At 39.4% G+C, this 277,798-nt stretch overlaps 1 protein-coding gene and 1 pseudogene across 14 annotated transcripts; one reads left to right on the forward strand and one right to left on the reverse strand.

Annotated features, from left to right (window-relative positions):
- The first annotated feature begins 33,176 nt into the window (after positions 1-33,176).
- Positions 33,177-206,174, forward strand: Pdlim5 (PDZ and LIM domain 5). Of its 14 annotated transcripts, XM_060392618.1 has the most exons (17): positions 33,177-33,294; positions 36,747-36,881; positions 84,633-84,784; positions 124,772-124,814; positions 127,035-127,126; positions 135,407-135,424; positions 135,692-135,864; positions 136,177-136,213; positions 155,962-156,081; positions 157,539-157,682; positions 158,583-158,714; positions 162,928-163,118; positions 185,017-185,188; positions 195,851-196,031; positions 198,450-198,570; positions 200,981-201,096; positions 203,059-206,174. In XM_060392618.1, the coding sequence occupies exons 2-17, from the start codon at positions 36,789-36,791 to the stop codon at positions 203,146-203,148; spliced, it is 1,875 nt and encodes a 624-aa protein (XP_060248601.1). In that variant the 5' UTR covers positions 33,177-33,294; positions 36,747-36,788; the 3' UTR covers positions 203,149-206,174. The 14 variants fall into 14 exon arrangements, with proteins under 14 accessions (XP_060248601.1, XP_060248590.1, XP_060248593.1 ...); XM_060392607.1 differs by lacking the exons at positions 155,962-156,081; positions 157,539-157,682; positions 158,583-158,714 and adding an exon at positions 132,982-132,996 and having other exon boundaries at positions 126,708-127,126; XM_060392610.1 differs by lacking the exons at positions 155,962-156,081; positions 157,539-157,682; positions 158,583-158,714 and adding an exon at positions 132,982-132,996.
- A 23,266-nt stretch (positions 206,175-229,440) lies between these two features.
- LOC110562793 (heterogeneous nuclear ribonucleoprotein A1-like) lies at positions 229,441-230,367 on the reverse strand (annotated as a pseudogene).
- Between the last annotated feature and the right edge of the window lie 47,431 nt (positions 230,368-277,798).

The following is a 277,798-nucleotide window of genomic DNA, read 5'->3' on the forward strand; positions in this document are numbered from 1 at the left end:
CGTATAAGAACTGATTTGAAATTTAATTCCAAATGATCAACTGAAATGCTTAAGAGTTCAGCAAGCAGTGTTCATATCTCAATTTAGGCATGTAACAAATGCTCTAGAAGTAAAATTTGAATAAAGGTCCCCTGTGGTCTGTGAAAATGTATTAAAATGTGAGAATAATTTAGGTTTTGAGGCAGCATTGTTCTTTATATTATTTATTTATTAGAGAAAAGGGGAAAGGAGAGAAAGAGAGGAGAGAGAGAGAGCTTGTGCCACACTGCACATGTGGCTATCAGAGGACAGCTTGCAATGTGGCTCTCAGGGATCAAACTCAGGTCCTCAGCCTCAGCAGCAAACACCTTTACCTGCTGAGCCTTCTTGTTGGCCCAATAGTGTCTCACTTTAAGGGATAAAATGTGGTAATTTTCCACCTTGGACCAGGTTCTTCTCTGGAACTCTACTAGTCTCGATTTTGCTTTTAGCCTCAAGCGGTGCGGCTGTGCTCCGTTGCTCCCTTCTTCATCGAGCCTCCAATCTGCCCACGGACCTCGCAGATTTTATTTATTTGCAGGTCTGATTACAGCATGAACTCTGGGACATCTTACTGTTGGGAGCTGTTCGCTCTTGTAGTTAATTGATCAGATACACAATCTCATGTTGAAATAGCATCTGGAATGCCAACAGCCTGTGGTTCCTTATATGGTTATTTCAGGATAATTCATTTCTCCTGTTGATAAACAAGTTTTGACACGGAACATGTCCTTCCAGAGTTCGTGTTCTGAGCTCTTAATTAGATAAATGTCTAGCTATTTCCTTTACTTTATGGCCTCTTAAAAATTGCTATTTGGAACATGAAGATTAAATAAATCTCAATCAAAACATTAAAAATAGAACTCTTCAGAATACAAACTAGTATGGCTGTGCTTTCCTAATGCTGTTACTCCTCTAATACAATAATATTTACAAACTAGAGCCTCATTAGGTATAATTAGATTAAGCTTTTTGTTTTTTTAAATTAAATCAAGGGAGCTGGAAAGATGCGACCATGGGCAAGACGCTTGGTTTGCAAGCACAAATACCTGACTTTAAACCTCCAACTGTAACCCCAGCATTTGGGTTCCTCTTAATAAGAGACAGACAGAGCTTGAAGGCCCCTTGGCCAGCCAGCCTAGAAAACACTGTGAGCTTTTGGTTCTGTGGCAGGTCTCCCCCACCGTCTGAGGGCAATCAGATGGAGAGCCAGGAAGGAAGATGCCCTGCTCTGACCTCCATACATGTACAGAGGGTACACGCCTCTTATACACATGTGAGTGCATCACTTCACACTCCCCACACACCAAAAAAAGTTAAATCAAATTAAAGCGTATTCTTATACTTTAAAACATTTAGGTCCCTTTCTCCCAATAACAGACACTTAGCACAAACGTACAATGCTTGATATTGTAAAATAGAGAGTAATAATTGGAGTCAGTTAATAGAATGATTTTAACCATTGTGACTTCTGGAAAGATAAAGGAGGTAGCTAGCCTGCCTCTGTGTCACTAAAGAGACAACTTCCAGACAGCTGGTTGGACCCACAATGGATCTGTAAGATTTTTTTATATAGTACTCATCTTTCTGGAATTATGAACACATATAAATGCTTAACTGATGGTTGAATGCAGATATCTAGTCTTTAAAACAAGTACCAATTACTATTAAAACTTTCCTATTTAGTTGTTGATTCATTTGATTTGGGGAAAAGAGTATCTGAACAAAATATAATAACCCTTATGCAGCCATGCTGATTAATGTGTCCCATGTGTGAATTTAAATTATAAAATTGTCTTTTCTCACCCCTTACATGGGAGTTACAGGTAATTCTATGCTCACCACCATGGCTTCCATTTTTGGCATATTCTTATTTCCCATGTCACAAATTTCCAGGATGTGATCTTCCTTTATTGGCCTTTAAATTCTTTTTGCTTTCTTCTCTGGGAAAAAAAAATGAAGCCACTATGAAGCATATAATTTTAAAGGCAGTATGTTCTTTCTGGTACAGTTTGTTTGATTCCATTTGTGTGACAAAGACTTTTGGTTTTGATTTGTTTCATTTTCAAGTCTCAAGTAATAATTGAGTAACAATGTTACAATGTCATTTTAAAACATACTTCTGCGCGCGCGCGCGTGTGCGTGTGTGTGTGTGTGTGTGTGTGTGCGCTGAGAACACAGCTTAAATTTTTGCTGATTTGTTTGGTATGGAGTTCTATGAAAACAGGGAAAAGGATGTACTAGTTACGCCAGTTCATTATCCTAGAGCTACAGTGCTCCTTAAGTTGCAGTGTGCTAGATCTGGTATTGAGAGCCAAACCAGGAATTTGCTCTCTGTTTTCTGTTTAACAGAGAATGATAAGCTTGACTGCTGAGAGCATCTTAAAATACAGGAATGGAGGACCTGATCCAGCTGTGTTTAGAGCCCAGCAGGAGAAGGAGTTTGCAGAAAAGATTAGCAGAGTTGGAGTATAACTTGAGGTTTTCACACATTTCATATAAGATTCATGTTAAGGGCTGTGAGTGATAGACTGTTCACAAGATAAGATCCCCTAGGAGCACTAGAGAATGCTCAGAACACATCGCTTCCCACCAGTTATCTGCTCAGACAAGATTAGAGGCCTCTGGGGCCTTGGTACTCCTCTGCATTGAGCCACAAGTCAGACTGCAAACCACAGGGTTGAGAGGACACAGAACTCCCCTCTTTCTAAAAAAGTTAATGGTATACACAGATTTGTATAGGAAGGACAGATTTATTTCTAATCTGTTAGTGCTGGCTGTCAGAGATTCAAGAAGGGTTAATTCAAGTATTTGCAACTGCCATTGTGCATTGGCAACAGAGCATCTGAGGTATACCAGAACACTTCTTAAACTGTCAAATCAATTCCAGAGACAAAATACACAGGAGATGAAGTGCTGTTGCTACGACTCATTCTCAGCATGTCAAGTATGGAGCAGAGCGCACTATATAGCACCATGAATAAGCCGTAAGGCAATTTCTACAGTAAGTATCAATATCCCGACTTTACAGGTTAAAAAAAAATGGGTGTTGGTTGCATAGCGCATAATCAGGGGTCAAGCCTGACTCCTTACTCTCTGCCTACAGCTTTGCCTGGTCCTGGCTCATCAGAGGTGAATGTGTCCTGCGGAGAGAATGCAACCCTGTCTGACTTCTGAGGTGCCTTAGTTGTGTGAGTGGTTGGGACAACACTGGGCACCACAGGATGGAGTCACTGTGCTCTATGGTAGGGTTAGCCAAAGCGCCAGGAAAATCTGAGACCAGTTATTTTTTTAATTTATTTATTTTTATTAATTACAGTTTATTCACTTTGTATCCCCCCCATAAGGCCCTCCCTCCTCCCCTCCCGGTTCTATCCTCCCTCCCCCTTCTTCACGCATGCCCCTCCCCAAGTCCACTGATAAGGGAGGTCCTCCTTTCCTTCCTTCTGATCTTAGTCTATCAGATCACATCAGGAGTGGCTGCATTGTCTTCCTCTGTGGCCTGGTAAGGCTGCTCCCCCCTCAGGGGGAGGTGATCAAAGAACAGGCCAATCAGATTATGTCAGAGGCAGTCCCTCTTCCCATTACTATGTAACCCACTTGGACACTAAACTGCCACGGACTACATCTGTGCAGGGGTTCTAGGTTATCTCCATGCCTGGTACTTGGTTGGAGTATGAGTCTCTGGGAAGACCCCTGTGTTCAAATTTTCTGGTTTTATTGCTCTCCTTGTGGGGTTCCTGTCCTCTCCAGATCTTACTATTTCCCACTTCTTTCATAAGATTCCCTGCATGTTGCTCAACAGTTGGTCATAAGTCTCAGCGTCTGCTTTGATAGTCTGCAGGGCAGAGCCTTTCAGAAGCCCTCTGTGGCAGGTTCCTAGGTTGTTTCCTGTTTTCTTCTTCTTCTGATGTCCATCCTCTTTGGCTTTCAGGATGGGGATTGAACATTTTAGTCAGGGTCTTCTCTCTTGATTAGTTTCTTTAGATGAGACCAGTTATTTTAACTTGAGTGTTGTTTTTTTTTTTCCTGCTCACATTCAAAATAGAGATTTCTGAGAAGTGGGTAGCTTTAGTGCAAGTATGAATTCAGCTCCTCCCTGCCTATGACTTCGGCATTTTAATGGCTGTCATAGTAGACCAGATAGCACAAATGAACTGGGAATAGGAAGTATTTGGGGGCCAAACTTGGTGCTAACATCTATGGTTTTTGCTTGTTCTCACACAAACATCCAGTCACAACATTCTTCTGATTCCAAAGAGGCCGAGAAGACTCGCGTCTGTGACCGTGGGTTCAGTGTCTTCCCTCAAGCTCCTCTGTGCTATTTATTGCCAATAAGAGAGTGTTAAAGGTGGGGCCTTTGGAGGATGTTTTGAGGACGGAGTCCTCCCACGCGGGAATGGTGGCTTCCCGAAGGAAATCGGAAGGAACCGTTCATCCATTTTGCCCTTTCCGCCGTGTGAAGATGGGATGTGCAAGAAGGTGCAAGCCTTCATTGGCTGTGAGTCTGGTAGAGCTTTGATCTTGAACATTCCAGCCTTCAGGATGTAAGAAATACATTTCTGTAGCTTGTAAATGACATAGCACATACGCTCCTCAGAGAAGCTTCTTGCAGTAGGGAGGAATTAACACAAAGAGCCACAGTTGGACAGTGTACCGAAAGAGAGAGCTTCTGGAGCACTCAGTCCTCAAAAAGATGTCGTCATCACCCACCCCACCCCCACCCCTGCTCAGGAATCCCTGTGGAAGAAGAAGCGCAAAGATCATGAGAGCCACGGGCAGTTATGACTAAGGAAACAGTGTCCTCCAGACACAAGAGAACTGAGGGATATATGAACTCACAGAGCCTGCGGCAGCGCTCAGAACCTGTCCACAGGTTCTCACAGAGCCTGCGCTAGCACGCAAAGCCAGTCCACAGGTTCAAACCAGACAATATCCCAGCACTGAAAAGGAAATGCAGACACAGAGTCCCACCCCTCAAAACGAAGCTGTCTGCAATTGACACCGGGTAGGAAATGGAAAATCAGTTTTCTGCAAAGAAGCATCACTGGGTGCATCAACCACACTCCAGGAAAGGCCCTAAGGCCAAAGTACTTGGTCAACACAAAACAGACTCCATGTTTGTTTGCTTGTTTTACGGATCTCTTGTTTTGTTTGTGCATTTTTTTTTTTGTATCATTCCTTTTTGTTTGGTTGGTTGATTTAGTTTGATGTGAGTGGATTTGTTGTTGTTTGCTTTTGAGGAAAAGAACATGAAGTTGGGGGGGTTGGGGGAGGGGGTAAAATATCATCAAAATACAGTGTGTGAAAAATTAAAAAAAAATTTATAGCTCAGGATATTTCATCATAGAAGTAAGACTGTACTAAAATAGTGCATTATCTGTAAGAGAGATTGAGGTTGAGACCCTGGCTTGTTTTCTTAAGGGAAAGAGCTTCAGAGGCACAAAACAGATGTAATACTGATAAGGAAAAATTGTCATAGTTAAGCAAGCACTGTCTTTGACTCAGTTTTTAAGTGTTGTTTTAGTGCTTTTCTTTCCAGTCTACTTTTTTTAAAAAAATATTCTGTCTACAGAAAGATTTTTCTCTAACAGCTATTTCAAAATCCAAGGGCTGTGCATATGTGTTCAGGGTTGCGTGACTATGATAAAGACTTGCTTTGTGAGTGCGTGCATGCCTGAGTGTGTGTCCTGGTGTGTTCAGGCTACAGCATACACATGGAGGTCAGAGGGCAACCGTTAGGTGTCAGTTTTCATGCTCCACCTTGACAGTTTCTTGTAGCTGAGCCACAAGTTTCCTGGTATTACGCTTCTACTTTGGACTTCTCAGGCTGTAGATGGACCCTGCCCTCACACGTACTGTGGGGAGACAACCCTTAGTTCTCTTGTTTGCTTAGCAAGTGCCTTTCTCACACCGCTACCTTCCAGGCCCTTGTTTTGTGTTTTTTATTATTATAGTTATTTTTTTTCTGTTTCACATGACTTAAATATAGCAATTATAATTGTATCAAATTATTTCATCTCAGTGAAAGAATTAATAAAATGTGTGCTTCTGCTAGAATGGAGTAACAGGAGAGAGACATTTGTCTTTCTTGTCAAGCAACTAAGCACTGGGCAATAAATTTAAACTGATACTTTTCAGATAATGAACATCTGTCCCTCAGTGCTATTGTCCTAACTTGTGGTTTGGACCTGGAAAGGTCCCCAGAGGTCATATCTTAATGCTCACTCCTCAGCATGGGCTACTGGAAGATGATGGGACCTTGTACATGGTGGAAATTCGTGGGAGAAAATAGACTCCTGAGGTATGGGTGCACTTTAAACAGGATTCTGGAATAGCATTTACCCTGTCCTGTGCCCCTTGGCTTTCAGGGGTAAAGCCATGATGCTAAGTGAACCTGTGTTTCTAAGTTGATGGTTTCAGGTAGTTTGTTTTACAGTGGGAAGATAACTAACATGACTCTAACAGACAAAAACAACAGATTGAAAAGACAGAGCTCAGAGTCCTGGGGGGGGGGCGGTGTTAAACCATTTACCCTTACAAGATGTGAGCCAGTTAAAGAAGGAAAGACATGCCAAGAATGGCAGGGCTCTCCTGAAGGATTTGGCCGAGTTCTGATGTGCACGTGTATGAGACAAGATCACCATTCACAGCGTAGGAAAGACAGTCCTCTAGCAAACAAGAAACTAAGAGTTCACAGGGAGCTGGCAATCTGTGTCCCGGCCAATCGGAGTGGAAAAGCCTTTAGATACGAAGGCACTGGGTACAAGCCCGAGAAGGAGATAGCCTAATTATTGAGCAAGATAACTTAGATCTAGTCTAAAAGCCTTTTTGGATACATCTTACCAAAACTCAGTTAGCTTGAAAGCTTTAAACTAATTTCAAGTAGTTTAACTAATTTTTTAAAAAGCCTATACTGTATCAAAGAATATAACAAAATACAACACAAGCTTCCCAAGCAAAAATCACTGTGGTATTCAAAGACAGAGGAACACTACGCACATGTACTTGCGTGGTGTACACACACACACACACACACACACACACACATCAAGAATATATCCTATTCACAGACAGGACAAGGTCATGAAATAAGAAGAGAAGAACTCACTGATAATATGACTTTCTTGCTCAAAACTGTAGAAAGAGATGAATAATACAGAAATGTAGAAGACAAAAAAAGATTCAGAATTTGTTTAGATTAGTAGTACAGTGTACACAATGAAAAGGGCAAGGGATTAATTAGGTAGCTAATAGCACATTGGACTTCACAGTAAAATCAATAAGTTCACATAAATATAAGCCTACAGAATTTACCTGAAATAAAAAACAGGAAATATATATATATTTATTTACAATGAACAGTGTCTGATGTGAAATACAGCATTAGATGGTCTTTGTTGTTGTTTTTGCTTCGTTTTGTGTTAAAGAAAGAGGCCCATGTAACCCAGGCTGGCTGCAAACTCACTATGTGGGCTGGGATGGCCTTGAGTCTCTGACTTTCCGTCTTTGCCACTGAAGAGTGCTACATGTTACAGGAGTGCAAACACCCCTAGCCCCTGATATTAAGTGTTATGACACGCTTTTTAAATGGAATTGGAGAGAAGAGCACAGAAATCTATTTTTAGCACTACTTCCAAATTTAACAAGAAGCAGAAACCATTGGATCACAGAATGCCAATAAACCCCCAAGCAAAAGAAATTCAACAGGTCCACACCACAAATACACTGAATGGGAGTAGCTGGTGGTGCTGAACCGGAGCAGAGCTCAGTGAGAAAACCCTGCCCGTCTTCAGGAGGAATGGTTTTTGCTTTAGTTTGCAGGTGTGAGTGGCACATGCCTGTAATCCTGGGACTCATGAGGCTGAGCCAGAGGATCATCATGATTTTCAGGCCAGGCTGGGCTACATAATGAAAAGTACTCAATCTTGAAAGAAAGAGAGAGAGAGAGACAAAGAAAGAAAGAAGAAAGAAACAAAGAAACAAAGAAAGAAAGGGAAATATAGAAAGGTATTGCTCATAAAAAAGAATCTTAAAGGCAATCTGAGATAATTTTAAATTTTTTTTTGTTTTATTTGTTTGTTTGATCATCTGATACAAAGTAAGGTAGCCTAGGTGATCCTCCTGCCTCAGCCTCCTGAGTGCTGGGGTCACAGGACAATTCTCTTTAAAGTACCAAGAGGAAACAAAGCAAACCTTCTGCTGTAGGATTTCCACATAGTGAAACTCTAGTTCAAGAATGAACATGCCAACTAATGACATGTTCCTGGCAAACAAAAGCCAAGTAAGTTCCTTGTCAGCAGACCTGCCTTGAAAACAAAAATTAAAAGAAGTTTATCACGTAAAACTAAAATAATACCAGATTAAGACACCAAAAGAAAAGTCCCTGCCCCAGGACATGTTAAAAAGTGGCAAGTAGCAATGATATTGCTCTACCATTTTAAAACTTATTAATGCTATAGAAATCGTTCAGTGGGTAAAAACACATGCCCTGCAAGTGTGAGGACCTAAGTTCAAGTCCTAGGAGCCCCTATTAGAGCTGGTTAACAAGAGTGATCACAGCACTCCTACATACAGATGGGAGTCAAAGTAAGGAAAACCCTGGGAATATTAAGGGCTGGCTCTCTAGACTACACAGCAGAAAAACAACAAAAAGACCATGTCTCAGCCAAGGCAGAAAGCTAGGATCAGCACACAAGGCTGTCTCCTGGCCTCTACTTGGGTGCCAGTATGTCTGCCCCGCCCCCCCATCCCCTCTACTCACACACAGAGGAAATATATACATATACATTGAAAGCACACACATACCAAAACCAAAAAGAAAATTAATGATTTGAAGAATCACATCCTCAAAAATACTCAGTTGACATTGTGAGCTGCTGGTCACCCTTGAAATAAGATTCCAGTATGGAGACAGGGTAGCTCTCTGGGAAAACATGAAGCCAATAGATCTAGCAGAACAGCCTCATGTTCTAGGAATTCTAGGGCTTTGAGCACCAATAGAAGCCTTATCTTTTCACTATAGGAATCTGCTAAAATATTCCTGACAGCTTTGGCTACTCTCTTTACCTAAACAGAAAGAGTGATTCATCGCAGCTTGTCCGCTAACTGACTTCATGCTGAAGGCATCAGGTAATATGGCAAGCTGGAACACTTGTAATTGCTACCTAGCTCCAAAGAGCAAACAAACAGGCCTCGTGGATCTAATGAAAGCCTGGTCTTGGGCTTCACGGGATAAAGGACAGATGACAAATACTTTTGAGATGGATGCGTGTGAACGATTTTAGAGCCTGAGGCAGAGCATATCATGCTACAAAGCCCAGCTGAGGGAAGCATAGCTGGGAAAAGAAAGGAGGCTGTAAAGTGAGGAACAAGTCCCAGCTCCTGCCAGAAAGGAGCTGAAGCTGCACCTGTCTGTTTCAAGGCTCACTAAAGGCATGAGTGGCTCTAATACCCTGAAAGCATTTCATTCTGGCTGTTTATTTACCATCTGGTTACTTATTTGCCATTTAAAGATTTAATTTTTATTACATTGTTACTAGGTTTTTCAGTACAAGTAAGTCTTGAGCAAGATTAAAAACTTGAATGAACGGGGCAATGCATTAACAAGAAAACTTTGAGATTCTTCCCAGTGCTGATTCTTGTTCCTACCCTGGCTACAGGTACCTCAGTGATTGTCACACCACAGTGAAATCCCCCCAGCCTACAGGCCAAACCTCAGCCCTCAGCTGGTCTTTCCATCTTTGAGCACACATTTAGCTGCTCTCCCACCAGCTTACCGCGATCTTAACCTCCTTGCAACGGTGAAAACATTTCACGTACATAATGCTAGGTGTTTTTTTATTCTTTCTGAGATGGTAAGAGATGTTTGTGTACCTCATTCTACTATATTTCTCAGTGGTCTGTTTGCTTACATATCAGCTGTTTAGGAAGCCCTTGCCCAAATATCACCCTTATGGATCACACCATTGTCTTGATCTTCTAATCCTTCCTTAGTAATTTATTTATTTTTGGCATTTATTGTTGCTTGAATGGAGTTTGTTCATCCTTTTGTGCATATAATATACACGAACATGTTAGCACCTTGAGATCATAGAATCTGTTTATCACTTCAGTCATATCTGAGCAAGGAATAAAAGAAAGAATGACTTTCAGAATTGGTAACTAGGTAATTTAATAAAATGTTTTCTATTATTTATTTCCTATGTACTATACTCTGCATAGTAGGCACAAACAAAATTGGGGAAGTCTATTGTTTTTCTTTGGAAAGAAAGCACTAATCAAAAATAACTGAGCCAATGCCATGCTTGGTTATTAAATACTGCAAACAATCCAGCACACTAGAACGAGTGATTAATTATGTGTTGAAAACTGAGTCCCACAGTAGGTAAAGGGAAAAAAATTCTAATGAACACAACGTAAATGTTTATGTTCTTGGAAGACCATTTATTTTATTTATTCTGTTTAGATAGTTCTAAGTGTCTCCAAAAGAAAGCAGGGTTCATGTGTGCCGCCCACACGTGTTTGCTATGAGCAGTCTCCTGGCTTTCCCCAGGCTTCGACGATGCCATTCTATATTAAGCTGGACACGTCAGCTCAGCTGGTTCTGGAACACTGCCAATGCCATGGATGTCTTCAAAGGCCTTTTTCGAATTGCAGGGCAGAGCTGTGTTCTCAAGGAGCTTATTTGTGTTCTTCTAGATGTAGCTCATGACCTTTTCCCAACTCCAGCCATTTGCTCAAAGATGGCTTCAATCTATTTCCAGCCGCAGGAACTCGCTATATAGCTTAGAAAGGTGAAATCTAGTCACCTTTCCCAACATTCAGTTTAGGCAAATGAGACACTGGAATCAAAACTCCCCTGTTAACCTCTCTCCCAGTATTTGTAGCAATTTAATCTAGTCCTCTGCCCTTACATGGCAAGATGATACCTAGTAACTAAGCAAGAAAACTGGCTGAGGGTAAATGTTTCCTCTGTTTATGGTTTCCAAAGAAATATATAGTTTTCAAGGAATCTAAAATTTCAGTCTAAAACACCTATGAGAAAGTAATAATCAAAACTCTACACATTTGGATGTTCTTGTCACTAGTATATGGGGAAGTGTTTCTCTTCTTACCAGTAAAGTAACAGAACTTTAGAAAATGCCAATGACTTTAAGAATCACCTCTTGATTTACAGTGATGTAATTTTTAAACCTGCACATATGGAGGTATTAAACATCAAGAATTAACACACCAAATCTAACTTGCAACCTTTTGTCTTAAGCATATGACATTATAAACTCTATCCACAATAGTAACTGAAGGAAATAAAATCAGCATTGCTGAGAATCCCTGGCAATTGCTCCCAACAGGCCTGAAGGCCAATTAAAAACACCAAATGTTTCTGGAGGTCACTGTTATATTTGGAGATGTGACAACTGATTGATGCGAAACTCAAGAACAGGATTTGCCAATGTTAAGTGCTGCGGTGCTTATTCAGTCCAACTTGTGTGAGGCCAGTTTGAGAGTGTCTATTTGGTCCTTTACTGTCTTATGGGTGTCCTGTCTACATAGACCACAAGTAGTAAACTGTTTGGAAGATCATACTGTAACTATAACAAAACTAAGCTTTGTTCTCAGCTAGCACACAATCACCAGTCAATAAAACCTTTTTTTCCCCTCCATTTCCTATGTTGTCTTATTTTAGAAATGACGCTTTCAGTTTTTGCTTAGATCAATGATCCTCAAACTTCCTAATGCTGTGACCCTTTAATACAGTGCCTCATGTTGTGGTGACCCCCAACCACAAAAGCATTTTTGTTGCTAGTTCATAACTATAATTTTGCTACTGTTGTGAACTGTAATGTAAATAATTTTGGAGATAGAGGTTTGCCAATGGGTCGTGACCTGCAGGTTGAAAACCACTGGCTTAGATGTTATATCTTTGTTGTTTTTTTTTTTTAAATCTCTATCATTTTCTAGAAAGTGCTATAAAACAAAACACAGAAAAGTTTTATCTCTGGGCTTCTGTTACCACATACAGCTAGCCTCTGACTGTTTAATTTGCCATTTTCCAACTTAGCCATTGAGTTAAGGTGTTATGAGTTCTGTAGAAACTTATTTTTTAATTTTAACCTGGGCTAGAGAAATGTAGCATGAGATTCTCAGCAGCAATGAGCCACTGCTCTGTCCAAACATCTGGGACTCTGCAAATCTACTCGACTGCTAAACTCTAATGTTTGATATATTAGATGCATACGATTATGTTCATCTCCAACCGAAAATGTTTTCGACCTCTAATTAGTGCACTGGGATATAGCCTGATATTAGTTAAGAAGCATGAGCTTATAACTCTCATTAAAATGTCATTGATGGTCAGACATTGTGGCACACGCCTTAATCCCAGCACTTGAGGCAGCGGCCAACTTGGCCTACATAGGGAGTTCCAGGCCATCCAGAGCTACATAGTGAGTCTCTTCTCAAACAAAAATTATTTATAACTTTAAAGGGAATGAAAAGGAAAAAAAATGACTCAGTGGTAGAACAGCAGAACTGAAGTAAGGTCCTTGGCCATGCACTCGTGATGAGCGGTGATAAATCCATATTAAAACACCCCTAAGTTTGCACAGAAAGCTCCCATCTGCTATGTAGCACTTTACTCAACTTGCAATGAGATTCTTTTGTTTTTGTTTTGTTTTGTTTTGTTTTGTTTTTTAATCTCAAGGGCTCTTACAGTTTTCAGGGTTAAAGCAGTGAGTGCCAGTTGCCATTCTTAGACAGCCAACAACAACAACAACAACAACAAGGAATATCTGAAAAAAAAAAGAGAGAGAGAAATATTTAGTTTAATTTTTTTTCATGGTTGCTTTTCTCCAGGTTTTTGCAATGTAATCAGAATGGATTCTTTAGATGAGAGAATATAATTTTATTACATAGTAATTTAATAAGCCAATCACCACTGAGCTTTTAAAAACATCAAGGGAAGGAGAAATAGGGAGTTGTCTAACTGGTATAAAGTTTTACTTACTAACATAATGAGTTGTAAGTAACTAGAATGCCCTGCAATCTGTACAGCGGAGTGCCAGTGGTTAACTACACCTCTTGTTCTATACATTTAAATTGTTAAGAGAGTAAGTCTCATGTTAATTGTATGTTCAGCACTAGAACATTCCAGAGGGACACAGTGTTGGGACATGATGACTATTTCTGTGTCTTTGATCTTGATGACAGTCTCTCACGGGTGTATGCACATATCCAAAGTAATCAAATTACATACATGAAATGTGTGCAATTTATTTCAAAGCAGACTTTATTAAATGAGGCAAAATAAATCACCTTCCATGGTGACTCAATATGGAAGTGTAAATTTTAGGCAATGCAGTTTCGTCCATTGAATAGCATTATGTGGCCAACAGCTTTCTGAGACTTAGAATACAGAAATCAAGAACCGAAGTCCTGACCCTGTGCAGCCCATGTTCTTCTGAAGAAGATTGATCTTGAGTTCTGCTCAGAGGACAGCAACCTGTAGAAGTATTGTGATGACCAGCTACACTGGCTTTCTAGCTGCCTGGAAGAGAGAAGGGAGATTCCTACTAATGTGTAGGTGAAGTTTAATTTAAGAGGTATAATGATAAGATACACTTAATTACAACAGTATCCTTCTTGCTGAATATTAATATTTACTATTGAATTATCTTTTAGTTAAACAGCAGTTATTCTTAACCCAGCTGAATACCCAAATTACCACACAGAGACTGGATTTATTTAACTAACCTAGAGTGCAGTGCTGGGCAATAGTTACTCCATTCTAAACCTCCAAGCCTGCATAGTTTCCTACCATTCAGATTTCCCACAATATACTTTCTTTTAGTCATATCTTAGGTCTGGTTCATCTTTCCTTGTGGTTTGAAGTCCCCTCCTGCTGATCTCTGCTCTCCTACTCCTCCAACTTGCTTCTTTCTCCTCCCCTTCGGACTAGGATGTCCCACCGATTCTCTCCATTGCACAGCATTGGCTGGTTGTTTTATTGAAAATACAGAGAACAAATGGTGTCATGTTTACACACACTTGAGACAGGTGATGCTTAAAATAAACGTCACAATGCAATGTCCAGATTGAAACCAGAAGATTGGGGGTGGGGAATCAGCATTTGAAAGAAAAAGGGTAAATCGTATACATTCCACAAGAACATTATACTGACATATCCTCATCATACAGATTCTAGAAACAAAGGGATCTGAGTGGTCGGAAACTGCAAATCTTTGTCTCCAAAGAGAGTAGTAACTGAAGACAAAGAATATGACATGGGGGCTGGAGAGATGGCTCAGCAGTAAAGAGCACTGGATGCTCTTTCAGAAGACCCAAGTTTGATTGTTAACTCCAAGTTTGACAACTCTAAACTTTTCATAACTTCAGTCCCGGGTCCTCAATGGCGGCTTCTGACCTCCTTGGACACTAGGCATGCGAGAGGCTCATATGCATCCATGCAAGCAAACACATACACATAAAATGAAATTAAATTCAAAACTTAAGGTAGACCTCTCTGCAAAGAGGCACATTAGTGACTTCACAGTTCTAAACCATGGGCCTCTTTATAACATATCCATAGAAGACCCCAGAGTTTTAAATTAAACTGATTTCAAAATAAACAAAAGAAGCATAACTTTTGATACACACACACTGTTTTGAATTACAACACTAGGGGGCTGGGGATTTGGCTCAGTGGTAGAGCATATGCTTAGCATGTGTGTGGGGCTCTGTGTTTAATTGCCAGCACACACACACACACACACACACACACACACACACACACACTGTAGGTCATCTTTCCAAGAATGCAAAGTACAAGCTGACATAGCCGACAGAGGTATATTAGATACATTACTATAAAAAAAAATTACCTGATGCCTTCTAGGCTCCTTACTGCTGTCCTTAACACCACACTTCATATCATTACTTTACCCCTTTCAGCACCGTAAAGAAAAACAAATAACTGAGATATTTTTTATCTTTTGAGCCCATAGAAATTAGGACACTAGTGGTCTTGGCTGCATGTGCCTGTAACTGTAATCCCAGCATTGAATCTGGCAGGCAAATCTGGAGAGCTCACTGGCCAACCAATCTAGCTGAAATGACAAACTTTTGGTTCCGTGCCAGACCTTGTCACAGGGCGGTAAGATAGAGAACAATAGAGAAAAAGTATAATGTCCTCCTCTGGCCTCCACTTGCACACACATGGATGTGTGTAGCTGCATGGTCACATGCATCAAACACACACACACACACACACACACACACACACACACACACACACACAATCAGGAGGTGCACATGCCAATGTGGTATGGTTGAGATCTTGTACAAAGAGGCTGATATGGAATGATGCTGAACACTCTTTAGGGAAAATGGTGGTTCCTTCCCTCTACCTCTTCCCTAGTGTAAAAAAAAGCAAAAAGATTACTCCTCCTTGAAAAATAAACAGCATATTATTTCTCTTGTATTTAAAAATGTTCTAAATGTCTATGGACATTGGAGACAATAATTAATCCTCCTAAACTTTGGTGTCCTCATCTGTAAACATAAGTATAAATCATAGCTTCTTTATGCCATTATTGTGAGAATAGAAATGTGCCCCAGAGGCTCCCCCAAACAACGCCATCGCCATTGCTCTGGATTGCCGAACCCTAACTGAATGGCACGAGCCTGTTGCTCAAGACACAACACACTTTGGTTGCAGGACATGGAGATCAAAAACATAGAGAGAGGTGGGGCTGACCTGAATACTTCTTCCCTTCCGGCTAGCTTTCAAAGTGCAAACAGGCCACTGGGAGAGAGCAGTCATCAATGCATTTACCCAGCAGTGGACACTGCACGCTCTATACTGATATGCCCGCGGGGACAATAGCGACAATACAGTTATGGGGATGATCAGTGCTTTCTGATTAGACTTGAGGCCTGCTCCACCACAGGGCATTCATGTCTAGTTCTGTAACTCAAGCCCAAGTCATAAGCACTACAGGGCAAGCAACTACTGTTGTTTTGCTAAATGGACATGTAGTCAAACTGCCTTCTAAGTGTTTATGTGTATATCCATATGTCAGTGCCACTCTCAGCTCTGACTAGAGAAGCTTCTTTTTACAGTGGGCAGCAGTCAAGGCGGAGACTCACAACGGGTTAAATCTCTGAGATCTGATGGCTGTTGAGTACTCAACCCTAGATGGGATATCTGTATCTCCTCCTACAAAGCTCAGGGAACATCACTGATTATGGAGTAGAAGAATGAGAGCTAGAATATACAACATGGCTCTTGCTCTCAGGAACGCCCAGCAACTACAGTTAGCTTTACCAGACAGGCGCCAGATCAAGTGTGCCTGTGGAGAGGGTCTCATGAGGCTCTGTCCCAGATGAGGGGTTATTGGCAATTGATGGCTGCTGTTGGAGTGGGAGTCATTTTTCTAGGGGTATGTGACCACTGGGGGGTGGCCAATGTGCTTTCAGACAGGGTTGATTGGATTCAATGGGCTATTTTAAAAGAAAGAGGACATGAAGGTCTGTTCTCAGTGAAAAGGGTCATTACGATTTGCTATTTTTCTTAAGCCAAATATGCAAAAATCTTACGCAGCCACATTGAAACATTTGCTTGTTAAATATATATTTAACGAATATTTATCGTGTTGCTTATCACTTGCTACCTGTTGCGGGCATATTGATGATGAACAAGAAAATTCTTACCTCATGTTGCTTAAGGTCTTACAAGTAAGAGTAGCATTAGGTAACAACCACTCCAATTACAGGTTCTGGGTGGAGGGTAAAACTGTTATAAAACCGAAATACAGGTCTGGCAAGATGGCTCAGCCAGTAAAGGCACTTGCCTCCAAGCCTGCCAACCTGACTTGGATCTGCAGGACCCACATGGTGGAAGAAACAAACCAATTCATAAAAGTTGTCTTTGATCTGCACATGTGTGTGGTATGAACACACACACACACACACACTAATAAAGAAATGTGATTTAATTTTTTTTGCAAAAAATAAATCTAAATAAATTGTATACAAGTGTGCAATCTTCTCTGCAAATCCTGAGAAGGCTACACTCCCAAAATCATTTAAATCAAAATCTACAGTCAGGAAAATAAATTTATAGGGATGGTACTGATAGAATGTAGTGAAACAACAAAAGGCCTCTTTTATACTGAAGATACTTTAATTTAAAAATGATGGAAGAAAACTTTCCATTGTCTCCACAATCTGAAACTATTACTATAGATAGCATTAAATCTCTGTACTTAGAATTAACAAAAGAAAATTTTATTTAGTGAAATATATTAAATGAATTAATTTATACAGACTCAAGCATTGTGGGTTACAGCTGCTAGAATTTTGAAAACGAAGCTTACCCAACCAAGGTTCTATGACCTGTTGACGTAAAGATGAATTCAGCTTTATTTTCTTTGGAGAGTTTCTTTACATGTTTGTATTTTTAGGCGTCACTGTGGAGTGGAAAGAACACTGGCCCTGACGTCAGGAGCTCTGGGTTCTATTTCTGACTGTTGATCTTCTGGGAAGCCATGGGGGAGGCATCTTATTGAAGGGAGCATTACTTAACTGAGTCACGGAAGCTCAACAGAGGGCCACCAGCTCAGGGGCAGGCAGCGTGTGTCAGTGACAGAGGGTTCCTCAGATCTCTGTCTTGTCTCACGTCAGCATTACATAGCTCTGCCTTTGGCTTAAAGATCTTTGTGTGTGTTTGTGGGGGGGGATCTTATTATCTTAATATTGAAAAGAAACAAGTAAGAGGCCCAGCAGCTATTGATAACACATAACTAAATAATTATTATGAATAATAATTAAAATGAATAATCACTTGAGAGAAAAATGATGGGAATTGGAGGCTTAGAACCATTTCAAACCACGTGGAAATTCTCATCTCCTCAGTGATGCTGGGGGGACCTCCCACTACCAATACTACTTCTCTGAAACCCACTGGGGGGTCCTCTCACCAGCAATAACAACACTGCTATGAAACCCACTCTTGTCTCAGACTATAATTTTCTCCATCGTGTTCACGAAGAAGCTAGATGTCTTCCCTTACCCTTTTCATTCCTCTCTTCCTCCTTTTCTTTATCTACTCTCTTTTTCTAGTCAGGTTTTCTTTCTTGATTGATTGCTTTACTTCACAGGAGTCTGATCACTAATTAAGAGCCTTCGTAAACAACTGACGCAAAACTGCATCACAATAAAAGCCTCAGATTTTCTAACCAGTGTTATGACAATATGCCAGGATAGCAAGTTGCCATCAAATAACACCCAAAGGTCATTCATTGCTCATGTCCCGCAGAAGTACTTTCAAGGCTCTCACTGACAAGAAGTAGGAGCTTGTCACAGGTTGCTACTTAAAAATTTTAAAGAAAAAAAAGTATGGATATTAGTAATAGTGAGATGTGTAGGCCACTTTGAGCTAAATATGCTATGATATAGTAAGACATTTTTATGTCATTCTGCAGTAGGCACTTCAAAGAGATTGTCATCTCTAACGATCTTAATTACACAGATACAAACACAAATACAGGTAAACACTTATGAACAAATAAGTTTGATTTAGATTTCATAGAGTTAACACAGGATTTCTTTAGATTTAAAAACTAAGAAAGGAATTATGTATTAGCAACCAATAGAGCTGTGATGAACTTTTTCTTAACTTTTTTTTTTTAATTATTAGTTTGGACTTAACTTTTTAGAATTTGCATCAACAGCATTAAAGGAATTTGGGGCCTCCTATTCCAAAGTATGACACTGTGGCATTTTAGAATTAGGAGAAATGGGAATTTCTTTCTCCTTGCCCCACAGGAGCATGCCGTAAAAGAATTCTCTGACTTTCCTAAGAAACCCTGATGAGAAGCACCTTCTCTAACATGTAGCAAACGGCATACATCCGAAAATACAATCCTTGACAAGTTCCTCTCAGCTTATTTCTTCCAGTAATGTTTCTCTACAACCATCTTACATTTCTTCATAAAATCACACAGGCTTCACTATTTCTTCACCATTTCTGAAGACTGTATCACCTAAAACTTAGAGCACGTTTGTGTGCTTTGTTTCCCTGGCAATTTGTCTTTTGTTGTGGGCGATTCGCCCGCGACACTAGCAATCTTATCTTTCCTACACACTGGGTCAGGTCAAATACTAATGGTTTGGCAAGGGCTGGGTAGGGAAGGAAGCCACTCAGAACAGTGAAAGAAGTCACAAGTTCTCCGATGGTGCTGGCTGACTACATCTTCTTAGTGGTTCCTCTGTTGACTTAGTGTGTGAGAGAGCTAATCAAAGAGAAACTGCAATAACCCAAACCTCTTTGAAAGTGTTACAGTCTTCTCCAAGTGCAATAGTCCAGGAAGCTTAGGCCTACTGATTCAAAACATTTAAAGCTTCAAGACATTGGTAAATAAAGCTAATATAGTAATCTTAAATTGGTATCATGTGCATACATGAAGGAAAAGCATACATTTTATTAATTTTACCTAAGGAAACAAAAAGATAATAACATTTCTCTGTGATGTGCATTTTGAAAATCAGGCAAGGATGTCCCAGGTTTTCATCACTTCCTAGCAAGTTTGTTAACTAGCACAAATGCATCTTGGCATACCTTTTAATTATATAGTTGAACTAAATAAAAGTGAATTTCTGAACATACTTAGTTTTAATTGAAGAGCCCCCCCTTTCTTACTGACACACAGACACACACACACACACACACAAAGTATACTTGCTCTGAGAATTTAACCTTAAAAGAACTTGGCAAGCCCTCTATTTACCAAATCTTAAATACAACATGAATGAACTAAAACCTTTATTACTTTATATAACATAAGACATAACCTGTGAGTTCTTGCCAGGCATAATGTTTTATCTAGTTAAAATTATGCACCAAAAAAATCTCTTTTGTTTAACATCAGTGATAGTGATTAGTGAGTCCAGATAATGGATACATTGGAGAACATTATAGCATTCCTTCTATTTTGTGTTTTTTTTTAATAATTTTTACTTTTTATGTTAATTGCAGGTTATTTACTTTGTATCCCAGCTGTAGTCCCCTCACTCATTCCCTCCCAATCCTACCCTCCCTCCCTCATCTCCTCCCTGCCCCTCTCTAAATAGGGGAGGTCCTCCTCCCGTTCCATCTGACCCTAGTTTATCAGGTCTCATTAGGACTGGCTGCTATGTCCTTCTCTGTGGCCTAGCCAGGCTGCTCCTCCCTCAGAGGGTGGGGGAGACAAGAAGTAAAACAAAAACAAAAAGACACACCAGGAGATGTAAAAGCCATCTTCAAAGAAATTTCTATGATTGAGGCAATGTTGTTTGTTCTCTTCCTGGATTCTTTCTTGTATCTGTCTCCACAACAAGGAAAACTTTAGCTCCAGTTACATGGGCAGGGTATCAGGTGTCTCTCCACTCTGCCTCCTGCTCTCTGCTGCTCCTTTGCCAGAGGCACTATATTTGGAGCTGTGTGTAACTGTCAACACTTGGGTTCAAGCTGTAAAGAATCAGCCCATTCCTTTTCTAGGTGGGATTGAATCTCATGTACTTTTGCTAGTGATTTGAAATATGTATGATAGAGGATTTACATTTTTCTAGGAGATGTTTCTGCCCTACTGATAAAATAACCAGAAATTGTCTGAGAATGCTAACACTTTCCCCCCTTTAACACATTAACACATTTTATTTTGATCAAACCCATCACTTACTTCCCTCCTCCAAGTTCACCTGTGTCTCTCTCCTCCAATACCCACCTCCAGTACTTCATGTAGATAAATGAATATATGAATATTCATATAAATATATGAATAAATGAATATATGGAATATTTATATATATTGAGTTGGCTTCATGCATGCGGGGTTAGGACTGTCCATGGCAGCATTCACAACCAGGACTTATTCCTGAAAACCTACTCGCTCTCCTCCAAGAGCTGTTGAAGACCTACCTGAGGCTTCTCAACTAGGACTAGGTCTTTTTCCATACTGGAATACTGAGTAGGTAGAACTTGTGCAGGACTTTTGTGGTCAGCCAGAGATGTTGAAGTTTTATGAGTACAATTGCCTGTCATGTCCAGAAGACAGGCAGTTGTACTTGACTTTTGGCTCTTACAATCTATCTGGTCCTTCTTCCATGCTGTTCTTTGAGTCTCAGGGGAAGGGGGATGAGTATATAAACATTCCACTTGGGGGTGATAACTTCTCAGTCGCCTGTTCTCTCAGTCGCCTGTTCTCTGTACTTTGATTGCTTATGGTTCTCTGTGTTAACATCTGTCCACCACAAAAAGAAACTTCTTTGGGGAGTGGTGAAGGCTAGACTCCCCTATAGATGTAAGAATAAGTAATCAGGAAGCAGTTGGATACGATGTAAATATAGCAAAGTTGTAGTGAGTCCTACCCCAGTGTTTATGACCTCTCTAGGGACAGGTCCTTGGCCAGATTTACACCACCTGGCATGGGCTCCTGCCTGAAAAGGGGACCTGAAATCCAATCCTATAATGGTTGGTTATTCCAACCGAAAATGTTTGTGTCACTGTTGAACAAAGGGACATATCCTGTCAAGGGGCCAGTGTCCGTCGTCTCCTGTGTGCCAAGGGGATCTCTTGTTCAAAACTTTGGGCCAGAAACACTTAGGTTTACAGTGTGATTTTTCAGATAACACACTGATCTAATTGGCCCTTCTGTTGGACCAGCACCATTTGTTGGACGATACTGTCTTTTCTTTAGTGTATATTTCTGGCTTCTTTATAAAAAATCAGGTATCCATAGGTGTGTGAATTTATGTCTGGGGCTTCATTTTGATTGCGTTGATCAATCTGTGTGTTTTGTTCAAATATCATACTGTTTTTACTACTATAGTTCTGTAATACAATTTGAGATAGAGGATGATGATATCTCCAGAAATTCTTTTCCTATTTAGGAGTGTTTTTATCTATCCTGGGTTTTTTGTTGTTGTCGTTGTTTTCCCATATGAAGCTGAAATTATTCTTTCAAGGTTTGTGAAAATTATATTGGAATTTTAAGGGGGATTGAGTTTAATCTGTACACTGCTTTTGATAGAATGGCCATTTTCACTATATTAATCCTACCAATCTATGAGCATGGCAAATTTTCTATTTTCTGGTGTTATCTTCATTTTTTTTTCTTCAATATCTTAAGTATTTATTACTAAAGTACTTTACTTGCTTGGTTAGAATACCTCAAGGAATTTTATTTTATTGAGACAATTTCCTAATTTCTTTCTCAGTCTTTCCTTTATATTTTGGAGGGGTACTGATTTTTGTATTTTAAGTTTGCATTCTGCTATTTTTCTGAAAGTGTTATAGATGTTTTCTGGTAGAGTTTTCAGGTTATTTTATGTATAAAATCATATCATCTCAAAATATAGGTACTTTGACTGCTTTCTTTTCTACTTCTATCCTCTTAATCTTTTTCAGTTGATAGTTGCTCTAAGACTTCAAGTTGTATATTGAATAAGTATTGAGAGTGGATATTCTTTTCTTGTTCCTGATTTTAGCGGAAATGCCTTTGGTTTCTCTCTTTTTTAGGTTGATGTTGGCCACGGGCTTGCTGTTAATCACCTTTATTGTGTTGAGGTATGCCTGTTGTATCCCTAGTCTCTCCAGGATTTTTATCATGAAGGGGTATCAAATTTTGTCAAAGGCCTTTTCTGTATCTAATGAGACACTCCTGTGTTTTTTGTCTTTCAGCCTGTTTATATGGTATATTATATTTGTTGATTTCTATATGTTGACTATCCCTCCATCTCTAGAGTGAAGCCAACTTGATTATGATGGATGATCTTTTCATGTATTCTTAGATTCAGTTTGCAAGTATTTTATTAAGAATTTTTGTACTATGTTCATAAGGGATATTGATCTATAATGTAATTTTTTTGTTGGTTCTTTGTCTAGTTTTAATATCAGGATAATAGATTTTGTAAAAAGAATTTGGTAATGTCCCATCTGTTTCTATTTGGTAGAATAATTTTAGAAACATTTAAATTAATTTTTCTTTGAAGTTCTGGCAGAATTCTGTACTGAATTCTTCTGGTCCTGGGACTTTTTTTTTTTAATTGATTGGAAGATTATTTATTACTGCTTCTTTTTCACTAGCAGCTACGCGTCTGTTTAAATTATTTATTTTGTCTTTATTTAACTTTGGTAGGTTGCATATATTGAGAAATTTTCCTATTTCTTTTAGTTTTTCTCACAGGGTTTGTTTGTTTGTTTTGCTTTTTTGTTTGTTTGTTTATTTTTTTTTTGAGACAGGGTTTCTCTGTGTAGCCTTGGCTGTTCTGGATTTGCTTTGTAGGCCATTCTAGCCTCCAACTCATGGAAAGCCTCCTGCCTCTGCCTCCCAGAGTGCTAGGATTAAAGGCGTGTGCCACCAAACCTGGCTTAGAACACAGATTTTTAAAGTATGTTCTTATTATTTTTTGAATTTTCTCAATTTCTATTATGATGATGTTTCTCTAACTTTATTAATTTGGAACTTCTCTATACATTCTTTTTTTTTTTTTTGTTAATTTGCCTAAGGGTTTGAAACATCTTGTTGATGTTTCTCAAAAAACCAACTCTTGATTTCATTGATTCTTATTTTGTTTGTTTGTTTGTTTGTTTCTATCATTGATTTCAGCCTTGAGTCTGATTATTTTTTTCTGTTCCCCAACTTTTTTTTTGGGGGGGTGACATTTCTTATTTTTCTAGACCTACCAGGTGTGTCATTGAGTTAATGATATGAAATCTGTCCTCGTTTTTGGCTGTAGAGACTTACTTTTATGAACTTGTCTCTTGGAAGTGCCTGTGTTGCCCATTTTAGGTGTGTTGTGTTTTCATTTTCATTCAGTTCTAAAAAGGTTGAAATTTAATTCGGATTTCTGCCTTGACTCCATTTGACAAACAGTGAGTTATTTCAGTTTCCATGCATTTGAATACTAACTTTCTACTCTTGTTGGTGGTGGTAGCTAGCTTTAATCCATGGTGGTCAGACAGGACGCAGAGTGCCATTTTTTAAAATGTCAATTGAGATTTGTTTTGTGCCCTAATGTGTCACCAGTGTTGGACATTTCCATGACCTGCTGAGACAGTTTTAGTATTTTGGTGGAATATTCCATAGATGTCCCCTGGGTCCATTTGATTTATGATGTTATTTAGCTCTAGCACTTCTTTGTTGAGTTTTAGATAACTAGTCTATTGTCAAGAAGGGGCTAGTAAAGCCACCTTCTTCCATGGTGTGAGGGTGAACATGTGGGTTATCTGAAGTACTCTTTCTTTTATGAACTTAGGTACTCTTGTCTTTGGCATACAAATAATTGTAATATTACCCTGGTGGATTTTTTTTTTTTTTTTTTTTTTTTTACTGAATGAAGATGTAGCTTTCTTCCTTATTTCTACTGATTAGTTAATTAGTTTTGGCTTGAAGCCTATTTTGTCAGATATTAAAATAACTATACCTGCTTGGTTCTTGAGTCCATTTGCTTGGAATACCTTTTTTAAAAAATCCTTTTACCCTAAGGTGATATGTAACCTTGATGGTGAGGTATGTTTTTTGATGCAGCAAAAAGACAAATTTTGTTCTTTCTTTTCTCTTTTCTTTCTTTCTTTCTTTCTTTCTTTCTTTCTTTCTTTCTTTCCCTTCCTTCCTTCCTTCCTTCCTTCCTTCCTTCCTTCCTTCCTTCCTTTCTCTTTCTTTCCTTCTTCTGTTTGTTTATTTTTCAAAATAGGTCTCACTATATACCTCTAGCAATCCTGGAACTTACTATGTTGAGCAGGCTGGCCTTGAACTCACAGAGATCTGCCTGCCTCTGCCTCCCAATTGCTAGGATTAAAGGTGTGTTCCACTATACCTTGTAGATCTTCCCTTCCTTGGCAGTCATTGGCCACTGGCCCATGAGGGCAAAGGGAACAGAAGAAGCAAGCAGGGTTCAAATGGCGTGTGAATATGACAGAATGTCTTCCAGGAACAGCTTCAGTGAGACAGCTCAACTTTATTCTCGGGAGGTGACGAGAATATATAAGACAGGAGCAGGAGTGGGACATCACCTAATAGGTTCCCACAGTGTGCTTTATTTGCATTTGGCAGCACGGTCCTGTTATATGGATGGTGGCACGATACCTAATTATCCTGTGGGCAGCAGGGGGAGAACATTCGTAAGGAACTGTATCAAAGGTTATACTCCTGATATGGTTAGGAATCTGTGCCTAGAGACACTCTCCAGATAAGGTCAGGCAGAGAGAAGGAGGCCCTGCTCAGGGGAGGGAATCCTCCATTTTGCAAAGCTCAGAAAGCCATCCAGACATGGTGGACATTGACCTTAAAGAGCAGTATCCTCCAACAATAGCTGGCCAGATTTGCTTTCTAATTCAGTCTGTTAGTTCATGTGTTTTAATTGGGGTGACCATTAATATTTAGTTATTAATGAGCAGTGTTTATTGATTCTTGTTATTTTGTTGTTGTGGTGTGAATTTATCTTCCTTTTATTTACTACTCTGGATTTTTTTTAATCTCTTGTGTTTTATTTATTCCTCTTCAGACTGCACTTTTCCTGCTAGTCCTTTCCGTAGAGCCGGATTGGTAGACAGACATTCATTAAACTTGGCTTTGTCCTAGGATGTTTTTCTTTCTCATTTGTTTGTAATTGATTGCTTTTCCTGGCATAGTGCTCTGGTGGGCATCTGTTGTCTTTTACAGCTCATATAACAACTCTTCAGCCCCTTCTGGCTTTCAGAGTTTCTACTGAGTCTGTCTTTATATGTGACTAGGCTTTTTTTTTTTTTTTTTTTTTCTTGCAGCTTTTAGTATTCTTTCTTTGTTCTGTACATGTTTTGTTTTATTATCTATTCTGGGGAATTCTTTTCTTGTTCTGTCTATTCAGAGTTTTGTATGCTTTTTGTACTTTGATAGGTATCACTTTCTTTAGATTGGGGAAATTTCTTTAATGAAGTTATTTAAAATATTTTCTGTATCTTTGACTTGGGCTTTTTCTCCTTCCTATTTTTCATAGATTTGGATTTTCATAATATTCCAGATTTCTTGGATGTTTTGTGCCTGAATTATATTTAACATTTTCTTTGACTGAGCCCTCTTACCTTGTTTTCAAGACCTGAAATTCTGTTTTTCATGTTCTACAATCTGTTGGTGAGGCTTTATTTTGTTTGACATCTTAAGTTTTTCATTTCTAGTTTTATTTCAGTTTGGGTTTTCTTGGTGATTCTATTTGTTAAATTCTACTCTTGAGCCATGAAACGTTTCCATTATTTCTTTCAGCTGTTTGCTTTTGTTGTTTTCATGAAGGCATTTATTTATATCATCTTTAAGGTCTTTGAATATATTCATAATTGCTGTTTTATAGTTTTTGTCTTATGCTTCAGCTAAATTGCTTTTCTCAGGGCCAAGTGCAATAGGGTTGCTGGCTTCCGGCTGAGGCATTTTGTCTTGACTGTCAGTGTTTTGTAGCTCTGTAGACCAGGCTGGTATCAAACTCACAAAGATCTACCTACCTCTGCTTCCCAAGTGCTAGGATTAAAGACTATCAGCCAAGGGGTATTCTTTGTTTGCTGTTGTCCATTCTGGATCCTAACCAAGTGTGGTGGCTGTAGGGTCCCTTGTAGAGAGTACTTCTGGCGGTTGGTGGTTACCTAAAACAATCAAAGTAGAAAGAGAGGCTAAATGGGGCAGTGGGAAAAACTGGGACCCTTGTTCCACTATGGGCATTATAGTCCCCAGAAAATGAAGATGGGGTAGAAGAGGCTCCTGTGGGCAAGCTGGAGAGATTGGAGTGGAGTACAGGAAGGATAGTGAAGGTCACTCACTAATTCCCAGTCTATATGGCTATTGAAGGTTTCCGTTTGAGAGAGTTTCTACGAGTCTGTGGGTGAAGTGCTCCAGAAGGAAGGACTGAGAGGGATGGAAGGAGATATCTAGTGGGATCCTAGGTCTCCGTGAAGGGGTATATGGTCCAGGAAATGGAGGCAAAATAGGGGGAGAGGCTTCTGCAGGCAGGCTGCAGCAGGCTTCCAGAGCCATATTTTTGATTAATTATTAGATCACTTTCAGCACTCCATCTCTTAGGTTTGGCTGAGAATCGTATGCCTTAATGCTTTCCACTGTGCCTATTACATGAATGTCTTCCAATCCAAACAACAGGTCCCTTGCTTTTCCAGCACATATAAAAGGATTCTAAATGCCCTTAGCAGAGGTACTATTTTTTGGATGGAGAGGTTTGACTGTAAATAAAGCATGGTAAGATTATATTTCCCCAAGGACCTTTCTAATCCAAAATACTACTTAAAACCTCATTTGTCCATTAGCTTGTTAATTATGTTCTTATAACTCTACCCTTAATGCAGAAATGTGTAGACAGGTGTGACATTCTAAACCCACTGTACATAAATCTAAGAAAGGCTGTTTAATGAGTCAGCAGATTGATTTTTTTGCCACAATCAATTAGTAAGGTCTGCTTCAGCTCTTTTTTTTCTCTTTTCTTTTGTGTGTGAGAGACAGACAGACAGACAGACAGACAGACACACACACACACACACACACACACACAGACTTCTTCACCAAACATCTTCTGCCAAGCTTTTTCAATTACTACCCACGCATTACCTACAAAATCATTGATGATTTTGAACCTCTCCACCTCTGTGTGACTCCTCAATGAATTCACTGTGGAAAACAGTGGTCCTATGTGCAGACACAGAGCATCTCTGCACCATTTTCAGTATCCTTCTGATTCTCAATTCTTAGTTATAACTCATCAATACAGCCTTTTTTGTTTAATAGAAATTGTCAGCAAGATGCACCACACTTTCCAGAGTGCTCCTCTTCCTTCAGTGGCAATTATTAAAATCATTTACACAGCAGAGACTTGAAACACTGAAACTAATGTAATCCCTGCCTTCTTACTCAGTTGTGCATTTCCTTGGTTGCCTAAAAGGTCTGGTTATATATTCATTCCCATCTTTTTTTTCGTTCTGTTCTTTCAGTACCTGCACTAGGTCTGCCGTTCTTCCAAGACTCCTGAATGCCTTTGATTCCCCTTAGAATAACACAGTGTTTTCCATTTCTCCTCAACACCGAATATTAAAATGTGAGAATAGATATGCTGCCTCTCTGTTTCACTTTTTAAACATTAAATAGTCATACCCTGCCAGTGCTTTGGAGATTTAAAAGATATATTAACATAGAGCAATGTTGAAACTTTTAAGAAATATATGGTTTATAAAAGCTCTTCATGGCCATGTCATCTTGCAATTAAAGGTTTCTGTTATTTTTGAAGGACTGCAAGAGGTTCTGAGTCATATATTGGATAACAAAATGCTAAGGCAAACATTTGTACACTTAGGTATATACTATATTTAGATGAAATAGTCTACAGACTCTTCTGCCAAGCTGGTTAATCTTTTGATCCCCGCTCCCTTCTTTAGTTCCAGCTGGTTTTGGTGCAGTTTTGAATATGGTTTCATTCTTGGCCAGTGCCTCACTGCTTTGCATATGAGAGTTGACAAGTCCAAGGATGCTGTTTGGTTTCTCAATGGCTCAGATCTCTTCCTGCTGGTAGGAAGTCAAAGACTGTCCTTTAAATCATGACCAACCATTTTATAAATGTTAGTCATGAAGGAGATGGATGAGGGGAGTCAGCATGGCTCAGTGGCTGCTCACGACCAGGCAGGTCAGGGCACATGTCCTCCAGGATGAGGTTCAGGGAGCTCATTCTCCCTCATTGCAGAAAACTGAATAACATTTATTTTCTAAGTTGCTACAAATTGTACATGAACGATCCTCAGAATGTTAGATTCTATAGTATTTCTTCTTCTTCTTTTTTTTTTCTTCCTGGCTTTAAAGTTAGATTTAAGTTAATTTACCTACAGCAAAGCAAATGTATTGTGATGACAAGAATGTAGCTTATGGTGTAAGACTGTCCACCCTAATTATATCACAGTTATTTGCCATTAAATTAAAATATTTTTATTACTTTATTTTTATGTATATGGGTATTTTAAAATATATTTTTATTAACATTCTGAGAATCTCATACATGCATACAATGTATTTCGATTCTATTCACCCCGTCTTGCTTCTTGCTTGCCTTTACTTCTTTTTTTATGCCTTCCAAATTTTGCAGTCTCTTTAAAATTATTTTTAAAAAGTTTTTGTCTTATAATAGTCTTACATAATTTTCCCCTTCCATTTCCTCCCTCCAACCCCTTCCACGATGGATCCCACCTTGGTCTCATTCAAACTCATGGTCTCTTTTCCTTTAATTGTTTTGATTACATATATTTCCAAATATATAAATACAATATGCTCAGTCCATATAATGTTACTTTTATGTATATGATTTTAGAGCTGACCATTTGGTATTGGATAATCAACCGGGATGCTTTTCCCTGGGGAAAGTTAATTCTCCAGCTCTGAGGATTCCTCAGTGGCCTGTACTTCCTTGTCTAAGGTTGAGGCTCCTTATGTGCTTTTCCACTTTCATGTTAGCTTGTCTTTTGCTGCCATCCTTGTTCAGGTCATGTTTAGGCAGCCATGCTGGTGAGACTTCATGGGTGCAGATTCTCTGACATTTCCAGGTGATACAGTCTCACAGCAAACTTTCTGTTCTTGCTCTTACATTTTTCTGCTTCCCCATTCTTCTCCTTCTTCCTCTTCCTCCTCTGCCTTCTCCTCTCCTTGATCATTAAGTCTTAAGTGCAAGAATTACGTTGTAGATGTATCAGTTAGGAATGGGCTCCACAACTATGAGTTTTGGTCATTGTGGTTTTCTGTAACGGTCTTCATCTGTTGCAAAGGTAATTTTTCTTGATAGGGATGAGAAATACCATCATATTTATAAGGACAAATATTTAGAATGTAGTTTTGATTATGCCATTTTAGTTAAGTGGGGGTTGTAGGGTCTTCATCAAGATCCATGACTTTATTATTAACCTAGGTTTCCAGTACAAGGCTGATTTCCCTATTATTGGATGAGTCTTAAGTACAATTAGAGAGCTGTTGGTTACCACCAATGTTGTGTCACTGTTAGAAGGGTATCATGACACGCTGGTTGTTGTGTTGCATTATGTCATAACTGGTTAGGGTTGCTGGTTGCTTCCCTCCTTGGAATTTTGCATGGTGCTGTCTGGTAACATGAAAACTGTCCTTAAAGAGGAGGCTTTAAGATCGGATCTAGCTGAGGTCCTCTGGGGCCTGTGCCAGAAATGCATGGTGTCCTCAGCAGTAGGGAGTTACCTTCCCCTTCTGGGGCCAACCAAGAGGAGCAGCAATAGCCTAGAATGTTTTGGGTCTCCCTTGGGAGCCCTGACCTTCAAAAAAGGGATTCTCATGTCTTGTGTTTGGATTTTTGTTAGATGGTCTATGGCTCTTGGGGAGAATAATGTGTTTTGCCTGCATGTAAGTGTATGCATCACATGAGTACCTCATGCCCTCATGGCCAGAAAAGGGCATTGGATCCTTGTAACTGAAATTGCGGATGGTTGTGAGCCACCATGTAGGTTTCGGGATTCGGGCCCCAGTCTTCAGGGAGAACAACCAGAGCTCTTAACTGCTGAGCCATCTCTGTAGCCCCACAGCTACCATTAAACGTAATCACTTTCTACAAGTATCTGTTTCCTTCTCTGAAAAATACATGGTTGAAAGAATTAAATAAGATATTCGTACATAAAGTATCATAAACATGGTACATGCATAATGGCTGCTGAAGTTCTCCACTTGTCTTTTATGATACACCAATCTAATCACTTAATTAGGGAAGTTTTCTATAGCTATAATTAACACCCATTTGGTGCCAAGCCTGCTTTGGGGTGCTTTGTGTATATTATCTACTCTCTCTAGTTGGAATTTTGAATCGGAGGATTGAACTAAACACAGATGTGTATTGTTAGAAAAAAATTCTGACTTAAACAGAGTAATACAGACAGTATTACAGAGTATTACAAAGTTTCTCATCACTTTCTCTATAATGCAACATAATAACTATTTACTCTGTGATAGGTAGGGTATGTAGAAATGATTTAAAGTACCAGAACTGTATGCATAGGCTATTTGCAAACTACGGCATTTTACACAAGGAATGTGAGCATCCAAGGACTTTGGTATTGGAGGCAGCCTGGAACCAATAAAGCAATACACTTGTTATCAAGCAATATGGGATGGGGTGATAACCTCACAGTTATTTATAATTATGATTCCCTTCACGGTGAGGCAACAGATAAATGCTTCTCACCTAGTCACTGTATACAGTTAACTAGAATCCAAGAGCATTTCTTGGGAAAGTAGTTTTCTTTTTCTTTTTGTTTTGTGTGTGTGTGTGGTGCTGCTGCTAGTGGTGACGATGGCAGTAGTAATGGTGATAGAGGTTGCGGTGATGGTGGTGATGATGGTGGTAGAAATGGTGTTGGTGATGGAGGTTGTGGTGATGGTGACGGTGGCATTGAGGATAGAACTAGGACCTCACACATGCCTGATGGGCCTTCTGTGCCACTGAAGTATACCCAGATGGGAAAATAAGATTTAAGTTACATGTATGACACTTTATTTACTGTCAGCTCTTCCCTCGTCATCTCAAGAGACTTATTCTCTGGCGATACAGCTTGTGACCCCCTTAATGAAAAATCCTTTATCGCGGCTCAGTGTTACTGTATGAGCAACAGCAGAGGAGGAGGTGAAGAGGTGACTCCTACAAGGTCATACTAGCGACTGACTTGTCACAAGTGACTGTCCATCACATGCTATAGAATGTTAGCACTTTAATTTTTAAACATTGTTAGTAAGGACGACATTTACCTTACGCAGGCGATTGTAAGGCTTCCTATTTTGGCTTGTTCATGGTATTTCTTTACATGTAACTATTTTTTTTTTTTTTTTTTACCAATTTACTTTACTTTTGAATGAGATGTGAAACATAACTATAAAACATACTAGACAAGTCTCACATAGAAAACTCTTCCCTGAAAAGTAGTTTGTTGGTTTGTTTTTTAGAATGCAATAAAATCAACTGGCCAACGAAACTATGCAAGTAACAGCTATGTTAAAATTTCTTGTATATACATTAAAAGATGAAAATAAAAATTAATAGTGTTTTAAATAAGTAGATAATATAATATCAACAGGTAATCAGCAGACATATTTTTTAAATTTGCAAAGTTTTAAAAACCCGGTACATATATGTCACCTTGGCCACTAACTATCCAACAGTACAGTGTAATATAGTCCTACTGAAAGCTATATTTGATGAACATCCTATCCTACTTAAGTAAAAATTTATATTCAGTAGAATGATATTAAACATTTATATTTGAGTTAAGCTTCAACTCTAAAAATCTCAGTAGCCACATTTCAAATGATAATAGCCACACTTGGCCAGTGGGTACTATTTCTACAGCTTTGGACCTAATCTGGACTTTTTCTTGCGCCTCCAGAGCGTCATGGACTCTGTGAGGTTTATTTTTGTTTGATATGCCACTTGGCTAACACTTGGCGTTTTTTACATTTTAAAAGCCAAATCAAAGACTAAGAGAAAACTCCGCAAGTTTCTTTTGGAGTGTTCACTGAACATTATTAACGTTTGCTTGTGAATAAATTCTCTGGGCAAAATCAACCCTACAGAAGTAGGTAAATGTGCCGTTGATACGGACTTAGAAAAATAAGCCGAGGATAGAGTGGCGGAATCACTTTTGGCCGCTGCTTTGTATGGCTGTGTCCTAGCGTGACGACAGATTTAACTTCTACGTATTAGGGATGGCGATTTTCACCTTCCTGACAAGCAAATTTCAGAGTTTGCACCTCTCAGAGTATACAGAGGTCTTTCAGCGGTAGTCGCTGAACTTGCACCGACGGAGATTTAGCTAAAGCCCCTTTCTATTTTTAGCCAGACCAACTGCGGGGCAAGTCAAGTTTCTGCAGCGTGAAAAGCGCCCCAGAAAAAAAAAAAATCTAGGTCTTTGCCAGGTCCCACTCGAAATCCCCGGAGACTACACCCACCGAAACTCCTCTGAGGCGGCTGCAGCCGGCCCCGGCAAGTCCAGGCGGCCAGCCTGGAGACTCCGTGCATTCTAAGTCCTGAGCGGCGCGGCCCCGCCCAGCCCGGCTCGGGGGCGTGGTCAGGCCGGGCGGGGGCGTGGCCTGCCCCCGGGCGGGGCGGGGCGAGCGCGGAGGCGGAAGTTCCCCGCCGGCTGGAGGGGGACCGCGCAGTCCGGGCCAGTCACTTGTCAGTGCTGCTCTTCTGAGGCGGAGGCTGCGCCGCGCGGGTCCGGAGGTGAGTGACGCCGTGGTCCCCGCGGGGAGAGGAGGAGAAGGAGGTGGCCGGGTGCGGCGCGCGGAGAGGTTGCGGGCCGGGAGGACACGGGGCGCGCGGCTGCTCAGGTGCTCTCGGTGCGCGCGGAGGTGTGAGGAGTCCCCGGGCGGGGCGGCGCGCGGCGGGGCTGAGCGCCGGTACCGGGGAGGTCGGGGACCGGCGCTCCCGAGAGCCGGGCGCGCCAGGGGGCGCCTGCCGGACCCGAGGGGCAGCACCTCGGCCTGCGGGTGCACCGGACCCCCGGGGGACCCCGGCGTGCGGAGGGTGTGCGCCTGCACGGGAAAGCGGTGCTATTTTGTTTGCGGGCTCCCAGGCTACCGAGGAGCGTTTGTTTCCCCTGCCTTCAACATTTGCAATTGTGTAACCTGTTGGGGGTTGGGGGGGAAGGGAGGTCGGTGCGTCCAGAAATAAAGCCCACTTCACAAATCCGTCGCGATCGTGGGTTTTATGAAACGGGTGTACTTGCTGGGGCTTTTGTCACACAGTGCTACAGCTGCGTTTGACAGAGTGGAAAAAGGAAGGGCGTATTGACTGGGCAGAACTTGGAAAGAAAATTCGTGACTGGGCTGGGCAGGTCTAGGGTGTGATCGCCGGATCCTATCCCAGGTCCGCCTTCTTGACCCGAGGACGTCTGAACCCGCCTGCCACGGAAGCTGCTGGCTGGGGAACCTTATTTGGCCAACAGGGCAAGGCGTGAAGCTCAGCTGGGAAACGTCCCATCTGCTTTCATCCTGTGCCTTAGTGCTTTAGTCCTCCCACCATTATAGCTCAGAAGGGGAAGAAGAGTCTCTAGGTAGTCCTAATTGGAAGGCTTGTCACTTAGGGTTGGTTTCTCCTCCTTTACACACGCCAAGCAAGCTCACAGAAGTGAGGGAAATCACCTCCAGCCTCCCTCACTAGCGTTGGATGGAAGACACAATTTAGACGGTCCCTAAAAAGAAAATCCAGAACTCTGCAGAAATTCCAACATTTTTACATGTTTGAAAACAGAAGAAGCTGTTATTTCCTGCCTCCATGGTTGGTATTTTAGCGTTTGGGTACTAAGAACCACACGGAAGAGACTTGGAAAAGGCCAATAAAAATATTGCCATTGCTTAAGGATCAGAATATTTTAAGACAAAATGAATTCCAAGTGAAGCTAGCAGAAAGGGAATTTTAGAGAGGACACCAGTGTTACGCTGTGACTGACTTGGCCAGTGCTAGAAATTTTAATAACAAATGGGAGAAATCAGGAAGGGAGTCCCTAAGAAAAGGGTAGTTACATGGATGTGGCTTGATACACACATAAAATACATTCTCTCCTGGGGAAGAATGGAGTCGGAGGAAGTTCAGCATAACTTTCACATTCTTTCTTTGGCACAGTTAAAGACTGAAAAAGGACAGTGGCCTGTGTGGTATCGGTTGCTTTAAGAGTTATTTGTACCGTGTGTCAATATCAAGACTGCTTCTGCTGGTCTTGCCCAGATCTTTTTATAGCTGGAAGGCGATTTTGTGTGGCTTGTTTTCAACTCCGAACCATTTGTTTTTCACCTGCAATTTAACTGTTTGACTTCTGGTGTCCCGAAGGTGGACAAAAGTACCAAAGTAATGTTACTGCACTCCAGTTGACTTCTACGGCTCCATCCCGCAAGTAATTTTTCTTTCTTTTCTAGATTTCCTTTAAAGTGTTGCTTCATTTCCCCTTTTTGAGAAGAAGGAAGGAATCAGTTTGCCTTCCCCTCAGTGGTATATGTGCAACTGAACTTTACGTGTTGGGATGGAAGTTAGGGAGGATTTAAAAAGTAGTATATTAATGAGGCTGACTTAACAGTTGAAGTCAGATATATATGTATATATACATGCATATGTCTATTTCTTGCGCTGAAAATTAGACCCAAGGCCTCATAAATGCTATGCAAACTCTCTAACACGGAGATATATTTCCATCCCCAAAGCTTTGTTTTGACATTTGTCCTTAAAGTTATAAAATCATATACCTGCTATATAGTTTTATTCTTCTTTTTAAAGTGGGAACCACCTTCATTATTCCCAGTGCCTCCTATCAGGACAATCTGAAGTTAGTTTGAGCTTTTAAAAGACCTACTCTGGAGACATCATGAGCCTAAGAACAGCAAGACAAGGAAAAAAAAAGTCTCCAAGTTAGTTTCATTAAGGTTAACCTTATAGTTCAGTTATGGTTAGAACAGCCCCATTTAGTGGCTTGGGAAGTCTTACTCTTTGCTTTGCTGGATGATGTGTGAATATAAAGAAAAACAAAGATGCAGACTAAAATACCACGTGCTCTAGAATATAGACTATTATTGCCTATGGGAAAGAAGAAATAAGGCATTAGGTTCAGTTCCTAGTCCCATAAACAAACAGGCCAACAAACAAAAACCCAGTTTTATACACATGTCATCCTTCCTTAAAAAAATCTGAACTGCAGTGGACTTGGAAAGGGGCACAGTGGAGATGAGGGAGGGAGGGAGGGTCTGGGAGGGAATGAGGGATCGGGACACGGCTGGGATACAGAGTTAATAAAATGTAACTGATAAAAAAATAAAAAATAATAATAATAAAATAAAAAAAAAACAGAAAAAAAATCTGAACTGTTAAATAAGCAACCCTGTCTTTCCTGCCTTGGTATACTTTTCCACTTTTAAGCCCCACTTACACTTCTGTCCCACTGCACCTGATTCAACAGCACATGTAGATGTCCACTGAGGATGAAACAATGCTTTAAGTTCCCTTGCTCGTGGAAAATGCCATATTCCTATAGAAGAGGCTATGAGTTATAGTCTTTAATTAGAATAGTTGAGGCTTACCTCAGTTTTAAATAATTTATTACTTAGAAAACATGAACAGAGCCAACAGGTCTGCAGTCCCTTGTATGTGTTCACATAATTAAAGCATATGAGGTGGTAGGGTTCTTCTTGATGACAGGCACAAAGGGTGCACCACCCTTTTTGATATTTTGATTTTATTTGATTTTGCTATTTGGAAAGCTGGACAGATGTCTAAAAGTACATTCTGATAGGTGATTGGCATGCACATGAAATTGAGTGTTAATTAGCTCATTGATTTCTTTTCCTCCACTGAAATCAATAAAGAATTTGCTAGATACGACCTATATGTCCTTTCATCCCTCCCCAAAATAGTGAACAGCTTTGTTGGCTTTATAGAAAATGCATTGACATATGTAATGGGGTTCCTTTTGTTTGTTTCAAGACAGGGTTTCTCTGTGTAGCCCTGGCTGTCCTGGACTCACTTTGTAGGTCAAGCTGGCCTAGAATTCACAGAGATCCGCCTGCCTCTGCCTCCCTGAGTGCTGAGATTAAAGGCGTGTGCCGCCATGCCTATGCCTAGTTTGTAATTGGGTTTCTAATAAACATTTTTAACTATCTTTCTAATTTTTAACCAATTGTCTTCTGCAGCTTCTTTCATTTTCTGGAACTGCACGTTGAACCCTTGGAACCATGAGCTACAGTGTGTCCCTGGTTGGCCCAGCTCCTTGGGGTTTCCGGCTCCAAGGTGGCAAGGACTTCAACATGCCTCTGACCATCTCTAGCGTAAGCAGACTTTACAGACGTCATTGCCAATGCTCACTCCCTGTTTGGTCCTGGGAACTGCAGGACTGGGTTGTTAAATTCTCTTTGACCTATAGTAACTTATTACAATAGTGTGATTTTCCACCCCCCTCGTACCAGTTTTGGGCATCCATAAAGATGTTGAAGGAAGGTACTTAAAAAGGACAGTTTGTTTTAGTTAAGCTTATATTCAGTTTCTCCAGAACTAAGATAGAAAACACCTAACCAAGGAGCTAACTCTTAAGATTTCGAATTGTCCTGTTTGGGAAATTCTCTGGGCTTTAGTTTCTTCAAAATCGCTTTTATGTACTATCAAGTTTTAATGGCCCCTTTCAGTTCCAAACTGTTAACACTAGTGATCATTACTGGTTTTGGTATTAGTTCCTCAATTTACAATCTGGTGAAGTTAATAGTCATGGGTAAGATGAAAAATGCCACATAGATCTGTGGAGAGAATGAAGGGTGTGGCTCTCCAGCAAGATTGTCAGCCTGTGAATAACTGAGGTTTTACTTTTACCATATTTAGTTGAATGCAGTATTTGGGTGTGGTTGTAGGTTTGTAGGTGTGTAGGTGTGTAGGTATGTGTGTAGACACAGAGAGAAGAAGAGGAAAAGGAGAGAGGAGTCAGGGGAGAGACTGAGACTTACTATGTAGCCCTATAGTCCAGGATGGTCTGGAACTTGCTATGTTGACCAGACTGGCTTTGAACTCAAGAGATTTGCCTGCCTCTACCTCCTGAGTGCTGAGAGTAGAGGTGTGTAGCATCATGTCTAGGCTCAGAATGTCTTGATGATTCTGAGAAGGGGATAATTACAACTTTTACTTACCATGTCAGGCCTGGTTTCACTCCCCAAGAGGTAATTACTATTACTTATTTTTATAATTTTGTGTGTGTGTGTGTGTGTGTGTGTGTGTGTAAGTCTGTGGGTATGTACACTCATGAATAGGCCAGGCAGGGCGTCAGGTTCTGCCTTTATCACTCTGTGCCTTACTGCTTTGACACAGGCATTCATTAAATCAGAAGTTCACCATTTAGACTAGGCTGATTGGACAGTGTTCTCTCTTGAGATCCTCCTGTCTCTGCCCCCTGATACAGTCATGCCCAACTTTTTATATGGGTGCTGGCATTCAAACTCAGGTCCTCATGCTCAGGTCCTCATGTATTTTTACCCGCTGAGCCATCTTTCCAGCTTTCTACTTGCATAACCCTCTAGAGGAGATTTCTAGACATTCAGGTTAGTATGAATTTTCTTTTTTATTAAATTTCTTTTTAGGTGATATATAAGTCATGCATAGTAATGGTTTACCATGTAAAGTTTTGATATATGTATAGTAATGGTTTACCATGTAAAGTTTTGATATATGTATACATTGGGTAACATTTAAGATGAGGTTAAACATTTATCTTCTCAAACATTTCTAATTACTTTTTGTGGTACTAGGGCTAGGGCCAAGGGCCTTATAGATGTTAGGCAGAAGTTCTCCTAATGAGCTCTATATATTGTTGGCCTCATTTTACATTTTATTTTGGGCCCAGGCAGGCCTTGAACTTGTGCTTCTCTTGCTCAGCTTTATGAGTATCTGGGATTACAGGTCTGTAACACCAGGTCTGACATCATTTTAATGGTGGAAACTTTCAAAATTCTTTATTCCGATAAATACTAGTATATTAGATATAGTTTCCATATTCTGCTTTTTTCTCTGTAAGTTTTTTTTTTTTTGAGAGTCACCATTCTCTCCCTCCTTTTCCTTTTTTAATTCCTACTGCCCCTTCCTGGTTCCCTTCCTCCATCTCTGTCTTCCTTTCTTCTTTCTCCTTTTTCTCTTCCTCTCCTTTTTTCTTTTTTTTTTTTTTTTTTGACTTTTTGACTTTTTCTCTTTCTGGGTAGTGTTATGCTGTGTCGCTCAGATTGGTCTCAAGCTCATATAGCCTAGGCAGACCTCAAATAGGTGGTGATTCTTGAGCCTCCTGAATATTGGGATTATACATATGTACTACCATACCTGGCCCTCATAATTCTTTAGTTATATATGCATATATGTGCATATATGTGTGTAAATATTTTTGTATATATTTTTTCTTAGTACATATGTAAAATCCTACCTGATTTCGAATATTTAAGAATAAGTTAGTGACCCCTGCATATTGCAGGTATTACAAATCCCCTTTTACTGATGGAGTTCCATTGTTTCTTGGCAATGAATTTGCAAATAGCTTATCTTTAACTTATTGTATATTTTTCTAAATTCTAGTTAATCATATTTAATAATATATATTTTAAGACTTTGTGCTTAATTTTAAATGTGAAGTATCCATGGGAAAGTGTTGTGTTAGGATTTATTTTTGGTCAAGTAAGGTAGTACTTCTGCGCTGAAGATTGTGCTGAGGGTGAACTACTCTGGTCTTCTCTTAACATTATTTTATATTAAGTTTTGGTGCCCTACTAACTGACTTGTTCGGGTTAAAAGGTTCTTAACGTGTTCATTCATTCCTTGTGTGTACACACGTATGTGCGTGTACTTGTGCTCTAAGTGTGCACGAGCATGCCACAGTTTAGGGGTACAGGTCAGAGGAGAGCTTCCAGGGCTCTCTTCTCTCCTTCCTGGGACTGAGCTCAGGTGCCTTCTGCCTGCTAGCTCATCTCACCAACCTCAGTTTTAACTATTTCAAGCGTTGCTGCTGAAAAAAAGTCCAGAAATAAATTGGTACCTAAATGAAACAAACTTGATCACTGCCTTGTTGGTTGGTAATAAAGATGCGAAGCACATATTATCTGTTGTGTGGTGCCGGGACTGTTGAGTTTTATGTGCTTCGGTTCCCTGGCAGACAGTGTGAGGTGCTAGGTTCGTGCTGTGATGCTGATAAGAGGGAACACTGTGTACATACATGCATGCCCTTCTCTGGCACGGAGAAGTGCTTGCCTTGTGGAGGCAGAGTGCTAATTAAAGGATTTTGAACATGCTGATTAGAAGCGACCACGCTAACAAAGCTGCTGAGTTATTTCTGGTCTCTTACAAAAGTGTCTGCCATCTCCGGTGACCTTTTTGGGCCTGTGCACTGGGGCATGCAATTCATTTGGACTGGACAGGATTGGGAGGGGAGGGGAGGGGAGAAGGGAATGTTGGCTCAACTGCGCTGCTAGGCTCTTGGCCTTTTAGTATAGTTATTTTTAACCCCTTGTGTGGTTTAGTTTAAACATGTCCAATAACAGTGGCTTATGAAATTTATGCCTAATAACATTTATATTGTGACAAGATTATTACTATTACAAATGCCTTACTTATTTTAATTACCATTCTGATCATACTTAACCTGCTTTTTTATGAAGAATGGCTGGACTATTTTCAGTGATCATCAGGTTTTTTTAATTAATAGTATTAAGAAGCAGTCAAAACCCGATAACATGCCTTAAACATGTGTTATTTAGTGGTTCTTTTATGTAATCATGCACATGAAAATTTTAGCTAGGTTTGGTGCACTAAAATCTCTCAATTGTTGTCTTTTGTAATAAAATATAATGAAAATAAAAGTGTAAGGCCTGAAATATTAAATCCTTCAGTTTTAGGGAATATGGCAGTCATTATTATATTGGTATTATTTTTACTTAACAAATGTTAAAATTGAAAAAGAAAAAAATCAAAAACAAAACAAAAAGAAACCCAGAAGCTTGTACATCTTTATCTTTAGAGTTCAGAAGGATTCAGTTTTTCTTTGATGAGATGTGTTGAACTCCAAAGAGCCATTTCCGTTCCTTAGAATACTGGACCTGAGGTATTAAGCTGAATTTTAAGGTAAATAATCCACTGGTAAGATTTAAATGTTCTAATTCCCCAAGATTTTGTTGTACTAGCATATAAATATGCAGCACTGACCTGGCTCGTAAAGAATGCAAACTAAAAAATTAACATTTTGCCAAACTTGCTTATCACGATAACTGTGTAATGTTTTGAGGATGGGTTTCTAAGGTAGGCTTAGCAGCTGCTGTTAAGGTTTCTAAATGATGCTGAGGTTCTGACAACAGCATGATCTTGTCATTGTCTTCAGTTTCCTCTTTAAAATTGAGTGCTGCTGCTGGAGTTTGCAGGCAGCTTTTTATGACCCTGTGTTTATGGGAATAGCCCTGAAGCCATGGAATGTGGGGATGGGTTTCACTGTAGCAGTGCGGGTTTGCTGGCCTTTGCCAGTATATTTTATAAGAAGAAACAGGAGACCAGTTGCACAACTCAAGGCTATATTTTAGCAAGCTGTTTTTTTTCTTGGTGGATTTATAAAGACCTTTTGTGTATAAGCATCTTTTGACTTGAGAGCTGAAAGTTGTAGTACTTTGCTGTGTGTCTTTATCTGTTGGCTGACCCCAGAGCATCTTTTCTTTATTACCAGTATTTGGATTTCTCCAGTGAACTCATTTTAGAAGTTGTTTTAACAGATTAGATTTGGAGGTTAGAGTATTTATACTCTATTGACTTTGGTTCTCAAGAGTTAGAGGAGAGTAAATTGTTATCAGCTCAGGTACCGTTTCAGCTGGTTTTAAAAAGTATGAGAAATAGACCATTTTCTCAAGTATGGAATTCACTTTGGGGCTATATCACAGAATACAGAAGGACTTGGCAGGGAATTCATTTACTTGGAAGATATAGGCAGTCTTCCTAGAAAAAGATAAGGTTTTGAGAAATACAAAGTTAACATGGTGAAGAAAAAGGGCAGTTCTGTAGCACTGGAGAGTGTGTTACACTTATCCCATGACAGGATTTGTCGAAGTGATAAAGATTTTGGCCAGTGTTTTTCGTATTAGTGGGTGTAACTTTGTGATTGGCGGGATTTGCTTCTTCAGAAGGCATTTATTGCAGTGGCCCTGAAAGGATGGAATTTGAATGCCTCCAGTTTTTCTGTCACTTGCTGTCATTTTTCAGTGCGCGGGGAAGAGCGCTTTCCTTGCCATCGCTTGACTTCTGGTTAAGCCGCGTGAGCAGTTGAGTGCTTCTGCAGGCACAGCAGCTGCAGTGTCTCTCCTGGAGGACAGACTCATCACCCTCCAGTCCCTTCAAGCCGAATTGAGGCAATTATCTTACTTTGAATAAATGGGTCCATTGTTAGTTTAGAGCTGTTGAGTCACAGTGCCCAATGACAAAGTTAATGTAGTTCATGTAACTACATAATGTGTATTTCACATGTGTGTTCACTTTCTGCTTTTAAGATATTAATTGCCTTTTGTGGGGGGTCGTGTTTCGGAACTCTGACTTTTCTGATATGGTTTTCTATTTTGTGGTCACAGATGTCAGCTACTTTAAGATAATTCTGAAGATAGTTTTCTGTTGTAAAGAAATAAAAATCAATCTGTTTTCTTACAAATGAGTAATTTTAAAGAATGTTAAGCTTGACTGTGCTTAAGGAACACTGGCTTGGTAGGGAAGTTGGTTTTAAGAGGACTCTTCCTGGTAAGAAGGACTTGTGTCTCATGGAGGAAACGGCACGGCAGGGCTTGGCCTGTAGGAACAGCACTTTACATCTGCGTAGAGAAGGGGTTTAGTTGCAAGCTGTCCGCTTAGGAGTTCGTATCGCCCTGTAAATAGAGAGGGCTGACTGAAGCTTGCAGTCTTCTTTTGGCTAGCCTTGAGACCTCTGGTGGGGTTGGGCAGGGTGCATGTGAAGATGCAGTTGACTGGTTGCCTTTGTGCCTGACATCCTGTTTGTAGTTTTTCTTACCCAGATTCCCATTTCCTCAGGGTGACTCATAGCTTCTTCTCCTAATTATGATTTGGAGAGAATTCTTGATAAGATTTCATTAATCTAGATGCTAATACTGTTTTTGACAAAAAAGAGCTTGTTCCTTTGGCATCTTCAAGAGGATTATTGTACTGTAGCTATGGCAGGTGAGACTCTAGGCCCTTATTTCAGTTTCTGAGGTGAAAACAAAGATTGAGTATGTGATGTAAAACTTGACAGAGTGATGCACTATCGTGTGAAATATCAACATTTGTCTGCATGAATGTAAATGGCATAGGGGAAATGAAAAGGGAAAACATTACTTTGAGTAACTGAAGGGCAGGTACTTTTGATCCTCAGTTATTTCAGATGCAGAGCAACTGCCCAGCCACACTGAGGAGGCAGGGCTGAGTAATCTTATTGAAGAGAAAATTACAATAGGTAATAAATCTTTAGGTAATAAATCAAGTGACAGTACAGTACACGTTGAATTTAAGTGTTAGGTTCAGAAGACTTTTCTTAAACTGTTTAAGCAGAATTTCTTTTCTTCCCCCCTTAAAGATATATTTATTTTTGCTTTGTGTGTATGTCTGTTTTGCCAGCATGTATGTAAATGTACTGTGTGCTTACCTGGAACTCACAAGAATGCACTAGATTCCTCTGGAACAGGAGTTGGGGTCTGTTGTAAGCCATCATGTGGGTGCTGGGAACCCAACCGAGGTCCTCTGCCAGAGCAGCATGTGTTGTTCCTCATTTCAGAGCCATCCGCCTTGTCCCTAAGCTGATTTTCTTAAGTTTTGTGCTTCCTTTGCTCATCTTCCTTCACCTTTTTCTTGCTGAGTAAGCAGTCATCTACACTTTCAACAGATACTCTAGTTTTTTGTTTTTTTTTTTCCTGTTTGTTTGTTTTGTTTTCATAGCCCGTAGCTGTGTCCTCATCTATTTATCTGTCAAATCACTGGGACAGAGTTCACCCCATTTGCTGGCATTTAGACATTTAGTGCTCAGGGAGGAGGGCTGAACAGTGGCAGCACATGTGCCTGAGAGGCCTAAACATAGGAGCATAAAGTTAGGATTGAGCATTAACAGGAAAGAATGCAAAAGAAAAAAATTAAAACTGAAAGGGAAAAAATAATTTTGAAAGCCTTCAAACTTAGTCAAATTTGGTATTTAAGAAACTTTACCCCTTTCTGCTATGAAATTTTTTTTTCAGCCAAATGAATTTAAAGATGTGAATGCTTTTGCCCCATTACTCATTTCTGTCTGAAACATTCAGTATTAGCAATGTCTTGCATGCACTTTGAGAGGCAATTTGTATACATGTGAATAAGCATATGTCCTTTTTCTTAATGCAGGAACTAGTACCTTTAAGAAAGAAAACATTGGCAGTTTCTTTTTTCTCTTAACATCAGTTAACGTGTCTTTCTTAAAAACAAAACAACATATGCCGTGCCATAATTTGTGTGAGCAGTTTATATCAGTGGACTGTTAGGTTCTCAGTAAGTCTTTTATATTTACTGATACTGCTATAAGTTTTTTATACAAGTAGGTGTATACACACACACAGAGTATATTTGTTAGATGCATTCCTAGAAATAGAACAGCAAGTCAAAAGCTTGTGTACATTTGTGATTTTGCTTGGTGTTGCAAAATATCTCTGTCAAGTCCCGCCTACCTGTGATCTGAGGTTGCCTGTTTCCCATACCTGTGCTAGCACGACTCTGAATAGACTTTGATCTTTTTCAATCAGATGGGCCAACTTCCAGCTGTTTCCCCTTCTTCAGGGTTTAATTACAACTAATATATACTAAGATTTCTCTGTCTTAATGTGGCTCATTACTTTCTACCTGCAATAGAACATATAAAAGAAAACTGTTCTGTCTTTGGAAATGATATTGTTAATTACTTAGGGATACTTAAAATTTTCCTTCATCCATAGATTTTTTTTTTGTTAAGAGTTATTTCTTTCATTTTTTTCCTTAAGATTTGCTGTCTGTTACCATAACTCTCCTGATATATGTCAAAAGATAATTATGTGTGTATCTGCATCATGTGTATGGCTATATGTGTGCGTCTGTGTGTATTTGCATGTGTCTCTGTGTGTGTTATTTCTAAAGCCCTACCTGTCCTCTGAAACATGGTGCTTTTTAAAATGTCTGACTGGTAAGCCTTACTTGAGACTCCTCCCTTTCCTGTATTGAAATGTAATGATAGAAATACACTAACATTCATTGAGCCCTTGTTTTTATTTAGGTCCTATTGCAGGTGTTCATGTCTAACAGGATATTTAACCCTCATCACATTGTTAGTGGATGTATTTTAACTTTAAATTTCTTAATTTATAGATGAAACATGGACGTCAAGTTATATATGTCCTAGGTTACATGCTAATAATCAGGCCCAGGACTTGAAACCAGTTAAACTAAACTAAGTAGCAGTGAGTCTTTTAATCATTAAACTCTATCACCAGGGACAGCAGAGTATGTGTGCATACATTTCACAAAGAAGAGATACTGTAATGCTGAACGTGCTGGGGCACACTTCTAATCCTAGCACTTTGGAGATACAGGCAGGTGGATTCCTGTGAATTTTACATTATACAAGGAAAGTTTCAGGTCAGCTAACACTATGCATAGTGAGACCCCATCTCAAGGGAAAAAGGAAAAATAAGGTGTTATAGAATCAAAGATTTGTGCTTATGGGAATAACTGAAATTAGTAGTGAAAATTTGAGACTAGTTTCTAGACTAATTGCTCCAAATCCTAAATGAGATTTTAGAGTAGATTCTGCTATTGCTACAGATTGCATTAGGATGCTTGGGATTTCTGTTTGCATGTTTTAGCCAAGAAAACATCTTGATTTTGTTTTTAATATTAATCAGGGTTAAAATTTCTAGAATATGTCTTAGAAATTATACTGGTGCTTTTTACCTCACAAAACATATTTTTGTTTTGTAGTCAGGCATAGTTGACTTTATTTTTTTTTTCCCTAGTGGAGAAGATAGGTAGAATTTATTACAGAGTAAATTGGAGCACTCTCAAGGGCTGTGAGCAGACATCAGCCAAAGAGGTCATTGAGCCAATCTATATTCTAGCAAGGTTTTTATTTTATCTAAAATCTCTAGGACAGATAGCTTTCCCAAGGGGTATTTTCCCGACCTGCTGATTGACAGGTCCATTTGGATAGACTTTTATGGGGAGAGACTGGTATGTTCTTGTTCTTTTCCAAACAGCTTCTGTCCAGATGGTAACCCTGAGATCTGGGCTGTTCAGAATTACTTTGTATATATGTGATCACCCAGCAGTTCTAATTTTGCTCACTAGTGTTATGCACAGATGATACTCATGGCTACGTATTTCAGGGTTTCCTGTACTTTAATGCTCCAGGAATAGAAAGGGCAGTGTTGTGGGACTGAAGTAAGCAAGAGGAAAGCAGAGTTAGGTGAGGGACTTGCACCATGTGTCTGATGCTAGAAAAAGAGATAAAAAGGTTCATAATAGTGACGAGGATGGCATTAGGGTTGACAAGAGGAAATTCACAGATTTGAGATTGACCCTGAGATTTTTGAGTTAGAGCTGAGCTGGAGAGAGTAGATTACTAATTGTGATCTCAGCACATCTACAGGCTAGTGTGCTATTGCTTTTGATAGAAATCCCAGGGGAAGAATTCAGAAAATTTTTTGAGCCATGGAAGACTCTCTAACCTTCCAAGGTGACTATTTTGGAAGTAAAAATATTTTTTAAATATGTATTTGTTTTGAGAAGTTATTTATAGTTCTAACACAGTCATGATTTTTTTTTAACTGTTATTTGCAAACTAATTGCATGTTTTCTGTTGCCTTACCTTGTTTCACTAAGAAGCAGATTGTTCCCCAGAAGGCTTCTGTTTTCACTTCCTTGTGATGTTATGACCTTTTCTGTTCTTATTAATAAAGAAATGTCGCACACACCTTCAGGAGTTGTTTACAAGTTTTTCTGGTAGTGCAGTTAAAAGCCTGCCTCAAAGACACAGTGGATGGTAGTTTGTTTATCGTATGTCCTATCTGTTAAGTTGAAAAAAGGTTTTAAATATGTCTGTTGTTGTTGTTATTACTATTATTGTTTGTCTTGAGACAGGATCCCAAAGTGCTCATGTTGACCATAAACTTGCTATGTGAAGGTGGATGACCTTGAATTTTCCTGATCATCATGCCTCCTCCCAAATGCTGGTTATTACAGTTGTGTCTAGAACAGCTGTCTCTAGAACCTGTCTGTTTTTAAGAATGCCAAGAGTTGTTTGTGATGACCTCTTCGTTATTTCTGATAAGGGTTTATAAAATTTAGCAGCTTTATTTATTTATTTATTTATTTATTTTTCATTGATGGACTTTCAGAGAGGTCGTTCAGGGTTAACATCTAGGAAAAGATTGATTGATATTTGGTACTTCCATAAACTCCAGAAACATAACTGGACAAAAGTCATTCGTGTTGTGTAATGAGCTACTAGAAAGAAATCATTATGCCTACATTATAGAATTAGAAATATTTAAGGTTAGCTTTTTATAAATTCAAGAAAATATTAAATTTATGAGTTTTGAGATATATTTGCAAAATAATGCTTAGAAAACCCCAGTAATTATCTCTATTACATTAAATAGATAAATCAAAGCAATTTAATTTAAATTAATTTCCATACTCAGCAAAAATTTAAGATAGCCGATTATATAATGATAAATGGTAAAATGTTTGTGAGCATTTTATTATCAGCTAATTGTATTAGGGTTCTCCATAGAAATAATACACATACACAGTGAGGAACAAAGCACACATACAGTGTATCTATCTATCTATCTATCTATCTATCTATCTATCTATGTTTTTATAGGTCTCTGTGTGTGTGAGTGTGCGCATATGTATGTGTGCCTGTATATATGTATGTCTGAAGTGCCTTACTAGGCTGGTTTATATGATGGGAATTTGGGCAGTCCAATACTGGTTGCTTGCACTCAAATACTGGTAGTTAGAGCACCCGGTATCCTCAGTTCACAAAAGGGGACAATGCTGCAGTCTCATTTGGAGCCAAGCCTGGAAAGGGAAAATATTAATCCAAGTTGCTAAACAGCAAGATTTTATAATCATGGTGGAAGAAGCCTGGTGGGGGATTCTTTACCTCATGAAAGGATAAACAATATGCCTGACATTTGTTGTGTTGGTTTCCAGGAGTACACACAATCTTCACAGCCTTTTTTTGGTGTAGGTTTCTGTGTCCCTTACCTCTTGTTCCAGCCACAGCCAGCTAGCTGGATATGGCATGAGTTCCTGACCAAGATGCAGCCATTTATAGACAAAATTAGGAGTCTGGTATGTGATCACACTAGTTGCAGGCTCCATGAAGTTTATGAAGTACAAAGTTCAGCCAGTCTGAACTTCAGTCATGCAAATAAATGTAAATAATTGTTGCTCCTTCATTTATTTATTCATTTTACAAATATTTATCAAATTTGTAATATGCTAGATATTATTCTAGGAAACTAGATGTAATAGTCCAAATTAAATAAAAGTCTTGCCCTCTCACATCTGTATTTAGAGAGGCAGAGGAGAGACAATGAAAGTTGATGATAAAACATGGTAGAGTTAAACAGCAGGAGTATAGGGGAGTGGCAGCTGAATGGATATTACTAATTTGTAGAAAGTAATCAAGTAAAGCCTCACACATAAGGTGATAGGAAAGATGTGGAATCTGGGAAGAACATTGTAGGTGAAAAAAAAAAAGCATCCTGAGGGGACACAGGTGCAAGAGGTTGGAGTAAACAGTGAGGGGAGAATGACAAGTTGTGATTTTAGAGTTGAGAAGTAGCTATTTCCCAGAATTAGTTACACTAAAACCCTTCATTGTGGTTCGTTGATGGAATAGAAACATTTTCTTCCCATTTAGCTTGAAATAGGATTTTGTTAACAGAGTGAGTGTTTGGCATTTGGTAACAGGTGTTTTTGTTTGTTTGTTTCAGATGTTTATTGATTGCAGTGCTATCAATAATGCAGTTTTATTAAGGATGAATGCTAATTATTAATAGTGTTTGAGGTTTTAAAGGTAAATATAGACATTTACCCGTTCATCTGTAGGAAGAATGACTATGACTGAAACATGGGATGAGATGAATTTCACTGATAACTTATGGGATGGTGATCACACACTTATTTTCATTGCTAACATCTTAGGAGTAATAACTCAGAACATTAAGATGACATTTTTTTTTGTCTTTAATTTTATCTTGAAAAGGGAAGTTGAGAAATTCTGGTATCTATTAGGTATACTCCAAAGAAGTTTATTAGTGTGTATATTGCTTTAGATTGTTTAAGCATTTGAAATTGCTTTTATATCTTTTAATTTAAGAAGTGCTTTGGTTTTATTCATTTATATTTGGCATTAATGACCTTGGAGACAGCTAATATATCTGGTAAAAATAGGTCAAATGGCTTGGCTTCTCTTCTATTCACTAGAATGGTTATGTTTAAATTTTAAATGAAAAAATAATATTTTCTTTGGGAGGGCAGATTTTTAAAAGTTTTTAGTTATCTCAAGCCTTCATTCCCTTTAAGATCTAACTTTTGTTATTTCTAGATAATTATCTAACTTACCCTAATTAAACATCTTAGCATTCATTTTACCCTTAGTAACCTCCTCTTCCCTGCTTTGCCGGAAGGAGGTATAAAGGTGGGGATGAGGAAGATAAAAGAATGCCTGTGAAATGAAAGCTGAAATGAGGTTACTGTGGTGGAGGAGGCAGACAGACAAAACACAGGTTAGTTTTGAAAATGCTCCAATGAAACCCAATTCTTTGCTAATTAAAAATGATTAAAACAAGAAATTTTCTTATTAAAGGAGATTGCTATAAAAACAATGAAGGGATCCATTGTAAGTTTAATTCACATGCAGTGCTGTAGATGCAAATTGCTTCCCTAGACCTGGTGACAATCTTAAAACTTTATTCTCAGTGATTATGGTAAAAGGGGTATTATTTTTAAAAATCTGGAGGCTGATTTAGCAAGTAGTTTAGTTTTGAGAGTTTCCTCTTGGTATTCTTTTGTCATGAAAATATTAGGAGAACTATTTAATGTTTTACAAGAAAGAAAGTTCTGGATCTGTCATACAACAATGTGAATATATTTAACACTAGTGTCTGGGTGCTTAGTGTAAAGGAGGGAAAGCAAATAGAAAGAAAGCATTATGACCTGGACTGAACTTTGAAAAATTACACAACATATATATGAACTAACAAATTGATATAATTTTTTATATATGATGAATACAAAGTGAATTAACTTATAAGTCTGTTTCTTATTGGATTAGAAATACATATATTTAAAAAATTATGTGTATGGGTTTTCTGAGTGCATGTATGTCTACATACCATGTGTAAACATTGCTGGTGGGGGCTAGATGAGGTTGTCAGATCCTCTGGTACTGGAGTTTTAGATGGCTGTGATCCACCATGTTCATGCTTGGAAGGAAACTTGGGTCCTCAGGAGAGCAGCAGACATTCTTAAATGCTGAGCAGTCTCTCCAGCCCCCATCATACAGTCATTTTATGCATTTTATTATGGTTTGTGTCATAGTCAGTGTTCTATTACTGTGAAGAGACACCACGACCAAGGCAACTCTTATGAAATAAGGCATTTACTTAGCGTTTGCTTATGGTTTTGGAGGTTCAGTCCATTATCCTATGGCAGGGATTATGGAGACATGAAGATAGACATGGTACTTTAGAAGTAGCTGAAAGATCTACATTCAGATCCACAGGAAGAGAGAAAACCGGGCCTCGTTTTGGCTTTTGAAACCTAAAGCTCGCTCCCAGTGACATAATTCCTCCAACGAGGCCACACCTACTCCAGCAAGGCTACTTCTCCTATTCCTTCTCAAATAGTACCATTCCTGTGATGGATGAAAAGCCTTCAGATATAGGAGGCCATTGTTATACAAATTTACTGTTTACCTTTACTTTAATTCTGCTTTGTAAATGTTAATTGAAATATGAGTCTAATTATTTATTAGCCGCATTTCCTTTTAGAGTGCTGGGAACCAAAAGGCCTAATGCATATTAAACAAACATGTTCTACTACTAAGTGATAGCCTAGCCTCTTTCACCATCTTGGCTCATTTTGTTTCTAGAGAAGATATTGGTAGGAAAAGGGAGACGAGAAAGTTATAGAGCCAGTCAGTCCTAATGTGATTGAGGGCCACTAAAGTGACATCTGCATTACTGAATTCTTTAAAAAAAAAAAAAAAAAAAAAAAAAAAAAAATATATATATATATATATATATATATATGGGTTCAGTTTTTGTGAAGACTAAGAAAGTGAAATCCTGTGTTGCTCAGGACCAAAGAATTTCACTAAACTTCTTAGTATGTTTTCAGCCCCTGGCCTTATGTAAACCTCTCAATAAAATGGCTTCACATTAAAGAAAACTTACTTTGTTGTTTTTACTGACATAATCACCTTTAAAATAAATATGGGTTACAGAAGATACACATAAGGGTTGTCAAGTACTCTTTTCCAGGTTATGAGTAATTACACCTCAGTTTTCTGAGTTTTGTATGTTGATCTCTGCCTTACCCTTCAAAAAATAGCAAAGATATCCAGATTGTGTTTTGTCTATTCTCTTGAAAAAAGAGGCACAGGTCTTACTTTAGGTACTAAGTAAGTCAGAGGCTAGTTAGGAAAATGGAAATGAGATGCTTTAATTTCATATGTATATAAAACAGATTTTGGTATACTGAGAAGGGTAGGGTATATTGCTGAAATAACTAAAACCAGCAACAGAGGAAGCAAGGCCATTCTTAGGGCTGAGGGGTGATGAGATGTGATGTGACCAGATCTTGCAAGTGAGTGGGACTACCTCACAGGACTGAAAACTGCAGAGAAGGCAGGGGCACAGAGCTAGGACTTGGGAGCCATCAAGTCTCGACTTGGGTGAGACTTATCTAGAAGCCAGAGAGCTTGGAATCCTGGGGAATGTGGTTTTTTTTGTTATAGAAGGAAAGGCAAAACAAGGCACTAAATGTCTGAAGGCAGAGATCAGCAGAGGAATTAAAAACAAACCCAGGGCTGGAGAGATGGCTCAGAGGTTAAGTGTACTGGCTGCTCCTCCAGAGATCCTGAGTTCAATTCCCAGCAACCACATAGTGGCTCACAACCATCTGCCCTCTTCTGGTGTGTAGCTGGACATGTAGACAGAACATTGTATACATAATAAAAAAAATGTAAACCAAACAAACCCGTCAAAACAGCTGATTTCTTTTTCTGAAGCTGGTGTTATTAGTGCTTTTGTATTCTCAGAAACTCCTTTTTCTCTAAGGCTCAGGACTCTATATAAAAAGGAATTTTATAAATGGAACATTTTTATCAATGCTTTATATTTAATAGCAGTAAATTGTTTGTTCTATTATTTCTACCGATCTCTGTATTTTTGCTTATATGTATTGTATCTTCATTGTTCGTGCAATAAAGGTTAAGATTTTATTTGTAGTTGTCGACATCGTTTGTCTTTCAATTTTAAGCTACTTCTTTAAAATCTCAAAGTCATTTACACTGTGAAATGATATTTACATTTTCTATGTTTTAAAAAGATTTGTTTGCTTTAGCTTTTTTTTTTTTTTTTTGAGATAGGGATTTGCTCTGTAGCCCCGCCTGGCCTGAAGGTGGCTTTGATCTTGCCATCTTCACAGTATTGGCGCTACTGGCAGGTGGCGCCAAACCTGGCTAATTGCCAATATTTTTACTGATAAACTTGAATTATTTTGGAATTAGTTTTGGTATGAGATTAATGCATTATTTTAATAGCCAGTTTAAAACAGCTTATAACATTTTATTTAAAAAAACTTGATTTTTTTGCTATAAGTTTTTTTTTTTAAACCTCTCCTGGGTTTATGTATGTTTATTTATTAATGACCTATGGTTATAATCTAAACAGTATTTGAAGTGTCATTCTATCTAGTTCATCATATATTGATTTAAATCTTACTTTCATTTATTATTTGTCTTTGGAGTAGCTATCAGCATTCTACCTCCTTTCTGTAAAGGAGGTAAATGTCTAGGATGTCAGGTGATTTGGGTTAATTTTAAGACTTTCGTTCTGAGCTAACAAGTAGTGCAGAGTTCAATATTGATACGTATTGCTTTTAATGTGAAAGTCTACGAAGAACTGTCATGATTGTCATTGTATCAGTTTAGTCTTAGGAGAAAGTAAGATTTTAAGTAATAGATGGTGAATACTAATGAGTTATGGATTGACCTTTTAAAATTCAGTTACTGTGGTCATATTTTTCTGGTAGTTGTGGTCTATACAGCATTTTCTAAATGTAGTAGACAGGAAGAAAAGGCCAAAGCATTGAGAGAAGGGGAGGATGGTCATAAAATGATTAGCTGTGTCGTTACTCACTTGTTTGACTACACTGGGGCTCCATAGAGACAGTGTTTATTTGCTTCTGACATATGGTGTGTCATATGGCTGAATACCGTAGCAGTGTAGTAACAGAGTTATTGGCTTGTCCTTTTCAAATAGCTGGCTAGTGTGGGTGAGTGAGAGGGCAAGGGTTAAAATGTGTTATCAGGAAAACTATTCTCTCACTTTTAATTTCAGACTGAGAGATTTTTTTTTAACTAGTTCTTTTATGTTCACAATCATAAATTCTGGCATAATTTGGTACTAATTAACAATTCAATTAAAAAGCAAAAGTCTTTAATGAACTTTTCAACATATATAAAAGAAGAATGATGTGATGATGTGATGATGGAAGGTTCCTCATGTTCAACAGCACATAGCCAGTTTATTTTTTCTCATTGATTCTCTTTCATTTGAAGCAAATTCTAGCAACTATATGACTTTAGCTCCATGTTTGATGATATATCTCAAAAAGTAAGAATGTTTATTTAAAAATCCTAATGAGGGGCTGGAGAAATGGCTCAATGGCTAAAAACATTGGCTGCTCCTCCAGAGGACATGGTTCAGTTCTCAGCACCAACATGGTGGCTTGTGATGTCTTCTTCTGGCCTCTGAGGCAGCAGGCATGCAATGTGGTGCACAAACAGTCTTGGACACAAAAGACCCATATACGTAAAATAACAGTAGTGAAAACTTAAAAAAATCGTACTACTGTTTGCATGTTTCCGAAGTTAACATTTTTCTAGACCACGGTATTTTCATTTCTTTGATTGTCACTCATACATACATCTCTCTCTCTCTCTCTCCCTCTTTCTTTCTCTCTCTCTCTCTCTATATATATATATAAAACATTTGAATCAGGATTCGAATAAGGGTCATCGTTTGCTATTGTTATGTAAAATTTAAGTTCATTTTTTTTCCTTGTAAGTTTCTTTTTAATAGTTATTTTTTGGGATTTTATATTAAACTAGACCATATGTTGAACAACACATTCTTTGATGGATAACTTATAGAAACGCTAAGTGGCTTGATAGCAATATTTAACAAATTGGCTATTTGTTGCTATGCTCATAATTACTGACATGTTCTGGATTTGTCATTTGTCTACTGCTCTTCCTGTTTTTTAAAATAAAACTTCACACCCTGTAAAAAGTCACCTCGAATAGCACAGATTGGGAAACACTGCTGCAGCGTTAGGCTGCTTCTCCCATTCCTTTCACTCATCTGCTGTGCTGAAATCTAATCAGGTGCCTTAGGAGGGACAAGTTTGAAACCTTAGAAACATTTCCTGTGTGTGTCCAGAAACAAGGTACATTTTGTACAAAGCAGGGTTTTGCTAGCACACTGCTAGTGAGGTTTGTTACCAGAATGAGATCCTGGCTTAGCCAACTCAGCATTTTTTATCTTTAAGGTTCAAATTCCATTACATGTGACATGTCGCTTTACAGAGGGTGAAATAGAAACAGGAGCCTGCTTTGGTATTGCTATTAACATCTTAAGTTTGTTATTGATAAATGGAGTTAAGCAATGACTGGAGACATTGTTCTGTTGAATAGGATTTAGTTTTTAGGGAAAGGTAAATTTGAAGGTTATGAAATTAAAGAAACCTGAAAATTGTGAGGAAGGGAATAAAGTCCACTAAATAATTTGCTTGAAAATAATGAACTTTGTAGGGAAATAGAACTTCTTGATATGCCTTATGTAGATTTTTGTGTGCAACTATATCATATTTGAATGGGTTGTTACTCTTTGCATTTCGGAGTAAACTCTTTATGGTTCTCCTGTTCAGGGAATTATCCTTATTTTTAAACTGTGTAGCTGAAGATACAGAGGACAGGAAGGGAAGAGTAAAGAGAAGTTAATGTTTAGAGAACTGAGTCAGGAGGCAAATACTTGCCTGGCTACTTGTTACCTGGTAATAATAGTAGCAGTAAACTTTATAAAAATGAATGCAAATACAGAGTTCATTTGATTATAGCCATAGTCAGTCAGTCTTACTCATCCTGTTAGACTTCAAGTTTATTTCTCTTGGGCTTTACTATTTACTAATGTTAGCATTCTTGGATTTTTGACTACAGTATATCTTCCTTTGGATATAGGTTATTGTGTTGCCATCCTCTGTCTTAGAAGGTAGTTCAGAAAGGCCTTTATTTCACACATCATGTGGTCTATATAGTATGATTTTAGGAAGTTACTGTGGTTGAAATTGAGCAAACCACAGTGAGTCCTGTGTCATTTATAACCCTTGTGTTTTACCTGCAGTGGTCTTTTAAGCTCCCAAACTTTAAATTGTTGTCACATCTGTGGGGGTAAATGGCTGTTGATTCTGATTCAGGATTAACATGGATAGGTGGCCCCAAGGCTCCCCTTCGGGACAGGGAAGCTCAGTGTGTTTCTCTGAAGTCACTTAGTTTCATCTTCTAGATAATCTTTCCATCTGTGTTCTTCTACCAGGACATCAGTTGCATTTCCTATGTTCTAGCTGAGTAGAACACAAGAGCTGTAGGCTGTTGTTGTGACTGTCTAGTTTGGTACGAGCATTCTTTCTTTAAACTGCTCTTTACATTTAGTTTTAAGGTTAAAAGTGTGACCAAGTATTAAAATACTATTTGTCTTTTAGCTTGAGATGTCTAGGCGAACTTTTATCAGTAGCCTACTCACAGAGTAAGGCTTTAGTCTAGGAGATAAGAGGAAGACCCTTTATAAGCAGGGTGTGTTGATGTGTGGGAGTGTGAGAAAGTGTGAAACCTGAAGGGCTTTGTTTTTGGTTTGGGGTTTGACAGACACTGCATTTGCCTCTTAAGTGTTTTCATTACTTATGAGTAGAAGTATTTTCTTTCTTTTTTGGCTGTCAGGGTGCTGGCCTAAGAGATTAGCTTACAGAGACTTTGCAGTGTACTCTAAGAAGATGAGGTAAGGAGTCCTGTTATTTTGCTGAGTCAGGTGCCCTTTCTCCTCATTCCCTGTGAGATTTCCTTCTCTGTCTGGAAAAGTGGTCATAGTGTTTGGGATTTCTTCTTGGTCTATGTGATAATTAGCTAGATGGAATCTGTGTAGCTGAAGAGAAAGAAGGAAGGAATTTAGACCAGTGATGTCATTTTTGTCGTTTGAGACAGGGTCTCCCTGTGTAACCCTGTCTGGCCTGGTACTCCTTAGGTAGACCAGACTGCTTTTGAACTTAGAGATCTGCCAGCCTCTGCCTCTGAGTGCTGGGATTAAAGGTGTATACTTCTACACTGGGCCCCAGTGATGTCATTTTTGAAGCTATCTTGCCTTTCTTAACACTATTTACAGGAAGAAAATACAATTATCTCTTTTTGAAATGACTGTAGAAAATTTTCTGTGTAGCCGAATACAGTCCTTAGTTTGTTGCATAAGAATCACTTCATATTTTATGGTAATATATTTGTTACTTACCTCTCCAGACACTACTGCCATGTAGAGTTGCCAGTGAACTTGGAACCTTTGAAGAACTTAATCTGCTAGGTCAAGAGATTATGTTCTAAAGCAAAATTTCAGTATAATTTGAATGTAATATATCACCAAAGATCTTATGATTCATGACCCTATTCAAAAATTTGGATCTTGCTATTTTATTTTATTCTGGCTATTTTATTTCTGTGTATTGTTTTAAGGTTTTATATATGTCTTCAAGTATGGCCTTTTCTTAAAAGACGAGTGACACGTTGCTTGTATTCAGAAGAATATTCATTATATTCTTTCTGATATTAGCTTGCCTCTGTTTCCTTTGAAATATTCACTAGGAATAGAGACTTGGTTGTGGTTTTGGGTCATAACATCCACAAATTGCTTTATCTGTTTTACATAACACAAAATCATTTGTATTTTGTATGGTGGTGGGAGTATTTAGGTTTTCCTATAAGTGCTTGAAAATGGGTTATCTCTGTTTCTTAAGAAACGTGGTAGGAGCCAGGCTTACTGGTGGATGTTCATAATTCATTGTGTAGGAGTCTAAGAATTGCAGGTTCAAGGCCAATAATAGTAAGACAAGCTCAGTGAACCCCCTTCTCCCCACACAGAAAAAAAGTATGAACAATACTTGAGAGTATTGTTTCCAGAAGAGTCTCTGGAAATTGGCCTACTGATATCAGAATTACCAGGAGCACTTATACAAATGCAGGTAATTGTGGCTCACTTAACACTTACTAAACTATTAGATTCAGGGCAGGAGGTGTGTGTGCGTGCATGCGTGCATATGTGTGTGTTTATTCTTTTTATCGTCATTATCATTATTACTCTGTGTGCGGTGGATATTAGTGTCTGTGCACTGACTATGGTGGTACACATTTGGAGGCTCGAGGTTCATGTCAGATGTTTCCTCTTTTGCTCTCCCTCTTGGTTTTTGAGATGGGGTCATTCACTTAACATGAATTCCACTGACAGGCTAGATTGGCAGGTCAGCAGTCCTCTGCGATCCTCCTGTATCCACCCACCTTCCTCTGCTGAGATTGCAGGCATGCACTGTCAAACCTGGCTCTTTATATGTATTTTGGGAATTGGAACTAAACTATCCTCTAAGCCTCTGGGAGACAGTATTCTTAAGCAATATTAAGTGAAGCAATGGCAGCAATGTTTAAGAAATACTATTTTTTAGTCTTGTAGATTGTATAAAAACAACACAGGCTGTTGCACTTGTATGTTATAGTGTCAAATCAGCCTGTCCCTCTAGACAAAAGTTTCTTCCTGTGGTTACTGGCAGTAGTGTGTTCTAGCTTAATGAATAGAGGCTCTGTAATATGAAATCAACTTTTAGCTTATTTTTATGTGACTCTTTAGTATTTGAGGAAATATTTTTCTTGGAGTAACTGAAACTATTCTTGAATGGAAACAGCCTGGTTTCCTACAGATGGCTAAGGAATTGGTTTTCCATTAATGGTGCTGGCCCAATTTGTAAGATTTAGTTAAGGTTGTCCAAAAACTCTTATTTCCTTCACTTACTTGGGGAAAACTCTTTCTCTGTCTTCCTACTTACAGGCGTTAACTTTTTAGTCACTCTTTCCCTAAAGCCCTTACAGATGGAAGGACATTCTTAAGTTAAGAAAGTGTAGCGTACTTATACTCTGAATGGCTTTTAAAAATGTAGTATGATTTCTGGAGCCCATTTTTGGCTTTAAATGTATATCACAGCTATGGAACAGACACTTTTTCTTTCTTTCTTTCTTTTTTTTTCTGATATAAAGTTTTACTTCCAAATAAAACACATACCCAAGAGCACCTTTATATGCATGCAAACCTGTTCCTAGTAAAGTAAGACTGTGCATATTTTGAAATGTTCTCACCTGTTGTGTAAGCTATCTGGGAGATGTTTTTGAGGGCTTCTTGCTGAGCATGTGGTTTGCATTCCTCCTCCCCACCCTCTCTGTTGGTTAGGCTTTTATTCATCCTAAAATACTTTACTCTTTACTAAACACATGCTGTGAAGGATTTGCCTTAAGGGCAATTGCTTTTCTATGAGTAACAGACAGGAAGAGTCTTATGGAGGTAAAGTAAACAGAGTACTTCATCTCCTTTTATGGGAAGTAATTCTGCAGGAAGGATCACCTGTCTTCCTTATTAAGAGGTAGGCACTTCAGAAAGATGGCCTTTTGGAGTAGTACTAAAGGTGTCTTGTCTTCTGTTGGTGACATAAAAATAGATCTTGAAGATTTGGCAGTCCTTCACCCTTGGGCTTGTGCGCTGTCTTTGGTCTTCAGGGAATAGATTGTCGAATGAGACAAGCATATATCAAAGCAACTGTAAGTCAGGCCTATATCAGTCTGGGACATTCTGTTCCTGGTTTGTGAACTCTACAGGCCCTGACAGTGTCTGTCTGTAGGTTACACAATGTGCAGCTCATTGGAATGCATGTGTGTGTCAGTGCTACATACCTTGGACAGACTTGCATAGGAGTATAAAGTAGGGTGTGCGCTGAAATAATTCTAGAATGTGTTGTTTTATGCTTTGGGTCACAATGTAACCCTTCCTAATTAGGTGCAGCATATCCAGAGTATTTAGTGGTGTCTTTCAACATTTCTCTTAACACGTACACAGAAACATAATCTAAACATTAGAGTTTAATAAATATGAATGTATAAAATAAAAGTTTCTTAGCCTCTTTCATCTTTTCTTTTCCTGGATGAAATCTTTAATATTTTACTTTTCATTTCTGTGCTGTAGCATGTGCCACTTACTGTCCTCTGTAAGTGTATGCTCTGCAACTCTCCTTCATCATTTGATGTATAGCATCAGTTTGTTTTCAGACTAGTACATAAAAGCACCTATTTGTGCATCAACATGTTTATTGGTAATAATTTTTTATATAGAGCTTTGAAAATGATTGTTTACCTTTTCCACATAAACATATATAAACATATATATATATATCTTTGTGTATAAATAAGAAAATCAGATTCAAAGTACCATTCTTTTGCTGGTGAGTATTACTTGCGATTTTAGTTAAAATTAGTAAACATTTAAAAAGTGTCATGGACAATTTAATAAACAATGGCTAAAATGTTGTAAATTCTGTTTATGAATATCTTTATATATATCCCTATGTGAAATAGAATCCTAATGAGTTTAGATTGCATAAAATATTTTATCTATGATATTATAAGTACTTATATAGATTCTATTCAGTTTTTAAAATTAAAAACGTAAATAAAGTAGCTAGAATTGCATTCTCATAATTGTATATTCTTTTATACTTCTGACAGTATCTGACCATATCCTCCCACTTAATGGTTTCTAATAATTAGGTGGATAAGCCAGAGTAATTTATAGTTAATCTCTTTTAGATATTGCATGAACGATTCTTTAAGAACTTATTTTTATTTTGTTTGATATAATCCTAGTTTATGTATGCTGATTTTAAATTAAAACAATTCAGGAGTTTTTAAGCCACAATAAGATTTTAATAGAAATTTGAGGAAGGAAGATGTCTTAGTTACTCTTCTATTGTTATGAAAAAACACGATGACGGAGGCAACTTATAAAAGAAAGAATTTAATTAGCTTACAGTTCAGAGGTTTCGATTCCACAGTAGCAGAGCAAAGGCACAGTGGCAGGAACAGCTGAGAGTTCACGTCTTCATCAACATGTAGGAGGCAGGGAGCACTAGCTCAAAATGGCCCAGAATGACACCCCTCTTCCTGCAAGGCCACACTGGAGCCAGGTGTTCAAACATGTGAGCCTGTGTGGGCCTTTCTTATTTAAATCACCACAGTGGAAGATTTGGGAACTCTGCTTTCTATTTTTCTATTCTGAACGTGTGCAAAAAGAGAAATCTCTGGGGAAGAGATGTAACCATACAAATCTACAAACCAAAATCATTTTGCAGATAGCCAACTGTTTAACAAGTCCAACTCAAGGCATCAGGACACACCAAAGATGGCTAGGACTCCACACGCTGTCATCAGATGCATGTTGATTTGCCTGTGGATGCTCGGCTTGTCCTAATAGAGCTAGGAGGAGGGACTTCTGAAGATTTGTGTCCTACGTTTTCAGTCATTATAGGGAGTGCAGCAAGTTTTTCTTTCCTTTTTTTCAATTGCCATCAAATCAGAATAATACCTTGACATTGTATCAGATGGCACATGTAGGGTAGGTATGCCTCAGTGGTTGTTTTGGGACAGCTAATTTTTTCATGATCTTACTCCTGTGAATACATTAAAGACGATTAAAGTGATCTTCACTTTATTCAGAAAAAGCAAGAAATTGAATGACTGCTGAGACATTAATTTAGCTGGCAATCTAGTATCTGTGCTGGTATTGGTTACTGTTTTTAATTACTGTACCCAAACACCTGAGATAAGTACCTAAAGTTAGAAAACTTTGTTTTGGCTGATGATTTTAAAGGGTTTGATTCATGGCCGCTTGGACTTATGTACTTATGGATGGAGAGATTAGGGAAAGCTGTTCTTCATAGTACACAGCAAGCAGAGAGAGGGACTGAACATAGAGGGCAGATATAACTGTCATGGTTCCACTCCTTCCTTCAGCTAGGTCCACCTCCTACTGTGTCCATAACCTCCCAAAATAGTGCCTCCAGCTGGGGACCAAGTTTCATACAGAAACATTTAAGAGTCATTTCCTATGCAAACCATGACAGAGTTTGGGACAAGAAAATGGACTCTTCCAAGTTCTTGAGGCATTCAGTCAGGTGTTTGAGTAAATCACTTCCTGGGGGCACTTCTGAACTCTGACATTGATTATCCCTCATTGATATTTTAGCATTAACATGATCACATTACAGAACTGTTTCTGTTTTGTGTTCTTACTTAAATCTTGGAACAATTTCCTTTTCTTCTTTTGGACCAAGACCAAATCAGATATTAACTAATCTCTTAGGAATGAATCTTCAGTGCCAGTTAACTTGTTGAGTACACCCCTGGCATGTTACGTTACTGCTCTTTTATGGCTTGAAATACTTTTCAATAGCATCCTAGGTTTATAACCCTTATGATTGTGAAGAATCAGCTGTTCATTGAAAACGTCCGTGAGATGAATTTCCATTTTTATCATCTTTACATATCAGAATCAGAAGACTATCACTTTTGTTAAGGGAGATATCATCCTACTTCAAATATTTGTTTTAATTAATTACCTTGATTTGATAGGTCATAGTTGTGTATACTTAAACACTATAATGTTTTGATCCATGTAAACAACATGGATTGGCAGATTTAACCTAACATATCCATCATCTTTTTCTTTTTTCTTTTTTCTTTTTTTTTTTTTTTTTGGCCTTTTAGAGACAGAGTATCATTGTGTAGCCCTGGTTTTCCTAGAACTCACTGTGTAGCCCTGGCTGGCCTCAAGCTCACAGAGATCTGCTCCCCTTTATGCATCACCATGCACCATGCCCAGCTTTTACCTTGTTTTTTTTTTTTTTTTTTTTTTTTGTTTTGTTTTGTTTGTTTTATATTGTTTTGGTAAAACTCAGATTTACTCAGCCATCTTTGTGGATATATAATTAATTACACCTATACTGTCATTTAGTAGCTCTCAAAACACAGCCCTTTTATGTGAGACTTTGTATACTTTGATCCACTCTTCTCAAATGTCATTTAAAACTAATTTACATAATTGTCAATGATGTTATATTTTTCAGCTTTAAGATATTGAACTAAATTTGGATGATTTAGTCCAAATAAATTTCTTACCCCTTGTAACCCACTTCATATTGGTTAAGGGATAATAATCAAGTTAAATTTATGAAGCAATAACTTCTTATTTTCTTTCTTAAAACACATTCTGTATCTTTATTATAGCACTGTATGTTGGAATGATCTGATCTCATGTTTAATTATGCTTTTTATCTGTAATCAAACTGAGTTTGTTTATTGAAGTGAATTTATTAGTATCTTCAACATGCAATGATCTCTTTTGAAAACATTGATTCATGTGGCATGAAACTACTGATTTTAATTGACAGTATAATTTAGTGGCATTTCAATAATTCAGTGTTGTAATCTAGTTTCAAAACATTTTCATAACTAAAAATAAAGTCCTGTTTCTTCCCATTAAGCAGTTTCTCCTCATTTCTGCCTCCCATTAATCTGTGTTCTGCCTATAAATATTTACCTACTCTTTATTGTCCATGTACATATGAAATTATAGCATGTCTCTGTTTTAGGGTTACTGTTATTATAATGAAACACCATGATCAAAATTAAGTTGAGGAGGAAAGGATTTATTTGGCTAATACTTCCATATCATAGTCCATCATTGAAGGGACCTGGAGGCAGGAGCTAATGCAGAGGCCATGGAGGGGTGCTGCTTACTGGCTTGCTCCTCATGCTTGCTCAACCTGCTTCCTTATAGAACCCAGGCCTACCAGGCTATGGATCTTTTTTCCTATTCCCTACATTACTTTTACTTTCTCCATGCTAATTTTAAAAATACAGTTTTTGATCTTTTGTTCTTGTGCTTTTGGTGTCATGCAAGGAAGCTGTGCCTAATCAAATCTTTATTCCTGTATTTTCTCCTAGGAGCATTATAGTTTTAGGTTTTACATTTACATCTGCAATCTATTTTGAGTTAATTTATCTATTACATGAGACAACCTAACCCCATTCTTCTATATGTGATTATTAACGTGACCCAAATCTTTGTAGCTTTCTTTTTTTTTTGTCTTTGTGTGTTCATTTTGCTTTATTATGAGACAGGCTGGCCCTGAATTACTGGACTCACTTGATCCTCCTGCCTCAGCTTTCCAAGTAGCTATAACTCCAGACATGTACCACCACATGCAGCTCCTAGTTTTGGTTTACATCTTCCTAATGACTATGATGCAGAACTATTTCATTCGTTTATTTGTTACCTGTGGATTTTCTTCAGTAGTTTGTCATCTTTTTCCTTTTATGTAATATTTCATAGACTAAAACTTAAGTATATAGAAATATACTTATTTTTTTATTTTCAAATATTTTATTTAAGTTTATTTACTTTACATCCATCCAAAGGGTGCCCTCCCTCCTCTCCTCCCAGTCTTTCCATCCCCCTCCTTTTTCCTTCTCCAGTCCCTTTTCCCCCAGAAAAGGGAGCAGCTCTCCCATGTCAACCTTCTCCAGCACATCAAGTCACATCAGGACTGAGCATATCCCCATCCACTGAGGCAGGCAAGGCAGCCCTGCCAGGGTGAAGTGACCCAAAAGCAGGCAATAGAGTCCATATGTGAAACAGGCTCCCCTCCACTTGCCAGGTGATCCACGTGAAGACCAAACTGCCTATCGGCCACGTATTTGCAGGGGTCCTATCCAGACAGGCATGCTCCTTAGTTAAATGTCTCAGTCTCTGTAAGCCTCTGTGGGTCTGGGTTAGCTGTCTCTGTTGGTCTTCTTGTGAGGTTCCTGTCCCCTCCAGGTCCTTCCATCTTTCCTCTAACACTTCCACAGGATCTCTGGAATTATGCCTCATGCTTGGCTGCAAGTCCCAGCTTCTGTCTTGATCAACTGCTGGGTGGAACTTCGCAGGCGACAGTCATGTTATGCTTGAGTCTGCAAGCTTAGCAGAGCTTCGTTAATAGTGTCAGCGGCTGGCTTTCTACTGAAGGGTGGAGATAATATACTTACAAAGAAAGAAAACTAATTCCTTGACCCTTTTAATGACTGAATGAATTTAATTTTTGGGCTATGTTAAAACTACTATAACGATAATTATTTACTAGTATAAAAGTAGATATCCTAAATATCCTTCTTTTTATTTTTTAAGTTCTTTAAAGCGAAATCTAGAGAAATAGTTATTGGGGTCAGAATTTATATGTGATTTTAAGTTTTTGGATACTTCAGTTGCCTTCAGAAAATTGATTTTCCTACAACAGTGGATTGATTGAGCTGTTTAAAACAATTTCTAGAGTATATATTTATCATAATCCTGTACTCTGCCTTCCGTAAACTGTCCATGTCATTTTAGCAATTTATGTTTCTTGACTCCACTATTTTTCATATGCTTCTGTATTGCCTGAATGATGCAGTTTTTCCTTTTTTCTATATATGTTTCTTATGAACTGTTAAGGCTCTGATAACTGCTTTTTTTGTGCTTTTGTGCATGTATGTCTTTATTAAAATTATATAATCTATAAGGCTCTAAACATTGTGGTTTCTTATGAAAGCCCCAGAGAACAAGCTTACCCTTAGCACATGCTACATTTGTTATATTAATCACTGAATTCTGGAATTTTCTATCATGCCATCTTGCTGGTTATCGTCTTTGTTGTTGTGAGGCAGTGTCTCTCCCAGGCTTGACCTCAAACTTGTCAGTCTGCCTCAACCTTTGTAGTTGCTGGGGTTACAGATGACTCTTGTCCAGTATTCCATGTGATTTTAAATAAGTTTCCTTTCTTTATATTATAATAACTCCAAAACTGCTATCTACTTCCACAAGCAAACTTCTGGTAATTTTTTTTCTCTTAAATAATTTTATTTATCAGGTGTCTCTGTGTGTGTGTGTTCGTCCATGTCCATACAGCATTTTTTATTTAAAGTGTATGAATGCTTTGCCTGCATGTATGGACGTGTGCCATGAGTGTGCCAAGTGCCTGCAGAGATCATAAGAGGGCATAAGAGTCCCTGGAGCTGGGTTACCGAAGGTTATGCCACCAAACAAGAGTTCTCAGTCGTCTCTCCAGTACTTGGTATAGTGATTTTTAAGAACACAAGTTGATTATACATTATTTTACCTGTATGTAAAGATGTTTCTAGGGTAAATTCCCAAAGGGAGAATTCGTGCACTTGTAATTTTAATGTGTATTGCAAATTATCTGCCAGTAATGTATTAGTGTCTACTCCTTTATATTTTGGTAATGTGCTATCACATTGATAGTTTAGCTCCCTAGATAGATGAAAGTAGTATTTTATTGTTTAGATGCTTTCTCTATATGTTAAATCTTTTTCCTTTTGCAGGAAAAAATTTAATGTAAGATCTTTGTAAATGCTAAAAGTCATAAAAGTGATTTTAATAAATAAAAATAAACTTTTCTTCTAGGTAAGTTACTCTGCCTTTTGGAATAAGTAGCCCCTTTCAGAGTCTCTGAAACCTTGTAAAGTATTTGAAAAGGTGTGAACTTTATTAGCATCTGAATTATTTCAGTAACCTTTTGCCAAATGGATATGGGCATATCTTGTTAACATTTTAATAGAGCTTACAAACCAGAGTATCTGTGTTCATAGTATCCAGGAAATTTATTTGAGTTATGCACACATGTATTTTTAAAACACTGGAGAATTTAAGGTTGAGCAAAGACTAGGAAGAAAAGCAAAGCAAAACAAAACAAAACAAAACAAAACAAAAAAACAGCTGGGGCCTAGGGCCTAGGGGAAGGAGGTGTGATAAGCACAGTGATAGATTCTATTGGTGGAGGGTACAAAGTATGTGGGGCCTCGTTCATAAGGCTGGGTTCTGTTCACTGAGAGACAAAGGTCAAGGCAAGGGCCTAAATAATGCTCAGGATATTGGGGGATTGAGGTGGAGGCTGGCTCCTCATATCATACAAAGGATCACCAGTTTTTACTCTGGCAGTCGAGGTTACCTGGAAGAAAATAGTCCTCTGTGATTGACAATCCTGGTTTCTCAAATGTTTACTCTTGTGCTTCCCACAGATTATGACAAGGTATATGAGAAGAGACAGTATCGACTCTGTCTCTGGATATGCTGCCTTTCAGACGCTATCATGTTCAGCTGTCTGGAAATTCTTTGTAATGTTTTTTATGGAGAACTTATTATATAGGAATGATTGGTTATATCTTTGCTTATTGTTGACCAACTCACATGTCTCTTTTTCCCTTTTCCTTGCCTCTTGAGTATTGGGCTGAATGTTTTAGCTCTTTATTCATGCTTTGGTCTTTCCATCCTGGTGCTTTCCAGGGTCTCTGAACCATCAGTCATCTTAGAAACTGACAAATGTCATTCCTACCAACTTAGAAGTTCAAGGATTGGATTTTAAAAGCTGTGTGGCAGAAAACAGGGGTGAAGATAAAATACCTATTTCATAGTATCACAATTTAATCAAGTGGTGAGAATCACTCCTTTGTAAAGTACTGTGTTAAAATACAGTGACTTTAGTCCATTATTGTATGTCAGGCTGGCCTTAAACCTCAGGATCCACTTGTCTCTACCTCATGAGCTCTGGCACTTAAAGTGTCCTCCACCACGCCTGACTTATTTGTTTTGTTTTGTTTTTAATAACTCCTAAGCCCAAATATTGCTGCTTCTGTGGGCATAATTATGGGTCCTATCAGCAGTCACTCCTCCAAAGAAACATGCTGCCCTTCCTCTAGCAGCTCTCAACTGCCTCAGCGAAGTTTGTAGCCTCAGGAGCCCCTCTCCCATCCCTGCAGCAGTTTGCCTGACTTGATGTTATAGGTGACCGCAGTTGCTGTGCAGTGCCATCCACAGCATCTCTTCTCATCCTTTGTCTCCTGCATCCTTTCTGCTCCCCTCTTCAGTGATGTCCCTGAGCCTATGGTTGTGAGTTTGACATTAATGCCCCACATATGACCAAGAGCTCACTGTCCTTATTCTTGTCATTTAATATTTAGAAGGCAGTTTGGACCATATGATCAGCTAAAAACAATTTCAATATTATATCATTTATGGGCTTTTTACTGTTCTGATTGTGGTTATATCTCTGCTGACATGTAACATTCTTGCTGGTTTAGCTGACTATCTGGCAGAAACTTTCCCTTGTAGCTCTGGAGGCTGGGGCATCTGTTGAGACGCCAGGTGCTGGGAGATTGAAAATCTGGTGCGGGCTTACTCTACTTTAAAGACGGCCCCACCACACGTGGTGGAAAGGCAGAACTGCTAACAGGCACCCTTAGATGTCTTATAAAGAAAGCCAGTGACCCTACTCGAGAGGGTGAAGCCCTCATGACATAATCAGATCCCAAAGACGTCATTTCTTAGTACAGATTTTTAGATTAGGTTTCAACGTGGGAACCGGGGGAGAGGAGAGGAACATTCAGCCTATAGCGTATCTCCCTGCCCTCCAGATCCACTTGAATATATTCATTGCATCCAAGTAGCTCTCACACTCTTGACTTGCTTGTTACCATCTTAAACCTCCGAATTACCGTCTAAATTAAATATGACCAAGACTCAAGGTATGAATGATCCTGAAGCAAATAGCTCTCCATAATTTAGCCTCCAAAATCAAACTGTTTCCCAAATACAACAGTAGGACAAACATAGGATAGATACTCCCATTCCCAAAGTGGTAGCTGCTTCCATTTATGCCTAAAACTCAACAAGGAAATCGTTAGTCAGGATTTCTATTTCTGCAATGAAGACATTGTGATGAAAAAGTAAGTTGGAGAGAAAAGGGTTTATTTGGCTTATACTTCCAGATCATAGTCCATCAATGGAGGAAGTCAGAACAGGAATTCAATCAGGGTAGGAACCTGGAGGCAAGAGCTAATGCAGAGGCCATGGAGGGGTGCAGCTTACTGGGTTGCTTCATATGGTTTGCCCAGCCTGCTTTCTTTCTTTCTTCTTTTTTTTTCTAGATTTATTTATTTAATTATTTTAGATATATGAATGGTCTGTTTTCACACATACCAGAAGAGGGAATCAGAGTCCTTATACATGGTTGCTGGGAATTGAACTCAGGACCTCCAGAAGAGCAGTCGGTGCTCTTAACCACTGAGCCATCTCTTCAGCCCCACAGCCTGCTTTCTCATAGAACCAGCCCAGGGAAGGCACCACTCACAATGGGCTGAGCCCTCCCCTATTGATCGCTAATTTAGAAAATGCCTTACAGCTGGATCTCATAGAGGCATTTTCTCAACTGAGGTTTCTTTCTCTCTGATGACTCCAGCTTGTGTCAAATTGACACAAAAAACCAGCCAGTACAGAAAGTAATATTACATCTTAAGGTTTGACAGCCATCTTTTCAACCTTATGTCCTGTCTTCTGGACTGATTGGGGCAAAGGAGAGCCTCCAAGGCTCAGGTCTTTTGTGTCTTTGCTGGGGAAGGCCCGTGCTTCGTGCTTCAGCTTTCTAAGGGTTGGAGTCTTGTATCTGCAGCTTTCCTAGGCTGGAATTTAAGGCCTGTGGATCTCCTGTTCCATGATCCTATCCCATGGCATCCCTAGACATTGCCTTAATGAGGAATGTGCACTCTGGAATGTGCTCCCTCCACAGTGAGTGAGTGGGGGACTACTATAGCCCCCTAACCACCCACATTCTGTTTATTAATACTAGGTAGTCTCTAAGAAGATTGAACATTGATTGCTCTATAGTAGTGTTCATCTGAACCCTCACCAGAGTCACCCTCAATGCTTCTTTTCCAACACTGTCTGCCTATTACATTCAGGCCTTTACAGCCATTGAAGCAGGACAGTCTCCCCAAGCATAGTTGGCTACCATAAAAAGCTAAAATGTTAGGCTCAGGATGCGAGGCTAAGCACTGCACTCAGGGTCAGCCGCTTTCGACCCAGAGAAGAGCATGTCTGATTGCATGCAGGTTAATGCCCCAAGTCCCGTCTCTGAGAAAAAGGTTTCGGACGGGTCTGATGCTCTTTGGGTCATCAGATGAATGAACATTGGTACAAAGTCCCAATTTATTTCTAATATCAGAGATCAGACCTCTACTCTTGCCTGATGCGTCTAAAACAAAAAGGGGGAACTGTAGAGAGCTGCGTAATGCCGCGCCTTAAAGATGGAGCTGGTTTCCGCCTTCCACCTTCCCAATGGTGAGTGCTCTCTGTCACAAACAACTCTATATTTGGCTAAGATTGAGGATCTGGCTTGCTTCCGTGTATGTGGACCTATCTGCATTGCCCACAAGGCACGCTGGGGTTGGCTACCCAGAGGCTATTTTAAGCTGTGGGCTGGCTTTCCCCAGGGTCAGAAGATTGATCAAGGTTCCTGAATAAACTGCATTGAGAAGAACAAAAAAAAAAAAAAAAAAAAAAAGATCAGAAAGAAGGAGAGGAGGACCTCCCCTATCAGTGGACTTGGGGAGAGGCATGCATGCAGAAAGGGGGGAAGGGTGGGACTGGGAGGGGAGGAGGGAGGGGCCTATGGGGGGATACAAAAGGAATAAAGTGTAATTAATAAAAGTTATATAAAAAATTAAAAAAAAATCATGTATTCTCAGATTCTTCTAATCATTATCAGGTTCCAAAACTGCTTTCTTAGTTTTAGGTAGAGTATAACATCATTCCATTGCTCAATACCAGTTTTTGTTTTAGTTCATTCTTATTGTTAAAACTAATGATTTAGCAGTAGAAATTTATGGACCGTTAGACATTCATAGTGCAGAATTCTAAAGGCTGGGAAGACCTACGTCAAGCCACTGACAAAGTCAGGGTCTACTGGAAACCCATTGTGATGCTTTTCAATCCCACAAAGCAGAAGACTACAGTTGCTTTCTAGAGGCTTTTTTTTTTTTTTTTTTTTTTTTTTTTTGTAAGAACACTAATCTTTTTCGTAAGGATGTGGCCCTTTTAACCTAATTTTATTTGGTAAGGCCCTCTTTCGTGAATATTACATGGATGGGTTAGGCTTCAACTTTGGAATTTTGGGGACATGTAAAAAGCATTTAAAGCATAGCATTTACATGGTGGTGCAAACATATACAATGCAGTGAAAGCAGTATTTTCCCTAGTAGGAATAGGTATTGAAAACTGTAGCTAAAGATAATAGTACTACTAAAAGTAAAACAAAACAACAAACCAACAAACCTGTCTATACTATTAACTCAAAGGGCTAGCCTGAGATCCTAAAACTTTCTTGGTTTTTATCTTTGTGGATTTTTTTTGTCAAGCCTTTGAAATTTTGTTGAATTTACATTTCATTTGTAGTTTGTTTTGTATTCAAATATTGTGTTTACATTTATCATTATATTTTGTATTATCCTGAAACTGTGAAGAGCTTTTGTGTTTTTCTTCCAGAGTAAAGAGTATTTTTGTTGCTTCTGGGCCTGTGGTGAGGCAGAACATCCTGATTGTGGGAAGGGTTGGGCAGAGCATCATGGTGGCAGGAACAAGGGGCAGAGGGATGACTATGCCAGTACTAACTGATTTCTTCCCCTTTAATTCCAGACAACTCCTTCCACTGTCTGTGTGGAGGAGCTCCCACAGACACATCTAGACATGTTAGTGATATATCAGTTTAGTCAAACTGTCAACAAAAAGTAACCACTACAATACAGTTTTAGACTTTTGAATAGAAAAAAGGAATATGTAAAAATTGATTTGAAGTAGGGGTGGGACATAGTGCCAGGTCTTTTGTTTCTGCATCCACTCAAGGGGATGGGTGCAGTTTGCAGATGGTTTTGATGGAAGATAAGATGCCTAGTACTTTCCTCCTTTGATTCTTCCAATTAAAACCAAACACAAGAAACATAATGTGTGTTTGAAAAAGAAAATACCACTCCTTCCCTCTGCAGTCTGGGAGTGGAGCATGCCTAGGAAGTGTACCCATCCCCTAATCTGAAGCTTGCCTTAACTCTCCAGAGAACAGTCAGTGGACATTTGTTGTTATTCCAGTGGTTTTGGACTAGAACCATTTTTAGTTGTACGGTTTACTTAGAAACATCTTGAGGACTCTATTTCTCTTCTGAATGTTTCTGAGTAATAAGATATATGTGTCAGTATGTTAGTCTGTGTCGTGAACCTGTGATATTGCATAGTAGACAGCCAGAGAAAGCATAGAATAGAGTTGTTTGCTCCTGAAATAATAGTTCCCAAACTCAAATGATAGTTTGATATTCTGTTGTCTTTCTGCCCTGCTTGGAAATCCAGGAATGGACTTAATTAAAATCATCAGCTGGGAATAATAAGGAACTAGTGGTTTGCTGTGAAGATTTTCTTAGAACTACATTCTTAATGTTTAGCTTTTCGGATGTTTCCTTAAGAAAAATTAGCATAATGTTAACTCATGAACTATAAGGGTAAATTAATGTTCTAAAAATGAGTCATTTAAAAAAATCCTTTTCTGATCCTTGTCAATTTTATGCAAAATTGATGTAGAAATTAAAAAAAATTGTCTAAAACAGTGCCTGGAATGAAGTGATTATTTGGTCAGTGGGTAGGCACATATGTATTTTATCTGTCTTTTATTCCTACTCTCAACCTTTGAAACATGTAACTGTATAGCTGACTCCTCTCTTTCTGCAGATCTACACTTACTCATAAAGATACTTATTTTACTGGTGTGGGAAGTGTTGATGTTCACAACCAGTTGCGAACCCATGTCGACTCCTTAGATTGTTGTGGTCTCTCACTGAACTGGGAGCTTTCTGATTTGAGACTGCCTGCCTGGCTAACCAGTTTCAGAGATTTGCTTGTGTGCACCCCACCCCACCTGGTACTAACATGGCTGTCATCATGCCTGGCTTCTCACTTGCAGGCTGGGGATCTGAGTTCAGTTTCTCATGCTCATGCAGCATCTCCTTTGCCAGTTGAGACATCTCTGTGGCCCTCACTGACTCAATATTAGACTATCTCAGTACCTTGTGTTCACTTTCTCTGTTCTGTTTCTCTTTCATGTGCTTCAGCCCCTGTCTTTTTATTATATATTTTTATGTTTATTTGTTTTTGCTTCTATTTTCTTTCCCTGGACCTAGTTTAGAGTAAGTTGTATCACTAAGTCTGGGACATCCTAACACATAGTAGCCACTTAATAAATGCTTGCTTCTCCTTCTAGTAACTCATTCTGTGCCTCTGCCTAGTTCTCATATACTTTAGTGTGTGTACAGTGACTGAATGTGTATGTAATGCAGTAATAAGTGTCATAGAGCTCAGCTGCTACCACTGAAAAGGGTTCCTGTCTTTTATATTAAATTACTCTAAAACATTTTTTTTTGAGGGCTGAAAAAGTAGAAGTTCCAGATGTTTCTGTCTCTGAGTAAGCTCTGAAATGCCATTTTCTTGTTTCTAATATTGCTGTAGGTTCAGATTTAGAGAAGTCTCTGTGTTTGCTTGAAGAGAGGAGAGAATAATTTGTACCATCCACCTAAGCTCATGTGCACTATTTAAAAAAATATCTTTGTTTAGTAACATTGTAGATTTTTATTCTGTCCTTATTTTTTTCAAGTGGTTCCCCTATTTACTATTGTATATATGTTCTGCTTTAATTAATATACACAGCCCAGATCTTTAAATAACTTACTTTGATTTCTGGGTATTGAAGTTCATCTTGGTTCTTTTTTTGTTTGTTTTTTTGTTTGTTTTGAGACAGGGTCTCTACATAGCCCTGGCTGGCTACTCTGGAACTCATCTTCTAGATCGTGCTGGTCTCAACAGAGGCCTTCCTGCCTTTTTGCCTCTCCAGAGCTGAGATTAAAGCTACCAGCTTATCTAGCCTCTTACTCATGATATTAAATTTGTTGCTGCTTTGAACAATTTCATAAAATCGCCATTTTGGTTGCACAGCAAGTTTTAACAGTTTTATGCCAATCCCAAGAATTTTCTCAGTACAATAGTTTGCAATAGGGAAATATGAATAATATATATTAAGCATTTGGGCAATAATAAAAAATTATTACAGTGAAAATGACTACTATTGGTAATGGCAATTAGATAAATGAAAGATTATTAACTGTGTAAAGTATTTATTATCTTAGAATTGAAAGAGACTCAGATCATTTTATCCTACCATCCTGTACAGCTCAGTAGAATGAAGACATATGTAGTAGCTTTCTCAGAGGCACAGGGTTTGCCAGTGGCTGAGTTACAACTGCCTTCAGGTTCCTTGTAATAAAATGTTGAGCAGAGGTTGGTTGTCATATACAGCTTGTGAAATTATAACAGCTTGTGCAAATTCTGTGGGCTTCATGTTAGTGTCATCATCAAGCAGAAATTGAAATGTGTGTATGAAGTTTACAAAACTACAATATTTTCCCACTCTTTATTTAATGAGCAAAATGCCTTTGATTTATACTGATAAAATAAAATATTTTATCAGATGCCTATGTTGTTTTCCTTTTCTATCCATGTATGATTGACTAAAAGGAAAGATGCCTAGAAGCAGCATGCTTACAGCTTGCTCTGTAAACATGCAGCTACATGAAAGACTTGAAATGCCGAAACGGAGAGCAACTGTTTATAAAGCCTATGTACTAGTTAGATAGGGTGTGTGTGTGTGCGTGTGTGTTGCATAGAAACCTGGAAGGAGTATGTTCTTTGACTTTTACAGAAATGTGTTAGATTTTCAGAATAACTGATAAGGAGGACAGAAGACTTTGGTCACAAGCAGTTGGAGGAGCTTTGCTGTGTGGAGAGAAACATACCTGTGAAATGTGAAATTGTATAAAACAGCAGATGATAAAAAGGGACATGTCCTTTTTTATTTGTTCTCAGGATTGAAGGCAGTGTTTTATTGGAATAATGATTAAATGTGGATTTATGCTATGAAGATTAGAGTTTTAAAAAATTAAAGTTTTAAAGCTCTGTTATCTCTTATTTGCATGCAAAATCTCCTCCCCACCCTCCACCATTCCTTGAGAATTCCTTGATGTTATGGAGTTTTTTCTTGGAACATTGGAAGATGGTTTGCTTGGGCTGTGGAGGGCTTTCTCCACTGTGGAAGTATGCTGTTGCTTGTGGTTGGGAGTCACGTTTTGAAGACCTCTGCTCCAATCTAAGGTTTCACTGAATCATAAGTTCTTTGGTTTGGGGTCATAAATGTCTTTGAAAAACTGGAAAAGTTTCACTACATGGAAAATATATGCATGCTTATGTGCAATTTCAGGTGGCCTGTCTCGGCTTGAACAGAACCTGGTGGAGGAAGAGGATGTTTGTAGTATATGGTTATCTTTGTTACTCTGCTCCAGGGAAACTGGAATTCACAAAAATCTATTTCACTAAGTATTCCAGATAGTAGACTGATTTTTGTATTTGTGACAAGTTTCCTTGGTTTTGAGATGTTAGAGGATGTTTTCTTTTTACAAACAACCAAACCTTCATGTTTCTGGTAGACTAATGTTTATGTGCTAACTGCAAAGTGCATGAAATCTTTGGGCATAGACAAATTGGCTATGAAATGCAAATGTTAATACAGCATCTCAGTAGTAAAGCACAGCCTATGGAGATGTTTGTATTTCATTTGGACTTCATGGACTAGAATAAAAATCGATGTCTAGAAACCAGTGTTAGTCCTTTGAATGAGGTGGTTCAGTGACTGTGTAAGGATGGAGACACAAGCACTGGCGCACCTCTAGTTTTGTAATTCATAATGACATATGCTTTGAGGTGTTCTCTTTACTGCTTCCATATAAGGTATTTTTCCCTGAACTTTTGGGGTAAAATTGCTTATAGTTTGACTCACAAACTAAAAAATAGAACCCATAGTTAAAATGCTTGCATGAGTCAGAGTCTGGTTTTTTTATTCAGTGAGGATGCCAGTGATTCTTGCTAGCTTTGCCTCACCACTGTTCCAACCTACAAAAAAGCCAAATCATTTTATTTCAAAGAAAAAGGCTTAATATACAGAGCAAGATCAAATTTTAAAGGGATACTCCCATTAGATATCTCTAGTAGTCTACTTTCTGTTGCTGTAGCAAGATTTTTGATTTTGGGAACTTTATAGAGGTAACAATTTGATTTAGCTCATAGTCTTAAAACACATTAAATCTTTAGGCATGAATGTGTAAACCAGCTATAAAGTGAAGGGAACCACTGCATGCTTATATTTTTTAGGGTTTACTAGAACCAAATCACAAGCTATTTTAACAAATGAAGGGAAATGCAGTCTAGGTCTTACTAAGACAATGTCAGCAGATTTAGTAGTTTGGAGAATGAAAATGCAGGATTAGGTTACACTGTGATGGAGGCCTTCTTGCCAGGGCAGACATGGTGGATAACATCGTGTGGGACTGTGTGTGTGTGTGTGTGTGTGTGTATGGAGAGGTCATGTGGCAAGATGGGGAGCCAGAGAGAAGGGCTGCATCCAGTCTTGCTCTTTTATTAAAAGCCCGTTCTTGTGGAAGCTCACTTAGCTCAGTTTAGTTTCACAATAATCCCTTCTGAGGACAGTGCGCCCAGAAGTTCTTCCAGCATGTAAACCACAACCACCCCAAAGCAATTTCCAAACCAGTGACAGCTTTCATGAAGTGATCTTTAGCAGCATTTGAAGGCTAGTTCATGTGTAGACATTGTACAGTACTGCAAGACAGAACAGTAAATGCTCCTGCAATACTGTAAGATAGATTAACAGTGAAAGATGTTGTGACCCTTTAATGCAGTTCCTCATTTTGTGATGATCCCCAACTATGAAATTACTTTTGCTACTTCCTAAGTGTAATTTTGACACTGTTATGAATGGTAATGTCAAATATTTGCGTCTTTCGATGTTTTTAGGTAACCCCTGTGAAAAGTTTGCTTGATCGCCAAAGGTGTTGTGATCTACAGGTTGAGAGCTGCTGCTGTGGCTGCTCTAGAACCCCGTGGGCATTTTATTTGGAATACCAATGATTTTGTCACATTCACTCATTTGCAGGAAAACACATTCTCTTTTGTAAGCATGGCTTTTTAGATTCTTATGTATTTTTGAGAATTGATAGAACACGATACATACATTATAGTGCCCTGAGAAGTGCAGGTTCTTAGGAAAATTTCACCGTAGAATAATGTTTCTGGATTCAATTTTTAAATTCTGCAATAGATACAGTAGATACTGGAAAATATATCTTAAAACAAAATTAAATACTACTTATTAATTAGATTAAAAACCCTACCTTTTCCAGTTCTTTGTCTAAAGAAATCTTATTCATCAGATAGATAAAGCTTTTTAACATTCTCCCTCCCCCAGTTTTGGTGATTGCTGTTAGAAAAACAATAGCCTTTATTTTCCCATGCTTTGGTTCTCATGATTTTTGACATGGGAAACTTCAGTTAGCGTTCCTTTCTGGAGCAATCATATTTATTGTTCCTTTTTTTTGCATTTACTAAGTCTGTGGCATTCCTGCCATACTGGTGGTGCTAGGGTCATGTGTTTCCAAGCATTCCGCATTTGTTGAAAGTATGCAGAAAGCAGAAAGCTTGGACTTTTAAACGTCTGATTATGTAGGTATATATCTCCTACTTGTTACCCTACATCTTTATTATAGGACACTTTCAGAAACTATTTTGAACAAACGGCAACTTCTGTGTTTCATGAAATTCTGAAATAAAAATGTTATTGTACATACTTAAAAGCTGATTTCTTACGATGAACTTGGGCTTATATAATTTCAGTAAATTGTGTCTGTGCTGGTATTTTTTTGCCTTTTCAAACTGCTAGTCAGTTTCCAGTGAAAGGAATAAAAAAGGTTTCTACTTTTTCATTGAGCATTTCTTAAAATTTGGAAAGGTAAATTTCTTTTTTTTATTTTTTAATTTTTTTATTATTAGTTACATTTTATTAACTCTATATCCTAGCTGTATCCCGTTCCCTCATTCCCTCCCAAACCCTCCCTCTCTCCCTCATCTCCTCCCTGCCCCTTTCCAAGTCCACTGATTGGGGAGGACCTCCTCCCCTTTCATCTGACCCTGTTTTATCAGGTATCTTCGGGACTGGCTGCAAGCAAAGTCCTCATCTGTGGCCTAGCAGGACTGCTCCTCCCTTGGGGGGTGGGGAGGTCAAAGAGCCTGCCATTGAGTTCCTGTCAGAAATAGTCCCTGTTCCCCTGACTATGGGAAACATATTGGTTACTGAGCTACCATGGGCTTCATCCGAGATGAGGTTCTAGGTTATATCCATACCTGGTCCTTGGTGGAGTGTCAGTCTCAGAAAAGACCCCTGTGCCCAGGTATATTTGGTCCTTGTGGAGCTCCTATTCTTTCCAAGTCATACAAACTCCCCCTTCTTTCATATGATTCCCTGCACTCTGCTGAAGGTTTGGTTATGAGTCTTAGTATCTGCTTTGATACACTGCTAGGTAGAGTCTTTGTGGTAGGCTCCTGTCCTGTTACTTGTTTTCTCCTACGTCCAATGCACCTCCCAATTGTCTTTCTAAGTGAGGATTGATCATCTTACCCTGGGTCCTCTTTCTTGTTTATCTTCTTTAGGTGTATAGATTTCATTATGTTTATCCTATCTTATAGGTCTATATAAGCGAGTATATACCATGTGTGTCTTTCTCCTTCTGGGATACTTTATTCAGAATGATCTTTTCTAGATCCCACCATTTGCCTGCAAATTTCATGATTTCTTTGTTTTTGATTGCTGAGTAGTATTCCATTGTGTAGATGTACCACAATTTCTGTATCCATTCCTCCGTTGATGGACATCTGGGTAGTTTCTGGGTTCTGGCTATTACAAATAAAGCTGCTACAAACATGGTTGAGCAAATGTCCTTATTGTGTACTTGAGCAAGTTTTGGGTATATGCCCAGGAGTGGTATAGCTGGGTCTTGAGGAAGCACTATTCCTAATTGTCTAAGAAAGCACCAGATTGACTTCCAAAGTGGTTGTACCAGTTTACATTCCCACCAGCAATGGAGGAGGGTTAGGTAAATTTCATTAGCAGATTCTAATGAAGACAAGTCACTCCTGTGGCTAAGCTTTGCAGTTCAGTAGCTGGAGTATCCGATCACTTAGGAGGAGACCCTTCGGAGGTGGGCTGCCTGGATGGTCTGTGAACAAAGTGGGTTGTTAGGGTTTTTGAAGCGGAAGCTCTGTTTCTGCGAGAGAGGTGTCCTCACGTGGTAGCAGCACTGGGTGCAGCACAGCGACAGGACAATGTCACAATCAGGAGTCTAAGGAACTTCTTGGTGGTTAAGATGGTCTTCTAACCAGCATCTGTTAGAGACCCTTGCCTTGTTAGTTCCCCTTTCAGGTGTTTTCATTTCAGTCCTGTAAAGATGCACTATGCCTTCTTCTCTTCAGTTAAAAAGTTCAAAGAAAAAACCTTACTGTAACCATATACTTGTAATGAAACTAAATACTTTAGGGACTCATAGTTACTAATTTTACTTAAGTATGTAAGTAAAATTTATTATTTATTAAGTAAAACTCTTAAGTAAATTAGGAAGTTATTTACCCTTTAATAATATAAATATAGCTGTGGAAAAATGGTTCTCAATCCTACTAATTTTAGTCTTGCATGCTATTTTACCAGCGCGCATCAAGATGTGAAGTATTTCTGTTTAACTTACGTAGTTTGCGTATGTGGAAGTGGATGTGTATTGAGAGACCAGGCTGAGGTGTGTGTTTTTTGTCCCTTGGATGTGACTCTTCACCCATCTTCCTGGTTCCCATTCCAGTGCTGTGATTAGTACCCTCTTGTTTTCTCTCATATGCTTCAAGACTTGCTTTACCTTCTCCCACCACGAACTCAAGGCTTCTTCCCAGCATTCATTTAGGATCTATTAGCCTCTTGCTACAATGACCATACTTAATTCTAAGGGCAAGCCAATGATAGGGCATCACCATTCTGTGATAACAGAGTTGGGACAGCTCTGACTTGTAAAGTGGAAAGCAGGATAGGAAGATGCTTCATGGCCCAGGAGAGACAATGAATAATGAAGGGAAATGTTTGGCCTTCCTGTTTTAAAATGGCCTTCTATTTTTAAAGATAGCTGGAGTTAAGAGAGGCCATGCCAGGTGCCATAACTAGCAAACAAGAGTGTGAATATGAACTCACTATTGTCTGGCTTCAAAGCCTGTGCTCAGTAATGCATTGTTACTTGCTGTATGAGTGTAGCAAGTTCTTCAATCTGTTGGAAGTCTTTTTCTCAGCTGTAGAACAGATCAAGAATACCTGACTGTAATAGTAATTTTGAAGGGTGTCCTGAAGTTTCTGACTGACTGTTGATGATCGGTAAACAGTACTAGTTGTTTTATGACTTCCTCCTTTTTTAGGGACGTTAAAGACATGAGATAGGAGCTACCTCCCTAAAATGCTGGGAGAAAGCCTATCATTGGGTATTTCTAGTGAAATTAAGATGAGCTGAGGGAAGCTCAGGGCTCTTAATTCCAGTTTCCCTTACATGGTTTCCAACACCCCATGCCTTTTTTAGAGGAAACATGTAAAATGTACCCGTTCTAATAGATAGATAAGTGATGGTAGATACTTTGTTTTTAACTAAAGATATTGCTTTCTTAGCACAGTGTCCTAATTACCTTCTTTTCAGCATTGGTGAGCAGAATTGAATTCAGAGCTAGTCCCAATGTGTGTAGCCATATTTGCTTGCAACCTCATTGAAACCTGATAGTTAAGAATTTTTACAGAAATGTGTAGCTACAATTAAGTCTGTAGAAAATTAGTTAACAAAGTTGACAGATCCATTGAAAGATTAAAGGGTAACATTTCTTTGTCATTAGTTTAATTTATACTGAACTTGATTCAGGAACCTCTGATGGCTGCTTCTCTCCTACACATCCTGCATTTGCAAAGGTTTGGGGACTGCTGTGTGATATGTACAAGATACACTGGTAACAAAATAATTTCTGCTTCAAACAAGTGAAGCAATTTAGACTTCCACGGGTTGTAAAAGATAAGCTATATAAAAAGTAAGTGACCCTGTAGTCTCTCCTTGTTTACTCACGGTTTATAATAATTCTAGATACTACTCAGTTAAAATTGGACCTTTCTGATGAATGACCTCCTTACAGAAGTAGATCTTGGGATGAATGAAGCTCATGTAGGATATTTAGTAATGTGACTGCTACCTATTGACAAGTCCTAAATTTTTGTTCATTAGACATTTTCCATTTGTTACAGTTTTACTCCAAAACATCGGCTTATGTTCTGAATGCTTATCTTCTGTTGCTGCTCCTATTTCAATGGCTTTGTAGCCTTTAAGAGGTAGAATTAGGAGACAGTAGAAGTATATCATACGGACAGCACTTTGAAGGTTAAACTAGACTGATTGTGGTCTATCTGCCTTCTGATTAATGTAATGTGAACAAGAGAGTGCTTCATACTTGTACAGTATGATTTGGGTCACTAAATTATGTATTCCCTGTCACAGTGAACTTAAAATCTCTGAAAATGTGAATCAAAAGGAAAATGTGTTTTGTTTTGTTTTTAAATTCAAGAGAAAAGAAACCACCTTCCTTTTAGTTGTTTCTGTCATGGATTTTGTCACAGCAGCTAGAAAAGTAACAAATATACCACTGCATACAAAATTAATGTAGCCTTTTTATAACCCTTTACATGCATTAATTATGCCAAGCTCCTCTCTCCATATTAGGTTGGGCTTGAACAGGTCTTGTACATGCTGTAACAACCACTATAACTTCCTATGTGCAGTACCTTGCTGTGCCTAGAAGACATTATTAATTACAGCTCTATAGCCTCCAGCTCTTACACTTTCTCCTCCTTTTCTGCAATGATGTCTGAGCCCTTGGAGGAGGGGTGCTGTATCTATGTTTCCTTAAGGACTAGACATTCTCTGCACCTTTGCCAGTTGTGGGTCTCTGTGTTGATTATTATCTGCTGCATGCAGAAGCTTCTCTGGGGAAGTTTAAGAGAGCCTATAATCTGTGAGAATAATGCTAAGTCATTAGGAATTGGCTTACTTCTGTGTTCATTTAGTAGAATAATAGTGTGTTCTCTCCCAGGGGTGTATAATTTGCCCAGATAAATTCTTGGTCCAATAATGAGGTGTGTTTTATTTTGTGGAGGAGGCCTTAAATCCAATCATGAAGTGGTTGGTTACTCTCTGGACATTTGTGCCACTGTTGCACTAGTACATCTTGCCAGGCTGGCCATTGTTGTAGCTCACAAGGTTCACAACTGGGAAAGACTGACAATGTCTTTTCTTCTTGGGTGTAATGAGGCCACAGTGGTCCTCCTACACAATAGAGGCTAACAAATAAAGAAAAGACCTACTTCCAGAAATGGGTAACTTTTAGAGTTGTTTGGATAGAATTTTATAGCACTATGAAAGCTCACCAGAAGGAATGAAGCTTCTAGGTAAGTTCCAACATTATTTCTCCATGTTCTGTTACTTGAGTATATGGTGTCTGCAGAAGGTCTTACTATCACACAGCCTAGCTGTTCATCAAATGATGAATAGAAAATGAAAATATGGTATATTTACACTTATTACTCGCTATTAAGAAAAAAATTAGCAGGTCAGTAGATGGGGCTGGAGAAAGTCATGATTGAGATAATCCAGGCCAAGAAACACAAATATTGTATGTTTTCTTTCATTTCTGGGTGTTAGCTTTGACTCTTTACATATGTGCTTTTCATTTGGAATACTTATAAACATCAGGAAATTACTAAGGAGCCACAGGGGAGGTTCTTTCAAGGGAGAGGTTAATAAAAGGCACTAGTATAAAGGCTTAATTGAAACTATAGAACAGCAGGGATGAATTAGAGGTAGGGAGGGGAAGGCAAATTAGAAGATGGAAACTGGGAGGGATAAATAACACTAAAGATGTTTCAAAGAAGTAATATTGTAGAAACATCCTAAAAAAGTATCCATTCACATAGATAAGGAATTAAAATAGAATTATCCTATAATGGGCCTTACTAGACACAACAGAGGCTAACAAATAAAGACCTAGTTCCAGAAGTAACTTTTTGAGTTGTTGGCCATTGAGGTCTCAAACATTGCAGGGTGTTATCAGGGATCTTAGTTACCCTCCAGAACTTGACAGTTCCTTATTCTCTTGCCAGTAGTGCAGTAAGAGTATGTTAGCTATACAGAGAGCAATTTAATTTTGGCTTGCCATTCTGGAGGTCCAGAGTTGAAGGACCACGCCTTGTGTTGGCATTCTTTTTGACAGAGCCTCATGGTATGCAGAGAAGATGCCACTTGGGGAAGCAGGGGTGGCAGAGTAAGTTCCATTTCTGTTCTTTTTTATAACAGCCATCAGGATTTTATTTTGGGAGCCCTCTCGTAATTACCATATTGGATACCAATAACAAAGGGCTCAACTCCAAACATCAAAGTCAGAATAAGTTTCTTAGGCACCTCACAATGGAGATTAAGCCTCAGTAAGTAAATCTTTGGGGGCACATTTATACCATATTTAAACTTCAGCAACCACTGTTTTAGAAATGTGACTGGAGGAAAGGGAGATGAAAACATAGGAAGACTGAGTTGAAAACTTTCATGTAGGCAATTAGACAATAGGTAAGAGCAAGGTGAAGGATGATCAGGGCATGGTCAGACAAGGAGGAAAGTAAGACTGGCGGAACATTTAGTTCTTTCCTACATGTGGTATTCAAGAAAGGCAGAATTCAGGACGCTATATGAGATTTCAGTGTTCCGTGATTTGAAGGTAAGAACAAGATAAAGGCAGTTCTGAGAGAGAATGCTGAGAAGTCAGTTGTGAATATTTTGAGGCTATGCTAGGATATCATCATAAAAAGTAGGCATATGGAACCAAGGAGCACGACAGTTCATTTTTTGACCCTGTCTGTGGTGTGATTAAATTCTTTCTGCGTCCTGTTTTACCTTTTATAAGTGCTGGAAAGACAATATTTAAGTTGCTTCTGATTAGCGTAGTATTTAGAACAAGTGACACAGGCTTCACTGTTTTGGTGTTAAGGCTTCTGCTAAAGAGGTAGCTGAGGTAATTGAGATGTGTTCTGTTTCTGGTTCATTTTACTTGCAGGCTTGCCCCCCTTGTCCAGAATAAAGTCTAGGATGAATTGTTTAGTTTATGGTTGCCCTCATTATCTAGACTCTGAATTTTAACGCATTTGCTTATTTTAATAGGAAAGAGCTGTCTCTTTGTCTTCTGGGCTACATTCTCATTTTGTGATGAGACCTATAACTTTGTAAAGGTAGTGTGCATATAGATGAACAGTAAAAACTGTAGGATGGAGAAGACCTTATGGGTAACCCCCACATATCTCATGATAGCAATCTCAATAACAGCTAGCGTTTATTGAGTTGTCATCTCATGCAGTCATTGTAACAGTCCTTTAAACGAGTGAATTGACCTTCCCCAAATCACATACAAAGTGATGGCATGATTGGATTCAGGGACTTTTTCTTTTATAAATGTGCTTCACAGTTTCAGTAATGTAGTTCTATGCAGTAGAGATGAACAGTTAATGTGTTTTCTACTATTAGAGTAAATGCTTTCAGTGATATTTAAGTTAACAACAAGAAACTCTTTTACACCAGATTACATATTGCTTAATGTGGTGAAATCATGTTAGTTACAGGGGAGAATGCATGGTTTTGTGAAAGTCTGTGATAGGATGAAACAAAAGTACTGTTGTCAGTCTATCGCCCAGCACTGTTTCCTTGAATTTTAGGTGTAAATGATCATTTTTGTGTATTGGGATTGGTCTGCTTTAAGTAAAGAATTTGACAACTGATAATACTGAAAATCTAAATGGATGCAATAGATTGCATTTATTCCTTTGCCCCAAATTATATGATAGTGCACTCAGTTCTAATTTGGTAAACTAAGAGTTTGTTTTCTTTCTTTGTTGTTTAACTTAGTATTTCTTACTAAAATTTTCTTTTTCACTTTGTTTTTCTACATATTGTGATTTTGTATTTGCTTTCCTGAGGCAATTAAATACATATATTTGTAGCTTGAAGCAGATCAAACTAAATGATGTAAACATTCAGCTATTTCTGTTGAGTAACCAAGGAAACACTGCGGGTTAAGGACTCTGATACACAAAAAAAGTCTGGCATTCTCAAATCTGTGCCTTCCCTTTGCTTCCTGTCGGATGCCTACAGCAGGAGGCACACCCAGTGTGAAAGATCACTGGGCCTGTGATCTAAAGAAGTTAATCCCCAAACGCGGATGTAAGCTGGACTTGGGAGGAGCAGGGTGCCAAGATCCTCCTTTCATGTTGTGTGCAAACAGAAATACAACAGTTTAAAGAGGTTTAAGACATTTTTTAAAATAATAAACTTTGTTTTAGGTTCTATTCGTTTTTTCTTTAGCTAAAATGTGAATTTTTCATGAGTGCTGCTTCTCTTTGTGTTTCTTAGTAATCACACACTATTGTTGTATATTAAATAAATGAAGCATTATCAGAGGCCATCTTTTAGAATATTATTTGTTTCTTAATAAGGAATTTAAAAAGTCATGAAAATAACTTCAATTTTAACCTCTTATCAAGCAAGATAATTTTATATTGCTCTAATAGTATGTTAATGCACTTTTTGCATGAAAAAGTATAATTTTATCTGCATTAGTGTTTGTGTGCTTTAAGCAGTGATTTTTTTTTTGATGTGTTTATTGTAGCTGAAAGATGGTGGCAAGGCGTCACAGGCACATGTCAGGATAGGCGATGTCGTCCTCAGCATTGATGGAATCAGTGCACAAGGAATGACTCATCTTGAAGCCCAGAACAAGATTAAGGGTTGTACTGGCTCCCTGAATATGACTCTGCAAAGGTAAGTTAAAATTTTGTTGTTGAGAGTGAACCCAACACTGTGGACATCTTTCTCTGTGTTTGAGTTATGCTTTGTAAGAAGCTGTTTCCAGTAGACAAATAAAAAGTATAATGGCTCTTCAATAGAATATTCATGCGGCACGAGAATTGATGAAAGCTGTGGGGTATTTTTCATGTTATCCATATCTTCATGAATATTGGTTGTATGGTTTTTGAGAACTCAAGAATTCCTGAAATTTCTCAGCACACATACTAAGAATTCTTAGTGTTGGATAAATCATTGCTTCATATTCAAAGCAGTATATTAGTGTATGGTCTTCTATGATATGGTCTGACTCTCCATAGTTTCTTGTTTAACTTTCTTATTTTGAATAAATGAATATTTTAATATATGCACTTGAAGACTGGAATTTTAAATTTTATGTTCTTTTAAGTTCTTCTGTCCTCAATAATAGATAGCTCTCTTACTGATGATAGTCAGGTATTTTGAGTATTCCAGCACTGGACCTGCATTGCAATCACTTTATCACAGTGCCCGTTAAAACCAGTGCTGGCCATGCTGAATCAGACCTTCTGCATATGAGGATCAGAGTGATATGCTCTTGAGCTTCCTGTTACTGCCATAGATTTTAACATGAGAATCAGGGCGGCACCTCTGACCTACATGAAGAAGGAGAATCAGCTCTGAACCTTTGTGTGTAAGGAAGGAGCCCAATCATAAGTCCAACTGTTAATGATTTCTATTTTTAAGAAATAATAGTATTTTTTTCTTAGAAAATTTTATGCATGCATACAATGTATTTTGATTATGCATCCCAGCCCCTTCTTAGTGTTCTTTATTTTATCTTCTATGGAAGATGCCATACCTCACCCCCTATTTGTCATGCAAATTGTGCCTCTTGAATAAAGGAGTAAAGTCTAGAGTATCTTTTAAACATAGTTGATAGTAGAAACTCCCTTCTCAAGTTCTGTCCTCTCGTTCTATGGAGAGTACTTTGGCTGCCTCTCACCGGCGTCAAATTGAGGAGGGGAAAGTTTTAATAGTTAGATTACTTAGATTTATGGATCTAGTGTGTTGTATTATGATTGTCTGACCAATTGAATCTTTCCATCTTTGTATGTGGAAGAATTTTCTTTCAGTGGGCCCACTGAATTTGCAGCTAGACATATTTAAATTTTTGATAGCTATACAATTTTTGATAGCCTGGGAAGATGACCAGTGAAAAAGAAAACCAGTCTGTTGCTAATGTTTCCATACTGCCTGTCTGTCTATATAGGCATGCAACATGAACATTCTTACTGATTATATGAAGATATTCATTTTTATTTATAGGCATTTTTGGCAAGTTTGAATTTTGAAAGGAAACAAGTACTTGAGAAGCTTGCCTGAGGTATCAAGACTATAAAACAAGTACATATGTTGATGGTTGTTTCTCACAGCCTGAAACTGAGTGCATATAGTTGTATAAGCTCTTTCCTGGACTGTGATCATTTCTTTCATACCAGCCTTCTTGTTTTCACATTGTCCTCTTTATTTTACAATCCAGACACTGTATTCCTTATTTTTATAAACCAGGACTCAGTATCTTATTTTCCTTTGAAAACACTGAGTCTCATAAGAATAGATGAAAACCAGATGTTGCCACTTTTGGACGCATTTCCAACTCCAGCAGTCTGCTACCGACTCTAATAAAGCTACTGAAGTACAGAATCTGACTAACTTAGAAAATCAACTTAGTATTATAAACACTTGGGGATTCTGTTAAATCTTATCTTTCTTTTTTCCAACAGAGACGTTCAGGGACCAGAATATAAGAAAAAGTTTTAGAGTTCTACTGTAGTTAATTGTAATTCTGTTCCTGTTTCTGAACAGATGTTGTATTGGGTAATAAAAGCCCTTTATGTTGCTGTCTATGTAAATGTGTGTGTGTAAGTTAGATCCACCTCTGAGGTCATCTCTCAGGTACCACCGACCCTCACCCATCAGACTAACTCTTCTTCCAGTACTTTCCTTGTGGAACTATTTTTCTTAGAAATAGTTTTCTTTGTGAATATTAAATGTTTTCTGTGGCTTTGCCTGGGTCCCATTTTTTTCTAGAATCAGATTGTGAGAATAAGGGCTCTTCTGCAAGTAGTAATTAAGGGTCTTTGTTTTAATGTTACTTACAAGACAGTGAATGAAGCAGGATTAGGAAGCAGGGGTAGACTTGTACAAAGATCCGATTTCATAGGGATAGCTACCTTCTTGGATCTAGCAGGAAACTTAGGAACAAAAATGGCAACTTTTTGTTTTTTGTTTTTCTTGCCTTGAGTCAGGGAACTGGGCTTTGCTTCCCTGTTTTCCTTGTCTTAAGTCTTTGGTGACTAGTTATCTTGGAGGGACTGGGAGAGGAATAGAGGGAACAGGGCAAGAATAGGATGTAGTTTCTGTTGGTTCCGCAGAAAGTTGCTAGTGTGAACTGTTAGCAGCAGTGAAGAGAACCCCAGGGGTTTGATGTGCTGAGATTTAGGCCTGGCAGCAGCCTGTTGTGAGGTTTTTGCTCACACCTGCGGCCTCTGCTTAGAAGGTTATGCTCTAGTTTTATTAAGGCTATCCTGTCCTCTCTGGGCACCCTTAGTTATCACTGAATGCCCTTCATTCTGTTTGACAGACGTTTCTCACATGTCTGTGCTGCCTCATCAAATCCTTTTTTGTATATTTGCTGCCAATGCACACTATTATGTCTACAAAACACTCTTGGAACCTTATCTGATGCTGTCCTACTTTGCTTTTTTGTTGTGACAAAACATTGACCAAAAACAACTTGGAGAAGGGAAGGGTTTATTTGGTTCACAGGTTCCAGTCCATCATTGAGGGAAGTCAGGACAGAGACTGTAGGCCAGAAACTGGGAGCAGGACCTGAAACAAAAACTGTGGAGCAGGGCTGCTTCCTGGCTTCCTGTCAGTGGCCTGCTCAGTGGCTTCCTTACACAAACAGGACCACCTGCCAGGGCAGCACTACCCACAATAGCTGGATCCTCCCACATCCTCCAGTCAGGCCATCTGATGGAGGCTGTCTTAGTTAGTGTTTATTGCTGTGAGAAGACATCATGACCTTGACAACGCTTATAGTCTCTCATAATGGCAGACATGATACTGGAGAAGAAGCCAAGAGTTCTACATCTGAATCAGCAGGCAGTAGGAAGAAAGAGTGACACCGGGCCTAGCTTGAACATCTGAAATCTCAAAGCCCACCCCAGTGACACATTTTCTCCAACATGGCCACACTTATTTTAACAAGGCCACACCTCCTAACAGTGCCACTCTCTAAGAGCCTATGGGGGCCAGTTTCATTGGGAGAGGCAGTTCTTTAATTGAGGTGAGCCTTCCCAGTTGCTGTTGAGAAAAAGCTTGTCCTTAGACTCTTTCTACTACTGCAGCCTAGTCACTTTCCCCCTCCGACCTTGAAGGAAACAATATATGTTATTCATTTCTGCATTTAATTACATGCTAGGTACAAGCTGAAATATCCAGGTTAATTTCATGAGTCATTTACAAATAAACCTAATTTGTTAATAGTTACATCTGGTGCTCTCTGTTATTAAGCTAATTATCCCATGTATTTTAGTTCTTTTTCTCTGTCTAGGCCAGCGGTTCTCAACCTTCCTCATGCTGTGGCTCTTTAATACAGTTCCTCATGTGTGGTGAACCCCAACATAAAATTATTTTGATGCTACTTCATAAGTGTAATTTTGCTGTTATGAATCGTAATGTAAATATCTGATAGGCAGGATATCTGATATGTGACCCCCAAAGGGGTTGTGACCCACAGGTTGAGAACTGCTGATCTAGGCTTTGTGACAGCAACAGCATGCTTTCTGTACTCTGTGCATTTGATATTGTATAGTTTTGTGTTTTTAATACTCAGTGAATAATCATTTGTTATGTCATCATTACTTACCAAACATAGAATTATGTATTTAGTTTACAACTATTTATGGAACGTTAATAAAAGCTAGGCATTGTTGTAATACTAAAAACCGAGCACTGAACAGAACAGACCAAGATAGTCTCTTCCTTCATAGTACTGAAGTGAGCAAAGAACTGAGTGTATTATACAGTGATGATGATAAGTACCATCAGAAAAAATACAGCATTTCGCGCAGATGTCAGGATTGTTATTTAAAACAGTGGTAAAGAAAGCTTTGTTAACTCACTGGGTGTTTGGGGTTCCAGGGCCTGAGTCAGAGGGACAAGATAACACGATGCTCTTCAGAGCACTCTGAGTGAAGGCAGTGGGATAAGGAGAGGTCAGAACATAGAAAGGATCCAGAGGTAGATAGAACCTCTGTAGGGCTTTGGGGGTCATTATAAGTTTATTAATATAATTTAAATTTCTTTATCTTGTAGGGGAAAAGACATGAGAAACCTCTGGAAAGTTATATTGCTAGAGCAGAGATTGGGAGATTCATTAGGATAATGAAAGACTTTGAAAAGAGAGAGAACCTAGCAAAGGACAGGACGGATGAACAATGCCTCTCTCAGGTGTTACTAGAGGGCCACTGCCTTTTCTGTTTAGCATTGTACATGCACCAGATGGACACTACTGATACAAAATTACTACCTCTATCCAGGAGTCCACAGTGTGTGTGTGTGTGTGTGTGTGTGTGTGTGTGCATATGATAGAGGTCACAATAAAAAGAGGAAAATTAGCAGCAATTTTGTTGGTGATTTTTTTTTGCCATAAATATTATAAATCCAGTAGTTTTGAAAGTGTATTTTTAAAAAGTAATTGCATTGTAAAGTTAAAACACAATTATCATAAATACAACTTATATAAGTAAGATAAACATTTTTATTCAGTAAGATTGTTCTGTAATTAATCCATATCTTGTCTAATTTTTGGAGTACTTAATAAGGCATACATTATTCTTCTGTAATAACTTAAAATAGTCAGACTTGGCTCTTGCTCAACTATAGGTATAAAATAGTGAGAAATTATATTTTCTATTATAACCGTTTTCAGAACTGGGTTGTTTATTTATTTTGTACGCATGTGACTTAAATTAATTCTAAGAATGCTACAACTGTACTATGAGACATTCTACCTAAAATGCTTCTTTAATTAGGATAATCAAGCAAATAAAAGTGATTATTTTTAAATCCCAAATCCGTTCTACTTATTATAATTCTTATTGAAGTCAAAGTGCTCAGTTTAAAAGTTGCATTATTTCAGCCAATGAATGAAGAAAATTACACTCCAGTGCTCTTCAGTAACTATTGACAAAAATAAAATTAGATTCTTTGGGTAAGACTTTCAACTGCTTCACATTTCAATAATTCTCCACATGGGCCATTATTGATAAACTTGCTACTAACTTACTATATGATTTGGGGAAGGTCACTAAACTTCTGGGCCTTAATGTTTTTGACTATAAAATGAGATCATATCTGATTTCAAAATCCCATTTTTTTTTTTTTTTTTTTTTTCAGTAAAAGTCTGGTTCTGGCTCTGGTTTTCAACTGTAAAGAATAAGTTCCCCAGAGCTTGCCACTAGATCAGATCAACTTCGTTTGCTTATCTTGGCTGAGAGAATCAGGAAATTGGACGCTGTTCATTGCATCCATCTTACACTGTGCCAGGCTAGCAAAGTAACTTTCAGGTGAAAGGTACGTCAGATAGATAGGCAGATAGTGCTTCATCAAAATGCACTTTTATCCTTGTTTGTTATTTTTAAATTAGCCTGTTGGACACACAGAAAATTTATATATGCTTTTTTTGTTCTTCCTGGATTTTCATTAGTGGTGGCACATCTGGGTTTTTTTTTTTTTCTTCTGTTTTTCTTCTTCAAATTTCACTTAGTGTATAACTTGATATGATTGGAAATGAAAGGTGTAGAAGGGTTGAGTTTTGAAAAATATTTATGTACTCTTTCTGCCTTCTCTGTCTTTAAAAAAGAAAACAACAACAAAAAAATTGTCAAAGGTCCAGTAACTACTATTAATGAATGACAGACTGGAATAATTTAACAGGCACATTGAGTTATGAGAGAAAAAAAAGAGAGAGAGAGAGAAAGTAGCCATGAAGCAGACTGAAGCTATTAGTCATCTTCTGTTTTGTTTCACCGATTGCTTAATACCCTCGTATTGTAAGCTCTGTGGCTGAGCTCTACATTTATTTTACCAAGAGCACAGAGGCAGGAATTTAGAAAGTTACCAGTTGGTGTGTTTCTAAGACCAAAAGTTCTCAGTTCTATAACCGCAGTAATGGAATTAAAAATGTTAAGGCAGGTTATCTTTCTTCTCAGTAACTAGGGCTGTACCTCATAGCGAGCATCTTGTTTTCTTCCTGTCATTTCACATGTCTTTCTAGTACCTGTTCTACAACTTGGCTTTCACTTGTTGGCTCTCCGTTTTAATTCTTAACTTGGAAGATGACTATCTTTCAGAAGGGCTTGGTGATTATATCCCCATTTACCACCATCACATGCTGTGTAAGCATGTGTGGGTTAGGGTTTAAGCATGTGTTTTGTGAATGACCTTTCATGCTTAAGTCAGTCCAGTAGAGGATGGGGTTAGCATGCCCACTTTTCTGAGTTTAGAGAGGTTATATGATGTGCCTAATAAAACCAGTTCAAAGGCTATCCCTCAGCCCTAGACAAGGTTTGCCTGTGGAGTCTAGGCTGGGTTTTATTTTAACTCATGACCCTCCTGCCCTAGCCTGCTGGGATTGCAGGCATGTACACCATGTCTGGCTGTCTTCTACACTTTTCTTTGTTAAAGCGAAGAGCTTGGTGACTAGATGAACTCCTCCTGTATGCTTTACAAGATGACATGGAAGCACCTGGGCAACAGCTGAGTCCTTCACTTGCGAGCACTTGTATATTTCTGAAAAGGGTGCTTTTCGGTTTCTCTCAGTATTCTATTAGAGATCTGAATCCAGTTTCTTTGTGTTTAAAAGAACTCTATAAACAAGTGGGCTGCTGAGCCATTAGCTGGAGTGCTCAGTGGTGGCTGCTGTGTGTTTGTTGCCCATTCTGAATTTGAATGCTACTTATTTTTCTCTCCCAGGTTGGCTGCTCTGCTAAATTATTCTTTCTGTATTAAAGTTTCAGCTCAGTTTTTTTTTTTTTTCTTCTTAGTTTAGGCTTATTTTATGTTACCATAAGTATCCATGTATTCAAGAATTAAAAAGTATCTTTTAAAGGACTGTTTGCTTTATATGACTAGAAAAGTGATTATTAGGAAGACATAGAAAAGTATCTCTCTTACATATCTACTTAACTCAATAGTGATAAAGATTGTTGGAAAAAAACATGAAAGTCTAGTGTGGTTCGTTTGTTGAATTGTCAATAGTACTTTGACCATAAACAAACCTGGTAAACATGAACTTTCACATCTTGAAAGTGCACAGATGTTTTAAATATGTAGTCATTTAATCTTCAGAAGTAAAACCAAGACAATTTCAGTGTTAATTATATACCTCTAGGGGGAAACCCTAGGAAATAATACAGTTAAAGACTTGTTCTTCATTTGTAAATGGGCATACATTTGTATGTATTATAATGGAATAATGTATATAAAGAGCTTCTGAAGAAATTCAGGTATTTTTCTCTTCTCTGTCTTCAGTTGAGGAGTGTTAATGTGATATCTATTGTAAAATTACATGGAAGTCATATTTGTTTTGTCTCTTGGAAACAGTATTGGGTGTGACTGCAGGAAAGCAGAAAATGAAAGAGAACTTTGTTTTTGGGAACTTCTCTGAGAAAGAAGGATACAAGAATTAGAAGATAGGATTCTTTAATTTTCAAATAAATGGCTTTTTTAAATTAAAAGTTTTTTTCCAAAGAGTATAATAATTACAGACATTTTGCTTACTGGTTATTCACTACTGCTTTGGTTCATAAATGTTGTCTTCGCTGATGAGTTCTGTCTCTTCTGGTAGGAAAAATTGTGATGCAAAGAGGAACCAGTACACACCTACTTGTTTATTCTGAGACCTCTTGTTCTCATTAGGGGAACAGTAGAGCTACAGTTCTCTTTCACTGCGGTCAAGCCGGAAAGATGAACAGAAAGAATGGCTTTGTTCTGTTACTTCTAATTCACTTGTAGTTCCTTTAAAGTAAGTTTCTAGGTAACATTGAAATCAGGTAGCTTTCTAGACTGTGCTTTTATGAAATATTTAGGAAGAGTGCTGTTTTAAAGTCTAGTGTTCATCAACACTGCCATTAATACTAAGGGTCAGTTGGAAAATATCAGTGTTCATAAAAAAACAAAACCTTTTTCATGACTGGCAGCACCTGCAGGAGTAGATAGTGATTTGTAATCTTTAAGAAACTTAATTTTTTTTTTCATTAGGATAAGTCATAGAATGTGCTACATGCTCAAAGGAGCACAAGACGCCATATAAAGGAAAGGATTTCTGGAGGTGCTCAAACCTGGCCAGGTCTCAATGCTGAAGAAGATAAGTCTTAGCAGTGTGGCGATGACAAATGTCCACCAGGACAGGTGTTGGATTAACCAATTTTATTTATTTATTATTTTATTTAACCAATTAAATAAAAATGAAGGGAGTACTTTGCAGGGTCCTAGAACTATTCACGGTTTGGTCTAGATATACCAGTATTTAGTGATAGAACCTGGAGGAAGGTGAAGAGAAACCAGAGGTAGGTAGTGAAGTCAGACATGATGGCAGTGAGGGTGTGCAAATATTAATTTTATAAGACATAGCATAGTTGGATAAGAGGATTGAGAAAAGAGTATATAGCATGATTAAGCCTAGGCTGTGAGTTCTGGTCCTTTCTCCTTCTCCTTCCTCCTCTGTTTATTTTACTATGGTCTCTGCTTGTGTTACTAAAACTTCCTTTCACTTTTAGATTCCTCCGGGGTAGTGTGGTCAAAACTGCATTATGCACCTTCCCTCACAAATTTACATCTCTAACTCTGTGTGCCCTTGGAGTAAAACACAGTGGAGAGAGGGCCAGCCCCTGGTGTACTAGTCACTGGGCATAGAAAAGCAATCCTCATGTTTGCTCTTAGGAGACTTGACTTAACAACCTTTTTTTTTTTCTTTCTGTAAGAAACATTTCTTGGACAACTCTTACCACATCATTAAGATAGTTCTATTTTAATTAACATTTCATAACTATTTCAGTGCAGTTTTAAATGAAGGTAAAGGGTTTCTATATTTATGTACATGTATCTACATTTTTTTTTTTAAATCCAAATATTCGTGTGATTTAAATAGATTTCGTTCATGGATCACTTTTGAAAACAAAACAAAAAAAATTGTGACTTAGGTTGGGATTACTGGCCAAAAATATTCCAGGCCATCAGAATGCCAGGGAAGGAACGGAAGTGCATGTAGCATGAGGGTGCGGAATAGTGTTCTAGAAAGACAGAGATCACAGGCCAGGAGGAGGCGAGTAACATGGGAATATTCTCCTGGCTGGATCTGTTTATCCGCAGATTAAAGGTTATTCCATAAAACTGGATTGCACCAAACTAACCTCATCTTTATTATCATTTAAAACTGAAAAAACCTTGTGGAGTTTTACGGTGAAAGGAGACGTTTCCATGCTTCCTGCATGGGAAGGAGGGTTTCCTGCCATCCTGTTTAAACAGAAGATACTCATGTCATAGTTATTGCCTTGAGTTGTAAAGAATGCCGTGCTTTAAGATACAGTAGTTTTGCTGCTCCTGCTTGATAAATTTAGAAATGGTTCATGGGAAGTTAGTGAGACAGACTGGCCATTCTTCAGTGTTTAATGGCAGCAGTCGCCTTTGAGTTCCAAAAAAGCATGTTTGCCCATAGCGTAAGGAACCTCTGAAAGGGTTGAAATTCAAGCCATTCCCAACTGTTCTCCAGTGGCTGCTGTTGCTATTATAGTCTCAAGACTGAAATAGCTCAGGCTTTATAGGAGTTGAAAAGTACACAGGAGTGATTGGCTGTGGCAAGCACACGTGGTGCAGAGTACTTACACTGTCAGGATTGTGTAGAAGCACCTTCACTTTAAAAAAAAGTCAACTCTACAAACGCATGTCTTAATGGCTCTGGTTCTTCTTCATAATTGCTTTCTGTTCCCCTCATCCCTATTAGAAATCTTTTTGAAATCACTATGAACTTTGATTTTTTTTGGGGGGGTAATTCAGTAAGGGTCTATTGTCATAGTCTATTAAGCATTCAGTTGATAATCCTGAATTAAAATCCCCCCCTTACAATCAAGTTCCTTTCTCTTGGCTCTTTTGGCTGATGTTTCTAACACTGTTTTTCTGTGAAATTCATTCTGTTACAGTGAATGCATGGGACTTTCCAGCGACTTTAGTTTTACTGGAATTATGTTATATACACCAGGTTTTGAAATAATGAATTACTTATTAATCCCATGTGATTATGTTATCTGAGAATATTTTTGGTTATCAAATTTATTCTAAAAACTAAGAATTTTTATATTTGAAAAATAAGCTAGTTGACTGTCTCTCAAAGTAGAATTTAAATCTCTGACATACTCAAATAAAGAATAATATCTCTTTTCCAGATTTCAAACACTATTATATTGGTGTAGATTTTATTTTCAAATGTGAAGCCTGGTTCACTGTAGTGTGTCAAAGAATTGCTCTAAGGCATCAAAAATGAATTGTGGAATTTTGCTGTGATGTTTTTTATTTTTGCATATAAATTCCATTGCTGTATGATGTTTACAGTTGAAGTTATTTTAATAGTATGCAGAAACTTTTTTTGTTTATTCATTTGGAGATGCTTATATTAATTGTAACAATATTTGCGTTTCCAAGAACTTCTGTGATGGTTTTTCTTCTGAAATGTGAGGAGAGAACATGTTAAAGTTTGGCAGCTGTCTCAGTGTTGTTTTTACTGCAGCATAAGAATATACTAAGAAAAAAATATTAAAGGGGTAACTTTTTCCCAAGATACTGAGCAAGAACTATACATGCATTAGTTATTTAATCTTCGTTTAATCTTACTTGTGGCAGATACTACCTAACAAAAGTTCTCCAGAATCATACAATTCATACATATACAAACCAGAATTCAATCTAAGTCCCTTTCTCTATTATAAATTTTTTTCTATATTACTACACTTGTCTCTTTAAATATAGAAATTTAAAAATGCAGTCATTTTAATGATGGTTACTGCCTAAAAGTTTATTTTGTATGCTTATCCTATATTACATGTCTAATAACCACTTATAAGTGAGTATATACCGTATATGTCTTTCTGCTTCTGGAATACCTCACTCAGGATGATATTTTCTAGTTTGCCTGCAAATTTCATGATTTCCTTGTTTTTAATTGCTGAGTAGTATTCCTTTGTGTAAATGCACCACAGTTTCTGTATCAATTCCTCAGTTGAGGGACATCTGGGTTGTTTCCAGATTCTGGCTATTACAAATAAAGCTGCTATGAACATGGTTGAGCAAATGTCCTTGTTGTGTACTTGATCATGTTTTGGATATATGCCTAAGAGTGTTATAGCTGGATTTTGAGGTAGCACTATTCCTAATTGTCTGAGAAAGCACCAGATTGATTTCCAAAGTGGTTGTACAAGTTTATATTCCCACCAGCAATGGAGGAGTGTTCCCCTTTCTCCACATCCTCTCCAGCATGTATTGTCATTTGAGTTTTTGATCTTAGCCATTCTGATGGGTTTAAGGTGAAATATAGGATAAACATAATAAAATCTGTACACCTAATGAAGTTAAGCAAGAAGGAGGATCCTGAGTAAGATGATCCATCTTCACTCAGAAAGGCAAACAGGATGGACATTGGAAGTGGGGAGAAAACAGGAAACAGGATAGGAGCCTACCAGAGAGGGCTTCTAAAAGACTACCCAGCAGGATATCAAAGCAGATGCTGAGACTCATAGCCAAACTTTGGGCAGAGTGCAGGGAATCCTATAAAAGAATAGGGAGCTAGAAAGACCTGGAGGAGACAGGAGCTCCACAAGGAGAGCAACAGAAACAAAAAATCTGAGACAAGGATCTTTTCTGAGACTGATACTCCAAACAAGGACCATGCATGGAGATAACCTAGAACCCCTGCACAGATGTAGCCTATGGTAGCTCAGTCTCCATGTGGATACTCTAGTAATGGGAGCAGGGACTATCTCTGACATGAACTCAATGGCTGACTCTTTGACACACACCCCCTGCCCCCCCGCCAGTGGGGAGTAGCCAGGCCACACAGGAAGATACTGCAGCTAGTCCTGATGAGACCTGTTAGGCTAGGGTCAGATGGAAGGGGAGGAAGACCTCCTCTATCAGTGGATTTGGGGAGGGGCATGGGAGGAGATGAGGGAGGGAGGGTGGGATTGGGAGGAGATGAGGAAGGGGCTACAGCTGAGATAGAAAGGAAATAAACTGTAATTAATAAAAAATTGTAATAAAAAGTTTATTTTCTTCAAAATACATAATAAATAGTTTTGACATTAACTACTAAATTCATAGGAAATGAAGTTTTGCAGTTTTTTACTCCCTATGTTTTAATCACATGGGTATTACTAGTAAGGGGAATTTTTAATTCCATAGAAGCTCACACAATATTCTAGTAGCAGCATTACCTCATTCATTTACTCAATAGCCCCAGTGAAAAGATTCTCGAGTGAATTAAAGTGGCTTTAATACTCTCTTCTATAAAGTAGCTTTCAGTTGAATGAAAAGGCATGACCACTTTCAAGCTTAAAGTCTTCATAGGTGTAGAGCAGTTTAGCGTTAGAGGAAATCAGCATCTTCATTGGTTTCTATTATAACTTGAGGAAAAGATTTGAGCCCCCTCCTACTTCTGCAACAACTGAGTCATAGAAGAAGCCCTGGAACTGGAGTTCAGCAGATAAGCATTCGTCCTGGGATCCTGGCCGCTCTGCCATGCCTGCCAATTGACCTTCATCTACTGCTTTTTCCATGAGTTTTGTGGTCCACTTACAGTGTTTTTAAAGCTATCTCCTTAGTGTCATGAAATACTCTATTAAGCACGGCACTGTTTCCCACTTTATCTTTTCTTCCTATCTTATTATAGATTACTTATTTTTCTGAATTTCCTTTGGTGAAGTATCCACATGCCTCCACTGCCTTTAAGGTACCAGATTGTCCTTTCTGTACTATATTTATCTGAAATTTGAATAAGCCATATGTAATTGAGTTACAGAATGGCCCTGGGTTCAATTCCTAGCAAACAAACAAACAAATAAATAATAAGTAAATAAACCAAAGTTTTAGTAATGATATTAGTATTGTTTACTGATAGCTCTGAACAGGAGAAATTCTTCTCCCTGTCTTACTTATCTCTCATTTAATGTTTTCAAGAACTATTTGAGACACAACTGTTGTTGTTGTCGTCATTATTATTATTATTCAGTTTCTGAGATGCTGAATGCCAGCAATGATGCCTCAGTAATCTGCAGATGATCGAAGCCAAGATGTAAAGCCCAGGCACACTGCCTGGTGCAATGACCAGGGTGGAGAAAGAAAAGACTTGGTTGGGAGCCAGTTTCAGAAGAGTAGGCAGGAGCTATTCAAGGCCTGCATCGGGTGGAGTGAAAGCTGTGCTGATGGCAGGCTGGGCCCAGAACAGGTTGGGTAACTTTCTGCTGAGCAGTTCTGCTGATCTTTGTCTCTTTGCCTCTTTCTGTTGCTTATCTTCTGTTTAAAACTCTGTTCTGCTCCTTTGTTTGCCTTTCTGTCTTTTCACCTCTTACTGTAACACTTGCCAGGTTGTCTTTGGCGTAACCCTGCGTTAGTTGCTGTTCAGACATAGAGGAAGGAAAGCGCTCCTGTTTTACAGGAGCCCTGTTAATAGTGTGAGAAAGGCCATGTGAGTGACAGCAGCTTTGGGGGAGCCATGCATCATTTACCTTTATGCTTCACGGTCCCATTGTATTCTTAGAAAATATTTAAGGAAATCCATATGAGCTAGTGAGTGTGTGGCTCCCTGGTTTCCTCAAGGTTAGAACTTGGCCCTCTTTAGAGCCACTCTTTACTGGTGAGGACAGTACTAAGACCCTCAGGTTTCCAGAATCTTAGCTTAGGAGGAAAGAAAGGATCTTAGGTAAAACCTCATTATCACCTGCCCAGGACTTAGTACCTGTGCAGCAAAGGTTATCCCTATCATTTCAGTGATCTATTTGACATTCCTTACAGACTTACTGTTTGCTGTATGCTAACGTATTCGTTGAAATGAATATTGATCTCACAATGAAAATCTAAAAATACTCTTTTTTTTTTTTTTTTTAATCAAGAAGTAGGAAATCAAAGCGCAGAAGTGAGCAAAGCTGATGAGCTTGTTTGAGGCTGCATCAGACACTAAATTGTAGCCACAGTGAAAAAAATATCAGTCTTTTGGGACATCCTCACACACCTTACTTGCTGGGGAGAACAGTAACTTCAAAGATCCCCGTTTTAATACCTGGATTTTGTCCCTTGGTTCTTGTTTTTATTACCCACAGAGTAGTGAGGTAATTTCCCTTTACCCTCTTACCCATCATGAGACCAGAACTGAGCTGTTTCTGCCCACCTGTTGTCCAATGGAGAAGACAGTTTCTGTCATCCAGATCAGCTCTTATCCTGGGAGTGTGTAGCTCCCTGCGCATTACTTGATCCCCAGATACAGGGTCACATTTAACAATGAGTGGAGTAAACTGTGCCGCAATAGGAATGGTATCCAAGTTCTGCTTTCTGTTCTCATGTGGGAATGCTCTGGGCAGAGACGGAGGGGGGTTCTTTTCTTTCTCCTGTTTCCACAAGTGACTTAAGTGATGGGAATACATGGGAATTTAAATAGGAGACCCCCTCTCTTCCAATAGAAATCACAAACCTGCAATTAAAGCTTAAAGGGGCTTGGATTTGTTACAGGGCTACATTTGTTTTCTCCTTTGCTAACAGTTTCTTTTAGGGCATGGTCTCACAGAGACACTTATTCCCTTCTCTGGGAGAAGGGATTTGGGGCCATGGCTGGTCTGTGTACTTCACGTGCTGCTTGAACAGTTCATGTTTGGGGTTAAAAGTCACTGTGCTTTAATGCATGTCTATTCTGTGGGGAAATGGGGACTTTTCTGTGTTAAACTATTCACAGCACTTTTATTAATTTCAATTATTTCTCCTGTTCTCCTAAGTACTTATTTTGTCCAGTTAATGAATCTTTGTCATTTTACCTTTAGCATACGTCACTAAAATAAATAAAATCATAGAAAGAGGAATTATATACCATTCCTAAAAATATTATGTAACCATTACCATTTGTTAACTAAAAATATATTTACAGGGATATGAAGTATATTTTTTTTCTAATTTATTTCATAGAGAGGAGAGAAACATAATATTTCCACCTTTGAGAAATGTGCAAGAGACAACATTTGTGTATCGATAGAATGGCTGGCCTTTTACACAGGCTCATTCATGAATAGTAAAGTTATCACTGTCTATTGTATATATTAGGGCCTTTAGCCATGCTATTTCATCAGGTCTTTTCAACAGCTTTGGGTTACTAGAGTAGTTTTCCTGCGGCTACTGTGTCAGTTACTACAAGCTGAGAGGTTAAAACAACAGAAGTGTATCCTGTTGCATGTTTAGAATCCAGAAATTTGCAATCAAAGCTCTAGTGGTGCTGTGTTTCCTGTGGGAGGAAACTTCTGCCTGACCCCTCCATGCTTCCACTGGATAGTGACACCTCTCCTTCCACTCAGAGAACTTTTAATATCTTGTAGATTGTATAATTTGTATGACATGGAATTTTGAGCTCTGCATACCTGGTGAACTGATTAGATCAAGCTAATAAGCATATGCATTACCTCATGTTAATTTTTGTGGCAAGAACATTTAAAATCTACGTTTTGCTTGGGTGGATGTCTTAGTGGATAAAGTGCTTGCTGTGCAAGTCTGAGGACCAGTTTGTATGCCCAGTACCTGTATAAAAATCCAGGCATGGCAGAGCCCTTCTGTAGCCCTCACATGGGGAAGATGGAAACAGCAAGTCTCTCCTCAACAGCATGCTCCAGGTTCATGGAGAGACCATGTCCAAGCAAGTCAGCCAGAGAGAACACCTGTCATTGACTTCTGTTTTCCATGGGCACATTTACCCGCAAACATGTGCACACTGAAATAAACAAAGGAATAATGTTTTTAAAAGCAGTTTTCAAGAATACAGTACATTTTTCCTAACCAGAATCACCATGTTATAAAATATTTTTATTCTTAGTGGTTTTAAAGAACATGATATGATGTCATTAACCATAATTACTATGTTACACAATAGACCCCTTGAATTCATTCCTCTGAAATTTTGTCCAGTTCCTCCCAAAAGGCTCTCCATCTTTTTTACCCCTAATAATCACCATGGTACTTTCTACTCCTGTAAGTTCATCTCTTCTGGATTCTGCATATATATGATAATTAGTAATGTTTGCCTTTATGTGCCTGGCTTAGCGTACCTAAAACAATTTCTATAGGCTATTTTCTCCTTTTTAAAAGGTAGCTTAAGTAGTAGAGTATGTGCTTACCATACTTGAGATCCTGTGTTCTATTTCTAGCACCAGAATAATGACAGCAATGGTGATGATGATGGTGATGATGATGATGATGATCATGCCTTCGATGTTTTTGTAGCATTTTTTTTTGATGCTTTCCTTCATTGATTAACAGGTTAACTAATCTCCTATCTTGACTATTGTATATAATGATTCGATGAACATAGGGGTGCAGATACTGTGTCAGCACACTGAGATTTCCTTTGGGGATATACACACATGCGCGTGCGCGCGCACACACACACACACACACACACACACACACACACACACACAGACATTTATTCAGTAGTAAGAATGTTAGGTCAACTAATAGTTTCCTTATTAAAATGTTGAGAAGCCTCCATTCAGTGTCTAAGTAATTTCCATTACCATCCACAGCATATATCATGCCCCTTTCCTCTGTATCCTTCCCAATCCTTTTAATGCTAACATTCCTTGTGTTTGCCTCAGCCTGGTTTCTACCTCTGAGGTCAATTTGCCTCTTCCTCTTCAATGTTATGTCTTTTCTTTCTTATGAAGACAGTTGTTCTTGATTTAGGGCCTATGTGGATAATTCAGGATGATTTTATTGAGAAGTTTTAACTTAATTACGTCTGGAAAGATCTCCTTTCCAGAGAGTTAATACCTAGCTCTATAGTAGGGCCTGTGGGAGCTGTCATTCAATGTGACTCTACTTCCTCATGTCCTCATTTTACAGGGAGACATGGTCTGAGAAAATCCTGGAAGTGGTCAGGCATGAGTAGGAGCTGTCCATCTTCATCTCCACAATGTGACACCATGCTTCCTTATTCTACTCTTATTTGTAGATGGCTTGTTTTGAAGCCTTACCAGTTTGATCTCGAGTTCTTTATGCATAGCTGGTCAGTTTTTGTTATTGATTGTGTGGCTTTTCTTTTGGAAGGTACAAGCCTAAGATATATTGGTGAATATTGTAAAGACAAGTGTTTTCTTTTCTCCCAGTTTATTGAAACTAACTTCAGCTTATATAGTTCATCATCAAGAGAAGCCAAGGCAGCAGCTCAAGGGGATGGGAGGCAGGCATTAAAGCATGAAGAAACATTGCTTCCTCAGCTATCTTTCTTATACAGTACAGGTCCTCCTTCCTAGGATAACATTACCGGCCGTGGGCTGGGCCCTCTTTTGTTATTTATTAATTAGGAAAATGCCTCACAGGTGTGTCCATAGGTCCGTCTCGTAGAAGCGGTTCTTCATTTGGGGTTTCTTCTTCCCAGGTGACTAGGTTTGTGTTAGGTTGGCAGTTGAAGTTGGCTGTGACATATGTCATGATTAACTCTCTTGTTTTTCTTGTTTAGTGAAACTAATCAAAATCATCAGACTTCTAATCCTGACTTCATCACTTATTGGCCTTGATGAACAGATTTCTTTAGTTTTTATAATTTGTTTGTTTACTCGTAAGTCAGGAAACTCTGGTTTGTAGGTATTATTTCTTTTTGGCAGGGTGTCATCGTTTATAATGCCTGCAGTTGAATTCAAAGTCTCATACATGTTGGGCAAGCCCTCTCTCACCAAGCCATATTCCCAGTCCATTGGCCTAGTGTGAAACTGGATGTTAAGACTCTATTGCTGAAGACACCTGTTTTAATTAGTCTGGTTTCTCTAAAGGAGCAGAGCTGATAGAATGGAAAAGAAATATATATATATTTGGTTTGTTAGAGTGGCTTACAAGCTGTGGTCAGAGTAGCCCAACAGTAGCTATCTCCTGATTTAAAAAAAAAAAAAACAAAAAAAAAACCAACTAGGAATCTGCTTGTTCAGTGCATGAGAATGGACTTATCAGCAGTCACAGTCTGGTGCTGGAGTCCCAGCGAGGTCATAGAGAGCTGCTGGTTTTCAGTCTATTAGAATCCCAAAGAAGCAGTTCTAATATCAGTGAAAGAATACCTCAGCAAGAGGGATGAACTGACTAGTGAGAGTGAGGTCAAGTAGGCAACAAAGCAAAAACTTCATTCTTTGTAGGCTGCCACTATAAGGTGTGGCCCAGACTCAGTCTGGGTCTTCTTATCTAATGATCCAATCAAGGAAACCCCTCCTAGGCTTTCCCAGCTTCCTGGGTTTTAGTTGATTCCAGATATAGTCAAGTTGACAGCCAAGAGATCCAGCATTCGGTATACTTAGCTGATAGAACATGGAGAAGCCATGATAATGACAAGTTTCTGAATTAAATCTCACTCCACAAGTTAAAACCCATAATTGGCCCCATCACTGGGGTCAAGAACTTGTGGATAGACAGGTCACAGACCTGAGGGCAGAACCTGCTACTGTTCTACTAAATGGACATAGTATTAAACCAGCTCCTAATGAGTTATTCTTGTACCCACAGATTAGGACTTTTCTCAACCCTCATCAGGGAAGCTTCTCACAGTAGATGGCAGTTAACACAGAGACTTAACAACTAGTCAAGATGCAGAGAATAAGAGACTAGAGTACTCAGCCTTAAATGGGACATTTATACTATGTCGTCCTCCCAAGGCCCGGAAATCAATACATGAGGCGGAGTGGAAGGAGGGTAAGAGCCAGAGGCAATGGCTGAGTATCAGGATACAGTGTTTTCTACATACAACAGGGAAGATAAGCATGAATTCACAATGACTGAGACAGCATGCATAAGACCTGTGTAAGCTCAAGCCTGACAGTATTCCAGGATGAAGCAGGGAGATGGGTATTGCAGTCTAGCTGAAGAGCTTTTAGCAATAACTTCTGGAAGAAGGAGGGTGAGATCTTGTTAAGAGTTGGTCCCTATGCTTGGATGGCCCCACACACCCAAGACTCTATATGGGCAGCTTAAACTGAACAAGATGAACAACAACAACAAAAGACAGATGGAAGGGAATTGGGGAATGGGGCAGGGAGGGTGAATATGATGAAAATTTATGGTATGAAATTTGTGAAGAATTAATATAAAATTCCAAAAGGACAAATCACAGTGAATCTAATTTTACAGGAAAAAATAAGGGCTGAGATTTTGGTGAGTACTTTGCCTGAATTAAACTTGTAATTAAACAATTTTTAAGCTTTATTTAGTGTGTAGGCTCTGTTTGCATGTCTGTGTACCATGTGTGTACAGTGTCTGTGGAAACCAGAATTGGGCATCAGATCCTCTGAGCTGCCACGTGGGTAATGAGAAATTGAACCCAGGTCTACTGGAAGAGCAGCTGGTGCTCTTTTAATTTAATATGTGAAGTTGGGCCTATATCTGGGATTGTGCAATAGCAGCAATAAAAATATACTGATAGATACACAGTAAATGGATGAGCCCAGATATGCTTTGTATGTGACTGATGAGTGTTTATTGCCGGTTAACAAGGCTTACTGACTATATAAACATGCCTCTTTCATCCTGTGTGAGTATCCCTGTGGGGAAAACCTCAGAAACAAAACTGGTAGATTAAAAGGTATGTCCATAGGAAAGGAAGGTTGCTTTGTTTTGTTTTTAAGTAAAGGGATTTTTCAGCAAATAACCAAATACTCTTATACAGAACCTCCTCACTGCCTGTGAGTTTGAAGCTTGGAAGCATGTCCCCAGAGTGCAAATGAAGATCAATTAAGTTCACATAGTGTCATAAGCTTGATTAAGGGCAAACAAGAACTTGACTGATACTTTGTGCAAATATTTACTTAGAGCAGGCAAGAATGTAGGAGACTAAGGCTGGTAACCAATAGGAGTAAGGACACAAAGGCCAGTGTTATGTAGGTACTTAGCAGCTCAGATGGGCCCTTTCAGCTCATAGATGTACTTCTAAGACAATTCAGAGTTTGGGATTTATATGACGAAGAAACTGAAACAAAATAGAGAGCATGACCAGATTTGAGGGACATCAAATCATCGTACAAAGGAAACTGCATAGGGAAAGTGGTGAGTTGAGAAATGCATATTTATCTGCAAACTGTGTTCAGGCTTACAGGGAAGTGGGTGTGCCCTGAAGAAGATTAGATGAATTCCTAACGTGTTTCTAAAGCAGAGGCCTGTGAGTCACCGGAAGGGAATAAACAGGCTCTTTGTGTTTGACATCTCTTAGTTCACCTCTATTATTTCTTTTACCTTTGACTTAGGAAAATGTCACAAAAGTTCAGTTTTTTTTTTTTTTGTCTCATTTCTGGAATGCATATGAGCCATTTCTATGGAAACCACCCAAATTTAGCTCTTATCTCCCTTGTTTTCTGAGGTAGCTCTCCAAATAAGTGAGGTGGAGTGAGAGTTTTGGTCCATCGCATTTCTGTCTTCCTGGTAATAAATAAAAATACTTAATGTTAGGATCATGCTTCTGCTTTCAGGATCCTCTTTATAAAAGCATTACAACACATAGACTTAAAAAGTATAAGGCTTTATACACACACACACACACATTAGGTGAATCAGAGATGGAAAGTCTGGAGGCATTGTTAAGTGCTGACTATGTCCTTGTAAGCTCCATTGCCACACTCCATATGCTAGTAAACACTGTGGCTATTTCCAGAGCTTATCATTACTTCTTAGTTTAACCTTGGTGTACTATCTCCAGTGACGTGCTAGATTAATTGATGCAATTCAAAGTGTCCCTCAAAGACACTGTGGACTGAGAAAGCTTCCATGACTTGTAGGTCCATAATCATCTGTTTTGGAACTCTTAACAATTGTGATTGTGAAATGCAACTGTGTCCAACAGAAATTCTCTGTATTTGTGGTGCAAAAGGGAATAGTATAGCATTTACAACTAATGGTGTTTTAATTATTTATCACTAAAATTATCCCTCATATCTTGGCATACTCTGTAAAAGCTAGAAAGAAATTCATGAAAACAGCATGTAACATTTCTTGGAAAGCTCATACCCAGACTGAGACTAAGGTATATGCTTACGCATAGAAAGAACTAAAAACACAGGAAGTCGTTAAGAGATGAGAAAGCTTGAATTTTACATTCTGATTAAGACTTCCGATGAACAGTACAGCCTGGAGAATAGTTTAGAAACATAGAAGGACAGAAGAAAGGACTCCCATCTTAGATCAGAAAGAATATAAACTAAGGGCAGGGTGAAATGTGTAACAGGCAGCCACACATCATCATCTTATGCTAACCTAGAAAAGATCACTTCTATGTAGGAATTTTCTGTAGGTTAGGGAAGTGTAAAGGGTTTTTTGTTGTTTCTCAATAAAGCTGTCCTTTGAGGAGAATACTTACTGAAAGCCTGTTTTCTGCCAGTGTTTTCTAGCAAGTGCTACAGACAGTCACCTGAGGGCTGCTGGATGGACTCTCCATAGAGCCTCAACCATAACATTCCGACTCAGGTTACCATGTCAAAGCCGAACTGTAAGAATTTATAAATGATCAGTAAGTCAATAGATTTACTTTAGCCTTTCCCCAAATAAGAGCCCAAAACTTGACCGAGTTTACAAGGTTTGGCATAGTTGACTAGCGTCCATCCCAAAGACAGTAATTCTATATTCTCACTCTATAGCTCAGGAAAAGACTCAGTTCTTACTCAGCTGTCTCACGTCTTTCCATTTTTTTATAGCAATGGCTTGACAAGCACATGATATTAAATCTGCATGAATATGAGAATTTAAATCAATGCACTGGTTATGTTATTAGCCACCTGTCCATGTTTGAACTGTGAAAAAAGACACAGTAAGGACTGAAGTCAGCTCTCAAAGGAAGGTCTCACACGGCAGCAGAGGTTGAGTTATTCTCTAGGAAGAACTGCAGGACTGGAAGAAGCTTCCTTTTTTGCTGCAGCCTTCAGGGAGGCTGATGGATTTTTTTTTCCTGTGTGTGTGGTCATGTTATTTAGATGTTAAATAGTCAAAGAGATTGCCTAGTCAAGTTTTAAAGGTAGGAGCTTTGATTCTGCCTAAAGGTTTTGAAGATTAATCATTGTTTTTAGCTGCTACCAAATTCCTGACAAGAGTTTTCACAGCTGCGATGACCTGTGAATATACACACATGTTTTTACTACTTTAGCTGTAAAACAGACATTTTGATGACTGTTTTTTATGTGTTGCTGCAGTTAGCTATTTTCTGAGTTTGGGGAACTCCACTCCCAGCAGCAGCCATATATTGCATTTGGTGACACTGTTTCTTAACAGTGTAATGTATATATTCTGGCATAATTTTAAGCTGTCTACAAGTCTTCACATAGAATGACTGAGAGATTTGGTCAAAGAACTGTGGTTAACATTCTTGTGCTCGGAAAAAATAAGGGGGAAATGGATGTATTGTTTAAAAGCCTGTATGATGAAATAGATTATATCGCACTTAGGTTCTCTAAAATAGACTAAATTCCAACGCTTTTGCTTGTTTTTGTGTTTTGAGACAATGCCCTGCTGTGTAGCCAAGAGTGGTTTGAGCTCTTTTTCCTGTCTCAGTTTCCCTCCCAAATTCTGGGACTATAGGCATTTGAAAAATTCTACCTCACAAATATTATCTACTCACTTTTAAGTGCTCTGGAGAAATAGTGTTGCCTTTAACTTCTGCATAATAATTTTAACTATGCATAATATGACTGCAGGAGAACATTTTTTGATTAACTGAGTGAAAGTGGATATAAAAATATCTGAAATTAGCTGCCTGTTCTAGGTGAAAATATCCTAATAGATAAGTTCCATATAAACATGAAGCAATTATATGACATTTTCCTCAAGAAAAAAATGCATAACCAAGAGAATGAATCATGAAGGAAGGAATTTTTTGTTTTTATTTTGTTGGTAAAATAGTGGCATTTAAAATTGGCTAAAAACCTAGCAGAGCAGTGGTGGTACAGCCTTTAATCCCAGCACTGGGGAGGTAGAGGCAGGGCAGACAACATAGCTAGTTCTAAGGGCAGCCAGGGCAACATAAAGAAACTCTGTCTCGAAATACAAAGAAAAAGAAAAGAAAAATTGCCTAAAAACAGATGTAGGAATAGTGCCTACAGCCTAAAGGCATACAGCAGGGCCATGAGACACATGTGTGATGTGCTCACAGAGTTTGGGGAGGACAGGAAATCAGTCTTTTGAAGACATTTTCATCTCAGCAAAAGTGACCGGTGATTTCTCTTGTTTACAGCTCTAAGTAGTAAACTTTTACTAACTCCTAAATGCTCGGTTTTATTCGTTTTCCGACATCACCCTTTGGTAGATGAAGATTTCACCTGGCCCGGGTATATGGCTCCGTGGTAAGGTGCTTGCCTATGCTGCTGTGGGCTAGTCCCCAACACCTTATTTCAAAACAAAACAAGACTCAACTTGAGTTCTGTTTCTCTTTTCATCTTCTCAGGCTATGGTTGAGTGTGGTTGGTCGTTTAGTAATAATTTCCTAAAGGTCCTTATTAATTCTCATGGCAAATCATGGGCAATTTCAGCATATCAGTACATGGAACACACAGAGAGCACCTGCTGTTGTGGGCCCAGAGGAGTGTGTCCTCACTCGGCCTTGTGGACTTTTCGTAATCTGGGCTGTGTGCCCCATACCAGAGCTTACCATCCATAGCCTGTGCTTGGTATCTACACACTTGCAGTCTGGCTCTTGCATGGTGAGAAATTCAGCTTTTCACGTAGTATGTGTATGTATGACATTAGAGGAAGAGTTAATTTGGTAAGCTTATAGTTGTGAACATACTTGTGAAAAAAATTAAAGTCATTTCTTCTCTTTATACTTTTGGTGTACTTACACCGTTCTAGTGTTCTCTGTACACAGTGTCTCTGCCAGTCACTTTATCATGGAAGTCACTAAACCTGTGGGTCACTACTCCCTTAGGGCAGAACAACCCGTCTGAGTCCATCCGAAAACACAGATGCTTACATTATGATTCATAACAGTGACAAAATTGCAGTTGTGAAATAGCAATGAAAATAAATTTGGGATTGGGCGTCACTACAACATGCAGCATCAGGAAAGTTGAGGACCACTGCCCTGAGACTGCACTGCACTCTCTCTGGAGTTAGGTTTATTGACTCTCTATTATTGTATACTGTTTCTACAATGTTGTTTTTAATCTAAGAGATTGAGAATCACATTATCCCTTTCTCAAGTAGGCATTCATCCGTGTCACAAAGGCAGTCTTCTAACAAAGACAGATGAAGAGAAGAAAACAGGCAGGTGACTCAGACCTGAAATCCCTACACATAGAAATCTGAGGAAAGATGTACATGTTCCAGGCCAGCTTGGGCTACCATGTGAGGTCATAAGATCCTGTCTTTAGAAAAGAATCTTAGCTGTTCTTTTCTTTTCTTACAAACAATTTAGTACATATTCTAGACTTTTCCTCTCTGTGTATCTCCAGGTATGTACATAGGCACATATGCAGAGATGTATGTATAAACACACATAGTATCCTTTTACATATCTTCAGGAAGACAGACCTGTACAACTGCTACATGAGTGCTCATGAAGGAGACAGCATCAGCCACATAGTTTAATTCTGTGTGTGAGAGTGTATTGTATAATGGCGTAAAGAGTTTCTAGGAAGGAATGGCAGTATAAAACTTGAACATATTTTGACGTTGTAAAAAGCTTATCATCTTTCTTTACAGTAAAATGCCTTTCTCACATGCCAAAAGCTGGTAGAGCCACTGTAGAACAAACATCTTGAAATTCAAAATGTGCGAATAGGTTCAGATTTTGGAACATTTCTGATTTCATGCTTGGGATCAGAATTGCTTAAATGTAGAGTGCAGGTATTCCATAAGTATGAGCACCTTTGAAGTCGGAGACACCCTACTTGCAAGCATTTTTTTTTTATAAAGGATACTATACATTGAGAAAGAGAGAGAAAAAATACTCATTCCTGATATGTTTAAACTTGACAACTGTTTTTTATTCTATAATTTTGATTTAGTAGAAGTGAACATCTGTATGAAACATCCTTCTTTTCATCTTCCCTTTAGCCACTCAGCTTTGATTTGAAATTTTCATCTGTTAGTGCAAAAGTGCTGGAGTAGTAAACTAGACTGTTCTTGATGAATTTACTCGTGAATGTTCTGTACGGTGATTATAATGTTAAGCAGTTTGATTTATTTCATAAACATAGGGGAGGGACCTACAAACTCTAGGCCATTTTGCTAATCATATAAGCTATGTTTAGTATGAGATAATTTACACTTGGTGCATAGGTTAGTGGAGGTGGAAGTGTACATGTGTGGTATATAGCTGTAGTACCTGTGTGTGAGCATATGGGTTTGTATATCAGAGCTCGGACATACGAAGCCCAGAATAAGACGTTAGGTTTTCCTCTGATGCTGTCTATATTATTGTGTTGAAACAGGGCCTCTCATCGATCCAAGCTTATCATATTGCTTAGGCTGGCAGGCAAGCAAACTCTCAGGATATACCTGTCATGGCTCCTTAACTCCAGGAGATATAGGCTCTCATGGAAGTGCCCTGCTTTTTATGTAGCTGCTGGGGATTTAAACTTAGGTCCTTATGGTTGCTGAAGAGGTCCTCTTACAAACTAAGACATCTCCGCAACCTTTTAAATTTGTTTTCCATTTAACTTTTTTGCAGTGCATAATTTAATCCTCTGAGAGTAACATCTTTTATAGAAGAAGCCTAGAAATTATGTAGTGGGGACTGTTTTAATGATGGTATTGAGCTGTAAGATTTGCTCAGCTCCAAACACAATTCATGTTTTTATTTTCTTGACATTCAGTTGTTTCATTGTGTGTCATTAAATGAGACACAGTTATTATGCTTCTCTTTGAATTTTAAAATAGTGGTGCCTTTTTTAATAAAATAGAATGCTAGTTTTCACATTCAGTAGAAAGGACAACAAAATCGCCTTTAAGCTGTTCTCTCAGAACTTTGATCCTCCTGTCTCCAAGAGTACTCAACATGTCAGACTCTGCCCTGTAGGATCTGAGCGCAGATCCACTGCGAAGGGCTAGTGGAGTTTGCGGCCTTTTCCTTGTGCATCACCCAGAGATGCAGTGATTTTATCTATTTTCCACAGCATGGCTCTAAATATTTCAAATGTAACCATGAAATGAAAGCAGTCAAGGATTATTAATACTAATCTTATATGCAATAATAAAAAAAATTGGAGCTGCAGGGCTTGGTTGCTTCTTTGGTTTTGTTCTAGGTAAGATTCTAAAAATATCAATTCTCCCTTCTATTGTTTTCTACAAAATGACATGTCATTTTCTGAGGGTAACAAAAAATTAGGGGCTTATTGTGAATGGATGGTGATATTGGAGGTTTACTATCAAACTTATGCAAATATTTATGGTTAAGGTTTTTTTTTTGACCTAGAACATTTCAGTTGTAACTGATTTTCAGCAATTTTTTTTGTTGTCTTTGTATACTAAAAAAAAAATCATACTATGGAATTATGATTTTAATTTTATTAGTAGGAAATTGTGATCATTTTGTGTAGATCACTTTATTTTTTCCTATTTTGAAAATTTTAAGTAAAAATTTCAAGTAAAATTTTAAGTAAAATTTATTTATTATGACTTTGATGTTTATACTATGTAAAGGAAAGCTGGGTGGTCTGCTCTGTTTTTTTTTTTTTCTTTGTTTGTTTTTTACTTCTCTAACTATTGTTGAAGAATTTTTTCAGATTTCAGAAACTATTATAGTTGTCTTACTGTCTAACTTTATCAGACATAGACCTTAGAAAATATTGAGGGCACAAACCTTTGGGGTGTTTCTAAAAATATAATTTTCTGAACCAGATCTTTTGCTACTGCTGTTTAGCTATACTATACTTCTATAAATGTCCCTTATAAGTAAGTAGTTGCTTTTAGCCACCCTCAAGAATACCCTAATACACTTAAACTACTAGTCTCCTTCAGAACTCAAACAAGTCACCAAGTGTGATGAGTCATTCAGCATCTTGTTTTCATATAGACACAGAAGTATAAGCAGATGCCAGGGTTTGCTTTGGGGTAGTTTTCCTTCGAAGAAAGAGATCAGTGAGATGCTGAAGTGCATACAATTTTATGTGACAGTCAGCTGAAAACAAGGCCATGGTTGAAAGCAGTCAGACTCTTAGATGTTGTGCATGTCAAAACTGGAACAAAGATTATAATGCAAGTTTAGTTTTCTGTAAATATGGATCCCATCATTAATTGAGGTATGCAGCTCACCACAGCCTTGGGTGTGGTCCATGAACACAGCTGCTGCTTTGATCTCTAATTATTACATTTTACTGCCATGTATGACTTGGCCTTCAGGTTCTATTACTAGTGATGTAAATGAAAGAGAAGGCTATAGTGGGTGGATAGAGACATAGATCGTTTTTGTTGTTTGTACCATCAGAACTTTTTTGTTCATAAAACTTAAGCAGTTGGAAGGATTTCTGGAGAAAAAATTAATATTGTGGATTTCTTCATGGGGATTAGGAGTAGCAATTGTTTACTTGTGAAAGCTTCTTTTTATTATTTCCTTTATTTCTTAATGATAATATAATTATGTCATTTCTACTTCCCTTTCTTCCCTCCAAACTCTCCTATATACTCTTCCTTGCTCTCTTTCAAATTCATGACCTCTTTTTTCATTAATTGTGCACACACTCTCTCTCTCTCTCTCTCTCTCACACACTCAGTCATTCATTTCTAAATACATGAATACAGCCTTCCTCGTCTGTATAATGTTACTTGTGTGTATGTTTTCAGGGCTGACCATTTGGTGTTGTATAACTAGTTGGTGTGCTCTTCCCTGGAGAATGGTTTCTTGTGCGTATAGACTCCCAGTTTCAATCAATGAACTGCTTTTAGAGGCATCCACAGGCTACATTGCCATGAAACATTGTCTCTGATAGAAACTGCATATTACTGCACACCATGGGACTCTTAAGTGATTTTCTTGTATCTAGAGTTCATGTTAAAGCAAAGAGGATACTGCAGAAGAGAGTTATTGAGTTCACATTGTTCGTGAGAATTGCTTTCTCTTATATAGCACTATAGAAATGAACACAGCCACCACAGCCCTGACTGTTTAGAAGACAGGACCTTATCTGGGTCTTATCTGGGGACTTAGGAATGACTCATCATGTTCAGATGATTTCCAACTTGGGTTGTCTCATCTTGCATCACTGCCATACCTCTTTCCTTGTTATGGGAGCAAGAACTTATATTTTCTAAAAATAATACTGGTGAGGTGGCTTTTATAAATTGTATTGTTTAGTGTTAAAGTCTTCTCTCATAAGAGACAAGGTTCTAGAATAAAATTACAGCTGACATTTGTATTCAGTTTTTCAAATCACGGAGGTTAATAAACACAGCTGACACAATGACAGTCTACTTATATAGCAAATACAGTACTAAGTACTTTACACTTGCTTTAAATTTAGTTTGCCATTGTTATTCCGTTTTGTTGAAAAATCAGTAAATGGAGGCTATACGGTTAGAATCTAGGCAATCTGTTTTTAAACCAGGTGCTATCCTGGATGGTTTAGGGACCATGATAATGGCCAGATAAAGATGAATAATAATAAAAAATGAACCAGATAAAGATGAATAATAATAAAAAATCAACCAGATAAAGATGAATAATAATAAAAAATATCGTTTGCTTATCCTTGAGGCCAGTGTAAGTACCAGGTTTATTTGATTTCTGTTCTGGTTCTTCCTGCCTGTCCTGTTTTAGAAATACATAACTGCAAAATAAAATAAAATAAAATAAAATAAAATAAAATAAAATAAAATAAAATAAAACAATTAGGTAATATAAGCAGATTGTCAGAATTAAAAAATAAAGGAAACGAAACATATGCTACAGTCTATATGATAGAGATATTTGTATTTTCAAGAGCTTGAAGAGATCTTGGGGACCATTGAGCTAATCTTCCCATATACAAGCATTTCTGAAGCAGCAGTTTTGGTCCTGGTTGGGCATCGCTACTTGATGGTCATTTTGGTCACACAGCTCCATTGTAGAGAATGTGCCTAGAATTATAAATTCATCTTAGTGTTTGGCACGAACATTTTTAAAATAATTTATTTATTTTATGTATGTGGGTGTTTGGCCTGCATGTATGTTTGTGTAACACATGCATGTCTGGTTCCCCAGTTAGGCCAGGAGAGGGCTGCTGATCCTCTGGACCTGGAGTTCCAGCCCATTGTTAGCTATCATGTAGATACTGGGGATAGAGCTTGGGCTCTCTGGCAGAGCAGCCAGTACTCTTCACCTATTACCCATCTACCTTGCCCCAAGAAGAAGAATATTTTTTAAACACAGTGAATAAGTTAAACAAAATGGTTTTGAAAAAAGAATGCTTATCTTGAGAGAAATAAGGAACCTTAATGCTAACATTATTAAACAAACATGTTGGTTTGTTGAAAAGGGTTCTTTAGAGATTACTGGATAGAGCATTGTGTTTGCTCTGTTCATTCCTCATCCTTTGAGATCCCACAAGGAGAGGAAATTAACATGATAAGAATCCATTCTTCTAGAAGTCTTTTCAGAGATTATCAGTGACTGTGTTAGGAAAGCAGCAGAGTAGAGAGTAGAGGGGGCGCTTTTCTTCCATGAAAGAATCTACTACATTTTCAAACACGAAAGCTCTATTTAGTTAAGAATTATGTATACCTCCTAAAGGACGTCATTGTGAGAACAGCACATACGATCTGTAGTCATCATTTGTAATCTCAGTAGTTATCTTAGAATTAGATTTGGTGGGGATGAGCTTTGAAGACACATCCTGTAGAGAACCTTCTGTTGCTAAGGGTGCTGTTACATCTGTTTCTATTGTGCATTTGAGTATATTACTGCATGCACTACTCTTTAGAAGTTAAAACTAGTTAGCTCTTTTTGTACAGGGATGCGGTTTCAGGACAACACAGTACATATTAGTGTGTGACCATTGTTAGCCAGAGTTCCAGTTTGTTAAATGGTTATAAAGCTGTCTCAGGCCTCTGCTTTTTTTCCCACTGTCTCTGTCTTTGAATCTGGATTAATGCTTATGATGCAGTTTATAGGTTCAAGACCAATATTCCCACAGCATGGGTCATGCGTGAAAATGTGTGTTTCACTTTCACTAGGTAGATCGTGACATTAAATATATTTCTTACTATATATTATGATAAAATGTTTGGAAATAGTTTTTTTAGGGCAGAACTACTCAATTATTTGTGGGCCCTGGGCTAGTTGCACTGTGACCTTTTTGTTGCTGGCCTTGATGAGGCAGTTGAAATAGCATTCAGAACTTCTCGTAGAGGTTGGGCACTGCCAGAGCTTTCTAGTCCGATCAGAGGAACTGTCCACTGAACTGGTATAGGACAGCTTGGGCTTTGTGCTTCATGTTGTAAGCAGTGTTGTGTTGAATACTCTTCTAGATTGCTTCCAAGTAATGGAAACTGAAGACAAAGATGGAGATAGGTAGTTAATTTGGATCATGACCTTGTCCTTTATTGAATTAAGTGTACCATTTGCTTAGCTGTTGTCAGATTTTCTCTCTATGATGAGGAACAGGGATTAGCGTTGAGAAGATAAGTCATGTTTCATATGGTTGCTATGTTAAAAAGACAACGTAGTACTTTGTTAACATTGAAATGCTTTGGAATTTTGATTTGTCCTAAGAGTTACAACAAAATCCTTGAAATTATCAGTCAAAAATATAAGCAAAACTGTGTTCTTTTACAAACAACCAGTTTCTATAAGCAGAAAGTTTCATAGTAAGTAAAAGAAAATGGAATGAGCTTTCTTTTCTCTGTGATCATAGAAATATGAATAAATCACAAAGGACTTAGTAATATTCAAAAGTATGTATAAATTTAGCTGATTAAATTTTCTTTTGTTAAGATTAATACTATTATAACTTGGATTAATTTGAAACTTCAGTGATGAGGGTACTGGGCAAGATTCTACTTCTTAACTGATAAATGAGAGTTAAGAACTGACTTTGAAACTTAAGCCAGGTAATTTTAAATGCCTTGACTCTGAGTATCTACCTCTAGATTAAAGACAAAAACCTAAACTCAGCCATTAGTTTTTAACTGTTAAGTCAATGGAAAAATTAGGCTGAGATTTTAAGAAAAAAATTCATAGTGTATGTTTTTCACAAACACAGGCCCAATATATGCCTAATAAGGCTGTGTTGAATACTGGAATGCTTATCCCTTTAAATTTTACTATAATACCTAAAAATACCCTCTTTACAAAATTTTGTAATGACTTGTTTTGTGTAGACAAGAACAGCAAAGAGGATGTGTTTGGAGAAAGTGAGCCCCAGGCGATCCTGATCTTAGTGCCAGTCACTGTACACTGGCACCCCAGAGAGCTTGGTGACTGAGAGCTAGCAAAGCCATGTAGAGGACTGGATCTCTGTCACTAACCTAAACCTTCCCACTGGTTAGTTACTTGTCCTGCTTCTTGAAGAATCACCCTTACTGTTGAAGATTTTAGATGAAAGGCAGCATTTTGTTATCTCTTTGGGACTCTTGAGTTTTCCTACAAGAGCAAACTGGTCTTGAGGTTATGAGTTGTGCCTGCCTGTGCCACCTCACGACCCTCAGCTAATAGCTGATTTTTACCAAGGTTTTCCCGAGCACTTAGTTAACTTTTATCCATCGCTTGAAGTCTGTGAAAATAGTTATAACTATTTTTATTGATGATTTTATCGATGACTGTAATATGAACCATCTCCATTTCCTGAGCATTGTAGCAGTGTGACAATAGATAGGAAGATGGAAAAACACAAATTAAACTCTTCCTTTGTTACAAGCAGGTTACTTGCTTTGCAAGCCCATTGTTTTCATGTTGGTAATAAGTACTATGAATGTGGTGTTGTTTTTTTTTCTCTACCTTAAAACTGGAAGAAAGGATTTTTCTCTTTCATGTTTTTAATAAAGGTATTATTGCCTATGTATAGACTTGAGTGGGAAAAGCATGGGGACTATGCTGGACAACCATTTTCATTAACGAACACAGTATATTCATTTACTTGTTATTTTAGAATGTTTTAGAACTGTTACCAGTAGTTAAAGTATGTGAGTGCAGAAGGCAAGGGTATTTAGTAGTACATAAGAAATGAATTGAGACACAGAATGCATTGTTGAAAGTAGGCTTAAATCAAACTTGTACTCTCACCAGACTTCTGGAATCAGCACCTGTGAATGTCATGTGAATGGTGGTTTGGAAATTTAGATTTATTTATAAGTAGTATGAAAATTTGAGGTAGAGGTGGTAAGAGTATTGAACGGGTAGCACCTTCCATCTGCAGAAGAATAATAATAGAAGTTTATTATTTTCTATACCTATCAATTACTGGACCTACTAAAATGATTTAACCATTTTGCGGAATGATTCTGAGCTTAGAAACCCAAATGTCCATAGTTATGTGGGATTAGCTCCTAGAAGTTTTCTTGAAATCAGAACTGTAAAATAAACTACCTATAGGTCACACATTGGTTATGCCAGAACTTGAGAGCATGAAGCATGAAGGCCAGCCTGTAAAACCATGTGCAACACACACACACACACACACACACACACACACACACAGAGAGAAAGAGAGAGAGAGAGAGAGAGAGAGAGAGAGAAATCTAAACAGATGCTGAAAGAGTATGCCTTAAAATCTGAGTATAGTCCACACTTTACTTGTGTGAATAAAGTTTTATTGAAACACAAACATTCTTATTGGTCCAGGTTTGTCTTTCCTTCTAAAAAGACAAAACTAAATAGTTGAATTAGAGCACATATGACCCACAGAGCCTACAGTATTTGCTGCCTGGTCCTTGTCAATAAACACTATTTCTTAAATTCAATTTGAAATATATTTTACTTTTTATATAAAACCATTGACTGAAATTGTACTTTCACATAATGAAATATCATAGTAAAACTGGATTATTGTGAACTTTAAAATTCCTTTTATTTAACTTTTAGCATATCTATCATCTGTCTATCTCTCTCTAACATTCCTTTATATAAAACATTTTGTAAATTACTAGCTTTCTCTTAGGTTATCCTGAGGTTGTTTTTAGTATGGATAAAAGACACAGTCGGCTGGTAGACATTTTTTCTTCAGAAAATAATATTGTGGAAATAAATGTAAAGTATAATTTTTCTTCCTCAGAAATAGAGAACGTTGTGAAATTTTGCCATAAATAACTTTAAGATATACAAAAATAAGGTATAGAATATGAAAACATTTAAAACAAATATAAAGTATAGTAAGATATTTTATAAATATATATGAGGGCAAGTAATTATTGCAGCTTTTTTAGGATGCTTGACCAAATCTATTTTTGTGAAATAATCACTAGATCAATTTAGGGTCTGTCTTGATTAATTTTGTGTGAACCTTTTTCTTTCTTCATACTGAACAAAATGACTTTGAATTCTTTTTTTTTTTCTTTTCTTTCAAGACAGGGTTTCCCTCATTAGAGCAGGCTGGCCTTGAACTCAAAAAGATCCTCCTGCCTCTGCCTCCCAAATGCTGGGATTAAAGGTGTGTGCCACCACACCAGGCTTAGAATTGATTCCTCCATAGCACCATTCTCTTTAATTTAGGATTCTGTTTGTCCTTAGTGATGACATATGCTGTGCTTGTTACCTTTTATGTCAAAATTCTGCAACAGTACACTGTATACATTTGATAGGTTGACAAATGAGGGCCAGGTATTACCAAGTAACACGTGAAAATTACCAAAGCCGCAGTTTCCAGGAGATAGGTTCCTTCTCTGTCTCTCAGAGCCACATTTGACTTATAGCCATGCGCAAGCACAAGGAAAGGGCCTTAACTATATGGCCAAAGCAGTGCCCATGTACCTGTCCCCTCTTTCTTCATCTGTGTGTAGATAGTCTATCCAAATTTGTGTTCCTTCTAGGGGTGAGCAATGTGTTTTGCTAGTTCCTGTAGTTAGGAGATGTGAAGAGGGAGAGAAAATACTTGCATAGCACATGCTTTTGGTAAACTGAAGGTTTTTATGTTTGATAAGTAACTATTTTGTGCTTTTACTTGTTGGAGGTTTGTGTGATGCTTGTATTTTGATGCTAATTACTGGCCCTCAAGATCTGGTTACTGCCTGCATATACCTATCCTTGTTGTGTAAACCTGCCTAAGACATTATACCTAACTGGTTGATTAAAAGGCCTAAAACCTGGGCAGGGCAGAATGGAGTAGGTGTGGCTAAGGTTCCCGGGCTTTGGGAAGAGGAGAATCACTTCAAGAAGACAGATGCACAGGAAGAGAGGAGGGAGGAGGATGCCATGATGGGTAGGCATGGAGAAGAAACCTCGTGAGCCAGGAGGAAGAACTCCAATAATGTTGTGGAAAGGCCCAGATGAAGAATAAAAGCAAGTATCTATAAGATTGTGGATGGAGGGTAGCCCCCATAGGAATGGTTAAGGAGGATGGCGTTGGATGGGGGCTGAGAAGTGGACGGTGAGGTTGAGGCAGCGTTGGTGAACTATCTGCCCAGCCTAAGGTATAAGGCAATTATAAAATCTAACAGGTGTTGGTGTCTTATTATTTGTGATAACAGGTTAAATAATACTGCCGGATAAATAGGGCAAATAATAAATAATATATAGTCCAACATCATTTAATTTACAATAACAGGAGATAGTCTCAGGTAATTTAGAAATGTCCAGGGAAGCGTTGCCACAAGTGCTCAAAATGCTTGGGCACTGAGGACAATGGAGTACAGAGGACTCTAAGAGACATCACTCTGCACTCTTGCATGTTTGCTTTCTTTCACATTTGGATGTGCTTTGTTATTATAAAGTGACATCTTTGTAATTAAAGTGATTAATGATGTGCCCTAGTGTTTATGGGTCCTAAGGTCAGGAGGTCCAAAGATTGTCATGCTGTGGGAAATTTAGAGCTCACCTCATAGAAGATGAACCAGATCCTGCATCCTTTCTACAGGGCTGTGTAAGGGAAATGTTAGATGACGTTCAAGGAGACAGCCAGCTATCAAAAGTAATGTGAACTAATCTTTATCCATAGTTCTGTTGCCTAGTTCCTTGTTCTTAAACATTATCATGAAAGTTTACTGGCTGCTTTTTAAAACAAAAGCTACATGGTTTTGTAAAGCAGTATAGGAAAATGCACCAGTTAAAAACATTCTTAAATACAGCTCCAGCCATTGGGTGTTCAGAGTTTTAGCTTTGTCTGATTCTTTTGTATCTAATCCGTGATAAAGCTATTGCTAATTTACAATCTTTCTTTTATATTCTTCATTCTAACTAGGACATCACAATTCTAGTTTTTAATAGGTCTGTTTGTTGTAACTGCAAACTCCTTTCAGCCGTTAAGCTGGAAGCTTTGAAACTGCTTATACTGAGTTGGGGATTTCGGTCTCAGAGACTGCTTTTCTAAGCAGAACGAGCAACTTTGAAAAGCTTGCTCTACCCACAGGGACAGCTTTGTTCTTTGCATTCGTATACTGGGGATAGTACTCAGCTAAGGCAGTGGTATCTCACCATCCAGGCTTACTCTTGTCACGGCTTCCACTAAGAAAGAACAATAAGCCTATTGTTGGGTCATGGCACTGTGCCATTGCCAGGACCTCAGCCGACTGGAAACTCGCCCTGCACAGGAGTGACTCGACCAGAGGGAGATGCAGTAGCTTGTGGTTTTCTTTTTTTAATCCTTTACCACCGTTTTAAAATATTCATTTGTTCAAATGTCTTAAATTTATTCCTTCCCAGGTAACCTGTGACACTGCTAAAAGAGAAAATGCTTACTGTTTGTCCAACTTAAAGAAAAATAATTATAACAAATTTAAATTTAGCAAATGCTTTTTCATATTTATATGTTATGGCTTTTTTCACAGAGAATACTAACTATATGTATTCATAGATACATTTAATAAAGGAAATAGAATTTTCTTCTTCTTTTGTAGTCAAATTATGTTTCAGACAAGGCATCCTGGGTATCTTATTAAACATAAAATTTAAGAGAGTACTAGTGAGACAAGAAAGATAAGTTGTGTGTAACCAAAAGTTTGTAGATTATACATTGTAAAGTTTTACGATTGTAAACTGAAATATTTCTTTCCCTTAATTTTACTACTCCTGGGAGACTTAAGTAAACATTTCAGACATTGCAAAGATCTGTTCATTCTTTAAGTATTTATTTAAAATGATGTTTCCCAAGCCCCACCCTCAACTCTACTCTTGAGAAATATTCCTAAATAACAAGCTGTCTTTTAAGTATGTTTGGATGGCAATCCATAGTGTTTTCTTTAGTTATTTAAGGTCTTCTGATTGACAATACATATAACTTGGCCTCCATGTTTTTCACATATCTTTTAGAGGTAGAAGGCTGTGTTTAGAGTTTTACAGGGCAGTTTCCTGTGAAATAAACTCTGAGAAAGTTTTTCTTATCAAAAATACATATTCACTGTATATATTAGGGAAGAGGTACACAAAAAAGGAGAAGAATCGTTTAAAGAGAACCTTTCCTAAAATGTAGGTAACAGTGTTGGTGTTTTATAGGTACATCATTAATATTGTGTTCTTATCATATAGTGCCAAAATGAAAAATGGTTTTGTGAACAATTTTAACGGTAAAAAAAGAAAACTTTATTGACCTAGCCTGAAAATTTACTTTAAAAGGCAAAGTAAAATATATTAACAGAATATTTCAAACTTTTGCTGAAATCGTCAACTTCAATAAATACTCAGATGTCACATGGTGCTAAGAACATAAGAAATATATGAATATATTAGCATATAAGAAACCTTTTTCAAAATTTAAAAATTCCATGGTTCATTTGGTAGCTAGAATTTAAAACAAAAGAGCTGATTTTTATTGCACTTTGTGGTGTAGCAGCCATTTCATTAGACATTTGATTACAAGCCAGTCTATTTTCCATGCAGTAGGATGTTTGTATAATGAACCCACCCTGGGATTTTGAGGGCATGTTGCCACTTTTCCTGAAATGCTTATCTTACATCTTGTGAAACCTTGTAAGAAGGCAAACAGGGTGTTTCACATTTAATTTTTTTCTCCAAGTTCATTGTTTTTTTCAATTGCTGTGTTTTTTTTTTCAATTGCTGTGTTTATAAACATTTCATTTAATAAAGTATGTTCAGATTCATTCTGAACATAGTAAATTGGGACAACAAAATTAGCGAAAAAACTGTTCTGGGCTTTTGTTGCTAACATTGCTTAAATTAGAGGGAGCACTAACAAAATGAGGGGATTTGTTTTAATATATATGTATATATTATTATTATGTATATATTATCTATATACATGTGTATATATATATATATATATATATATACATACATATGTATGTGATGTCTATATTTATCTTTAGTGGGCCAACCTGCTTGCTCACTTTGATGCTTTCCTCATGCTGGGCAAGCTGAACTATACCCCAGCCACATAGTATGACCTTTATATGTACATTACATTGCTAGACATGGGCTGTGGATCTCATCACATCCAGATGAAAAAGGATATTGGCTTTTCTATTTTGGCAAACTTTCAATAATGTCTTAGGTGATTTTAATGAGTAGATCCTTTGTGATTAAATTGGACTGTGAAATTCCAAGGAAGATTCCATTGTTCTATACTTGAACTTGTTCTTTGTTGTAATAACCCTCCAAGCTAAACAGTAGCTGTTTGAGAGAACACACGGAAAGTTATGCAACAGTACAGGGTATGACCTGTACTAAAGCAGCTGAGTGTTAGTACCCAGTGTGGCCTTTCATTAGGCGAGGCAACGATTCTGTTGGTGAAATTAGTTGTTATTGGAAAATTCAGCTGCTGCTGAAGTGTTGAGCAATGTTTATTACTAGGATATTTTTATTGAGAGATTCACTGTTCTGGATTATTTGTGAACTGTTGTATATTTTAAATAGAAAAAAAACTCATATTTTATATAAAAATTGTTATCAATACTTACCTATTACTTTTACATTCTTGGAATTCACCCTGATATTTTATTCTTGGACTGGTATAATATTGGAGGAATTAGATTGCTTCTGGTGTATTAAAAAAATAACATACAGTGGGGAATAGAAGAGAAGTTGGAGGGGAGAAAATGGGGGTCAGTTTGATCAAAACACATTATATGCATGTATGAAATTCTCAGCCAGCTCTTATAAAAGAATAAATAACACCTCAACATCAAGGAAATGCTCTGTATAGTATCAGTAGCTTTCTCACCTGCTAGTAAGCACGGCTATCTGTATAGTATCAGTAGCTTTCTCACCTGCTAGTAAGCACTGCTGTAAATTGTAGCAGTGTGGGGCTCAGCAGAAATCCTAAGTGGTTTGCTTGAACCCTGAAGCTCCTGCTTGGAAAGATGAAGATGACAGTTTTATTTTATAAGAGATAGTTGCTCTAAACCAATAGATGTTACTCTTCAGCCCACTATGCCAACAAGGCACACAGTGCAAAGTAAGACCAGGTTAAAAATACCAATCTACATGAAATACAAAGAGCCATCACAGGCCTGGAGTTTTCTTAGATTTTCCTTAATCTTTCCCCTGCACATTCATTACTGGTAATATATTACCTGCACTAACGTATGGACAAAGACAAGACATGGGTATTGCTTTTACTGAATGTGTAGCCTGGTGGATTAACTAAATTTATTAGTCTTTGGCATAACCTAGTAGTTACTATTATTGCTGCTCTGATGCACTGCCCTGGCAAAAACAAGTTCAGGAAGAGTGTGTTTTGTCTCAGCTTTTGGGTACGGTCTGCATGTTGGGGGAGGGATGGTGGCAGGAACTTGAAGCAGCCAGTCACATTACCTCTAACCAGGAATCACAGTCTAGGTGCCCATGGGATGATGATTCCCATAATCAAGATGTTGACCCCTCCCACGCCCCCATGACCCTCTGGTAGGGAATCTTTCACAGAGATGCTCAGAGGCATGTCTCCCAGGGGATTCTAGATTCATTTAAGTTGAAAGCCGATGTACATCAACTTGTATAAGTGTTTAAGTCTAAAGATACAGAGTAAATTACTTAATAAGAGACTTAGTTCAACCTAATTATAATTGTAAACATTCAGAATGAGACGCAGAATCTGTAGGTGTTCTGTTCTCACGAATGTCAGGAGAAAAGGCAGCTACTACTGGGAACCAAGATTTAGGTTGGGTTTTTGAAGAGCTGCTTTATATCAGGAAGTTATGCTACTTTACCTTTTAATGTGAGGATTGCTTTAGCATAGGCATAATAGAAAACAGGGTTGGTATTTTCTTTCCTTATTTGAGCTTGCAGACCTAGAAAAACTGAAGAAAAAAAAAAAAACCTTACAGTGCATGAGAATATTGGATCTTGTAGCACTGATTTCTAATTACATAAACTAATTAGATTAATACTGGCATTTGGGAGGCAGAGGCAGGTGGATCTCTGAGTTCTAGGCAAGCCTGGTCTATAAAGCAAATAACAGTACAGCCAAGCCTACGCAGAGAAACCCTATTTCAAACAAAAAAAAAAGATTGCAAATAATAAAAATGATTTATAAAGGTTATTAATTTTGATAATTTAATATCTTAAACTACATAAGTAGTAAAACTCTCTTGATGACATTTCTACATTGCCAGAGGTTAATTTGTTTTTTTCCCTTCTTTCCCCTCCAGAGCATCAGCTGCAGCCAAGCCCGAGCCAGTTGCTGTGCAGAAGGTGCGTTTATGGTTCAGCATCACTAGGCTCAGTCCATCTTGAGCCACCTTTGCTATTCATGTCTCAGGTCATATCAGCATTTCGTTTATATCCTCAGCACAGTTTTCCTTAAAAGGCAGAGAACAAAGTAGAAACCAGAACTTACAAAGTTACTGTATTAGTTAGGTTCTCTAGAGGAACAGAACTTTAGAACAGTTTCTCTGTGTGTAAAATGTATTTATCAGAATGGCTTACAATCTGTAGTCTAGCTAGTCCAACAGCGGGTGTCTCTCAAACCGTAGGTCCAAGAATCCAGTAGTTGTTCAGCTGGCCTTTACTATGTGCTGAAATCTGGAAGAAGTAGGCTCTAATGCCAGTGAAGGAATGGACTTGTTAGAGAGGCTAGGGCAAGCAGGTAAAGAGGGAAAGCTTCCATATTCCATGTACTTTATGCCATCAGAAGATGTGGTCCAGATTGAAGGTGGCTCTTTCCACCTCAAAAGATCTGGATTAAAAGATCTGCTTGGGCTAATTCCAGATGAGGTCAAGTGACAACCAAGCATAGCTGTCACAGCTGCTGTTTGTAATATTATATTATAAAACTATTTCTAAGCTCCTGCATTGCCCAAATTCCTTTCGTATTTACTTTTAATATTTTTATATTTTACTTTTAATTTTTTTATATTTACACATCTAAAAAACATTAGTAAGTAGCTACCCACAATGAATAGCACACCATTCCAAGGTGTTCTTGGGTTAGGTTATTGGCAAATATCCTGTTTTTTATCATAATTCCTCACATTATTGAAAGACAGTGTTTGTAGTCATCTGATTTATTCTCTTTGAAAATTTTCTTCCTCATTTTTTTGGCATTCAGTTGTTCACTTAATTGACTTGTTTTAGCCCTGTTTTTTTAATTAATCACAATTAATAAGATTATAAATTGCCTTTTTTCTTGTAATTAAACATGGAACTACCAGTATATATTTTCTTAAAGATGGATTTTCTTTTGTGGTGGTAGAGAGAAAGGTTTTTTTGGGGTTTGTTTTGTTTTGTTTTTCATGTTGTAGACACATATTTGAGAAAGCTTTGAGTATGAGTACAGATAAAGATACATTTTGTGATATTGGGTGACCACCAATTTTTGATGATTGGAGCAACTGGTCTTTCATATTAGGCTTTGACTCCTGGCAGTGGGGAAATATATAAGATCATGGTTTTCCTCATGAGACTTAAGTATTTTATTTTGGAAAAGGGAAAGAATTTTATTTTTATCTCTGAATAATATCTTCACACACAAAAGGAGGGAACAGAAGTGGACAGTAAGAGAGATTCAAGATAATTGGTTTTTGTTCTTTATATTTTCCCCCAAATTCTTTATTCATAATAACTATATAACTCTACTTTGGGTTAGGTGAATTCCCTTAGTTGAAGACTTTATAACTTGGTACTTTTTGTGACTCAAGTAGTTACATTGTGGAGAGAAATGAAATGTTAGATATATGGAATTATAATTGAAGCTTTGGTTATTTTAAAAGGAAGGTGTTTCAGTTAGTAATAGTTTGTTTATGTAGAGTAAAATTATTCATTTAAAATATATCTAAGATGATTTAATGATGTCCTTTAGGGTTTGTTTTTTTTTTTTTTTTTCTGGCTTTCCTTCTCTGTTTTCTAAATATTTTGAAGTGTTAATTTTTATGAAAATATATTTCCTGTGTGCATTAGTGTTATGCATGTTGAGATTAGTTAGCATGCATGCTATGCTGTATCAACTCATTGTTTTTCCTGGAAACGTATTTGAGCTGCTAACATAGTATTGTCTTCTTAAAGTCAGCTATGTGTTTGTTTGCACTCAGTATATTTTGCATGTATTTGGTGTGTTGTTTTGTATATGTTTATTTTTATTTCACATAGGGCGAACCCAAAGAAGTAGTTAAACCTGTGCCCATTACATCTCCTGCTGTATCCAAAGTCACTTCCACAACCAACATGGCCTACAATAAAGCACCACGGCCCTTTGGTTCTGTGTCTTCACCAAAAGTCACCTCCATCCCATCACCATCGTCTGCCTTCACCCCAGCCCATGCCACCACTTCATCACATGCTTCCCCTTCACCTGTGGCCGCGGTCACTCCTCCCCCATTCTCTGCATCTGGGCTGCATGCTAACACCAGTCTTAGTGCTGACCAGTGTCCATCTGCACCGAGCACTGGTAAACCTGCAGTCAATATCCCACGGCAGCCCACAGCCACCAGCGTGTGTGCCGAGTCTGCTCAGGAGCTAGCAGAGGGACAGAGAAGAGGATCCCAGGGTGACATTAAGCAGCAAAATGGGTAGGTGGCTCAGGGTAGTTTTGGCTCTTAACCAAAACTCTTCTTTCAGGTATTTTCTAGGAAACAGTGTACTTTTCTCTTCAGGTGTTCTTTGAAGGAAGATGAAGTTATATTTGTTACATTAACCTTGGCCTTCGTTTATTTACAAAGTACTTGTACAAAGTGGTTATAAGTTAATCAGAACTTCATTATGCATTTTGATGTGTTCTGAGCATGTAACACTTTGCAACTTTGCTCTCCAAGTTCCTGCATAGTGTTGAGCAGTTGGCACTTGTAATGCAAGGCAAATCTTCTATCCTTCCTCCTCAACATTTCCTTTTATCGATCATCAAGATGTAAGCAGTATGGTTTGTTCTCAGCATAACTGTACTTCCTTAAGGAGAGAGGAAATGAGTTTGTATTATCTTTCCCTTGCAGCAAGTAATCTAGAAAGCTGAAAACTTTGACTGGGGGTCCTGTATAAGACATTAGCTAAGAGCAAATAGCTAAAATACTTTTTAGGTAACGTTTATCAAGAACTTATTCTTTAAATGCAATCAGTAATTTTTAAAAAGGTGAGGATTCAGCATCAGGAGCACTATATAGTTTTTTTTTTTAAGTTGAATTCATTTAAACTAGAGGATGTTAAATAATAGCAGTTTTTGAAAATTCAATCATAAACTTTTGTTTAGAGGTTATATTTTTTAAGATGTATTGAGAATACTAAATTTTTGAAGTCCCAAGATTTAAGGTTGCACATATGCTTTTGATTCCTTTATTTCTAGGTTGATAATTTGTTTCTTTTAGAATTCAGTAAAGTTATTTGCAGGAAAAGTGATCTACATGCAATTTTGGTTGGATTTGTTGTATCAACTGTACTTATAAAGAGAAATACTATGCACATGTGATGGGCTGTGCTGATGCAAGTCTCCGGGCCATTTATAATTCAAATAATTGTGTAGATGACCCATTCTGCGAGATCTAACCCCTCTGGAATGTTAACTCCCTTAAAGTGTTGTTGCCATGGCTCTTCTGTGCTTTAAAAGAGGAGGTGGCAAGGATCCAGGCTGCTGCTGAGGGAGCTGGGCATCTATGGCTCTGATGTAGACACTGAAGTCAATTAATGCCCTTCACAGAACGTTATGTCTCCTTTATCTAAGGAAGAGAATATCTGTGTGTATGCTTGGTTATATTTTTTCCCTTGTATGTCTGCTTTGTGGCAAGAGAAGCTAGAGTAATCAAACTAGGTAACCAGAAGAGAATGATGTTGCCAGTTAAATGCTGGCCCACAGAAAACACATTCATTTTGTTTGTTAAGTTCTAGTTTGAGTAGATAAAAAGTCCATTGAAGGTCGTTATATCTTAATTAAAACCTTTTAATACTTCTGGAAATTTTAGAATAAGTTTTTGTTTGTTTGTTTTTTTGAGGTAGGAACAAAGTGAAGTTACGGGAAAGTCTTCAATTTGCGCTTGGTAAACATTCCTTTAGTAATCAAAGTTGAAATGATTTAGAGTTTACTTCAAGGCCCAAATGACAGTGCTGTAGTTTTAGGATCTTAGTGGCAGCTTCCTAATGAGTCTACATGTATTCACCCAGCACATGCCTGGTGTTCAGCACAGTGCAAACTGAGGATAAAAGAGATTATTACATGCTTTGCATCATTAACAAGAAAGCTACTGCTTTGCATTTGCAAACTGAAAATGTTTAAACGTAGCTTTATTTTAAATGCTGTCCAGATGTTAAGACAGTGAGCACACAGTTTGGTGCCTGTCACGTTCTAAGGCAGATCTGTGGAGCTCTTTCTGCTACTGCATCTCAGTTGGAAAAGTAAAAAGTCACATACTTGACTAGTCAGTCACGGCCTTTCCTGAAGAGTTAGTGTTTGTGTGGCGTTGATGAGCACTGTCTCCACATCAGGTGTCAACCTGTTTCTGTCAGATGTTTTACTGGTAGGCTTCCCATATCTTTATGACATCAGTAAAACAAAACTCTTGTAAACGTAAGTTATTACTCTTTATTAATTACTTTTAAAATAGCACATGCCAATGACCACACATTTAAAAGTTCAAAAGAAGACAATAAACGGCTGAGTTGTCTTTTCCTCAAAGCATCAGGACTGTTAGTTTTTACGTGATTTCAAATGGTTGGCTAATTTGCCAGTTTTACAGGTATCCCATTCAGATTTGTGATGAATCAACAAACAGGAGAGGCAAGCAAGTGCTTATTGGATAATGAATAAAATATAAACTAGCTATTCCCCATACGATAGGAAGTCTGGCTAGCATGCAGATCGTTCTCGAGAGTGACTGTTAATAACTATGTAAACATTCTTTTTCTTGTAACTAATAACGACTAAGACAGTTTTAAGGATTTTAAATATTTCTTTTGCATATAAATTACTGTTCTTGGCATGCTGTTCTCTCTGCTACCCCCTTACTCTCTGAAGAACAGAACAGGGTTTTATATTCCTAACTAGAAACAAGCTGTTTTACATGAAGTAGATTAACTGATTTGCATTTCCCAGTCCACATGTCCTGCATTATAAAGTGCCACTGCTCTCAGCAGGTAAGTCTTTTGTGTATCCTATATTAATTTCAGTTTCCTTTGGCTGCAACTTCTAACAGTTTGTATGTGCTGTTTTGAAGAATCGGCCTTGAAAGATGTAAAAATTAATGATATAATCAAATAATGGCTTAAAATGCTTTTCTCTTTACAGAAAACACACGTGACAAAGTTAGTATCTACATTACTGGAGAGGAGATATGGTGATTTATATATGAGTAAACAGCATGAATGCTCAGTTTTTGCAAAATTAAATTAAATTTTGCAAAAGAATTGTAACTTAGAAAAAAATAGTGTTGTCAAAAAGTTTGGTTTGCATTGCTGTGTTATAGTGAATTGCTTTATAGTAATATGTGGTATTGTTTAAGTTTTAAAAGGTGTGTTAGGTTTGCTGTTCAGTGGCTGAAAGAGAAAATGCTTGGAGAAATTCTAATCAGTCGTCAAGAGTGTTACAAGACAAAGATAAGAAACTAAAAATGTTAACAGTAGTAAATAATATGTACAAAAACTGAATTATTTCCAAATTGATGTCAGAAGCCAGTATTTCTCTGAGAACCTTTCTGATTTTTCTGGAGAATTAAATCAGAAAATGTTACTGGAAGGTTTACATGTATTTGTATAGTGTGCTTGTTTGTATGTGAGTATTGGAAACTCTGTAATGTTTTACTCAAAAGAAACAGTTGAAAATTTGTTAAATGTTTCAGTTAGTAGGCATAGACAGTGAAAACCACAGCATTTTTGTTTTTTTAAAAAATTCATACTGACAGTAGACTGACTAGTGATGACTAGCTTAAAAACTAGATTAAAACCAAGTTGTCATAGTAACAATTTAGAATTTTTATATTAACTGAGATGTATTATTTTGAACATGTACAGAAATTTCATTTATCAGTCAACACAGTAAAGTCTTTTGGAAATAGAGAATGCTTGTCTTCGGACATACATATGAGAATTAACTGCTGAATTGTTAGAACACTTTCTTTCTAATTGCCTGCAGTCTACTGATTAATCCCAGCACATTAGTAAGACACTCTGACACCGTGAGTTACTGATGACTTAGAATGAACTGATTATACATAGAAACTGGCCAGGTAGCAGGCCGTAATGCAGCACATACTATATTTGATAAAAGGCAAACGTGGCACTTAAAAAAATTGAAACATTTATGTGAAATAGCTTCAAAATTCAAAATTCAGATCCACTAAGTTATTGGGTATTACTCTGTATTTTACTGTGTTTCCAAATGTTTCATAACAATCTAATTTTCATTCATTTGAGTGACCAGGAATATATTTTCTTATCATGCTTCTTGTATGGAAGCTAAAATTTGATCCTGAGCCAAATTTAGATGTGCCCTCCATTATGTCCCCTGTTGTCACTCATATCCCTCTCTGTCATTTTGATTTGGTGTCTACTGCCAGAGACTACAGACCCACATTGTGGCTCTGCAAGGGTACACATCAGAGGGACTTTTCTTGAGCACTTGTGTAACGTTTGTTTTACAAACCAGTATTTCTGCAGCTTTCAGGTACTTTAAACATAAGCCCTTGTAAGACATCTGAAGGTCAGGAAGATGTTACCATTGAAGGGAAAGAGCCTTTTGTACATGTGCTTTGCCCACAACATGGGCACCTTAGCTAGTGCAGGTTATCTGGCTATAACATTGACATAGCAACTACATATGAAGCAATCTGTTTGAGGATATTTTCTAAAGTACGTGAAAATATTTGTTGATTATATTCCAATTGGTTTCTTTATGTTGAAATCAGTCAACTTATGGCCCTTCAACACAGAACAACGCCCCTACAATTTCATCTTAACACAAACCATTTTCCCTCAACTTTTGACTGTTGGAGAGTACATCAACAGTTATATATGAGATTATGTTGCAAAGCAATATCCCTGCAGTGTGGTGTAGGGAGTGCTTTACTCCAGCAGTTCTCAACCTGCGAATTGAAACCTCTTTGGGTGATGAAATGACCTTTTCACAGGAGTCACCTAAGACTGTAAGACCATAGGAAAACATAAATATTTATATTATGATTCCTAACAGTAGCAAAATTGCAGTTACAATGTAGCAAGGAAAAAGCTTTATGTTTGGGGTCACCACAGCAGAAGGAACTGTTATAGGGTCGCAGAATTAGGAAGGTTGAAAACCACTACTTAACACTGAGAAAAGAAGGGTCAATATTGGTGATCACCTTATTGCTGTGTCCAGACTCAGATTGTGGAACTGGGCCTTCTGTAATGATTATGCTGATGTCAATATGTAGAAATAGCACAGTTCTATTCAGTTTTAACATTAAAGCTGGTAGGCAGTATTTCTTTCCTAGTTTATAATGAATTTCTACCCTGACTAAATTTTATTGCAGTCAAAGAGCCAGTATGTTCTTTGACAAAGTAATAGAGAATTTATACTTGATTGCCTATGGTAATAGAACACAGATGTAATTGTTTTTAGTAATTATGTCCATGTTAGGCTATGTGGATGAATTGTATCTGAAAGGTTCCCTTCTTCAGTTTCTATTAACTGAGTTCCATTACCATCTCAAATCAGATCCACCTTTCTGAGCAATAATTATATCCCCAGTAATATAGAACCATGTAGTTGCCACGCACTATTTCTCAGGTTCTGGGATTTATGAAAGAGGGGCTCATGGTTAGTAGGGAGGGATGTGAACACTAACAAAGAGCCTACTACTCTAGTCTGCTGTGCTTTCTACATTTTCATCAACCATTACATTTTTAAGAAGAAAATCCAGTATAACAGTCCCTTACAGGATCAGAATGATTTATATGAGAAGAGAGTATAGTTGCTAGAGTATGAGACTGAACAGTTTCTTTTCTGATTTTAAAATGCATTGTAAACTGATTTCTAATTGATATTTCAGACTACACCTTATTATGTGCTTTTGTAGGAAAATGAGTTTGATTTCTTACTATAATAAATTTTCTAAAAACCTAAGCGTTAAGAAAAATCCTCGGTTTTCAGGAATTAGGACTTGAACTGACATTAATCCATAAAGTCATGGTCAGTGTTTTGTAGGAAGAAAGCAGATGTCAAACTGTCCTCATAGTTGTGATGCAGCAGAGTTTCGACTAACACTGGGCCTACTTGTCTGTGCTTCTGTGATTATTTTGAAGCATGGTGTTTATGTGCCATCTCTTAAATGGTTTTGGATTCTACTGTTTCATTTTATTTTTCCTTTTCTCTGTTTTGTTTTCCCTCTCCTCTGTCCCTGCTCTCCATCTTCCTGGGAACCTCCCTGTCCTCCCTGTCACATCTTTCCTGTGTGTATTATTCTTCCTGCAGTAACCCTGGCACTGTGTAAGTACTTAACTGATGGTTTGTCTTGTCATTTTAGCCATTCTCTCTCTAACTTCTCAACTTAAACCACCCAGCAAATATTCTAAGTATCATCTCATTACAAGGATTCTCAAGGATCTTAAGGAATATTTTTAAAAACGGGCTTTTTACACCAGAAGTCTTCATATGAGTCAGTAGGTATGCTTGTAATGCCCACATCTCCGCAGCAGAAAAATCTAGTAAAGCTAACTAAAGAGGAGCAGCTAGCGTTACAAGCAACATGTGCTAAGGTTAGAGATGTGATTTAGTATCCCTTTTTAGTATTGTTTTAAAAAATAAGTGTAGATGAGTTTTCTAATTTTGAATGTCTATATTTTGAAATACATGACTTGCTCTTGAGAGTTAAATTTACTCTATTTTCAAAGATTTTAAAAATAATTATTTTAAAATCATTAATATTTCTCTTAACATAATCATCTTATTAAATTTTCACACTGAGGAAGAACTCGGTAAATGTTTAGAAATTTTCTGTTACTTAGTCTGAGACTTTGAAGCTGTGGAAGTAAATGTCATAAGGTCTAATATATTTTCTGTAAACATGTCATGTTAACTTCTTCATGCTATTATGTTATTATTTTTCATGTCTTAGCTTGAAGCCATTTTTTCATCTTTTTATAGATGGATGTCTGTAGAGGCTAAAACAAATCACATGTCTGTATGATTCAATCCCCATCTATGTATAAATTGGGTGTGATAGCACATACCTGTAATTCTGGTACTGGGGAGATGAAGAAAGGAACTTAAACTTGACATTAAATTATTGGCAACCATTTAAAAATAAACAATGCTCATTGACCAATTAAAGAGAAGTTTAAAAATTAATAAGTTTCTTAGCTGCTACAGTTTTTTTTTTCAAGTACTTATGTAAAATTTAGAGCTTTGTTATAGATGCTAAAGGCTGGGTTTTTGTTTTGTTTTGTTTCAAGACAGGGTTTCTCCATGTAGCCTTGGTTGTTCTGGACTCACTTTGTAGACCAAGCTGGCCTGCCTCCACTTCCCTGAATAATGGGATCACAGGCGTGCACCACTGTGCCCAGCCAAAGGCTGTTTTTTTATAAATAACATCTGTCTTTTTCTTATTTTCTGAAATTTTTGTTTATTCTTAAAAGGATTAGGTGTTGCTCAGTATTCATAAATATCTGCAAGGTAGTTCATTTCCATATTATATGTCTTACTTTTTTTCTATACACATATTCTTTTTTTTTTTTTATGTGTGTCTGTGACCTGTAGTCTTAGCAGATAGTCTTCCTGAAAGAGCAGGATCATGATCTGTGAAACTCCATTTACATATATCATCTACGTTACTTATTTCTCCTTTAAGACATAATTCCCAAAGTTCAAATCTGAGACTTAGAGCAGTTACGTGACTTCCATGGAAACACTGAGTGGAGGACATAGTCCTTCAAATTGTCCATGTGAATTCAAAGCCGTTGTTATTGATTTGGATGGCCTCAGCTGCTGGGTTAGTTTTAGATGCTGGCAGCCCTGTGACGTGGTGATTTTCTAGTGAGTTAAACCAGCAGGTCTTACATCCACATCTGGATACATTTAGAAAATCGTCGCTACTCAGATCTTAGGACAGCATTCTGCCAGACAGGACTTGATATTTTATTTTCTGAAATTAACCACTTAGCTTCTAATATTTGGCATTAGTCTTATTTGAGGTGAAGTAGGAAATACTTATTTTTTTCAGTTGATCCTGAAATGCTGAGTAATGAATATTGCGACTTCCTTAATATTTGTAGTATATAAATAAAAACATGAATGTTCCCGGCGAGCTCGGTGTTTGAATATCCTACTTTTCTTGTCTTTGGGCTATGTTATCAACAGAACACTACTTTTTGTGGTGTTTTTTTTCTTTGTTAACCAAATAACTGAGGCTCAGTGAAATGGCCTTGTCCAGAATTGCAGTCTGAAGAGTTATGGAGACAGCATTTCACTCTTGGACCCTTAGAGAAACTGGAGCGCTTCACTTTGCTGACGTGGACCATGGCTCTGTTTAGGTCTAAAGATGCTGTATGCACAGCTAAGAAAGTTGTAGAACATAGCGCTTATGTTCCTTTTCAAAATTATATTTGAAATTGCTAGTTCACCCATACAAAACATTCTTGGTTCTGGAGCATAGTGAAGATACAACTATTTAATTTGTGAAAGCCAATCCACTGTGGCATTCTAGAATAAACATCCATATTTAACTGGCTCAATCATAGTTCATATTGTTTTACAAGGAACAGTATGAAGATCACAATTAGTTTTAAACCATTGGGTTTTTACTGCTGTACACTTTCCTATCTATTTTCCTTATTCTTTTTCTTTTCTTCTCTTCATGTTTGGACTCTTCTTCCTGCTGCCTACTTCTGTCATTTAAAAGGAAAATACCACCTAAACGGTAACCATTCTGTTCAGTGCAACCTTTTATCTTTGCTTATTTTAACTAACCTATACATTTATTTTACTACTGTGCCTATTTAGAAGGCTGTTTTAATTGAATGTATTTACACATATTATATATATATATATATATATATATATATATATGAAATAGTGAGAAGTAAATGTATAAATGATAAATAGTCCATCAGATAATATTTTTATTACTAATGCAATTTAAATTGTAATTAATTATTAATTTTTCTTTCTTTATTTTTTTTTAAAGCCCACCAAGAAAACACATTGTGGAGCGCAACACCGAGTTTTATCACATACCCACTCACAGTGATGCCAGCAAGAAAAGGCTGATGGAGGACACTGAAGACTGGCGCCCACGGACTGGAACGACTCAGTCTCGCTCCTTCCGGATCCTTGCCCAGATCACTGGGACTGAGCATTGTGAGTGGGCTCCTAGTCAACACAGGAGAGGAGCGGCTTTTGGCTCTGATAGTAACATCCAGGCTCATCGGCAGTTAGAGAAAACAGGCCGGGCAAAGACTGCATTTAAATTATGTTGTACATCGGAAGATTCCAGCCCAGGGAGTTGCCCTGAGAAGAGGGGGGTACTAGCCTTGGTATATTGCCAGTGTAAATAGGGCATGGATTTGTTTTAGTTGCTTTCTGGAGGCTCAACATTACCCTTCCTGCTGATAATTATGTAAATGATTTTTGTACTTAAAAATTTAATTTTGGATCTTATTTACATTGCAGTGAAAGAATCTGAAAATGACAATACAAAGAAGGCAAAGTAAGTACTCTTTGTGAGTTGAATGTTTTTTTTTTCATGAATAGTCTCAATTTGTTTTCAAACTTTGAAGTGTAATGTTAGTTTTGTTTTTTATAAATAGAAACTAAGCATTTAACCCATGTTGCCTTTAGTCTGACTTAAATGTGCAGCCTACAGATTTCCAAATTAGTTAGTATTGTCTGGATTTTTTGTCTAAAGCATTTTTTCTTTAATATTGAAATAATGAATGGCCAAAGGGTATTTGGAGGATGTTTTACTAACAGTACAAATCTCAATGAGTAGGTTCCTGTGTTGTCTTGGATTCTCTTTATTCGCTGCTTAAAAGAATATTTCCAAGAGGACCTGCAGACTAATTTCTGTGTTTCCAAAAACTCTCTACTTTTAAACTCTTGCTATTTTTAACAAAACAGCTGTATGAAATTAAGCTTTCACAAGGCATGTTTTCTGCATGTTGGAATTAGTATAGAATCTCCTCCTTTCACCTTCTTATGACTCTTCTGTCACTCTTTTTATTTCCACAGGGAAAAGATTCCCCTTCACGTCTTTAGTCCCAAATATACAAAATTACGTGACTGGCACCATGAAGTTTCAGCACGTGCTCTTAACGTGCAGTGACTCTGAGCCTTGCTCTCCCACCCAAGCAGCCAGCACACACCTTTCATTCACATTTTCTTTCTGCAATTTCATAGCAGTATCTGTTTTACATTTGGCTCATGAAAACTAGAACATTTCAATGCTTTCCTAACAATTTCCAATTGTGAAAATGAGAAGAATGAACATGTTGTGTCCTTATTTGTACCTTACAAATGCAAAAGCAAAGAACGAAAAGGAAGTGACTAGACCCCTTCAGTGTATTTACACCTATTTTCAGTGTTTCGGTTATGATTGTGGAACAGGAAGTCTTTCTGTAAGGTTGACCTAGTTAGTTGGTGGAAGTGTAGGTAGATAAGCAAATAATGTTCCTTGTCTAATTAGAAAAGTGATTTCCTTATGTTATTACATTTTCCAAGTTTACTTTCAAGTTCATTATTAAGAAATGTTCAAATTCTATTGTAAATTCTCCCAAGAGAGCAAATATAGGGAGGCAGATTCAGCAAAGAAGAGTATTAGAACTTATATGACTTGGGTGTCCTTAAAAGCCGGTACTGAAAAAGATATTTTACCCTTGCTTACGGAGGGGGAACAATATTCTTTTACTTTAATTAATTTTAAAGAGTCTATTATCTACTAAAAGAAATATATGTACTCTGGTGGATAATTTCATGGAATATCCAATTTCTAGGTATCAACAGTAAGACATGTAGAAGATAGCTTTGCTACATCCTTATGTTGGAGGAAAACAGTATAAAATAAATTTCAGTTTAAGTGTTTCTGATACTGGAGAAATGTTTTGGGGGTTATAAACTACTGTGTGTTGCTGCTATTCTTACAAAGCCATTTTAGGACAGTACAGGGAAATGCAATATATCTTGATTATTAATGCTTTGTGCCTTGTAATATAGTATATTATATATTTGTTCTAAACTCAGTAATAAATGCATTTTGAAGTTTGGAAAGAATTGTAATAAAGTTGTCTGTACTTTAGCTCTATACTTGTTTTGTTTCTTTGAGGCTAATGACTTGCTATCTAGGACTTGTTACATTACTTCAGTAAAATAAGTAACTGCCTTGTCTTTTCATTTGGAAAACAGTTTCACTTCTTGAGATTTCCAAAATGTGAACAGAAAACATGACAAAGACCCAGTTTCTCCCGTTGTCATACTGAGTTAATTTTTTAAGGCAACATCTTATGTGAAGACTATTTAATCTGCCTTCTTGTGACACAGTCAAGAGCCCTTCTTTGTATAACAGTGATTACTGAGGTTCTTGCCTACATTCAAAGATAATTTTTTACTTTCCCCAGTATTCTTTGATTTTACATCAATATAGACTAGAACTACTGAGGATAAGGTAAAACAACTAACATTAATTCCACTTAATGACTTGTTATTATGCAACATTTGGCCAGTCCGATGCATTTAAAAATAGTTCTGGGAGTTAGCTGTGTTGCCCATGATATGAAGGATGCCCATTTATTGAAACATTTTCTCAGATATTACAAGGGTTTGTCTTCTTGTGTTCTTATGATCTTAACATTACTCTCAGTTTTTTACCACATTTCTGTCCTCTGGAAGAAACTCTTTCTTAGACCAGGCTTTTCTGTACCTAGTAATTCTTTGTTGATTTGAAAAGACAGAATCTGAAAGAAGATTGTGTTAGAGTCACTTAAAATGATGTATCAGAGCAAAGATGCTATTTTCCCCACCAAAATGTAGTTTCCTTGAGCAATGATAGAATTTGAAGCACTATTAGAAAGAATTTTAGATAATTAAGACATTTCCCCCAATACAGAGAAGGAGCATATGTAGACTTCTTTTACTTGAACTAGATGGTGTTGAAGAAAGAGTTGGGTACCTTGCTTGCTCTCAGTAGTGTTCACTGCATCATCCAAAGTGCAGATGTCTTAAATGACGTGCATGGGAGTGTGAATCAGCGTCCAGCCTACGTCGAGAAGATAGATATTCCGTTTGTCTCGCCAGAACTTGAATTCCTGAGCCCAGTGACTCTTCTGGGACAGTGTATATTCTAGCTTAAAAAATCTAGCCAGATATTATAAAAGTTTATGAAAAATATTTTATAAGGGTAGTTACCTGATTTTTTAACGTAAAATTGGGAAGTTACACTCAAATAATTCTCAACATATTTTTTCCATATTATTTTACTAGCCAGAATATGGGATGTATCTTACATAATTGTAATTTTATGTCCCATCCCTCCCACCCTGAATACATTACTCTTGCAGACAGAGGCATATTTATTTCGTTATTACTGTGCCCTTTAGGAAAGCTGATGTTTATATTAGCTTGTATGCTAATTGTCATTAAATTCAGATACAAAATTAGCAGTCTTTTTTTCTATTCAAAAATATAGAATGAATTGGGTTTTCTTCAGATAAATGATTTTATTCTTGCTTTGTTTTTGATAGGATTCATGACCATTCACTCATTGATTCCGTGTTTTTAAATGAGTGATTAATTAAATGTCAGGCACCAACTTATGTGCTGTAGATACCATGGAAATAAGGATAATTAAAAACACAGGATGATCATCCAAGGTAATTTTATTACCAGCTATCAGAGTGGGCTAACAGGAAGCAGATTTGGCTTAGGCAGGGTAGATTGCTGCAAAGTGTGTGGCTCTCCTGGACTCAGCCTTAGTGCTGACACTTTGGAGAGAGTAAGACCTAGTCTGCAATGATCTCGGGGCAAAGGAGACGAGAAAACAGTGTGGCCAGTCTGTGGATTGGAGAGCACAGTGCAGCTGAGATCAATAAAAGAAACAAGCTGTGAAGACATAACTTTTAACCATGTAAGCAGTTTTTATTCTAAATCTAACCAATTTTGTAAAATTCAAAATGAAGAATCAGGGTTCATGTGGGGAGTGGATGGGGTTGACAGCTTTTTTTAAAAAAAGTACATACATAGTAGATCAGCCCTTACTCTGTCAACTTAGTGTTTTTTTTTCTCTTGAGATTCTGTGATGGTTTGCAGAGGAAAAAAGGCATACGTGCACTGTGTTGGTAGCATGCAGGGAACAGAATGGGCTATGGAACACAAAATCATGTAACAACACAGTTTGAGTATCTAAAACTTGCACTATGATATAGGATCCATAACTTAGTTGGTGGGTTTAACGATTCTGTCTTTTCTAAAAAGCTGGCTTGATTTATCAAAACCTTTTGTTCCTCTTATTCAATAGAATTTCTTGATGCAATTAAATATTTTCTTGATGATTCCTTCTAAAATAGCTACCATCATAGCTTTTATTGCCTTTAGAAATAGTGAGAAACAGAACCATCAATGCTGGCTTTTGCACTTCAGTTTGTAGCTGACAGAGTTTCTACTACAGTGCATGACCTGATAGCTGCTTCTGGGTATGTGTAATCAGACTGCCTTACTCTGTGATCCACCTCAGTGCCTACACTGAATGAGCTGATGCTGTTGGAATGGGGGAAGAGGACATAAAAAGCCTAATCATTTTAGCACACTTACAGACAACCTCTAATGGCTCTTGGTATCTCCCTTATTTCCATGGCAGGTCACCTGAGTCTGTCCCAGTCCTGAATGGTAGTTCACCTCTTTTGAGCCTTGCTAGGTGGCTGCTCTTTTATGCCTTTGACTCAAGAGGCATTTCCTAGTGTGCACCTTCCATGCAAACTACCTGGTCGGCAGACTGGGTTACACAGGTTGCAGCATGGCCCTTTCGCTAATCTCATCATTTTGGTCATTAGTCTCCCATCCTTACTCCTTGATCTTCAGCCTAGATCACAGTCACAAGATTAAAGAAGTCTTTGAAGTAAGATTAGTCACAGCCCATGGAATTTAAAAGGAAGTTTCATGTACCTTTTTTTTTTTTTTGCCTTGAATAAAAAGTGCTTCTTAATTGATTACTTTGTAGGCCATCTAGACTTAATGAATGGAAAAGGTGTTTAGAAATAAATTGTAGTTAGAGCTGTGTCAGTGAAGCAGTGAAGGAAGAACTCTTAAAAGGAAAATGACTGGGTATGTGTAGTGCATACCTAAAATATTACAACTTGAATGTTGTAAATTTGAGTATTTAGCATTCTAGAATCCTGTGTGTTTCCCTTTGAGGAGGTATTTAGTAAATTTTACCTGGTTGCATCTATTCTCTGCACGTTGTTACTCTTAGCTCTGGCTGTCTCCTAGCACTGCCGCTGTGTCTTTTGATAACGCTCTGGGTGGTCTGCAGCACACAAGGCTAGGGTGTGCTGCTAGAGGAAGTCACTGACTGTCTTACAGTGCATCGAATAGTCCCACCAACGGAAGACTTGCCCTCAGTGCCAGCAGTGTGACCCTGAGAACGACTAGGCTGAGGGCCACTGCCCTCTCCCAGAGTTGCCTCGCTCCTTCCTACAGCCTCACTTGCATATTCTCTTCAGTTTACTCTCTCCACCTACCCCACAGTGGGAATGAGCTCACTTCTGAACTGATTTACTGTACAGATTTTAACTCTCCTGACACCTCATTTTCTGGTTTTACTGACTGGTGTTTGTCTACATGTCCTGACTTTCTACCCAGCTCTTGGAAGACAAGGGCCTTCATATAAAAAGAGAAATTGGAAGAAAAGGCACTCATAGGTATAACGTTTCCTTCTGGATGCAGCAGTGAGTATTTAAGTGACGGTCTGCGCAGTTCTATGGAATGGTTCACCTTGAAGACATGTTTGGCTCTACAGTCCGTCTCAGTCTACCTCTTAATTAGAAACATGCTATATCAGGCAGCCTTGGCACAAGAGGCTTGTGTTCTGTGGCTTACATAGATGGATTAATTTTCCTCATAGTTCTGGAGCCCAGAATCATATCAGCAGGCCTGGTTTCTGGTGAACTGGGTCTTCCTGGCTTGCAGAGGGCCACCTTCTCACTGTCATCATACATCCTTTCTTTTCTGCAAGTTCATAGGATAGCATAATTTAAAACATGGCAGGTAAGAAGGGTTAGCCTTTTGATTCCTCTTTTTTCTTCCTCTTATAGAACACTAGTTGTATTGAACTTGGGCCCCTTGTACCCTTGTTATAAATTTAAGGAAGCTTTGAGTAAATTCAGTGACGGTGAAGTTTAGGACTTCAGTGTAGAAATCAAGGTGACCAGTGTATGAATTCAGCCCATGACTGCGCCTTTCCTCACACTCATTTAGAGAAACACTTAAGTAGGTCTGAAGTAGAGTTACTGCCTTAACCCACTTGTGAGCACTGTCCTTTGGTGCTGCTTTTCCTGCTTTGGACAACAGGGATTTGTACCTATGTCCCATTTCTCCAGCTAGAGTAGAAGGTCTTAGCATGTAAGCATCTTCAAATTCTCTACTGTAGTTGATATTAGCAGTCACTACCTGAATATAATTGTTCACTTTTCTCTTTGCTAAACAATTAGGAAAATTAATTATAGAGTAGCACATCATTCTATTTAACGAATCAGTAGTAGAAGGTCAAGTTTTTGTTAAAAGGTCAACATTAGTGCTTACATTAAAAGTAAAAAATGGAAACTACCTGTTTCCTGAAAGGAAAATTATAGTACTTCTGGTCATGCAATTGCTTGTAGTTGACACTTTTCTCCTCTAGTTATCTGTTCGTGAAACAGGTGTGGAAGAGTGGTGTTTGCTTGCTTGTTTGTTCATTGTTCCATTAATGCAGCCTTTGCTTCTCAGTCTTGCTTTTGTGTTTATGGGATGTTTCCTCAGGAATCATGTTGTCTCCTGGGTAGAGAAAGTAACTTTGAAGGAGACACATGAGACACTTAGAACTCCATTTACTATTCATCTTTAAAGAATCTGCTTTATGTGGACCTAAGGAAGGCAACAGCAGGGTCAAGATGTAGTTAAGGGTCTTTGTTTTATATGTCTGAAGTCCGGGGTTCAGTCTCCAGAACTGCAAGTACAAATAAATGTGGTAAGAACCATCATGTTAGTAACATGATATGTATAAATACAGATGGTGAGGAGGATAAATGGTATACCAGGATAGAAACTTATTGGAAGCCATTAAATTTTCTATTTAAAAATGAGTTCTTTAAAATATATTTATATGTAAAACATATAATTTTGCCTAATACGATGCAACTTATTTAAAATTAAAGGATGCTCTTCTCTGTCCCATAATTTTTTTCGACTGAATAGAAGTATTAATAGTATCTAGTTTATTTGTAAATAAATACAAACTGGCATTTTACTTGAGCAAGAAGAATTGCTTAAATTTGTTAGGATCAGACATTGTTCGTCAGTCTTTTATCTCCCTTCTGCCACGGATGATGGAGTTTTAGTACTGTGTGGTGAAGAACTGTATCGTGGTATTGAGAAGGTGGCTCAGCATGTCAGAGTACTTGCTATGTAGCTCGAGGACTGGAGCTTGAGTCTCCAGAGCTCAACGTAAAGAAAAACTCAGGCATGACTGTCTGTGCCTGTAACTCCAGCACTGGGGACAGAAAGATGGGTTCTTAGAGTTCCCTCACCAGCAGGCTAACACCATGGTGAACTTCACCGAGAGATGCTTTCTTAAGGCATGAGGAGAGTGATGTGTGGAAGAAGATACCCACATGCGTGTGCATGAACATAGAACCATATGCTAACATGATGCAACACACACAAATCACCACATACAGCACATAAATCACACACAAACTCACATAGAATTCTAGTAGAGAATGTGGCTTTCCAGTTTTTAAAGAAGTGAAATGATTGGCAGGTGAGGTAACTGCTTTTCCCTTTAGTGTGAAAAGTTTCAAATTTGAGTCTCCAGTGAAACCACATGAAGGTGAAATAGATATGGAATAATGAATATCCTCTTCAGTGCTGCCTGTGGCATCAAGGAGTACCCATATGATCCAGTGGGATTTTCCACTGGAAAAAAGGATCAGAGTTACTTCTGAATAGACACCTATCATATTTACATACTCATCAACTTAGAAACAAACTGCCGGGAATTTCCCTAATAAATTCTTTTGCAAGGTATTGTTTTAAAATTTTTTCACAGATGAATAAATAGGAGCCCATAGAGTTGGAAAAACTTTCTGGCTGATTTCATATTTTAGAAACCTTGGCTTCCTGTTAAATATTAAGATATCTATTAAGACTCACACAGGGCCTGGGGAGATGGTTCTATCAGGAAAGTGCTTGCCCTGCAAGCATGAGGAGCTGAGTTTAACCCTGAAACACATGTAAAGAGCCTGTTGTGGCGTGTTGTGCTGAGGTGGAGACCAGGCTTCCAGGGCCTGCTGACTAAGTAGCTTTGCTGAGTTGTTGAGCTCTGGGTTCTGGGAGAGGCCATCTTAAAATTAGTGGAAATTGATAGGGCAAGACACCATATGTTGACTTCTGGCTTCTGGCTTCCGTATTGCACATGTACACACGTGCATATACAAACACACACACAAGGGCATGCTAGTTAAGCGTATTTGTTACCTTAAACTGCCATTTCATTAGCTATGCAGAGGAGGTAAGAAATGTTCCCAGTCTTTTGTTTGTATGCATTTTTTATGAGATCAGTTAACAATCACACTTAAAACTAAAGGACAGAATGCAAACTCCTCCACATCAGTCTACTTTAGAAAATGACTCTGAAAATAGCTAGCTAGACTACTCTGGCTACTACTGTCTCAGACATTACTTCGTAGTGTGCATGAAAATATGGAAAAGGGTCCTGGATCAGAAATGGGCATATGAACGTGTATTTGTGTCAGTTGTAAAATACTGAGTATTTGTGCTTGATGTGCCTTCATGTTCTGTTGATAAATTTATTCCGTGGTATAGCCATAGTGAGTTGATGACTGTAATGCAGTTGTCGCCATCTGCTGAGCACAAGTGGTTATTGCACTTGATTTTTCTGCTGGGTGCAGTCCTTTCATTCATAAGCTGTTCTCCGTGTAGTTTAAAGAGCTGCCATATTATTTGTGGCTCATTATCTTTTCCATAGCTCTTTTACTAATAAAACCCAGTATTTATGATATGTAGACTCGATTCATTTATAGAATCTATAATAAAAGCCAAGTGCCCTGGAACTTGGACAAGCTTGCCAGATCTGTAACCCTTATGTTATGATGCTGCTTGGGTTAGTTTCTTCCATCCTTGCCTTCACAGAGGTGAACAATAGTATTGTTACTGTCTATTTGAAAATGCAATATCAGACAAGACTCTGGCAGTCTACTTTAACATAAAACAAAATACAACGTGGAAAACTTAGTAGCATTGATAATAGGCAGTTTCACCATGGTGAAGCCTTCATTGGACCTGTTTTGCTTCTAGTTAATTTTGTATATTTCAGCCGCTCTGATATTTCAGAAGACATTATTCTGATTTTTTTTATTTGTATGAAGATGTATTATGGTAGTGTTGTTTGATAAAGAAATGCAGCTACATGATAAAAAGTAAAACAATGGGAAGGATGTTTTAACAGCTTAATTTTCATTTTCGTAGGGAACTTGATTTTCAAATTAAAAGCATCTTAAAGCCAGTCCCACCTTGTCCCGGCATTCTCTTACATGTCTGTATTTCAGTGCCTATTGAAAAGTATCTGGTGAGCTACCCTGTGTTCACCATAGTGATAGGTGCTCATCTCACATGTGTGGTTAATAGTTCTCTGGGGGTCTGACATCATTTCTTTGCACTGAACATGTTAAATTTCCTGGGAAAATTTTGAGGTAACTTTGCATTTTAATGTACTTTATTTTTAACCACAGTAGTTTAGCAATTCATAAAAAGAAACTGAGAATGAACTTCTGAAAGATTTTATAACTAAAGATACTTGTATGTCTTGACTAGGCAGTGGATTGTTTGTGATTTTACTACAGAAAAGGAATGTGCTTGGACAGATGAGGTAAAATCAAGGGTATCAAACTACAAGAAAGGAATCAAACATTTGTAGCTCTTATAAAGGATATTGGAAGCATATCACACGATGTTAAGAAAATGAACGTTTGCTTCCTGTTGCTGCAATAAATACTGCGACCAAAAGCAACGTGGGGAGGAAAGGGTATGCTTTCCAAGACACTGTCCGTCACTGAGGGAGTTCTGGGGAGGAAGTCAAGGAAGGTGTTGAAGCAGAGACCATAGAGGAACTCTGTTTACTGGCTTATTCACTGGCTCATGCTTATCTAGTTTTCTTACGTAGCCCAGACCCACCTGCCTAGGGATGATACAGCCCCAGTGGGCTGGGCCCTCCCCAACCAATCTCAATTAAAACAATTCATCACAGACATGGCTGCAGGCTAGTTCTTTAATTGAGGCCCCCTCCTTCCTGGCTATATGTGGTTGTGTTAAGTTGCTCTTAAAGACTTTCTAAATAAAGTAAAACTACCAAACAACATTAATTTGTGGCATTGAAAAAAGGGGGAAAGGAGTAGAAATAAAAGTGCTATTTTCAGTGGTATTGTCAAATTTGTGTTATTGTTGATGTAAGGAAGCAAAAATAACCCCAACTCAGAAGCACAAACTGAAAGGGTTATGATTTACTCATCTCTGTAAGGAATTGATGCCCACAAATAATCTGATTCTAAATTACTTAGAATCAATTTTGTTTCTCCCCAGTCATATTTTTCTCAGTGATTTACAGAATAAAATTTTTAAGGAGCATTGTTTATACTTTTACTTTTTTTTTAAGCTGAAGAATGGGAAAGAATAGAACAAGAAGAGGAAAATACTATTTTTCAAAAAGGAAAAGTTAACTTCTCAACCATAAACTAGTTTAAACTGAGCTTACTTGCGATGAAAATCTATATGGCATTCTCAGAGAGGGAAGTAAGGGTGGTGTGCTCTGTGTCTATGATGTTTGCACACTCACGTGTGTGTGAATTTGATTGCTTGCATGCCATGATGTGCACACATAGATCAGAGGACAATGCTTGGTGCTGCACTTTACATCTTCGAGACAATTTCTCCTTGTTGTTCCTCTGCTGCATATGGCAGGCTAGCTGTCTTGTGGGCTTCTAGGGAGTCTCCTGTCTCTCTCTCCCATCTCCCTGTAAGAGAGTAGAGATTACAGCCTCTTCACACTATGTGTATAGCCTTTACAGTCTTGGGGATTCTAACAGTCATTCATACCTGCGTGGCAAGCAAGCACTCTTACCCATTAAGCTGTTTATTTAGCCTCTAGATGGTATTCTTAAAAACATGGCTGGTGAGAGATAAGAAAAGTGAGCACAATTGACAAGACCCAGAATGAGTCTCAAGAGGTGGATCACATACTGCCATAATACGGAATTCAGATGATTGATGGAAATGGTAATTTTAACAAGTAATCAAAAGAAAGGGTCTTAAGACAGCTGTACAGTTAATAACGATTGACACGTATTTAGATTCATAACAGGTTGATGGAATTTAAGTGAAGAGTATTGCTTAAAGGATCAACCATTCCATAAACCTGCTGCCCGGTTTTGTAGGTACTGTGAATATATCTGTGTCTATAACCAGGTCATCCTTCAGACATATGTTAAGGATTTATGAAATTGGACAGCTCTGTTGAATAAGAAATTTAATGTATCTATGTGCAGTTGAAGCCAACATATTTTACTTTTCTGTGGTACCTGATACAGAGGAAAATAATCATATCAAGTACTTTTTTTTAAGAGCAAGAAGTTTGAAAGTAGACCTCATGAAGCATAGTCATGCTTAAAGACAGTATTTCACAAAACTTCTTCTCTCCTTCTGCTCTTACATTCTTTCTTTCTCCTCTTCTGTGATGTTTCTTTTAGCCTCCAAGTATATTGGACACACAGTGCAGTACAAGTGCATACCATCTAACATACTGCCTTTCACTTCTTAACATTGGTCTCTAGAAGCTTCATAAACAACAGTCCTAAAAAGCAAACAAACAAGTAGCCAAGAAGTTACTGTGTATTCAGGTGCTTTTAGATGAGGGGCTGTTGCTTGAGTAACTGATGTTAGCTGATAATATGGTCTGGCTCCAATACCCAGATTCTTATCCATTAAACTTTTGTTTTAGTCCCAGACCTCATAGATTAGCAATGTCCCAGGCTCATGGTCGGTTCATTTGGCCCTCCGTATCTCTGGGTCTGCATCAATAGATCCACCCCAACTATGGCTCTAGATTGTAAAGACTTTTTCCTAGCCATTTTCTACACAATATAATATGACATTTGTTTTCATATCATTTACATATGGCTTTATAAGTACTCTACAACACCTACCAATGCCATGCTCCTGTAGTTGTAGTTACTTAGGGATGGTGAGAGAGGAGAACGGAAAGTTAAGGGTCAGCTTGGGCAGCAAAAGAAGACCTTGGCATGAAAAAGAACAAAATCCAGCAAATGCTTACGGAGTGCTTGCTTTGTGCCACTGTATTCTGGATACTGGCTCGCAGCAGAATGAGAGGGCTCACCAGGCGTAGAAGAGCATGCACGGGAGGTTTATCTTACAGTGTATTTACGTTTGGCCATATGATGAGCACAGTGAGATCTTTAGATGCTATTTAGGGATTCTCATTTATTTGGGAGAATTTGTTTTACCACTTAGCGTAAGCCACTTTGCTCAGTCAGTCTCTGTCTGTCTTCACAAAGCTTCATTCCTAACAGCCTTCTTTCAGTTCCTGGAGCTCACCAAACTCAACTGTCCTACTGTGTCATCTCTGGCTTCAGCACCTGGCTTAATGCCCTGCCCTCTGCCTCATTCTACAGTGGTTATTCGTCACTCATGACAGCATGTTGAATCACTGAATAACTGGGTTACTAAATTCTTTGACTCATTTCACTTCTGAGATATGCTTTCCCAGAACTACGCCTTAGTCTTGGAATATGACAGCCATGCAATCTAAATTTCCATGTCATATGTCCAAAATCTAGATTTTAAGCACTCTTCCCCTGCTCTTCATTCTTCTGCCTCCTGATTTCTATCAGCTTGTCTTGTTCCTAAATGCAGCATCATTTCCAGCTCTCTCTCATCCACCAATATTCTACAGTCCAACTTCTCTAAAATAGAAAACTGCCTCCACAGCTGGAGGTAGGAGGGTCAAGGGATTCAAGGTCTGCCTGGCTAGAAAGTAAGTTCAAGGCCAACCTGGAAACTAAATGACAGAGCATCTTAAAAGTATCAGGTTCTATGGTCAATACCAAGTGATGTAAACAACAAAAAGGCATAGAGGTTAGAGCAAAAGGTATAACATTTGTGAGGGCTGGCAGTGGTGGGAGCTAGCTGGAAAGACATAAAATGGTAAAGTATGAGCCTAGGAAATGATGATGAGCAGGATGCATGAGGAGGGGAAATCCCACGTGGATTAGAGTATATGAGGATGCCTGTTACAAGGTGAGAACTCAGAATAACTGTTATTGTTGCTGTTGAATGAATGGATGAAGGCAGTGAATGGTTGAATAGCAAAGCTTAGGACAGACGATCTGTAGTGTTTAGCTAGCACCTTGACTGTTGTGCATGTTAGAAGGACACTGTTACCGGAACTCGACATGCTATGGGAGCTTTTTCAAGATCACTGCCTCTCCAAGGATATGCAGTCAGAAGGTGTTGAACATAGGGTGTTCAGACAGATAGATTACAGAATAATTGAGCACCATTAATACTGTATAATTTTATACTGAATTAGGTGAATTCTTTTTTAAACATATTTTTTTAAAAACCTACAAAATAGAAATTTATCCCACAAGAGGAAAGCTATTAGTGGCTAGCAAATCTCTGAAGTCTCTGATGGGAAAGGTCTAGTGAAGACGGTGATGGTTGAGTTTATTATGAAGGGCCAGGATTAGTAGAAAGTGCTGTACTGTTACTGAGAGAGTCCAGTTCACATTGGAGGATTGTTCCATGAGATCTAAAACTTACTGTTATGTCTTACAGAGTCCATATTATGTTTTGTTTATATAGTATTAATCAATTTAATCAATATTTTTCATTACCTATCCTGTTTCTAGATGCTATATTAGTTTTTTCTACAGAGATCAAGCAATGGTATAACTGTCTCTGGGGTTCTTAAATGTCAAGATTAGACATTTAGCATTCTTTTTTAAATATGTTTTTAAATCTTGATTTTTTTTTTTTTGTTAATGTTGTGTGACAAAACTTTTCCTGGGGAGACAAAGCACCTTCTTCTATTCATCCCAGATAGGCAAACCATGACAGACCAACGTGTGTATACCACCAAAGTCCAGCTTGGTGAACATGAGTTTTATTGAGGTCACTTATAGGAATATGGGGGAGGGGTTACTTATGGGAACAGAAATAAGTCACAGACAGCTGCATAACTGAGATGCACCCCAGTAAGGTGACAGCGCACAAAGCTGGGAAACCTGGAGCCCACTGTACAGGCTACAGGAGCTCAGCAGGTGGAGAGTATCCATTCCAGGTATTTCTGTTGATCCAGAACTATTCCAGGTTTTAGGCTGGCTGGTTTTGGCTTCTTCCAGGAAGTCTGCCTGCTCTTGGAGCTTTCTTTGCAGCTTTTCCCCTCCAAGAGCTGAGTCTTTCTTTGCAGCTCAGTTTTTCCTTTTTCCTAGGAGAGGGATGCTCAGCTTTTATTGTTTGCTCTGGCAGGAAGGGGCCCAGTGAATGTGATCAGTTTCAGGGAGTTCTTGAAGCTGTCTTTTAGTTCTTTGCCTCCCTGCTTATGGAGAGTTTTGATGTCATAGAAAAATGTTGCTCACCAGTTGCCACTAGGTATGTGTGCCACTCCTGTACTGTTAGGGCTGTGGAGCCATGTTGGTCACTGTTGGGTTTGAAGACATCAGAGCTGGATAGAACTGTTGGTTACTTCCCTTCTTTGGATGACTGCATGGCATCTCCTGGTAATAAGATAGCTTTTCTTTAGAGAAGAGGTTTTGGGTCAGTTTCTAGATCAAAGACCTCTGGGCCACGCTTCAGCATAGAGACTTACCTTCTACCTCTACGTGGCAATGAAGGGCAAATGCAATTAGCCTGTAATGTTTTGGGAATTTCATGGGCAACCCGGAACGACTCAAAAGAGATATTGTGGCTGATGTTGAAGTTTTTGTTAGGTCTTTGGCCCTTTTAAAGGAGCATTGTCAGCCCAGATTTTTATTTGAATTATATATGTATATTTATATACTGTCTTCATATATTATAGGTATTTTAGGATTTTGCTCTGAGATTGTGTCTTCCAGGAAAGCCAGAAGCTACACCCAGAAAATGTCACTAACATGATTGACTAAACATGAGCCAAACAAGGACAAAAACAACAGGCATGTTAACAAGGATGGGGGAAAGCCCAGGACGCCAGGAGCCTACACAAAGGACTACAGGCAGCTAAGGACTAACTGTTGAGAGTAGGAGAAATAGTCTTCCTCAGGGAAGAGAACACTGATTAATTATCCAATAGCTAATGCACAGTCCTGAGAACATTCTACATACAAGTAACATTGCATAGACTGAACAGATTGAACTTAGTTTTTAGGAATATGTATGCGTATATATATATATGTATATAACATTAATGAAAAAGAAGCCATGAGTTTGCAAAAGAGCAAGAAAGTTTATATGGAAAGGCTTGGGAGGAGGAAGGAGAAATTATATAATTCTATTACAATCTCAAAAGAAAAGTTTGCTTTTGTGAGGAATTCGTTGCATAATTTGCATAGAATTCCCTCAAAATCTGAATGTGGGAAATTAACATGTAATTGGTGGAGTACTTTAGCACCCTGCAGTTTACTGTCTTCTCTCTGTCCACCTCAGCTAGTGGAATGCTCTCACTGTAGCATAGTAACTGCTAAATTAACAAGAGCCGAAATTTCCACAGATAATTTTAGAACTTACATTGTATATTGACTGAAAAGATTATGTAACTTTTACATATCAAATAATGAGAAAGCAGCTTAAGGACAGCTGTGCAGGCTGGACACCAGAAAGCAGCTTCTCATTTGTTCCTTATTAAAATAAATTTTAATACTGAAGTGAAGTGAAATTAATATTACTAGTTAATAAAAGTATGAATTATGGAAGAATACTTTAAGAACATTAAATGCTGTGGTGTGAATGGAGTGTAACAAGTAAAGGGAAAAATAGTTTGCAAGGATACTTGAGCGAGGTTTCACAGATCACTTAACAACTTGTAAAGCGTGCTAAGGAGTTTCAGTATTGTCCTAAGTTCAGCAGGTACCCACTGAAGTTTTTAATTCAAAGAATGATATGAAAAGAGATATTTTTAAGGCACTTTGATTAAAACAAGATGGGAGTAGACTGGGCAAAATGTGGTAAGAAAGAAAATAGTTAAGTGTTACACTACTGAGAAAAGTGGTTAGTCTAGATGGGGAAAAGATAATGGCTATGATATGGGGCAGGAGGATGGGTCAAGATACAATTGCAAGGAGGAATAATAGGGCCCCAGGAATGGAACTTGAGGTCATGGTGGATATAATGTAGTCAAAAGGTTTTCTTCTTGGTTTCTGATTAATAGTATGGCCATCACATGGAACAACATGCTTTGGGGAGATTCTTAAATTTATTTTAAAAAGGTTAATTTAAGAGTACACTCACAGCACAGGCTGCTGTTGTCAGATCACTGAGATACAGTGTTACGTTGTTATTTAAAGATATGAAAGAGTATAACATCATTGTACATTTCTACTGCTGTGACAGTTCTGAGATGAAGAACAGCCAGCGCGATACTGACGAATAGCAAATAATGGGGTTTGGGGACTGAAAACAAGAAAAGATGAAATGATCAGTTAGATCAGATACTGAGACTAGGTAAATAGATGGTTCCCCAGTGTAAGGTATCAGCAGTGCCAGACGCACACAGCAAAGTAGAATTGAAGAGTGGGTGAGCTTTGCAGACTTGCAAGGTGAAAACATTTTGGAACTGTTTCATAGTGTTATTTACTTAACAATACCCAACTATACACTAAAATGACAAATAGCACACTTTATGTTTTGTAGTTTCTAACCACAATAAAAACATGATAAATACAAACTGTCAATCCAATTTAGCCATAAAGGAGTCATTTCTACCTTGACAAGAATATGATTATTTTGGGCTGAAATGTGATGAATGGTAAGTACACAGTTATGTCAGTTTGGCTATAGGAAGTAGAAGAAAGAGGGAGTCTGCTGCTGTTGTTGATGTCTCTCAAAGAACCCATGGCATTTGTGACGGGTACACACATGACAGCTGGTGTAGCAGGAGAGCTCAGTTGAGGTGCTTGAGAGACAGGAAGGAGCTGGAGAGTGCAGCTTAAGGACAGCTGTGCAGGCTGGACACCAGAAAGCAGCTTCTCATTTGATCCTGAAGAATGGAGAAGATGGTGGTGACTGATTTGCCTAGATAGATTATTTGCATGGGTGCAAATGCAAACACTTAGGCATGATTGTGAAGAAAACCACAGTCTACAAAAAGCTTTTTGTTCCCTTTTTTCTGAGAAAAGTGACCAAAGGCTACTAGCCTGGTTCTGAGGATGTATCTTGGAAGGAAAAACCTCAGACCTCTCTGCTGGAAACCCAAAGCTTAGTTAAGCAGCAGACAAGGCAGAGAGTCTGAGTGTTCTGTATGTGCTCGTCATCAGCATGCTCAACCTGAGAGGAATGAACACTAGGATATGTCAGGATGAGAGTACATGTCGGTCTAGGTTCCACATTTAGTGCAGAGGTTTGGAAGTCTGTCATAAATCTTGCAGTTTTACAGACTGGCTAAAAAACAAATTGGTAATCATGTGTGACAATTGGGAAACTTCTCAAGTGCACCGTTCGGAACTTCAGAACTCTAGCTTTTAAAGGTATATAAATTACATAAACTTTAATCCTCAAATGTTTCCAAATATTCCAGTCGGCATATCTCCTAAAAGTATCTGCAGCCTTCTTCAACCAGTTAAAAAAAAACCAACAAAAAACTAAACTAAACTAAAACTAAATTCATTATTACTTAGTATGTAAATAATGAAAATATTTTATAGTTTTCTTAAAACATGAGGGCTTGTTATAGTATAAATGACATTCTGTGCACATGTTTTTTGAATCCTAGTCATTTCTTTCTTCATGTGTCCTACCCAGGCAATAACTTTTATTTAGCTAAATTGTGATGTGTCTCTAGAGGCACAAATGTTCCAAGACAAACACATACACATATCTCAAGCTCTGTAGTTGGAAACAGGAGCTTTCATTAATTTAGTCAGTAAATATTCAATTATTTATGGTAAGTACTTTATTGTACTTCATTGTATATCCATATATATCATGTTTACTGAGTCCGGGGGAATTTTTCTTTATTCAGAGTTTGACATTGAGTAAACTAGTCACAATACAGTACAGCAATACAATCCAGTAACAACAGAAAATAGAGAGTGCTGAGAACCAGGTAATGGGGAGAGCATCACAGAGGAGGCGCCTTTAAGCTGAGTGCAGAAGGGTGTTTAGAAATTCATCCACTGAGATGTACACAGAGAGGTACCAAAAGACAGAAGTAGTGGATTTAGGTCAGTTTCAAGAAGAAAGGGAAAGCTAGAGAGAGGGGAAGTGTGCAGTGAGAACACTGGCGAGCAGCTGCCCGAGCTGCGCACCCTTAGATCAGTGCTGGAAGATCTAAGCAACACTTGGCCGGAAGGTTTGTACTGTAAAGGGTAGTCTGAGAGCTACGCACTACTCTGTCTCTCTGGGACAAAGCTCAACAGCTTGCTGCTGCTGCTGCTGCTGCTGCTGCTGCTGCTGCTGCTGCTTCTTCTTCTTCTTCTTCTTCTTCTTCTTCTTCTTCTTCTTCTTCTTCTTCTTCTTCTTCTTCTTCTCTTTTCTTTTCTTTTCTTTTCTTTTTTTTTTAAATAAATGTCCAGATCACAAATACACAGAGTTTTGTGGGCAATATAATATGTCATCATTACTCAACCCTCTACCTAGTATTAATAGCCAGACTTACATAAATGAATAAGCTTGATAGTATCCTAATAAAACTTTATGTATACATGCTTAAATACAATGCCCTGTTCTTTTTATAGGTGAAATCATGTGAAATGTTCTTAATTTTGTAAAAACAACTTTTTAAGAAAATATGGATTTTTTTGTTTTTAATTTGTAGTCTTTGCAAAACACGATGGTGGCTATTTTTGTCTATTGTGCTATAGTTTACTAACTTGTATTATATGATTTCTTTTAGCTTTTTCTGTACCTCTCATGATACTTTATTTCAATATGGTACTTTCTCAAGTTGTTTCTATTTTTTCAGCACTTTAATAAGGAGATGACTGATTCTAAATGAAAATGACAATACAAGTGCTCCTTTTATATTTGTTTACCTTAACTTTACATTTTCTATGTAAGAATTAGTGTAATATGGCTGACACATTTAATTTTTCCATATATGGGCTTTTAAGAAAATTGATAATTTGGTATTTTCTTGTTTAATTCCTCCCATGTTACATTTGGTGCTTACTTGCTTTGAAATTAACACTTTGCTGTTTCTGTCTTTTCTTTACTTGGTAATATTTCTTCTAAATTTAATATTGATATCCTAAAGAAAAAAATGGTATAGATATTTTTAAAAAAAAAACAGTGAAAAATGCAACAACACCTACAAAACGTGAAACTAAGAAAAAGATTTGGGGAGGAGTTTGGTTGGGGGCGATACAGGCAGATAATAGGGGATTTTGATCAAAGAACATCTTTATAATAAATATGTAAGATTGTAAAATGTTAAAAAGGGATGTGTAGGAATTGAGGCTATCAATGTAATAAATTATTGCAAGTGTTACTATAAAAATTTAAATTGAATGTAAAGCACGACGTCTGCTTGCAACTGTTAGCTGCATAACTGGATGTGCTACTTTCTTTATATACACCAGGATGAATACTGTCCATATGATTCTAGGTTTACAGAAGTGTGATTGGTTGCTCTCTTACAGTACATTACCCAAGCCAGTGGAAATAGTAAGGGCAGATTTGGTCCAAATTTCATTAAACCTGTACTACCTGTGCAGTTCTTGGAGCTGACATTTTCTTAAGTAATTCAGAGCTGCATGGCCAGTGAGTAGGAATTTGCACCCAGATTTCCCCTTTAAGCTTAGTGCTTCATCACGTGGGTGTAGCCATGCTGAGCTGGTTTGGGTTTGTAGATACAGAGCTGGACAGTAAGAACCAACTGGAGTATTTCCAGACATGAACTACTGACTTTCGGTGATGTTGTGCATGGTGAACACGGTCTCAGCTCTTCATGGATCTTTTCTTTTCCTCGTGTTTTCACTTCTGAAAACTTAGGTTTGACAGTTCTCTGGAAGACCTGCTTATGAGTGGACCACACCTCCCTGCAACTACCCAGGTGTTAAATGTTTATAGTCAAATAGCCACGCTTTCTAAAGTAGCAGCCACCTGTTCTGGGTATGGAGTTCTGGTCTCCGTTTCAGTGCTGGTGATGAGTCTAAACACTAAACTCACCGAGAATGAGCACATGATCATGGACTAAAGAACTAATGTCATTAACATACAGACAGACTCAGCCTTGGAGCACTGCTCTGCACTGCTTTTATATTCTATGTGTGCTTTGGTTTGGTTTGTAACTTCTAATATAGAGTGAAGAAATCTGTGTCTGTTTATTCACTCTCTGATTTGTTAAATTAGCTTCCTGAGTTTGGTTTATGTCTACTCTTAAATTCAGTCATTCCTCTGAAAGAAGAGAGGCAGAGAGGGAACTCATTTCCAAACTGACATGTTCTCAAGATGATAGAGGCGAGAGAGAGTGCCTGCAAGACATTGATAATTGTTCCATTATTTGTTTTACCATTGGATGGTAGAGCCTCTGCACTTCCCTCTTCTGGACTACAGGATGGCGTAATTGATACATTGTTGCTATTTATTGTTCATCTTCACTTTCCCCAAATAGTAACTGCTGACTCAAAGATGTAGAGTGATTGAGAAACCCAAACATTAAATTACTTAGTAATTGTTCCTCACCTTAGCACTCACACTTCCTCACTCTTCATTAAAAGCATCTTTATATTCTCTCTCCTGGACCCTTTGTTCTTCCTCTAACTAGTTATAGCAATTGTTAAAACTTAGCCATACAGTCCCAATTCATGGTTTACCTAACAATATGTAGATTTCTTTTTGTTTATTTGTTTCTATATAATCTGTTGAAACAGACTTCCTCTAGTTTTTTTTCCCCAGTGATTTATATAGTTACATAGGCGGAGTTGGGAGCTTATCGAATTCTTTTGAAGAGAGAAAAGACTTAAGTCCACACTCACAAGATCTTAATAACCTGTGTTGAATTTGGCTTGTGGTGTGTTGAAAGTGGCCACTGTCACAAAATTTTAAACCAATATGTAGTTACAGTAATGTTGTAACTTGTACCCAAAGAGGAAGATGAGAGGCAAAGCCCACCCTGTGTGTTTTAGACTATCCAACTTAATAAAAAAAAAAAATTAACATTTGATAACTGGTCTGCAGAGTCCTGCATTCCTATTCTTGGATTGTAAATTCCTGCCCAAATAGTTTAATATTTGAAAAGAAAAAGAAATAATTATGTTAAGTCATAAGCATTCTTCTGGATATGGAATATTATTTCATTTAAAAATCTTATTGAACTAAGCCAAAATAGAAATAGGAGGTTTTGCAGATAACATTTTGGTTGGTGAAAAACAATCAGTTGTAGGTAGGCTTCCATATGAAATGTAAATGTCTGGAACTTTGGATAACAAGGAAGTAACCTAAACAACCATCACACCTTTAGATGGCTTGCCTTGATGTCTGTACTGATCTAGAATGGGTACTCACTTGCATTTATTCTGCTACCTTTCCTTACTTTCATTTTTCCCCTGTCTCTCTTTCCCTATCAGTGTTAGCAGCTCTTCGAGAACTGTAGAAGGTTCTTTGGAAGCTTTTGGAAACTTTTCTGCCTTTTCTCCTCCTGCTAGATACAGTGCTGCAGTTGTCAGTGGTGCGGCTGCCACTGTGTCTGCTGCTCTTGCTGCAAAAACCAGGTAGAATTATGTGTGCACTGTCTGTCTGTGGTCCTAGCGTCCTCTAGTGCCTGACAGGACACTTCAGAGAGAACAGACCTGTCCACAAGCCTGCCAGATTCTGTAATGAGCTCCCCCTTGTGAGTAAGCATTTCATGCAGGTTGTGAGTGAGTCCATGGGATTTCAGAGTGTTTTTAAAAGCATCCATGTCTCTTTACTGTGACCCTACTTATATGTATATCTCAGTTGTACTCATTATTATGTATCGCGTTCTTTCAGACTTCAGAGTTGTACAGCTGTCAGTTGTTGTAGCTGAGGCAGAATCAGGTAGAAATTAAGTTTCTATTGATGCTATCTTATTCTACAACATTGGTGAGCTAAAGTCTAATTACTCACTGAAAAAGCCCTTCCTTGTACTTTGTTTCTATATTATTCTATCACACTTATAGGTTTAAATGCATTTAAAAGCTGACCGTATATGGCTCTAGTGAAAATTGTTTTTGTTTTTTGAGACAAGGTCTCTGCATAGATCTAGCAGTCCTGAACTCACTATATAGACCAGGATGGCCTCAAACACACAGAAAAGTCTGCCTTGCTCTGCCTCTTGAGTGCTGGGATTAAAGTGGTATGCCATTATCACCAGCCAAATTTCTTCAATTTTATATAAATGAATAAAATAAAATGAATTCATAGCATTTCTCTTCGTCTCTTCCCACGGCTTTGCACTTCTCTCTCTCCCTTTTATCTTTCTCCTCCCTGTCTCTCATTCTTCCTCCTCCTTGTCCCTTTCCCTTCTCCCTGTCTTTCTCTCTGTTTCTCTCTCACTCCTGAAGAAAATGTGTCAGATCATAGACTGAAAGCCGATTTCTTTTGTGGATGCTACAAGGTCTCACTGAAGCCCTTCTCTGAATGCTTGCCAGACTCTCCGGCCCTGAAAACCTTCAGTCCCTTCTGGATGCCCTTTGCATCAGCACAGTTCCCAAGCCTCTAGCTCTTTCTTGTCTTCAGCCTTCTGAGAAGTCACGTGACTCTATCCATGTTAAGAAAAGCAGGTACCATGAGAGGGAACTTGGCATGTGGAAGCTTGCTTCCTCTAACGATGCATTACTATGGTAACAGGCTAAATGAGAAAATCATAGAACTGACTTTTGAATTAGCTGCAATTTCAGCATAGCGCTAATGCACATGCATGTTATTTCACTTTCCTATCAACTCACCTTTTAATCGTTGCGATATCTTTTACTAGCACACTTGATATTTGGTATGGAGTCATGAATAATTATACTAATATTTAAACTATGGTGGAACCCTAACTTTTATCACATGACTATAGCTGTAGTAGCAGAGTCAGATGGTTAACAAGACATGCATTTTCAAAAGATGAAAAATAATTATTATGGTTGGCTACTGTCTTACAGTTCACACACATGAGGGTTTTTCTTGAAAAGTAACTTAATTTTTACTGTATCTGGTAAATGCATGCTCAGCTGTATATTGCTTGATAGTGTACATGAGATAGGCCGTTTGTGCAGAGGTGAGGATTATCGTGGCTTGGGGTTTCCGTGCGTGGCTGCCTGGCTCCATTGCTTTTGTGCCTGTAGTGAGACATAGCATCATGATCGGGACCATGTGTTAGAGCTGAGCTGCTTTACCTCACAGTGGCCAGAAAGGAAGGAAGGGGAGGGGCTGACTGCCTGTGACTTGACTGCCTCCCAATAATCCCCACCTCCTCAAGGGCTCACCCTTTCCCACTACTGCACAGGCACCATTTACACTGTTCCAGAGCCAAACTGTAGAAATGCAGAAACAACAACAAAAAACAACAGTTAATCCAAAAGTTACTAAGCATAATACAAAGATAAAGATACCCCAGAGTGTTCTATGTGTGTACTCTCAGTGAGTCAACTACAGAAGACACTTGCTGACAAATGTAACATCAGGAGCAAAGTAGACAGCTGCCACTGCAGCCATTAGTGGTCTGCTACAATGACCTGGAGGGTTCCATGGCTACCCAGCATTACAGAGAATTTCAGTACGCTATACTACAATTCTGTATTATTTTTTAGTAAGGTATTTAAGCTGGTGGTGGGGAGAGCAGATCATCTCTAAGGAAAAAAAAATAATTGAAATTGTTTAAAGTTTGGCTTCCTGAGTCTAGTTGGACCACACTTCCAGAACTGGATGGAGTGCTGTTAGTGTCCTCCCTCAGAGTGCCTGGGTTCACAGTCACACTGATGTGCCTGCAGCTCTAGCCTGAAAGAAGCTGTGTAGGGACCCTGTTAGAGGGAACACCAGTAGTCCATACCTTTGCCTTTATCAGCAGCGATAGAGTACAGTCAGCACATATTTTGGTACTTGAGACAGAAAAAACAGGTCTTGACAAGGCAGGCTAAACAGTGTTCTGAAATGAAGGAAATGTGGGTTTTCTGAGAAGACCCTTGCCAGCAGTTGAGAAGGCTACTGCAGAGGAGCAGAGGGCATAATACCAGAGACTTGTTCTCTGGGAGCTTAGCTTCTGTCTGACATTAACCTTTAAAATGAAGAGTACAAAGCTGGGGAAGCCTGGCTCAGGGGAAGAATGCTTGTCTAAGAATTGAGAATCTGGGTTCTATCTCTATCACTGCAAATATAAACATGTCCATAAGTACATATGACTTAGATTTTAATAGCTTCTCTATAGTCTGCCTCAAATTCTTAATGTTTGGAGACTACTTTAAAATTTAAGTATTATTTACCCTCGGAGAGAGAATTTATATAAACCCTTGTATAAGAATACAACCTAAGTTAAAATACTTTTTAGTTTACAGTATTCTTCTCAGGACTTCTATCAAATATTTGTAATTTTTTTTAAGATTTATTTATTTTATTATGTACACAATGTTATGCACACTTGCACACCAGAAAAGAGCACCAGATCTTGTAATAGATGGTTATGAGCCACCATGTGGTTGCTGGGAACTGAACTCCGGACCTCTGGGAGAGCAGACAGTACTCTTAACCTCTGAGCCATCTCGCCAGCCCCCCAAATATTTGTAATTTAAAATTGAGTTAAGAAAACAAAATTGTGCCTCAGGTTAAAATCCTGGAATAAAACTATATTTATAAGTAAAATTGTTATATGAAGTATATTAATTTAGTAACCATATTTACTGATAATATCATTACCAATGAACTACAATCTTAGAACACACACATAATCTTTGTGCCACTGTTAAATACGTACTCTGTGCTGAGCATTGTGCAAGTACTTTATGAGCAATACCTAGAATTTTAGTTTATACTTGTTATAACCTTGGAATCAAGGCAATGTACATGTACCATTTGAAGATGAAGACATTTTCCATGGTTAGGTAATATACGCCTGGCACAGCAAAGCTCCCATCCTCAAACAGGGTACAATGTACTGGAGCACACAAGCTACATATAAAATTTACGATTAAGTTTTAAAACAGCCATCACAAGTGAATGCAAAATCATATGCCATATATGAAGTAAATGGCACGAATTCGCAGTGTCTCTACTTCTTGAACCTTGAGGGGTCAAATATAAAATGGTATGTGGAAACTGCTTACCACAGAGCACAGCACAGTGGACATTGTTAACTATAAGTAGCACTTGGATGCTTGCAAAAAGGAGGTATTGAGAGGTACCTGCTGTACAAAGTCTGGGTGGAAAAGAAAGTAAAATGTAGTGCAGAGATTAGGAATGTTCAAAATCCATAGTTGCAGTGACACAGCAGGAAAGCCCACTTACACCTATATATTGTAGTGGTGTCTTTTAGGCTTTGACTGGCAGGCTGGACTCTAGCTCTTCTCTCTTCTCTCTTCTCTCTTAATGGCCATTCCTGTTTAGTGTTTCCATCTTCTGCTTAAGGTCCTCAGTACCCTCAGTTTGTAAGGCACAGATTTTTCCTTTGGTGTGCAAGGTTGCCAAGGCTACTCAAAGTTTCTCAAGCTATCTAGTACTGCTGCCTCCAACAACCAGACTCACTAGCCTTGGCCCCGGAGTTCTGTCATCCAGTTTATAGCCTCATGAGTTTGGAAGATATCCTGGAAGTAACTTTTGATTCCTTCATATGATTAAATGGTAATGGTTTGGACTTTAGTATTTCTGGATGTTAGTGTTGCATATAAGCTCTTTCCTTAGAATTTGCTTATCTAGCTCGTTATTTTTGTATAATATACGTGAGTAATTTAACCTCAGAACAAAAAGTTCTTGAATATACTGTTTTAAAGCTAATTTCTTTGTAATGAGTAAATATATTGAATGTAGGTGTTTTATTATTTGAATATGTTTATTAGCCTTTCATATGTAAAGCTCACATTTTATCCCCTAAATAGGCTAAGCACCTTATATTTAATTATTCTATTTAAGCTACATGTTATGTTTTTTTTATCACCAAAGTACTAATGACCTTATTTAAAGTTTAGATAATAGGTTTTAGAAGCAAAATAATTGCCTACTGGAATGGAGAAAAGATAATGGTAGCTCAATCTCTTCTTTCTTGGTGTTATGAACCTAGGACCTTGGACATTCTGCAAGGCAGGAATATTGTCTCTTTGTTATAACATCCAGCAAATGGTAGCTGTCTATGTAAGTGAGTGTCTATATAAGGAGAAGGGGTACTGGCAAGGTGTCAGCAGCATATGGTTACTAAATTAATTGAAAAGGATGACTCGCAAGGTGCCAGGGAGATAGTTCATAAAGTACCAAAAGAGTATATAAAAAATAGCAACGTTAATGCCATTTTATAGGCATATTAAGGACACCCCAGTAACTAATGGTCTTGATCTGATGATTCTTTTGAAATGTTAAGATCAGAATAGAGAGGGAAAAATTCACCACTGCAAGAATTGCTTATATAATTTTCAGTAGTACAATTTTTATTGTAGACTATTTGAAAATAATTTCCAACATACAGAAAAAAATGTTACCTCCTTATTTTTCTTCTTGACAAAGAGGAGTCCTTCATAATTTCAGAATTATTTTTATATTATTTGCCTATAAGCTAATGGGTTCCTTGTGGCATTTTAACTTATGCTTTGTTTTTGCTGATTTCCTTCTCTCCTGTCTCACCCCCATGCTCTGCACTTCCAGCCCTTTCCACTCACTGTCGCATGTGTTCTGTTCTCCCAACCCACTTTCAGAGTATTCTTTTTTAAAAAATTAAAATCTGCCAGTGTTCTGTCTTCCTTAAAGCTTTCATAGATTTGGAGAAGACTCATGTTGTCACTCACCTCAGCTGTTTCCTTATGTTCCTTACAGTAGCGCTCAGGAGACTTCTCAGCAGTCAGCGGCCTCCTCGGGAGCTTCCCCGCTGAGAGCATCGGAGACCCTGGAGAGCCCAGGCTCCAGCAGGCCAGGAGTGGCAGGCGTCAGAACTGCTGCCGCTTTCAAGCCTGTAGGATCCACCAGCGCCATCAAGTCTCCAAGCTGGCAGCGACCAAACCAAGCAGGTACTGCAAAGAAATCTCGTACTCTTAAAATTATGAAAATGTGTTCTACCATGTGACTTTCACTGGCAAATAGTTTGCTAGTGAAAACTAATCTCACTTAAGATTTAGGAAGACCTATAAAGAGTATTTTGATGGCTGCTCTGCTCTTCAGAATGTCCCCCTCTACCCTCTGTCTCATGCATACCCTTTGCTTATTCTGGAGACAGGGTATAGAGCAGAAGGGGAAGGGAGCACAGGGTACTGGAAAGAGGATTTTAACTAGTTACATGTAACACCTCTGGCTCAGTAAAGAAAGCTGACTTCTCAGTCACCTCTAGAGCTAAGAACTTTAAAGAAAATGACTCATCCCTCTGACCCATGTCTTCTGACATACAAAGTGTGGGAAGTCTAAACCATGTCCTGTTTCTCCAAAATAAGCAATGTTTGTGGTCATATGATAGAAGTAGCTCTGTTATAAGTCAGGCAGTAGCTTAGTTGGTCAAGTTTTTACCACATTAACTAGAAGATCTGAGTTTGGTCCCTAGAAATCATGTAAAAAAAAAAAAAGTCTACATAGTTGTTATTGCTTGTAATCCCACCATGGGGAGACAGAAACAGGAGGATCTCTAGTGCATGCTAGCCTGCCTACCTGGCTACTCAGCAAGTCCCAGGCCAGGGGTAGACACCCTGTCTCATAAAACCAGATAGATGGCACCTGGAAATCATCTGCAGGCTTGCCCTCAGGCCTTCACAGCACATGTACACACATGCATGGGTACACACATACACACTCACTACCTGTTTTAAAAGGACGGGACTATGCTAAAATGTTGCCAACTTCCAGTTCAGTGTCACATCATCTCAGTCTTTTCCCTTCTCCTGGATGATGTGTCTGTCATCTAAGTTCCTTGTACTTCGTGACCATTGATTATTTGCCGTCCTGTGTCTGATGAGCACCAGTATCCTCAAGCCTTTTGACAAGTTTGCTATGTCCCAGCAGTGTGTGTGAAAATGTGATTGCTACCCTGGGGAATGGCGTATGTGCTCAGTCATCATCAGCTGGTTGTGAGCTTTCGACCACACTTCATTCTCACAGTAACCGATACCAGCAGGCTCGCTGTTAGAGAATTTATCAAGCCTTTTTTTCTCCTTTGCCGTGAGAGCCATTGCTTTGGTTTGGGCCCTCATTAATTTGTTGTTGCTTGTGTACCTCATGTCACAGTGCTGTGTGTTATATGCTATTGGTTCTTTGGAGACGCTCAAAGAACATTTGTGCCTCTATGTGCATGGAAGATTGGCCCAAGGCTCACTTTCAGATGCACAAATCCTTCCTTGAAATGACATGATATTTGTGTTCCCTGGTGGCCAAAGGTGTTGAACACTTTATTAACCATTTGTATTTCTTCTCAGGAAGAATACTGTTCAGTTCCATAGGCCATTTGGAGGTTATGTCATTTGTTTTCTTGATGTTTACTCTTTTGAGTTCTTTGTCTGTTCTAGGTATCAGTCCTCTGTTAGATATATGTGGTAAAGGTTTTTTTTTTTATCATTCTATAGGGGTCTCTTTACTTGAATGACTATTTCCTTTATTGTACAAAACCTTTTTAATTTCATGGGGCCCCATTTGTCGGTTGTTGGCCTTATTTTCTAAATAGTCAGAATCCTATTCAGAAAGTCTTTACCTATGCCTGTGTCTTTGATGTACTCGCTACTTTTCCCATGCAGCAAGAACAGTAGTCACAGTTTTATTCACAAGACTGACCCCAGATTGGGCCTACCACTATTTCATATTGGTTTTTCAGTAGGCTTATGGGCCCCACTCCTTCCTGGGAAGCTGTTACCATTTAGCGGGTTGCCAGGGATGGGCACACTATTTTTGTCAATGAGTGAGTGGTCTCCATAACCCTTGGAACTGAGTCACCAAAACATGCATGCATCCTTCTGCCTGCTTTAAACTGTCCCCAGATTACCTGCACTACTTACTAGTGTAATTGATATGTAAATATTGCTATACTATCTTGTTTAGGAGAGAGGACGTTATGAAGAAGCTTGTAGGTGGTTAGTACCCACTTCTTTCCCCCTCAAATATTTTCTGTCCATTGATGGTCGAAGTTGCCAATATAGAAACTTCAAAATGGAGGGCTGACTCTATCTGTGTTGAGAGGGAAAGAGGAAAGGTCATGACATAGACTTCTTTACAAGAAATTAGACTGCTTGTATTATTTCTAAAGACAAAATGCTAAGACTGGCCTCTAACACTTGTTGACCACTGTCAGAGCTATTTCTCTGGGAGGGAAATTGTAGTAAAGCACAGCTACACCGATTTATTTCCATTCGTTCAAGCCCTTGAACTGTGAAAGGGACTTACCGTAGTCATTTTACATCTATATTTAATACCAGAAACATTTTTAAGGAAAATGGCTTTGATGTAATTGGAAATTGACAGAACAGTGTCTTATACAATGAAAAGGACTAATTCCTGAGGTCAAAACTGAGGTGCTGATAGAAAACATAGGTGATGATTAGGGCAGTTTCAAGACCTCATGATAAAATATTCTGCCTCTTTAAGTAAAAGAATTCCTGGAGAAAACACTGCATTAAAATTACCACAAGAGGGCGATAGAGTCCTTTCTCCTGAAAGTCTAATGAGCGCATACTCAAATCAAATAACAGCAACTGTAATCATGACCCATATGTTTAGTATCTAAAACATATTTTTAGAAACCATACATAATTTAATATGAGAAATATTATAGCTTCACAAAATACCATAAAACATCAAAGTATTGTCAAACAAAAATATTTCTCTGTTGTGAAATTGTAATTGAATTGCATCATGACCCTTAGCTCATATTAGAAAATATTTTTTGTGACAATGCTGTTACATAGTCTGAGGAAGACATAAAAATAAACATTTAATGTTTCCTTACTAAATGGATGCTAATTAATTTACATTATTTTGTAGTTAAAAAAAGAAAGAAAGAAACAAACAAACCAAAACCTGATTCCCAGGCTCTCATGTTTTTATCATACCATACTTGGTAGTATGTAATTTAAAAAAATAAAACAAAGCCCTTCGGAATCCACTCTGTTATTTAACAGTTCTAAGAGATTCCTAATGGTTTGAAGGTCCTTTGGAATTAGGGCACGGTCAGTGGTTCTTGTTTATTTCACAGCTCACCTGTGAAAACAGCAGTGCTGGTCAAAGGGCTGCGAACCTTGATATGCGGGTCATGTGACATGGCTGCTGCCACGCTAAGAGCTCCATGCTTGTTTTCCTAGTTAGTTCATAGCTTTGCTCTATTGTCCAGAAAAGAAAGAAAAAACAGATTTGATCTAATTATTTCAAAACAACTTCAGCAATGTCTGGGAGAGAGGATCAAAGTGACCGAGTTCTCGTCTGTGATCAACTTGTTTGATTCTGAAATCAGATTAATAGCTCAGAGATAGCATTTATTTAGCTTTACTTTGTTAGGACATATTTGTACATCTTTATGGAGTACATTTTGATAATTTGGCACATGTAACCATTGTTTGATGATAGAAGCAGTGATAAGCACTTCCATTTCTTGAAAACCTCATCATTTTATTGTGTTGTAATATTGTACTCATGTGTGCAGCCAGCAAGCCCACCAAATCTCATAGAATGGTGCGGAACATACGAGAGTCTTTTGACATGCTTTTTAAGAATGCTGTGAGTAGCTGCCATGTTATAGTCATATTTCTTGCTATACTTACCTAAGAAAACAAAGGGATGCTCAAAGGCCAGCACACAGATGTGCTTCGAGTTGCACCGTTTCTTTATTAAGCTGGTAAGGTAGTTTTAGATAAGAGCCTAAAAAAATCAAAACAAAGCAAAGGACGTTATCAAAAATGCTTGTTGAAATTATTAGGTATTCTAGTATATTTTGAGCCTGTCCTTCAGGTCTGTCAGTCTCCTCAAGTTCTGTCCTTATTAGATGCTTCACTTGTGGTGATGTATAGATTGTTGATAGTATATACCATACATAGTGTGTGTATAGTATTTAGTACAGTATATGGCATAACATACCGTATACACTGTAGTGTATAGTTGTATATAGGATACACTAAATAGTATATAGTTACATATAGTACCCCGGTACCTTCCAGAGTCACAGTAATGCTAGACCAGATGACAAATAGGAATAAAAGATGTAGGTAGCAGCATTATAGTTCAAACTGGTCTGTGTTTCTCAGGCATATGGTTCAATGTACACCTCATCTTCACTGCCACTTCTTTTAGTCAGTAAGCACTTGCCAGCCATTCACAAGAAGCTAACTATTTTGGGGATGCAAAATGTTTAAAAGTTCATAGTCTAGATGAAAATATTAAGATACAAAAGTAGTAAGAGTTCAAGTAGTAAAAAGTTCAGGTATAAGAAAAGTAGTGAGAATTCAATTTGCCTATTTATATATAATATGACTTTTGTGAATAACATGCAATGATCTCTTTAGAAACAGTCACCTATCAAAAACTCAAGTGACAACATATCCTGGAGAGGTTGTGGAGAAAGGGGAACCCTCCTTCATTGCTGGTGGGAATGCAAACTTATACAATCACTTTGGAAATCAATCTAGTGCTTTCTCACACAATTAGGAATAGTGCTTCCTCAAGATCCAGCTATACCACTCCTAGGCATATATCCAAAAGATGCTCAAGTACACAACAAGGACATTTGCTCAACCAGGTTCGTAGCAGCTTTATTTGTAATAGCCAGAATCTGGAAACAACCCAGATGTCCCTCAACTGAGGAATTGATACAGAAATTGTGGTACATTTACACAATGGAACTAAAAACAAGGAAATCATGAAATTTGCAGGCAAATGGTGGGACCTTGAAAAGATCATCCTGAGTGAGGTATCCCAAAAGCATAAAGACACACATGGTATATACCTATATAGACCTTCTAAGATAGGATAAACATACTGAAATCTTTATACCTAAAGAAGATTAACAAGAAAGAAGACCCGGGGTAAGATGATCAATCCTTACTTAGAAAGACAAATGGGATGGACATTGGATGTAGGAGAAAACAAGTAACAGGACAGTAGCCTACCACAGAGGGCCTCTGAGAGACTCTACCTAGCAGTGTATCAAAGCAGATACTCAGACTCATAACCAAACCTTGGGCAGAGTGCAGGGAAACATAAGAAAGAAGGGGGAGTTAATATGACCTGGAGAGGACAGGAACACCACAAGGACCAAATATATCTGGGCACAGGGGTCTTTTATGAGACTGTTTCTCCAACCAAGGACCATGTATGGATATAACCTAGAACCTCTGCTCAGATGTAGCCCGTGGTAGCTCAGTATCCAAGTGGGTACCCTAGTAAGGGGAACAGGGGCTATTTCTGACATGAACTCAATGGTGGGCTCTTTGACCTCCCCCGCCAAGGGAGGAGCAACCCTACTAGGCCACAGAGGAGGACTTTGCAGCCAGTCCTGAAGATACCTGATAAACCAGGACCAGATGAAAGGGAAGGAGGTCCTCCCCTATCAGTGGACTTGGAAAGGGGCAGGAAGGAGATGAGGGAGGGAGGGTGGGATTGGGAGCGAATGAGGGAGTAGGATACAGCTGGGATACAAAGTAAATAAACTGCAACTAATATTAAAAAATAAGTAAATAAAATAAAAAAGAAATAGTCACCTAAATCTAGGGAAGTACATAAAAATGCAAGTTTTTTTCTCGTTATCTGTTAGAAGTGAGATATCTGCTTTTATATATGTCTATGTAACTGTGTGCTATACGTTTGTGGGTACCCTGGGAGGACAGCTGGAGTCACAGGCAGTTGTGAGCTTCCCAATGGGAATGTGGGGGAACCGAACTCAGGACCTCTGGAAGATCACCAAGTGCTCTTGGCTACAGAGCTGTCCCTCCAGCCACAGAGATACCTGCTTTTTAAAACATATATTGAATTAATTTTTGTTGTTGTACGCAGAGCTGGGGGTTAAACCCAGGGTCTCACACATACCAGGTATCTGCTGTCCCGGTGAGATAAATCCTTCAGCCTCAGCTTTCATTCATGCAAGCTTCATATTGTATATAAATAATAGGTGGTTACGAAGAGTATTTTTAAACCTTTGTAAATTTAATAGTAAGAGTTTAAATACATATTTCTGTGTTTTTGTAGGTGACCTAATTTGCTGTGTAATGCTTTTTCTAGATTCCTAGTAAGTTACGATTACCAGATTAGGTAAACTTAACACACTAGATGCAAATACATGTATAAAATATTGCTGTCTTACCAAATATAGTAAAACATATATTCATGAAGGCACAAAGGGCCATTTTGTCTTGAAATACAGTAATTAGATTAATCAAACCCAAATTGCAAATGTTGAATTTGTTGGAATATAAGCAGTGCTTTGCTAGGTCAGGCTCCATTGTTCATTGAACTCAGTTGTGTGGCGAGGGTGGCTCTGGCGTGTGTAAATGTGTGCCCCACAGGGGATGTGTGTTAGAAGGCTACCTTGCTCGGTTTTATGTTTCTGGTTTTACAAGAAGGGTCTTATTGTATGACTCAGGCAGGCTTCAAACTGGAGATCCTTCTACCTCCACCTTCCTAGCAGCTACGATTATAGGTTTGTACCACTGTGCGCAGCTCTGAGGCTAACACTTTTGAGCCTACAGTTTCTTTGTTAAAATACAACTCTTAAAGTACCTCTGGAGCTCTCTCATGAATATGTGATCTGACATATTGACGCACTGAGAAGATAGAACAAGAAGGGTTCAGATTCCTCCCTTTGATCCTTTCTTAACATTACTGATAACTTACACTGTTGGGAGCAGGCAAAGCAGATGTCACATAACTTCTCTGTCTGCAGTTCTGAGCTCCCTGCTGCAGGTAGTGTGGCTTCTTCACAGGCCTTCAGTGAGTTTCCTTCTCCACCCCACTGTCTTCTGCAAAGGAGGCTGCAGATGTCTGCTAGAGTTCCTAATGTTCTTTATCCACACACCTCAGTGCCGCGTGCAGGCCGCTCTTGTGTGAAGTACTTCATCTGCCCTCCCACTTCTGAAAGTCATCTAGTCAAAGACCATTTGTCACCTTCTCTGTACAGATCCATTGAGCCCCTGGCTGGGCTATTCCTCCTTCTCCATGGTCCTGTACAGCTTGGCCAGTGTCCTTACCATAGAAGGACATTGATCATGTTCATTTTAATTGTTGTTAATGTCTTCTACCACTGTTTTTATATCCCTTTAAGGGTGTGGCCAAGGCGTACTTTATCAGTCCTTGCTTTAGAGCACCTGCCTATGTGGACAGTTTCTTTGGTAAACACAGTGAGTGAGTGCACAGACCAAATGTCTTACTTTGGAGCCCTTCATGTAATTTTGGGAATATAACATTCATTTGTCTCTGTGTTGTTCAGAGGGCTCCTGGGCTTGAGATTCCTTGACGTGTTACAGAACAAAGACAAGAGAAATGTCTGACAAAGCAGCTACCTAAAAATACCACAGCGCTAAGGACAAAGGGCCTGCTAGCCTCACGAAGCATTGAACTAAGAGTTCAAGGTGCTGAATGTAAGCCATGCTGTAATTAGCATTGCCTTCTATACCCAGTATTTCAAAATATTAGCAATTCTGTAACCATGGCCAGATTTTTTTTTCCTCTCAAAAAAATAAGGAACTCATTGTAACCAAGGCGCCAAGCAATGGAGTGCAGTGGGAATATTAGGGATGTGGACTCACCAGTGCAAAGCACCAGTGTATTGCATAGAAGTCAGCAACAGATAAACACAGAAAAGTTAACGTTGATTATAGGGCTGAGGTCAGAATTCATGAGCTCTGTCTCAGTGGGAAGGAAGTAGAAAGAACTTGAATAAAGAACAGAATTTGGAGTTAAGGAAAACAAACATACATTTGTTTATGGTGAAGTTTTATTTTATTCAGAAATAAGATTTTAATGTTTATAAAACAAAAATAACAGAAAGAACCTCAAGAGTTTGATTTCTTCAAGGAAGTGCAAGTTGTTCAAGATGTTTTAGTAGTAAGAGAGAAAGGGTTAGTGGATTAATGGGGAGTCTGGCTGGTAAGTGCTTAGAGCATATCAGAGTGTAGGCTTGCTTTTGAAAATAAGCTTTTAAAAGACCTGTAATCGGTGTAGTAGCAGTTAGATTTGCTCTATTGAAAGATCAATATGTCTTTAATGTGCTTAACAGACCACGCTGATTTCTCTGTAGTGATTAGGACTGGATTCCAGAGCCCCATGTTAGAGGCTGTTGAGGTGTTCCAGCCTAGGGGTGGTGATGATGGAGACATCACTTCAGGCACTGGTGGTGGGAATGTAGAGAGTTCCGGGAGAACAGACCTGCAGCCTTCTTAGCATCTTTACCTGAGTGGGGTGCAGCTTTAACCACTGTTTCCCAGGGAAAGTACGGTGCTACAGTACCTATGCGTCAAGCCCAAATACTGTCAGAGTGATTGTATGTAGATACAGGACCTGTGCATCGCTTTCCAAAACACTCCAGCACATTTTCTCTCACAGCAATGTTGGGTTTGCTGCATCGTTTCAGTGTGCTGTTCTCTTTGGCAGTTCTGAAGTGTGACTGAAGCATCACCTGCATGCTTTCTTTAATTGTGGATACGCAAAGCCCCCAGTTACGTTCATGTCTGCTGACAGTGGCAAAAATGAGTACATTTCTTTTTAAAAGTCTTTTATTATTAAATGCTTTCATGCAAGTATAGGTATTCTGATGAAAATAAAGGCATCGGCCTGATATTATGGCAGTATACTCAAACTCAGTAGTCATGTGTCATTTAGTGTTCAGCACACCTACTTTGCAATATTACATACCGAAGAAACACAAGTTCCTATCCTACTTTGGGTAGGGCCTTGCCCTCTCTGTAGCCTTTATTGGCCTCAAACTCACCTTATGCCTACCCTCCCAGGTGCCGAGATTATAGACAGCTGCATCAATCAGGCAACACAGTTTCCATTAATAATTTGCTTTTTTCTTTTTTGGTGTGTGAGCGTGTGTGGTGCAGGAGTGAGTGTGTGGGCACTCACGTGTGGGTGTGCTTGTGTATGCATGCCCCTGTGGAGGGAGGAGGTCGGCAGTTGTCTTCATTCTCCACCCTGTTTTTATGACAAGGTTCTCTCAGTGAACCTCAAGGTCACAATTTTAAATAGATTGTGCCCTCACTTTTCCCCAGTGCTGGGGTTACCAGATCATGCCACATGCCTCAGTTTTACCTATGTGCCAAGCCCTCATGCTTGCTGTTTACACAGCCAGCATTTACTCTCTGTGCTACCTCCCCAGCCCCCACTTGCTTATCTCTTTATGATACCAAAAAAAAAAAAAGTTTGAATATGCACTAAAAGCAGGGGATCTTAATTGATGTTGATGTGGAAGCATAAAAATCAGTGCTTGCTAAAGAATATGAGCACACTACAAATAAGCTTATTTATATTGTATAAAATAATTGTATAAAATAATTGTGTAGTCAGTTAGAAATATTTTAGGGAACAGTACATTTGGTGGGGTCAAGGAAAAGGAAAAGCGACAGACTATAGTATACAAAGTACTTAGTGGACAATAGTACCTACCTCTTTGTTGGAGAAGTCATCATCCCTATTTGAATACCAAGGCAGCCTAGAAAGGAACACACTGCGTCACCAGCAGTAATATGGTAGATATTGTTCATTAGCAATAATCATTTTAATGCTCTTTTCAGCTTCAAAAAATATCTTCATCAAGACTGCACTTTAAGTCATTACAGTTGACTATCATCTTACTAACAAGTTAACAGGCTCCGAGAAAAGTAAAAGGAACTCTCCAGTTTATAGTACGATGAAAGGAACAATGCAGTTTATAGTACGGTGAACCATTACTGTAACCGCAGATCACAGTTTCCTGTGTTGCACGATAGCATCAGTGAATGCATAAGGAAGACCAGATCATGTAGGGATGGCCTAGAGAGGATTCTTGTTGAGGACAGAGAGAATTAACTATGTGCCTGGCAGCCACTAAAATCTATAACATCTAAACTTCATGTTTGAAATTTTTATAATTAGCTTTAATTCTAGTTTATTCACCCCCTTTATTGTATGAAGCCTGTGCTGTGGGGAACATTTTAGAAGTAAAACACAGCCTTTTTACTTTATTATGATTAGATAGAGCTGGGGAGAGATCTGATATATGATTTTTTTCTTTCCAAGAAAGACTCATTTATTTGTGCGATTTAGTTAGATCAAAGACTGAATGATGTTCATCTCAGTTGTAAATGGTTATAAATTATCTCTCTATTTGAAGTATAAAGTAGATACGGGTGAGAAAGAAAATTACTGGTGCTCCAACCACCCCACATTTCATTGTAGACTTTGTGCTGCACTAATGAATCAAGGTAACTATATTTGTTCATAGATGGATTTATTGGTTCTAATTTTAAATTTTTGTATGAGTAAGTAAACTGCTACCAGATCCATGTATTTCATCTCCTCTAATAATATTTTATTGCCATCTGCTCCCTGCATTTGTACATCATTAAATAGTTCACTTGCTACAAAGCCCTAAGAGGAGCTGTCCACTGTCAGAATTGGAGCATGAGAATATTCTTGCTATCCTCATATAGCGAATACATTTCAGTTTAAAATCGTGATTCTTAGGTAGGAAACCATGAGAGTAATACCATTAACCATGCACTTTCTTTTCTTATAAATGTTTTCTTTGGGACTTTTGTTTTGGTGTTGGAATCTGCATGATGGTGTGGGGGCACACGTGTAGAAGCTCACCTTTCCTCCAATTTTTACTTCATGCTGGCCTAGTAAACCTTTTCATAAGAGAAAGTACCTAGATGCAGTCATAAATGTTTTTCATCAAAAGGTATTATTTTACACATTTGGTTCAAATGTCCTTGGTCACGTCTGGCCAACCTACTGTCAGTTTTTGTAAATAAAGTTTTATTGAAGCATGGGCATGCTCATTTCTTTATATATCATCCATGGCTATTTTCAGGCTTCAGTGACCTATTTGAATATTTGCTGTCTTAGTTAGGGTTTTATTGCTGTAAAGAGATACCATGACCAAGGCAACTCTTATGAAGGAAAACATTTAATTGGGTGTGGCTTACAGTTCAGAGGTTTAGTCCATTATCCTTATAGCAGGAAGCATGGTAGCACACAAGCAGACATGGTGCTGGGAAAGGAGCTGAGAGTGTTATAGCCAGATTAGCTGGCAGCAGGAAAAGAGAGTGAGGCACCCGGCCTTGCTTGAGCTTCTGAAACCTCAAAGCCCACCTCAAAGGATCTGGATTAAAAATGAGTCTTCTCATTTCAAATTATTTAATTAAGGAAAAGATGAGACCTGATAAGCTAGGTCAGATCAAAGGGGAGGAGGTCCTCCCCTGTGAGTGAACTTGGAGAGGAGGATGAGAGGAGATGAGGGAGGGAGGAAGGAATTGGGAGGGAATAAGGGAAGGGGCTACAAATGAATAAACTGTAATTAATACAAAAAAAATTAAAAGAAAAAGATCCCTCACAGGTGTACCCAGCTGCTTAGGTTTTAGTTAATTCCATATAAAGTCAAGTCTAGATAATCCTCACAGGTTACGTAGACTGGCTGGCTAGGAAGCCATGGGGATCCTCTTCACCTCTCTGTGGCTGGGAATATATGCACTTGTCACCATGCCTGGCTTTTATGTGGGTGCTGGGGACCAAGCTCATGTCTTCACGCTTGTATGGCAAGCGTTTTACCAACTGAGCTGCCTCCGCAGCCTGCAGATAAGGCTAGCAATGCTTTCTGACATGCCTGAGGCTATGAGTTATGCCTTAGTTTTGCTTTTTAAGATAATATTTGTGTTGGTAAGACAGATAAGCACTTACAGGTGTTTGCCATCAACCCTGCTGAGCTTCCTTTGGTACCTATAACCCACATAATGGAAGGAGAGGACTGACTCCTACCTGTTGTTCCTGCCCTCCTCATGCATGCTGTGGTGCACACACAAACATGCAGACAAATGCTAAATAAGTTTTTTTTTAATATTTTCAAAAATGAATATTTGAGTCCTTTTTTGTTTCTTTTGCTTTTGATTATTTTTCATTTTTTATGGATACTGCTGGCTTTCCACAATGACAGCATGAACTCTTCCCACTGTATGTTACATGCAGCAATAATAATGAAATATTTAGAAAATGCTGTGCATATTATGATTGGTGAAATTATTTGCTGACATTAACTAATGGTAATAAAACCCTATGTGTTAACATCTTATGTTTTTTATCTGTTATGTAATTACTACAATGACCCCAAAGAAAGCTTTTGTGCGAGCTCAATAGAGAAAAAAAGCTAAATGTATGTACTGACTAATATTTGATGACATGCAATATAAAAGAGAATAGTACCTCATCTAAGTCTCTATATTCACTTTAATTAAGACACTGTAGATCAGTTTTATCTGAGTTCTTAATGTTGAAGGGATGACTGCTAAGGGCAGACTGTCCTCGTGAGGAGGCAGTGATACTTGATACTTAGTCTTAGATGCACCTGTTGCAGTTCTTCATGGCATACATGCCAGCATTCTCCACTGCTTACATAAATGATAATGGTTTAATCCGTCCAAATTTGCTTTTAATCATTGAATTAAGCAAGTCCTTGATTCCATTCAATAAAAATTGCACAAACCTCACAATGTCCTCTGATCTTAGATCATGGCTTAACTTTTTCCATTTTTGCTGGATATAATTTCACGCCTGGATTATGAAAAGTAGACTGTGGTTTATGCTTTCAACATAAGGATCTTGATGGAAAAAAAACTGCACAGACCCTGTTTTTCTCTTGGCTACCATCTGTTTAAGATGGTTGGGGAAGGGGCAGAGAAGAAAGCACTCGCTGTCCACAATAATATGCAAGTGTGCTGCCATACTGCTTCTCAATTTAGCATGTGTAAAATTTCTACCATACCTTCGAGGACATACTCTGCTGTTGAATTACAATTCTTTACCTCCCCAAGAGTGGCAGAGGGTCACTTTGATATGGAGCAGTTATTTATACAAGCCCAAGATTAGCCTCAGTGTTTCAAATAGGAACACCCCTTGCAATTCAAACAGTTGTTTTTCACATTATAAACTCATATATGACTTCTGCTTTGTTGGGGCAGCAGACGCTTGTCTTTTTCCTTTCTGGTAACATTCATATTTATTAACATTTTCAATATCAACTCCTTCTGACAGTGAAAGTAAAATACTACGTGATTTTTATAAGGAATCAGAATTTTTATGGTTAATTTCTAGGTTAATTCCCATAGTTTTCTTTGTTGCTTATTTATTCACAAATATACAAATACAAATATGCACTCCTTTTAATTGTTTTTCAAAATTTAAGAAATCCAACCTTGTATGCATAATGGATTAAAGAATAGGTAACCATGTTTATAGAAAGAAGTATCATTGTCGAAAATAAAATAGCCTATTATAAACTCTGTTAAGTCTTAATATAATCTAAGTTGTAGAGGCACTAGAACAAGTTTGCCATTTTTTGAATGATGGCTTTACAAACAGAAAGGAAAAAATAATGCTTTCAAACAGTATTCCTAAATTATCCAGATAAGCTCATTTCTAGTTTGATTTCTGTTGCTGATAAAAACAACTCTGGTTTCATTGATTCTTTGAATTGTTTTATTTGTTTCTAATTTATTGATTTGAGCCCTGAGTTTGATTATTTCCAGCCGTCTATTCTTCTTGGTTATGTCTGCTTCTTTTTTTTCCCCCTAAGGCTTTCAGGTGAGCCTTTAAGTTGCTTTTATGAGACGTTTCAAAATTCTTCTTGAAGACACTAAGTGCTATGAATTTTCCTCTTAGCACTGCTTTCATTGTGTCCCATAAGTTTGGGTATGTTGTGCCTTCATTTTCATGGGGGAGCAGCCTTACCAGTCCACAGAGGAAGACAAAGAAACCAGTCATGATGAGACCTAATAGACTAGGGTCAGATGGACCTATCATTGGACTGGGGGAGGGGCATAGGAGAAAAAGAGGGAGGGAAGGGGGATTGGGAGGGGATGGGGAAGGGGGCTACAGCTGGGATACAAAGTGAATAAACTGTAATTAATAAAATAAAATAGATAAAAACAACTCTGACTAGGAGCAATCATAGGAGAAAAGGGGATATTTAGCTTAGACTTCCGGATTACAGTCCATCCATGAAGGATGTTAGGGCAGGAATGAAAACAGGAACCATAGGCAAAGGCTGCTTGTCGGCCTGTTTTCTTGCTTTCTGTCTGGTTCATGCTCAGCTAGTGTCCTAGTACAGCTCAGTCCCACCTGCCTAGGGATGGTGCCACTCACAGTGGGTTGGTTCCTTCCGCATCAGTCATCATCAGTCAAGACTCCCCCATAGACATAGCCACAGGTCAACCTGATCTGGGAAGTCTCTGAGTTAAGATGCCTTCACATGACTCTAGCCTGCGTCAGGTTGGTAAATGAAGCTATCTAGGACACCTTAGTAAAGAAATTGAAAATTAAGGTAGCAGATATTAATCGTCTTGATTATGATTAGTCCCTTCAGAACTGAACAAGGAGTTAGTATTTTCAGATTTCTGTCAAGCTTGAGGATCACATTTGCCTTTATATTTTAGTGACTCAAAGCAGTCACTGGCAAAGAACATGGCATATAATTTGTTCATAAGATGTATTTACATGAATGAATGGGTGGATGGATGAATGAATGAATGCATAAAGAAAAAGACTTTGGAGTCGGATGTCATTTTAGAAAACCAAATTTTCCACCTATGCCTTTATTGGCTTCTGTGGCATATTCTCCTATGTTTTCTTCTCCTAATCTGTCTGTAAGGTACTTGCACTGCTTGCTTTCTGTCCAAGAAACACCTCTCTTTTCTACTTTCACTGCATTATAATTCAGTTCTCTAACACAAATGTGAATATGGTGTGACTCTTGACTCACTCTTTTTTTTAATTAAATTTTTATTTTTTACATTAATTACATTTTATTCACTTTGCATCCCAGCTGTAGCCCCCTCCCTCATTCCCTCCCAATCCCACCCTCCCTCCCTCATCTCCTCCCATGCCCCTCTCCAAGTCCACTGATAGCGGAGGTCTATTGACTCATTCTCATAGCTTCAGATATTTGTCTTGAGTTCACATATTTAGTATTCTTTCTGTAATGAGATGGATGACAATAACGGTTAAGGGCTTCACCCATCTGAGGAACAGGACTATGCATGTCCTCATCTATTGTATATTTGTGCTTAGTGTTGTATCTGTACGTTAGGCCTTTTGTATATGCTTGCTGTCCTGTTTTGCTTTCTCTTGCTGTGTTAAACACCATGACCATAGCACCTTTGAGAAGAAAGAGTTTATTTCATCTTGTAGCTGACAGCCCATCGTGAAGAGAAGTTGGGGGCAGGAACTAAAGCAGAATCCATGCTTGCACTACATGGCTTGTTCAGCAACCAAGAACCACTTGCCCAGTGGTGCTACTGCCTACAGTGGCCTGGGCCCTTCTGCATCGATTGCTAATCGAGAAAAAGCCCCCACAGATAGGACAGAGTACAATCTTTTGGTGGCAATTCCTCACCTGTGATTTCTCTTCTGAACCATCCTCTTCCAGGATTATGTCAAGTTGACAAAAACTGTCCACAGTACTGAATGAATGAATAGCTGTATAAGTAAACTTACTATCTTTCAAACTCTTACCACTTACCCCGTGAGCTAATCAGCTCTCTATTGCTGAAAAACATACCTGAGATAATCAACATTAAGAGATTAAATGTTTATTTTCCTTACTATTTTTAAAATAAATTAGTTATTACAACTTAAACCAATGTACACGATACATATCACTTTCACACACCCTCTCCCTCTCCCTACTACAATGTCTTTCTCAAGTTCATATGTTTGTCTAGTTTGTGACCTCCTGAGTTTAACCATGGATGCCTAGGTGACCATGGGTTTGGAGCTATCTACTATAGCTTGGTAGTTTCAGCAGTGCTTGTTCAACTGGGGACTATGAGTCCTCTCCTAGACACTAGCAAAAGCCAGTAGTTCAGTGGTAAGTCCGCTTCCTAGTACATAAACTCTCTGAGTGTGTTAAATATCTTATATAAAGGAAAAATTCTGACACTCATGCACTTAAACTTGCTTATCAAGTGAGAAGTAATTGGTGGAACTGGAGTTGTAAATCCCAAGAGTCTGTGGGCTCCTTCTGCTACCATAGTTGATTTTTGACAAGACCTGCCTTGTGTAGGTCCAGTGCAAGTACCTACAGTTGTGAATTCGGGATTGCAAATGGCTACATGGAATCTAGAGACTGGCATTTTACAGCCCTTCACTGTATTTTTCAGCTCTTACATGTTTCCACTAAGTTTTCCAAGCCTTGGGTTCTTTTCCATGTAAATGTGTGGTTTAGGGATGAGTCCTCAATTGTCGCTTCTCAGCCTCTTGGGTATCCACAAGTCTCTACATTTATTCCCAATTCACTGTAAAGGGGGCTTCTCTGATTAAAGTGAAGGGCTTTTGTCTATAGGTACAAGGCAGTTTGATAACTGTGCCAACTTAGTTAGCCTGCTTAGGAAGAGTTCTCCATGCCTCTCACTAGCTAGGTTAGGACACCTAACCAACTAGTTAGGACACACCAGGCTTGTGTCCTTTATGGAGCAGGCCTCAGATCCAGTCAGAGGGCAGTTGCGCACCCCCAACAGCAGTCACCCTATCATTGCACAGTTTCAGTCCATTGTCCTTTTTTGCTTGTGAATCTGAAATGAAGTTTCATCTTGGCAGGAGCGTGTAACAGAGGAAGCCCACCCACCTCACAACCCACATCAAGAAATCATGATGAGGAGCAAACTCCTGCTAGATCCCCCCCCCCATAAAAGAGTCCACCCCATCTCCTAGCACCTTGGATGGGGACACAAAGCTATGTCCCATGTACCTTTCAGAAACATTTTATATCTGAGCTGCATCCCACTGTAAAGAAAATCAATTATATGCTGGTCTGTAACCTTTAAACTTCATGAAGGCAGAAATCATTCGTACTCATACTGGTAAAGCCAAGTAGTTCATAAAGCAGTTGCTTGAGTCCATGTCCCTGAGCAGCCGCTATTCGTCCCTGGCTGTGCGTTTTCAATCTGCTGAGTGATAGCAGTAGCATTGCTGTAATGGTGCACCAGTTCCCTCTGTCTCTGTCTCCTTTAACCTTTCAACATAACAATAGCAGCAACAAGTCTAGAGCTGTGTAGGTGATTTTGCATGTGTGGTTTTGTAGATGTGTATGTTCATGTGTCTGGTTTTGTTTGTATGTGCATGGGTGTGGGCATGTGAGCAAGCAAGTATGCACATGGCAAGAAATGGAGAGATAGAAGAAGTCACAGATTAAAAGAGGTACATCGTTGTGACAAATATTTTTTAAAATTAGTGATTCACTGTTCTTCATTTTACTTGATTACTGTAACAAACCCTCTTTTCAGATGCTGAGAGCAATCTGGTATACTGACAAATTATTTAGTGCATGTTTAAATTATTTGGTGTTAATCTCTGTAAACACTAAATGGTGAAAAGAAAAAGGAAAGATCAAGTATGGATGTGTGTCGTTTATAGCCCTTCAAACACTAAGACAACAATTTTAGTTAACAAAGGGGACATTCTCACAGTTTATCAAATAGCTAATGACTTTGAATTTCTGGAGAGCTGGTGCTGAAATATGTTTATTACAAAAGAAAAGCATTTCAGCCAAAGTTCTAGTTGGGTAGCGATAGTCTGCAAAAGAATCCGAATTTAATAAAAATTGTTCAGGATTAAGGTTGAAGAAGAAATCTAATCTAAAGTAGAGCTTATTTCCCCATGTTCTTCATCGTGGCACTCACTGACTTACGGCTTAAGTTCTTGTTCTTGTGGCTTAGAGTTCCACACTGTGACCTGGGACTGAGCCTGTGTTCCTATGTGATGTCCTTACTAGAAAGGAAAAGAAAAGGGAAACAATTCTGTCGATAAGTAAATTGTCGTCAAGGGAGATCATTTTCACAGAAGGCTCAATACACTTAAGGCATCTGATCTCCACGGACAATTATTTTTCTGAGACGGTACAGTAATTATCACAGAAGTAGGACTAACTTTGCGTTGTTCCATTCACCTAGTGCCTCATGTTTTCACACTATCATGCCAAGTGGCTAGAACCATAGGATGGGACTTAGTTACTCAAGTTAGCCGTTCCTGTACTAGAGAGGTGTGAGAATCAGTCCAGACAAATAGAGTATTTCATCCATACTGTAAATACCTGTACCTTGGGACTGCTCAGGTACAGTTGTTAGCAGGGACTACATAGCTTTGTGTGCTAGCCAGTGTGCTAGTACACAGCAACAAACAGGGATAAGAATTTTCTTCACCTCCAAGGTGGTGTAGGGGGGGCTAACAGAAAGCAGTAGAACTTGGAGCTTTCTTATTTGTATTTAAGATATAGTCACATGTTTTGTGATTAAAAATGATTCATATAAGTAAGTTAGTTCCTCGTGTACCTTCTTGAGGCCTGTGCCATATGGATTATGTCCCGTTCTAAAGTGACTGTTTGAGAATCTTTGTACTCACTTATTGCTTAGAAATGTCCAGATGACTCTGTACTTTAGGGCTTATGCATAGATAATGTGATACGGTAGATGAAAGGGTTTCATTCTCTTTGAGGTCTGATTTCTAGATTTTCCAATTAGTAACTTTCCCATTTGAAACCCTAACCCTAATCCTCATTTAAGAAATGGCTTTCTGTATAGTCTGAGGGCAGAAACAACAAAGTGGACTGACTTTCTTTTTTCCATCTGATTAAGTGCCTCTTCACTTTCTGTTCTTAAGGCAGTTTTCTTGTGGAAAAGGAGTATATATTTTGTACCCATTTTAAAAATTAATTGACTTGGAGAAGAAAAGATATTAACAGAAGTTTGACGAATACTATATAAATTATCTAGGCAGCATAGTGTAGGTGTTAAAGACAAAGAGAGGCCTTCTCCAATAGTGGTCAATGGAGACTTTGGAGAAGAGAGCTATAAATAGTACTTTTATTTCCTCAGATGATGGCGGTACCCAAGCTTTATGAATTCATTGCTTGGGCTGAACCCAGAGTGTTTCTAACTAGCCCTAGACCGAGGTTTGGAAGCTTATAGCCTCCATACAATCTCTGCAAGCTTGGACCTTGCAGGCTTCAGCTTCCAGCCTCTGTCTGCTAACCTAGGCCTAGAATGTTTTTACCCTCCAAAACTTAATACTAAATAAACTTACCCTTTCTAGTTCTTTCTGAACTATGGCTGGCTGGTTCAATTCAGCTGTTTTGGCTCAAAACTCCTCTCCAACCTGACAGATTCAAACTGGTTTCTTTCCATTTCTCACTGAATTACTGTGCTTGGAAAAACTACTTCTGGACTCCATGAACTAAACTGCACAAACTCAACTGTGCCAAAGTGTACTGCACTTGCAAACTCTATTGTACTGTCCCTGCCAACTCTCTTGCTCTGTCACTGCCCTGCTCTTCAGTAGTTCCTCTTTCCTGTCTGTTCTTTTGAGAGTTGAGCATATGATATCTCTGACTCATTCTGTTAAATCCTTCTCTGTTAAATCCATTTTCTGCTCCTAAATTAGACGTCATTGGGATTAAAGGTGTGTCTGTATTCCACCCAGAGGGAATAACAGTGTAGACTAAGTGTGTGGGTGTATTCCAGAGGGATCACACAGCTCTAGGTCTTTGGATGTGATCTCTTACCAGAGGAGCCATGTTGTTGGATTAAATTAAAAATTGAAAGCAAAACTTGAATGATCTTTGCAGAGTAAGGCAAGGGTAAGTACATAAGTAGCACATACTAGACATTTCATTGACTAAAGGTCATACAGTGGGGGTTCAGGTATGGTTTTCTGAAGGGACCCGAAGCAAAGTCTGTGTGTCTGTGTGCAGCATGTGCCTACTAGAAATGGGGAAATGGAAGAAATCAGAGATTGCAGCTGGGAGAGTGATGACGGTTGTGTAGACTTCAGGACTTTGAAGCTAGAAATCAAATGATAGGATAAGGTTTGGATAAGAAGGAGAGGGCAACTTGAAAACACTTGCAGTGAAGCAGCTGCTGGAGTCTGAAGGTGAAGCATTAGGAACATGGGAGGCAGAATGCTGTCTCTGCCTGCCTGCATGAGGGATTTAAAAAAAAAGGAAGTTCTCAGTAAAAGCTTTATTAAGAAGAGACCTATTTGGCATCTTTGAATTGAAAAGACTTATAGTCTGAACGTGGAAAATGCTTTCCAGTTTCTCAGAAAAGAGCAAACCTGTACATAGAAACTTTAGCGCCAAGGTCAGGTTGTAGTGTGAGAGTAAACAGAGTACCAAGGACGAAGATATATGAACTGGATATAGCACTAATGCCCTTCCCCACTTGTTTAAGAGGATATGTGAGTCACAGAGTGGAAACGGTTCAACCCATTTCAACGTGAGTTTCCTCATGTTGAAAGCTCCATTTCATAGCACGGGTGCAACACTCAGCACAGCAGAAGTGCGAGGCTTCTGGGTCTGTAATTGCAAATCCTTACAAACAGACCTTATTCTGATGGAGGGAAAATATTCTAATAGTTATCTTAATTGCTTTTATACACTTCTAATAACACCTGTAATAGATGTCCACTTGGGTAGGCACAGAAGAATTGTGTATTGTATCATACACAATATTGACTTGTGTTATATGTGTATGCTTTTTATTTAAGGTATTCCCTTTAAACCGTTTAAATATGCATCTTTCTTATTCCAGTAGACTTTAGTTGTTTATGGGTAAAGAAAACTCCTCCCTGTTGATTTCAGACCCATTTATGTTTACTCACTGATGTATTGATTGATTTATTCATTCATTTCCGAGATTGTATTTGTTGGAAAATAGGATTAAGAGTTTTTGGGAACATGTGTAGAAGGAGAAAATATGCAAAAGTATTAGTGGAATAAATGAGGCATTCATGGAAAATTATGAGAACATGGAAGACAAACATTTGATCTCTGTTATATGGAAGAAACCATGGTAGACGTGGGTCATTGGGAAGGTATGAAATAGTTCACCGAAGAATTGAGTCTTAAATCATACATGGTGGTTGCTATGCAAAAAAAGAGAAGGGAAGAACAATGGTATTCCTGGGAACAAAGGCAGTCTGTGCATACAAGATCATGTGTGCAAAAAAATGAGGCAGTTTGATATTGCTGTAGCACTAGGTGAAGGCAAAGAGGTGAGTAGTGACACTGAGGAGCAGGTGACTGGGAGGGCTAGTGCACAGTGCGGAGACATGAACTGTGTTCACTGGTCAGAGAGCAGGGAGACTCCTGAACCACTTTATGGACTTGTGGTCTGCCAGCATTTCCATCTTCAGTAGTCCTTGGGAGAAGGAACATAAGGAAGATAAGACATTTTGGCAACTAGTCCAGAAAGCAAACATCCAGGACCTCAAATAGGAAACATTGTGGGAATGGAGAGGGGGAGGCAAATCTGTGGAAATCTGAACCTCTTCAAACCAGAGCTGCGCAGGAAGGAACAGGGGTGATACTGGGTAACTAGGATACTACAGATACTGGCTCACATGCCTAGTAATGATGATGCGATCTTCTTGGAAAATACAAACTGGGAGAGAATAGAGCAAGCTCTTTATCTTCAACACACTGAAGTTTCTTAAATGCCTGTGATATATTTGGAACTAAGTTTAATTAGTTAAGGTGGGCAAAGATAAGTAGATGGAAAGAAATATGTCACCTATGATGGCCGCCTAACCACTCAAATTGTGTCCTAATCCTTGAGTTTCTTCTCTGTTCACCTGTTTAATTATGCCCCATGTTTGGGTCTTACTTTGCCACAGTGTCAGTGGGTAGGTGAATAACTTAACCAGTGATTTTGTTATTAGGAAAGTTCATAGTTGCCTTTTTCTCATTCTGATTTTCTTGCATTTAACTCCTAGCACCTTCTACTGGAAGAATTTCAAACAATGCGACTTTGGGTACAGGGGCACCTGTGAACTCAGCTGTGGGGCCGCCCCAGCCAAGTGACCAAGACACACTCGTGCAGAGAGCTGAGCACATTCCAGCAGGCAAGCGAACTCCCATGTGTGCCCACTGCAACCAAGTCATCAGGTTGGTTGGTTAGTTTTGGAGTTTTAGTCGAAGTACTTAATGCCATGTGGTTGTTTTAATATTCTGTAACATGCATAATTTAATTAGCAAAATTACAACTCCATGTCATAGGATTCAAGTGTATCACCATACCTATTTTTATGAAAAATAACCCTAGGCTCCATGAAAATAAAACTAAAATATTGATTGTGTCAGTTAATTCATTTCTAGCAAATCTAGAAAAGTAGTCATTAATCTAGTAGCCCTTCAGAAATATTAAAATTGTAAGGCTTGAAGGGACCCTGAGATCATTTATCTCAATGTTATTATTTTAAAAATTATACAAATGAGGACTGTCTTTTACTTATAACGTAAAAGAAAGAACTTTGAGGCCTGGAGAGAAGATTAGATCTTAAACACTGAAGCCATGAAAGTAGGCCTGTTCACAAGTGTCTTAAGTGTTACAGTGGGTTAATATGTGCATCTCTCAAGGTTTTCATCAAAATCTATTTCCTGTCTCTTAAACTCCAAAAAGGGAAAATGCCCAGACATCTTTTAAGCATATTGTGCTACAGCTTATTAAATCTCAACATCCTTATGAGCAGCTTTTAAAATGTTATGAGGTGTGTATGTGAATGCTGGTTGCAGACAGCTCACCAGAAAGGCCTTTGTGAGTTGCCTTGTTGGCAGTAAAAGTAGTTGCTTGAAATTATTCCTTACACACTCTTCTTTTTAAAATGCCCTATTCTGAAACCATTGCAACAATGGGGTCTATAAAGGCAGATAAGCCTAAGAGTGACATTTTCTCTTACACTAATATTGTGGAATATCATATTTCTAGACCATTTTTACTATGGGGGAGGATGATCCCGTGCGTTATACATGACGTATAAGCAAATATTGCTCTTCAAGTGTCGGTGATTGGGTAGCGTGTCGAGAACATAGCACGTAGACAAGATGAACCACCATTTTTACCTTAAAGGCAGCTCATTTGTGGCAATTTAAAAATGTAGAAAAACAGAAAGCAAAAGCCCAGATTCATAAACATCCCTTCCACCCAAGGTGACCACTGTCAGTTTCTAGTTTATAGGTTTTTTGGGGAAAGCAAAGGACAATGGGTTAATATGGGGTTTCACTCTAGCCTGGAACTCATTATGTACTCTAGACTGGCCTGAGACTCATGGTGATCCTTCTGCCTCTGACTCTGAAGAACTGGGATTCTACTTATGAACTACCTTGCCTAGCCTAGTTCAGACTTTTAAAACATGCACATAAAAAAAACAACAAATATTATCTTATAGAAACTAAATAGATTTTTAATAGTTAGTTTCCATGTAAATTGTGATTATATCTTCTTCATAAGAATATGGCTGCCTAAACACTATTTGAACAATGACAACACCAACAAACATGCTAACATGGAAGAGGGAAATTTTACAAGGCCCCATTCTAGACAAAGAATTATAGCCGACTAATGATTGCTGAAAGAGGAAGAATTAGTCTTCAGGGATGAGGCTCTAATTGATTACCCAATAGCAAGTGGTAAGCTCTGATATCATGTACATATAAGCAACACTAAATGGACTCAGCATGTTGACTTTCTCCCTCTGTATGTGTGTTTGTGTGTGTATGTGTAAAACAATAAAAAAGAGGTCATAAATTTGAGAGAAAACAAGAGGGGACAGGACATAGGAGGAATTAAAGGGAGGAAAGGGAAGGGGTACATGATGGAATTATATTTTAATTAATTATCTGTAAAAAGAAATATTCAGTAGTCATCGTGGTGGTAATTGTGATTCCTAAGAGAAGGGACAGCATAATAGAGGTCTCTGAAGTCTAGTGCAGTGTAAATTGAGCAGAAGGCATTGAGTAAGTGTTTAATGAACCAAGGCAGGACTCAGTTCAGTCAACATGGTTTTGATTGGTTTGTTATTTTTCTACAAGTACTTCTGTAAGGTTCTTATTTTACAGAAATAATCTAACATAAAACCTAATGTAGCACTGCTTTATTCTAGTTAGTAAAATACTGCTTTTAGTTCTACCTGTACTTAGTTGTGAAATGTTTAGATTCAGTATTAATGAATATAAATGCTGACTTGTACCGTGGTTTCTGTAAATTGTCTTACTGTGGTTACCCATACTGGTGCTAATGTATTCTGAATTTTAACATCCTTTGTGGAAACAGAATCAGTACTTTGTGTGCTATTGTAAGCTGTTGTTCAACAAGTTAGAGTGTCAAAGCATATCAGTTACTAATTAATGTCTGATTATCAACTTTGGTATTCCCCTATAATCACAACCCTTAGTTCCTCTTTTTAAAGTGGAGAAAATAGGAAGCTCAAAGCAGAAGCAGCAGGAACCATTTCTTCTTGACTTAGTTCCTGATTTAATGGTAGACTGAGATGCTTTGATATACCTACTTTCTGCTTTGTGAAATAAGTACACATTGAGCTGAGGAGGTGGATGGCTGTCACTAACTGTCCCCTCATCTGTTGAACCTTACGTTGTTCTTTTTGATCCAGTTCTTGTTATCATTGAAGCATTAAAGCATCATTTACTAAGGAAGTTAACAGGAATGGGAATTAGCTCATGTCAAGGTCATGTAACAATAGTTAACATAGCACGTTCGCCTGGTGCTCAAGTGCCACGGCAGCTTGCACGCCCTGCCATCGGCTCAGAGCACTGGTCAAAGGGTAAATCCAGCTCTTGCCCTCCGTGTCGGTATTACTTACCAAAGCAAGAAGGTGTTAGATCAGATGACATTTTCTGGGACACCTGTTTTTAAAATAAGTTGCAGTTGCAGGCATGCTACTTTCAACAGAATATTATACCCTGGCCAACTGAGAGGTGTAAAGTTGAGTTTATGTTGCTAGCTTTCCATTAGTCATTTTTGAGAAGAGGTGGTCATTTTCAGGACATGTAAAAGATATGATGTTAGCAACTGAAGTCATTGTCTTCATAGGGCATGCTTACCCACACTCCACTGATGATTTCATTTTGTTTTGATATTTAAGTTTTTGTGTTTATTTGAACCTTGAGAAGTTTAGGAATATTATCCTTAACTTATATTTTGAAGGCATTACTTTGACTGGTTACAAATGCATAAGGTACTTTTCCTGAAGCCTCGGTTTGTGATAGAACATTTTGTATCCAAGCAGGGTAGACCTAGCATTTCTTCATCTTTCATGCTTGTGAATGCATTGACTGTTTAAGTACAAGTGTGATAGGGACACATATAGAAGGTGACTAGTGTAGCTCAGACCAGGCTCTGTTTTCTAGTGGAGCAACGGGCATAGGAGGAACTCAGCTTCTTTCCTGAACGTAACATCTTGTCTCATTAAACTCATTTGCCATTTGTTGCACAGAGTTTACTGAACTGTTTGTGTTTAGCATCTTAACATCTTTTTGAAAGAAGAAGAAGTTTGTGATGCTTGGATTTCTTCCTAGGTATAGAATGTTTGAATGGTCGTCATTTTTGTGTCATTCCTTTTTTGCCTGTAGCACACCAGAACCACTTTCAATCAATTTGTTGTTTATTTCACTGAGAAAAGGAATTTTTGTATTACTGAGATGTTTTGCTTGGTAATTTTCAAGCATTTTCGTAAGCATGTCCTGGGTTACGCCAAGAAGAAGTATGCAGAGCTTTTGCCGACTGCACGATCCATCTCAGCATCTGAACTCCTTTCAACTTCTTTATTTATAGGTCTTTTTTATTGTCCCTTCTGGTTCAGGTTTTATTTGAAAATAAAAGGTTTCCTGGCTTAATGTATCAGCTGCTGAATTTAAGAAAACAACTAAAAACATTGGCCAAGATTTATAGGCAAGATATAAACCAAGATTTTACTGTTCACTATAGAGGGAAAAAAATGAGAACAGAAGAGTCTAACATATTTTGCAATACGATGTCACCATTAAGATCTTGTTTAGATGTTAGTATTTAGTGGATTCTTAAATATTCCAAATGGTACAAAGTTACCTGAACATTGTTCCCACCTCAAGATTACATTTGCTATTGATACTATGTATCCCAGATGAGGAGGGAGACTGAAGCACAGAAAACTCACACATTTCTCAGAACTGCTTTCACTGTAAATAATAGTACCCAAGTTTTAGTCCAGTTCTAACTCCATTTTTTTCATGTCTATAGTATAGGAGAATGCTTACAATTATCAAATGACAAAAAAAGTATAGAACTGTAAAGTAAAAATATAAAATCTAACAAAGTTAAGCAAGATACTAATAAAGCCAGCTCTTCATTAAATATGGTTGACATTGGGATTTATTGGTGTTACTCTACTGTGTCTTCGGAGTAACTTCATGCAGTATGTCCTTAGGAAGACTTTAGATGATGAAACTGGCACTTAGGTTGAGGTTGATGTGACAAACACTGGGTTGGTGAGGTCATAGTGCCAGGACTAGAATCCAGATCTGTATGGTTATGAAGTGCGTTCATTAATTAATTCATTAAATGTTTACTTAACCACTTTTCTTTCTCTGAAAACATAATAGTACATGGCACTTGCAGTCAGGTCTCTTTTCCAAAAGACCAAAATGGAACATTCCCAAAGTTAACAGTTATAATTCCTTAATCCACTGACTCAGGGTGATGCTTGGTTTCTCCTGTACAACACTCTGAACTTTCTGAATTATTACATATGTACGTTATAAATAGATAAACAGTCCACTATATACCTTGCTCTATTGAGTCAGGAGAAAACTGGTTTAAGCAAACTTGGCACACATAGCTATGGCTGTGCATTTTGTTCCCACATTAAAATGTCTGGATAAAGAAGAAAGGAATAGATAACGGATAGGCTGAGCAGGGAGACATTCTTAGCCACCCTGTTAAAATGACTTTGTGTAGTGTACATGTATTCCTAAGTTCAAAAGTAGTAACCCTGTTCGCAGTTGCTCAGGCCTCATGTGGCCTGTCAGCAAATCTGTTTGGTACTCAGAAATATGTCCAGCCACTGTTCCTCCTGCAGTCCTAATCCAAGCCAGCGTCATTTTTTCACCTGGGGTAAGTTAATTTCTAAGTAATCTTTCAGCTGTGCCCTTGCCCTGTGGATGTCTTTCCCCAACACAGTGGCTCTATCCATTGTTTTCCCAGCTCAGAACTACTTTATTCATTATCAAGTAAATGAAACACGCAAAACTGTTGTGCTTACTCAACAATAGTAATTATAGGTAATAGACAAGCTGAATCAAACAAATGGTGCTCACTTTGTTCTACAGAGCATATGAATGACTTGGTTTCAGAGCTACTGAGCTGCCTTGCACAGTGTCTGTGCAGTTTTACATTCCGAGCAGGGTGTGTCAAGAGTGTCTACACATCCCCCTCAGCACTTGCTCAAACACATCTTGTCGGTCTCTGGCTTAGCATTGTGTAGAAGTGAGAACCTGTACAATGTATCCTCTGAAGGCTCTGCTTAATTGGCTCTGCTCCATCCCATTTCGTTATTTCTCCCTGCTGTGAGATGAAATGGACATTAACAAGGTTGTCACTGGAGAAAAAAGAAGTGCATCTTATAACTGTAAGACACTCGATCCACAAAAAATGGTAGAGCAATTACATAAATATATTCAGCCATCTGCACCATCTAGGCTTTGGAAGATTCAAGCATTGTAGTTTGTTACCTACATGATCTTGGGAAAGCTGGAAGATTCTCATGTTTTCTTCCTCTGTGTGATGATGTTAATTTCTGTTACTGAGGCTGTTCTGGGATTAAATAACAAGGGAAGAAAGCAGTAAGCACTGATATTTAGGCTATCCCCTGTTAGCTTGTGCCCCCTTGTCTGAGTTTTATTGCTGTGAAGAGACACCACGACCATGGCAACTCTTATAAAGGCAAACGTTTAATTGGGGCGGGCTTGCAGTTTCAGAAGTGTATTATCATCACGGCAGGAAGCATGGCAGCGTGCAGGCACACATGGTGCTGGAGCAGCCAAGAGCTACACACCTTGATGTGAGGGTAGCCAGCAGGAGACTGTCTTCTACAGGCAGCAAGAAGACTTTGGCACAGTGGGCAGGGCTTGAGCACGAGGAGACCTCAAAGCCCAGCGCTACACTGACACACTTCCATCAACAAGGCCACACCTACTCCAACATACCCACACCTCCTAATAGAGTCATTCCCCATGGGCCAAACCTGTGGGGGCCAGACCTATTCAAACCACCACATCCCTTGAAGAAAGCAGTTTCTTTCCCCTTTCTCTCTCTAGGTTTTTCTTTTTCTCTGAACTCAGTTTCTTTCCTTCTTTGGGGTGTGTGTGGGGGGAGATAAGCAGTTAAAAAGCTGTGTGCCTTAGTCTGTCATTTCAGCCAATCAGATGCCTCAACTCTCTCTTCCTTTGTCAGTCAACATGTGTTTAGTAAGGGCTGAGGGTGGAGCACTATGAAAGGAGACAAATATTTAATTCCACCTTCCAGTTCTCCAGGCTTGTTATTCCAGTTCACAGGTGGAAACCCGATCTCATCTGGAGCAGGAACTTCTTCAGTGTTAATCTGTTGTTACTGAACTTGTTAAAAGTCTTGCTGACACACAGAAGAAAGTGCTTCCTTCTTCATCAGAGGCTTGCTGGTTAATCTAGACAAGCTCAGGGGCACTGGTAGGAAGTGCTCTTTTCACTGCCGCAAGGAGGATCCAGTTAGGTGGGCATTTAGAGAGGAAAGACTGCTGCTTTAGAAAGGAAAGACCTCTGTCAAGAGCAAGACTCATTTCCTCATGTTCTTTACTGTCCAGGATTTCTTTTACTGTTCATGTTTGGAAAAAAAAAAAAAAAAAAAGAAAGGAAACAATGAAACATTTTAAAGTTGTTCTCTTAATAGACTAGACTATACTTTTAATTATTAATGATAAGCTTTGTGTCAAAAAGGGTTTTTATGGCTTTTTTAAGAATACATGCAATTTGGTGCTGAAGAGATGGCTCAGTGGATAAAGTACTTTCCACAAAGCATGAAGACCTGAGTAGAGATGCCCAGAACCATGAAAAAGCTCAGGATCCCCCAGACAAACTAGCCAGACCAAGTAGAAGTGGCATGTTCAGAATTCAGCAAGCGACCCTGCCTCAATAAATACTGTGTAGAGTGACCAAAGAAGATACCCACTGTCAGCTTTGTGCTTGTTACAGTGCATTCATGCACATATGTAAGTGTGCACATACCACACAGAGCTGTATCAAAACATGAGAACACACATGCACACATATGTATAAGTGTGCATATGTCACACAGAGCTGTATCAAAACACATGAGAACACACATTCACAAGCACACAAAAAAAGAAAACATGAAATGTTAGCCTTCCGAATTACAGAGGGAGCACAGGAGTGAAGAGCATGGGTAGGGCATTCAGAGTAAAGTTAGTGTTGGGGCATGACCCGTAGAATTGCCTGTAATCAGGTGACCCATTTGGGTTTTGTTTTGTTTTATTATTTTTTTGTTTTGGCTTGGTTTGATTTTGCAATCTACTGCTCAGTGTGATGAAAGTAGAATGATTACTCAGGGGAGTCTAAACTCTGTTTGCTGCAGAAATCTGGTAGGAATATTTTTAAGGAGTGCATGTGAGCTTGGCCCAGTGTGCTCCAAGAGGCTGCTCACCATCACCTTGCTTGCTTCTAGAAGAGCAAGGACGCATGTCATGAGGCTGCTTCCCATAGCAGTTGTTACTACTTGCTGATGTACCACACCAAACATTACTCAGAGGAAGAATGATTTTCTGAGGGCTGGGTCTGGCCCAGTGCTCTGATTGAGAGACACCAATTCTCCTGTGGTCTGATTTGGTCCTGACACACGTAAGAAAATCTAGGAAACGAGGAGTATGTTCCTTACCCAGCTATTAGATGTCTGCCATTTTCCTCCCCGCCCCCGGCCCCCAGAGGAACCTCCTGAGCTATTTGGCATTTGTAGATGTGCTCCAGGGGCTTTCCGTTTTTAGTTCAAGCCCATATCAGTATTTATACTTGAGGAGAATGTGGAGTCTGAGACTGAACTGACTTTTGAAAACTGAGTAACCAATAGGGTGCTGGCCTCAAGGCCATTCAGCTTGTGATGAGCTGAAGATGTTTCCTAATGAAAATCTCAGCCTAGCTGTGTATGATCTGAAGAGAAATAAGAGTATTCAGCTTAGCACTGTAAAAACACTTGAATGTGTTTTAGTGTCCTTACAGAGTGTGACATAAACCCCAGAATCCTACTGTGCTCTACATTGTAGTCACAGTAAGTGCATCCTGTGAGTTTCTTTGACCCATACATCCAGATACGAAGCTAGTTGGGAAAGCTTAGAGCACTTAGAAAACTTTATTCAGCTTTGAGAATGTAACTTTTTTATTTATCTTTTGGTAAAATACTTGCCAAATGTATGCTGAGAAAAATCGATGAAATAACTTGTGGACTGAGTCTATTTATAAAGCAGTTATAAGTGGAGGGATAGCTTACTGGAGGTAATAGATTCATTTACAAGAGGTGACACAGCCGTTTCTTTTCTTTTAGAATGTTACCGGATGCCTTCCTTGTTGGTCATTGCAAAGCTAAGCTTGAAGTCCTACCCTCATTGCCCTTAAGCTTTAATAATAATAACATACTACTTGCCTCAGATATAGACGTCACATGCATGCAGCAGAATCAGATTCTTAATAAACACATTTAAAAAGTAAAACTACAAAACTTTCTATGTGTCACAGGAAAAAGTTTAATTTGCATCAAGGCTTTCTGCTCCCCAGCTCTTGCAGAATTGAGAGCTGAATCTGAGTAAATGCTAGTGTGTTTTGCTAAGAAGCTTAGTATGTGGGTTTGGATATGGTAGCACCAGACTATTGGTCATAGGGAGCAATTGCCAAGTGGAGAAAATGGAGATAGTTTATTCTTTCCATGTGGGGTGTTTGTGTGTGTGTGTTCTGTAAAGGCACATGAATGTGTAAGTGCATATACCCATGTGTGGGTATTCAGAGCCTAGAGAAAGACATGGGATGTGCTGTGCCATTCTCTGCCTTAATGCCTTTGGACAAGGCCTCTTGTTGAACCAGAAGCCCAGAAGCTCACCTTTCCAACTGGCCCTGATGCTCTCAGGTTCCCATTTTCAGCCCTAGATATGGCGTCACAGACACGTGCATCCATGCCTGTGAGATAGCTATTAAATGGCAGATTAGTGTTGTCACGGGTTAAGAGCTGCTCTGTATTATGCGCATTGCCTTTACATCCTGTTAATACTTGGTGGAGAAGTCCAGTGCTACATGATGGCTAACAAGTGCCTGTTGTTGTTTTGTGGTGCTGGTTTACAGTAGTGAGACTGAAAGCAGAGTCACAGTTGGCTAGAGTAATATGCTGGGAAGTAGACCATCAGCCCCTAGCTTTGGCTCAGTCGGTAGACATTTGATGTTTGTCACATCTTTTGAATACTCTTTGGCCTTGCCACTCCATCTGTTGAACTGAGTTTATAATAATTGCCCTGGTCTATCTCACAAAAAATATCGCGTGAACAAATTAGATAAGTGTAAAAGTGCCTTGGAGGTAGAGCCACTCCATGAATAAAAATTAGTATGATGGAGCTACCAAAAAGTGTGTTTCAGAAGCTCGTCTGCTTCATCTCCAAAAGCTTCTAACTAGATAAGGCTTCATAATGGCTCCTGTTAAGTGAACCAAGCGTGCCTTATCATTTCATGACTAGAGATTTAGAGAAAAGATCTCTATACAAACATTTGTTACCTTGACACAAATATGCATTAAAATCAGTTGTAGCTGGGCATGGTGTGGTTCCTATCTATAATCCTAAGCAGTTGGTAGGCTGAGGCAGGAGGATCATGAATTTGAAGCTGCCTGGGGCTACCTATTCAGTTTCAGGCCAGCTTAGGATGCAAAATAAGATCTTGTCCCTCCCCCACCCCCAAACCTGTCCTGTTTAGAGAAGAGGAAGGAGGAATTGGCAAACATTGGGTAAAAAACTTCAATTACGCAAGCTGGATGATTTCTGGAGATTACTGTAGAAGATCATGCCTATGTTTCAGAGCACTGTCGTGCACAGTTAAATACATTTTTGAGTGTAGATCTCATGTTAAATGTTGTCAACACTATGAAATTTAAGTTAGTCATATTTGAATTAAATAAAACCCTAGTGACTAGTTTTAAACAACTGATAAATGAATACAGCTTGTGTGGTCAGTTTGAAAGGTGAATTTGAGGCAGTTGAGAACTAAGTATGTTCATCACATGTAGGGAAGAAGCACTGACTCTTCTTAGGAGATCATTATTATTTTTAAGGACCCAACATTGCTAGATTGAGATGGTTTTTCAACTTCTGTCCTATCTTAAAGCATGCATTGTTCTGGTCGCTAACAGTTAGCGTTTTCCTTTTCTGTCATTATGATGTGGACAGAACGACTCACTTCAGCTCAAACATGCCCTGAGTCCCAGCACATGGGAAAGGGGGGACGGTGACATCCTCAGAAGGAACTGGAACCACCAAGTGCTGTCATTCCTCTTCCCCCCTCTCTTCACACAAATGCGGTCTGTTGCAAGGTGACAGAGCCACCGTGCTCAATCCTGTGCAAGGTGACAGAGCCACCATGCTCAGTCCTAAAAAGGAAATCAAGCAGACAGTTAACTAGGTATATGTGAAAAGAGGCTCTCTCCATGCCAGCCCAGAAGCTGTCATCTTTGAGTAAAATTGCTCTCTTTCCTTCTGCCAGGGGACCTTTCCTTGTGGCTCTGGGGAAATCTTGGCATCCAGAAGAATTTAACTGTGCTCACTGCAAAAATACGATGGCCTACATTGGGTTTGTTGAGGAGAAGGGAGCTCTGTACTGCGAGCTGTGCTATGAGAAGTTCTTTGCTCCTGAGTGTGGCCGGTGCCAGAGGAAGATCCTTGGAGTGAGTGTTTGAAACTACTTCTTTATTTTTAGTGCCTCTTAAAGCCATGTAGATTTTGTAATAAACCTTCTCATTATTTTTACTTTTTATTTTCTTCTTGCTTTATCAGCCCTCTCTGCTTTCCTCAGTAGTATTTATTATAAAACAAAACAAAACTAAATAGACCTCTAAAGAAGTATATCAGACTCATGGGGTTAATTGTCTTTGGTGTTGTCTTACTGAGTGCCAGCTTGTCTGGTGAAAGGCTAGCCTCTATGGGAAAAATATTTTACTGTGGGTGTGCTACCTCAGCAAGACCTTGTTTGCTCAGGAATGAAGAGGTCGCCCAGGACCACACACACGAGCTCTCAGAACCGACACCTTTGCTGGTTTAAATTAAATTCTGTAGCTTTTGTAAGTTCAGCTTTCTCTACTTATTAGAGTTCAAGCACAGGACACTGATCTCATGAAATATACAAAATATGTAAAATGTGAAGCTTACAATATTTTTATTTTAATGAATATAATGTTTAAAAATGTGACTTCAGTTATAGAATTGTACATGTGATAGGAAAAGCATTTCAAGGTGCAAGTAATAAATAATGATGAATAAATGTACATCCTGTCAGGTAACATCCAAATTTTCAATGACATCATAAAAGTCAGGCATCTACTTTAGATGACCAGTAGTGGGAATTTTATTTTAGAAACCAATATACTTGGCTTTAACATAAAAAGGTTGGAATGGCTTTGCTGAATTCTATCTACTATTCTTAATATGAAACTACAATAAAGAAAAAAACTCTAGAAAAATGTGATTTACTGAAGACATGTTTAAGTAGGTCTGAAACTTTAAAAATAGTTTCAGTTATGTCACCTGACATATTCTATGCTATAATTTTATGCTGGTAATAAAGGAGTATAATGGCCAGCCTGTCCCTTCATAAATGCTGACAGATAATCAGTAAACTTAATGTCAAGTTATCATTTTATAAATAAACACATTCTGTGGCTCATAGAATAATTAATAAAAGTCAATAATAATAAAAAAAACCATAAGACCAGGAAAAGAAAGAATTCCTCTGTTATTAAATATTCTTCAGAAATTACTTTTTAATTGTTGTACCTCTTCTCAATCTTAGAAAACTAACAATTCTTAGAAAACTTACAACCCCACACCTCTTTTTAAAATTTTTTTAAATTTATTCATTTTATATCCTGATTGTAGCCCCCTCCCTCATCTCTCCAGGTTCTACCCTTCCTTCTTCTTCCCCCCATCTCCCTCCCCTATTCCATAAGAAAAGGGGAGCCCTCCTTTACTACCATCTGATCCTAGCCTATCAAGTCTCATTAGGGCTGCCTAGATCCTCTGGCAAGGTCGCCCCGACAGGGAGGAAGTGATCAAAGAGTGGGCAACTGAGTCTGTTTCAGAAATAATCCCTACTTTCATTACTAGGGGACCCATATGGAGACTGAGCTGCTTATGGTCTACATCTGAGCAAGGGGTTTAGGTCCTCTCCATGCATGGTGTTTGGTTTCTGCATCTGTCTCTGCAGGCCCGCATTCAGAAGGGCAAATAGAATAGACACCCAAAGCAGTTGAAGAGAGGGAACAGAATGGGAGCCTACCATTGATGTACTCTGAAAGACTCCACCCAGCAGGGGATCTACACAGATGCTGAGGCTCACAGCAGAGCACAGGGAATCTATGGAAGGGGGGTTAGAAGAACCTGTGTGGTGTGGGAGGGGGAACTGGACAGGAGCTCCACAAGGAGACTGACAAAGCCAACAAATCTGGGCCCAGAGGTGCCTGCAGATACTGATGCAACCCCAGAGCTCTTAATGATTAAGATCTTTTCCAAATCCTGGAGTATTTCACCAGAAGGCCATGATGGACTGGGTTCCTTGCATTTGTAGTACACACACTTCTCTCAATGGAGTAAGTATATAGTACAGTTACAGCTGATCCAAAAAGCTAAACACTCAATGACCTGATTGGATTATTCTGATTACATTATTGCTTCCGTAATGCACTGGAGTTTAGGTTTGTTTTAGTTTTTAAATGCTTCCCCCTCTTTCATGACATTTTCAAGATAATGCCATGAAATTTGTTTTGAGTTAATGCGTCCTGACACCCTGTGAAAGAAAGCAGAGTGTGCTACAGCAAGCACTTGTGGAATACTTCCCTATTCACTGTGTGTGTAAAGGTTGGTGATAATGGCTCTTCTTAGGTGTATGGGTTTGTATTTATGAGAAGCACACATATTGCAATAGCTTCCAGGGATGTCTGATTCTGCCACTGAGCATCCCTGGTTTCTTTGAGGAAAAGTTCAAGACAGAGACGAAATGCATGTCTATTTTGAGTTAGCTTGGTACACCAGTGAGAGTAGGTATTGGTGTGTTTATTGTCTTTTTAAATCTGTCTGACTTTCTATAACAGGAAGTCATCAATGCTTTGAAACAAACCTGGCACGTGTCCTGTTTTGTGTGTGTGGCCTGTGGAAAACCCATCCGTAATAATGTTTTCCACTTGGAAGATGGAGAACCGTACTGTGAGACAGGTGAGATAATAAGGCATTCGTGCCTTAGTTAAGAATACAGATGAATGTTTGTTCAGCTATAAAGTTAAGAGAAAAGCTAGGAAACAAGGTTTCCTACTTGTTTTAGAAGTATTAAGTATTATTCCAAATAAATAGCAAAATAATAATAACTGTTTGACTTTGTCAAGACAAGCATTTCCAACTTCATTATGAAATTAAGGTCAGCATTACTTAGTAGGAAAAATATTATGTTCAGATCTCCAATCATCTATAGATATGAATTCCACCCAAAATGTAGCTTAAAGACACATGTAGTAGTAATGACCACCAAGTAGACATAAGTACAAGAAATGTTCAACATTCGAATGTTACTGCTTTGCTTTTTAAAGCCACAACCTTGAAAATAAATGAAAAATCCTTTGCCACCTTTACTGAATAGAAGAATAATCCTGGCTTAGATTGCTCCCTGGTAAAGTTGTTTTTAGTCATTTGGGTTCTGTGCACCTACCTACTCCGTTTGTTTTGTTACCTGAACACCTAACATTTCCTTTTCTTCTGCCACATCGGAAAGTGAACTTTCTCACCATTTACTCTTTGTTCAGATATTGCTTTGACAAAGCGTATTTCAAAATATGAAGCATGCTTTCCTATATTCTGCCTCCACTCACTACCACAAACTGTTCCCACTGTTGACTTTTAATCTTACTCTAGATTGAAATGCAAAGCGTGGTCCTAGAAGAAGGGACTTTTGCACAGTGGTAAAGTTCCAGAAGCCATCAGCTTTTGTCTGAGGCTGGTTCTGCATCACTCAACAGTTTGCTCACATGGCGCTGTGGCTCTCACCTCCCCTTAGCCCCTTAGTCAGGGAGGGTTTGGCTCTCTTCCAGATTGTCCACCAGGAAGCCCCAGAACCTCCAATAAAACACCGCATGGGTTGTTAGCAGTAAAGTTGGCTATAAACTGCTTACCGTCCTCAGAATACTGCATGTTTTGCAGCTACTTGTTTTTTGTTTTTTTCTGAAGAGGAACTTAGTTTTTGTTCAGTTGGTTGGCTGGATTGTGACTTTAGTAGCTTTGTAAGACATCCTGACTAAGTGTACCAAAACATGTTTTAAGAAGCCCTAACAAAAAACTAATGCACTGCCTGCAGAGGGGGAATCATGATCTTGTTTTTATTCTTCCTTAACCTTCAACCAGTTCCTATTTCAGTGTTCCCATCTCAGTAGATGGCTGCACTGTCCACTGTCCAGACACTCAGGATTCCTCTCTGTTCTTTCAAACCCAGTCTAACAAGTAATTCTTGGCAACTCCACTTGCAATGTATATTGGATAATCCTCTCCATCCATCTCCAGTGTCACCACCATGCCCATCTTAACAAAAGAAATTGTGGCTGGTTTTGTTGGCATAGTACAGCTAGGAACTCAGTCACAGTCCTTGTTGGTGTATTTTTTTTTTATCTGTTTTATTGTTTTATTGGGTTCTTAGACCTACCACCCTTCCAACCCTTATTCCACCCTAATCCCTTCCAACCTCCCAATGCTAGGTAGGAGAAAAAGAAAGTTAGATGGAAAAGGGGACATAGACCTTTATAGGCGACTTCCTGCTGGTTAGGGACATAGAGTTTTTTTGAGGCAAGTCCAGTCTTCATCAGAATACCCAATAGTCCAGCAATCCAGCAATCCAGCAATAGCAAACACAACAGTAATCACAGCAGCAGCAGCTACTGCTGCTGCCACCTCAGGCCTTCTTGGGGTTCTCCCATTTATACCCTCTTCAGAGTTTCCAGAATCAAACTATCTATAGTTGGCAAAGATCACACCCTTACTAGTGCATGAGGCAAATCATAATCACCTGCTATGAAGCAGCCTCTTATCCCATACCTAGGATTAAAACAAAAACATATTCCCAAAATGTCACTGGGTTCTTTAAGGAACCAAAATTCTCACTACAAGTCCTCGTTTGTGAAAGTGCCCTGAAACCTGTATTGAATGCTAACCAGTAAGATTTGCCAAATTTGTTATAAGTTTATATTAACTAGGCTCATTGTTGCAAATGATTGAAAGTCTTCTTGCAGTTCCTTGAAACATGCAAGTGTAACAAAAACTATTCAAAACAGTGATCTCTATTCATGCATCTGGGCATTTAAACAGAGAGACATGTAACACAGAAAACATATTTAAAAAAACAAAACCCTGTTTCATAACAAGGTTTCCAATGCTGAACATAGTATCAAGCTAGGTATTGGACCATCTGCAGAGACTGCCTGGTCTCCCATCTAATCCAGTTAGGAAATTCCAACCAAGGTGTCCCAGTCCCCCTCAGTCTTAACCTTTGCATCTCATTTAACTTCCATCTTACCACTGTTCTCTGTGACTGTCATTCCAAAGCTTCACTGTGTTTCAGTGGTGTCTCTCTCCTTCCCTGATGCAGATTATTACGCCCTTTTTGGAACAATATGTCGTGGATGCGAATTTCCCATAGAGGCTGGTGACATGTTCCTGGAAGCTCTGGGCTCCACCTGGCACGACACCTGCTTTGTGTGCTCTGTAAGTAAACTGTGCTGTGCTGGTCAGAGCTCAGTGCTTAATGGAAGTAACAGCACTTTGCTGTTTCCGTTCCTCAAAACTAACAAGCAGTGGGGTTTGGTGTCCTTAAATGTTGGGTTTGAAATTATTTAAATATAAGAAGATCTTACCCTTCAATGCTGTCTTGTTTCTCAGGAGAATATATTTTTTCCTTTTTTAGAAGTATGAGTTCTTAAATTCTTTTATTAAACAGTTTTTTTTTTGATACATTAGGTATGTCTTAAATAGAAAACCAATTATAAAAGACTGGAGAGCCGGCAAGATAGCTCAGTTTTCTTCCTAACTGATAGATTATGGATTTTCTTTTCTTTTTGAAACTATGAACATGCAAAAAATACTTACCTATCTCGCTTGCTACTTTAATGCCTTTGGGTTTGATTTTATTTATTTGTAGTGTATGTATGTGTGTTTGTACACATGTATATGTTCGTGTATTTATGTCCTTGGTGGGGACTGATAGACAACCTCAAGTGTCACCCTCAGAACACTGGCTACCTCCTATGGGACAGAGTTTCTCATGGCCTAGAACCTAGCAATAGGAGACCCTCAGGACCCTCCTCTTCTCCTCTCCGGGCTTGGGATTATAGGACTGCATGTGCCACCATGCCCTGCTTTGTTCATGGTTCCTGGGGGTCAAACTCAAGTGTTTTATTGACTGAGCTGTCCTCAACAGCTCTTTGTAGAGACATGGTCTCACTGTGTACTCCTGGCTCACCTGGAACTTACTATGTAGGTGAGACTGGCCTTGAACTCATAGAGATCCTCCTGCCTCTGCCTCCTGAGTTCGGGAACTAAAAGTGTGCATCACTGTACCTAGTGTTCTGATTTATATTTTTAGTGATTAAGATAGATCAAAGGATTAACATTAACCTAAGATAAGTTTTATGATTGAGAAAGCTCATATTCAGTACAGATGCTTCATTCCAATATTTGATTTCTGTTGCTGCTGTTAGATTTAATCATATCTAATGGTTTTTTTATTCCCATTGTGTAAAAGTATTAGATAATCGTGAAATCAAATGATTTCTCCAAATATTACCTTTGAGCACATTCTTGTTCTTATTTCATTCATCTTTTAGACTTCATACAGTTTATTAAAAAGAAGCTTTTACATATTTACCTTTTCAGGAAGATCTTCTCTTGAGCATTGTCATTTCCAAGACAGCAGAAACATCATGAAGGCAAAAGTGTGGGTGGCTGACCACAAAACTTACCAGGCAGATACCACCCAAGATATTCACTATAGAGTCAAGTTAAATCAGTTCTTTCATGAATGGATAGTTTTATTCGGGAAGTAAGTTAAAAAGCCAGCCTGTTGGTGCTGCAGAGATGCCTTGCTGCTCTTGCAGAGGGCCCAAGTTTGGTTCCCAGTACTCATATCAGAGAGCTTACAAGCAGGCCTGCACTCGTACACATGCTCAGACACATGCACGTGATAAAAGATAAAGCAAACTCGAAATAGTAATAACCTATGGCCAGTGTGCTACAGGGCAGACAGACAGTTGGGTTTGGTTATGCTTGGCAAAGGAGTTGACCTGTGTTTCTTTTTGAATGTTTTAATTGTATGAGGAAACAGATTCAAAAGACTGATTAGAATTTGTATATGACGTTTTGATGTATTAACATTTTCATTAGGAGTAAGTGCTTTCCTCTTGGTAAGGAAGAAAAATCATCAATGATTTAAATAAATCAGACTGTATTCCAGAAAAAAAAAAAAATCACTCTTTGCTTTCCAAAGATGACATGAAATGTCGTAGCACTCATGAAGTGTCACGGTGTCTCACACAACTGTGCTGTCACTCATTGGGGAACAGCAGTCACTTTCTGTTGGGAGGTTGGATTTAAGTGATGATATTCTTTTAAGTATTGCTTCTTTCTCTCTTTCTCTCTCTCTCTCTCTCTCTCTCTTTCTCTCTTTCGCAGGTGTGTTGTGAAAGTTTGGAAGGGCAGACGTTTTTCTCCAAGAAGGACAAGCCACTTTGCAAAAAACATGCTCATTCTGTGAATTTTTGAAAATCAACAGTTCCAGGAAAGAGAAGAAATTTGAAGAAAAGGAGGAAAATTAAAATTACCGTTTAATTTTTAGTTTTAATATTTATATGGCATTCTAAAATACTAGTATCCCTGAAGGGATAAACTCCATCATTAAAACCCAAGTCTGTAACAAAACACTTGGCTTCAGAAAGCCCAGACAGTTTGGCATTTATTATGACTTGCCTGTATTTTCTGCCCATGAAATGGCCTTTATAAAAATCAATTTCCTGGCTATTAAGTTCATCTTAGAATAAATTAGCAAAGGATTACATTTTAGAATTAAAAACTCTTGCCTCTATGCTGAAGTACACTTTCTTTCATTGTCAGGTAGCTATGAGAGTCCACAGAAGGCAATAAAAGTGCCTTAAACTTTATTAATAAGAATAAATTGTTTAATAACCTATTTTTATCTTTAGAATAGTAAGTAGGGGTTTAAATACATTTTATGAGTAGGAGGTATCTTTTTTTTTCTTTTTAGTATGTGCACATGATTTGGTCTTATCATTGGTCTTTTCAGTAAGAAGGTCTAGGAGAGTTTTTGATCCAAGTGTGTCATGCCTGTTAAGAGATTTTGTCACCTCTTATGTTCTCCTAAAGGCTGCCATGTTGTTTAAGGCTGCGGATGCTGGCTCTTCTGCAGATGGGGCAGTTTGTCTGCATTGTGTGTGGCCCAGCACCTGGCCTATACTGCCATCTTTCATTCCAAGATGAAGATAGTTTAATAGTGTTAGACGCTAATAGTTTTTACTCTCTTTTTAGAAGAGAGTAGGTAAAAGATAAGGGAAATAGAAATTGGAGGAATGAAGCAATTGTACCTGGAAAGTATAAAGAACCACTTTCCCCTTACCGATTATGGACTGATTAATTTTTACAGTTGTGTCTCTGACTGAAGATTTGAAAAATTCTTACCCAGTAATTTTTTTTGTGGGGGAGGGGTTAGGGATTATGATAAGATCCAAGTCTGTATTGTTACTGTGTCTTTTGCTTATTTGGAGTTGTTCTGGGATTTTGTTTGTTTGGTTTTTGTTTGGGATTCTTTTCTGAGTTAGGCAACTTTTATTCTCTGGTGGTTGGTAGTATGGGGGAACCATGATGTATCACTTACATCGCCCTGCCATCTGTTCTCCGTGATTGGGCAGAGCATTGTACAGGCACCACTTGTAGTCAGGAAAATTTCCGTGAGACCGCTGGCAGTATGGCTCACTGCCCAGGGAGAAAACAGATTATGAGATTTATTATTTTTCTCTTTGTTTCTACAATGAATGAAAGCCCAGGATCCTGCTGGGGTATAGGTTGAATCTGTTGGGGACAAGGTGCTTTCAAAATCCAGACAGAATTCCTAGGTTCTTGCTGCCCCTCTCCTCACCCCATCACTCAAGTGCACCTGTTCACCCTTTGTGTGTGTGTTGGAGAGGAGGTCTTAAACTACAGTATTTGTTTAACCTCCCTAAGAACTTTCAAGGCATCTGTCCTGAAAGCTGCTAATCAAGGGTCTAGTAAATTTATATTAAATGCAGATAATAGTGAATGGGGAGGGGGGATAAATGGACAGCAGGGGTGACACCAAAACTTTGCAAACCAAAAGCTTCTCCAGTAGCAGCCCAGACTACCTCCTCACCTGTGCTGGTAGGGAGGCCAGGAGTGTCATCGATGGACCTTCGTGCCTTAGGTCTCTTTGCTGTTGCAGTGACCAATAGCAGACTTGATGGCTCATGTGCATTATCTCAGATCTCAATGTCAGGCTTCATCTTTATACTGCAAAATAAATTGGTGATTTTGTTTTGATGTGATAGTTTTGTTTTGTCTTTTAGATGATGTGCCAAGGTAACATTTGAGAACATTTGCACATTTGACAACATTTACCTATTCAAAAATTGTTTCTTTGACTTGGATTCCTTATAAAGTTATCTTTCTTTAATGATATCATTTTTATTTAGCCTTTAATGCTATGTGTTATTTGTGGAGCATAATGCTGCATATTATAACACTATTTCTCTAAATTTAATTCCTAAAAGGCTGTTGTGGCTTCCCGATTTGGCATTGTGTCTTTATTCTTTTCCCATTTTATGGCAAGTTTTGTGTCCATTCCTAAGGCAGTGACTCCTGGGAGATGAGTTCTGATCCTAACCAGAGGAGTCTACCTGCAGTGAAGCTGGCATGCTTCATTCACCAGCATGGCTCTCTTAAGCCTGGCACAGCACTTTGCTCTGCTGGCGGCCTCCCTGGGTATTCACTGAGTCTCTGTGTCAGTAGCATTCTTTCAGTGTTACGCTTTCACTGCAGAGCATTGAGTTTTCCCCATGCTAGATGTGTATTTTGAAGGCTCTTTGATAAACCCCAAATGGAAACCATAGTGCATGACTCTTAATGTTCCTCATTCGATATCCCATTCTCAAGACTTTGATGGGCCCAGATTAATGCTGCTGCTCTAATTGTTTGGGCTAACTGTTGCCTGCTGAGGTAACAATCTCTGCCTGTATTCCTGGTGACTCCATGTTTCCCGTTGGTGTGGTGGCCTTCCCCATGTAAAACTAAAGCCTACTTGTTTGACCATAGTATTAAAACAAAAGTAATCATTTATCCTTTGAATACTGATATAAAACTATGTTTAAAATTATCTACCACAAAATGTACTCTTTTCCAGGAACTTTAGGTTAGAAGAACTTCCATAGAAAAGCAATTGCTGCAGTGTGAATCTGTGTGGTATTAATTTTTTGACATTTGCCATTCAGTCATCTCCATTGGAGTAGAGGAAAACGTATGAGATAGTCTTACACAAATATACCCTCATTTCATTCTGTCCTTCACCTCCAGATGTCTAAAGTGTTGGAATTAGATGCTTTCTGTGTATGCTGTCTTTTGTGTCTTTGCATTTTTAAGTTTTTGTACACTTGGTCTTTTGCTTTTGGATGTTTTCTAATTAAAAACAAATCACATGAGAATTGTAATCGGTATAGTGATACTTTAATGAGCACATACTCAATAAACAACAGCAATGATGGCAACACACGTGCCTGGTTTTTCTCTCTGGGTGGTACTTTCACTTAAGAGAACTGGGGAAAAGTCACGTTCCATCCTCACATGACTGGACAAGGCGTACCAACCACTGAAGAGTCTCTGCCATGGTACTAGCCAAACCAATGCCCCAGGCATCTGAAAATGTTACACTCACTGTTATACACCTTTTGTACTTTGCATGTACAAAGCCTATAAGACATGTATATAAGTTAGGAGGTAAGCTGAAATTATTTGCTGGAATGGCCTAGTACCGTGCCTTGTTATGTCATAGATCACAACCAGAGAAGGAAGTCCCCGATCTTCACAGCTGGCATCAGCCAGGATGCATCCCATGGCATGGATCCCATGCACCCCTCAGCTCGCTGATTACCTGGTGCAGCACTCGGTAGGCTCCCTCACGTCTTCCTCTTTTGTTTTATCAGCTTAAGGGAACTACCCACCCCCCGCCTGTATAAATTTAGAGGATGTCTCTGTTTCAGGCTACACATGGGGAATGGGAGAGAAACTCAAGTCTATTTTGCTCACAGTATATTAAACTCCAGAAGCCCAACTTTTAAGGGCATCGAGTCTGCCTCTGACGTTTTAATAGCTGCTGTTTGGTTTCTGTCAGTCACGTCATTGCACATTAAAATGCACCGACAGAATAAGAGATCTGTCATTCCTTCGTTAAGAAACAGTAATCCAGTACGAGATTTATAGGCTTAGGTCTCAACTGTGTGCTCACAATAAACCCGCCTTCAGTGCACAAACCAGAGCACCCTCCCCACCAGTCAGTGTTTTCTGCTCACTTGTCCCCAACATAAGACTATCAAAGGTTTTCCAGCTGAACCACATATAAAACCTTTCTGCCAGCAAAAGCTTAATGTAGGTTGGCAGTTTCCCTTTTTGAGTACTCTCAGACAAGATCTTGGTTCTATCAGAAACACATCGGCGCTGATGTATTATTAGCAGGCCTGGTGTTAATTAGGGAGAATTACCAGAAATAGTTTGCCTTGTGGAAATTTATTACAGAATCACACTTGACTGATGGCAGAATAGGAGTTGCTGAGAGAGAGCAGCTCCCACTCATAACCACTAATTAATAGGGTGCCAAAATTCCGCAGAGAAGGTTTCATCCCAAGTGTGGGAGCCTCGCAGGGAAAATGGTTCCTGTGCAGTACTTAAAATTTAACAGAGGAAAGGAACCGGACACATGGCTACCTAACAGAATGGCAGGCTGCGGGGGCCATTGGGCTGAATGAGTGAGAGGGCTTAACTCCATAAGTGCCGAGCCTCAGAGCCGCCTGTGAGTATGAAAAGGTTATATACGCCCAGATCTCGCTATATAGCCCAAGCTGGCTTGACACTTGAAATTCTCCTTCCCCAGTCTCTGTAGTCCTGTGATTCCATGCTTCTACCATAATGCCAAACTCGTGCATATTATTATCTTTAATGTGGCAAGTGTCTGCTTCCCAAGCCTTGTTTTATGAAGGGAATTCGGTGATCACCATGTTGCCTGTGGTAGGTTATTCTTATTCTTGATTCCATGATTTAGAGCCTGTCTGTAAAGGTAGCGGGCTCATACAGTGCTTAATAAGAAAGGCGTGGCTACTGCCCTTGACCGTGTCGGAGGAGGGGGCGGTACATCTAATTATGATTGGCATAGTGGCAGAGCACTGGGGGGAGCCCTCCTAAATTACAGCTTGCCAAGAAAGCGATTTTTTCCCCTTTCTATAAATGCATGTAATTACACACAATAAAGCTTGGAGCTGTTGTTTAGTGTAGAAGAATAAAACATTTCCATGTCAGAAAACCACTGATTACTGACCTCAGGGAGAAAAAAAATAAAACAATTTAGAATTCACAGAGGGTCTAATTTTTCAATTTCTCAGTTATGCCAAATGCAGTTCCCAAGGAAAATAACTCGTGTGCCAGGCCCGGGAATTGATTGACATACTCTCTCTGGGAGTCATGTTTCAAAAGACAGTTTCAAAACCTCTGCGTCCAAAGTGTTCTAGTTGGATTCCAAGTTAGATTTTCATTTTTGCATTCTAAACTGTTGTATTTGTTCCCTAGTTCAAATATAACTTGGATTTTTCTTTTCTCACCCCTCCCTCCCCCACTCTTTGTCTTTGCTTGTCTCCACACAGCTGGTGCCCTTGTAATTGACTCAACAGTCTTGTTTCAGGTATTGACATCAGTTTTGATACCTTCCTGTGTGCCTTGTGCTTTGACTAGTGTGTCACTAAAAACCTAACTTTTCTCTAGGTCAGAGAGAAGGCGGTTGGTGCTTCTGTGACATCATAGCCTATTAGTTTTGCATAAATAAAGGTTTTCTTTTGTGAGACCCTATGTTGATGTCTTTTTGACTCTGGAAGCTTTGTCCCTGTTTGCTTGACAGTGCTTTCAATGTCCAGTGATAATGAAGTAGAGAGCAGAAAACATGGAACTTCACTATGTTAAATTGATTCTATTTCATCACCTGACACCTGCCATTCATTTTGCTCCGTTAAACTATTATGCTAGTGTGTAAAACTTTTTGTTTGTTTGTTTTGTTTCTTTTGTGTATGTGCGTGTTTTGAAACAGGGTTTCTCTGAGTAGCCTTAGCTGTCCTGGACTCCCCTTGTAGACCAGGCTGGTCTCAAACTCACAAAGAGCTGCCCACCACTGACTCCCCAAGTGGTGGATTACAGGCATGCACCATCACACTTGGCCCTGTATAAAGCTTTTTATGGTACCATTTTTAATTTTTTGAATCAAAAAAAAAAAGAAAGAAAAGAAAAGAAAGAATTAGGCTGGCAGGTTCAGAGGCAGATTATTCCTGAGAAAGGATTCTAACCCGGGCACATCCATCATAACCAGGTTAGTCCTGCTCTCTCAGGCTTCAATGCTTTTTGATAAAGCCACCACGGATTTTAGTAGTATAAATTAAAGCAAGAGGCAGAGTGTTTTGCTTGTTTGTGTTATGTTAGTTTGCATCTAACCAAAACAGAAATCACATAGTAATTTAATAGAAGTTAAGGAATTTGGCTTGAGGAATTGTTAAGCAGATGCAAGATAGCAAAGTAATGATGAAAATACATAGAAAAGTCTAGACTATAAAGGATGGGAGAGGTCAGTAAGTGCTTGGCACAAAAACTAGGCACCCAGGTAAAACAAAACAAAACAAAACAAAAAGCCGGGCAGCCTGAGAAGGAGGTCTGTCGCTATGGTGAGTGTTCACCTTGTTGGAGACAGTGGTTTCAGTCTGCAATGACAGAAACGTTCTCTAGGTTACCGAGAACATTACTATAGAACTCAACCTTATTTTCCAGCACAAAGCTGTTGGTGGCTGCTTGAGGAGACGCTGCTACTTCGGGCACAGGCAGGCCCGAAGAGAAGAGAGAGCAGTATGGCCAGAGACCACCGCAGGGTGTGACCACGTCGTGAAAGGCCCCCACTCTGGACTCAAGGTGGAACAGTGCACCATTAGGTGACTGTGCACATGTGCAGCACGGGATCAGACAGGAAAGCAAAATGCAACATCCCAACCGGAAGAGCTGCTCCTTGCTGCTGCAGCGTGCTTCTTGGCATGGCAAAGCTTAGCACTGACTGCAACGAAAGAAAACTGCTGGAGGCTACAGATGGGCCTCCAGCCTAATATCCTAGAAAACACTGAAAGGGAAGTTTGGAACTGGACATCAGTTACTGACACTGGATTCAAAGGAAAACCAGTTTCTCCACTGAACTGACTTCTGTAAGATAGAACATTGTGCATCGTGCGGAATTACGCGGCCAAGCAAGCTGAGGCTGAGGCTCATTCAAGCTCTTACCTAACATATCAAAGGCCAGGGTTTACTATCACAGAAACAAGCAAGGTTGAACAAGAAAATCCAGCCTGGTGTGAGGGCTCACACCTGTAATCCTGATACTCAGGAGACCAACAAGAGAATTGTCATGATTTTAAGGACAGCCTATACATAGTGTGACCTTATTCTAGGCCTACCTGGGCTATGGAATAAGACTTTATTTAAGAAAAAAGATGGCTGCAGATGGACTTCAATTGGTAGAATAGCCTAGAGTTTCACAAGACTCGGTTTGAACACTGGCATAGCGGTACATGCCTATAATCCCAGCAGCGGGAAAGTAGAATCAGGAGGTTCAACAGCTGACGGTTGTCTTTCATCTTACATGGGGAACTCAGAGTTGTCTGGATTACATGAGGAAAAAATGAAGGGCACAGAAGGGTAAGGGGAAGAGAAGAGGTTTCAGTCTAACCTGCAAATGTCTAGAATAACCGAATGGTTCGAAATAAGAATTGAGATAGGTACTAGGACATGAGCAGAGAAAATTTTGCATACACTCATATTCCGCCATAGTGCTTTTCATGTATGAGAAGGGCTGAATGAAACATTTGCTACTCAATTGGGACTTGAGGTTACCAAGTTACTCTTTGTGAGCCTTTGTATGTGCGCATTAATCACCTTCATAGGTAACAGTTTCCTGTGTGCAGGAAAGGACAAGAGGGTAAATCGGATTTGTTGTATTTGTTGTAGAGGCATTGTAACTTGTGAGCTGTCTTATCCTCTGTAATCTGAGGGAACACTATCGATTGAAAGCACCATACCTGTAATAAAGTTCGTTCTTTTTGCCAATATTTTATCCTCATACCAGTATAAGAATTAGCTAGTAGAATATGATCAAGATGCAGTTTCTCTGAATGCCAGTACAAATTATTTGTCCAAACCATTGATAGCCAAGCATTTTTAATCCATTTTTAGAGATGAGGAATTGAAATAACCCTGAGAAGTCATTTTCTAAAAATATACACCCTCTGCCTGGAACATTTGAGAGTTAGACCTTTTAGTAGACTAGGGGCGTAATCCATTTACTTTGAGTCCCTCTTACTAATAAGAGCTATTTCTCCGCTAGCCATAGTCAAGAAAGAAGTGCGTTTGATGGAACACGCAGCACTGAATGCTGTATCCACCAGACGTGCAGTTGCCTGTTGCACAGATGTCAATATTTGGGAGTCTTGTGTTGGACCATCTGTTCTTCAAGGTATTTGCGATGTGATAGTTCTCTCTGCAATGTGCCATTTGCTGTCCTTTGTGTTTTCGCTACATTTCACAGACCACACCTTATGGTTCTAAAAAGCAACAGGACTCGTGAGAGAGGATTGCTTTGAAGTTTTTAAATCATATTTGAAACACCAAACGTGATTATTTGCTAATTAGAAAACTACAGGAGAGGCTATTAACATTGCTTCCTCACACTGAAGTCTCTGATGCTATGTAGAGGATGGCAGAAAACAAGTCAGCATAGTTGACACCCAGTAATGTTACTTTCTCTGCTGAATTTAGATCCCAGTGGGAGACTGAAGAATGAAGGATGGAAAAGGCAGAGGGAGGGAAACTGCATGTATGCCCACATACACGGACAAGGTTCCATAGATCCTGATTTTATTCATTTGAAATGAAAGCTGTGCTCTTTAGTAATGGCTCACACCAGTGCTAAGTCTACTGAAGCATAGCAGGAAAATCCAGCTGCCTGCACATCTGTTTTACATGAGCCTTCAATCATCGGTAGACACTTCTGCCATCTGAGTGGATGTCTGGGTAGGATATGGCTATGCGACTTTCTAAGAAATCCACTCTGGAAGACATTGAAACAAAATTCACGCATGCCATGTCCTCTGCCCAGAAATTATAGACTCATCTGGGTGGTGTTAAGGATTTGACTTATTGAATGTGCTCACACCTGCTTCTTACATTCAACTTGTTAATCCTTTGTTCAGAAAATGAGACATTGTGAAATATGTGAACGGGCTGCTATGACTTAAACCTTAAGTGTTTAGGCTCTTAATCTGTCCGGAGCTAAAATAACACTGATGGGATAAAGTGGGGTTTGGACTTCTATTGCGCCCATGATGCTTTAGAAACTTTAACCGCTCACATTGGGATCTACAATTTTTGAGAGTGTTGGCCTGCTCTCCAAGGGGCAATGAAGCATTCTCTTTAGATACTTACAAAATAATTTTTCAGTTTGGTTTTTGAGACAGGGACTTCTATAACTCTACCTGGACTCAGACTTGCCACATAGCCAAAGATGGCCTTGAATTTCTGATCCTCTTACGTCTACTTCCTGAGTTCTGGGATTAGAGGTGTACACCACCCCACTCCCTGATCAATTGCTTTGTAAATTTTTCTCACAGTTTCACACACACACACACACACACACACACAATGTACTTTTATGATATTCTGCCTCCATTATCTTTTCATTTCTTTCCCTTCTTCTCCATCATGATTGCATATCTCCTACTTTCACATCCTGTGTGTGTGTGTGTGTGTGTGTGTGTGTGTGTGTGTGTGTGTTCACGGGCCACTGCATTTAGTTCAGGCTGCTGCATGATCATGGGTGGGTAGGTACTTGAACAAGGACAACTTCTCAGTAGCTACAGGATTCTAATAAAATTTACTCTTCCAACCAATAAACCGCATACAGCGATATGATGGAGGGCCACTGGAATGTGATCAAGACCAGCTTAAACTATTGCCAAAATTGAGTCGTAACCAATAACAATGGAATATAGTGATTGTGTCTAAATATGCAAGTCATATGCTTAGTGAGAGGAGATCTTATTTACAAGAACATAGTGCTGGCACGTGTTTTTGTGTGTTTGTTTGCTTGCTTAATCATTAGCCAAATTTACATGACAGATGCAGAGCTCTTTGGGAGGAGAGAGGAGCAGAAAGGACACAAGGGAAAAAAAATCTGCCTGGAGAAATGGGTCCCTTCAAGTGCTCTTGTTCGCTGGCCCCACCCTGTCCTCAGCAGAGCAGGACTTAGGCCAGCGCTACCCGCTGGTCTCCTTGGTCTCCCTTGGAGTGACAACCCCAACCAAGCTGCTTACCAGTGTTCGAACCCGTGAAGTCCTCAGCCTCGACTCATCCCATGAATAATCAAACTGACATTTCCAGTGATGTTTGAGACTTCCCAAGCACTTGTGTCAGTTGGTTGAGTTCTGCTTTCCTGATTTTTTTCCCTTGTTTAGGAAATTTGGGACCTTGGAAAAGTAACAGAGCTGGGTGAGCCTACACTGCCTCACTCTTGTCCCCTGACCCTCTTGGAGGCGAGATCTCCAGAGTTCAACAAAGGTCCTGTCGTTAAGTGAGGTAGTGTGGCTCTACAACACAGACCCCTGCGCAGCCCAGTCTTCTGGGAGACAGAGAGGTGTCACACATAAAACAAGAGCTAATCCTCTGTTCAGAAAATACAGCTTCTTACGGAATATGTGAAAGGACTGTGATTCAGGTTAGTAATCCCTGCATAAACTCCAGGTTACCATCAACCCTGGAGATTCATAGTACACATTTTAGCTGTGTGGTTTTGACACTAAGTTAAAATGATTAATAATTGTAATATGGATTTTCCAAAGACATCGGGCCATGCATTACTTTACTTGATGAACACCTTTTCTTTAATTAGTTAAGTGTGTGAGTGTGTGTGTGTGTGTGTGTGTGTGTGTGTGTGTGTGTGTGCGCGTGTGTGCATGCATGTGCACCATGGTGCAAATGTGTAGGTCAGAGTATAGCTCTTTGGAGTCCTTTTTATCCTGACATCTTGTGGATCTGAGAATCAGAATCTCACTGAGGATGTCAGTCCTGTCTAAAATTGTTCCTTTGTTGGTGGAGCCAATGCACAACCTCAAGAAAAGTTGTCCTACATAAGGCTCTTTAGGAGAGGGGCTTTCCTTCCTCTCGTAGGGTATCGGTCCCTTGCCCTGCCTGTCTTCCTGTTTTACACTAGTGTTTCTTAGGCTAGAGGGTGTACTTAGAGCTGCTGAGGGGCTTGATCACACACTGCACTGCTGGCCTGGACCCCAGAGTTTCTGAAGTAGACAATCCCTGACTCTTCCCTGGGGAAGCAGATGCTGCCAGTCATCAGCCTGAATCAGTTCCTGGAGAAGCCCCCAGCAGGCTCTTGCAGACCATCCCTTCTCACCACAGCAAGTGCCTTGGAGCTCTTGCTCCTGAGAGGCTGGGGCACCTCTCCAGAGGTGTGGGAGTGGGGAGCAGGGTGCATTCATTTGCATTTCTAACTAGCCCCAGGTGACCTGTTCTGAGACCACAGCAGACTTGGGCATCATGAAACAACACAGTGAAGCCCTTCCTAGCCAGCTGGTAGTGACTGGATATTTCTCTCCTTTGTGTCTACCAAAATCAGAAAGTTCACATTAGGCCGCTGAAAGTTAGATGCTTAGAAAGATATAATCTGCGCTGGGAATTTTCCAAGGTTTTTCTCCATTGTTCTTTTGTTTGTTTGGTTTGGTTTGGTTTTGAAGACTTTTATGGTCGTATGAGCCTTGGGCAGGGGTGGTAGTGGAACAGGGTTAGCAGACCAGCTTTGCCAGAACCAGAATGCAAATGCATGCAGTGCCATGAACCCAAAGAAGAGTTTGCAGTTCGCTCAAGTCTTCAATGGCATGGTTTTCCACACCATGTCAACCTCTCAAACTTCTTATTACTGTCCCTGTCCTTAAACAAAATGAACCAATAGACCGGCATCCCTAGTGAAAGCTGAAGAGACGGATCCTGCAGGCTGCTCTAGAGTGTCCCTTCACCTGTTCCGACCAGTGTTTTCCTCTAGCTTTATGCTAACTTTACACAAACCAGAGTCGTTTTGGAAGAGGAAATCTCAACTGAGAAATGCTCCCCCTAGGTTGACTCATGGGCAAAGCTGTGATGAATTTTCTTGATTAGTGACTAATACACCCAGCTCACTGTGGGTGGTGCATCCCTGGGCTAAGAAACCTGCGCACTATAAGGAAGTGGACTGATCAAGCCATGAGAAGCAAGCCATTAAGTAGCTTCCTGCCATGACCTCTGTGTCAGCTCCTGTACATGCAGGTTCCTGACTTCCCTCAGTGATGGACTGCAGTATGAAAACGTAAGCTAAGAAGCTGGGCACAGTGGCACATGCCTGTAATCCCAGCACTCTGGGAAGCTGAGGCAGGCACATCTTTGTGAGTTCAAGGCCAGCCTGTTCTACAAAGTGAGAACAGGACAACTAAGGCTACATAGAGAAACCTTGTCTCAAAACAGAAAGAAAGAAAGAAAGAAAGAAAGAAAGAAAGAAAGAAAGAGAGAGAGAGAGAGAGAGAGAGAGAGAGAGAGAGAGAGAGAGAGAGAGAGAGAGAGAAAGAAAGAAAGAAAGAGAAAATGTAGGCTAAAATAAGCCCTTTCCTCCCTAAGTTGCTTCTGCTCGTGGTATTTTATCACAGCAGTAGATATGCTAACAAAGGTGCTTCACTATAGACCCCCTCAGTGGTCTCCACACTGCTTAGTAACTCCTGAAACACACTTTTCAGAATCCAAGATCTGAGCAAGCAGGAAGAGAAGACCCACCATGGGCTTCTTAATCTTTTATGCCAGTGATTCTCAGTCTTCTTATTGCTGTAACCCTTCAACATTGTTACCTCACATTGTGGTGACTGTCCAATCATAAAATTGTTTCATTGCTACTTTATAACCATAATTTTACTACCATTATGGATCATAAGGTAAATATCTGTTAAATAGGATGTTTGAAGTGTGATGCCCAAAGGGGCTGCAACACACAGATAGAACAACTGTTTTAGGTGAAGGCAGTTTTAACTTGGAAACCCATAGAAGGGTCACCAAAGTCCTCAGATCCTCATAAACAAAGCTGGTCACTCACTTTGTTGCAAAGCCTTGTGACTGTCTCTCATTCTACTTGAAAGCCACCATGGGCCTGTGGCCATTCAAATTCCCACAATGACACTGGCTTCTCTTTAAGAGTAGGTTCATTTTTGTTTCGAATTATAGTTTATGTATTTGGCCTTTCTCTACCTTAAAAGATAGCAAGCTGATTTTCCCCCTCCTCCTATCTCCAAACTCCAAACTTGCTTTACTCCTAATAAAAAGAAAAGGCTGATCACAGCCGTACTGTGTGTGTGTGTGTGTGTGTGTGTGTGTGTGTGTGTGTGGTGGGGAGGTCCTGGGTGTTGCTTTGTTTTCTTAGCTGTGTCGTGCAAATGAACTGAAGGTTTAACACTTAGGTACTGTTTGAAGATGTAATGCAACATAGCTCAGAGTGGGGTGTCTGAGAACACCATGGCTGCCCTTACTCAAGGCCCCTTCAGTACAGCTGTTCTGAGAACTGCAAAGCTAAAAATTTGTTGCCATGGGCTTAGACCCAAACAAACCCATGCCTGTTCTGGTATGTAGATTATGTTCTCCATGGACAGCCTTGCTCACTTATTCCATGTCCATCTGCAGGACCTTTGGGTTTCAATCATTCCTGCACCATGTCCCATTCTAAAGCTGCAGCTTGTTATATGATATAGTGCCTTGTCGCTTAACAGCAAGGTCTGGCGAGGTTGAATCAACCCTGTTCCTCCTGCCTTCCGTAGCTATACTAGAGCCTCTGTCCTTGGGGACCTTGCTATGGGACCACCGTGCAGGCGTTAATACTTTTCCCACTAAACCTGCTTGGACAGAGGCCAGCATGAATGCTGCATTCAGCAGGGTGATGGAGATTCCAGGATGCGGTTTAGTCCTGAGCCACAGAGTGCAAAATTGCTTCTCTCTCGAATCCATACTTGTCCTTCTTCATTTCCAACTTCCTTCGCAGACTGCCCACCTTCTGGGAGGTGACTGTCCACTTATTTTCTTCCAAAGGCAATGGTATCTGCACCTGTTTTTGAGTCCCCTTCATCTCTGGGAACTCAAAGCAATTTCAAGGCCTAAAAGGTCTTCTAGAAAATGGTAAAGTGGAATTACCTCTATTTCACAAGGCATGTTAAAGAGGAGGAGAACGCATTCACAGTGCTGAATCAAAGTGTAACTAGAGAGCTTAACACAGAGAATTTTCATCAGAACTCTCTCCCATGTGATTTTGTGCACACACACTCACAGTCCATGGTTAGGGAACGACTGTGGCATTATTTTCCAGGCAGCTGAGAGAAAAGTGTCGTTTGAGACGCAGTGTATAACTGCTCCTCTGGAGAAATCTCCACAGCCTGGGATCCTGTAAGAGTTGTGCTGGTCCTGCATGAGCAAGGTCTGGTAACAAGACTGTTCTGATTGCCTTCTCACTCAGAAGGGCTAGGAAAGGCAGAAAGGTGATCATTTGCATAAAGGCACCAGCTCTTATCCCAGAGTGCATTTCTGCACGGGAGGAGAAAGGATGTGATCCATCCAGACTGCTGATTCATTCAGCCTTTCACAAGTTCTTCTGTTAAACCACTGATTTTAAACAGTTCCACAACCACACACCGTTTTACTCACTCTGAATGCAGCAGCGAACAGCAGACTTCTCTACTGTCCTGAGGTTTGCATTCCGGTTAGCGGAAACACAATTCACCACACACAAACACACACACACACACACACAGAACTTGGATCCAAAAACGGTCAGGTAAAAGTGGCGTGCCACTAACAAGGATATAGGGTAGAGGCTGCAAGCCTGGAGGAACCAGAGGAAGTGAGCCACAAGGAGTTAGGGGAGAAGGTTCCAGGCAAAGAGGAAAGCTTGGCATGCCCAAGGAACAGCCAAAGCCAGGGTAGCTGTAGGCAGCAATAGGGGGAGGAGCTGGGGAAAGGGAGGGGCTAAGGAGGACACTGCTGGGCTGGTAGGTCAGTTACAGACATTGGCTTTGACCCTGATGATAAATAGTAAGGTTGGTATACGTTGTCCCTGCTGCCTCTTTCTCGCCTTATTTTTGAAGCAGGTCTTTGGCAGCTGGTAGACCGCATTCCACGGTCTCAATGAACGAAGGCCTGAGTGTGTTTATAACATGACCAACCATCTCTGACTTTTTACTGTGATTTGCTCACAGGGCAGGGCTTCCTGAACACTCTATTTTTGGCTTGTAAGAAAAATTATGTAGTTCTCATCTTGATGAAATTTCACAAGTCTGGACTCTCTATAATTTCCGTAATATAAATTTTAGTAGTCTTTAATTTTCCTTTCCTTGTTTCTTCTGTTTCTCTGCTGGGAGGAAGCTCTTTCTCCCAGGGAGGGCAGCGCTGCTAAATGGGTTTGGTGTCCCCTTGCTGAAATCAGCTCTTAGGCAGCAGGAAGAGGCTCCTCTTGGGTGAAGGGGGGAGGGTTGGGAGGTAGGGACCAGATGAAGTGACCCATCACTAAAGGAAAGGCACAGGAGATCGATGCGTGGAAATATGGCCTCCGGATGAAGGAAGAACCTCAGCTTTCTTCCCAGAGCTGCCTACCAGAAAACCATTGTGAACTTGAAGCTAAATCACGTGTTCTGTTTGGTTGGTTTGTTTGGTGAAGCCATTCTCACCTGTTTCAGAGATCTGCAAAGCTCGGGGGGAATCACAGTATAGTTCCCATCTCAAACATATTCACCTTGGAGAACATAACTCTCCAAAAACAATTTCGAGGCAAATGGGTGTCTCTGGAGGTACCTCCAATGTGTTTGTAATAAAAATGAGCACTGTAAAGGTTTGCCCTTGGCTTTGCCATTGTACCTGAGGAAGATGGAGACTGTGTGGACTTAAGACTGGCTTGGAGCATTGGGCTTTGTTTACTCCACTGACAAAATGGCTTCCTCAGTGCCTGTCCTTCCTCCTGCCCTTTGCTTTTGTCTTCTTGAGTTACTGTCCAGCCAGACAACACTCATGTTGTTCTTCAAACTACTTTCTGGCCACATAAAGTTCTCAAAGCTTACAGACAGTGCTCTTTAAGCACACACAAAGACGTTTTATACTCAGAATAATGTTTGTTCCTTTTGGACTCCAAGTACGTCAGGTACATTTGTGGCTTTGTGTGGTAGATTTTATGAGCTTATGAGCAATTGCTGATAGATCATCTCATGAAAGAAAGAATGGCCAGAACCAGGTCCCTCAGATACCGCCCCCATGCCTTGGATAATCATTTGTCAGGCTAATTCCCCCAAACACTTCTCTCCAATTTTCTTTCCAGATCACCACCTTTAAGTGACATCATGGGAACTCAGTGCAGATAAATCTCCAGAGACTTGAATGCTGGACAGATATTGAAATGGATTGCCCCCACAAGGGCATTCCTTATCTCCTCCAAGAGCAGGCTTTATCACTTAAGCAGGTTTTGACAAGAAACACTCCTGGGCCTTCTGTGTACCTTAGTGAATCCATGTGCCATCAACATCAAGTCTAGATGTCGCCGCAGGCAGAGTTAGAGTGGAATCTAATTAGCAGCCGGAGCTGGGGCCACATTTTGGGTGCAAGAGGAAGCAACAGTAGTATGACATGCTAGCAATGTATTAGTTACTGAAGCTGTCATTATTTAAACAGCAGAGTAGAAGAGAGTCTCGGTCCCGATGTTGAAATTGGTGACCATCAAATGTATATCCTTTTCTAAGTCTGAATGGTTTTGTACAGATATTTGATCTCCCCATAGGTAGATCACATGGTTTTATATATCAGACAATCTGGCACACAAGCAAAACTTGGAATGTACACAATTTCTCTCAGAGTGTTCTCTTTGACTAATTCCACTCCAACTCACATTAGGTTCTAATGATGAAAATTGTTCATGTGCAGTGCCAGAATAGACACAAAGGAGAGCTAGATGAAAAGAAGTTGGGTATTGACAAAAAATAATGCTATGGTGAAGAATAAGTCAAAGGTGTGATCCCTGATGGATAAGCTCTGGAAGAGGCATGGGCAGGAATGGGCTATGGATGTGGGCAAGGGGCTGGCAGGCTGCACAGAGAGGCGCAGAGCACAGGGAAAAGAAGGACAAACGTGTGTCCATGGGGCCTCTGGCCTGGAGACAGCGAGAAGCCCTTGACTGCACAGTGAGTAAGAATTACCATTTTCAGGCTGGAATGATGGTGGTCCAAGACTGTCACATCTTTCAAAAGTAGCAAATGGCAGAACTTGGCCCATCGAGGACTGTCTTATGTGCTCTATCTCCTCTATGCAAGCATTGTCAGACTCTGCTGCTGACTCCAGGAAAGTGATGGAAATAAAAATCTGTGATTTGGGCCCCCAGGTAAGCCGGGGTTCTGTGATAGTGTCTTATTTCTTAGCATGATAGTACATGGTCTCAGAAATGACAATCAGCCAACAGTTCACCTGTCTGATATGAATTCCTGTGGCTCCTGCATTGAGACTGTTCAAGGTCACAGTTATCATGCCAGGACCTTGATTTACTCACATGAAGTGTGTGTGTGTGTGTGTGTGTGTGTGTGTGTGTGTGTTGGTATGAGGAGTGCCAGAAGGAACAGAATGAAAGAAAGATGAATTCTAAGATGCACGAGAAAGAAAAGCAAGCATGGAAACAGACCTCACACCTGGTATGTAATGACACCTCAGGCAATGACTGGAGATCCTTGGAGTTCACCAGCTTCCATGCAGTTCTTCTACTTAACAAGCTGCTCTAGGGAGCAAAGTGTTCCTTGTAGGCCGACACAGCCAGTATGTGTGTAATGTTAGTGTTGGGAGGTACTTCAGCAGCTCAGTCCAACACTTATTTTTATAGTTGAAAACAGAAAAACCTATCTAGGAAAAGTGTTTTCACCTAAGGTTGCAGGGCCAGTGTGTTCTCTGTTGAATAGGTTTAGAAAGCATCCCTATGTGATGGTATCCAAGAATACACAACAACAGAAAGGCTCGAGATCAAGGTCCTAGCAGAACCACGTACTGCATGACAGTTGATTCTCTCTGTCTCTTTCTCTCTGTGTGTCTCTGTCTGTTTCCCCTCCTTCTCTCCCTTTCTCCCTCCATCCCTTGCTCCTTTTTCTTTCTTCCTGAGCTCACAAAAACCTTTATGGAGTGGCCTGCAGTTCTCCACACAAACCTGTTTGTTTATGCTGACTGAGCTTGGAGCTCAGTCTGAGCTTTCTCTTCCCTGAATTTCCTTCTCTGCTCCTTGGAAGGTTAGCAGCTAGGAGGGCAGGCCAGTGGTCTAGAACACACCACCAGTCTTTCAGTCAGAAGTTTACATAAGTTTTCTAGAGGCTCAAATCCAGAGCCTCACATCAGTGCCCCATTTGCTAAACCTCTGCTCCCAAAGGTGGAGCAATTGTCAGTATCCCACAGGTTGATAGCTGTCACTGCTGTGAGAACCATTACATAAAGACGAGACATGTTGGGTCTTGGGAGATGGCTCAGGGATCAGTGCTTGCAGAGCAAGCATGGGGGTTGAGGTCACAGCCTCTGCACACGTGCTAAAAGCTGGATGTGGCTCTGTGTACCTTTATCCTTGGTGTGGTGTGGGAGGCTGACACAGGGTTTGCTGGCTTTCAGCCTAGCTCAGGGAAGTAAGGTGGAGAGTGATGAAACAAAAACACACACATGGCATCCTCTTCTGGCTTCTGCACACATGCATGGGTCCGTGTACCTCCAACCACATGCATGTACATGCATATACCACACGGAAGAACATGGTAACATGACAGCACCTGGAAATAGATCATCGCAGAATGACTCCATTCCCTAAGTGGAGATGGTTGGCAGTTTAACAGGTCATGCAGGCAATTGTTTGTGCATGTGTAAACGCTGCAGACGTGTCTGCTTTTTTGCTGACTGAGGGAGCATTTTAACAGTCTAGCATTCGGCTCCCTGTGCTCTCAACTGCCCCCTGCCCATACACATTGACGTATTTTTATTATCACCTTTACCCAACGTTGATTGCTGCCCTGTTTTCACATGAAACTTTCTACCAAGTTTTTTCAGTCTGTAGGAGGCCTTGAAAGAAGTTTGCACACAGCATTTTTCTACACTTGCAGAAATCAGCTTGAAATATTTATTGTCTGATCTGTCTACTTTTAAGTCCATTCCCAAAGCCGTACAGAAGGTGGCTGCTTGCCCTGAGCCTTGCCTTCATGGTCCTGCCCGTGGCCGCCATGGATTCTGTTTAGTGTGAGTGGAGGTGACTTGCACCTATAATCGTGGGTAAGGCAATTATGAAGTCTGACATTATTCTTGGAAGCATTTTAAGCAAAATATCATAGTTCATCAAAACCTGTCTGCAAAATGCCAACCAGTTAATAGTCATTTATGTACAGAAGGAAAAAATTATGCCTGCCAGACCACCTTCATGTGGGAGATTTGGCCATAAATTTTAAATATCCATTGTGAGAATTATATTATGTGCAAGGAAATCAGCATCCTGCGGTTTTACAAGTGGGCTGCAGAAGGGCACAATGCACAAAGGCCCAGTATGGAGAGACTTGGAGGTGGAAGCAGAACAGGCCTGGAAAAAAAAAAAAAAAAAAGGCATCCTTGGGACTCCTGGCACCTCCCGGAGGCTCAAACACGGTTCCTAAGGTGCACTGTTTCCTGAGAGACAAAATGGTACTATGTGGTCCAGAATGCTGTAAGCCCAGAACTACTCCTGGGTTTAGGTAGTTCCTCTGTGCAGCCTGTGTGGGTCTCCTAACCTGTCAGCTTTAGAAGATCCCTTTGAGATGCAGGCACTAGCTAGGAACCTCACCCAGCAAGAGGGAGCTAACCCCCACAGGGGGCTGGGCTAGCCCATCTTGAACAATGACAACACCGTTTGACAAGTCAAAATGGAAAGGGGAAGTCTCATGGGACCCACCCTACATAAAGAGCTCCAGGCAATCAACAAGTCTGAGAGAGGAAGTGGGTGGCTCCCCAGGGGTCACCCAATACCAGGTGGTCAGGTCAGCCCTAGAAACACATGATACAAGCAATACCAAAGAGACTCAGCAAGTTGCATTTATAGATTTATTTGCACAAACATATGTACACACACATATAAAGAGGCCATGAGGTGGGTAGGGAAAGTGGGAAGGAGGAATGGGGGGAATGGTATCATTACATTTTAATTGAATAAAAAAATGTGCTTTCTACTAAGAGTAGGCAAATTATCGAAGTTTTCCTCTGGCCATAGTGCTCATAAAGGTGGAGCCCTCTCTGTGTACATAGTCGGCAGTGGTGGTGTATTTCCGACATCTTTCTGGTACAGAGAAAAATGTACAGTAAAGGAAAATAGGTAAGAGTCCGAGAGGATCAGGTCACACGCTGCCAAGACTGATAACTGAGTTCAGTCCTAGGGCTCAGCTCACATGCTGGAAAGAGGGGTAGCAAAAATCCTGCAGATGGGATGAAACAAGCAGTTATTTATCACAGGTCTGGAATCTGAACATCCAAGGTCAAGGTGCCATCCAGTTCCAGATGAAGGTCTTTTTCTTGGCTGTGTCTTTACATGGGACAGGGGGATCATCTCATGTCTTATGAAGACCCCTTTCATGGTGTCACTCATGACATAAACATCTCCATATGATATTATACCTTGAACTATGTCCATACTAAAAGTTAGGGTGTCAGTATAAGAATTTGGAGGTGCATTCCACTCCCAGCACTCTTTGCTGTGGCAGCTTCCCTTGGCCAGTTGGTGTCAGTGAGTGCTAACAGTTAATCCCAGGCAGTGTTAGCCTTAAGGTGTCGTGACCATACTGCTGCCTTAACCTCCTAGGCCTTCCTCTTCTATGTGAGCACAGGGCGGCAGGCCTCCATCTCTCCCATCCATTCACTGGACCATAGCAATGCTTCCCCTTTTCTTTTTTCTTTCCACCCCAAATATGCACTGAAATCCCCAGTGAGCAGGACAAGGGCCCTGCCTCCAGTCATTAACTCCATATTCGAGGGATGGCACAATGTAATTTATTTAATAGTCATAGTGACCAGAAATCCAATAGAACTTTCATCACTAGAACCAAGGTGTTGCCAGGGCTCACTTATATTTCTGGGGACTCTGAGGGAAGGATTCAGTACTGGCCTTCTCCAGTTCCTGGAGCAGAATCCTATTCCTTGGCTCTTGACCTCTTTCCAATGAGGACATCATTCATACCTGTGCTTTTCTGATTCTCTTATGACTCTTTCTTTCATGCATCATGACCCTGGTGACAATGTGGGCCATCCCGAGAGGTCAGGAGATCCCCTCTCTAAAGAGTCTTGGTGTAGTCAGTCATTGTCTGCAATTCCAGATCCAATGTCATCCTTGGCTACACAGTGAGTTTGAGACTAACCTAGGAAATATGAAACCTAGACTCACAAACCCAAGCAAACCAAACCACAACTTGAAAAGGTCCTTAGTGTAATCACATCTTCAAAGCCCAATTTTTTAGGTCAATATCACATTCAAGGTTGTGGTTCTTTGGAACCAGACATTGTGAAAAGTCATGGTTGGGTACCATAGCTATCATATGGGGTGTATGGCCCATTTATGTTTTAAAAATAGTGTGGCCTTTGGAATCAGTTCAGACCCAATCCTCGTTCTGTCTGCACTTACTGAAAATACAACCTTAGTTGTGATAGGAGTCTTGGCTGGATTCTGCTTCTCTGTCCTCTTTGAACATTGATATAAACTGTCTGGACTCAGACCCTGATGATCTGGTGTAGTTAGGGCTGCCATTATGAATTAAACAGCATGTCCTATAGAGCTGGTCAAAGCTGGATTTCCACACAAAGCTGATTTCCTGTTTCCTTTTAATTGGCTTGCTGTGATCCTAGAAATAAAAAAAAAAAATTAGTTCAAAACTCAAGATAAAATTTGCCATAAAATTTCTATCCCTCCCTCAGGAGCAACCTAAACTGGCAGGAAGGGGAGGGGTCCAGGCTATCGTTTAATCTCTTTTCTCAGGTTCTGGAAACCAACCCACCCAGCTCAGGAAGCCCTTGCACGCTGCTACTGACAGTGTACTCAGTCTCACAAGATCCACACCTTCTGTGTAGTCTGAAAAACCACAGCAGCAACACAATTTAAGAATAAGTGTGTTTGCCTGTTTTTCCACCCTTCCAGTGCACACATGCACGCACACACACACACACACACACACACACACACACACAGCATACATACATTTGCATATGTACACACAGACTCACCCATGGATGTAGCATATGAATCCCTTGGAGCCTACATGTGAATTGCTATAGAATGACGCCCTCCTGAATCTAGTAAGGTCATTGCTAGATTCTCTGGACTCTAACAAGGACTCTTCTCAGTTCACACAGTTTTTATCTTGAACATCAGTAGTTCTTCTTGGTTTCTTTTCCTATTGCCGTGATAAAATACCTTGAGAAGAGAATCGTGAGGGAGAAAGCATTTATTTTGGCTCACAGATCAATGTGCATTATATTATGGCAGGGACACAGATGCAGCAGTAGCTTGAAATAGCTGGTCCCGGGTATCAACCATGAAGAAACAGAGCAGTGAATTGCCCTTTTCTAGTGCTGAGCTTACTCTCTCTGTCTTACTCAGTCCAGGCTTCTTTGCCCAGGGAATGGCCTTAGTCACAATTAAGATTTTTCCATATCAATTACAGTTATCAAAATAATCCCCCATAGGCAAGCCTGGATTGCCTATCCACCACGTGATGCTAGAGTCTTTAAACGGACAACACAGAGCATCGTGGAAATAAAGATGACTTGTAGCAAGTGTGCCAGATGATCATTGTCATCAGCAACTCCTGGCACCTAGTGCGCACGTACTATGTGACACTGTTAAATGATCAGAATTGCCACCCGTGAGGGAATTCTAAACTTATGTAATTATATAGTAAATTGTAATTTTACACTTCTACGGGATAGCAGATTCCTGAAGTATTATTTGTTTTGTGCTAGCTATATGTGATATGTGATAGATTTTTTTTTTTTCTGGAACAAAGATTTTAATGCAGAAATACAAGAAGTTGTTGAATTGGATTAGACAAACTGACCATTGGAGGCAAGTAGGAGGTCCAGATTAAAATACATGAAGACACACACGTGCACTTATATGCACTTACATACATGCACAAGACGTGTGTGCACACACTCACATGTACTTGCATGCAAATGGATGCATTTACACACATGCACAACAGACATTCATGCACATGGACTCACAGGTACTCACACACATACATACACACAGACACACATGCATTCACATACACACAAAAGTAAAATAGAAAAGGTCCACAGACTTTTCAGATGGTTCTGAGGTCATTGGATGACAGGGAAAATTGTGTTTATAATTTACATCACACAGAAACTTGGGGTTTGTAGAGATGTCATTGTGCAAAGCACATTGGAAGAAAGCAGAGGAAAAATTACTACTTTGAGGTAAGTGTGAGAGCCTTTTGATATCTCTCTAACACAAAAAAAAGAAGGATAAGGATAAAGTGCTTTTCATTCAAGGTAAGATGACGGTTTCACCATTTTTAAAAAGTGAAAAGCCACTGTCTAGAGAAGCAACAAAGTATGAATCGGCAAATCCATTTTAAAGTTTTTGTAAATAAAGTTATATAATAGAAGAAAGTATGTCTGTGATGCATATAAATGCAATTTTCAGGGATAGGCATCTTTAAAAGGGGCTGTAGGCTTTAACCGAGTTTAAATTTTTCTGAAAATTGTCATTTGAGTTAAATGAAAGTTAAACTCGGCCTTATTTTTGTAAGTATGCTTCATGTCACATGAAACAAATGCACTTACATTGTGAGAAGCATTTTAAATGGAGATGGAGCTCAAATTCACTGCCAGGCAAGCATCACAAATGAACGTCACAATTCTTGTTTGCCCAAGACACAGATGGCTGCTGCTCCTATAAGCCATCTCCGCCCTTCCTTCCTGTGGCCTGCTGATCACACTGTCAAATAACATTGACTTGGGGATCTCAAAAATAAAGTTTACTGTTAATTTTAGTTAATGATAATTCATTTTAACAGCAATTTAAATCACTTCCTATGTCCTTGGCGCTGTGCTCAGACTTCACAGAGATTCTCCCACTTACCACCTAGTCATTTTAGAGAGGAGGTTTGGTTCAGGAAATACAGAGGCTGTCACTTCCCTTCTCTCTGCCATCTTTGATGGAAGTAAAAGCAATAGATGAGTCATCCTGCCTTTTAAAGTCCATTTGTTTGACAAACTTGCCATCTAACTTGCATAGCCCTGGATATGCCCTAAAAGACACTGAAATATTCTCATTTTAAACGAACGAGCCTGTAACAATCATACTTTCCTTTTTTAAAAAGTTTATGTATTTATTCATTTTATATCCCGAATGCAGCCCCCACCCTCCTCTCCTCCTGGTCCCACCCTCTTCCCCTTTCCCACTCCCCTTCTTCTCAGAAAAGGGGAGCCTCCCCAACATCAACCCGCCTCCATACATCCAGTCACATTAGGATTGAGTACATCCTCTTCCATGAGGCCAGGCAAGGATGCCCCACTAGAGAGAAGTGGTCCAAGAGCAGGCAACAGAGTCCATGTCGGAGGAAGACCAATCTGCCCATCGGCTACACATGTGTAGGGGACCTAGGTCCAGACCATAGATGCTCTTTGGTTGGTGCTTCAATCTCTGTCAGTCCATTTCTCTAAATTGATCTCAGAGACTGAGACAGAGGATAATGGATTCTCCTTCCAGACTTCTCCGGGTGAGCATCCAACTGAGCTCTTTGTGACCCTGGGTATGGAAAGAGGTTTATTTAGGAGGTACACCAGGTAAAGCATGAGGAAGGAGCCGTGCACTTCCCACCTGCCAGGATTTCTCCATGACCAAGGTTTCAGTTGGCCACCCCTATGTCATACGAAGCCACATTTGTTGCTACACTACTGAAATTAATCCGTGCTGGGTGAAAACAGCCACAAGCCTGAGGCCAACCACCCCTGGCACTATAGACCACTGTTAAGTTCTCTGACTTACGGAGACATAAGACTTGTCTTATGGAGAAATACCTGAAAATGTAAGGGTTGAGCAATGGCATAGAAAAGGCTCAGGACCCTTGGGTTGTTCTGCACCAGCATCCATGAGCATCTCTGGGCACCAGCTGTTAGATATGGTGGTGAGTAGACTTTTTCTTGTATTCCTTATCCTAAGTCTCCATCTCTGGCAGGGACAAACTACGTACTCAAATTAGGAATTAATGACTATCTGAATTAACAAGATGGGCCCAGTCCAGCCCTCACCATGTTTCTTCCACAAAGCCATGAAGAATCTCTTCCTGTGTAAAGCCGCTCTTCTCGGTTGACCTGAAAGCTTTCAGGTTGGCTGAAAGCTTGCAGAAGTAGAGTCCCCTTCCTGCCTCATCCACACTGAGGGCTAAGGCTGTAGATGAGCGGTGGAGAGCTTAGTGGCAGCACAAGGTCTTGGGGCTGACCCCTAGAGTCAGCAGGAGGGAGAACAGTGAAGTTCTCGGGGACTAAGATATGGAAAGCATGATTCTTGGGATGGATAAATTTTAATAACAGGATGATAAAAGCTGACTTTCCCTTTTTCCTAATGTCTAGTTCCAATCCTATCTAGCAGAAACCTTAGGCTGCTTTGGAAGCCCCTGGCCAATACTTGACTGCAAGAACTGTTGGCATTCTCTACTAGCATGATGAACTCACTGTGTGTGCGCTCTCTCTTCTGCACTGTTCCCAGATCCACATCCCCTGTGGGCGTTTGGTACCTGTCTGGACCCCCAGGCTATAGAACTAGAAAGAATGCTAAAAATATTTGTTACTGCACTCTGATCTCCGAGGATTGCGTTTCAGTTCTTCCCATCCTGGGTCTCAGGAACAGTAAGCCTTCCCTCTGCGATGGCTTTCTCTGCACTTACCTTCCCAGGGGCCAGCGCCCGAGGAAACACAGCCAGCCTATGAACACACTGCCCTCCTTCATTTGTTTAGATCCCTTTAAAATTCTTTAGTAAAGTTTTACAGCTTTCTGCATAAAATCTCTATGCAACTTTTGTTGTTTTTATTTCTAGGACTTATATTTTATAACTCAAAGTTACAGTTTACCACTACTGTTTTGCTAGAGGAAAATGGTTGGAAGATGAATTAAGGATTATCTCCTTTTTCTATGCTTAGAAAGTTTTGAATAAGATAGGATGATTTCTTTATTAAATGCTTGGTAGATATTTCTGGTGAAGCTTTGGAGCGCACAAGTTTTGTTTACTTATTCTTTTTTTTTTTTAAGACACATTTATTCAGTGTCAATGTCAGACTATTATATTCAGCAATCAACAGCACGGGTGAAAAAAAAGGTCTACAGTAAAACCCTTTGTTGGAATGCTTTACACTTTCCACAGACCAGAAACCAAAATAAACTGTTACACAATTAGTCACAAATACAGTCCTGGAGGGTTTTTTTTTTTTGCCCATACACATGAGTATTGTCTAAAAACATGTCTTTTTTGTAGCAGCTAGGCCCTGCCACTGCTGGGCTTGGCTGAGTTCACAAATATGCTGTAACCTGTAGCTTCCCTGTCGCTTCTCTGGCTCTCCCCTCCTGCCAAGCTTTGTTTCCTGGCTGTGATGTAATTAGAACCTCCTGCCACTGCCATAGCCACTGTTGCTGCTGGAACCTCCATAGCCACCTTGGTTTTGTGGTTTAGTAAATTACTGACCTCCACCACCATGAGGGCCAGAGCTGCGGCCTCCGAAGCTTCCGCCCTTCCCTGCTCCAAAATTTGAAGACTGATTGTTGTAATTTCCGAAATCATTGTTACTGCTACCACCTCCAAAATTGCTTCCATCACTACCAAATCCATTCTAGCCATTCCCACTGCCCCAAATCCATCACTAGCATGGCTGCCACCAAAGCTGCCACAACCACTGAGGTTTCCTCTACCAAAATTGTTATTGTCACCAAAGCTGCCATGACCACCTTTAAAGTTTCCAGAACCACGTTGGCCTCTCTGACTGGATGAGGCACTAGCCATCTCTGGCCTTGACAGGGCTTTTCTTATTTCACAGTTGAGGCCATTCACAGTATGATATTTTTGAATAGCCATCTTATCCACAGAGTCATGGCCATCAGAGGTAACATAAGCAAAGCCCCTCTTTTTCCCACTGCCTCTGATAGTCATGATTTCAGTCACTTCAATTTCCCACACTGTTCAAAATAATCTCATAGGTGATGGTCTTCAGCGTCTTCTTTAATACCACCCAACAAAGACGGGCCTGGTGTCTGAGAATCTTCTCCTGACACAGCTCTCTTGGGTTCCCACAGCTCTTCCATCCACCTTGTTTGGCCTTGCTGTCATAGTGGCATCTGTTTCCTCCACAATGGTGTGACAAGTCCAAAGTCCCTGGATTTCTTGGTGCTTGGGTCTTTCATTACAATACAGTTGGTGAGTGTCCCCATTGCTCAATATGGCTCCTCAAACTCAGTTGTTTCGAGGACCAGGCCTCTAATGAAGGCTTTAGCAGTTGTACCAGCTCCTTGGGAGACTCTGACTTAGACATGACTGAAGGGCTATGAGTTGATGAGAGCCTTTGGCAATGTTTCCTCGGCCACGTCAGCAGGCAGAAAGCTCTCTCTCTCTTTTTGTAATATGAGATTTTTGAGGTTCTAATTTTTTTTTGTTTTGCCTACACATTTTCATACAACTTGTTTAAAGTATTGTACCATTCAAAACATTTTCACATTTGATTTCCTCTGATCCATAAGTCACCTAGAAATCATTACCCAACACTGTAGAGTCCTAGTTATCACCTTGTTTTCTATAACGAACATAATTTCTAGTGACTATGACAGTCCCACTTCTCTACTGGACTTCAGTTCACTGAAATAAGATTCACTTTATGGTTAATCATGCTTACCCGTTATAAATCTATTGTATTCTTGAAAAAAGATCGGAAGGTGTTTTATTCTCATAGTTATTTATATATATGAGTGTGTGTATTTATAAATTTATCAGTTTATATTTGTACATATATAGCCTTTATGTCAAATTTGTTAATACATATATATTTATATATGTCAGGTTACATACATTTAAAAGCTTTCAATTACTCATAAAGCTCTCATTTTATGTTACTATTGTTTCTTTTAATTTTGTCATTTTGCTTTATTACCTTGAAATTACATTAAGTGCAAACAACTTTAAAATTACTATTAATTTTGATACATTTAATATATATGTTTTGTCATTAAGTTACTGCCTACACGTCTACTGATTTCTTCTTTTTGCCTTAATGTGCAATTGTTATAATGGCTTGGGAAACTGTAAATATAATTTCCCAACTAAGTGAAGGTGATAGAATAAACGCAGGAAATCACTGGTTTACTGCTGGCATCTCAGCTTATTGTGAGTGGAGATTCCTGTGGTGTGTGTGTGTGGTGTGTGTGTGTGTGTGTGTTGTGTATTTGTGTGTATATGTGCGTGGTGTGTAGGGAACCATATGTGTAAGACTTCTCATCCTGTATGCATCCAGGCCTCTGGTTGCTTTCCTTCTTGCCCACCAAAGCCATGTAGGCAAACCTTTACTCTTTTGTTTTGGTTTTTGTTTGTTTTGAGACAAGGTTTCTCTGTGTAGCCCTGGCTGTCCTGGAACTTATTCTTTTTTTTTTTTTTTGACACCTTTTTTTCTTTTTTTTTTTTTTATTTTTTATTTTTTTTAATTTTATTTTTTTTATCAGTTACATTTTATTAACTCTGTATCCCAGCCGTGTCCCGATCCCTCATTCCCTCCCAGTCCCTCCCTCCCTCCCTCCCTCATCTCCACCGTGCCCCTTTCCAAGTCCACTGATGGGGGGGACCTCCTCCCCATTCATCTGATCCTGTTTTATCAGGTATCTTCAGGACTGGCTGCAAAGCCCTCCTCTGTGGATATACTCACTTATATAGACCTATAAGATATGATAAACATAATGAAATCTATACACCTAAAAAAGATAATCAATTGAGCGGACATGGGGTAAGATGATCAATCCTCGTTTAGAAAGACAGATGGGATGTGCATTGAACGTATGACAGGAGTCTACTGAGAGCATCTGAAAGACTCTAACTAGCAGTGTTTTCAAAGCAAAGACTCATGACCAAACCTTTGGCAGAGTACAGGGAATCATAAGAAAGAAGGGGAGTTAGTCTGATGGGGAAAGGATAGGAGCTCCACAAGGACCAAATATATCTGGGCACAGGGTCTTTTCTGAGACTGACATTCAACCAAGGACCATGTATGGATATAACCTAGAACCTCCACTCAGATGTAGCCTGTGGTAGCTCAGTAACCAATTGGTTTCCCAAAGTGAGGGGAACAGGGACTATTTCTAACAGGAACTCGATGACTGGCTCTTTGGTCTCCCCACCCCCGAAGGGAGGAGCAGTCCTGTTAGGCCACAGAGAACTTATTCTTTAGAACCAGGCTAGCCTGGAACTCAGAGATCTGCCTGCCTTTTCCTCCCAAGTGCTGGAATTAAAAGACAGGGCCACCACACCCAGGAAGAGGTAAGAAGACATCAATCATATTACTCATAAATGTATAGAAGTTGAGGCATTTAATTTGATACTTGTAAATAGTACGTTTTATTTGAAAGCAATTATGAGAACAGTGGGTAAAACAATGAACATCCTAAAATCTTATATATTTCCAAGTATCTGAGTTAGAAATATTACACATGACTACTCACATGATAAACTCGGGATGCAAAACCAGATAGCTTGACCCCAGAGCCTGCATAAGAGGAGGGGACACTGGGAAAAGCTGGGACCTCCCTCTCCAGATGCTAGCCCCTGATGACGTTTCTACACACCGTGTCACATCTGGAACCTGTTAGAACACAGGGTTCCACCTTTTCCTAGAGGCAAAGGCCTCTTTGAGCTCCCTTTGAAATCCAGCAGCTCTTTCTGAACAATTCACATGATAAAGACACGCTTTACGCTGCCAGCGCATACCGAGAGAAGGCAAGGGTGTCGGGTTTCCAGCACACAAGTGTCTCACCTACACCGATGTTCTTCCTGATAGACAGGGTGAATCTATCTTCTACGCCTCAGGCTGCGTTGACAAATTATTAAATCTTCTTTTTTGGACTTGCCTCCCTTCCTTGGGAAGCCACAGTAATGATGAGCCTGGTTCAGAACACAGTATGGACCCTCGTCTCTCCTCCCTCAGGGTGACACAGTCTAAGGCTTGTTTTAAGAAATGTGCAGACTTTTCAAGTACCAAATGTCATCCTGCGTCTTAACCAACTCAACTCTCATCTTCCTGAGGCCATTGTTTTGCTCATGGCATATGATACTACGAGTAGGTATAACGTTTAGAACATTAAATAGATTTATTTTCACTCATTTTTCAACAATTCTGTCATTTAGAATTCTCCCTTTCCTTCTTGCACTCCCTCTTTAATTGGGGGACCTTTGGAACTTTGGCTGTGGATCTAATACTTCCAAGAGAATATTTAATGAGTTGGTGGCAGTTTTATTGTCCCTTAAACATTTAATGGGCTTTCTGCATAATTTCTTAATGTGTCCTTATTTGTTTACTTTTTATATTTTTAGTATAAAACTGAAAACTTGTGGTGTTGAGTTTTACGGGCCTGGCACCATCCCTCCGCTGGGGCTGCAGGGTATGCGAGCCTTCCACAGGTCTCTGCTTTCTAGGAGTTAACTGGGAATTTGCAGCCTGGCATGGTCCCCACAGGTTAGGCTTGGATCAGCATTACAAGTCAACTGTGCTATCTCTGTTGACTAAAGAAGATTATAGATATTGCAGATTTCTTTTTATGTTTTTTTTTCTTATTATAATATACTGGAGGTGATCACCTATGTATTGTTATCAAATTTTAAGAATCAACATCTCTGACTTTTGTCAAATAGCAAATATTTTGTCAAAAAAAAGCAAGTATTGTTTCTAAGCATGTTCTGATAGAAATACAATTGGAAGGAGAGGGTGAAGGTTGGGAATTTGTCACTTAAATGTCCTGAGACCCTGGATTAGGTAAGAACTTTCCAGAATATTTAAAGCTAATCAACTACATTTAAACAAAATATGAGCAAGTGAAAATCAGAACACATTCTCTGAAACAGTGAAATAGGTTATTTTTATTAAGTTGCTTTATCATTTTAAGTCAGCATGGTTTATTTGATGAAATAAACAAATAGCTATGCAGGCCTGGAGAGGTGTCTTCATGTATTTGAAATAACTGTTTCACCCTTCTTGTTATTTGAATTACAAGATAAAGAACTAACTGCAAACAATATTTCAATATAGATTTTTTAAAAACTTCCTTTTTGTGTACAACCATACCTTCTCTTGATATGTATGTTAACAATTTAGAGGGAAAAAACAAAGTTTTCAAAATCTGTTCTTTTTATGTGGAATAATCCTCCAAGATAAAATTGTGAATACTTCAAAAATTTTATTTATGTTTTTTATTAATTACAGTTTATTCACTTTGTATCCTAGCTATAGCCCCCTCCCTCTTCCCCTCCCAGTCTCACCCTATCTCCTTCATATCCTCCCATTCCCCTCCCCAAGTCCACTCATAGGGGAAGTCCTCCTCTCCTTCCATTTGATCCTAGCATATCAGGTCTCATCAGGACTGGCTGTATTGTCTTCCTCTGTGGCCTGGTAAGGCTGCCCCATTCCCCTCAAGGGGAGGTGATCAAAGAGCCAGCTACTGAGTTCATGTCAGGGACAGCTCCTGTTCCCCTTACTAGGGTACCCACTTGGACACTGAGCTGCCATGGGCTACATCTGTGCAGGGGTCTAGGTTATCTCCATGCATGGTCCTTGGTTGGAGTATCAGTCTCAGAAAAGACCCCTGTGCCCAGATATTTTGGTTCTGTTGCTCACCTTGTGGAGTTCCTGTCCCCTTCAGGTCTTTCTCTCTCCCCCTTCTTTAATAAGATTATATTACCTGCACTCTGCTCAAAGTTTGGCTGAGTCTCAGCATCCTCTTTGATAACCTGCTGGGTATAGTCTTTCAGAGGCCCTTTGTGGTAGGTTCTTGTCCTGTTCCCTGTTTTCTTCTTCTTCTGATGTCCATCCCCTTTGCCTTTCTGAATGAGGATTGATCATCTTACCCAGGATCCTCCTTCTTGCTTAGCTTCTTTAAGTGTACTGATTTTAATATGTTTATCCTATATTATATGTCTAATATCCACTTATAAGTGAGATACCATATGTTTCTTTCTGCTTCTGTGATAGCTCACTCGGGATGATCTTTTTCTAGTTCTCACCATTTGCCTGCAAATTTCATGATTCCCTTGTTTTTAATTGCTGAGTAGTATTCCATTGTGTAAATGCACCACAATTTCTGTATCCATTCCTCAGATGAGGGATATCTAGGTTGTTTCCAGATTCTGGCTATTACGAATAGAGCTGCTACAAACATGGTTGAGCAAATGTCCTTGTTGTATACTTGAGCATATTTTGGATATATGTGAGCGCTTTTAATTAATTTGTTTTAATTAAAAAACAAATGTTTTTATTTTTTTTAAATTTTTAAACATGTGGGAGAACTCACTGCCATTTCTCGTTTCTCTTTTGGGAAAGACTCTGAATGACCTGGTTGTGGATTACAGCTGATTTAGACAATGGTATATCCGTGCAAAAATCACAGCTATCATCAAAAAGGGAATAAGATGGGTATAGTGGCACATACTTTTAATCCCATCCCTTAGATGGCAGAGGCAGGCGTATCTCTGTGAATCCAAGGCCAGCCTGGTTTACACAGCGAGTTCTAGAAGAGCCGTAGCTACATATCACCATGTCTCAAAAAAATTAAAAGAAAAGAATAAAAAAGATAATTTATTCTTATTTTTGAGTGGTCATGGCCCAGGAACACAGATTTAAGTAACCTCAAAATTCATGTTCTAGTGTGGAAGCAGTTTCATGAAGTTTTGAAGTTTACAGAACAAAGAATGCCATAAATCAAGATGAGTTTAAAGATACTTGGGTGGGTTCCTCAGAGAGGCAGTTACAGAAAGATGGAGGAAGCTTTTCTCTAGGCTTTAGATGTCATCTGATGATATTCTTAGCTTTCGGGTACTTAGAAGTCTTGAAGTCAATAGATTCCAAAGGTTTTTTTAAATCTATTAGTCATAGGATTTTTTTTTTTTCCAACACCGAGGTGGGCAAAGAAAAGTTGCTCTGGGGGCCAAAGCCAGCCCATGATAAAGTAATTAGCCTCTGGACCTGTAATGTTCCAGTCTTTCCACAGTTTTGAACATCTAATCAGTGTCTCTGCAGACACAGCTTGTTTTCAGCTGTTTCGTCCACAGGGGCATAACTCCAAACCCACCATCAGAAAAGGGGCAGACAGAATGTGACTCCGTTCTTCATCCTCTTGTTCTCACTTTCTGGAGAGTGACTATAACCAATGAGCATTCATAGCTCCTGGCATTTCCCTTGGTGACCTTTCCTATCACCTTCACTCAAGGGTCAGATCTTGAGCATTCCCAATCTCTGGAACCACTCTTTCCACCCATTCCACAATGCTTGGGATCTGCTTCACCCCCTTTCCTTTTGTAGGAAGCTTTGATGCCTGCTCCTCCCTGAAGGTGGCTCCTTTCCGTGCGCTATGACACTCAACAGGTGGGTATATTCCAACCTCGCTATCCTCCAGTCTCTGGGTCACCTTGCTGCCTTTGACCAGCCCTAGGTGGCCCCTATCCAGGAAGGAAGTCCTCACCAACATTCAGTGTCTTGCTAAGCCACCTTCACTTTGTCTTTATTTTTTTTCTTGTTAATGGGTTTATATGTGAAACTTGGAATTCACATTTTAAAGTTAATTTATATTGGTCTAGGCAAGAAGACAGAACTACCACCACCCCTGGTTCCCTTTCCTCCTGGCTGCTATGCTAATAAGCTACAACTTATAAAAGGCTCCCTATTCTCTGGCCATTTTGGTGCAAATCTTCTCTGGAAGAATTTAACCAGTGCTCCATTAACAGCTTGGGGTTCTATTTCATGTACACACTGAATTAATTAGTATGTAATAATTTTATTATTGATGATTAATGAATAATCATGCACAGTGGGCAAGTTGAAAGGAGTTTGGTTCACGGAGGTGGGCAAACTTCTGAACACCCTGAGCTTCTGAGTAGATTCTTCTTCACTGTTTGATGAAACATTTACTATTTGCTCTACAGGGAAACGTTTACAATCTAATGAAGGGGTCACAACAATAAAAAACTCCTACAAATATGTATTTTTTCCCTCCCTGGGTGGTTATCACACATGCTTGCATTTGTCTTCCTGCAGAGAGGACAAAAATCTCTTTGAAATATCCTGTTTTCGCTAAAACCTGCAATGTGCTTTATGGTGTAATTCCACATAAAAGCTTCAGTTCTTGCAGTATAAAATATAGTATTATACCTTAAACCCTAAACATTCTTGCTTGTGAGCTGAAAATTAAGACTTGAGATCCAGTCAAGCCCTTGCAATTGCTTTTGGAACAGGTGCCGGGGCAAAGCTGTGAAAACAGAAAGCTGAGCGCCAAGAATTCCCAGGGCCTTCAAGAATGGAACAGACAAAACGTAAGGGTGGTCTGGAGGCCTTGCCAAGCACTGGAGCTCACTCTAGTCGCTGTGTATTTTGAGAGCAAATGCACTGAAATAACAGGACCTTTTCCCTTTATTTTTATATTTTGAAAAAATATAGGGTCTCCGACACTTGTGAGAATTTTCTGTCTTGGAGGAAAGGTCTTGTCAGGAGGGCACTGACGTAGTACTTCTCCAGTAGGAAGGCAAAAACTTGGGTACCCATTGCTGTGGGCCCCCCAGTAGTGGGTTTCCCCACACTTGAGTGTTTCATGGTACTTAGCAGGCCTGGGAGAAGCTAGGCAGGGACTTCTGGTCCTATTCAGGCCTGTACCCTACCCTAAGCTGCTGTCACACAGGGCACTGTGTAAAGATGCCTGTGACACTGTGGGCATTCCCTCCCTGCAGAGCTTTGAGGGTCTGCTACCACAGTCTCAGGGCTCGGGAGCCCCCGGTTCTGTTTTGCTTTTTTGTCCCACCAGTCAGCATCTCAGAAACTCGAGGTCTTGTTTGAACACAGGCTCAAACCTACTTCATAGGGTCAAACAAAAATATTCACAAGTGAGCCTCTGCCTTTTCCCCTTCAGGTCTAAGCACCCAGCCACGGGCCAGGCACACACTAGGCAAGAGCGCTCATGTTCTACACACAGCTTTTCACAAGTGTTCTTTTAAAGGCAGAAATTGCCCCACTGCTGGTGGCACACACCTAGAGTCTCAGGACAGGGGAGGCTGAGAATCAGAGTGAGTTTTAGGCCAGTCTGTTCTCTGTGCAAGACCCTGTCTCAAAGAACAAGCAAAGAGGCACAAGGAGCTATTTCAATGGCATTGTGAACTGTCAGCTGATATGATTAGATGTGATTAGACGCTTAGAGAGACGTAGAAAGAGAGAAGGTGGAGATACAGCATCCTGCATCTAGGGATGAAAAATGTTTCCAATTTCAGGTATATTAATATTTTGGAACATTTGCATATGCATAAATGAGATATCCAGGAGGTGGAATACAAGTCTAAACACAGAATCCACATATCTTTTATAAGCGTCTTATACACACAGCCTAAAGATAGTTTTATGCAACTTTGTGTGTGTGTGTGTGTGTGTGTGTCTGCACTTTACTGTGACATGTCGCATGACACTAGTTGTGGTATTCAATGTGTTTTGCGTTTTTGAGCCTTTTAGTTTACATGAGACAGAGCCTCATGTAGCCTAACTAACTCACTCTGTGTCTAAGGTTGGCCTTGAAATTCTGATCTCCTCACCCTATCTCATCAGTCCGAGGGTTGTAGGTTTGTGTCACCTTGGTAGGCTTGTGGGGGGGTTGGGGCTCAGAATCAAGGCCTTGCTGTATACCCGGCAATTTCCTTACTCAGCTACATTTCTAGGCTCCAGATTTTGGATTTTCAGATCAAGGAGGCTCAACCTATATCATGATCATAAAAGAATTTTTTTTTTATAAGAAAGAAAACTGTTTTTTTTTCAATGTAGTTTATTCAGGAACCTTGAACAATCTTCTGACCCTGGGGAAAGCCAGCCCACAGCTTAAATAGCCTCTGGGTAGCCAACCCCAGCGTGCCATGTGGGTAATGCAGATAGGTCCACATACATGGAAGCAAGTCAGATCCTCAGCCTTAGCCAAATATGGAGTTGTTTGTGACAGAGAGCACTCACCATCGGGAAGGTGGAAGGCAGAAACCAGCTCCATCTTTAAGGCGCAGCATTCCGCAGCTCTCTACAGTTCCCCCTTTTTGTTTTAGACGCATCAGGCAAGAGTAGAGGTCTGATCTCTGATTTTAGAAATAAATTGGGACTTTGTACCGATGTTCATTTAGGTGTCATCCACCCAAAGAGCATCAGACCCGTCCGATACCTTTTTCTCAGAGGCGGGACCTGGGAAGAGACTAAGACTAAAAGAGACTAAAACAGGAGAAAATTAAAGGGAAAAAAAATGAGCGCTCAAAAATATGATGATGTTGGCTAGGAACACAGTCCATCCTACAGCCTGATGCCTGGTTACACCGAAAATCAAACTCTTAGTCCTGCGAGGAGAGCAGACAGGAACGAGGAGAGTGTTGATTGGGTGAGGACACAGGCAGGGTGGGTGTCAGAGGAGGCTAAGGCCTGGCAAACCAAGGCAGGATTGCTTTGTTAGTTACAGACAACAAATGTTTCAACCCGTCTCCTCCTCTTTCCGGAAATAATGGGAAAGGAACAACGGCCCGAGGATTTAATTGCATCTGTGACTTCTCTTCTAACTTCTTAATTCTGAGAGAACTCAAACTTCACGGAAAGTTGCTCAACAAAAGAGGCCGTGTACCTCTTCCCCTGCCTTCAAGAAAATTAGCATCTCAAGTAACCTACAAAAGCCAAGGCACCACTGGTCGTGAAAGTGCTGTGCTCATCCAGACTCCACTGCAGGCTTCTGTAATGCGTGAACCGCCATGCGGGCTTTGTCTTCTCTAGTCCCTGAAGGTCCTTTCGTGACCTCTACGTGCTGGAAGAGTCAGTCATTTTGATAAGCTGCCAACGGGCTCCCCTGACCTTGTGCAGGGTCAGACTGAAATGTTTCCTTTTGGTGGGAACATCAGCACGGATGCTGTATCGTCCTCAATGAACCAGAATTCAGAGAACGTGTGCAGCTTTCCTCCTCCCTGCTATCAACTTTGAGCGGTTGGTTGATGTGACTTCTTTACTGTGGACTCACGATTTCTATCCTTTCTTAAGTATCTGGGAATGAAAAGCTACCAAATATTACAGAGCCCGTTATTTCTCTTTGTATGTTTGCTCTTTCATTTTGACCTCTATCAATGCTCCTTAAAACATTTATTTGACTGATGGCAATCTCCCATTTTTTTCTCATTCTTTTTGTATTTATTAAGAGGTTCAAGGTTTTTCTCACTTCTTGGCTTATTGGCTAAGATCAAGCAAAGAATTCTTAATAATGATCCTCATGTTACAGAAAATGAAACTTGCTAAAACAACAAAAGTTCAATTATTGAAGTTCGCTTTGAATTATTAAGGCTTTCTACAGCTAATTACTCCCAATGACTGCTTAATTCGATAATCCTGAATATTTCTAACTCTTTAGCCTTATGAGATTCCATTAAAAAAATCATACAGAACCTCTGGAAATGAGCTATTCTGTGACAATTAAAAGACCTGGAAAGGTGGGGTAATTGGTATAATTAGGGAAAATGTGCCATCCAATAGAAAACGGTGACAGCCACAGGCATCATGATTTCCATCGGACGGCGCTTGCTGAAGTCAATGCTTCAATCCTGATTGGACATGATGAGAGAGGAAATATCTTTATAGGGGATGGGTTCTTTAGTAAATGGGTGTGGCAAAGGTAGGACTGCTTTCCAGGAGAGGCTGCTCTCAAAGGTGGAGGCAGCTTGAGAAAATTATTTGCCCATTGACAAATGCAAAAAATACTCTGAGGCTCTGAGGTCCAGCCCTCATTCAGGAACTTCCCTGGGGGAGAAAAATTAAGAGCCTAGAGTAACCAGAGGTGTTAAGGAGGCAATAAAATCTTTTCCTCTGCATGGCAGCCAGGATCTGGCTGAAGGAGGTGTCAGGGGCCATGAAAAGGTCCAAAGAACTTGAACCGCGAGCATCATTTAAGATCTGGCTGGGATAACTGATAAGTCACAGCATTAAATGAAGCAAAGTGTCAGCCTGTGCAGTCATTGGAGAAATGTGTAATAATTCAGTGGTGTTTGGCAAGAAGTGAATAAATTAATATTGATTTCCACAACAAATTTTGTTTGAACTTTCATATAGTTTTGCATTTATCCATTTAGTCCTTATTTTCTTATACTCATAAAAGCAATTGCACTATTGAATTCTCAAGTGCCTTTTAACTCTGAAATACTTTGGCCACGTTGTCGTAGATGGGGAACTTAAAGACAAAGAGAAACACATAAATTTTGTAAAGGTTGACTTAACTGCCTTTGTATAATATTTATATAATAAATGAATATTTATTTACTAAGCTCTAATTGTAGCAAGCACGGTGCTAGAGTCTAAAAATGTTAGGACTAAGTAGATCATGCGAATATCCCGAATTCTTTGAGGATATCTTGACAGATGACCATGCAAACAAACTATTAATATGTAAGAGCTAAAAATGGGTGTTTCTTCCTGAATGAATACTCCTGGGTCTTAGAGAAGATTGTAGCCCTGGCTCATGTAGAATAATGATTGCCTACTCAAGCAGAGCACAGTCCATAGCAAATGAAGAGTTTGAACGAAAGGATGGAAGCAAAGACCAGAAGCAAACAGGAGCTTAATGCTTAGCAGTGAGCATTTACACTCCAGCACATGGTTGAACATGTGTCTTATTAAACTCAGTCAAGACTAGGATTTGACTCTATTGGGCACCAGGAAGACATTTAGCTCTTTAACGAGTTGTATCATGGGTCAGTATTTTGCAGAATATGCCTCAGTAGGATGAAATTGGAGATGACTAGAGATGGAGGAAACAATTAAAATGCTCTCAGTTTAACAATCTAGGTTGGAAGCAATGGCTTCAATCTGTGTAGCAGCCCTAGGGACAGAGAGGAGGGAAAGGATTCCACACATGTTTGGGGAGCATGGGGTCATCCACAAAGTTGCATATTTGAAGGTAAAAAGAAGGCCTGGGGTCTAGAGCTGAGTGGATGAGAGAGGGAGAAAGAATAAGAAGTCAAGGTTGAAACAAAGCAACAAGTTAGACCAGCACACATAGAACGTCACAGCACAAGAAGTTGGGTGTTATAAAAGCTGTGATGGGTGGCACTGGAGAAAAGATTTTAGGATTGATTTCTATTTTAAGAATCTCACTCTGGAGAGCTGGTTTTGTGCTGGCCATCTTCTGCTGGGCATGAGGCTGGCTCTAAGTGTTGTTTGTATACCAAGTGAGACTCCATTGGAGAAAAATGAAGTTTTCCTTTGTGAATGGTTGTCAGTTGTAGGTAGCTTCCACGTTAAGGATGAGAGCTTGTGTCCACTTTCCCTGGTAGCATAGGACCTCCTCTGGCTTAGACTTGTGCCGGCTTTGTGCAGGCTGTTACAGTCTCTGTGAGTTTATATGTGCGTTCGCCCCTGCTATGTTTAGAAGGCCTTGTTTTCTTGGTGTCTTCCATCCCCATTGGCTCTCTAAATCCTTCTGAGTTCTCTTCTGTAGAGTTACTTGAGCCCTGAGAAGAGGATTTGATGGAGACCTCCCATTTACAACTGTGTGCCCCAAAGTCTCTCACTGAACATTTCCAGTTGCAGGTCTCTGAATTTGTTCCCATCTGGTGTAGGAAGAAGCTTCTCTGATGATGGCTGAGCAAGACACAGATCTACAAGTATAGCAGAATATTATTGGGAGTCATTTCATTGCTATGGTCCTTTAGCAGAACAGTAGTTTTTGGTTTTCTCAGGTCCATGGCCTATATAGTCTGTTTCCTGGCCACCCAAGTAGTGTCAGGCATGGCTTCCATCTCATGGAGTGGGCCTTAGATCCACTCAGATAGTGGTTGATTCCTCTTACAAGTTCTGTGCCACTTTTGTACCAGTGTCTCATGTGGGCAGGCCACCACTGTTGATGGAAGGGTTTCCATCAGGCTTGGTGTTTACTGCTCTGCCTTGGCAGGGTACAGTGTACCTTCAAGCACCACGAACACTAGTCAGTAGGGGTGAAGTCTCTAGGTGACCAGCAGCTTGACTTCTCCTGTTCAATGAATTATGTTCAGTGTTCTTTGCAGCAACAGAGCCTTGCCATGAGTTTACTGAGAACAAACAGCCTTGGCAGCAGCCTGGGTTGTTTGGGGTTTCCATGGGGCCCCTTTTGGCAAACAATTTGATTAGATGTAACTCATTCCTGGCATTGGAGGTTTTATTTGGTAGTGAGAGATGCCTAGTTGGGGCTTTCTCTGCCCTGTTATTTAATGATTCCATTATATTTCTTTTGTTTATGTATATATATATATATATATATATATATTCTTTTTTTATTGTTTATTATTATTAGTTACATTTTATTAACTCTGTATCTCAGCTGTATCCCACTCCCTTATTCCCTCCCAATCCCCCCCTCCCTCCTTCAGCTTCTCCCTGCCGCTTTCTAAGTCCACAGATTGGGGAAGACCTCCTCCCCTTTCGTCTGGCCCTGTTTTATCAGGTATCTTCAGGACTGTCTGCAATGTCCTCTTCTGTGGCCTAGCAAGACTGCTCCTCCCTTGGGGGGTGGGGAAGTCAAAGAGCCAGCCATTGAGTTCCTGTCAGAGATAGTCCCTGTTCCCCTTACTATGGGAAACCAATTGGTTATTGAGCTACCACGAACTTCATCCAAGGAAAGGTTCTAGGTTATATACGTGTATATATTTTGAGAAACTTCTACTGTATTGTTTTCATTTAACTCATCAAAGGTTGAAGGGCCTTTTTTTGATGCTTGATGGTTGATGAAGAGCAGACCAGACTATTATGGATGATGTCACCACTGCAAAGTGGTCCTAGGTTGTATAAGAAGCCAAACTAAGGAAGCCGTGAAGAGCAAGCCAGTAAGCAACACTACAGTATGTACCCTGCTTGAGTTTCTACTCTAACATCCCTCAGTGAAAGACTTACCTGAGAGTTTAAAAATGAAATAAATCCTTTCTTCCCCAGGTTGCTTTTGGTCATGGTGTTTTGACACAGCAATGGTAACCCTAGCTAGGACAAGCCTGCATGTATTGTGTGTACCACATGGATATCTGGTACACTCAGAGGCCGGATGATGGCATCAGGGCCCCTAAAACTATAGGTACAGAAGGTTGTAAACCACCATGTGGTGGCTGGAAACTGAACTCAAGTCTTCCACCTGAGCAACAAACTTTCTTAACTCTTGAGCCATCTCTCCACCCACTTCCCATTCTTATCAAGAGGTTTAGATAGTCTATTGATTCATAGTACACCAGAGCTCCAACAAGAAATAAAATAGCATGTCCAACAGCAAATAGTCTAAGGAAGGGATTCTTAGGAATACAGAAAACTTTAAAAACCAAACATAAGCCCAAAATAGAACAACAGAGTCCTTGATTAGAGGAAAAGAGACAGAACTTCATTCACAGAAAGAGGCATAAAACCAAGATAAGGCCATAGGATAAAAGTGGGCTGGAGTCCTGAATAGAACATCAGAAATTGGTTGGCTAGACCCTGAGAGGCCTCTACTTATATGCTTCCAATGGTCAAAGAGAGAGCAATTCAGATGAAAATACTCAGGCAGAGACCCAGGCATACATAGTGTCCAAGCAATGAAAGAACAGATGATGAAGTTAGTTTTTTGAGTTTTGTCCATATGTTTGTTTGTTTTGTGATTTCATTTCAGAAAAAAAAAAAGGAAAAAAATGGAATCAAAGTGGTAGACTTTTCTCTGCCTGGAAGACTACAGCGATGGAGAGCTGACTGAAGCACAGTGACCTCTTAGCTTGAGTGGATGGGCAGATTGGTGTTGTTAGCTTAAGTTCTGACGGTCCACTTCAAGGCTGGCTTGACCTTGGAACAAAAGATAAGAAACGGGCAACTGGCTTGTGGTGCTAAGAAAGCTGGAGTTGATGGATGTACGAGCAAGAACCAGAGGCGTGCTATTTTACTGCACCCATCCTCAGAAGAGAGTGAGTCCCTTCACATTTCCAGGGACTGCATGTCACATGTATTTCAAACGTTTTTCTCCATCTCTGCCTTCTTTGTGTTGTAAACATGTGATATGTATGAGTATTTTACTTCTGGATTTCTAAGACTTGTTGCTTTATAAGAAGTATTTCTTTTTTTTTTTTTTTTTTTTTTACACGGGTATTGGAGATTTTATTTTATTTATTTATTTATTTTTTAATGCAGTTTATTCAGGAACCTTGAACAATCATCTGACCCTGGGGAAAGCCAGCCCACAGCTTAAATAGCCTCTGGGTAGCCAACCCCAGCGTGCCACGTGGGCAATGCAGATAGGTCCACATATACGGAAGCAAGCCAGATCCTCGGCCTTAGCCAAATGTGGAGTTGTTCATGACAGAGAGCACTCACCATCGGGAAGGTGGAAGGCAGAAACCAGCTCCATCTTTAAGGCGTGGCATTACTGAGCTCTCTACAGTTCCCTCTTTTTGTTTTAGACGCATCAGGAAAGAAAGAAGTATTTCTTAAGTGCATGATTAAGTAGTTATTTGCTAGGAATATTCGGGAGGCAGTAAACGAATATTCAGATTAGGTGTGTCATAAGAAATGAAGACATTTGATTATTTCACTTCACAAGATAAGTGAAAGCTGGAAGCTAGCCCTCAGTTTCTTGGAAACCTACATTCTGATTCTCCTTCCCTTTGTATTCTTCCCTCTCTTGAGACCTCTGTGCATCCTCCTGGAAGAAGTTTGGTAGCTGCTATTTCTCACTCGACATTTCACAGTAGGGAGAGAGTGGCAGCAAGAGGGCATTGCTAGATGGAGCAAAAGTTCTACACCTGGGAAGCAGGTTTGTTTTCTAGAAACAAGGGGCTAGCTTCAACTCTCTTGGCTACAGTTCAGTCCAGAAATATTGGCTAATTGAGTCACAGGTCTAGCCCAGATTAGTTATTAGCAAAAGGAAGTTGAGGCTATCTGGAATTGACATAAGAAAGGATGTTCAAGTCTCACTGAATTCTGAAGTTGCCATTGGAATCTTGAAAAGTCCCGATGCCCAGCTGGAATGAAAACTCAGTTAATACAGTGGTTACTACACAAACATGAAGATATGAGTTAGATACCCAGGGCCCACTTGAAAGGGCAGGAGTAGTGGTTCATGCTTATAATACTGGTGCTGGGAAGGTGACTAAGCATATAAGGAGAAATGTATGAAAAAGGCAAATGGCTGTGTTAGGAAATAAAGATGAGCATTCTTGTCCAAGTTTCCCCCTCTGGTTATGCCAGTGATAATTGTATATCAAGTAAGTCCTGTCATGGCCCATTAGCATATCTCTATGGTTCCCTTGAAAAGCCACACAACACTGGGGTTACAGCTTCAAGCAGGAACACCAGAGGACAGCATGCTAGTTATTTAAAAAGAGGAAGGAGGAGGAGGAGACGTAAAGATCAGAAAAGAAGGAACATTTCACTCAATCTATACTCTGACTCTGTGACATTAATCATTAGCTTTGATATTTTTACCCTGCCCGCTGGCTTTTTGCAAGATTCTCCTAAAGGCATAAAAACACTAAGTCATTTCACACTAGCATTTTACATGATACTCCAGGAAGGCGAATGCAAGAGACCACATGACCTTCTCGGTACAGCCAGTGACTCCCAACTTCAGCCAGGCGGGAAGGAGAGATACTCACGGGACTCCTGTTCCTGTTTGGTTAGCTGGGTAGCTTACATGCTTGCTGTTAGTACATAAATCGAAACATGTTCTTGCTAGTTTTCATTGCTCTGTCAACTCAGCACAAACCACAAGGGAACACAGGATTCCACTGTCTTATTTCATTCTGGGTATTCTTGAAGGGAAGAATTCTTTAGGCTCAAATTTCAGAACGTTTCCATGCTGTCTATGGAAGTCACAGAGGTATGGGGTAGTAGGAGAAGCTGACATTATAACTTATACACAGTAAGAGTGCAATGGACATGGAACACAGGGATTCAGTTAGAAGGTCTGAAATCCCTGACATTCTAGAAGAGCATAGATCATTCCAACCATATGTAAGTTTTACACATTCATTACCCCGACTTCATGAGGAAAAAGATTTCAATTTTATTTACCATTTGCAATGTCTCTCTTATTTTTACTCAGACAAAAGCATGCAGAAAAGTGATGAGAGATAAATCCTGAGATGTTCTAAATCTAATTACAAGAACCAGAGGATGGAGGAGGGACTTGATAGGGAGCTAGTTAACCTTACTGGCAAAATCAAAATTATTCCGTTCCTAAATGCATGTTAAAACTGACTCAAGCTGTGCATAGTGGGGTCACATTCCTGTAATCCCAGCACCCAGGAAGCTGAGACAGGTAGATGATGAGTTCAAAGCCAACCTGCGCTACACACTGAGACTTTGACTCCAGAACCCAAAAGCCCATCAATCAAGTTACAACATAAACCCTAGAATGGAAACTCCAGGGATGGATCACCAGGGACCATTCCATTCTGCCTTTACCCGCAGCCAATGGACCACTCTCCTGTATCCAAGTCCTTCAGCATTGTACTGTTCCATCCGACAACTAATAAAGTGCCACTATAAGCAGCCGTGCCTCTCTTCCCAGAATCTTCATCATAAAGAGGCTGGCAGACTACTTCTACTTGGATGTATTTCCAACTGCTGTCTAGCTCTGCTGGCTGGTAGCTGTGGGAACTTGTCCCAGGACTTGGTCATTTTCTGGCTAGCATCTGTCATGGCTCAGTAAACTCCTTTTTGGTCTCAAGTCTGCCTTTAACAAAAGAGCGTGCTGTGTCACATTTCCAAGCGGCAATAGCCAGTTTTAATGCCTGCCTCTCCTTTGATTCCTCCCTCCCTCCCCGCTTCCCACTCTCTTTTCCTATTTCCTGCCCTTCAGTTAATCACTTTTTTTTTTTAAATGATGCATATCAGGGCTGGAAAGATTGCTCAGCAGGGAAGAACACTGGCTGGTCTTTCAGAGGGCCCGAGTTAGGTTCCAGGCGCCCACATGGGGCCTCACAACTGCCTGCAACTCCAATGGCAGTGGCTGCAATGCCCTCTTTGGGCCTCTGAGCACTAGGCATGCACATGGTGCCCAGAAATACATGCACCAGGGACACTCATACACATAAAATAAAAACAATAAATCTCAGGACCCCACCCTATGGGACAATAGTTGTGGTACTCTGCTATGCTTGAAGACAGGAGCCTCGCATGACTGTCTTCTGAGAGGCTTCATCCAGCAGCAGCTGATGAAAACAGACACGGAGACTCACAGCTGAACAGTAGGCCAAGCCTGGGGAGTTTCGCGGAGGAGTGGGAGGAGTGGTGGAGGGAGGCAGAGAGGTCAGGAGCATCACAAGAAGACATACAGAGTAAGCTATCCTGGGCCCATGGGGGCTCACAGAGAGTGAACCGCCAACCAGAAAGCATGCATAGGGCTGGACCTAGATCCCCGACACATATGTGACATGTACAGCATGATCATCATGTGGGTCCCCTAACGATGAGACTAGGGGCTGTCTCTGACTCTGTTGCCTGCCTCTTTCCCCTGGCTGGACTGCCTTGTCTGGCCTCAGTGGGAGAGAATGCGCTTAGTCCTGCTATGACATGAGGTGCCAGGGTAGGTTGGTACTGCCTAGGGGTACCACCTTCTACCATTATGTGTGTGTGTATGGGTAAGGGTATATCCACATACATGTAATTGTTGTCTGTATGGATGCTAGATACAGCATGTGTGTGTGTGCATGTGTGTTCAGGCCAGATACCAACATCAAGAAGCTGCCTCAGTCTACCTTTGAGACAGTCTCTCACTGAACATGGAGCTTGATGATTGTCTAGACTGCTTGTCTAGCAAGCACCAGGGATCCTCCTGCCTCCTCCTCTCTGGTGCTGGGCTTGCAGGTGCACTGTCATGTCAGCTCCTAAATGTAGGTCTTGGGGACCAAACTCAGGACCTCACACTGCAGCAAGCGTTGAGCCATCTCTGTAGCCCAACCAGACATCTTTTATCAGTACGTAAGTAACAAAGTAAACCACTTATGATAATACTTTTAGACTCTGTATTTTAATCTATCTCACCCAAACCAGTGACTTCCCACAGAGAGTCCACACTTGGTCTATACTTGATAGTATTATTTATTCCTCCCAAGGTCTGGTGTGAGGCCAGAAAATCTCTGCTTAGTCTGTAACAGTGATATATTGTCTCTCACGACTCCCCCACTTCGTTCCTTTCCTTTCTTTTTAGTTCTGGGACTTTTGAGACAGGGTGTCAGTCTGTAGCACAGGCTAACCTTAAATTCATAGCAACCTTCTTGTCAGCCTCACGTCCAGAGTGCTGGGATCACAGGAGTGATTGCATTGATTGCACTGACTTCAAGTGGACTGGAAAGAATGGGATGACAGGAGACATGAAGTCTGTGATGCCAAGTGAGTAGGAATCCCCAGGTGGGCCTCTGTGAACCCTCAGCCTGAAAAGCAGATGAGGGGCAAATCATTAAAATTGTGTGAGGTCTGTGTGAGTATATAACTTCATAGCATTTCAAAAACAGCATTTTTTTCAAAGTGTAGCATAATGTCCAGAATAATTTGAAAAAACTGCTAAACATATAGATGACAGAGACCCAGCTTCCGCATAGGTAGATGTTATTAAACAACTAAAGCAAAAGTCTTGTGTACAGTTTTTTAAAATTTATTACATAGATGTTGATAATTATAATTAGTAAGTTACACTGGGGGGTTGCTTCGGGGTAAAAATGAGTGATGTATATTTGATAATACACTGCATTTATAGGTAATATAACATAGCCGTTTATAAGTCACATAACATAGTCACTGAAACGTAGCATCTTGTGCTCCACGGATATAGTTTTAGGTATAAAACACAGAAATGGAACATTTCTTGGAACTGTCATATATTATTTCATATAAAGCATTTTCTGCTCTCAGAAACATCAAATGAAGGATAGAAAAGGAAACTATAGCTCAGGTAAGGAACAACTTTCTATCAAAAATGGAATGAGTTTTTTGTGGGTAACAGAGAGCCTCCAGTCCACAAGGGGAAGAGGCGTTAAACATGAGAGGCAGTTTCCCAGGTAGAAATATAAAGGAAGCCGAGAGTCAAAGAATACCTCCACAGTTGATCAACTCTTCTGTCCACCCTCAGCCTTTTCTTCTTATAATTTTTTTTCATCTTGATTCAAGGATGTGATTGTCCAAAACTGAGAAACTATGAGCCAATAAGGAAATATTTAAATATTATGCCATCTACAGAAAACAACTCCTACATTTCATTCTCTTTCCCGGACATTTAAGCCTTAGACATATTTTCGTAGGGTAGGATTGTGACTCCTCATGTTTGTAAATTGCATGTAATAGCAGCAGCTCCTCTGTTACTAATTTTTCCTTCATGCATCCTTTACCTCTTGCTCTTCATCTTATGAATAGCAATATGGTGACAATGTAACCAGTTTTTGGTATTCAATGTTTCAAGTTTCCTTACTCTCTGCTATCATAGACAATGCTGGGTCAAAGCTTTATCTACATCTGTATTAATTGTACATTTTTAAATGGCTTAGAACAATACATACTCCTATTTTCTGAGTCGGAAATGAGAGGGAGACCCACCCTCCTGTAAACCCGTGGTCAACACGTTAGCTGGCCCTGCTGGTGGCGGTGCAGGGGAAGGGAGCTGGGGAAGCTAAGGGGGGCTAAAGGGTTGGGTCATCTGAAGTCTTCTCAGGGAAACTGCTCGCCTCTCCTGCCTCACATTCTGTCAGGCCATGTGGGTTATCTTACAGCACGCAGGGGGCTTCCCTCCCTAGGGAGTGAATGGAGAGGTTGTCAGTCATACCCTTATGATCCGGCCTTGACATTCGTGCTTTGGCACTTTCATACTGCGTCCGTTAGCGGGTCAGTGTGGAGCCTTCTCCACGTTCAAGATGAAGGGGCCCGAAGAAGGAGCGCTGACAATACTGAAGACATACTTCTAAAACCAGCAGAACAAATAATCCTAAAATCATTTCCTGAAGATGAGGCTTCAAGGAGTGCGGCCTGTGAGGGATTTTTGCCTGTTTCTTAGCTGCCCTCTGGAGACCTACCCCGCATCACTCTCCCGTCTGCTGGTTTTATTTCTCAGAGTCCTCCAGACAGCGAGCATTCCTTTCGGAGGAGGATCCTTGTGAGAATAAGAGAACGAGGTCCCCTTCTCCAGGCAGACACAGGCCCAAGTCAGGACTCACGGTAAGGGGAACATATGTGGTGTTAGTACTGTACCCCAGCTCTCTGGGCCTGGTCGCTCTGCCTTGCGCTCAGCGATCACCTCGGAGGAGTTGGGTTTTTTGTTGCTTTCTTTCTTTCTTTTTGTTTGTTTGTTTGTTTGTTTTGACCCATTGAAGACAATTTGATTTCTTTTTCTGTTCTTCACTAAAGAATGACCTTGCCTAGTTTTCAGCTTTGAACTTGAGATAATGAATACCTGGAAATAAGGAGAATTTGCTTCCTTGATGAAATATTCTATTTGCATTTTATTAAGCTTGGCTGTGTTTCTAATCCCTATTTGTCTTGACTCCAGCAATTTCCTAAATAAGGATAGGGCCGTGTTGTTGAATTATGACAAAGCTATCTGTCAAGTGAGTCTTTGGTTTGTTATGACAGCAGCAAGACTGTGAGACACGGGCCCGAACGTCAGGTCTGTACTTGAGAAACATTGGTGGCCTGGACCGTATTTACATCTCTGCCTTTCTCGGTTGTTCCATTTTCATTTCCTGGAAGGGGAGCTGAGATACCTGCAAAGCTGACTGTGAGTCATAAAGTGCTAAAACTTGCAATTTATGTTTCATAAAATACAGCCAGCATCTTTACGCCCGTTAGCATGGGAGCACAGCGGCCTATTCATATGCTTTCTGGTAAAGTAAATATTCAGATTATTATATTTTTATACATGTTATTATCTATACGTGGCTGTCGCATAAAATTACTCTGTTGATATATGTGTTCATAGAAATTGTTGCTTGGATGACTTTTCATCTTATTTTATACGTATTAATGTTTTGCCTGCATGCATGTAAGTGCACCACAAGCAAACAGTGCCTGAAGAGGCCAGAAGAGGGTATTGGAGTCCCTGGACCTGGAGTCATGGATGGTTGGTTGTAAGCTACCGGGTGGGTGCTGTCAATTACGCCTGGGTCCTTAGGAAGAGCATCTGGTGTCCTCAGCTGCTAGGTATCTCTCTAGCTGTTATAACTTGTTTCTATGTTGTCTAAATCAGGCTGTAATTACTATCCACTGTAATTTAAGCCTGTCTGTTCCTCTACATCAAGTGGAATATAAAAACCAAGAAAGGACGATGTTGGCAGGGAAAGTGTGGAGTTGAGGGTGGTGGAAATTACATATTTAAATTATTTAAATACATAAATTTTTCTTTGATTAATTATGCTGAAATAAACCAAAAAGAAGAAAAAAGCTTAATTATCACAAGTTTGGTGTTCTTTTAAGGTTGAACAGTTGTGATTTATCGGGAAAAGGATGGTTTTATAATATAAAGTTTTGGGACCCTTCACTAATAAAAGTATACATGATATGGTGGAGGAATTTGACTGTTTTAACTGCCCTGTCCATATTGGCCATGTGGTCTGTGCAGCTGATCAGTCTAATCATAGAGAGCAAGATCATGTGGCTGGTTGAGTTGAAGCCAGACACCCTGGTGCTCTGTCCCAGCTGCTAATATCTGGATGCGATATGGTCACTCTCAGTTCCAGCAGCAGGGGTTTGGCCTGACTGTCACAAAGCTTGTGGGGGATAATTGCAACATTGTTTAAAATATAATTGCTTTTCCATCAAAAAATTTAAAGTAGAGAAATCACTTTTCCAGGCATCAAATAAATGGAGTTTAAGAACACGCCTATAATCCTAGCACTTGAGAGGCACAGGCAAGTGGATCTCTGTGAGTTTGAGGCCAGCCTGGACTGCATAGTGAGTTTCAGACCATGCCAACCACTCAGGGCTACATAGTGAGAGACCAGCTGAAAACAAAACAAATAGAACACAACAAATTAATTAATAAGCACCGGGTTTAAGAAAAAGAAAGTAAAAAAAATTTAAAAAAAGAAAAAGACAGTAAAATTGACAATAATTTATCAAAATACATTCTTATTAAAAAATTAAAAATACATCTCCTTTCTCAAAACATATAACTTCATTTGTTAAAAATGAATAAATATCCCTAAATAAACACACATTAAATAGTTTTCATTCAAGTGAACAAATTCTAGTAAGACTCAAATAGAAAGCTTACAATGGCCAGGAGTCCATTCTGAAATAGTCTCATTTGACCCCTTATCAAGGGACACTCGTTATCTGTAGGTTAAGAACAGGATACGCTCTGACAAATGCCCGGCTGGACCATTTGGTCATTATGTAGACATCCTACGTGAACATAGATAGCCCGGATGTCATAGGCTACTGAATACCTACATTGCATTAAAATTTTAGGGGACCACAGTCTATATGCTCACTGTTGACACGAACCTGTGGCAGAATTTTAATTTGAATGGAAACATCCATCTCGGAATCATATTTTTTTATTACAGCCTATGAACGGATTTTTGCCCTCTGAAATATCACTGTATTTCTTATTTGTCAACCTGGACTTTACATCAGTGCAGAAAATGATGCTAGGGAAAGCGTTGCTCTGAGCCAAGAGTTTTGCTCCAATCAACCCCTGTTAAAGTGCTTATTCGTCTCTCAAATCCAAAACAAGGCTGATCAAAGGGGCCTCTGGTGTAACTTCTGTCTGAGCACCAGATAAACTCCTGGTTCTTCAACATTAGTTTGATTGAGGGAAAAATGCTGGGTTGGGAGGGCCAGTCTTCCAACTTTATGTGAGGAAATGAATTTGTAAGTAAGTTAATTTTTCTAACATGAAAGGCTGTTCCGTGTCTGTGGTGGGGCTGGGGCAGGCCAACCATAATTCCAGGATATTAAGATATTTACATGCTAAAACAAAAAGGATGGATAGGCCACTGAAAAAACCTTTCCAACTGCAATGCAATAACGAGTTTTATGTGTACTGCAAACCTGCAATATTTGGATGCTGACCCAAGAAGCTGACTGCAATTTCCTGATTGTTTTCTTTTTTTTTTTTTTCTTCTCTTTTTTCTTGTTTTTATGTTGTGTTGATTTGTGGGACTGAAACTATTTGCACTTGAAAATGAAGTGGCCATTTTGACAGATGTGGAAAGTAGTTAATTTCCAGGAGGCTGCTCCAGAGGTTTGGTTGCTATCAGGTAGAAGATCTAAGTCCTAGGGCAAACGAGCCTTGGAAGAGGCACCGCTTGCTTTAGGTGACCACACCTTAAGTAGTTTTAGGGGCAAACTGTATTTGGACACACCCTGCATTTCTCCACATCATTTTTTTTTTTTTTGGCAGTGACATTCAGTGGGCAGAAGTCATAACAGGTGGGTCACATATTGGAATGCAGCTTAAAAGATTATATTGCCACTAAAACTGGCCACACCACCAATTTTATTGAAACCTTTTTCTTTTTAATACTACTTGGAATTTGGAACAATGTGAGGGAAGCGTTTCTGTTTTATCACTTATGCTGGTTGCAGAGTCGGGGGAAAACAGCACCCATGGGCATTTCAGCACTTACTTCTGTGCAAAAGGGAATATGATTAGAGTAAGGAAAACCTCATGTGTCTCCATGTCCCCAGAACTGATTGTTTATAATAACAAAAGTGTGGGCTAATGCCACCAGAGGGAAAGCCGTGATTATAGAGAAAGCTTCCATGGTAAAAGCCTCTGACATTTCATTTATTTCTCTGAAACGCCTTGAAAATGTATGTATTGTATCCAGGTACATTTGATGGTCAATGAGTGCATTTGTGTAAGTTACAGCAGAGAAGCTCTAAGCACCCCAGCTGTCCCACTAACAGCAATAACTCGGCGCTGAATTTCTGCACCTGTGAGACCTTCGGGCCCCTCTAATGTCTCACATAGTCACCTCCAGGCCCTGTAAAGGAAGAGACCTAATTCCAACCTCTGTTATGACTTCTGCTCATTCAGAAACTATTTGAGGGATGCAGTGCAGCCGTGCTAAAGTGTTGTTGTTGTTGTTGTTGTTGGGCATGGAGTCTTCTCACAGTCTGTACAGGGAGGCCATCAGGACTGTGTATGAGGCTCATGGTACGTGCGCTAGAGCAGAAAAAGGGATGTGCCCTTTCCCTCTCCGCCAGGGTTTGGGCCTCCCCACTGAAAACCCCAACTTGAACTTCTGGATACAACCTGCAAATAAGATTACACCTGTTATGAAACCACGACCCAGGAAGGGTGGCATGCTGTCCCTCTGCCTTGCTCTGACGGTAATGCTATGGCTCTCGTGAAATGCTAGATGTTTGCTCAGAGCATTTGATTTGTACCTCGAGATCCACTGAGAAACTTTTCAAGATTGAGTGGGTGAGTAAACGCAGGAGGAAGTGGATTTGGGTATCCACATGTATATCGTTATCTATAATCCTGGCCTACAACAGAAGGTAACAGACAGAGCCTCCATGTGTTCTCAGTTGCCACAGTGAGTTTACGTTTGAGATCCCTCATCAGTATCTTCTGGAAAGGCAAGTTAACGACTCCTGGGCTTTCTATTTTTATGTGTCCACTCTTTCTGATCACTAACTAGAGAAAGCCTTGAGTTTTGTATATGAGCCTCACAAAAATTGGCTTCTAATAAGCCAGACATTGAAGGAACAATGGGAGATGGTCCAACACATTCCCTAGGGAAATTCTAATAATGTTCGCTTCTACTTGGGCTCATTTTAAAATAATAATGGGCTATCTGATGGTCCCTAGGGTAACTTAACATAAATAATTTGCTTTTAATTTAAAGACAAATCTCCTGTAACCCTTAAGGTAACAGAGAGAACTGTGGGGGATTTTGGTCAGGGTGAAATAGCACGAATCCTCCCGTTATTTTCATGGGCTGTAACTTCTCAGTGTCTCTAGTTGGTACGGTCTGTATTCCCTGTTCAGCTCACTGTCCTGCCCCCCAGAAAGCACACAGACTCTGTTCAAAGGTTTGAAACTGGAGCTAGAAAGACCTGGAGGGGACAGGAACTCCACAAGGAGACCAAAAGAGCTAAAAAAAAAAAAAAAAAAAAGAAAACCTGGCCCCAGGGGGGTCTGCAGAGCAGGTGCTGTCTCTGGACTTTCTCTAACTGATACATAGGGGCCTAAACTCCAGCTTGCTAAAGAGGCCATTACCAGTGTGGCTCCACTCTGCTTTTCCAACTGTTCTCTACCGTCTAGGGCTACTGACCATCCACCCCAGCCTGGTGTGTATGCCATTACCCACACGCATCAGATGCCGCCCTGCAGAGACACTGCCCACTCATCCTTCCGTGTAGCATCCCCTCCCTTCCCTTTATGGAGCATGGCTTCCTGCATCCTTAGTCACCCCAGACGCTCAGGACTGCTTACAAGTGATCAGTTTCTCTTACTGTGGGTTACTTGGAAGGACTGTTTTCCCTGCCATTCTATTTTAAATGAGGTGGTTATGTGGCTCGCATTTTCCAAGATGGTGTAAGCAGACGTGTGGCATGTATCAGGCAGATATTTCACGGCAGAAGTTTTAAGAGGAATTAGAATCGACGAGGCCACCCCTTGGGTCAGCTATCCTGAAAGTTCCTGTGGAGATGGAGTCTGCCATCCGGGCTTTCGGTGGCCGCACCGAGAAGCAGCTGTTTGCCAACCAGAATTGGATATGGAATGTGAAAGAGGAGTAAGTTTCTGTGCGCGTTCCAAATTGGCAGGGCGTTAGTGTGTCTGCTACTGTGGCGTAAGTTCATTAACGTTGACGGAGTTGCTCAAACCCGGTTCGAGTATCGCTTTAAGAATCCCGGTCAATTCTACCGGAGTGGACGCAGGACTAGCCACAGGATTATCAACATGGATTGCTGCAGCCATGAATCATCTGAAGGAATGGGCGGGCATGGGAGTGTTAGCAGGCCTTCTGGTGTTGGTCTCCTTGGTTTGCCTGTGGTATATATGCAAGATTAGAGTCTCACAACAGTGTGATGCAGCCATGATCATTCAGGCCTTTACAGCCATTGAAGCAGGACATTCTCCCCAAGCATGGTTGGATACCATAAAAAGCTAAAATGATACGCTCAGGATGCGAGGCTAAGCACTGCACTCAGGGTCAACCGCTTTCGACCCAGAGAAGAGCATGTCTGATTGCATGCGGGTTGATGCCCCAGGTCCCGCCTCTGAGAAAAAGGTATCTGACGGGTCTGATGCTCTTTGGGTGGATGACACCTAAATGAACATTGGTACAAAGTCCCAATTTATTTCTAATATCAGAGATCAGACCTCTACTCTTGCCTGATGCGTCTAAAACAAAAAGGGGGAACTGTAGAGAGCTGCGGAATGCTATGCCTTAAAGATGGAGCTGGTTTCCGCCTTCCACCTTCCCGATGGTGAGTGCTCTCTGTCACGAACAACTCCACATTTGGCTAAGGCCGAGGATCTGGCTTGCTTCCATGTATGTGGACCTATCTGCATTGCCCCCGTGGCACGCCTGGGTTGGCTACCCAGAGGCTATTTAAGCTGTGGGCTGGCTTTCCCCGGGGTCTGAGGATTGTTCAATGTTCCTGAATAAACTGCATTGAAAAAAAAAAAAAAAAAAAAGAATCCCGGTCCAGCTAGAGAGATGGCTTAGGGGTTAAGAGCACTGGCTGATCTTCCAAACGTCCTGAGTTCAATTCCCAGCAACCACATGGGGGCTCACAACCATTTATAATGAGATTTGGTGCCCTCTTCTGGCCTGCAGGTGTATATGTGGGCATGACACTGTATACATAATAAATAAATCTTAAAAGAAAGAATCCCAGTTCCATGCCTCCCTAAAATGCATGTCTGCCAGAACCCTCCCAATGCGCTGATGCTCCGCATAGAGCTGTGTGTTATAGTTCTAGCATGGGGATACAGTTTACATGACCCCCCTTCATAGCTCGGAGCTCGCAATCACGCATTCCCAAGTTCAAGAATATTGTCTGCAGTTGACCTTTAATGGTTGTTTTCAAATAAAACAGAAAAAGGCTGCCAGGCAACCTGCTTCCTTCTGGTACACGTTACGATTAGAGGAAGTTTTTATATTTTTATTTTTGTTCAAATGAAAAAGGAGCAAATTAGCCCATCAGATCATCAGACCAACCTCCTAACACTATTGCTCACTAAAAATCAGGACCGACCTTTTAAACTTTATTTATTTTATCCTGGAATAATTTCAAATATCGAGAGTCGGCAATTTCATTGCTACAGTGCATGATGAATGTCCAGGTTTGTACCTGTCTGTTCTTCTCTGTGGCTTTACCTTCTGATCTCAGTTACACATGCTCAACTATAATTAAGAATGTTAAGGGGGGGTGGAGAGAGGGCTCAGTGGTTAAGAGCACTGTCTGTTCTTCCAAGGGACCTGGGTTCGGTTCCCAACACCCACACGGCAGCTCACAGGTGTCTGTGATCTCAGTTTCAAGGGATCTGACACTTTCACACTAATGCACACAAAATAAAATTAAATTATTTTTACAAAAGAATGTTAAGAGGGAAATTTCTGAAGCAAATATTTTATAATTAAAAAAAATCCCTTTCATTATGACATGTTGTTATAATCCTTTCATTTTATTAATAATCTCTTACTGTGTCTCATTTATGCAGGGAAAGTATCACATTGCCAAGATTTGGTGCTGTAGTTTTAAGTATCTGTAGAATGAGCATGGTAGACCATTTCTGCTGTGGATGAACAGTACTATTGTAATTGAATTAGCCTTACTGTACTCACCTAAGTTATTTGCCGATGCCTTTGCTTTCTGTGGAAATTTGACTCATTATACTTATTCATTATACTTATCCACAGGTCTATGTTCTGTCCCATGAACTGAGGATCAATAAAGTATAATCCTTACTCCAGGGAGCTATGGCTTAGTGGAGGTAACTACAATACATGAAGGCATATAGGCAATGATTGAGATACACATAAACTTTGTGTGTGTGTGTATGTGTGTGTGTGTGTGTGTGTGTGTGTGTCATGCATGAGCAAGACTTTTCTGTGTCCTCTCTCTATGCCTGTCTTTTTGCCTTGAGACATGGTCTCTCATGAAACTGGAAGCTTGCCATTGGGCTAGGCCAGCTAATCATCATACTATTGGGAGCCAGTTATGTCTGCCCTCTAATGTTGTGATTATAGGCACACAGAGCCAGTGCTGGCTTTTTTGTTGTTGTGGTGGTGGTGCTGGAGATTTGAACTCAGCACATACGTATGTTTTGTTTTTATGAGGAGAGAAAGAATATTGCTTATATCATTAGAATAAAACACATTTAAATTAATCTGTTTGACTCCAGTTTCTAGATCACTATTTTTTATATGATAAGGGCCTAGTTTTGGACGATAGTTTTAGGGAGTAGATAAGAGCAATCACTGAGAAAAATAGAGCATTGTTAGCAACTGGTGAGTCTCTGACATGCTTCTCCTGTTCCCAAGGCTCAAGCACAAAAGACAATGGAAATGGCCTACTGAGTCAGAACCAGAATGTCCAGCTAAGATTAAGGCCTGACTAAACACCCTCCCCATTCTCCCTGGGGAGAACCTGCCTCCCTGCATATGGGCAGAGGCAACTGTTCTTTGGAAGTCCTGCCATACAAGACAGAGCAAGTTAGCAAGCTGGTGATGTCATCAGGCACACAGTCTAGCTTGTAATGTGCCTCTGTGAGGTTAAAGAATGCTGTTCAGAGACAAATGCTCTTGTCCTAGCCTGCCGTAAGTGGACCTGGGCGAATATCTTGTCCTATCTGTCACCACTGGTGTTTATCAGCACTTTGGAGAGAACACCAGGACTCAAACTTTTGGCACCAAGGAGAGGATGTATCTATTAGTCCAGTGGGGACCCACCAATAGCATCTTGCTTTGACTTTCCTAGCAGCTCTTTGGGCCCCAGACATTCCCCTGAGGGGTCCACATTGCATGTGAATGTTTGGACAAACATTGATGTAGGTAAACACTTGTTTATAATCGTCTCAGTTAAGAGCTTGATTCAATTCTATGTGTAAGCAGAAGCCCTTCTTCAGTTTCAATATCCATTCATTTTTTCTAGTAATGTAGGCACCTGGCAAACAATTGCCATTTTTCATTTTTGGAACTGAACTGAGAGTTGTTAATTTCTCTGAAAAATGTAATTGACAATATAATCCATTGTATCAGAGAAATATCATTCTATCAATCTATACTGTAATTGTGACACTGATAACCTGAGCTACAGATTCAAGAATCTGGTTCCTTAGTGACTGTGACTTGTTAGCTTTGTCAGCTCAGTTTGAACTAGAGTATCTGGGAAGTGTCTCAGTGAGGGACTGTCTACATTTAGTTGACCTATGGGAGACTGTCTTAATCAAGTTGATATGAGGAGGCCTAGCCCACTGTAAGGGGCACCATTCCCTAGGCAGGGTGTCAAACTGTAAAAAAGTGGAGGGAATGAACTGAGAACAAGGAAGCAACCATTCATGCATGCATTTCTCCCTGTTCTTGACTGTGGATGAGATGTGACGAGCTGTTTGTTTGAAGTTCCTGCTTCCTTGACCTACTGCAGTAATGAACTATACCTAGCTGAAACAAACCCTTTCTCCCCTCAGTTGCTTTTTCTCAGTGTATTTTGTCACAGCAACAGAAAACTAGAACAGTGATCTTATTAAACTTAGTTGAACCATGTATTGAAATATATACTAATTTTTAATATAAATCACATTTTTTTTTCTGTAGAGTACTTTTCAAAACATTGTGAAACACGGGTCCAGAAGATATATCACAGTATTGCTTTAATTAATTTCAGGGTTCAACATGGAGCACCACAGTGTGTGTAATTTATATGGCATATTATAATATGATATAAAATTATAAATATAAGTGACATTGTGGCTGATGTGTTAGTAACCTGTCTCCAAACTCTGAAAAGGTCTATGAGGCATTGTCTCTTATTCTTTAGTGGCAGAAGATGTAATACCCAGCTATTAATTTTTCTAGAAAGAAGATCATGACTTGTGCGTAAAACTTCCAAGGATGCTACAGAGCCTGGGCCCTGTAGACCTCTTGCAAAGTTTCATCTTTAGCGAGTTAGGAGCATTGCCTTCCTCCCAGTCTTTAATGGAGTGTTGTGGTCCTTTCTGCACTAACATGGGTTTGTCATGCTGCACTGACCCACATGTCCTTCCCATTCACAGTCCTAGAATCAAGCTGCTATGTCAAACTTGAGGACACAGGATCCCAAAGCTATTTGTTTTCTGACTCCAGTGCCTGATCATTGGCGTTTTTTACCTCCTACCTGCAGATGAAGTTCTTTATGTACTGCCAAAGACCTACTCTAGTGGTTGTGATTAATCACCACTATTTTCACAGTATTTTTAAATGCACCAATAATAACAACTAGGAGCAACCATTTAATTCCATGGTCTTTGTAACTACCTCTGCTGCATGTGACAAGTGCCGCTCCATGGTCCCTTGCACCAGTAACCCAGAGCCTATCATCAGTTCTGATGAACAGTGCTGTGTCTCAGCCTGCCTGTTTTCAGTGCTCCCTAGGCCCTTTCCAAAGGCCCACTGTAGAGGGCCTCTCAGGACCTCTCCCAGTACCACATCCTGGCTTCAGTTTTCTGGAGACAGGTCCCTCTGTGGAGATCACATGTAGCCAGTTCATTTGGATGCATCCCGGAGTAGCACCCATCCGGAATTAAGAAAAACATTGGGAAGAGAAATCGGCTGCAGCAGAGATCATGGTGGATCCCACGGTGGGGGCTGTGCAAGTGGATGGCCCTTCACAGGTGTTCATTTGAAGTCAGGACCTGGAGACGCCACAGCTCCATGGTAACCTGTGAGGAGACACAAGCAGGCCTTGAAGTTGGAACATGACCTTGGGTGATGATCTACCTTTGGCCAAAAGTAATTCTCAGAGAAGGCTGTATCTGAGAGCCGTAAACCGCCAAGGTATTATTGTTAATATCTACTAGGGAGAAGGAGCAAAGTAGTGTTCCTAAGAGGTGATCTGTGGTGACCTCCAACATTATTGGTTAGAGGTGCTGGGAGGAGAGGGGACCAAACAGACTTTTAAGGAAAAGGAAAATATGGGTGGGTTCATGCTGCTGCCCTCTACCCCCTTTCCCCTGCTCATTGCTACTTTCCAGTTCAACCTATTATAGAAAAGCTTGGGAGTCTGACAGATGTACTCTCCGATTAGAGTCTGAAGCAGGCTAGCTGCGTAGCCTTAGATAAGGTCTTCAAACCTGTAGGTGGCTATACACCCTTCCAGGTGATGTAGAGTTCGCATAGGGTGACTGTAGTTAATACTGAGTGTTAGCCTTAGTTTTTAAAACTCTTATATTTGCATTTCTTATATCTTTTTCTCCCTACTCAACCCCAGTCCCTTCTAACACCCCAATACCAGGTAGGAGAGAGAAAGGGTTAGTGGGAGAGGGGGTGCAGTTCTCTTAGCTGCTTCCTGCTGGTTAGGGTCATCAGGAGCCAGTCCAGTCCTTATTTCAGGAGATTTCCATCTTGTTTCACAACAGTAACCAGGAGCAGCAAGGAGGAAGCAGCAGCAGCCTTGTTCTTTTTCCAAGCTTCCCGCTCTCTGGGCTCTGGCATTTATTCTCTCTCTAGAGTCCTCAGATTTAACTATCTGCAGCTGGCAAAGAGCTGCTCTCAGAGCCCGCATGAAGCCAATAGTCTGCTGCTGTGGACCATCTGAATCAGTCCCGCCTCCCACACCTGGGATTAAAACAAAAACATGTTTACACCCGAAACAGCCGAGTTCTCACACATTCCAGAGGCTTTTCTCGGTGCTTCACACCCACAAACTCGTGTGCACTAGCTACGTAAGAGGGATTCTTGCTGGATGTGTCAAACTAAGGGGAGAGGTGTGGGAGACCTTGTCTAAGATCTCAAAATCATCGTTACAGGTTTAGGGGTTTGGGCTTCCATTGTCCTGGGTGCAGTTTTAGCCTTTGATTATTGTTTACTGTTTCAGTTTCTTTAAATAAAACATTTCATTAGGAGAATTCATTGTGTAGAATAGCACACAGTAGGCACTCAGTAGATGCAATTGTTTGGTTTCCTCTGGGGTGCATCTCTAGAGCTGTCTAGAGAGTGGCCTTTTGTCCACTTAAGAAGGCCTCACTGAACTTCTTATCTCTTCCTCCCCGGTGCTGCCTAAGCTTTGGCACATGTGGCAAGGGCACTGTGAGCACTTGAGGCAGAGCCCATATGTTTTATTCATGGGTTGTATTCCTATATTGTATGAATAGATACAAAATATTCTCAATATATTCACTAAGTAAATGAGAAGGTGATAATAGGCACATTTGTCAAAATGTATTATTTATGATAATTAGTTTTCCATAAAATTGATTAAAATAGTTTCAACTTAGAGAAATTAAAAAAAAACAAATAGGCTACAGTCTAGTAAATCTCTATTAAGCAGAGAAGAATTTAGTATCACTACAAAGAGACTCTGGTTACTAATTAGGTTATTCTTCCCAGAAAGATTAAGTTTCTTGTGCAAACAAGATAATGTAACAACTCAGACTGGATGATTCTTTAATTGGTTTATTGGTTCCTCTCCGCTGGCTCTATTCTGCCAAGAATACTTTGAGTTATGTTTAATTTTAATATTAAGCATGGCATCAAATTTTCTAGAAAATTGAGCCTTAGTAGTGAAGTCAGACTGATAATATCCATAGAAATCAGTGGACAAGAGGTAGTGTCCTGCCTTACAGTTCTGAAGGGTCACACAGAACAAGCTGTCAGCCATGCTAACACTTCATTATTGCATGAAGTCTGGAATAAGGAGACGCCTTTTGATCACTCCCATTTTCTGGGGGTTGGAAATAATGTGATTTTTAACAAGTAAATTTGGATGTTTATTTGCTTACCATGCCGGGCTCTAAACCTTACTGTGTGTTATGACTAGACATAATATCATTTGGAGTTGTGACATTTAGTTTGGAAATGTAAAATGATATCTAGTTAAAAGAATCAATGATGAAATCAGGACCGATGATATACATCTATAGCCCCAGCTACTTGGGAGGCTGAGAATTATTTGAGTGAAGGAGTTCAGAGGCAGCATAGGTAAAACCCCAAGAACCCATCTCTTTAAGCAACAACAGTGACATAACTATTAGAATGAATAGTGACAGTGTTCCACAAGACAAGTTGATGCAGTTTTCTTGTTAATTTTTTTAATCTTTCAATTCTTTTTTTATATACTTTATTTTTTATATTAATTATAGGTTATTTACCTTGTATCCCAGCTGTAGCCCCCTCCTTTATTCCCTTCTAACACCACCCTCCCTCCCTCATCTCCTCCCTCCCCCTCTCTAGATCCACTGAGAGGGGAGCTCCTCCTCCCCTTCCATCTGGACTTAGCTTATGAGGTCTCTTCAGGACTGGCTGCAATGTCCTCCTCTGTGGCCTAGCAAGGCTGCTCTTCCCTCGGGGCGGGGGAGGTCAAAGAGCCCACCACTGATTCATGTCAGAGACAGTCCCTGTTCCCCTTACTAGAGAACCCACTTGGATGCTGAGGTGCCATGGGCTACATTCGAGCAGGGGTTCTAGGTTATCTCATGCATGGTCCTTTGTTGGAGTATCAGTCTCAGAAAAGACCCCTGGGCCCAGATATATTTGGTCCTTGTGGTGCTCCCATCCTCTCCAGGTCTTACTAACTCCCCTTTCTTTCATATGATTCCCTGCACTCTGCCGAATGTTTGGTTATGAGTCTCAGCATCTGCTTTGATACACTGCTGGGTAGAGTCTTTCAAAGGCCCTCTGTGGTAGGCTCCTGTCCTGTTTTTCTCAAAACCTCAAGTGACAACATATATGCTGGAGAGGTTGTGGAGAAAGGGGAACCCTCCTCCACTTCTAGTGGGAATGTAAACTTGTACAACCACTTTGGAAATCAATCTGGCGCTTTCTCAGACAATTACAAATAGTGATTCTTCAAGATCCAGCTATACCACTTCTAGGCATATATCCAAAATATGCTCAAGTACACAACAAGGACATTTGTTCAACCATGTTTGTAGCAGTTTTATTCATAATAGCCAGAACCTGGGAACAACCCAGATGTCCCTCAATGGAGGAACAGATACAGAAATTGTGGTACATTTACACAATGGAAAACTACTCAGCAATAAAAAACAAGGAAGTCATGAAATCTGAAGGCAAATGGTGGGATCTAGAAAAGATCATCCTGAATGAGGTATCCCAGAAGCAGAAAGACACACGGTCTATACTCACTTATAAGTGAATACTTGTTAATTTTTTTAATCATGTGTATATGCATTTGAGCATGTGTGCCCACAGAGGTCACAAGAGGGCGTTGGACTACCTTGGAGCTGTAGTTAGGGGGCTGTGAGCCTGCTCAAGTCTCTGTGGGGAACTGAACTCCTGACATCTGCAAGAACAGTAAGAACTGTTAACTAATGAGTTCTCTCCAGCCCATGGACTTGGTTTTCTGGGACATTGTTTCCAGTATTCTGTCTCATTTTAAGAAAAGAACATGTTGTATCTGATCATTCACATTTGTCTAGCAATAATATTATATATATATTACTGTATCAAACCTATATAGGGAAATAATTTATCCTATACTGTTTATTTTTGCACTTCTTACATTTTAAAGAAACAATTTCTTTTATTTTTTTGAGATTGTATCATTTCTCCCTTCCCTTGTCTCCCTCTAAGCCCCAACAAAACTCTGCACTGTTCATCTCTGTCTTCCGAGCCTTACTACAGCTCCAGCTTTTAGTAAAAGCCTGCTTACTGACTGAGCCGGTGCAGAAGGGGCTGGCCTATCTCTATAGAGACTCCCCAGAGGAAACTGTAGAAATTTCAGGGCAAATTTACCTAATAGGAAACAAAGCGCTTTGCAGCGACTGTGAAGCAAAGAAAGACTTAGAACTTAGGGCTCAGCTCTCAAGTTCATTTGTCTTCCAACGGCCAGATGCTGTCTTAATGCCTAGTTACTTACCCATTAAACATGTACTCAGTCATGTTAAACTATTTTTACTACATTTTGACTTATATCAGACACGATCCTAAATATTGGGGAGAACATGGCCAACAGAGCACAAATCTTGCTCTCACAACTGAGTGTGAGGAAAAGAGAACATTTTACTTTTGTTAAAAAAGTAATTACAGAAAGGATTTTTAAAAATATGTTATTCAGTTAATTAATATGACAGTGTTTGCTTGTGGAAGTCACCCAGTATCTACCTCTGGCTTATGTAAATATATGTAGACACATGTGCACAAATGGGGAAGGGGAGCAGGAAGAGAGGAGGAAGAGCTAGGTGTCTTTAGATTTAAATATGAACATCAAATCATAACACAGAGAAGGGGTGAAAGGGACAGAAACTAGGAGTCAGTTTCTTCCTAGACAGCTTTTTAGTCTTCATTATCTAGTATTAGCGATAATGGTGTGAATACAACACATTGTGATTTATTCTATCAATATAATAGATTATCATGCTAATAGAAAGGAATCGCTAGGCTAAAAGGGTCTGAGCAACCCAAGATTATTGGTATGAATTACCAAAAGTTCTCCAAAAAAGCTATGCAAATATATACTGATCCATGTTTAAAATTTTTCAGCTCTTCATATTGTCAACACTATCAAATATTAACGGTCTTCTCACTTGAAACTTGTGGCCTGTACATGTTTTTTGTTTTATTTGTGTATTGCCTTTATACGACAGGCGTCTATTTTCACGCACACGGTAGTTTCTCAGTTGAAGAACTTGCTAACCTGAGGTCGTGTAATGTGGCAATATTGGTTTCTCCTGACACGCTTGCCAGACTTGGCTCTGCATACTTTCTAGTAGCTTTTTGGTATCAGCTTAGGCAAGGCAACAATGACCAGTCCACACACCTGACTGCCTCCCAGGAAGCAAAAAAAAATCATGCTGGTGGGCCACCCCATGCTCTGTGACTGTCTGCAATTGTATCTCCATATATTTACTTAGTACTGATTTGAAAAACTATTGAGAGTATTTGTTAAGATTATCGTTCTTTGTTTAAAATTTCCCGATCATATGATTAATTGGAAAACTACAAACAATCAATTCACTGCATATACCTTTTATTTGGAGACATGAGTCTTACATATAGACTTTTTCTGGTGTTTTTTTAATGTCTTAGAGATAGCAGATAAAATGTGGAAATGTTTTTCTTTCTGCTATGATATTATATAATACATACCGGATATTATAATTTCAGAAGTCTGTTGTTCTCTCTCATTTATGATTTTCAGTTATTCCTTGTATGTGTGCGGCTCTGTGTGCCTATGTGTGTGCACATGGAGTTGAGGCCAGGCACAATCTCAGGTGGTGTTCTTTAGAGCAGCACACACTGTGTGTTTGAGACCATCTTTCCTTGGCCTGGGGCTCACTGATTTCGAGCTCACTGAGCTCTCTGGGGCTCAGCTGGCTGCACAGTGAGCCCAGAGATCCTGTCTTCTCAGAGCTGTGATTCAGGCATGTGTCATCACATTTGGCTTTTTGTACCCAGATTCTGGGGAATGGACTGAAGCCCTCCTGCTTGCACAACAAGCATTTTGTACCGACGAAGCTATCTCTCCAACCTGCTTTTAATTTTAGTAGCAGCAAACGGCTCTCATATGGAATGATTCTTCTGGTTACATGCAACCTTGTAATTAAAAATGTTGTGTGCTAACTAACTTACTCATAAACTTTTTCTTGTAGTTTGGATAGTTTTAAAATTTGGCATCTCCATGTACAGAAACTCTTAATTTCACATGCTCAGATGTCTTAAAATATTTTTGATATTTTGTTTTTTAAAAATGTATTTTTTTATGGATATGCATGTTTGTTTGCGTGTATGTATGTGTACCATTTGTGTGCCTGGTGCCCAGGATGCCAGAAAACCATGTCAGAGCCCCTAAAATTGAAATTAGGGATGGTTGTTATCCATTTTTTTGAATCTTTGCTTAAAAATGAATTTTTAATTAAAATTTTATTGAACTTTATTTTTTACTAATTAAATTTATTCTTTGACAATTTTTTTTGCAGTTATGTGATACATTCTATGTCCACCCCACCCTCTCTTAGTTCTCTCTTCCTCTGTCAGCTCCTTCTTATCCCTACCCCTACTGTCCTCTTTTCTATGTTCATGACTTTTTTTGTTTTGTTTTTACCATCTACTGAGTTTAACCAGTGCAGTCAGGATGACCATATCTATGGAGCTAGGTAATAAAGCCTAACGGGCATAGCATGGGTACACATCTGAAGATAATGACCCACCCTCTTCCAGAATCCATCTTCTTAAGGGTCATTACAACAAACTGTAGTTCTGTAAAGGCCCTTTAATGGTTTATTTCTAGGTACTTCATATTGACATTATAGATGGTGTTTAATAGTCGTTATATTTTATTTGTTTATGTAGGTAAATGGAAACATTACTGGCTTTATCTATTTGCTAGTGTCTACCAGCTTTGCTAACTGTTCTAGTGATTATCCTGAAGTCTTTCTGGGTAATCACAACATCTGTGGCTAAACACATCTTTCTATTTCACTTTTGTCCTCTTGTTTACCTTATCTCGCTAGGTGAAATCATACTTAGCTTAGGCCACTTAAGAGTATTAAAACGTGTTACCTCTCATTAGAATGCTCGAAAGTTAGGGCCCTGCTCTGTGAGGTTTATACACTGAGGATCACTGAACTGGTTAAGAATCTTTGACTCATTTGTTCTGCAGTCACTCTGGAGATAATACAGGAAATTAAGGTGTTTCTATCTCAGGAACCACAAAAACTTTCATATTTTCTTTTCTGAACTTAGGAAGTAACATTACAGTTTTAAATCCGCCCTTCTGTTTTAAGGAAATTCACATGACAGAAATATTTAGTTACTTTATCAAAATCTAAATAATGAATGCAAGAATGCTGTCATTGTATTAAAATGCCTCAAGGTATTATCCTTTCCTACCTCAAGACTGTTCTAAGGACTTCTCTCTGACTAAAGTACACTTCTTCTTGCCTTCCATGTTCCAACCTCCCACCTCTTTTTTCACAACTTCTGTACATTTTAAAATTACAGTTATCCAGACTAGGATCAGAAGGAAGGAAAAGAAGACCTCTCCTACCAGTGGACTTGGGGAGGGGCATGTGTGGAGAAGGAGGAGGAAGGGAGGGGTTGGGAGGGGAGGAGGAAGGGAACTACAGGGGGATACAAAATAAATGAAGTGTAATTAATAAAATAATTACAGTTATCTACTTAAAGGTCACTATATCAGATAAACCTTCAGTGGCCCCCATGTTGTAGGAATTCCCAGCCTCCACTCTTCAGAGATCATGCAAGTGTTCCCTAAGGAATTCCTGTGTGTGTGGTGCTGTTGTAGGTACAGGAGCTTTACCTGTAGATATGTATGTGTGCTAATCTTTAGCAGCTGGATTACCTACCAACAAGTGCTGAAACAGCGGTGAATCTGCCACTGTTTTCTCCAGAGTCTAGCATACATTTGGAATGGAATTCCTTGAATATTTGCTAAATACAAAATCCAAGAAAGGGAGAAGTCATTTTGAGGTTGACAATTACACTTTAACCTTCACGGCTTACAGTAAGGCCATAGATTCATTCTACCATCATTGCCATAAAATAATGTCTAGGGGCCAGCAGAATCAGTCTTTGGGCTCATTAGAGACAGAGAATCTGACATAACTGTGAAGCAGGAAACATGAAGGACCTGCTTACCCTGTCATGGCAGAGCTTGGCAGTTAACAGCCTGTGTCCAAGCCTTGTCCATTTTGGACAGCATATTGTTTGTAGAGAGAGCTGGGGCATTTTTGCCCAGTGGCTAGCTTGACATTAATGAAGCTATTTCCCAAAGGAGACCTTATGATGTTCATCAGCTTCCGTGAGGTAGGTTGGAGGTATTTCCAGGAGTTGACACATCTTAAGTCAAAAATGCCTTAAGTTAAATAAAAACATTTTTAAATGCTATATTCTATAGGTCTCTGAAGTTTTTGAGGACCATCTGTCTATTTACATAATATATAATCATATCTATCTATCTATCATCTATCCATATATATTGCAAATTGGAACAGGCAAACATTGCTTGTTTCTAGATATTTTCTATAGATTCAACCTAGGATGTATATTTCTGTGATAAACTTGACTAGTATCTGAGATGACCATGAGTCTGATTGCTTAACCATTAACTTATATATGTTAATTATCCTAAACAGTTTATAATAGCAGCTTTTAACCAGACTGAAAGTAAACCTTACCTTTGTAAATGAGTTGTATAGGTCCAATATTTCATACTAGAGTAGAAACGCACATATATATGTATATATAAAAAAACCTTACATTTGAATCAATATATAAAATTCTATACTCATGCATCAAAATAACCTTATATCTGTTCCTGAATTAAAAATATTTGAGAATGAGAATAGTTTTATGTCAGAGAACATACTCAACAATATATTATTTTCTCCTATTATTTCTATATATTTTCTATATGACATTCTTTGAAGCTGTTTGCCTGCATTTCCTACTTACGTAATAAATTTTTTCCTTCTCAAGTCTCTGATGGCATTGATGACTGGGTAGTTATGGTTTCACAGTTAGTCTTAAGTTGTTTAGGATTTAAGAAACTGTTTTAAGGTCTAAAGAGATTTTTTAGGTTGATGAATATGAGATATGATAGAGAATGATTTAGGTACAAAACTTTAGACTCACCTAGATAAGATACATAGTATTTTCTTCAAGATTACTAAATACAAATGCACTAAACATTTTGAATGTTACTTTTACATATGGCTTTCCTGATTGTTTCAAAACTGTTCTTACTGTATGCAGTTCATTATAAAAAAGTCCATATGCACTTGGGGAAACAAGTTAGGTGCAAAGAAAGTTTTTGTAATAGCCAGAACCTGGAAACAACCCAGATGTCCATCAACGTTGGAATGGGTACAGAAATTGTGGTATTTTTATACAATGGAATACTACTCAGCAATCAAAAAGGAGGAAATCATGAAATTTGCAGGCAAATGGTGGGATCTAGAAAAGATCATTCTGAGTGAAATATCCCAGAAGGAGAAAGACAAACATGGGATATACTCACTTATATAGACCTATAAGATATGATAAACATAATGAAATCTATACACCTAAAAAAGATAATCAATTGAGCGGACATGGGGTAAGATGATCAATCCTCATTTAGAAAGACAGATGGGATGTGCATTGAACGTATGACAGGAGTCTACTGAGCGCATCTGAAAGACTCTAACTAGCAGTGTTTTCAAAGCAAAGACTCATGACCAAACCTTTGGCAGAGTACAGGGAATCATAAGAAAGAAGGGGAGTTAGTCTGATGGGGAAAGGATAGGAGCTCCACAAGGACCAAATATATCTGGGCACAGGGTCTTTTCTGAGACTGACATTCAACCAAGGACCATGTATGGATATAACCTAGAACCTCCACTCAGATGTAGCCTGTGGTAGCTCAGTAACCAATTGGTTTCCCAAAGTGAGGGGAACAGGGACTATTTCTAACAGGAACTCAATGACTGGCTCTTTGGTCTCCCCACCCCCGAAGGGAGGAGCAGTCCTGTTAGGCCACAGAGGAGGGCTTTGCAGCCAGTCCTGAAGATACCTGATAAAACAGGATCAGATGAATGGGGAGGAGGTCCCCCCCATCAGTGGACTTGGAAAGGGGCACGGTGGAGATGAGGGAGGGAGGGAGGGAGGGACTGGGAGGGAATGAGGGATCGGGACACGGCTGGGATACAGAGTTAATAAAATGTAACTGATAAAAAAAAAAAAAAAAAGTTTTTGGCAAAACGAAAAAGAAAAAAAAAAAAAAAAGAAAAAGAAAAGGAAAAAAAAAAAAAAACTGAGAATCTCCAGTCCTACAACCCCTAATACTGCGCTTTAACACAAAATCCTTAGGTATTTGTGTAACATTAGCCAGGAAGCCCTGTTCTTTCTCCCTGATGCTTTCTGGATTACTTGAGCTAGTATTCTTTTATAAATTTAATCTTCTTAGGCTGTACCTAACTCTTTCCTAACCCCCTAAAACTCTTCCTACGCCCGGGTTCTCTGCAATATCTAACGCACGCCAAGTGCACCAGGAATCAAGGAACAGAGCTTGTTTTCCTGCGCAAGCGCGGAACTGCCAATGCAGGATAAGGACGATCTTCCCGGAAAGGCTCGAAAACCCCTTTCCTTGTTTCATCCAGAACATGTTGTGAATACGAGGGGAACTGTATATAAACCCTGCATGGTTTATAAGCCAAAATCATTGGAAATTACTCATATTTATATAGAGTGCCCAGGGTTAAATAGCTTCAGTATCAATATTAATGTCTGTTCTGTATCTGCTTTCCTTGTGTGTAGAGTGGCTCTTATGTTAATTAGATCACATTTCCAAACACACACACACACGCACACGCACACGCACACGCACACGCACACACTTCAGGCAGCAGTTCGGAGAAGAAAACTACGGCTCCTTCAAACCCAGCCTGCTGTCTTTAAGGAGTCTTCCTAGAAACTCACACATCCGTTGACTGTCCTATCATTGACTGGAAGTGAGCGCATAATAACAACACTAACCTGAAAAAGTGGCTGACGCATACAGGATCTGGTCTGGGATGCAGTGTGTTCAGTCAAGAATGTCTTGTTTAATTTTTCTTAAAAAATAAATATTTCTGGGAAACTAATAATAATTGTTATACACAGCACAAAATTGCCTAACCTCATTAACATATGTATGTTTTTGTTACTTGTGGCTGAATCCTGGCTCTTCTAGGACCTGTTTGCTCTGCAATATTCTTTCTTGAAAATGTTGCCCTTTCCCAGTCACTATCCATCAAAGAATGCAGATGTGATTCAAGTTACTCACAAATTTCCAGAGTTACTTCCAGAACACTCATTAGTATTCCCCTCTACAATCCCTTGTTCTTAGGAGTCCTAAAACGACCCAGCACTCCTGCTCTCTGCCGCTGTCTAGCTGTGTCAGGGGCGCCTCTTCCAACCCAAAGTCAAGAGTCGTACCTGGGGCTTCATGCGCTCAAGGAACTCAAGTGTGGTTTGGGGAGACAAGGTTTACAGAGGGCCTCTACAATCTAAACAGTGTTCATAACAACTCTGATGTGTCTATTGCATGTTGCTGTTTACTTAGCTGCATGATGTGGATGTCACAATTTTAAGAACTGTGATGTGAGAAAAGTGGGCATGAGATGGGAAAAGCAGCTCTCCTACTAGGGTGGGTATTTTTGTTTTAAAAAGTGTTTTTCTTGAAACATTATTTGTGTCCCTGTGGAAAGATTTGTTATTACTTTGAAATTATTTAGTGGATATTTTATTATTATTAATTTGTCTGTTTAAAGCCATATAGTAAATATGCATGGACAAAATTTTTGTAGGCCTCTAATTTTTTTTAAGCAGATAAATTTTAAGCAAATGAAGTTTTCCTGGGACCAGAGGGTGTAAGATATGCTGAGGCAGATCAAAAGAATAAACAAGTACATAAAATTTGTAAAAAGAAAAAGAAAGGAAAGAAAGCTAGTATCTTAGTCTTCATTTCTCAGCCTGTTGAAAATATGTGCATTTACAGTGTGTACTGGAGGAAGAAAGGACAAAGCCCACGCTGTCCATCGTATGTAAGGTCCTGGGAACACCTCTAATCAGAAATCTCAAGGATACCTTAGGCTCTTCATGTCTAACAAGAAATTCCACCATTTTCTCCCCAAACAGTTTCATTTCTTCCAGAAAATAATGTCCCAAACTGCCATTTGAAGATATTTTAAAAGCTAGAAACCAAAAGCAAATCTTCATGCCATTTCTTCCGTTTTTATATAGAATAACCTGCCAAGTTCTGTCCTTCCTAGCTTGATAGTAGTTCTTAAAATTGTCAACTCCCCTCTAGTCCCAGCGTCACTACAAGGTCTTCACTTCTGATGTCCGTGACTGGAGCTTAAATCCCTGTCTCTAGTCCCACTCCTCAATCCTGTATTCCACAGATCACTCAGATTTTTCTGAAACACGGAATTATGTAACCTTCTCACTAAAATATTTTATTGACTCCATATTTGCATCAAGGTAAAATATGAACTCGTTGAAATAGCACACATGATTTACTCAAAATAGACCAATAATATTATAACCGTTATTCTGTGTGTGTGTGTGTGTGTGTGTGTGTGTGTGCGTACATACACCTGAACTCAACCTCAGCTGTTGTTTCTCAAGAGATAACCACATTTTTATTTTTAATTATTATTGTTGAGCCATGATCTCTCACTGGCCTGGACTTGTTTATTAGTCTGGCTGGCCACAGGAATATGCTTGTCTCTACCTCCCTTCTGCTGGGATTTCACCAATGTCAGCCAGCTTACCTGGGTTTTGTTCTGGGCATAAAACTCAGGTACTGAAGCTTACATGACAAGTACCTTACTGACTGAGCTACCTCACCAGCTCCTGTGACCCCCTTTAAAGACAAGCCAAGACACAGGAAGGTTAGACAGCGTGTCTGATTTATCTGCCAGGAAACAGATCCACTGTGAGTTATAAAATAGAGGCTCAGTTACCGTATGCACACCTATAGCGTTATGAGTTATCAGGGAAGGAGGATCTGAAAGGGAAAAGTAAAGATGGTCCGGGGGACTTATGGGTTAGTCTGAAAACACTGAGCACATGAGACCCCATGTGGACTGTGCAGTGTTGTCTGGAGTGTGTTTTGGAAGCTTTGCTGTGGGTGTGCCTGCATCAGGTGTCTGGTGATAGTTAAAAAGATGCTGCCAGCTACAGAAGTTTGAGCTGAGAAGAGCTGACTGCAGACTGGATTAGAGTCCTCTGGCGTCCCTGAGTGTCCTCCACTACTCCATTACAACCATGAGGATTTCAGAGGGTAAGGGCTGTGTCCGTCCCTTCCATCTCCTAAGTCTTGGACAAGCTCCTTATTTGGTCAATGCTAACAGAACTAACTATTCAAGGGAAGAGAATGTGAAATCCGATTCCAGGTTAGCCAGTTTAGGAATGAATCAGCATTCCTTAAGCCATCAAGAAAAGGTTTTTTAGGAGTCTGACCAGGATCTGAACCCAGGCAGACTGGCCCAGATCAAGTCATTTCCTAACATCTGTGGCTTCACATCCTACATCTGGAGGAGCGCGCATACCTGAGTTTCCACAGACCGCTGTAGTCCATCCTCTCCTTTGGCCTCCAAGAGCTCCTGTGGGAACCTGACTCTGAGATGTTCAGCCCTGTACCGTTCCTGTGTCGGATGCTATGCTGTGTCCACACAAGAGCTACTTACTTTTTTTGGTCTTAGATAAACTGCTGTTGCCTCCAGAACAAAATCTTTGACTCCCAAAGTTTGGTTTACATGCCTCTCAAGTGATAATACATATTGTTCACAGCTCCTTAAGACTCAATACATAGCACAGCCCGTGTGGACAGAGGCCTGCCTGTTTGCTCCCTGTACATACACATCACCTAACAGTATCTATACTTATGAATTAAGTTATAAGTGAAAAAAATCACATTCCTTAGTGACTGTTTATTAATTCATCATACTTCAATTAAAACATTTTTGTCTTGCTTTTTTATAGATTAACGTTTTAAAAATTTATTTATTGTTTTATTAATTACAGTTTATTCACTATGTATCCCAGCTGTAGCCCCATCCCTTGTCCCCTCCCAATCCCTCCCTGATTTTTGTCTTGTTTAACATGTCCTTGGTATCAAGTGGGTATGATATTTGTTGAATCGATGATGCTCATAGTTCAGATCATTGAATGTTTTCTGTGTTGTTGAAAAGGACAAAGAGAAAGTACTCATGTAAAACTACTTGCATGAGTTCAGTATGACTAGTGTCTGTCACTTGTTTTTCTTTTCAGACAGTCACTAAGGTAAAGTCATGCTATGAAATTCTATGTGTGGTTTTTCTTTCTCTGATTTTGGTGACATCACCGTAAAGGTGACTTCTTAAAGGCTTCAGTGATACCCTGCAATGAAGATGTGAGTAAAATAGTGGTTACCTGAGGAGGGGCAGAATACTAACTCCTCCAAATTCCTGCTGATCATCCTGTTAGACCCAACTGCTGGGAGAATGTGTTCACCGGTTGTATTGTTTGCAAGATCAGATAACGTCCAGGGGATGAAGTTGTTATGGTGTCCGCTCACAAGGAGACCACTGTCCAGAAGTAACCAAGACCTCCCTGAAAACACATTAGTTTCAAAAGGAAAACTAAAGTTAAAGAATATGCCCTGCATTAAAGAGAATCCTAAATCTTACAAATCCATCCATGAGGGGAAACAAGTAAAGGGGGAAGTGACATGAATTGAACCATGATCAAGGAAAAGCTTTGTAAGGTTTGTATGATGGCTGTTTTGGCATGCTACCAGTATGAATAACCACTATGAAGGACAGAATCAACAGTATTGGCCACCTAAAGCAAACACAGGAAAGGTAAGTCTTTGAGAAATAAAGGAAGGAGGGTTCATTGGAAAGTTTGTGAATCTGGGTTCTGTTTGTATTTACTATAAGGGATAATAATATTGTAAGATTTTATACCCCGATTAGGTGTGTCAATCAAAAGAAGTGCTGGCCAGGCTGGTGTGAAACTCAAGATGCTCATGATACGCTCACAACTGTGGAAATTCAAGTGCAGAGCATTTTGTTAAACAAACAGGTATGGCTAAAGCAGAAGTGTAAACAGGTTCATAATTCACAACACATCCAGTTTTTTTTTTTTCCGTGTGCAATTGTTATTTTTCCACCTTCAGAGTAAAAGCCATATGATAACCACAAACTAGATCTGAGCTAAAGGATTTGGTAAGAGCCTGTTTTACGAAAAACAGGTGTGTGTGTGGGGGTGCGCGAGATGGACAAGGCGTTGTGTGGTAAAGTCCTGTGACTTGCTGTTCACAGAGTTCTCTAAATCTCGAGAACTACAGATCTAGTCACGGGGGAAAAGCAATAGTCTTCTTCCATTTCCAAATCTGTTCTTCTGACACTGACATATTCTTCACTTTCTTCCTACAAAGCAGTCTGGGATTCCAGTTGCACTACATTAAGACCCAGACATCCTGTGTGGAATATGGCTGAGTACAGTGAAGTCTGATCATGGCTACACAAGATATGTGTGGCATGTGTATATAAAAGTGCACATGTGAGGGATGTCAGAGGTCAGCGTTGGCTTGGGGGTCTTCCTGGATTGCTTACCATCTTCTATGTCGTGTCAGGGCCTCTCACTTGAACCCAGAGATCACTAATCTAGCTAGCACCTAGAGTAAGCATGAACAGAATACACACAACTTATCTAATAGTAATTTTTGTTTGTTTGATATGTAATAGAAATGTGTTGGAGAAAGCAAATCTACATTTTGTTATGACAGCAATTGATAGCTGAAATAGTAATGCTAGAGCTGTTATCCTACCTTCCTATCGTTTCCGTGTGTTATCAAATCTATGCTATATTCCAAGGTGCCAGATTACCAATTGTGCATTTACAACCTTTGGGAGCTTTCATTTGAATATATTATATAATTTAAAATGATATAATATATAACTAAGTATTACGACCAGTTTGTAACATTTTAATTGTTCTTGCAAAACATCCCTTTAAGTGGCAGATTCAGCTGGGAATTAGACCACTGTGATAAAGGCTCCATGAGTCTAACATAGCTGTGAGGTTCCGTTATCATTTAATTGTCATGGTAAATTGCATGG

Source organism: Meriones unguiculatus, chromosome 10 (genome assembly GCF_030254825.1).
Source record: "Meriones unguiculatus strain TT.TT164.6M chromosome 10, Bangor_MerUng_6.1, whole genome shotgun sequence".
Lineage (NCBI taxonomy): Eukaryota > Metazoa > Chordata > Mammalia > Rodentia > Muridae > Meriones > Meriones unguiculatus.

Excerpts from the sequence above, each read along its gene's own strand:
- Pdlim5 (XM_060392618.1), top strand. The coding sequence starts at position 36,789 with ATGAGCTACAGTGTGTCCCTGGTTGGCCCAGCTCCTTGGGGTTTCCGG. Across the intron at positions 124,815-127,034 it reads AGCCAGTTGCTGTGCAGAAG|CCCACAGCCACCAGCGTGTG; the intron begins GTGCGTTTATGG and ends ATCCCACGGCAG. Across the intron at positions 136,214-155,961 it reads GACAATACAAAGAAGGCAAA|GTTTGACAGTTCTCTGGAAG; the intron begins GTAAGTACTCTT and ends CTGAAAACTTAG.